We start from the raw sequence: 260,991 nt of genomic DNA, 5'->3' as shown, positions 1-260,991 counted from the left end.
CCAAGGTCAACACTGGCAGGATGGCGGCTGCCATGGAGACCTTGGTACAGGATATGGCTCCTGCACTGCTGCATGGGCTTAACTCTATCACCGTTGGCCTCCAACAGTGTGTATGTGAGAGGGGTGCTGGGTAGCTCGATCTCACTTCAGCTACACCCTCCCCTCATGGAGTCAGCAAGGGGCCCTTGGGCACCCATAGGAAGGAGAATCAGCAGGTGCACACTCCAGGGACATCCACCCAGGTGACCGGCCCATCAGAATTCCCTCTTCCTAAGACCTCCGCAGCCGGGGAGGGTGCCACTGCCACACAGCAGGACCCTGAGGCCCTCCAAGTCTCAGCCCTCCAGAGGACGCCCACCAAAGTCATCACAGACAGGGCATAGCAATCAGCAGGCTGCCTCCATCTCCGCTGTAGATGTCCGAGGAGCACCAAGACATAGCTGCAGGGTTAGGGCAGTTAGAAAAAGTAGTTGCACAGCCTTGGCATAGGTATTGATCACTTGTACATATTATTCACTATTGTCAATAAACTCCGAAGAATGTCTCTCTGCCTGTGGCTCCTCATTCTGATCAGCTGTGTTCTTGTCACTCAGTTGTGAAACCTTTCTGCACAAGATAAAAGGCAGGTGTCTCAGTCCAGGACTTCTTCCTTGTGCTCTGTGCAGCCTTCAACCACAGTGATGGTCCAGCATCATACTCCCTGGACACATTACTGATCCTTGCACCTTGGCGGTGCTGGTCATTGCTGCCAGAATGTAGTGGACAGGAGCCACAGAGTTCTCTCATTCTCTCTGTGTGCTCTCAGCACCTTTAAGGTGGGGCTGGATCCCATCGCACCAGCATCTGCAACCAGTGATGCTATCACCAGCTCCTGACAGGCTCAGATGGTGAAGGTGGACACAGCGCGGATGTGTCTAAAGTTTCATGGTCACATCCCTTATAAGATGGCCCTGATCATGGAGCACAAGCAAGCTGCTCTCGGACAGACAGGAGACAGTCATTCTCAGAGGCTATGTGAGATCTATGGAGTGTCCTCGCTGCATGTCGTCATCATCCTTCTGCAATCAAGCGACTATTAGGGCCTCCACTGCATCTCCATGACAGGAGCATTCTCACAGAGGGTATTGGCACTGCCATAAGCCAGGCTGGAGTCAAATGTTCGCAACTGCGATGTGAGGATCTATGGGGACACCTCACGTCATGTCGTCATCATCCTCCACAAATCTAGCAGCAAAGAGGGCCTCCCAAGTGCACCAGCCTCATCTAGCCAGTGTGAGTGCCTCATCCCCGTCACCATCACCACAGGGACCTCCTCACCCCCCATCCCCATCGCCATCCTGCTCATTCAAGGAGACCTCCAGCTCCTCCATCCCCTCCTCAGCCAGCTCCTCTCCCCGTTGCAGCGCCAGGTTGTAAAGCATGCAGCAGACAATGATGATGTGTGACACCCTCTGTGGACTGTATTGCAGGGATCCACCAGACTGGTCCAGGCACCGGAACCTCATTTCCATCACCCCGCTGGTCTGCGCCACCACATTGTGAGCTGCTGCATGAGCCTCATTATACAGTTGCTCTGTTGCAGTCTGAGGCCGCCACACGGGTGTCATCAGCCATAGCCTCTGTGGGTAGCCCTTGTCCCTGAGGAGCCAAGCCTGCAGCCTCTGTGGACCTGGAAGACTGCAGGGATCGCAAGTGACTGAGGATGTAGGCATCATGCACACTACCAGGAATCCGTGCGCACACCTGCAAGATGCGTTTCTGGTGGTCGCATACCAGTTGCACATTCAGTGAGGGGAAGCCCTTGCAGCTGATGAAGTCCACCGTGTATAGCGATGGAGAACTGAGCGCCACATGAGTGCAGTCAATTGCACCCTGCACCTGTGGGAATCCCGAGATCAGGGCGAATCCAATGGCCCTTGCATCCTGGCTGTCCTTGTCCCAAGCGAAATGCACAAGGTTGGGTGCCCTCGAAAAGATGGCATCCATGACCTTATGGATGCATTTGTGGGTGGTGGATTGTGAAATCCCACAAAGGGCACCTGCAGAGCCCTGCAAGGAGCCACTGGCATACAAATTGAGCGCTGCGGTCACTTTCACAGCACTGGCAGTGGAGGCCCTCCATGTCCCCTTGGCGCCAAGTCCTGCAATAAATGGCAGATATGAGCCACCAGGTCCCTAGACATGCGCAATTGTTGATAACACTGGTTCTTGGTCCACCTGCAGGAATGAAAGGTGGTACCTATAGACTCTGGATGTCGCTAGGTGCCGACCAGCCATGGCTCACTGTCGCTCCTGGGCAGTGTGTGTGGGAGTCACAGCAGCCCCTTCCTGAGGCTGCTGCTCCTGCTTTTATGCCTCAGTCACTCTCCTCTCCTTCTTCTCTGCTCTCTGCAGGCCATCACAGCTAGGTCACCAGGATCCATGATCCTGACATGGTCTTCCTGCAGCATGAAAGAGAGAGAGAGATGGGATATAATTAGCATTCTTTCCTGGCCCTGTGTGACCGCCCCTTAATGCTTCCCGGAGAGTGCTGGCTACCCTTCAGATGGCCACAGATGACTGAGCTGCATGGCTGCCCTGTCAGTCTGTGACATGAGGGACAATGCTTCTAACCGGGATGCTGAGATTGCAAGGGGCTGTGAGCACCTCCAGAAGTGACTGCTACATGGCCAGTGTTGGCGTGGAGATTTTACAACGTGTACAGTCCATCTGCTCCACAGTCCAATAAAGTGGTTGCAGACTCGCAGTCTATGCCAAGGTGGTGGGGGGTAAGGTCTGGAGGGCTTGATGGCACATTGGTGCCCCCACATTGCTTGCATGGGTGGGCAGACTAGCAGCCCGACCCCAATCATATCACTGTGGCTGCGCCTGAACTGTCTCAGTTGCAGAGGGATGGTCAGTTTATACAGGTGTCCCTACAGCATGTCCACTTCCCCCGCCTACCCTGCCCCCCACCTTGATTGCTTATGTGCAGAATCCAACGCCCGGGCAGCAGTTGCTCCTGGACAACATCCCCCCCTCCCAAAGTACAGTCACCTCCGGGGCCAGGCAGCAATTTTCCCCGGACACCAACCCCCCCACCCCAAGTGCAGTCACCTCTGGGCCTGGGGGCCACTTCATCCGGCCCCCTGGCACCCCCGAAGCCTGCAGAGCAAAAGGTGACCCTGGCGAACTGTGGAAAACGATGCTGTTCACTCACCTCGGTTCCGCCAAAATGAAGGCCGCCAAGTGCACTGTTGTGCAGCACGGTAACGAGCTTTCCCACCAACGTGGACGGACAATCCAGCAGGGGTTCAGAGCCTGGCAGGATGGCCTTTTGATGAGATGCTGATGTTTTACAATGAGCTCCCCGCCAATCATTAGCAGGAAACATGACCCACCAATGGCAGGCTGAGCGGACAATCGCGACCTGCCTTCATGCCCTCATGAACCAGATCGCACCATATTGTCCACGCCCGCCACCTATCAAGCTCACTGTTGGTAGGCACGGAAAATTCCACCCAAAATGGTACTCGAGGAGGTGAGAATGGCAGGATCATGATCAGCTGCTGCCTAAAAGCAAAACAAACAGTAGGAGACGAACAAGAGAGGAACCAAACTGGCAAAGAAAATTGAAATGAAATGGGGCAGAGGATATGGTATAAGATTGTTGAACTCCATTAAGTAAGTGTGCATGTCACAGTCACACTGATCTGCAAACCTGTTGCACAGGTTGCCTTCAGCTATTTAATGCTCTTATGAGAAGCAAAATAAAAGCAAAACAGGATGTTGGAAATCTGAAACACAAGCAGAACAATTATTTTTCTTCCCCATTCACCTCCCTTTCTCTGCTGAGGTAGAGTTGACACACCAAGAGCTGCTGGAGCCTTCGCCAAGTGAGCATGTTTTCACTGGACAGAGACTATAGTGAAATGTCATGTTCCAGCATATAATGAACTTTCAGACAATACTTTATATTTAAACAAAAACACAAAAGGCTACAAAAATATGGCTGCCCGAGATTTACTTAAGGTTCTCCTCTGTATTGAAACACCTCCCTGTTTCAAGAGGAAACAAAAGGAACTTTCCAGACTGATGTTGACTCAATGCATTTCCCTAAAACAAATTCAAAAGGGTAATTTCAAATTGAATGGGTCATTCAGGTTCAAAGACACTGGCTGTCTCAGACTCTCAAGGTGTGAAAGTCATCACACAGGATGTACAATCGACTTGGCTACCTACATTATTTGGAAAAGAACGTTGGACTTGTAACAGGTCACATGGTGAGACAGCTATGTTTCTTGCCTGCTTTTAAAACAGTAAGACAGATTCCACCAGAAACCATCAACCAGCTGCAAGACATCCAAGCAGCCAAGATAATAAACAGCAATATCTTGAATCCTGTTTCAACTTCAAGTTCACCTGAGAACCAGCCTCCTGGAAATTTAACTACAAGAGGCTTTGGAGCTTATTGAAAATCCTCTGCTTTACAAGGCCTTCACTTCAACCAAAGCGTCAACTCATCTAAGAAACTACAGGCCTGCCATAAAAAGAGACTGAGACATTGTAATTGTGTTGTTTTTTTCACTGATCTGTACCTAATCTTTGTGTGTGTGATAGCATAGTTGAATCAATTGAGTGAGACATCAGGTTTTTTTAACCTCCAGAGCAAGTATGTGATAATAAATAACCGTCCTTAGTTCCTTAGTTTTAAATTCACAAAAAGGCTTGCTGATGGAATTATTTCAATTGGGACAATTGCTCTGAGGGTGAGAAACCTCCACCAGCAGCCCCCCCCCCCCACCCCCATATACAAAACACACTGATCACGGGCAGTAAGAAAACTCAAATTCTGTCTGTGCCACAAATTATTCCACTGTGGAAGTTATCACACTCAAGCTCTTATCCTCCTTAACTAGATATGCATGTCACCCACTTAAATATCAACCAAAAGCAACACAAAATTGGATGCTGGAAACCTGAAACTGAAGCAGAAAATGTTGGAAATACTCAGCAAGTCAGGCAGCATCTACAGAAAAGAACATTTTGGGAAGGGACTGTTGAGTGCTTCCAACATTTTCTGTTTTTATTATTAAATATCTAATTGCCAAGACCCTTGGTAGGAACGCTGACTAACTTTAGGGGCGACTCCATGTTCCAAGGCTCCTAGCAAAGAGCCATACACAAGGGGAGAATGGATCAGATAATCAGAGTCGCAGTGTTTTACTCATGTCTCCAACCTTTGCTTCCTTTGACTATTGCTGTAGGTCTCTTTCTTCAGCTGTGCTCCTTCTCCCGTGTCTCTGATTTGGCCTTTTTCTTCTGCTGTGTCTTTACACTCACCCTATCACTTTGTTTTCTGCTATCTCTCTATGAATGTGTCTCATTATGCCTGTTTATGTCTTGCACTTGGCCTCATCTAGTTATTACTCTCTGACCCTCATTTTTATCCCTACATTTTCTTCTTCACTTGCTGGTGTCTCTTTCCTCATGTGTGCCTGTTACTGCTTGTATAGACTTCTTGCTTAATTTTTTTCCAGCTTCATCTTCCCACAAATTTTCTTAGCCTCTCCTCTTCCCATTGCTGCTTTACAGATGCACAACTAACCTGTTTTCTATGCCTCTGCTTCCAACTCCAGCCAGCTTCACCTCCTGTGGCTACTCTCTTGCACTCTGGCCTTGACCCCCAATCTTCCCAACCATCAGTCCCCATTCCAGACCTGACCTGGCTCTGACCTGACACCTAGCCAAGATCCCATAACCAGAACTGCTTAATTAAGCGCCTACTGAGAGGCAAATGACTCCATAAATATCCAGTACTTTAACTATATTGTGATACAATTTTGTTTTACATCAACAAAATTTCAGAAATAAAAACTGTATGATAAAGCTAAGGGAAAAATAATTGTTACAAACCTTGATTCTGTCATGGTCAGCATCACTGGTTACTTTCACAACAGGAACTCAGCTTTTTTTTAATGAACTGATGAGTACATTTACAACTCAATATCTCATTAAACAATAAAATGACTTGGATGCTGTAATAATGTGCATTTCTCCTATATTTTGGGAAATGGACTGATAAATACTCTGGTGAGATAAGGCCTATTGTAAATGAATAAACTAAATTATTGCATATTTAATGTAAGAATAAAAAGAATATAATTTCCTCTAAAATTGCCTATTCCTACTGCTCCTTTTCATATGTGAAACACTGATACCAATTTTGCACATTTGATATGGGCCTAGCTCACTTTATAAGTCAGCATCACTGAGCTGAGAAAAACACACTTTGAAAACTATAGGTCTCTGACTGTCATGAACAGAAATGTCTTGAGGATTATTTTGCCCAGAGGAAAATGAACAAATAAAGATGATCTCTACCTTTTCCCTCAGATTTGTGTTGTGAATGATTATCTTGCAGAACTGTCAATCAGAAGTGCCACTCCGACTGAGGAACTTCTCTATCCATGACGTGACAGCCACGACAACTACATTGTTTGAAATACTCAGCAGCTCAGGGAGCATCTGTGGAGAGAGAAACAGATTTAGTGTTTTAGGTCGATGACCTTTCAAAGGCCATAAAAGATCATTGACCTGAAATGTTGGCCCACATTTTCTGGCATTGTCAAAGATTGGACATAAATTGGGAAATGTGCATCAGGACCCCATGGAAGTCCTGAAGCGTACATGTGCCCAGGAGGTTTAAGCTTACAATGGGCTGATTTCCATTGCTTGGGCCCCTCCGTGAAAGGCACCAACACTAATGCCAGAGATTTGGGCCACATGCACAGGACTTACCTAGATACTTACCTTGGAAATGTTATGCTGGTTAATACCTATTCTAACTCAGTGATTAGCCAGTGTAACTGAACTGAGCAGCACAACTGACCCCTATCTCCCATCACCCCACTCAAGCGACCCGACTATTCATTCACCCTCTCATCCATTCACCTATTGACTCACTCAGCCTTCATTCACTCAGCCAATTATTCACTCACCCATTCATTCACCCACTTACCCAATGCTCCCGTATCCAACCCTTATGGCCCTTTAGAGGCCTTAAGCCAAATTAGTGCCAACCTATGCCCTCTGGCCACCACTTTTTGCCCTTACATCTACCATGCCAACTCACCTCATTTCCACTTTGGGTGGACATCAGGACCAATGCAGAGACCAGATAAAATAAAATTCTATAAGATAAAGCTCTAAATGTCAATTGCAGACCTTCGTTATGTTGAAACAGCATTCTCATTTCATGAAAACCCATTTACATTCCTTCAATGACATAACATTTTATAACAGCAAACATTTATTCAAGTGCACAATTTTTTTTACAACAAGCATTGGAATTCATAATCACACTTCTTTAAGTGTCTATAAATACTTGCAGCTGTCAATCAAACTGTGAATTGGCAGGCACCCTACTGTGATAATGAATAGTTGTGAAATCAGTCATGCAGAATTAATCTAATTATGGTAGCCCGCAGGCTTATGTCAACAGACGCAGTGAAATAGCAAACAATGTTTTTTTAAACACCCCTGACATTTTTTCAATTATTTAAAGGACAGAACTTCTAAATGCCTTGACAGATTGACAGCTCCCTTTGACAGGTGCTTTCAACAGGTCCTCTTGGCACTTTTGACAGGTCTTCTTGACATTTGCTTTTGACAGTTTTGGCAGTTGATTTTTACAGGTCTGTTGACAGTTCTAATGAGCTTGACAGTTAATGATAAAGCTAAGGAAAACATTATTGTTACAAATCTTGGCTCTGTCATGGTCAGCATCATTGGTTACTTCCATAACTGTGCACTCAATGATCTTTTATGGTCTTTGAAAGGCCATTGACCTGAAACACTAAATCTGTTTCTCTCTCCACAGATGCTCCCTGAGCTGCTAAGTATTTCAAACAATGTAGTTGTCCTGGCTGTCACACCATGGATGGAGAAGTTCCTCAGTCAGAATGGCACTTCTGATTGACAGCTCTGCAAGATAATCATTCACAACACAAAGCTGAGAGGAGGCAGAAATCAGCTTTATTTGTTTGTTTTTCTCTGGTCAAGGTAATCTTCAAGACATTTGTGTCTGGGACATTCAGAGAAGCCTAGTTTTCAAAGTTTGTTTCTCTCTGCTCAGTGATGCTGACTTGAAGGGCAGAACTTTCCCAGAGTTGCACTGAGTGTGGTAGTGGGCAGGTAAAATAGAGTCTGATCTGGCGATGAAAGTGGTGGGTTTTCACGCCATATTGTCCCAAGCCTGCCTCATAATTTATTCACTCCCACAAAATCAACTGTTTCCATGGTGGGCAGACTCTCATTAGCCCTCCCGCCATCACTTTGCTGTTGCATCATGCCGGCCGCCATCTTTAAAAGGAAGCCGCCAGCAAAGTGCTCATCGCCACCAGCTCACTGCTGTTATCCTGGGAGACATGGCCAGCAAATGAAAAAGACTGCAGGCCCGCGTTTCAATGATGGATCCTTCAAGCGAATGCTGGATGACGTGGAGACACACCGGGATGTGTGCCCCCGCTCAGGCTGCAGGATGTGCAGCAATGTCACCAACCTGGTTTGGGAGGCACTGGCAGTAGTGGTCAGCGCAAACGCCTTGCAGAGGAGGACAGCCACCCAGTGCCGCAAAAGGATGAATGATCTCCTCCGTTCCGCCAGGGTCAATCATTCTTCTCATCACTCTCAACTCACACAGTTACAAACTCATCACACATCCACAGTGCCCTCACTCACTGCCAGTGCAAGGGATGTCACCATTCACTCTTTCACACACACCGTCATTGTCCTCATCCTATCCATGGGACCACTCACCACCCACACAGGCCAGGTATACTTATCATCTGTCCCGGCAGGCATCTTGTTACACTCTCCCCATCTCTACCCATGCTGGACAAACTTGCACACAACAGGAGGGAAAGGTCGCAGACAGGTGGAGGGATGCCGGATATCAAAGTTTTAAAAGAATTCGAAAACAGAACTATCCAGCTGCCCGGTGGTGACCGGGACTGTTCCTGTGCTGACAGGTTGGTGCTGCTCCACCAAGTGAGGATCCAGCAGTGTAACATCCATCAGACAACCATGCTGTGAGTGATGTATCCTCATTCACAGGCCACTGCCATGGACTAATTATCTCCCCTTACTTTCACAGGCAAATCTGCCAAACAGCCGACAGAGTCCATGACCCAGGGCCTCCGAAGCTCCGAAGAAACCTCTGAAGAGGAATCTGAAGGCACCCTCCCTGAAGTCCCATCACAGCACTCACCCACACCCTCCACCAGCACAGAGACACACACCCGGTAGGACCTAACTTTAGAGTAGCTTCGGGATCACAATCTGGTGAGCACTTCACACTTTCTGATCCACAACAGGTGGAGACAGGGACTTCCCAGGTCCCCAGCACTCGGAGGACTGCTGGAGGCCACAACATTGCTGTGTCTGAATCCGATAATGAGCCTCTGGACTCGGTCATTTCATAGTTGCTGGAGCTGCAAAGTCGAGCTCGGGAACATCAGGAAGGGATGTCCACTGCGCTCCTCAGATTGCAAGGCATGATGGAGGAGTCCATCCGTCTTCAGGCTGAGGTGATAGCGCCAGTATTGCAGCGCACCGAGGTCGACACTAGCAGGATGGCAGCTGCCATGGAGATCTTGGTCCAGGACGTCGCTCCTGCACTGCTGCGTGGACTTAACTCCGTCGCTGATGCCATAGTTGGTCTCCAACAGTGTGTATGCGAGAGGGGTGGTGGGCAGCTCAATCTCACTCCAGCTACCCCTTTCCATCACGAGGCCAGCCAGGGGCCCTCGGGCACCCATAGGGAGCAGGATTAGCAGGTGGACATTCTGGGGCCATCCACCCAGGTGACTCTGGGAGTGACCAGCCCATCCAAATCCCCTCTTCCTGTGACATCAGTAACTCCAGCTTCACAGGCTGAGGAGGGTGCCACTGCCACACGGCAGGACCCCAAAAGCAGGCCAGGGCCCACCAAGTCTCGGCCCTCCAGAGGACGCCTGCCAAAGTCATCACAGACAGGGCTTAGCAGTCAGCAGAGTGCCTCCAGCTCTGCTGTGGATATCCGGGGAGCGGATATCCGACGAAGCGGCAGGGTTAAGAAAGTTAGATAAAAGTAGCTGTACAGACTGGGCATGGGTGTTGATCACTTGAACATACTGTTCACTATTGTCAATAAACTCCTAAGAATGTCTCCCTGCCTATGGCTCCTTGTTTTGATGAGCAGTGTTTTTGTCACTTAGAAACCTTCTGCACAAGATAAAAGGCAGGTGTCTCAGTCCATGGCCTCTTCTCTGTGCTCTGTGCAGCCTTCAGACCACAGTGATGGTCCAGCCTCACACTCCCTGGAAACATTACTGATGCCTGCATCTTGGTGGTGCTGGTCATTGCCACCAAAATGTAGTGGGCAAGAGCCACAGAGTTCTCTCATTCTCACTGTGTGCTCTCAGCACCTTTAAGGTGGGGCTGGCCCCCATCACATCAGCATCTGCGACCAGTGATGCTGTGCACCAATCCTGAAGGGCTGAGGTGCTGAAGGCAGACACAGCATCAGGTGCATCTAAGGTTTCATGGCTGCATCTCTGAGATGGCCCTGGTCATGGAGCGCAAACAAGTTGCCCTCAAACAGTCATTCTCAGAGGCTATGTGAAGACCTATGGAGTGTCCTCACTGGAAGTTGTCATCATCCTTCTGCACTCAAGTGACTATTAGGGCCTCCACTGCATCTCCATGACAGGAGCATTCTCACTGAGGGTATTGGCGCTGCCATAAGCCAGGCTGGAGTCAAATGTTTACAACTGCGATGTGAGGACCTATGGGAACACCTCACTTCATGTTGTCATCATCCTCCACAAATCTGGCAGCTACAAGGGCCTCCTGAGCATGCCTGCCTCATCTAGCCACAGCGAGAGCCTCATCCTCGTCATCGTCACTACTGAGGACCCCCTCACTCTCAGCCCCATCAGCGTCCTCCTCATCTGAGGAGACCTCCAGCTCCTCCATCTCCTCCATCTCCTCCTCAGCCAGCTCCTCTCCCTGTTGCTGAGCCAGGTTGTAAAGGGCACAGCAGTCGACGATGATGCATGACACCGTCTGTATTGCAGGACACTGCCAGGCCAGTCCAGGCACCAGAACCTCATCTTCATCATCCCGATGGTCTGCGCCACCAAGTTGCGAGTTGCAGCATGAGCCTTTATACCTTCACTCTGCTGCAGTCTGAGGCTGGTGTATGGGTGTCATCAGCCACGGCCTCTGTGGGTAGCCTTTGTCCCCAAGGAGCCAACCCTGCAGCCTCTGTGGACCCTGGAAGACTGCAAGGGATCTGCAAGCAACTCAGGATGTAGGCATCATGCACACTCCCCGGAAACCTTGCACACACCTGCAGGATGTGTTTCTGGTGGCTGCATACCAGCTGCACGTTCAGTGAGTGGAAGCCCATGTGGTTGATGAAGACCACTGAGTGTAGCGATGGAGACCTGAGTGCCACATAAGTGCAGTCAATTGCACCCTGCACCTATGAGAATCCCGAGATCAGGGCGAATCCAATGGTACTTGCATCCTGGTTGTCCTGGTAACCAGGCAAAATGCACAATGTTGTGTGCCATGGAGAAGATGGCAGCTGTGACCTCATGGATGCATTTTGTGTGTGGCAGATTGTGAAATCCCACAGAGGTCACCTGTGTCAAAGGGCAATCACCTTGTTAAAGACAATTGCTAGTTAAACAGGTGATGGGCATTGATTTTCCCATCTAAATAGAATAAAAAGATACAACTGGAACACTTTGTGTGGAAGTTACTTGGAAGTCAATGACACTGAGGAATTGTCTTGAAAATAAACCAGCTTGAACCAAAAGACTAGCCTGGATTAATTCTTCCACCACAACCTCTTATTGTGAGTAATATGGTTGCAGAAGATGAACTTTTAAGCTTTGCTGATTGATTGCTGTATATGAAGATTTCGGTCTCAGTCCTCTGAGGGAAAAGGAGTGTACTGTCGCTAACAATTTAAGTTACAGAATGGTGGAAGGATGGTGCAAAATTGCAAGCTTTGACTCTGCACCATTTCTTTCTGACTCTGAACCTTATCGGCAATGGAAGGCTGAAGTTGAAATGTGGACCCAGGTTACTGCTATAGCCCAGAAGAAGCAAGGTATGGCTTTGGTGTTATCATTACCAACCAAAAGTAAGATAAGAAGCAAGGTATTTTCAGAGTGGACAGTGGATGATTTGGATTGTGAAGAGGGATTGAGCCTTCTGATAACATTTTTGGATAAGTTTTACAAGAAGGCTGAGTTATTGGAAGCGTATGAAGCTTGGATGATCTTTGATAGGTTTAGGAAATCAGGTGATCAGTCCATGGAAGAATATTTCATGGATTTCAATTAAATAGTACAGGAGACTACAGAGATATGAACTTGAATTTCTGGAATCGGTATTGGCATTTAAATTACTGGACTGTGCTCACATATTTCCCATGTTGATAGTCTTTTAGTACTAACAGGGGTTCAGTTCCAGGGGAGAGAATCTCTCCTAGATCAAATGGCTGCTGCCCTAAAAAAAAAGTCATTCCCTGCTGCCACTTTTTTTTAGCAAATGCGAACAACTATGCTGTGAAACAAATAGAGGATTCAATGGTGACTGAATTTCGTGATCGACCAAATATTAGATGAAAATTCCAATACAACGACGAGGTCTGAAAATGGCTGTAACCCCAGCCAATTTGAGAGTTAGGACAAGAAGTGTATCTGGGATGGTGACCATAGGTGTTCAAACCCAAAAAATGCACAGGGAATGATTAATTGGTATTTTTGGTGTGATTCCCAGATTCGTTATGTGATGAACTACCCACAGCAAAGGAATCATGTTTTTTGAAGTGGCCCATGAGACGGATTGATCTGAAACAGAAAATGATTATGGTGACTGCCATGATGGAATTGTATTGATCACTAAGATGAATCCGGTGATGAGTATTTTGATGGTAGATTCCTTCAACTGTGCAGTTCTGGACAGTGGTTGCACTTCTATGGTTGCACTTCTACGGTGTGTGGCATGGACTGGCTTGACTGCTAGCTGGAGTCTCTCTGAGGCGGACCAGCAGAAGGTGAAGGACTATGAAAGATCCACCTGCTTCAGAGTTGCAGATGACAATACATTAACATCCTCCAAACAGGTGGTCCTCAAGTGTCACTATGTGCTGAGGTTCTACCTGTCCCTGGTTGCGAAGAATGGGTCTGGCCATGCTGTTGTGGAACACTCCAAGTAGTTGGACTGTGCCATACCACCTGTCCCTTGTGGAAAAATTTATACAGAGAAACACCTTTGACCACAAGTCCATCAGGCAGTGGTCGGCATGTAACGTCCTAGAGGCCCTGAGAGAAAAGGAGATGGTGGATCCTGTCGGATGGATCCCTAAGTAGACTGTCAAAGTCATTTGACAGAATGCCTCATTGCCAATATTTTTGAACAAGCGCCAAGATGTAGCTTGGCTGGTGGTGAGAAAGGCCCTCCCCATCAGATCCTTCCTACATGCCAGGAGTCTCAACCCCTCTGCACATTGCCCTTGAGGTGGCTGTTGTGGGGACAAGACCATTGTTCACCTCCTTGTGGAATGTACCTTTGCAAAGAAGGTTTGGAGAGAAATGCAGTGGTTTTTGTCGTGGTTCATCCTGAGCAATGCTGTGACACAGGACTCTGTGCTCATGGGCTGTTCCCAGGGACACACTGAGACGAACATCAACTGCAGCTGGAGAATCATCAACTCAGTGAAAGAAGGTCTTTGTCTTGTTGGTCTTCCAGTGCAAAGAGTTGTCCCTGACCAAGTGTTGCAGATTGGCACATTCCAAGGTCCAGGACTACGTGCTTGGGGCAGCCACCGCAAAGGCGCAATGGGGAAAGGTCGCTGTCTAAGACCTTTCTGCCACAGTGCACCAAGGGCCTGGAAAAGATATACACACCTTGGGCTGTACAACTCACAATGAATTTATGTAGTGAATACTAAATGTATTATAATTGTATTGAAGCACCTCAGAGTGCAATATGATGTATGTCAATTAACTCCAATCCCATTGCACTGTCTGTCTGTAATGACCATACTGAAATGACTGTACTATTCATTGATTGTATTGAATCCATGTGGAAAAGTTGAATATGATTGCACTTATTGTGATGCCATTTAGAAATGTTTTGTAATGTTCTTTCAGATATTTTATGAATGAAGTATATTTTTCAAAAGTAAAGGACACACTTTATTAACACATTCTTGAGAGCAGCCTCATGTCAGCCAGTCTGGGAGACAAAGACTAAAGAAAAGATCCTGCCCAGTAAAGGAAGAACCTGGCCTAGAATCCATTAATAGGCAGAGAAGTTGGGCTGGCCATTTACTGATAGATTTGCAGAACCAAGCCAGATATACACTACAGAGGCTTCACTACAACTTTGACTGGAGCAGAGCCAGAAACCTACTGTTGGAATAAGCCATTGTGAATTCGTCATCATAAATTTATGAATCCATTTTATTCAGTGAACCAAAAGGAAATCATCAGGCCTGTAACACTTCCATCGTGAAAGTCAAGAGTAATAGAGGCTTACTGGACTTTTCTAAAAAACTCAGTGCATGCTACCTCTTGTAATCACATTTTCTTGTGTGTGTGCATGCATGTGCTTGCTGTTGTGATTCCATTCAGGTGTTGAGAAATTTATTCTTTGTTAAAACTTACAAGAAAACCTGTCAGTGTCTGTTCTTGAGAGTCACAGCACTCAAGGAATTAAAACAACTCCTCCTCAAAGCACATCTTGTTGAAGTTAGTCAAGAGGTGGGGAAAAAAGGGGAACCATCCTATCATCTCTGCCCTGACCATAACAATGCTTTTTCAAAGTCTTAAGTGAGTTGTGGTCAATGCAACAAGTGAAGTATATATTTTGACTGACATAATTTATACAGTATTTTACTCTCTCCCTCACTATGGTATGGAAAGTTTTTTCCAAGTTAAAGGCCTATATTTGTAAGTATAATAGTTGTAGTAGTCACTATTGTCATCATAATTCCAAAAACACAACATTTCTCTGACATTCTACCTGAGTAAACACATATGAGTTTGGACATTGAGTGTTGACAAGCTTTTCAACCATGTCTAATATCACATCTGAGCCTAAATCTATTCTCATCTGAAGAATGCACATGCAAACTTTCAGTTAGTTTGACACAGACCTGAAGTCAAAACCGAGATCAGTTTAGCTCAGTTCCGCACTGCGGGCTGAATTTTATGAGATGCCCGATTCCCTGCCTCCCCCACTAAAAAGTCAGGGTGAGCTTGCCATGGGGAACACTAACTATTCTGCAGCCATTTAATTGCCAATTGGCCATTAAAAGCACTGCCAGCCAATCAGAGGTCAGCAACACTCCAGCATTTCAGGAGGCATGCAGTGTTGGATCAGGATTTGGGGAAGTGTATGGGGGTCTTGTTGGGGGCCCAGCTTGCAGGACCTGGCAGGGCGGTGGGGTTTGAGAAGCCAGTGGGCAGAATTTAGGAGGTACTCTGATCCTTGTGCGCCGCCAGCCTATGCAGGGAAAAGTGCCGGATTGGCCGCTTGGTGTGGGCCTCTCCCGCCTGGTGGTTGAGGGACAAGGCCCTTAAATGAGATATAAATGCCAACTTAATAGCTTCAGTTGGCCCATTGGTGGCCAGGCCACCGAATGCCATAAAGTCGTGGGTATAATTATAGTGGGTTTGGGGTGAGCCAGTGAGCAGACTGCCTCCTGGGTTTAATGAGCACCCCATCCCCACCTTCAGCCCTGCTGTGGGGAGCAAAAATTTCAGCCCCGTATGTATGTTCGACCACTGAGCCATTAAGAAAAGTTCAAATGTATCAAAGCTTGTATGAATTCCTAAATAATAGAATTCCTCTTGAAAGCAAATTGTTTCCTAACATGGTTCTTACCTTTACTAGAATGGCACTTATCAGCTACTCATATTTTAAGGTACTATGTAGTAAAAACCTTGCGGTAATTTTTTTATCTGATAATTCCTTTTCTAATATTTTTCTCCTCCCTGCTTTTTGGTTTCTTTGTTCCACACATCATCCAGTGCTTAAAAGGTAGACAAATTGCTATCCGTAGAGATCATGGATGGCATTCAGCAGCTACAACTCCAGGTGGCATTTTTCCCTTCACTAATCTGGGTTACTGGAGGCAGAAAGAGCAATTCTGGTTGAAATCCGCTAAATCTACATGTATCAAGGATTGAACCAGGGATATTCCTGGCCTGTGTTTCTGGACTGGCAGTATGCTTACTAGCTGACTCACTGGGTCAGTAACACCACACATTTAAAAAGGATTTGTTTTACCCATGAACTGGCGATCTTAGCAACAAAAGTTCACATTGGATCACTGACCCCAAATAACTCTAAAAATAGAAGACAGCACATGTTATCAGATATTTAGTGCCAAAAAAGAGAATGGAAAATTTTACCAAGGTTTACTCTCAACTGAAGTAGCTGCTATTCGTTGATCTTCAATGAACTGCCTGCCTACAAAAGGTCATCCTGGCTAGGGCATATAAAGGGCACTTGATTCTTCTGAAAACTGATAAGAATTTTGATATTGATGAATTGGCTTTTGGCATTACCCTTCAATATGTACCACAGTCCAGTGATTGGCATAGGTTCAAGTACCTCTCTGGTTACTTCCTTGTTGAGCTGCATTTGGCCAAGTGGACACCTATATTATCCCTCTGCAAGGAAACAGTAAGACTGAAGGGGAGAGAGAGACTCTATAAGAGGACATAACTACAGGAACATTTCTGGTAGCCTGGAAGCGAATCACATGTCCACCTGCTTGGTTGTAGGCATCAGGCCAGATAGATAAAGGAAAGGGATAAAATACAAAAACAGGGGGTAAACTTACCCAAGTATCCCACCCAAGTAAAAATCAACAAAAGGCAAACTTCAAGGTTATGGTAACCTAATTGTTACAGTATTAGATTTGCAAATCATGAATTTTGAAATCAGATCCTCCCACATCAAATTTAAAAATTGATTTAAATAACATCCAACTGGTTCACTGATCAGGGAAGGGAGCCTGCTATCCCTGTCTGATCTGGACTAGATGAGATACAGCCGTAATAAAAACCGTAAGAAATAGAAGTAGGAGTAGGCTATTCAGCCCCTTGACCTTATTTAGTAAGGTCATGGCTGATCTTTTACCTCAGCTTATAATCTATTTCCCATCTCAGCTCAATGGATATGACTATGGCAACTTCAGCCCAGTTCCCACCAATAACTGGGGACGGATGCCCAAGTTAAAAGAACTGTTCTGGAAACTAATCAAGCAGCAGACTAAGATCACAGAATCACACCTATAAGACAACATCCTAGATTGTTCCTTCAATATCCCTGGGTATATTGTGTTCCACCAGCTTAGTAACAATTGGGCAATCTTTCAATCCACTGAAGCCTCATAACTTCAGATCAAACAAGGTTCACAGGGTATAACATATGTAGAAAAGATAGAGAGGGAAAAGGAGAAGATGGCACAGCTGTACTTGCTAGAGATAACATAATGACAGTGGAAAAAAGAGACACAGCTCTCAGCAAGACAAAAGTCAAAAGCATATGGATAGAGATAAAACATAATAAAGGATCCATCACATTAATAGGTACAGTTTATAGACTACCTAATGGTGGTAGGGAGGTGGAGGAAGAAACATGCAGACAAATTAGGGAATTGAGTAAAAAGCACATAATTATCATCATGGAGGATTTCAATTATCCTGATATTAATTGGACAGAAAAGGTAGGTAAGGGGGATAAGGGAATGGAGTTCCTACAGGATTCCTTTCTAACCCAAAACAAATTCCCCACTTGACCTAGTAATGGGCAATGAACCAGAGAAGTAAAAGTAAAGGGACGTTTAGGCAATCACGAACATAATCTAATATGCTTTAAGGTGATAATAAAGAAAGGCATAAGTATGATGAAAAGCTGATTTTGAGTGACAGATAATAGAATGTGGGAAAATAAAATTGGCAACTATATTGGCAAACATTGATGTGAAACAACAATGTTTGCCAATTTAAACTCCATTTAAATAAAAGCAAAATACTGTGGATGCTGGAAATCTGAAACAAAAACAAAAATAGCTGGAAAAAGTCAGCAGGTCTGACAGCATCTGCGGAGAGGAACACAGTTAACGTTTCTAGACTGTATGACTCTTCATCAGAACTAAGGAACCTTATATTTCACCTCATTTCTATTTTTTCTTCGTTCTGATGAAGAGTCATATGGACTCAAAACATTAACTGTATTCCTCTCCGCAGATGCTGTCAGACCTGCTGAGTTTTGCCAGCTATTTTTGTTTTTGTTTAAAACTCCATTTAACCCCATTAAACCCCTTATACAATGGAATTCAGCAAAGTGCAGGAAAAATATATTCAGCTAAAGAGAAAGAACAAATTAAACGCAAGTGAAACTCCATAGATGAATAAAGATATAAGGGAACATTTGAGGATTAGGAAAGAGGGATGCATTAAGCACATGGATTGCAGGGAAGTCCGTGAAGAGATTAGGAGAGAAGTCACAAAAACAATTAGGAAGCTAAAGAGGAACTATGAAATCAAATTATCCAGGAATATAAAAGAAAAAAGTAAAATATTTTATCGGCACAGCAATAAGGAAAAGGAAGGCTGTGATGGGAATAAGTCCATTAAAGAATTGTTAGAACATTACTATAGGTAACAATAGAGAGATGGCAGAAATATTAAACAAGTATTTTGCTTTGGCATTTACCAGCGAGATAGAACAGATAGACATGACATTGAATGATGACCTGAGTAATGAAATAAGTGCATTTCAAATTAAAGAAAGGAATGTACAGTATTGGAGAAACTATTCAAACTCAAAGAGGATGAAACCCTTGGCCTGGATGGATTGCATCCACACATTTTTTTAAAATCTAGGGAAGAAATAGCAGAAACATCATTACACATATTTAACAATTCATTAGATAAAGGTGTTGTGCCAGAAGACTAATGGATAGCTAATGTAATTCCCATATTTAAGAAGGAGGACAGAACCTGTCCAGTGAATTATAGACCAGTCAGGAATCCCTAATAAAGGAGAGAATACATGAGCATAAAAAAAAGGAAAATATAATAATGCAAAGTCAGCATGGATTTCAAAAGAGTAAACCTTGTTTAACTAACCTTACTGAATTTTGGGGAAAGTAGACAAGGTAATGCAGTGGATATAATTTATCTGGATTTTCAAAAGGCCTTCAATAGCGTGCCTCATAATAGGCTAATGAATAAGGTCAGATAATACTGTTGTGGAGTATCTAAAGACACTCGACACAGAGTCAGCTGTAAGCAAACCAAGCAGTAGTTTAGCGGTTTATTCAATATAAGTATTGCATGCAGGGGAATGCTCTCTCAGGGTGCTCTAAGAGGCAATTCAAAGATACACAGTTTCATCAGTTATTTATACCATCTTTCTCATGCCTCATCATTATCTCACAATGCTCTTATCTTGTACATCTAGTTCGGGACATCCACAATTATAGCTGAGTTTACAAAATAATCACGGAATGACGACCTTTAGCACAAATGATGCCCACAGTTTATTCCAAAGCACAAACTTTGCTTATCTATCCTGACAATTTACTGCTTTACCCAGTCACCTGCATACCTTAGCCTGGCCCTGAGGTCAGGCAATCAGTATAACTTATAGATCATTCATCAATTTATTCTATCCTGGCCCAAAGGTCACATTCCTTAGCTTATCATGGAATAGCCCATAGGTCAGTCATCAACTTCCTGGCCTGACCAAAAGGTCACATTCCCTACTACATACACTGTAGTGTTTTTTTTTACTGCAAACAATTTTAAAACATAAATCAGCAACTTGGTCAAGCCTGGGTGATCCCATGATACAACAGGATACACCACTTCAATGCAAAGTCAGAGACATGTAGCAGAATGGATTGTTAGCTGGCCTCAAGACAGAAATCAGAAGGTATGAAATGGTGTTCCAGAAGGGTCAGTGCTGGGAACCAATGCTATTCACAATTTATATTAATGATTTGGACTTTGGAATCAAAAAAACATTTTTAAAATTTGTACATGGCATCACATTGGCATACAGTCAATTTTGATGAGGAGTGCAACAAATTATAGGAGGACATTAATAAACTTACAGAGTGGGCAAATAATTGACCAATGAAATTCAACACAGATAAATGTACGGCAGTCCATTTAGTTATGAAGTGTTTGGGCATCACTTATTACTTGGAAGTTGCAGGTCCAGATGGGGTAAAGGATCAAAGGGATTTCTGAATACAAATACACCAGTTAATAAAAGTTGTGGTCTGGCTAGCAAGGTCATTAAAAAAAAGATTTGTGAAGTAGGGAAGATATGCTAAACCTATATTGAACTTGGTGAGACAACAGTTAGAGTACTGTCTGGAGTTCTAGTCATTAAATTATAAAAAGGATATAAAGGCACTGGAGATGCAGAGATGATTTACAAGGATGATACCACAGAATCACAGAATTTTAACAACACAGAAGGAGTCCACTTGGCCCATTGTGTCTGCACCGGCTCTCCAAATGAGTATTATGACCTAGTGCGATTGCCCTGCCTTTTACCCATACCCCTGCATATTTTTTTTCTATTCAAACAATCATCTAATGCCATCTTGAATGCCTCAATTCAACCTGCTTCCACCACACTTCCAGCCAGTGCATTCCAGACCCAAACCACTCGTCACATTTGCTTCTTTTGCAAATCACTTTAAATCTGTGCCTTCTCGTTCTTGATCTTTTTACGAGCTGGAACAACTTCTCCCTTCTACTCTGTCCAGCCCGCTTATGATTTTGAATACCTCTATCAAACCTCCTCTTAGCCTTCTTCTCCCCAAGGAAAACAGTCCCAATCTCTCCAATTTATCCTCATAGCTGAAGTTTCTCATCCCTGGAGCCATTCTTGTAAACCTCTTCTGCACCCTCTCCAATATGTTCACATCCTTCCTATAATGTAGTGCCCAGGACTGTGCACAATACTCCAGCTGAGGGCTAATGAGTCTCTTATATAAATTCAGCATAACCTCTTTGCTCTTGTACTCTATGCCCCTATTAATAAAGCCTAGGATACTATATGTTTTATTAACTGTTCTCTCCACCTGTCCTGCCACCTTTAATGATCTATGCACATATACATCCAGGTCTTTCTGTCCTGCACCACCTTCAAAATTTCACCCCTTATTTTATATTGTCTGTCCGTGTTCTCTCTATCAAAATGCATCACCTCACACTTCTCCACATTGAACTTCATCTGCCACCTATCTTCCCACTCCACCAACTTGTCTATGTCCTCTTGAAGTTCCACACCATCCTCCTCAAGTTCACAACACTCCCAAGCTTCATATCATCTGCAAACTTTGAAATCATTCCCATATATATATATATGGAATAGTAACCCAGAGACCCAGAGTAATGCTGTGGGGACCCGGGTTCAAATCCTGCCAAGGTGGAATTTGAATCCAATAAAAATCTGGAATTAAAAGTCTGATGATGACCATGAAATCATTGTTGTAAAAATCTGTCTGGTTTGCTAATGTCCTTTAGGGAAGTAAAGCTGCTGTCCTTACCTGGTCTGGCCTACATGTGACTCCAGACCCACAGCAATGTGGTTGACTCTTAAATGCCCTTTGAACAAGGGCAATAGGATGGGCAATAAATGCTGGCCTAGCCAGTGATGCCCACATCCCATGAATGAATGAAAAAATATATATATCAGGAAAACCAAGGGTCCCAATACTAATCCCTGGGGAAGTCCACTACAAACCTTTCTCCAGCCTGAAAAATATCCTATGGCTACTACTCTCTGCTTCCTATGTTTCAGCCAATTTTGTATCCATGTCACTACTGTCCCTTTTATTCCATGAGCAATAACTTTTCTCACAAGTCTGTTGTGTGGCACTGTATCAAATGTCTTTTGATAGTCTATGTACACCACATCAACAGCATTACCCTCATTGACCTTTCCTTTTATCTCTTCAAAAATCCATGCTGGCTCTTCCTTATCAACCCATATTTTTCCATGTGACTACTAATTCTATCCTGAATAATTGTTTCTAGAATCTTGCCCGCCACTGAAGTTAAACTGATTGGTCTGTAATTGCTAGGTTTTTCCTCACCATATCTTTTTTTGAACAAGGGCGTAATGTTTGCAACTCTCCAGTCCTCTGGCACCACCCCTGAGTCTAGGGAACACTGAAAGATTATGGTCAATGCCCCTGCAATTTCTACTCTCACTTCCTTCAATATCCTCGGATGAACCCCGCCCGGTCTCAGTGCCTTATCAGCTTTAAGTTCCGACAGTCTACTCAACACATCCCCGTTATCAATTTTGAATCCTTCTGGTGACTGAGTTTCCTCGTCTGTCACCATGGCCTGGGTGGCATCTACCAGAAATGTGTGCAATACATATCAGAAAAGGATGGGTTATTCTCTGTTGAAATTAAAATGCTGAGGAGTGACCTGATGTAGGTCTTTAAAATTATGAAAGTTTTGATAGAGAATGTTTTCTCTTATGGGGCAGAGCATAACTAGAGTCCATGAATTTAAGATAGTCAGCAAGAAATCCAATTATAAAATGAAAGAAACTTCTTTGCCCAAAGATTGATCAGAATGTGGAACTTGCTATCACGGGGTGTGCTTGAAGCAAAAGTGTAGATACATTTAAGGGGAAACTAGACAAGCAAATGAGGGAGAAGAGAATAGAGAATTAGGATGATGGATTTAGGTGAAGAAAGGTGAGAAGGGGCTTGAGTGGGATGGATTAGTTTCTTGAATGGCTGATTCTGTGCCATATATCCTATGGATATATCCAAAGAAACCTCCTGCTGATCACCACCTACCCTACCACAACCCACAGGAACTGGAAAATCAATAATCCCTCATGTTGAACATCACTTAGTGGAAACTCTAAGGGAAGCAAGGGCACAGAAATCTAGGTGGGGTATTTCTATGTACACCAACAAGAGTGACTCAGTTGTACCACAACTGATCAAATTCTGATGAACATAGTTGCCAAGATTAGCCTGAATTGGATGCTGAGATAATCAATATGAGACCATCTCCTCATTAACCTACCAGCCGCAGGCACATCTGTTCACAATATCATTGGAAGAACTGACCATTGCACAGGGCATACCCAGGGAAGTGATGACAAAGTCTCATCTCCCCTGTGAGGACACCTGCCATTACGTAACAAAAACAAAAATACCTGGAAAATCTCAGTAGGTCTGACAGCATCTGCGGAGAGGCATACAGTTGGCGTTTCGAGTCCGTATGACCCTTCATCAGGATTTAATTACGTAATGTGTGACTACCACTGTTGTGCTAAGTGAAACTGATTAATGGCAGACCTAGCAGCCCAGCACTGGATATCTACAAGGCACTGTGAGCCTACAGCAGCAGTAGAATTGTATACTGCCACAATCTGCAACATACTAATTACCTACTTATTGATGCTCATTTTGAATTTGGACATAACAGGTGAAATTGTAACTAATTCAAAACACATCCACTTGCGCAGAGTTAAAATTAGGTTCAAGCACTCAACTCTAGAACTCATCATCAGCCTTGATCCAGACATCAACACAAGAGTTTAATACCAGAAGAGAAGTGGGAGTAGCTGCTGTTAGCATCAAGGCAGCATTCAACCGAACATTGCACCAAGGAACCCTAGCAAAACAGAAGACACTGGCGATCCAAAGGTAAATTCTCATCATGTGGCAGAAATTATACTTGACATAAAGAAAATGGGTTGTGGGTGTTGGAGGCCAGTTATGATAGCTCCAGTAAATCACAGATGGAATTTGTCAGGGAAGTGTCCATGGCTCGACCATCTTCAAATGCTGATCATCCCAGAGTGCTCAGCTCTATTCATAACTCATTTGTTAACAAAGTAACTTATGCCAGCTTACAGCAAGGCTTGGTAACATATAGGCTTTGCATGACTAGTCAAGCCCTTGACCATCAATATCATCACCATTATTAGCTTAGGGTGGGTGTTCACCATTAAGTAGAATGCTAGCTGTGCCAGTGATATAAACATTGTGGCTACAGAGTAGAGGTTGGGTACTTTTATGACAAGTGGCTCACCTTCTGACCCCTGAATGCATCTATGTCATCAGCAAGCCTAAAATCAGGAATGTGATGGAATGATCACCAATTAGCTGGAATAATGTAATTGGAACAATGCTCAATAAGCTTGACCCTATCCTGGACAGAGAAGTCTTTTACTAATGACCCTGCTACTGAATTTAATGTCCACCTCCTATATCACATATTATGGCTGCAGAACATGCAATCTACTGGATGTATTGCAGCAACTCACCAAGGGTACTTTGCAGTGCTATCCTCCCCTGCAACCTTTACCACCAAGAAGAACAATCTGCAAAGGCAGTCATCTCCAAATTTTCTTCCAATTCACTCTCCACTCTGACTTGGACATATGTCACAATCTTCATTATTATCAGATTACAATCCTGAAATTTTCTATTTAGCATCATCACCATACTCCAGCAGTTCAAAATGAAGATCCATCACACACTCTCAGAGCAACTGAAGATAAGTAATAAGTCCCAAGAAAAAAATATGGCCTGTGCTTTTAGGTTATCATTCCCCTATTTATTGCCATTTTGCATCACCTGGTCTTCACTTGGTGCCTTATTTGGTGGTACAACTGAGATCATGTTTAAGAAGATATTGAAAAGCACTCAACAAGGGAAAATTGGTAGACCTGAAGAAGGAAATCATATTCAGTGGACTGAAGATCCCAAGGGATAGACCTTAAAAAAGCTGTTAAAAGCAGAAAGGGAGTGAGGAAGGAAGGAGTAAGGCAAAGAATTCTGAAGAGCAGGAAGGTTTTGTTTAGTAGAAGATAAAACTGGCACTTTCACCCTCGGTGGGATATTGGATTAACCTACCCAATTATAAGCGCCACTCAAAATTGGGTGGCATGTATAACAGATGGAAGATCTGATCTCACCCATTTCATACCCCCACTGAAGTTGGAACTTCCACTCCAAACAGTAATATGGTACAGCGTGCATATAGTTTGGAGCTATATACTAAATGAAAATTTAGGACATTTCTATGTTTAGAGTCAAACTAAAAGTGGGTTTATATTAGGGTTATGTGTTAGCTGACATTTACTCTACTGGGTTACAATTACAGTGCAAAAAGTCATAGAGCAAAGGAATCACTAGCAGGTTAAAGATAGCCCTCCAAGATGTCTTGCTGCCAACATGTCTGAGGCAATTAAAACATACTTTAAAATAACTAGTAGTTAGTCTTTTATAATTCCAAATATAACAAGTGAGTTCATCTATGAAATGATAAGACTTCAAGCAAGCTTACAAAGATTTTTTTTTTGCTTAATTTAATACTAGAATTTGTTAGAAAACTTGGAACAAATTGTAAATCAGAACTCAGATTCTTGATATCCCACCAAAAACCACAACTGATATTTTAATGTGCATTCAAAATCTTTCTTGAAGCCTCAGTCAGTAAATTTATCTTGTGGTGTGGCACTGAGCCATACAAACCAGGGATTCCAGTTTTGATCCCTGGTTTGTGCTGAATCAACTGGTGTCTGCGGAGGTGATAAGTATGAAAATTGGTCTTGATGTCTCTAGACTAGGGAAGGGGCAAAAAAAAATCACCATGCAATGATGCTTGTTATTAAATACATGAAATAACATTGGGCTGCATTTTACATGCCCTGCTGGCATGTCTGCATGGGTGCCCACCCCACCATCATCCCATCCACCCTTGAGCTCACCCCCATAATATGGGAGGGTGGGGGAGGAAGGGTGAGCGGGTCCCAAAATCAGTAGCCTGCATGCCATATTTAAATAGATAATCAAAGGTCAGCATTTTTTCACCCAGAGGGTGGTTGAAGTCTGGAACAAACTTCCTGAAGGGGTGGTGGAGGCAGGTTCAATCAAGGTTATTCAAAAGGGATAAAAACAGAGATAAAAACAACAGGGCTTATATTTCAACTCTTTCTTGGACTCGAACTCAAGTTTTGTCGAAGGGTTATGAGGACTCGAAACGTCAACTCTTTTCTTCTTCGCCGATGCTGCCAGACCCGCTGAGTTTTTCCAGGTAATTCTGTTTTTGTTTTTCTTTATTCAAAAGGGAATTGGATTGCTACATTAAAAGAGGGAATGTGCAAGGTTAAGGGATAAGGCAAGGGAGTGGGACTGGGCAGAATGCTCTTTCAGAGAACCAGTGCAGACTCAATGGGCCAAATGGCCTCCTTCTGCACTGTAAAGATACTATGATACTGTTACCAAGTCAATTGGCCCTAATAATATGCTGCCTATGCGATAAAATGGATGGGTAGCGCGGTTTTTAAAAAAATTATTCAAAGGGCAGGAAGGAAGCGTTTCAATCTTTGAGCGCTGCCCTTTGCAGCTTAGGGGGACATCTCCCACCAAGATAGAACCACCCACTTTCTTCCTACCTGCCTGCTGCCAAACCCTCCCTGCCCAATACCCTGAACTTACCTGTTTCCAGGGATCCATTGGGCCTCCTTCTGCTCCTTCATTGCAGTCCCATCAGTACCCACTAATGCACTCTTGATGCTGATGGGACTGATGTAGTTGCCAGCCAATCAGATTGGCTGGCAACTCCTGAGGGCAGGACTTATTTCTCAGCGAGAGGCAGAAGTCCCACTACCCACACTAGCCCTGTTTAGCCCACCCACAGTGCTTTATGGCTGCAGAATGGGCTGGCCCGCTTCACGCTGACTTTGCTTCTGATGGGGAAGGGGTGAGCTGTCCACCTCATAGCATCCCCCGGGTAATGTTCAGCCCTTTAAGTGTGATTGTGCTCAGATGTCATGTGGATATTCCCCACCCGCATCCCCCCACCCAAAGTTAAATAGTCTGCTGACATTTAGTGACTAAACTGATACTTGAAGAAAGGCTGCTTGGGTGAGTTAGTGTGGGCGATCTTCCACAATAGAACTAGTTCCTAGCTCCATGTCCGCCTCTTTCTCCCAGCTTGATCTCAACCAGACCTCAGCTTTCCAGCTTCTCTCCTACATATACGTATTACACTATCCCTCACCTTTCAGGCTAACTTCCACCATGCTGCACACTATTGAATCAAAAAGGATAAAAGATAAAAATTTGGGCAATCAGTAGAGAGACATGTATGAGAGCCAAACGGAGATATTGGGAGATATACAGGCCAGAGTGGAGGAGGAGAAAGATTTACATCAAGAAAATGAAATAGTGATATAAGTAGTCGGGGATAAACAAATAGAAACATCACAATGAGAAAAGTGTTGGAGCCAAACAGGAATACACAGAGAGGGAGACAAAGAATTAGAGAGTAGGAAAAAGGTAGAAACAGTTACAGGAGGTAATTCCATGGCAAATCAAGTTATTTTAAAACCATTCTACTTAATCTGTTGCTGTTTTTAGCAGTATCTTATTGGGCAGGAGGTTTTCTGATGCAATGGGTAGTGTCCCTAACTCTAAACCAGAAGCTCTGGGTTTGAGTCCCACTCCAGGACTTGATAACGACAGAAGATGTGGAAGTATTAGGTTGATTATTAACCTGCAAATCCTTCAAATACTTTGATAGTTGGTAAGCTATACTTGGTTTTATCCTGATCAGTCATGTTTGGTGCGGAGTGGTGCTCCTCAAGTTATAGCCCCTGGCAACAGGCAAGTGACCTGTTTCAGAAAAACTAGCTACGGAAACAGACGGAAGTCTGTGCTTTGTCGATAGGTGCAGACGAGAATCAAGAAGAAGGTTATTGTGCATATAGCTGAAGATAGTAGCATGACACACTATATAAAGAGCTGTTGCTGGACATGCAACTAGGCAAAGGGTCATAATTTGGAACAGGGTACAAAAGTGAGAGATGACAACACATTCAAGAACTTAAAAGAGAAAATCAGTTTGGAAATGGCATTGTGGTTATACAGGACAAATGGTTTTAGGTTTGTTTCTTGAAAAGATGGATGATAACGTACTTTTCATGAGGGGAAATTATGCTGAGAACAGGAACTCTTGGCAATGCCAAAAAGCATGAGGTCCAAGTAGAAAAGTTGTACAATTAAGTTAGTGAAGAGGGAATTAAGGTGGATTTCATGCATGAGATAAGCTTGGAGAGGGCGAGATAGCTTCAAAAAGCTTTGTCCTGGCATAGAGCTGGTGGGACACCAGTGGGAGATTAGAGACAGAAGTTAAAGGGAATAAAGTAATGGAGGCAGTCTCCCAGGTGGGCTTAATTTTGGTGATGAAGAAATTCATGACAGCCTCACATTTGATGTTTGGAATGAAGTTGGAGAGGGTGATTGATCATATGAAACAGGAGCTTGGTGTGGTCCCTGCCTTGCAGAATAATCTTGGAGTAATAGGTTTTTGCCTGGGTACAGCAGAGTAATGTTTCCTGTTGTCAAATATGATCTGATGATTGACAACAAGGGTGATTGTGCACCATATGCTCATGTTTGCACTCTTACTTGAGGGAGTTAAGATGGGGGCTTTGCCAAGGGCAATAGGTGGAAGCAAGGCAGCAACAGCAAATGGGAGGGAATGATTAAACAGGCCAATAGCAATAGAGGTGTCATAATATGTAGACGATCAAGATGAAAATTTGAATGCAAATTGTGAGGGAGTTTTTTCCCCATGGGCAGATGGAGGGAATAGTGGATTGGGGAGGGTACATAAGGGACACTGTTCGAGGTTTTAGATTGGATATTTTTATGAGCATAGGAGTGTTGGTCACTTCCATAAATGGTCCAAATGTTTTACTTCCAGGAATGTACCTGTGCTGCTCAATATCTAATTATACAATACTGTTACAAGTGGTGTAACAATAGCACCCTCTTGTGACTTAAACTTATCATATTCCTCACAGGCACTTGTCCATGAAACACTGAGATGGTACAAATCAGAAAATAATTTTATCTTGCAGATAATGTAAATATCCAGAGTAACAGAAGTAATCAAATGTCACCTTGATGCACCTAACTACAGAATCTTCCTCAAAAACATAAGAAATAGTAAATTACACTACACCATCGCTTTAAGCTGAATTGCTTCTACCCTTCTTATTCTGACTGACTTTGGACAGGAGATATGCTTGTTCCCTTGCTTGGTCAATTTCCAGCAGCTAGTTGGCTGATTGCCTGTGTTCCTATCTCCCTTTTGTCCTAAGCAAGGAGGAGAGCTATCCTTCAGATTTCACCCTTGTTCATTGATTTGCCAGCAAGCCTATCAATAAAACCAGCTAGAACAAAAAAAAAACCTGGAAAAACTCAGCAGGTCTGATAGCATCTGCGGAGAGGGATACGGTTGACGTTTTGAATCCGTATAACCCTTCACGGACTCGAAACATCAACTGTATCCCTCTCCGCAGATGCTGTCAGACCTGCTGAGTTTTTCCAGGTATTTTTGTTTTTGTACTAGATTTCCCGCATCCGCAGTATTTTGCTTTTATCTTAATAAAACCAGCTACTTCATTCTCCTCTAGGGGTGTGGCATTAAAGAAACCATTTCTTGCTATTGTAAAAACAGGGGTCATCTTGGTTTAGCTTGAAATAGACGGCAAGTGGTGACATTCCACAATCTGGGTTTAATACCCACTTTCAATGTCTGCTTTATTAATAAACTCTTTGCCAGTAGTCTCGCCCGTGGCTTTTAAAATATCTATGAAATTTTATTTTTGAAACATTCATGCAGAATTCATTTCTAAATATTTTTCCATTAAGCCAAGAAATGATCAGAAAAATCTAAAGTGTGACAAGAGAATTGGAACTGGTCAGAGATTGTCCTGTCAGTGACTGAAACTTCAGATGCAGAAATGGTTCGAGACATGGCAAGGAGTTAGGTGGGTCAGAGATTTAATATTAAGGTTGGTGAACTGAGAGAATTAGAGGACATGGGCAGTTAAGGTGTAGGCTGAAATCACAAAGGTTGAAGAGTCACCTGCTGCAGAGATTGGGGAAAGGTTGAAGGTAGAACACCTTAAGAAAGTTGACATAGTACATGAGGAACGTCAGTAAGTTTTTAAGATTTTTAAAGATAGGTGTGAGGAGTGGAAGAAGTTGAAGTGTATAAACTAGGAGAAGATACCAGAGAAGTAGGGGGACAGGCCAAAATTAGACTGGTAATAAGGACCATGCCATCACCATGGTAGTTTGGGTGGTTACAGTAATGGAAATTGAAGGCAGGCAGTAAGGCTTCTGCGACAGAAAAGGACTCCGTGTCAGCAAGCTGCAAAATCTCAGGAGATTCAATTGCAATGGCACTGTGCATGGAAAAGGTTTGTTCATGAATGGCCAAACATCCTGGAAGGGTATATGGAGAGGGCCAGTAATTGTTGATCCCTTAGGGTAATGGAAGGGGTGAGTGGAATGAGAAAAATGTTGGGAAAGATTTTCCCCTTATGGTGCTCACCTTGGATAGCAAAAGTACTGAAGCCAACAATATTATTTCTGAAATATTTTATGTATATTCATATATAGGAAAACAATTAGCTAGTAGCTAAAAAGCTGCAAGTTATCTAGAACATGATCATATATGTATTTCTCTTCTGTGAATCTTTGTGTTTGTCAGGGCAAAGGATGTTAGCGTTATTACTTTATTTTTGGAGTATCCAGTCTCAGCATCAAGGGCACTAAAATTAAGTGTGTCAAGGTTAGGTGCTCTGATGTAACCTTGCAATACTGCACTAGTCTGACACTTACCCATCAACCAATCTACATGGTCAATTTTGAGGCAGTGTTTTTGTGCAGGCTGGTGTCCACTGCAAGTGGGCTGAGACTGTCCAAGTTAATTCACATGAGATCTTTCCATACCAGCAGAAGACTTACATCTATTCATTTAAGGAGCAAGATCCAGAAGGTGAGGGCACAATATGCTTGCAAACAAAATGCAACTGAAAAACTACAACTGCAATAGTATAAAATGCTGTTGATAAACATTTGAAATAATAAGTGCTTTCCTATGAAGCTTCACAATTATAAATGTATGAAGACTTGCTGAGAATAAGCAACTGAAAGAGTAATTACATAGGAAAAGCCATTAAAGGGGCACTGTCAACTTTTCAGTTTTCAAACAGAATCAATGTCTGCAACAGGCTACTTTTTATGCTATTTCTGCAGGTACTATATGGCCTGCTAGAAATATTTGCTATGTTTTGAAGCACCAACTGTTTGTAGATTTTTGTGGTACTATTTTAATTTTGTAACGTGAGAAATAGACTAAAATGAGATCTCTACCTGGAACATTAACCTATTTTCATTTCAGACTTCCATTTTTTAATTCTGATGAAGAGTCATACAGACTTGAAACATTAACTGTATTCCTCTCCGCAGATGCTGTCAGACCTGCTGAGTTTATCCAGCTAGTTTTATTTTTGTTCCATTTTTGGAATCTCTCCATTATATTGCTAAACGCTTCTGTAATGTACATAAATTAATGTATTTTGTTTTCATTGCACAGATGATCTCTCTGTGACACAAAGGCATATTGCCTGCATGCAGCTTGCTTTCACTGGTTCGGTGCAATAGTTTTAACAAAAGTTCCTATGAGGCTGCCATTTATTGCACATAGCGTACAGGTGGACAGAAGAGGCCATGTTGTGCAGCATTATAGAATATCAATTTCAGTTTTAGTATGGCGAATATCTTGCAAACATGAGACACCGCATCTGGTGGCCTGGCCAAAAGCCCGACAGAACTCACTTCAGCAGTAGCAGATGGACTGGATTGATGGATGGCCTGGAGACCATCTGGTCATGAGATATCCTCCAATGTTGCTCTCTAATGCCTATGATTTTAGGCCAGCATTAATCTCACTTTAGTGAGAATTGTGTTGTTTTAATTAGGTAACTTTCACAAACACATAATGCCACATTATATCAAACTATAGTAACTTCCTCCCAAAAAAAGCATTTCTTGTGTAGTGTGATTTCACAACTCAGCATTAACAATTTCCATTTTTATATGTAAATGCCATATTCCATAGAACCATAATTATACAAAATACTTAGCCAGCAAATAAATGAGATCAATTAAAAATACATTAAACGACATACATACAAAAGTGTCATTCTAACTTCACACTTTGGACACAGAGCCATAGCCACCCAGATGCTTGATAATGCAGCTCAATTTCTTGTGCTTAATTTCAGGTCACAACACTTTCTGTGCAGCAATAAATCCATTCCAGCTTCTCATTGACAGGCATCACATGCTGGCAGACCTACAAATAACAGGATAAGAAAACATCAAAATTAATATTTCTATTTTATACTATGGGAGGGGTGTTGTTAATCAGTGTTGTTAATTTCTGCCCCAATCCTTCCTCCCATTTAATCTTTCCATAAGCTGTGGCGAGTTGGCTGGTCTCAGTCAGAATATAATTTGGAACACTACAATTGTCAGCATGTCTGATTTAAGGAGGGGAAAGTCAACCAGGATTTTTACTACTGATTAGTATGCAGTGATCTTGGCTGGAAGCATGTGTATGTGGATTTTGAGTGAGGACAGTGTTTGTGCTGGCCATGGTAAATTTATATATAGCACCGTTCATAACCTCAGGACATTCCAAATGCCACTCGTGGATAAATAGCCCACTAAAGCTCATTCTAGGCTTACACCAGCAAAGGATGATCAATAAACTGTTAAGAAAGGGAAAAGAGAATATGAATGCAAGCTAGCAGGAAACAAAAAGGTAGACTGTAAAAACTTCTTTAGGTATATGAAAAGGAAAAGATTATCTAGGATAAATGTGGGCCTATTACAGGTGGAGACAGGAGAATTCATAGTAGGGAACAGGGAAATGGCAGAAGAACTAAACAATTACTTTGTGTCAGTCTTCATGGAAGGCAATATAGAAAACTCCCAGAAATACTAGGCAACCAAGGAACTTATGAAACTAAGGCACTGAAAGAAATTAATATTGATAAAAGAGGTAGTAGAGGTAGTACTTGAAAAGTTAACTGGATTGAAGGTTGATAAATCCCCTGGATCAGATGAGCTTCATCCCAGAGTGTTGAAGGAGGTGGCTATAAAGATAGTGGATACATTGGTGGTTATCTTTCAAAATTCTATAGGCCAGATAGGTTGGGCGGGCACGTGCTTGAACCAAATGAGCATAAAATGATGCGCAATGATGTCGGGTGAGCATCCTGACGTCATCACACACTCGCACGATATTTTGGTCAGCGGGCGCACGCAGGAGTCGGTAGCGCCCCCATCGACAATTAAAAGGCACAGAGTGCCTCAGGGAGCTTTTCCAACACACACCTGCATGCATGCGCTAAGTTGCACACTCACCCTCCTCCCAACCCCCCACACAAGCATTTCACACTGGGCGGGCTTTAATTAGCCCGCCAGTGTGAAACTGCAGTCCAGCCTCGATCATGGGTGGCAGTTGGCTTCCCGATCGCTCCCGCCAGCCCCCGCCCGATGAGGGCAAAATCCTGGCCATAGATTCTGAGAAGGTTGCTGCAGACTGGAAAGTAGCAAATGTAACCTTACTATTTAAGAAGGGAGGGAGGGGGAGAATGTAGGACTATAGGCTTGTTAGTTTGGTGTCAGTAGTAGGGAAAATGTTAGAATCTATTACAAAGGACTGGACACTTAGGAAGTAATGGTAAAATTAGGCAGAGTCAACACGGATCTATGAAAGTAAAATCCTGTTTGACAAACTTGTTAACAGTTTTTTTTGAGGATGTTACTTGTAGCATAGATAAAGGAGAACCAGTGGATGTGGTGTATTTGGATTTTCAGAAGGCTTTTGAGAAGTTCCCACACAGGAGGTTCATAAACAAAATTAGAGCACATGGATTGGGGGTAATGTACTAGAGTGGATTGCGAATTGATTAACAGACAGAAAGCAGACAGTAGGAATAAACAGGTCAGTCTCAGGATGGCAGGCTGTGACTAGTGGCATGCCACAAGGATCAGTGCTAGGGCCACATAAATGTATATAAATGATTTGATTTGGATGTGGGGTTCAATTGTAATATTTCCAAATTTGTTGATTACACAAAACTAGGTGGGAATGTAAGTCGTGAAGAGAATGCAAAGAGGCTTCAAGCAGACTTGGATAAGCTAAGTGAATGGGCAAGAAAATGGCAGATGGAATATAATGTCAATAAGTGTAAAGTTATTCACTTTGGTAGAAAAAAAAAGAAAGAATATTTCTTAAATGGTGAGAGATTAGGAAGGGTGTCCTTGTTCATGAGTCACTAAAAGCTAGCATGCAGGTGCAACAATCATTAAGGAAGGCAAATCTTATGTTGGCCTTCATCGCAAGGGGAATTGAGTACAGAAATAAAGATGTCTTGTGCAATTATATAGAATGTTGGTGAGACCACACCTGCAGCATTGTGTACAGTTTTGCTCTCCTTACCTAAGGATGTACTTTCCATAGACGGAGTGCAACGGAGGTTCACCCCAGACTAATCGCTGGGATGGTGGGATTGTCTTACCAGGAGAGATTGAGGAAACAGGGCCTTGTATTCTCTAGAGTTTTGAAGAATGAGAGGTGACCTCATTGAAACTTACAAAATTCTTACAGGGCATGAGATGGCAGATGTGGATAGGATGTTTCCCCTGGCTGGTGATTCTAGAACCAGGGGACAGAGTTTCAGAATATGGGATAAGCTATTTAAAACTGAGATGAGGAAGAATCTTTTCACCCAAACGGTGGTGAATGTTTGGAATTCTCTACCTCAGAGGAATGTAGAAACTCAATCATTGAGCATGTTCAAGACAGAAATCAATAGACTTCTGGAGACTAATGACATCAAGGGATATGAGAATAGCACGGGATTGTGCTGTTGAGGTAGATGATCAGCCATGATCTAACTGAATGGCGGAGCAGGCTCAACAAGCTGAATGGCTCACTCCTATTCCTATGGGGAGAATTTTCTCCCTGTTGGGAGGGCCAGTCAGGAGCGGCATGGGGCCAATTGTTGCCCGCGATCGGCTGCATGCCGCTATTTTATGTGGGTGGGCCAATTAAGGCCCACCCAGTGTGACGCGTGCCCGGTAGTGCTCAGCACTACCTGTGTGGGTGAGGGGACGAGGGAGAGTTGGGGCCTGCGCTCTTTCACACATGCGCACATAAGAGCACAGAAATCTCCCTGAGGCAGCTCCGTGTCTCAGGGAGAATAAGTTCAGTGTTAAAGATGGAAAAAATAAAATTATTCAGACGTGTCCATTCATGTGACAGTGTCACATGAGCTGAAACATGTTTATGAATTTTCATAAAATTTTTTAATTTAATTAATAAACCCTTCAAGAAACCTCATCCCGCCCATCTGGGCTCTTTGCCTGCCCGCCAACCTTAAGGTTGGATGGGCAGCCTTGACAATTGCTTTAATTAATTTATTAATGGCCTTCACAGGCCTCTGACAGTTCGGTGGGTGCACAGCTGACTCCATTGCAGGCCCCCCGAACGGAAGATCAGAATGATGCGCGGTGATGTCGGAATGCACGCCCGACATCATCGTGTGTCATTTTACGCATCGGCATGCGGGGCCCACTCCTGCACGCTGAACAGAAGATTTTGCCCTATGTTCCACTAAGGATAGCAATTTAAGCAAAAAATCAGAGGGCAACTGGTGCTTACGAAATAAAGCTACAATGTATCTGTCTTGAGATATTTGGTCAAAGCTTTGTGAAAGTGAAGTGAATTATCCAGGAACATAAGAATTAATCTGCATAAAGCAGAGGTCATCCATGCGTTTTCTGTTTATCAAGTGTAAAAGGTTACATTTCTTTGTACTGTAACAATGATTTTGGGTCAACCTTACTTTAGTAAGAGGCTAGTAGTTCTGGGCAACATAGTGGCCAAACAATACTAAAAATATTTTTCTTTTTAACACTAAAGTTGACCGCTATCGGTGGCACTACTGGGACTGAAGAGTTACCATATTGCTGAATGCTTGGCAGCTGTCAGAGACGAGATCTCTGCTGTTAAAAGAACAGCAGCCCCAATGGCAAGCAGTTAATTGCTGATAGAATTTCCTACATTACAGCAGTGACTACATTTCAAAAATTACTTCATTGGCTCTAAAGTGCTATTGAGAACCTGTGGTCGTGAAATGTGCTATATAAACGCAAGTTTTGTTTTGATGGACACAGAATCAGGTCAGGGCTCCTGGAAATGACCAACAAGAGCTTGCCGGGCCCTGGTCAGGGCCACCTATGCTCCAACAAAATTCAGCCTATATGTGTGTTTGGGGAGGAGTAAGTTATTCAGTTTGCTGAGGTTTATTTAATTGCTGATGCCAGATGTCATGATAGCAACAGGCAGATTCATGTCATGGTATATTACAAAGGAGTTGCAGATTCTATGTATATAACGTTACCATTAACTTTTTCTTATTCATTCATGGGCTGTGTCAAGGCCAGCATTTATTATCCATCCCAGTTACCCTTGTGAAATTGGTGGTGAGTCAGCTTCTTAAATATAACTGAGCAGCATTCGAGACATTTCAGAGGACAGAAAAAAGTCAACCACATTTCTGGTTATGGTGTCACATATAGGCTAGACCACATAAGGATGGCAGATATCCTTCTATAAAGGACTTGGTGAATCTGTTGGGTTTTTACAAAACCTGGTAGTTTCATGGTCACAATTACTGATACTAGCTTTCCCTTCCAAATTTTTCTAACAAGTTGAATTTAAATTCCCTAGATTTGAATTCATATCTCATGATCATCAGTCCAGGTCTCTGGATTATTAGTCTTGTAACATAATCACTATGCTACAGTACGTCTATAAATGCACAATTCAACTTACTGTAGTTGACCTTGGTGCTACTTCCACTGCAAAAATACTTAGCCCTCGACTGCTGACACAGTTCTTATTCTGTTCATTGTTGACATGGACAATCACTTTTGTTTCAGACTGTAAAGAATAAAGTAAGGTTACCAAAAATTGTACAGTAATAACACTACAACAGGTTGCTGTCAGCTGTTTCTTCCTAATATGTGGAGTAATTCTAATTGGCAGAAAACTTGCATCTGTAATGGTGGGACATTCAGCTCCAGATCTCATTACAACCTGAATCAAACATGGATACAAGAGCAGAATTCCAAGGGCAGGATTTTACACCCCACAGACGGGCAGGCGCACGCTCAACCCAATCGGGCATAAAATAGTGAGAGATATTTCGGTCGGCAGGTGCGTGCGAGAGTTGGCAGCAGTGCTCGTGCTGACAATTAAGAGGCCTATTAAGGCTCTTAATCAATTAATTTAAACATATTTTTCGCTGCGCATCCAGCCTTATGATTGGGGGGGGGGGGCACGCGAATCAGCCAGGCAGCCTTTTGATTTTTTAGCAAACCTCATCCACGGGCAGGATGAGGTTTCCATAATTAATTAAAAAATAAATATAAATTTTTGAGCAGAATTTTTATTCTGTTCATGTAATTGTGAGTGAGTCCCATGTCGGAGCATTTTTTTCAGATTTTAAAAATATTGATTTTTGATTTTAAAATTGTTCAGCTCCCTGAGGCAGCTTCCTGCCTTCATGGAGCTTTCAGTGCCCGCTACCCAACTCATGCACAGACTTTTGCACTTGCACTCCTCCTACCCCCACCCTCAGCAGCACTGAGCTTCTCAGCACGCCTTTTGCGTTGGCTGGCCGTTAACCAAAATCGCGGTCGGGCGCCGATCATGGGTGGTGGACCGTTTCCTGGCCGCTCCCAGCCCATCACCAGACAACCTGAAAATCCTGCCCCATATGTGGGATGAAGTGTCAGCATTCCACTGTGTTTGGAACAACGACCACAAGTCAACGGGGATCAGGGAGCAAATTTTTTCAGTGGCTGAAGTCTTAATTGGCACTAACCAATCATCTCAGCCCCAGAACATTGTTTAGTTCCCTATGGCATCATCCTGGACCCAGCTATACTCAGCAGTTTCATCAGTGGCCTTCCCTTCATTGTAAGGTCAGAAAAGATGCTGTTTGCCAATGATTGCACAGTATTCAGCTCTGTTTTCAACAACATGCAGGCTGATAAATAGCAAGAAACATTTTCAGCACACAATTGTCAGGCAATGATCATCTTCAACAACGCAGAGCATAACCACCTCCCGTTGCCATTCAATAACACTACCCTAGTTGAATCGTCCACCATTGACATCGTGAAGGTCACTGTGGACCAGCCAAATTAATGCTGTGGCTCCTAGAGCAGGTCAGAGGTTGATTAAGCCTCAGCAACTATAATTCACAAGGAGTATGACAGAATATACTCCATTCGCCTGGATGGGTGCAGCTACAACAGCTCTTGAGAAGCTAGGCATACTCCAGAACAAAGTAGCCTACTTCATCTGCATTCATTAAACATTCATTCTGCTTCACCACAGGGTTGCTTGCAGTGTGTACAAGTACAGGATGTACTGCAGCAAGTGAAGGCTTCTTTGGCAGCATCTCCTAAACTTGTAATCTCCACCAGCTGGAAAGGTAAGGACAGCAGGTGCATGGGAACACTGTCATCTCCAAGTCACATACCATCCTGAATTGGTCAAAATCCTGAAACTCCAGAACAAACAGAACTGTAGGAATAACTCCACCACATGGACTGCTGTGGTTCAAGAAGATGCCCAACCTTCACCTACTCAACATCACTAATGTGTAATAAGTGATGCCCTTGCCAGTGATGGATGTATCTTGAGAATGAAAACAATGGTGCACCTAATAATGCAGCAGTCCTTCAGTAATGCACTGCAATAACAGCATTAAGTATGTCTGCAAATCTTGGTGTGAGGCTTGAATCCATAGACTACTGACTCAGAGCTGAAAGCACAATCAAATAAGTTAATTTGCTTCCTAAGGAGATTGCTTTCAGGAAGTGGGCCTATCATGCAAGGAACAAGTGAAGAAACTGCTCCACTGTTCGCCACTAATTGAAATTAGGATAGCATCAGTCTGCTTCAGTATGTTAGAACACCCATGAGTATGATCCTTGGGAAAGACAGGGCTTGGGATTGTGTTCACTGAAAAAATGTGAACAACACAGATTTAAGGCTCATATTATTTCAATCTACGTTAAATACTAACACAATATGTGGATGCTACAAACTATAAAGAAACAAACTCTAACTTAATCAAATAAAGCAAATGGTAACAATGCATACTTTATTTTCAATGACTGAAGTGATTCGTGTTTCAGTCTTGTAGATGTGAATCACCAGGTTGTTATAATTCTTCATGGTTTTTGCTTCTCCCTTACTTATGACAGATTTGCTTATAGCTGAGTTGAGAAGGCTTCCACCCACTTTCAGACTGATTGGTGTCAGCTTAAGTTGGCTTTCCTCTGCATGGATATTAATTACAAAAGGACATGCCTATATACACAAAAATAATGCATATTTTAATGAGGAACTAGATTTCTATACGTAGAAAAACAGTTTGCATTTAATGCCTTTAATGTAAGAAAATGTTCTGAAAGCTCTTCAAACAAAAACTGAAACCAAGCTAAAGAACAAAAGCTAAGAGTGGCTATAGATCTGTCGCTACTAGTGCCAGTAAATTTAAGTGTTGAATTAAATATAGAACACAAACATATCATAATCCTAAATACATACACGTAAGTTTTCCACTTGTGCATTGATACAATGTGTTAAATAAATCCATTTACAATACTGAATTAAAATGACATTTAAAAGAGTGAGTTTACACCTGAACTTCATAGAGTAAAATTTAGAATGTTTGTACCTGGAAGCAAATGGATCTTGAAATCCTGCATATTAACACATTTCTCTTCCTGTAAGTGGTATCAATCAAAATGAACATAAAAAACAACATACCTCATGCATTTCTAGTGTTTTGCTGTAACCCATTGATTCAAGTGTCACCCAGAGGTCTCTTGGATCACCATCCCGATCATTGGCTTCCATTAGGTTCAAGTCCATGAAGCCCTGGCGTGTCAGCTCATTTTTCTTTGTGTCAAAATTTTCTGTGTAGGATATGGAAGTGTGAAATAAAGGTATATTTAATGATGCCCCATAAGGGGTTGTAAAGCGTGACCTTCTCCAGACTGCTGTTGTATACCTTCCAGTGGTTAGCTCAAAGAGGCACTGGTAAAGATGTTGGGAGCAGATGACCTACCCAATCTCTTGACCACAATCAATGTATAACCCAAGGTCACATGCGACAGTTTGAAGAGAGGCAGCAGTAAGGACAGAAGAATTCATATTCATTCAGAGATTTTGTTTTAAAATTATATTAAATATCCTCTTGGCTTACTCTGACCACATGGAAGTTGATCTATTATTTCAAAATTTCTTCATAACTAGTTTTATATCCTTGCATCATCTTGGTGAATCTATGCTCTATGTTCTTTGTGACTTTAATAGCCTTTCTATAACAGGACTTCTAAAACTGCAGAAAGTACTCTGGCTATGGCCTAACCATGTTTTGTAATAAATTTCTATTACTCTTATACACTTTTATTCTAGTCAGCTTACATTGGTAGTGGGAAAAAATAATGGAATCCCTACTAAAGGAGCAAATAAAAGGAAATCAAGAAATTAAAAATATAATAATAAATAGTCAGCATAGATTTCAAAAGGGAAAGTCTTGCTCGCCTAACCTCATTTAATTTTTTGAAGACGTAACAAAGAGAATAAACAAAAGTAAAACAGTATAATTTTTACATTGTCGATGGGCTTTCAATAAGGTATATCATAAAAGACTTACAAATAAATCAAAGAATGAAGAGTCGGGGATAAGCACCAGAACAGGTTAGCTAGCTGCCTTCAAAACAGAAAAGAGAGAGTAAGAGTAAAGGGTAGCTATTCAGAGTGGAAGGAAGTAATGGTGTTCCACAAGGGTCAGTGCTGGGATCAGTGTTGTTCATAATTTATATTAACGATTTAGACTTTGGAATCAAAAACGCAATTTCTAAATTTGGAGATGCCACCAAGTTATTATGGTGGTGGTGGTGGTGGTGGTGGTGGTGGTGTGGGGGGGGGGGGGGGGGGGGGGGGGGGGGGGTGGAGAGAGTAATCAATACTGAAGGGGGTTGCAATAAATCACAAGAAGATATTAACAAACTTACGGAATAGACATTTAATTGGCAAATGAATTTCAACATTGATAAATGTGAGGTATTACATTTTTGACAAGAAAAATAAGTAGGTTGCATATTACTTAGAAAATAAGAATCTAAAAGGTAAATGAGCAAATGGATCTGAAAAGGTAAAAAAAGACTTGTATTTATATAGCATCTTTCACAGTCAGCAGACATCTCAAAGTGTTTTACAGCTAATGCAGTACTTTTGTGATGTGTTGTAACGCAGGAAACACGACAGCAAGATCCACAAATAGCAATGTGATAATAGGTAGACAATATGTTTTTGTGATGTTGATTGAGGGATAAATATTGGTCAAGACAGTGGGATAACTCCCCTGCTCATTTTTGAAATAGTGTCATGGGATCTTTTATGTCCACCTGAGAGGGCAGATATGGCCTAAGTTTAACATTTTATCTGAGAGACAGCACCTCTGACGGTGCAGAACTCCCTCAGTATGGCATTGGACTTCAACCTTGATTCTTTTGTGCGCTCAGGTCATTGAGTGGGTCTTGAACACAGAGCCTTTTGACTCAAAGGTGAGAGTGCTACCAAAGGGATCTTGAATACAAACATACAAATTGTTAAAAGTAGTGATCTATTTAACAAGGCCATAAAAGGCAAATCCAGCACCAAGGTTTACTTCTACTGGGATAGAGTTGAAAAGTAAAGTTATGCTAAACTTCCATTCCACCTTGGTTAGACTATACCTGAATTATTGCATACAATTCTGGCCACCAAACTATAAAAAATCTAAAGAGATACTAGTGATAGTGCAAAAAACGAATTTACAAGGATAATACCAGGAATGTGGGGTGTATGCAGCTCCAACACTCAAGAAGCTTGACACCATCCAAGATTGGCACCCTTTCCACAAAAATTCACTCCCTCCACCGCCAATGAATAGTGGCAGCAGTACGTATCATCTACAAGATGTACTGCAAAAACTCACCAAGGTTCCTTAGGCAGCTTCCAAACCCACGACCACTACCATCCAGAAGGATAAGGGCAGCAGATACATGAGAACACCACCACCTGGAAGTTCCCCTCCAAGCCACTCACCATCCTGACTTGGAAATATGTTGCCATTGCTTCACTGTCGCTGGGTCAAAATCCTGGAACTCCTTCCCTAACAAAACTGTGGGTGTGCCTACACCACATGGACTGCAGCGGTACAAGAACTGCAGCTCACCGCCACCTTCTCAAGGGCAATTAGGGGTGGGCAATAAATGTTAGCCTAGCCAGTGATGCCCACATCCTGTAAAATGAATTTTTAAAAATTCTGGTTGCCATACTATGAAAAAGCTAAAGATGCACTAGAGATGATGCAAAAAAGGGATTTACAAAGATGATACCAGGAATGCAGGGTGTATGCCTATCAGGAGAGGATGAACAGACTGGGCTTGTTTCCACTGGACTTTAGAAGAGTGAGGGGTAACTTGGTTGAATTATATAAGATCCTGAACGGTATTGACAAGATGAATGTGGGAAGGATGTTTCCTCTTGTGGGTGAGTCCAGAGATAGGGGGCAATGCTTTCAAATCAGGGCTTCCCCTTTTAGGACAGAGATGAGGAGAATTTTTTTCTCTCAGAGGGTTGTGCAACTTTGGAACTCTGCCTCAGAAGGTGATGGAGTCGGTGTCATTGAATATTTTTAAGGCAGAGGCAGGGGTCATATAGACCCGAAATGTTAACTCTGTTTCTCTCTCCACTGATGTTGCCAGACCTGCTGAGTTTTTCCAGCATTTTCCATTTTTGTTTCAGATTTCTAGCATCTGCAATATTTTGCTTTTATCAGGAGGAGCAGGAGTTCTCTTCCAAGCCTCATAGGCAAACCTTACACCTCCCTCTCACCACATGCTCCAACCCCCTCCACCCCCATGATTGTGTCTGGAGACTCACTTCTCCTCACTAACTTTAGTGCCAGGGATCATTTCTGCTGTCCAGTCTCATTGTCATTCTGCCAGGTGATAGATGTTGACATCTATCCTGGAAAACAATGTTGAAGAGCTACAATAGCTTGAGCTTCATGCTGAACCATCATAGGCTGTTCCTGTGCATCTCAGCCCCCTCATATCATTGCGTCCAGAGTTAAGACTTACTAACTTCAACCTTGGCTCTGGGGCACAGCAGGGGGGGCTGGCCAAGATCTGGGCGAGGGATTGTTGGGTAGATCTCCCCATAGCCAAAAGTAGCCATTACCTGATTACTGCATTCGTCACTATGGGAATATGTTTTACTTCTACTTAGCATGTTTCCAAAGTAGCAGCGCTTAAATCTGGTGCTTGAATGGAAGATTGCCAGCTCTAATCTTAACAATGAAACTTGCTTTGTCAACATGTAATCAACTTTCATTCATTCTGACATCAGCTGAAGTTCTGAGTTGGGATGGGCATTCAGTGTGGCCTGCGGGTATGGCCTTCTGCTGCAACTGCCTGCACAGATGTTCAATGCTGTTCGTAAAGCAAAAGCTGCGCATTGAGCCCGAGGCCCTGGGCACCCACCAAGGGCCTGGGCCCCTGTGTTTTGTGCACTCCACTCTCCTGGGCCTTTCTCACTACCATGGTGAGTAGTTGAAGTAAATATTGTAGATGCATTTAAGGTGAGGCTATATAAGCATATGAGGGCTAAGAGGATACAGGTTTAAGCTGAGAGTTAGATGAGGAAAGTTGGGAGGAGGCTTGAGTGGAGCCGAATGGCCTGTTTCTGTGTTGTATAACCTATGTAATCCTTTGCCCCTATTTATAAAACCCAAAATTCTGTTGGCTTTTTTTATGGCTTTATCTACCTGGACTTGAACTTTTAGGGAATTATGTACTTGAATTGTTCACACTCTTAGGAAACAGAAATAGTTTAAGTAAGTTAGATGGATATTTGTGGGTGTTAGGAATGAGTTTTAGCTTTAATATTTAAGTTTGATTTGTATTTCTGTATGTGTGCATTAATAAAATGTCAAGTTGAGTTTTAGTTTCACTTTAAAAGGTGCTTGCATCTCTAATGAGAGTTTACAACTGTAAGAGAAGTTAAGCAAACACAAGAGTAGAAAAATTGGGTTGTTGCCTAGCAACGGGGGTCCAGAGAGGCAGGTCCCTTCCACAGACACACACAGAAGAAACTAGAAATGGCAGTTTTTGAATTCAATTAGTTTTTAAGGCAGCTGCCAAGCAGAAGCAACCTAGAACAGGCAGATAGCCAGTCTCAAGTTAAAGTTGGTTGAAAGTAGCTGCCAGGGAGAGACTGAAGCAAAAGAGACAGATAGCCAGTCCCAAGCTAAAGAAGAAAGTCCCCAAATCCAGGGGAGTGGAACAGGAAAAAGTCCTTCTAGTCGAAGGAAGGACAGGAACCTGGAAAAGGTCCTGTTAAGTGAAGTTAAGAGTGAGGGGCAGAAAAAGGTTCCAAGCTTAAAGTTCCAAGCTGCAGATAGCAGAGTCAAAACCATATAAAGGCTTGTGAGAAGTCAGAAGGTCCAAAGAGACAGCTGAAGGTCTATAACTCTTTGCTATGGCCATGTGGTGTACTGTTGACAGCTGAGTTGGTGAGAGAGTGCGCGTGGAAGAAGGCTTGAATGCATGTGGTGACCCAGGGAGAGGAACATTGGAAGGAGAGTTCAAAACCCTAGAGGTGAACCCTTGTGAGGGCTTCTGGGAGAAAGCATCGGCTTGGGAGAAGATTCCAAGGTGAGTTCTTGGAAAGTGGAGATCAGAAACCCTTGTGTGAAAGATGGAGTTCAGTGAGACTGGTTGCCTCACTTTGTGACAAGTGCCTGGGGGGGAATAGAGGAGTGATCCATAGCATTTGTCTGGGGTGGCATTGGTCACTCAGTTTCAGAGTGTGGTGTGTCTGACCACAGGTTGCCAATTGGTTTACATGAACTGTGTACTTATTGTGAACATTAGAGTGTAAGATAGCTTTGTAACTTGTGTTATCCTTACAAATCTGTATATATCTGTAAAGGTATAGTTGTGGGTGAAGGGGTATTGTAATATCGTTCAACTTTTCGTGTTTAATAAATGTTTTATGCTTTTGTTAAAAGTTCATTATCTGACCCTGGTGACTGTTCAGTTGTCCCTATCCACGTATCTAAACAAACAAATAAAAGTTAGGATCTATCAAGCTGGGTTCCACTCTGGGATCAGGCTTGTCCAGTGGTAACCTCAGCTGGGGATCATAACAACACCCTTCAGCGACTTTCCATTGAATGCATACTCTTAATTCTTGCTTTTCTTTCAAAATTGTACTACCTCAACTATCCATGTATTCCACGTATTTTCTCATTCCAATATCCTGCCTTTGTCTTCCTGAAATCTTCTGCAGTCCTTCCTGCTGCTTACCAAACCTCCTTTTTGTCATCACCAAATTTGGAGACTGTGTTCCCTATATCTAAGGCTGACACTTGGGTATAGTTCCAGTCCTTCTCCAGTCTTAACAGCAACAATTTACTGTAACTCTGTTTTCTGATCTTCAGCCAACTTTTCTTTTATGCCATGCATCTGATTCTTTTGACTCACCTTATCGAATACCTTCTTAAAATCTATATAACGAAATCTCTTGCATTGCAAAAACAGATTACCTTTGTCTATCTGTCACGAAAGGGGAAGACCCCACCACACAATCACTAGACCTTTATGGAAAACTTTCTTTAAGATCAGAAGCAAATGCTGTTGCTTCACCCCTGACTGCAAAATCCAGGCCAACATTTTTGAAATGGTGTATAAATTTCTAGCAATACAAACAATTATATTGCTCACTGCTGTAACAACCAGCATCAGAACACAAAATGCAGGAATTCACTGGGAAAGGAGCTGAAGCTAGGACAGTAAAGTGTCTCCCTTTTCACTGTAGCAATACACCCTTGCACCTGTTGTTTCGAAGGTTTGCCTCATATGATTGGATCAGCACATTATCAATGGAATACAGAAAAGATTTCTAAATAAACCCAGGATATAGGTACGTATTTCCAACAATATATTCGACCTTCCTATCCTTGTGGCCCTGGTGTAACTGAACCAGTTACATCACAGGAGTTAGGTCAGTGCTCTATGCACCTTATATGGCATTATCATTTCTGATGATCTGCCAACCTATTTGTTAATATTTCTGCTCACATTTGGGTCAGGTCACCTCTTATCATACTGAATTTAACTTTTTCCAATCCTGTACACCTTTATTTGACTCTCGTAATTTTTTATATTTATGTTGAACCTAGCTATGAATAAGACATTATTTCCTAAGTGTTCTCTTACTCTCATCAGAAATTTGTCCAATTTAATTTCTCAGAACGAAAATCAAGCAATGCTTCATTCCTTGATTTGACAGCTGTGGCTCAGTGGTAGCACTCATGCCTGAGTCAGAGGATGTAGATTCTAGTCCCTGTACAAAGGCTTGAGCACAAATTCTAATCTGACACTCCATAAAGTACTGAGGGAGTGCTGCACCATCAGAGATGTCATCTTTTAAATGAGACTTTAAACTGAAATCTTGCCTGCCTTCTCAGGTAGACTTAAAAGATCCCCAGGCAATATTTTGAAGAAGAGGAGAGGAGTTATTGCATGTCCTGGTCAATAATTATCCCTCAATCACTAATACAGATCATCTAGACATTATCACAGTGCTGCTTATGGGACTTTTCTGTGTGCATATTGGCTACTGTGTTTCAATCATTACGACGGTGGTTACTTAAAAAAAAATCTTAATTGCGTTGTTCCAAGATCATGAAAGGCACTTTATGAAAGTAATTCTTTCTTTCTTGCTGGACCAGAAACATAGGCCAGGATTAGTAGCGTGCTGGGAGATGGGGGGACAGTGAAAACTTGGGTGTTGGCGGGGATAACATGTCCATCGTCTTCCTGCTGCTGCTGGCATTTTACCAATTAAGTAACACTTTAGGGCCTCTTTCCACTGCTGTTATTTTACCAGCAGCAGCTAGGCACTTTGCTACAGGAGGTATACCCTGCAGGCATGGGGATAGGGGTCCTCCTAATCAGGCACCTTGTGGCCCATGGAGCTTCCCCCCAGTGGCAAGTCCCCCTTCGGTTTTCCCTTCCTGCCTTCATGAACACCACCCAGCCCCTTCCCAAGGACCTGGCTGAATGGCCCCGGAAAACCAGACCTTTCTTACCTGGATTCTGGGGCCACCTCCATCATTGCTGGCCTTGGCTGGTTGCAGCTGGGATTGAAGAGCTGCTGGCTTTCTGATTGGCTAACAGCTCTTGGGGCTGGACTTTATCCCTTAAATGGATAGAAGCTCGATTGCAGGCAGTTAATTGCCAGCTGCCAAGTAAAATCAGTTCAGGTTCCCATACCAACCATAGGACCATAGAAAAGTTACGGCACAGAAAGAGGCCATAGAGCCCATCGTGCCGGCGCCAACCAAAAAAGAAAAGATACAAAAATCTAGCTGTCCATTCTAATCCTATCTTCCAGCACCAGGTCTGTAGCCTTGAAGGTTACAGCACTTTAGGTGCATCCAGGTACCTTTTAAATGAGTTGAGAGTTTCTGCCTCCACCACCAAACAGGCAACAAATTCCAAACAAGCACCACCCTCTGGGTGAGGAAGTTTTTCCTCATGTCTCCTCTAATAATTCTACCAATCACCTTAAATCTGTGCCCGCTGGTAATTGACCTCTCTGCTAGGGGAAACAGGGCATCCCTGTCTACTCTATCTAGGCCCCTCAATTTTGTACACCTCAATCAGGTCACCCCTCAGCCTCCTCAGTTCCAAGGAAAACAACCCCAGCCTGTCCAATCTTTCCTCATAGCTGCAATTTTCAAGCCCTGGCAACGTTCTTATAAATTTCCTCTGTACTCTGTCCAGAGCAATTATGTACTTCCTGTAATGTGATGGCCAGAACTGTACATAAAAATCCAGCTATGGCCTAACCAGTGTTTTATATAGTTCCGTCATTACATCCCTGCTTTTGTATTCTACACCTTGTCCAAAAAGGAAAGCATTCTATATGCTTTCTTTACCATCTTATCCACCAGTCTTGCCACCTTCAGGGACCTGTGGACATGTATACCAAGGTCTCGCACTTCCTCAGCTCCTTTCAATATCCTCCCATTTATTGCCTATTCCCTAGCTTTGTTTACTGTCCCCAAATACACTACCTCACACTTTACTGAATTGAATTCCATCTACCACTTTTCTGCCCACTCAACCAAACCATTGATATCACTCTGGAGACAACAGCTACAATTTTCACTATCAACTACATGGCCAATTTTTGTGTCATCTGCAAATTTCCCACTCATGCCACCTACGTTTAAGTCCAAATCATTAACATATACAACAAATAGCAAGCCACCCAACACTGAGCCCCATGGAACACCACTGGTAACCATTTTCCATTCGCAAAAACAACCATCAACCTTTACCCTTTGTTTCCTATTGCTGAGCCAATTTTGGATCCAACTCACCACATTTCTCTGCATCCCATAGCTTTCACTTTTCTGACCAGTCTGCCATGTGAGACCTTGTCAAATGCCTTAACTTCAGTGGTGGGGAAACTTCTAGAAACAATTATTTGGGATAGAATTAATAGTCACATGGAAAAATTTGGATTGATTCGGTAGAGTCAGCAGGGATTTGTTAAAGGAAATTCATGTCTAACAAATCCGCTGGAGTTTTTTGAAGAGGTAACAGAGATGGTTGGTGAGGGCAAGGTCATTGATGTGGTGTATATGGACTTCCAAAAGGCATTTGGTACAGTGCCACATGACAGACTTGTGAGGAAAGTTACAGGTCATAGGATAAAAAGGGACAGTAGCAACATGGATACAAAATTGGCTGAGGGACAGGAAACAGAGAGTAATGGTTCATGGGTATTTTTCAGGCTGGAAGAAGGTTTGTAGTGGAGATCCTCAGGGGTCGGTATTGGGACTCTTGCTCTTCCTAATATACATAAATGATCTAGATCTTGGTGTGCATGGCGACAATTTCAAAGGTTGCGGACGCCACAAAACGTGGGAGAATTGTAAACTGTGAGGAGGACAGTGTAGAACTTCAAAGGACATTGACACATTGGTGCAGTGGGCAGATAGGTGGCAGATGAAGTTCAATGTGGAGAAGTGTGAGGTGATATACATTGGTACAAAGAACATGGAGAGACTATAAAATAAAGGGTACTATTCTAAAGGGCATTCAGGAGCAGAGAGACCTGGGTGTTTATGTGCATAAGTCATTAAAGGTGGCAGTACAGGTAGAGAGAGAGCTGTTTCTAAAGCAAACAGTATTCTAGGCTTTGTTAATGGGGGCATAGAGTACAAGAGCAGGGAAGTTTTGATGAACTTATATAAGACACTAGTTAAACCTTAGCTGGAGTATTGTGTACAGTTCTGGGCACCATGCTATAGGAAGGATGTGAACGCACTGGAAAGAGTGCAGGAGAGGCTTACAAAAATGATTCCAGAGATGAGACACATCAGTTATGAGGAAAGATTGGAGAAGTTGGGACTGTTTTCTTTGGACAGAAGGCTGAAAAGTGACTTGGTAGAAGTTTTCAAAATAACGAGGGGCCTGGACAGAATGGATAGGGAGAAACTTTTCCCACTCATAAACGGATTGAGAACTAGAGGGCACAGTTTTAAGGTGTTTTGCAAAAGAAGCAAATGCGAGATTAGAAAAAACTTTTTCATACAGCAAGTAGTTAGGGTTTGGAATGCACTGCCTGGAAGTGTGGTGGAGGCAGGTTCAGTTGAGGCATTCAAGGGGGCATTTCTAAATAGAAACAATATGCAGGGTTATGGGGAAAAGACAGGAGATTGGTACTAAGTTAAAACGTTCAGAGAGCCAGTACAGACATGATGGGCCGAATGCCCTCCTTCTACACCATAACAACTCTGTGATTCTGTGATTTACTAAAATCCATGTAGACAACATCCACTGCACTACCCTCATCAAGCCTCCTTGTTACTTCCTCAAAAAAATCAATTAAATTAGTAAGACACAATCTTCCCCTAACAAAACCATGCTGACTATCCCTGATTAATCCTTTCTAAGTGGCAGTTTACCCTGTCTCTCAGAACTGATTCTAATAATTTTCCCACCACCGAAGTTAGACTGACCAGCCTATAAGTATTTGGTCTGTCCCTTGCACCCTGTTAAAATAATGGTACAATGTTCACAGACCTCCAATCCTCTGGTACCTCACCTGTATCTACTGAGGATTGCTAAATGATCCTCAGAGCATCTGCTATTTCCTCCCTGGCTTCCTTTAACAGCCTGGTATACAATCCATCCAGCCCTGGTGATTTATCAACCTTCAAGGAGGTCAGTCCCTCCAATATTTCCTCTCCCACTATGCTCATTGTATCTAATATTTCACACTTCTCTTTAACTAGAATATCTTCATCATCCCTCTCTTCAGTGAAGACAGAGACAAAGTACTCATTGAGAACACTGCCCACATCTTCAGCATCACTGCAGAAATTACCATTTACATCTTTGATAGACCCTACCCTTTCCCTAGTTAAACTCTTGCTCTTAATGCAATGATAAAACATTTTTAGGTTTTCCTTGATTGTACTTGCCAATATTTTTTCATACACTCTCTTTGTTTTCCTAATTACTTTTTTTGCTTCACTCCTGTACTTTCTATACACATCTGGGCTTTCTACAGTATTAAGCTTTTTATGACTGTCATAAGCTTTCTTTTTCTGCTTTATCTTACCTTCTTTGCTTCTGGATAACCAGGGGGCTCTAGACTTGGCAGTAATGCCCTTTTTCTTTGTAGGGAGATGTCTACACTGTGCCCTTAAAATCTCGCTTTTGAATGCTTCCCATTGGTATGTCACTGATTTTCCTTCAAGTTAGACATACCCACTTTCACCAGATCACCTCAGTTTTGTAAAATTAGTCTTTCCCCAATTTAAAATTTTTATTCATGTTCTACTTTATCCTTTTCCATAATTATGTCAAATCTAACTGTATTATGGTCACTATCTCCAAGATGGTCATCCACTGCTACTTCAACCACTTGCCCAGCTTCATTTCCTAAGGCAAATCTAGAATTGCACTCCCTCTCATTGGGCTTGTTACGTGCCAATTAAAAAAGTTGTTTTGAATGCAGTTCAAGGATTTTTTGCCCTCTGTGCCTATTACACTGTTCGTATCCCATTGATATTAGGTTGGTTGAAGTCCCCAACTATTATTGCCCTATTGTTTTTGCACTCAGAAATTTGCCTGCATATTTGCTCTTCTATCTCTCTCCACTCCTAGTAGTGTGGCTGCCCTCTTTTTATTCCTAAGCTCAAACCACATGACCTCATTTGATGATTCATATAGTGTATCATCCCTCCTCATAACTGTAATTGATTCTTTAACCAATAATGCTACACCCCCACCTTTTTTTAGTCCCCTCTCTACCCTGCCTGAAAATCCTATATCCAGGGATGTTGAGCTGCCATTTTTGCCCCTCTTTAAGCAAAGTTTCTGTTATACCAATGATATCATGCTGCCTTGTGTCTATCTGTGCCCTCAGCTCATTGGCTCTGTTTGCCATACTCATTGCATTTAAATAAATACCTTTTAAGATTGCCAAATTTCTGTGCTGTTAATCTTTTAACCTTTACTTCTTCTGTCTTTCAGAGCCACCCACTAATTTTCTGTCTCCCGCTCTCTGCTCTGAATTTGTCCTTTCTGAATATGGCCTCAGGTTCCCATCCCCCTGCCAATCCAGTTTAAGCCTTCTCCAACAACACTAGCAAATCTCCCTGCAAGGACATTTATCCCGGTTCTATTCAGATATAGACCATCCGGCCTGTACAGATCCCACCTTCCCCAGAACCAGAACTGAGGCAGAGTTGCCCTAAGCTTTCCAGCCACCCTGTAAGATCCCATAATGATCTAGCAAGCAAGTTAAAAAGCATTTTCCATTTTGATCACATGCATTACCTTTATTCTAGAACATCATGGGATAGCTAAAATGACCAATACTAAATATTTCTCTGAGCTGTCTGCCAATCTTTTTCTATTTCGTCTCCAATATTTGGTGGCCTATAATGCAAGGCAATTTTGTACCATAAGTTTGGCTGTTATTAAATATTTTTAGTAGTTTACATCAATTAAATTTATAGCTGTGCATCCATTACCCAACATAATACCATTTCCTTAATAATCTATTTAACCAGTATCAACTGACATGTCACAACAGAACTAAATAATAAGAATCAGGCAATAAATTGTTCGACTACAATGAATTTGTTGGGAACTTGGATTCCAGCTTGGAGCCAAACAGCTCAGTATTACTTGCATGATAACATTCATTTCAAAAGTATCTCTTTCTGGATCTTTTTGTCTAAGCACATTGTGTTTCACATCATTATTGTATTGTATTTTTTTCTGCATCACTTGATATTCATTTTCATTTCCAATTGAGAAGTCTAGCTCTCTAAAATTGAATTTTGCATCTTGTAGTTATTGGTTTTGATCCATGTTATGTGTCCGTAACTAAACTACAATTATCCTTTCAAATTAACATAGGAATGCAGTTAAAGCTGGCAACATTACTTCTGGGCATCATAATACAGTTGTGTTCAAAACCTTCACAAATCTTTCCTTTATATATTTAACTCAAAATGTTCTTGATCAAATTGATCAAAATGGAGCCAACAGTTTTCACGCTTAATGCACAGCAAATGCAAATATTATTCATACTAAATTATTTATTGCACTGCTAGATACAGTAATTGAAAAAATCTACAGTAATCCTTGAAACACTTTGAAATTGCCTCTTTGAGTGATTGCTTACTCCATTGCTTCTGAAAATCCTTTCTGATGTCAATCGGGGTAAAGTGCAGCAACCTTAAAATCCACAGCTCATATAACCTCATGATGCAGTGTGTGAATTACAGAATAACTTTTTGTTCCTTTCACAATATTTATTACTTTTTTAAGTAATTTTCTGACAGATATAAGTAAACAAATACTCCAGATTGAAATTTTCAGAAATGATCAAGCAAAATGAATTTTTCTGCTTCAGATTCACCGCTAGGCTTACAGTGGCATATTTTAATTAGAAATCCAGGGAAATCTGGAGTAAGTTGCTAACAGTGAAATTGACACACAAAACTGGGAAAATTATGGCATGTATCATTATAGTTGCTGTTGCAAGAAATTCAAGGCCGTTATCATATTTCTTTAAAGCTTTAATGCTTCTAACTCTCCGGTTTTAATTTGAATAATTTCTGCATTCAAATACATACCAATTAATCGTGACTCCAATTTTTTGGAACATGACCTTTGCTTTTTTGTAATTTTATCTTTTTTTTGATATCCTTTAACCCCATCTTTCACACTCAATTTATTACTACGTCATTTTTAAAAATTCTTTTTTGGGATGTCAGTGTCGCTGGCAAGTTCAGCATTTGTTGTACATCCCTAATTGCTCTTTAGAAGGGCCTTGTAGGTTTATGTGACTTTTTTTATTCATATGCTTATGATCCATGAAAGGCCAAGAAGCAGTGCATGGTGGTTAATTTGGTCAATGTATGAATCTTGCTAAATGTAAAAGTTATGCTGAAAAATGTAAAAGCAATAGGAATATAAAGGATAAAGGAACTGCTGACCTTTGTCTGGTCAAGTTTGAAAAGATATGCTTGGCATGAAGGACCAGGCATAAACAGGAGCATGGCAAAACCAAGCAGAAGCAGAGATAAATAAGCAAAATTAGTTAAAAATGCAACCTTTGAGGTTCTTGAGGAAGGCTGTAAAAACCAGTAGATGTCTCCATCCTAAGAGCTCATGGATAAACGGTAAGACATTTACAAGAAAGGCCACATTGAATGATTAGGTGATCAAGGTATTTTAATCAATTAACCTAATATTATATTCTGTATAATTATGATCAATGTAGGACACTAGTACACTAAAAGAGCCTTGACTGACAGATAGAAATACACATGACCCTTGGCTAGTATAAAGCTATAGGGCCTTAAAGAGAAGTAGTTACTTTCTTTCAAAATGTATAATGCATTTATGTACCCTTGCTACTTTAGCTTTAACATACATTGTCCTTATGCACTGATATACTTTGTATAGATTTTAGGTACAAAGTGATTTTGTAATCTCTGAATCAGGTCAAGACTGTGTGCCACATTGTAACCTTTAATTAGCTTCATTCCAAGCACTAACAGTCACATGAGAACATATTCGAGCAACATACTGATAAACACCTGTCTTAATAGAAATTCTACAGGATACCTATACACAAATTAGGCATTTGGGATGATGGGCCCAGAAGTTAATCATTAGTACAATGACACAACATGCAATCTTATCTCAAATAAGCAAATACTAAAAATACCTTCAGGCACCTCATTATCTCAGAAGAAAACCAGCAAACTTAGTGAAATAATAGAAAAAACTATAATGAGAGGGACATCCCATAGGTAACTGACACCCTAGAGAACCAGTCAAGAGATAACAGGAAATTACATCAGGAGATGACCATCACCCTTGGAGGATCATGAGCTAGTGTTCTAACTGACTGTATATCACTGCCTCTGTTAAGTATCTGTTTTTGTGAAATACTTAAATTCTGTGAAGCTTATGACAATATACTTGTACCCAACGTAGTCTGTAGCTATTCTGAACTAAGGGTCCCCTTTAAGATCAGCTCTCCCAACTCAGTCTGACAATTTAATTGACCTGAAATCTTACAGCCTCATTGCCATTTTTTTTGTTTTCTCCTCTGAGAATACTTTTGCACTATTTCAGATAAGCTTTCTGCCTAGTCCATCAGCTTTACTAATGTCATGTTCCCTCTCTAGTCTTTAGCCTGCACTTTCCCTAATCCTGTCCTCTCCTCAACTCCCAGCATGTAAATTTAAATCAGTCCCCACTTCTCTGTTATCATTTCCTCAAGGATATTTGAGAAATTTCTGTTCAGATGGAAGTTGTTCTGCTGAGGTAGTTTACTCTTGCTATAATTGCTCTAACTCCTGAACCTTCCCTTTCTGCAAAGGCCCTGCAGCCACATATTGACCTTCTCAATTTTCCTTAAATTGTCCAGGCCATGATACAGAAAGTAGTCCAGAAACTATCTTAAGAGATCTTTTTCAATTTAATGTGTAGCTCCTTAAACTCCCTCTGCAAGACCTCGCATTCATGTTAATAATTTTAATAAGGACCACGTCCGTTGGCTGCTCTTCCTCCAGGTGTATGCAAGTTGTATGTGGGATCCTTTTATGGCGAGAGTTATAAATAAGATTGAAGCAATCCAAAGATGTGCTGCACGATTCGGCACAAATCAGTATGGGAAATGCACCTATGTCACATCCTTGATCAAAGATTTGGAATGGAAATCACTACAGCAAAAGAAGGAGAAAAATAGACTCTTCCTCCCGCTCTAGAAGATTTTTCACCCATTCTGTTATGTCCTTCACCCTACCACCATGGAAACAATATCACAGAAAATTTACAACAAAAAAGGAGGCAATTTGACTCATTTTATCTGTGCATTATACAATTCTGGAGTTCTGGTAATAACTACAAAATAAACAAGTGAAGAGGGAACTCAGTATTGCATAAACCTCAGCCACCATGTGTTAATTCAACATTATTATAATTACACAACTCTTCCTTGAGGCTTTACCCTTGCTTAATTGATGCTCTGTAACTACATAATTGAAAAATGAAGTATTTGCATGAAGAGCTTCCATCTCACTGAGGGGGCTTCAGGCCAATTCACATCCAACAACCTGCTCTGAGAACCCTGCTCACATTTTAACAGCTGTGACAAATTCCACTGCAGCAGCTTAGACAATTTACAGCATTCTTAATAAAACAATGCACAACATTCTAAAAACAAAAGTCAATTTGTCCTATTTCCCAATGTTAATAGACCCTTTAAAAAGTTCCAGCATCTGGATCTACATCTTTGCCAATAGCTAATCGATTTTTCCTTGGGCTGTACCCCATTTGTGTACCAAATTCCATAGATATCCTTTCATTAGTTTTTGAGATCTATTGTTTACAGACAAACATTACATCTGTCCACCTTCAGTGGCGGAGATAATAGAAAAGACAGTCTATATCCCGAACAGCAGAATTTCTCATTACTATCTCTCCTATTGTTTGTAATTTACCTGCTGATCCATAAACAGTCCCTTGATCTATGGTGCTGCAGGACCTCTCTGTCAGAGTTTCTGTTACTGTAACTGGACTGTAATTGGACTCTGGTTCCTGGCATACTGACAAATCGGTCTCACTCTGTTCCTCTGTGGCTGACCAACCACTTTACACTCTGTACACCATTCTCGTTTTCTGAACTGACTCATACTTCTGCTTTACTGAACATTCTGAGAAGTTGATCTAGAAGCTCCTCATCCTTTCTGATGCTGCACACTGTGGCCAATTGTTCCAGGAGCACTGTACCCTCTGCAGAGACAGCTAACCTGCAAGAGTGAAGAGAGCAAGCCTGAGAGTCAGGGAAAGTATCTATCAGAGATTAGTTTCTAAGAACGTATCATAGAGGCCGGAGTTATGGGAGGAGGAAGGCCATTAAAGCAATAGTGACAGGAAACTCAATAGTTTCTGTGGTCACAGATGTGATTCCAGGATGACAATTTGCCTCCATTGTGACAGGCTCAGGATATCGATGAGCAACTGCAGGGCATTCTGACGGGAGATGGTGAACAACCAGAGGTCGCAGTCCATATCGGTGCCAATGGCATAGGTAGGAAGAGGGATGAAGTCCTGCTGACAGATTTTGCTAGGAAATAAATTAACAAGCAGGACCTCAAAGGTAGGAATCTCGGATCACTCTCAGTACCCCGCACTAGTGAGTACAGAAATAGGAGGTGTGTCTGGCGAGAGATCGTGCTGGAGGGAGGGCTTTAGATTACTGGAACATTGGTAAACAAGTTTGGAAGGCTGAAAAAACAAAGACCAGAAATAGACAAAAAGGGAATTTGTCAGATCTTAATGGTATAAATTTCAATGCAAGGAGTCTAGTGAAAAAGGCAGATGAGCTGAGGGCACAAATGGGAACAGTATCATAGTGTTAATGTTACTAGGCTAGAAATTCAGAGGCCCAGACCAATACTCCAGAACCCAGAGTTCAAATTCCACCATGGTATCTGGCAGAATTTAAATTTGATGAATAAATCTGTAATAAAAAGCTAATATCAGTAAATGATGATCTTGAAACTATTGGATTGTTGTAAAAGCCCATCTGACTCACCAGTGTCCTTCAGGGAAGGAAATCTGCCAACCTTTCCCAGACTTACCCCACATGTGACTCTATATGCACAACAATGTGGTTGACTTGTAACTAGGCCCTTGAAATGGCCTAGCAAGCCACTCAGTTGTTGGGGGACCTGTGCCAAAATTGGGAGATCTGTCCCATAGATTAATCAAGCAACAGCCTGGCATAGTAATACTTACCAAATCATCACCTTACAGGAAATCATCTCTCTCTTCCATTCCCACCCCCTTTCTTTTCCCACCTATTTCCATTATTTTTAAATATATTTCCATCCATTGTTTTATCTCTACCTTTTAGCCTATTTCAGTTCGTTCACCCCATCCCCTCTAGGGCTACCTGTACCTTGCTTGTCCTGCTTTCTACTCTTAATTAACACATTCCTTAGATAATATCACCACCTTCAACACCTCTTTGTCCTTTTGTCTATGACATCTTTTGGCTATCTCCACCTATCACTGGCCCGCTATCCAGTACTCCAGTACTACCTGTCCCACCGCCCCCCCACAACCAGCTTATATTTCACCTCTCTTCTATTTTTACTTAGATCTGTTGAAGAGTCATACAGACTCGAAACGTTAACTGTGCTCCTCTCCACAGATGCTGCCAGACCTGCTGAGTTTTTCCAGGTATTTTTATTTTTGTTTTGCATATTCTAGGACTGGATGAACAAATGTTTGGTAAGCTGTAACCCAGAAATTTTTGGCATAATAAAGATTCCTCCTCAGAAATCCAAGCACCCTGTTTGTTTTGGATGTTATCTACTGAATGTGGAATCCCCAATGAAAATTTTTTTTAAGATGAATGAGCAAGTAAAGTTCTGTATCCCCTGTTGCAGGATTTGATTACAAAACTTAAAATTGTCTGTTGGTGGGTCCTTTTTGTTGGTGACGTAAATGTTGGGTCAGGAATTGAGAGGATTGGCAGCAACCAGGAGGGTCGGCAAGTGGGAAGGTCGATGCAAGAGGGTCAGCGAAGCTGGAGGGTGGACAGCAAAGAGGAGGGTCAGTGCAATTAATTATTTCCTTCACTTAACTGTTATATACTTGAAGAGGAGCACCTTCTGAAGATCCCAAGTTTCTTTAGACTTTTGTTATAAATCAGATCATCTTGATTTGGTCCCAAAGATCATCTTAGTCATTTTATTTTGAATTAGGCATTTTGAGAAGTTTATTTCTAATATTTATCTGTATGCAGTAAGAAGTGGGCACTATTCAGGCTTGAGCTGAGAAGTGGCAAGTAACATGCGTACCACGTAAGTGCCAGGCAATGATCACCTTCAACAAGGGAGAATCTAACTATCGTTCCTGACATTCCACAGTTTTACCATCACTGAATCCCCCGCCATCAGCACCCTGAGGAGATCTCCATTGAGCAGAAGCTTAATTGGACCAGCCACAAAAGTACTGTGGATACAAGAGCAGGTCAGAGGTTCGGAATTCACCTATGGTACATTCACGGTGTTATTAGGAAGGGAGTTGCAGGATTTTGACCCAGCAAAGCAAGGAACGGTGATAAAGTTTCAAGTCAGGATGGTTTTTTTTTTAAATCATTCAAGGGATGTGGGCTTCGCTGGCTAGGCCAGCGTTTAATGCCCATTCCTAATTATCCTTGAGAAGATGGTGGTGAGCTGCCTTCTTGAACTGCTGCTGTCTATATGGTGTAGGTACACCCACAGTGCTGTTAGGGAGGGAGTTCCAGGATTTTGATCCAGCGACAGTGAAGGAACAGCAATATATTTCCAAGTCAGGATGTCGAGTGGCTTGGAGGGGAACTTCCAGCTGGTGATGTTCCCATCTATCTGCTGCCCTTAGCCTTCTCGATGGTAGTGGTCGTGGGTTTAGAAGTTGCTCTCTAGGGAGTTTTGGTGAGTTTCTGCAGTGCATCTTGTACATGATACAAACTACTGCTACTGTGCGTCGGTGGTGGAAGGAGTGAATGTTTGCAAAAGGGGTGCCAATCAAGTAGGCTGCTTTGTCCTGGATGGTGTATAAATTTCATCAGATTCTTACTTCTCGTTAGCTCTGAAGAAGAGTCATATGGACTCGAAATGTTAACTCTGTTTCTCTCTCCACAGATGCTGTTAGACCTGCTGAGTTTTTCCAGCATTTTTTGTTTTTGTTTCAGATTTCCAGCATCTGCAGTATTTTGCTTCTACCAATAGATTTTTGATTGACAAAGGAGTCAAGGGCTATTAAGGACAGGTAGGAAAGTGGGGTTAAGGCCAAAACCAAATCAGCCACGATCTTATTTAAGAATGGAGCAGGCTCGATTGGCAAAATGGTCTACTCCTGCTACTATTTCTTATCACTGGTGCCTGTAGATGGTGGACAGGCTTTGAGGAGTCAGGAAGTGAGTTACTGTATACAGAATTCCCAGCCTCTGATCTGTTCTTAAAGCCATAGTATTTATTGCTGGTTGGGAACACTGTCAATAACACCTTCCAATACTTTGCTAATGACTGAGAGTAGACTGATGAGGTAATAACTGGTTAGTTTGGCTTTGTCCTGTTTTTTTTTATGGACAGTAAGTCCCTGTTTTAAGTTACCCTGTTTTAATTTATTTAATTTAATGTTGGTCAGTTAACAGGAAGGGTATTCACGTTTACGTCAGGAGTTTCGTTTGAGTACTCCATTTTGGAGTAGCCCCTCCTACTTCCAACCCTTCCAATTGCTGCAGACCCTCCCTGTCGCAGAGCCTCCCACTCGTTGACCTCCCATTTGCAGACCCTCCCTCTCACTGACCCTCCTGTTTGCTGCCTGCCCTCCCGCTCGCTGACCCTCTCTTGCGCCGACCTTCCCACTCACCGAACCTCCCCTTTGCAGCAATTCACCAAGCCTCTTTCAACGGCACCTTGTAAATCTGTGACCTCTATCACCTAGAAGGGCAGCTGGCACATGGGAACACCAGCACCTGCAAGTTCCCCTCCAAACCACATACCATCCTGACTTGGAAACATATCACCTTTCCTTGGTTGCTGGTTCAAAATCCTGCAACTCCCTTTCTAATAGCACTGTGAATGTACCTTTAGGCAAATTCCCAACCTCTGACCTGCTCTTATAGCCACAGTACTTATGTGGCTGGTCCAATTAAGCTCCTGGTCAATGGTGGGGGATTCAGTGATGGTAAAGCTGTGAAATGTCAGGAGGGGATAGTTAGATTCTCTCTTGTTGAAGATGGTCATTGCCTGGTACTGGCATGGTACGTATGTTACTGGCCAAGCTTGAATAGTGCCCATGATTTGCTGCATAGAGACATGGACTGCTTCACTATCAGAGTAGTTAAGAATGGAACTGAAGATTTTATTACTAGAAGGAGAAGACAACATTCGGACATTAATTTTAATGATACTGCATTTAGATGTGATTTACTTAATTGCTTCTATGGTTTTATTTAAATTGGTTTGAAGATGAGAAATGGCCTACCAAGCATTTTTTCTAAAGGCAGTTCTCCCCTTTAAGTGCAAGGGAAAGGAAATACTGCTTAGCATTCAGTATGAATGATCAGAATTGAGGAAAGGATACATTGGTCCTTCTCTTAAAGAAGCTGACTGACAATGTATAATTCAAGCATTTTCTCTTGTCATCATTGCTGTTTTAGTTGGCTGTAATGAATATGAATTGCTAATAAAGGTTTTTCTATTTTCATAGATAAATATAAGAAATACATTTCTCAGGATGCCTAATTCAAAGTGACTAAAATTATCTTTGGGACCAAATCAATATGATCTGATTTATAACAAAAATCGAAAGAAACTTGGGATCTTCAGGAGGTGCACTTCTTCAGGTATGGAAGAGTTAAGTGAAGGAAATAAATAATTACAAGGGTAAGCCAAGGGAGCACAGTTTAAACAAATACAAGGTAAATCCAGGACTGATGTCAAGAAATTGTTCTTCACATAAAGAATGAACATATGGGATAGACTCCAAGGGCAGGATACTGAGGTTGGCAAGCGTCGGGGGGGTGGGGGGGGGGGTGGGGGGGGGGGGGGGGGGGGGGAACTCCTGACGTCACCCCGTGTCAGTTAAGTTTTCAGGTCGACAGGGGCGCAGCAGAATCAGCTGTGTGCCCACCGACCTGAAAACAGCCTACTGAGGCCATTTAAAAAGTAATTGACCTTGTTAAAGGACCCACCCGTCGAACTTCAAGGTTGGTGGGTAGGCCGGGAGCCCTGGCGGGCTTCAGAAAAAGCACGAAACCTCATCCACGGGCGGGATGAGGTTTCATGTAGGTTTTTAAAAATTTAACAAAAGTTTAATTAAAAGTGATGGACATGTCCTAATGACAGTGTCACATGAGGTGACATGTCAGGGAAATTTTATTTTTCTACGTTTAACATTTTTAGCCTCAGGGAGATGAGTGAGCTCTTTCATGCGCATGCGCGAAAGAGTGCACTCTCGGCTTAGGGAATCCCCTCCCCCGCTCGCACAGGGAGCGCTCCCTGGTGGAAATCACGCTGGGTGGGCCTTAATTGGTCCGCCCACCTAAAATGGCAGCACGCCCACTCCTGAACCTCCCCCTTGACAGGGGGAAAATCCTGCCCCAAGAAAAAGTAGTAGAAGCAAAAAACCCGGAACCTTTTAAGCAATAATTGGATGCTGAAATGGGAATGATTGAAGATGGGTTGAACAACCTTCCTCATCTTTAATTACCTTGTGAATAGCGAGGCTTATTTTAGATTCCCAATGCCCATGCTTTACCTGTTTACTTCTTTAAGTGATTTACAATTATTACTGGTGCTCTGGACCACTTGAAAATACGTGGGGTGAGAAATTAATTCGCATTGTGCACGAAGGTGAATAATTTCTCCCCTATGCTGTTCTCTCCTCCAGCTTTACATTGGACAATGTATATGCAGCAATACATTATGGGTAAGACAAGTGATTTGTTACATCTCAGATACTTGCATTTTCACTGCCTTCAAGATTTTTAATGCAAAGTACTCAGCCATCAAATCACATTACTCAAAGTAGGTGTAGAAATCTGCCATGATTTGTCTAGGGATGTCATACCACATTAAATCACTTACCCTAAACATGGACTATAGCAATTGCTACTGCCCAAAATCCCTTCTACCTGATAGCAGATTTGTCACTCTCCTTGGAGATGTCTTGGGAGTCACTAAGAAAGGACATTTACCTTAATGCAGTGTGTTGGAATTAATGAAATAATATTTATCAAACTGCCCAGGAAACTCATCATTCAAGGGGACACTCTCACACCATTATAGTTTCACACCCACTATATTATAATTTTAGCGATGCAGAGTGAAGTTAAAAAAAAGTTCTCAGGCAAGCCAATGGACATCATTTAAAAGTTTTCCAATGATAAAGAATCAACTGTCTCACGGATTCGCAGATCTCTAACTTACCTGGCTAGATAACAATGTGAATCCAGCAGGAGCTTACAGCCTCATGTCACTTTAAGCAGATGTTAGTCTCTAACTTATATCTTTAATATGACTGTGTCCATTTTTATGCAATCATAAGTTGATCTAAATTTAAGTTATATTTGTTAATTACAGTCATATTTGAAGAAAGTTTTAAAAATTCATAGGAATTGGAAATACCAAAAAAAAAATCCAACAGTTGCTAGAATATGTCCAACACTGCCATAGAGATCTTTCCTCACATACCAAGCTGCAGAATTTACCACTTTATGTACTAAGGATAACCTTGGAGAAAGCACTTCTAAAAATAGCTGTTGTCTCATGCAGTTTTGCTTCAGCTGCTTGCAGCTCTCAAGAACATCCCTCATCCTTTCGATGAACTAAGTTCCCTGTCTCTGTTTAAATACTGTAATGTTTAAATACCATAAGTAATTATAAAATAGTTACAATAAATATATAATTAAACACATTCTTCAAAATTTTCAGATATTATTTTGTAGGTAAAATAGATAAAAAATAATCCAGCTACAAAAGTAAATGTCAGCATTTAATCTAGTAAAGGTGCAACATACTGTACTGAATTTAAAGGCTAAATAAGGGAGATGTCTACATGTTTACTGATGTCCCTAAGCTGCTCAAAATATGCAGCTCACTTCAGTGCACATGCACAACCACTCATTTGGCCTATTTCTCTCCTCCGGTCTGCCCAGGCCATCTTTAAAGTTGAACAGTGCCCTGAACTTCTCTCAATGTTGTGCTGAAACCAGCCATTTCCAGGTAAACAAGACTTCCTGATCCTTCCTCTTCCTAACCACTGGACTGCAAATCGGTGCTTTGATGGTTTTGACTGACTAATACCCATACTTTCCAACGAAGAACAGTTTTAATGCACGTCAAAAATGTCTTCACATTTAGATTATCTGGAGTTGTCAGGAACACAAAAGAACCTTTAGGAGAAAGGAAAGAGAATTTTGACCCCACCACCACATCTCTTTGAGAGTTATCCTGTCCACTCTCTCATCATATCTCTATCCCTTCTTTTTTCAAAAACAAATGTATTTATCTCTTAAACCTGCTGCTTCAACAACCTTTTCTTGAAAACTTATTTCAAAATTCTACTGCCCTCAAAGTGAAAATGGTTTTCATAACTTTTCCTGTCACTCCTAACATCTGACTTTTTTGAACTTCGGTACGTCTGTGCTCAGGTATTCACACCCATCAACACTGAATGACTTGCTCAGGTTAATCATCAACATAATCTCAGACATTTATTTTAAGAAAACATAGGAATTACTAACGCCTAAATAAAATTATTCACCTCACCTTGGCACACAACCCAGGCCTCACTGTCGCATTTCTCTCCACTGGTCCTCAACTCAAAGAAATTATACTCTTCAAAGCTCAGTAGGCCATTGCCATCTAAATCGATGACTTCAAAGATGTCTGAGAGAGCAGCCCTATTAAAATGAAAAGACAGTCAGAATGGACAGGTTGTATCATCGGAATACAGAAAAGATATAAGCTACCTGCTTATATCTTTTAATTAAAAAATGGAAAATGCTGGACAAAAATATACTATCAGATGACATAGTTAAAAAATGCTCTTTTTCTCCTTGCCCATGGTTAGTTAGTCAGAACAGCATTATCCACTGATTTGAATGCATATACACAAATACACACAAAACTACACTTCTTTCTCACCTTCTAAAAACTATCAGGCTATTAGTTACCTCTTTGTGAAAACAGTTGGTACATTTAAACTCTTGCCCTCATCCTGCTATTCTTCCCTCAACTCTGCATTCTTGGGCACCTCTTGACACGTCCTTCTGAGTACTATAAATGGATTTTCTCCAGCATGAGTGAGGTATTCTGATGAGATGTTACACCAAAACTATTAACCTACTTTCACTTCATATGCTGAGTGGCCAGCTGCACATTTGCATTATTTTCCGATTTCTAGCATTGGCAAGTTTTCCACCACAATATCAGCTCCAATTTAAAATAGCTGTTTTAAGTTTCTGCTTTAAAAAAAAAAATCACCTGAACTCCTTGGTGAGTGCTAGGTTACCATCTTCTCTGTGGACCAGCCTGGCCTCTCTTGTCACTGATTTCCTCCTCTTCCTTAGTCTGCAGCCACTGGTGAAAGGGAGGAGGTGATAAACTCCAGAACGAAGCTCTCCCTTCCACCCAAACTTCTGTTGTATGAAAATTAACAGACATTAGAACATTTTATTTACTCTTCTGGACATTACTGCGATCCAATGTTGAATAATTTGCTTTACTTTGCTGAATTTTTTTAAACACAACAATTTTGTACCAGGTAGCACAAAGTGTTCTTACATCAATGGGATCTGAATTGAAATCCAGCCTTGTTTGATGGGATCAATGCATTTTCTCTAAGCCTAAAGTAAAGCTCCAAACTAATCTGAATTTTATCTTAATTAAGTTCTGAATCCAAATCAGCAGAAGTACAAATTCAGCACATATGGGCAATTTCATTGGGAAATCTGGCTGCTATGTGACATTTAGAAATGGCCTCCAAGATTGGGCTAAGGCAAATCTTTGGTGCTGTATAAAAAAAACTACCAAGTGTTTAATCTGGGTTTTCAAGGAAATGCAAGCCTCACCTACCTTCATGCTGTTCACTGAAAGTTTGTATATGTCCGAGCCCTTCTTCTCTGAAATCATTTTCCCTCCTGCCACAAATCCCCCTTACAGCATCATTTTGGAGCTTGCACAAAGATTGAAGCCATTATCTTACATCCCTACAAGTTCTCAACTTGGAGGTACAGGTTGGACATTCAAAATCTGGCTGTCCAAAAACCAGAATTGTCTGAAAATCAGGCATTTTAAAAAATATTCATTTGATACTCAGTTAAATGAAATTCAGACTTATTGCCCAAATACTGGAACAATTCAGCCAGGTGCTAGTTCTTGATGGCATGCCTGTACTCTGAGTCAGCCTGAATGACTCTCGACCCCACCTGACCCAGCCTGAACTACCTGACCCAGCCTGAACTACCTGATCCAGCCTGAACCACCTGACCTCTGCCTACTCACTGCCAGTGCAGTTGTTGTACCCAGATCATTCGGTGTTTATTGTGTTTTTTGCCATTGCAATCATGTTAAAAAGGCCAATAGGTAAAAAGATCATGGGTAGCACTGCAAAAAGGAAGCAAATTTTCGTGTATATAGCTTAGAAAATGTAATTACTGCAGAAATTAGATAGAGGTGCATTCAGTGCGAAAGCTAAATAAGGTGTATGGGGGGTAATATTCCTTCACCATTTACAAGAAACAGAAAAGTGTATTACATTATTATTTATTCTTTTTCATACTTTACTTTATGTGTCTCTTATTCAATTTAGCCTAGGATAGATTACCTGATTTTATTGTTGAAAATCCAGTAAAACCTGAAATCCGGCATGGTCTAGGTTTCAAGGGTGCTGGATTTTTGGATGTATGGGATGAGTAAGAGTAAAAAGGTGAGAAGCAAGTGCTGGTAGCAGAGTAGGAGCAGGATCCTACTGATTGAATGGCTACATAGCTGCCAATGATACATCTGCTTTGGGAAATACACCTGATGGAGGACAATGGTCAGTTGTGCAATGTTGTTCTTACTGCTCAAAAGCAAAGGAAATGCTGGCCAGGTTTTTCAATGTATTAGTCACTTGTTTGATATCCGTGTGGAAAGTACAATGTCTGATGCTGCGATTGATCCTTATGCTACCCTGCTAGAAGTCAGAGGCAGAAAAATTGAGGTGATTGGTGATCTTCACCATTCCAATGGTATAGTTGACTACAGGCGTCCTTGCAGCAGATGGCACAACTCTGAAACTGGCTTCCTGTTGACATGGAGTTAATGCCTTCATTCTTTGAAACATTGAAGTGATAAGTGACAAATATGGTCGGTGGCCGAACAGTAGCAGGAAATCAGGTGTTGGAAGTAGCTGATGTCTCTGGCATGCTTTTTGATATCCTGTACTATTTCACTTAAATGTAAAATATTTAACACGATTTCAGAACCAAGCCATGCCCCTCCACCTTACTTGCTTAATGCCACGACATTCAGTAGCTTGCAGTTAAGGTGACCCGCTATTCCCAAGTTCAACTAAAATTTGTTTTGGAAGAGCTTCTTTTATATGTGACCTCTTTATCTTCATCTGTTTCGTTCCAATAAAGTCTTTAAAATGCATAAAGTACAGTCAGAGAACATGTCACAATTTTAGGTTGGCTTTAGTATTACTTAATGTTACAATAAAATAAAAATTGTATTAGAAAACAAATGCCCAAGAAAGATTATCTAATGTACTGTTCCCTCATATAGGAAAAAGGTTAAAAACCCCTGCTTCCTTTAAGCCTAGTAGAGGTGAACTCAAAAAAAAAGTAGTCACAACAATACAATAGCAAAATGGAGATATCATGCCTGCAGTTTATTTAAAGAAGCACAGGAAAAATAAATAACTGGATCAGGCTTACAAAACCATGAGTATAATGTAAGTGGAAAATTCCATTTACTTTGGTGAGTGTGTGATCTTAAATATAGTTATAATATATTTTGTGGGCATTGTATCTTTGATCAATAATGATCATATAAATTTGATATTATGGCAAATTAAAAGGTTCTTGAAATATCAGGTGAACATATTATGCCAGAAACTAATTGTATTACTTTTTTAGTGCAACATTACAAATACCATCCCATACAATAATAGACAATTAAAAAATAGTTTTGGAAATCCACAGCTGATTGATCAGCAATGGAATGAGAATAGTAGATTACATTATTTGGAAGGATATTTAATCAGTGCACTCACCCGAATGATGACTGATGTGCTGTGCAATCCCAGTACTTTCTGTTTTTATTTCATGTACCAGTACAAAGCTATTTTGTCTTTATATATTTTGTAAATTTACAGATCTTTGAATCAGGATGTTTGAAATTTTCTAATCATTGATAGATACTAGATGCTCATTGTTATATTGTTCCTCCAAAATCTCTTTTGTCCCTTCTAAAGCCAAATTTAATTAACAACTTTTCTAGTTTTGTCACTTGTGTTGGTTTTGGACAAGCGAGCACAGAAATATTTCTAAAGCATAAACCAGTTTTTGACTTAACAAAAGCAGCACACCTAAGCCCACTCTTCTCACTAGTACATCAAGTCACTTGGGTCCAGTGTTGACCATTACCCAAAACAGAAGTTTAACAGTTAAAAACAACTTGCATATATTATAGTAAATAGCTAATGGTCACAGGTTCAATTAAAGTGTCAAGTCCTTCTCATGTCTCAGCTGGTTAATCCAATAAGTGCACATCAGGAAGGTTCCTGGTTCAACTTGTGGTTTGTGCCAAAATGACAGAAGTTGTGCTAAAATTGTTCTCAATTCCCTGGGTTACAAGGGTAAATCATCCAGGATGTTACTTCTGATTGATATTCAGCAAGCCCCCACTGAAGATGTGTCTAAAATCTCAAAGGAGGACCAGACAGGCTTGGCTTTTGCAACATCCATCTTACCCATTATCAGATAACTCACCAATATCCACAGCCAGTACCAGAGGATGTGTGGAAAACTACGACTCAACATGGAAAGAAAATTAGTGGAAAGAGGAGGAAAAATGTCCAGTTGAAGAGCAGTTTCCTTGATAATTTTGGTCTCAATTCCTTGATGATTTTGTGTTGAAAAACAAGTTTAGAGTCAATGCACACTAGCTATTGACCCTTGATTTCACTACACACCAATTCATTAGTCCAGGTATAGACAGGTTAACAAAACCACACTTGGAGTCTTTGGGTTGAATTTTCCCCCAGTCTGGGGGGTTGTGCGGGGGTGGGTGGGAGCAAGCGTGAATCCAATCGGTGCCCCCAATCTGGTGCATGCCGCCATTTTATGTGGGCAGGCCAATTAAGGCCCGCCCAGCGTGAAGCTCATCTGGAAGCAGGTGGGGGGGGGATTCCCTGAGTCAGGACCTATGCTCTTTCGCGTGCCTAACAGTGTCACATGAGCTGGGACATATCAAGGAACATTAATGGAAAACTTTATGTAATTTATAAAAACTTCATGAAGCCTCATCCCGCCCGTGGATGAGATTTCATGAAAAATACGAAGGGCGCCTGGGCTCACTTAACTACTTTAATTAGTTTTTAAACAGGCCTTAATAGGCCTTTGACAGTTCAGCTGCGCGCCCGCCGAACTAAAAATCTAAATGACGTGCGGTGACGTCCGGATGCCTGCTCAACACCACCGCTCGCCGATCGGAAAATTCTTCCTTTCATTTCTGTTAGCAATTCTGACCTCTTTTTCCCATAATTCTGTGGCACACACGACTTCCAGAGCTTCAGAACCATCAGCGTTCTTCAAAACATATAATGCAGTATCCACATCCATCCAGGGCGATAATTTTTCTGACCATATGGAACAAAATGTAAAGTTACTGTGACTAAAAAACTGTTACATGTCAACAAAGGTATATTGTAGAAAAAGTCTTTATTTCCCTTCTAGCGAAATTCTGTGTTGCAAGTATGTTACATTACAACTGTTAAACTGATAAAGATGTATATAGCATTGAGGAGAGTTGTTTAGAATTCAAATAATCCAGGATTACAGCATGTTGAATAAAACATTTAGAAATGAATAAGGTGTTGGAAATGGTTGGGGAATCATTTAAACATACTTTACAGGGGAGTTATGAGACAAAATTAGTCTGCTTCCATTTCACATCATAAATAGTCTGTCTGAAATTTCACAGCCATATCAGGCTAAATTCATAAAAAAGTGATGAAACTACAGAATGCACATTTCTCATATTGTGAATGATTGAACTGAGTGATTGATGTGCTGCCATTATAAAGATTTGTGAGGCTGCACCTGTCAAACAGAAGGGAACTTCCTTAGGATTAGTAAAATATGTATTAAAAACTCTACATTTTTAAAGGTAACAAAATGTATTGCTCTGCACTGCTTTATGCTTTTAAATAATACATATACATTAATTTCATGCATTTTCCATCGAGAACAGTAAAATGCAAAAAAAGATAAAATATATAGTCAGTGTAACATTGTGAAGACACTGAAGCTGTGGTTACAAAATTTTTTTAAATAGTTACAAGTTCATATTTTTGTTTCCTTTTTTCAGGGACTGACATTCTGCAAGAGATTGGCAGTCTGGCCCTACCTCACTTAAATGACCATTCTTCAAGTCTGAGCCTAGGGCATGAGTGTCGGCAACTGTTTGGCTATAAGGGACTTTGTAACCTAGTTTGATTAGTAGGGAGAGGGAAGATCTGCTCTGTATACCAGGTAGAGAAAAATCACAAACATGTTTACAAATATATTTATAATTTTGCTACACCTAGTTCATAAGTAAAAAATATTTCTATCCTTATACCTAGATACACTTTCTTTTAAAAGTCATTGGATAGTAATCAGAAGCATAAATCAACCTGATATTTTTCATTCCTGAGATAAGGAAGATAAAAGAGATAAAAGGACACAGTTATTATTTAGAAGAAAATGGCCTGTCTGAAGTCTGAACACTGAAGTAACATTTGAGGTGAGCTACATGGACTGAATTGACTCTTCCCATTCCTACATTATGTCCTTTAAAAGGAAAAGACAAGAGGCACAAACAAAAGGCAGGAAGATAAGTAGGTGAAAAAGGTAAAAAGCTGTGTTTATCAGCTCTCCTCTAAGTTTACATTCTCTTACCAAATAGGGTAGCAACTGACATTACAGGGCTAACACAAAGTCAGCCTTTTGTTCGCCTGCATGATATGTAATCACAAGATAGTTATATGTTGGGAATGTCATTCAGTCCATTCATTCATCCATCCAGAGAAATCCCAACCTCACCTCATTGTAGCATTCAATTATTTCTTAAGTGATTTCTGAGATTTTGCCTCCACTACTGTACCTGCAACTCTTCATGTCAAGATAAATTTTCTGAATCAGTTCTAAAATTACCTTTTACTAGTTTGAACCAGTTCCCCCGAGTTCTATTCCCATAGTTTCATTCTCGGATAAACACCATGGGCTGGATTTTGGCCTCAGCAGACACCTAGCAGCTGACCGAGAACTGGTACGGGCCAGGAGAATACGATTGTTTAATTAAAACAAAGCATCGCGAAGGACACAGACAGGTGTGGATGCAATGAGATTTCCTAGGAAATTTCTCAACTTGGCAGGCCTGCCTCCATAAAAAAGGCCCCTGTACACACTAATTTCCCTCCAGGGAGGTGGAGAAGGATCGAATTGGGCCTGTTGACCACAGAGGTCAGCTGTGGCTACGAAGGCAGGTGAGTGCCAAGGCGGGTTGGTTAGAAGGCCCACCTTGGTTCTCCGGGATTTTGTCCCAATTGTATTCAATGCTGTTAGGTCCTCTAGTCCTCACCATCCCCTACCAACTCCCATACCATCTCCATGCCACTTCCATACTCCTTCCATGTCCCCCCTGCCCAATCACCCAGTATGCATCATGTACAAAACCAATGGACCATATAATTACAGTGCCAATTTTTGAAATGCTTACAAAAACACACCCAATCAAAAATCCCCTTTGAAAAAATTTGCTCTTATAACCTTAGAAATGTGTCAATCAGACAAGGCCATTATATATCAATAACAGAAGCTTTGCCTCACTTCACACATCTTAATCTTTTCCAAATAAATATAAAGACATTGAAAAAACAGATCAAAAAAATATTATTATAGCCCCATAAAGATATCAATTAGAGTCATAGGGGTCTACAGCACAGAAAAAGGCCTTTTGGCCCATCAGGTCTGCACTGGTCAAACAAGTACCTAACTATTCTAATCCTATTTTCCAGCACTAGGCCCATAACCTTGTATGCCATGGCATCGCAAGTACACATCCAAATACTTCTTAAATGTTATGAGGGTTTCTGCCTCTACCACTCTTTCAGGCAGAGAGTTTCAGATTCCCACCACCCTCTGGGTGAAAAAATTCTTCCTCACATCCTCTCTAAACCTCCTGCCCCTTACCTTAAATCTATGCCCCCTGGTTATTGATCCCTCCGCCAAGGGGAAAAGTTCCTTCCTGTCTACCCTAACTATGGCCCTCATAATTTTATACACCTCAATCATGTCCCCCCTCAATCTCCACTGTTCCAGGGAAAATAACCCCAGTCTATCCAATTTCTCCTCATAACTAAAACTCTCCAGCCCAAGCAACATCCTGGTAAATCTCCTCTGCACTCTCTCTAGTGCAATCACATCCTTCCTGTAATGCGGATTCCAGAACTGCATGCAAAACTCTAGTTGTTGCCTAACCAGCGTTTTATACAGTTCCTGCACAACCTCCCTGCCCTTATATTCTATGCCCTGGCTAATAAAGGCAAGTACCCCATATATCTTCTTAACCACCTTATCTACCTGTCCCGCTACCTTAAGGGACCGGTGGACATGCAGACCAAGGTCCCTCTGATCCTGGGTGCTTCCCAGGGTCCTACCATTCATCATGTATTCCCGTGCCTTGTTTGTCCTGCCCAAGTGCATCACCTCAAACTTATCCAGATTAAGTTCCATTTGCCACTGATCAACCCATCTGACCAACCCATCTATATCTTCCTGTAATCTAAGGCTATCCTCCTCACTAATTACCACCCCACTAATTTTCATGTCATCCGCAAACTTACTTATCAACCCTCCTACATTTAAGTCTAAATCGTTTATATATACGACAAACAGCAAGGGACCCAACAACGTTCCATGTGGAACCCCACTGGACACAGGCATCCAGTCACAAAAACACCCCTCGACTGTCACCCTCTACTTCCTGCCACTCAGCCAATTCTGGACCCAATTTGCCAAATTGTCTTTGATCCCATGGGCTCTTACCTTCGTTATCAGTCTCCCATGCGGGACTTTATCAAAAGCCTTGCTGAAATCCAAGTAGACTATGTCAAATGCATTGCCCTCATCTACACACCTGGTCACCTCTTCAAAAAATTCAATCAAATTGGTCAAACATGACCTCCGCTTAACAAAACCATGCTGACTGTCCTTGATTAATCCCTGCCTCTCCATATAGATTAATTCTGTCCCTCAAAATTGCTTTCAATAGTTTCTCCACCACTGAGGTTAGACTGACTGGCCTGTAGTTCCCTCGTTTATCCCTTCCTCCCTTCTTGAATAACGGTACCACATTGGCTGTCCCCCAGTCCTCTGGCACCTCTCCTGCCAGTGCCCCTGCTATCTCCTCCCTTGCCTCACTCAACAGCCTGGGATACATTTCATCCGGGCCTGGAGAATTATCTACTTTTAAACCTGCCAGAACACTTAGAATCTCTTCCCTTTCTATGCTTTCTTTAATTATATCACGGTCCTTCTGCTTGATACATGTACTTGTAAAATAACTTTGGATTTTCCTTTATTTTACCTGCCAATGTTTTTTCATGCTCCCTTTTTGCTCTCCTAATCTCCTTTTTAAGGGCCGCCCTACACATTCTATACTCTTCTAGGGCATCCGCTGTTTTGAGCCCTCGGTATCTTCCACTTTTCTCCTTATCCAATCCTGTATATCCCTTGACATCCAGGGTTCCTGGATTTTTTGGTCCCACCCTTTATCTTTACTGTAATATGTTGGCCCTGGACTCTCCCTATTTCCTTCTTCAATGAGTCCCACTGCTCTGATGCAGATTTATCTAAAAATAGCTGCTCCCAGTGTACACTGGCCAAATCATATCTGATCTTATTAAAATTGGCCTTCCCCCAATTTAGAACTCTGATTTCTGACCCATCCTTGTCATTTTCCAGACCACCTTGAACCTAACGGAGTTATGATCACTATCTGCAAAATTATCCGCCACTGATACCTCTACCATTTGCCTGGCTTCATTCCCTAAAATTAAGTCTTGGAACGACCCCTCTCTTGTAGGACCTTCTATGTACTGGCTTAAAAAGCTCTCCTGGATGCATTTTAAGAATTCTGCTCCCTCTGAACCTATCACACTATGACGAACCCAGTTAATGTTGGGGAAGTTGAAATCCCCCACTATTACTACCCTATTATGTTTACACTTCTCTGAAATTTGCCTACATATCTGCTCTTCTATTTCTCTCTGGCTGTTTGGGGGCCCATAGTACACTCCCAGCAATGTGATTGCTGCTTTTTTGTTTTTCAGTTCTACCCATATGGCTTCATTTGAGGAGCCTTCTAAGATGTCATCCCTCCTTACTGCTGTAATTTATTCCTTGATCAATATTGCAATACCCCCTCCTCCTTTACCTCCTTCCCTGTCTCGCCTGAAGACCCTATATCCTGGAATATTGAACTGCTAATCCTGTCCCTCTCTCAACCATGTCTCTGTGACAGCAATTACATAATACTTCCACGTGTTAATTTGTGCCCTCAACTCATCCACCTTATTCCTCAGACTCCTTGCATTAAAATAAATACCATCCAACCTTGCCAAACTTCCTTGTGCCTTAATTGGCCTATAATTTCTCTGCCTTCCAGGCTCACTTGTTTTCTCTTCTAATTTTGGCTGTGCACCTCCCCCCGCTGAACCTCCTCTCAGGATCCCATTCCTCCTGCCAAGTTAGTTTAAACCTTCCCCAAAGTAATGGGGAGGATTTTAATCAAAGCAAACACTCTCCCTTGTACCCATCTAAACAGACCCCTGCTGAACTACTCCATTAGTGAGTTCAAGAGATCAGGCAAAAATTCACAATCAGGCAATCTAGGAACTGTGTCAACAGAAGCAGATGGCCATGAAAGAGGCATGAAGGTGGCACAGGGGACATGGAGCAGGCATGAGACACATTGAGGGGGCATGGGTAAGACTTTTTAAACAAAACTTTTAAAAGGATCTCAAATTCAGACTATGGTTCATGACTCCTCTGAGGAGCTGGTCATACTCCACGAATATTGCAAAGAGCAGGTGCAGGGGAGGCGTATGAGATGCTTACCCCTGAAATGGAACCCCCAGATCAGGAGTGCAAAGTACGGGCACCCTTATCCTCTTCTAGCGAAAATTGCTGGTATCAGGAATGGGGGCAGGAATCCCAGAGTCAGGTCCCGCCCACCATTTTTAAAAGGCCTCTGGAGTCAACTCTGCAAAAATCATCCATGATGATTTACTTGTTCTGAATTATTTTAGGTCTTCCATTATATTTATGGTAAAGTCTTGATTGTACTTGGGATATCTTTGAAATGTCAAGCTAGTCAGGCAGCATCTCTGGAGAGAGAAATAAAGTTAATGTTTCATGTCAACGATGAATTGTTATTGACCTGAAACACTAATTTTGCTTCTCTCCACAAATGCTGCCTTAGAATTTCCAGCATTTTCTGTTTTTACTTCAGATTTGCAGCATGTGCAGTATGTTGCTTAGGATATCCTTGATCACAGAGGGAATATTGTTCTATGATTCTATCTCTTCATAGAGCAGACTGCCCTCTTTCTCATGCTGACAAGGTGGCATATAACAAACCCATAGTTAGTTGAAACAAAAACAAAAAATGCTGGAAAAACTCAGCAGGTCTGACAGCATCTGTGGAGAGAAAGAGCGAGTTGACTTTTTGAGTCCATCTGACCTCCCTGAAGAAGTCATATGGACTCGAAACGTTAACTCAGTCTTTCTCTCCACAGATGCTGTCAGACTTGCTGAGTTTTTCCAGCATTTTTTGTTTTTGTTTTAGATTTCCAGCATCCGCAATATTTTGCCTTTACTGTAGTTAGCTTAGATTGTTTTCAATATTAATGGTGTTTAATCAAGTCATTAAGATGTTGCAGAGCAGTTGGCAGACTATACCTTCAGTTTGGCTGAGATTTAATGGTCTGATGGTGAGAAAAACATTTGTTGTTTGATGCAATTCCAGTCTATACCGATGACTGACAATTCCACCATCTTCCTCCAGGAAAAAACATCCCTTTGACCAAGCATGTTGCCAATTCTAGAAGGGAAGAGCAAATATAGGGAAGAAAACTGCAGAATTTGTTTATTATTTTCATTCAGTAGCACATACAGGCAACAAACTTATAGTTTACATTTGGATGTATTGAGATGCGAAAGGGAAACTTGGAAATGTTATTCATTAGTAGAATTAGTAATTTGGGTCATTGAAAAATTTTCCAAATTTCTACACTTGGCATGTATAATGAGATCTTCTGTCCAGGTTGTGCAATTTTACATAAAATACCTCTGAGGCAGTGAAAATGCCAACATCCCGGCAGATATGGGTGATCTTTCAAAATTCACTAATACAACAAATCAAGTGCCCAAGCGTTCAAAACTTACTGTTAACTTGTAGATGTAAACTTACAGATACTTGACACTGAGTATGGAATAGGGACAATTAATGACTAAATAAATTGATTTAAGGCATTTTTTTGTGAAGGTTGAGATTGTTTCCTTCTTTTTAAAAATATCTAATTCCATCCTATTTCAGTTTTTGTGCCATGCACCATTGAAGGCAATGGGTCATCTCCCTGCCCCTGCCAATAGCACTTTGAAGTGACCTATTCAAGGGTACGTTGGCATCTACTCAACACCTTCTTGAGACAGCATGATAGAGATGGGGAATTCAATATATGGGGATAAAAACAGATGAACCCAAATGCCCACACTCTGGCACAGTGTACTGGAGATTTAAGAAACTGGTATTAAACCTAAAAGAACACACGCTGCCCTTGAGGCAACTGAGGTGGAGAAGAAAGCATTGTCCATCTCCTTCTGAAATTTGCCTTTGCAAAGAAGGTATGGAAGGAAATGCAGTGGTTTTCATCCTGAGCATCTCCTTAAATTAGGGCTCCATACTATGTGGGCAGTTCCCAGGGATGCACACTGAGGTAAACATCAACAGCTGCTGCAGGACCATCAACTCAGTGAAAGTTGCTCTTTGGTGTGCCTGAAAATCATTAATCTTCCACTGCAAAGAGCTGTCCACAACAGAGTGTTTCAGGCTGGCACATTCTGAGGTTAGGGATACATGCTGAGATGCACTAAAGCTTGGGACAGCTATCAAAAAGGCTCAATGAGGAAAGGCCACTGTCTAAGGCCCTGCTGCCATAGTACACCAAAGGGCTGGAATCTGTGTAAAATCTCTCGGACTTCTTGTTTGACATGAAATGTAGTATTGTAAATGTTAGTTACAATTGCAAGTAGTGAGGCACTTGAGAATGCCTCAGACTGCATTGAAAGAAATTGAATTGTATTACACTTTATTTAATGTCAAATTTGAACTTTTAGATAATGTACTTTTACAAATGTTATGAATAAAGTATATTTATGGGAAAAACCTGGTGTTAAATCTGCTAGAGGTAGTTTTTAAGATTAAAGCATTTTTAAAACATTTCCTATAAAGATCATCTTTTACAACTCAAAATATCTGCTCCTGTAAACAAAGTGCTCTGGTACAACAAGATTTTTTATTGCTTATGCAGTTAGTATGTACAGGCAGTGCAAGACTAACTTCCCAAATTTCCTGTTCACTTGGCCCTGCAGAGGTATTTTCAATAACTCATTAATATCCAATCATAATGCCACCCATGCAGAGAAAGTATGGCAGTCTCATTGTTAATCAAAAAGCAGTTTATCTTCATGGTTATGATGCATCTTATGAATCTATGACAAAGAATTACATTAAGAGAAAAAACGAAATACAATGGGATACTCCAGCCAGTTGGAACAAAATGACTGAATGAAGTGTATTAATACTACAGATATTTAATTGCTGTGAAGAAATATTTTTAGAAACATCAGGAATATTAATAACCAGAAACAATACTTCCTTTTGGGAATGTATTTTTCTTGTGAGCGTATAATTTATTGGTTTATACTAGTTTAGCATTTTATTATATTGTACTATTTTGAAACATTCCCATGGTATCCTGGCCACAGATCCAACTGCACTGGAGAGGGCATGCTCTCAGGTTGAAACCACATCCGACAGAAGAAACACAAGATAGTTGGACAATGTGTATTTTGTTGAACTGCATTCCTTCAGCCTGTCCTCTCCCTCCAACCACTTGAGGTGTACTTAGACTTTGTTTGGTCCCTCAATGCAGCAATCTCACTGAAGAAGCTTTTTGCTAACCTTATACTTTTTTCTTGACAGACACATAATTACTTAACAGTTACCTTATGGCATAAACTCATGCAAGCCTTGTCTGTTTCCTTTAGGAGTGTGTTTGTGTAAGTGTTACATAAACTTGAGGCGCTCCCACCCAACTTTCCACTTAGCCCTGCAGCGGTATTTTCAACAATCTGTTAATAACTGCTCATAATAACCATGCAGATACTGCCTTGCTAACATATTCAATGCACCAATGTAAGGTAGCAATGAATGAAGCACAAAGTGGACACTAAATACCCTAGCTGAACTTGGCACTTAAATGCAAGTTAGAAGTTTTGCTTTATGAATTCTCTTGTCTGCCTGTGGAATTAAAAGGAACAAAATGATTAAAAAGGCAACTTGCTTTGTTTGGCAGCCACTTTTTAAAATAATGTGTTGTGTTTGATAGTAACACCATGTTATTTTCAGTTTTGAAGCCCAATGTAGCAGGGTATGTATGGAGAGAGGGGTGTCAGAGTCTCCAAAATCCCCAGTTCTGATAGACAAAGGACACTTGGAATAAAAGGGACAGTAGCAACATGGATACAAAATTGGCTGAGATACAGGAAACAGGAAGCAGTGGTTTATGGATTTTTTTCAGACTGGAGGAAAGTTTCTAGTGGAGTTCCCCAAGGGACCCTTGTTCTTCCTGATATATATATATATCTTAATGAAATAGGCCTTGGTGTACATGACGTTAATTTCAAAATTTGTGGATGACACAAAGCTTGTGAACTGTGAGGATAGTATAGAACTTCAAAAGACAAGTTGATGGAATTGGCAGACAAATAGCAGATGAAATTTAATGCAGGCAGGTGGAAGTGATTCATTTTGGTAGGAAGAACATGAAGAGACAATATAAAATAAAGCGCACAATTCTAAAGGGGGTGCAGGAGCAGAGGGACATGTTGTGTAGGTCCATAAGTCATTGAAGGTGGCAGAGCAGGTCGAGTGTAGTTAATAAAGCCTACAGTATCCTAGGCTTTATTAAAAGGGGCACAGAGTACAAGTTATGTTAAATTTTCACAAAACACTGACTCGGCCTCAACTGGAATACTGCGTCCAGTTCTGAGTACCATGCTTTAGGAAAGATGTGAACGCATTAGAAAGAGTGCAGAATGATTCATGAGAATTGTTCCAGGGATGAGGAACTTCAGTCATGAAGATAGACTGGAGAAGTTGGAACTGTTTTCCTTGGAGAGTGATGAAGGGTCTGAACAGAGTAGAAAGGAAAAAACTGTTCTCACTGGTGGAAGGATCAAGAACGAAAAAGCACAAGTTTAAGGTAAGTGGCCAAAGAAACAACTGAGGGGAGAAATTTTTCCATGCAGTGTGGTTAAGATCTGGGATGCGCTGCCTGAGAGTGTGTTGGAGACAAGCTCAATCAAGGCATTCAAGGGGGAATTGGATCATTATCCAAAAAGGGAGAATGTGAAGGGTTACGGGGAGAAGGTGGAGCAGTTCATTTAGTGACCTGGCACAGACACAACCTTCCAAGCTGTGACAATTCTGTGATTCTTCAGTTGGACAGTATCTTCCTGTAATGTTATAAACAATTCCACCAGCAGTATGTTTTTGACAAAACACCAGATGGCGCTCTAGTCACTCAGATTTCCATCAAAGCTAATATGTTCCGCCTACCGAAAGAAAATGCTTTTAATACAATTCATTACAAATGGTGTATTGTGTACTGTGGAACTCAATAATTATTTTACAAGTAAATTCAACAATATTGAGGGTACGAAGGTACAAGGGACGAATTGTGGTAGGTTGGGAACTACATTAAAAGGTAGGATGGTTGACAGCAATGGTTAACATTTAAAGAATTAAAACATGGTTTACAACAAATACACATCCCTTTGAGGCACAAAAATCCAAAAAGTCATCTAACCATGGCTAACAAGCGAAGTTAAAGATTGTATTAGATTTAAGGAATAGGCTTATAAAGTGTCAAAAAAGTGGTAAGCCTGAGGATTGAAGCATTTTAGAATTCACCAAAGGAGGACCAAGAAACTGATAAATGGGAAATAGAATATGAAAGTTATCTACAGAGAAACATAAAAAAAACCTGTAAAAGCTTCAATAGATGTGTAAAAAGGAAAAAATTAGTAAAGGCGAATGTAGGCCCATTACAAGCAGACACAGAAGATCTTATAATGTGAAATAAGGAAATGGCAGAGAAACTATACAAATACTTGTGTCTGTCTTCACAGAGGAAGATACAAAAAACCTTCCAGAAATACTAGAGAACCAAGTAATTAATGAGAATGAGGGACTGAAAGGTAGTACTAGAAAAACAATGGAACTGAAAGTTGATAAATCCCATGGACCTCATGATCTACATCCCAGTGTTGAAAGAGGTGGCTGTAGAGATAGTGGATGCACTGGTGGTCACCTTCCAAAATTGGAGAGATTCTGGAACGGTTCCTGCAGATTGTAAGGTGGCAAAGTTAACCCCACTATTTAAGAAGGGAGGAGCGAGAAAACAAGAAACTACAGACCTGTTAGCCTGACATCAGTAAAAGGGAAAATACTAGAATCTATTAATAAAGGATATGATAACTGGATACTTAGAAAATAATGGTAGGATTCAGCAGAGTCAACATGGATTTATGAAAGGGAAATCATGTTTGACAAACCTGTGAGTTTTTTGAGGATGTAACTAACAGAATAGATAAGGAGGAAACAGTGGATGTGGTGAATTTGCATTTTCAGAAGGCTTTTGAAAAGGTTCCACACAAGAAGTTAGTACACAAAATTACAGCAAATGCATAGATTGAGAACCAGTTGACGGACAAAAACAAAGAGTAGAAATAAACAGGATATTCTCAGGTTGGCAAGCTGTGACTAGCGGGGTAGCACAAGGATCAGTGCTTGGCCCTCAACTATTCACAATCTATATCAATAATTTGGATGTGGGAACCAAATGTAATATTTCCAACTTTCCTGCTGACACAAAACTAAGTGGGAATGAGAGATGTGGGGCGGATGCAAAGAGGATTCAAGGGGATTTAGACAGACTAAGTGAGTGGAGTAAGAACATGCAGATAGAATATAACGTGGAAAATATGAGATTATCCAATTTGGTATGAAAAACAGAAACAAAGAGTATTTCTTAAATGGTGAGAAATTGGGATGTCCTAAATGACCTGGATTTCATTGTTCATGAGTCACTGAAAGCTAACATGCAGGTGCAGCAAGCAATTGTGGAGGCAAATGCTATGTTGACTTTTAATGCAAAAGGATTTGAGTACAGGAGTAAAGGTGTCTTGCTGTAATTGTATACAGCCTTAGTGAGATTGTAGATGGGGTATTGTGCACAGTTTTGTTCTGCCTGTCAAGGGAAGGATATACTTGCCACAGAGGGAGTGCAACTTAGGTTCACCAGACTGATTCCTGAGATGACGGTTTTGTCCTATGAGGACAAATTGAGGAGATTGGGCCTATATTCTCTCGAGTTTAGAAGAACAAGAGATGATCTCATTGAAACACACAAAATTCTTACAGGGTAGATGCAGGAAAGATGTTTCTCCTGGCGGGGTTCTGGAACCTGGGCACACAGTCTCAAAATAAGGGGCAGGCCATTTAGGACTGAAGTGAGGAGGAATCTCTTCACTCAAAGTAGTAAATCTTTGGAATTCTCTATTCCAGAGGGCTGAGGAGGCCCATTCATCAAGTTGTTCAAGGCAGAGATCAACAGATTTCTAGATATTAAATACATCAAGGGACATTGGGATGGTGTGGGGAAATGGAATTGAGGTAGATCAGCCATGATCTAGTTGGATGGCAGAGCCAGCTCGAGGAGCTGCATGGCCTACTCCTGCTCCTATTTCCTACGTTCCTATGTAATACTATTTCATGAGCAGAAAATCATAGAAATAACACAAAGATTTTTTGTTTACTTATAACACAGAATGAAATTTCCTTTTTTAAGAGTATGCTCCTCCTTTTCTCTTCCTTCCAAATCATGCACCAGCAGGACTCGTATGTTTTTAGGGATTCACCATTAGACTACACATAACAAACTATTAAAAGGTACAACTGAGTGGCTTGAAATTATTCTCCTTCCTTTTTTGAGAAAAGCATTTGGTTCCTCCACTCCCATCTTTATCCTCCAAATAGCAGCAAAACTAATGCAGGAGTTCAGCTTAACAAAAGCTGATCCGACATGTCAAGGCACAAAATAGATTTATTTTAAAACACATCTCTTTACATATAAATTCTTCATAATTATGGATATTCAATGCAACAAGCCCATTTCTTTAAAATAAAAGCAAAAACTGTAGATGCTGGAAATAGTAAATTAAAAACAGAATGTGCTGGAAAAACTCAGTAGGCCTAGCAGCATCTGTGGAGGGAGAACAGTGTTAACGTTTTGAGTCAAATATGACACTTCTTTGGAGAGTTCTGAGAGCACCAGTGATCCTCAGGCACCTTGTTCACATTGCCATTCTTCATGTGTAAATTTAGACAGAGAATGTTGGCAGCTTATTCAAAGATGGCGCACTTCACAGCCAAACTCAGTTGTGTCCTTGTGCAATATCTGATAATGCACTTTCCAGTAGGGGTCACTGGATAACCATCAGAAGCATGAACTCTGGCAGATTTGATCACGCGAGCTCAAAGGCACTGAGGCCAAATGTAGAGCAATAACTGCTGTCCCAGCTGAGATCAGTTAACTCAACATTGACTGGAATTGAAACTTGGGCCTCTGTTCTAATTGGCCTAATACTGCATCAAGCCTTCACCCTAGCTAGAGCCCAAATTGTTTTAAAGGTAAGCCATGAACTTAGGGACTAAAGGAAAGATCTCTTCAGCGACAGGTTATTCTGGCCAACATTCTCTTTTGTGATCATACATACTGCCAACAATCTCACCTGTGAAAGAATTGCTGTAACAGTGCATCGCCAGTGTGATATCCTCCACACAGTTAACAGCAATGAAATGTGATTGATGAAGTCACCACACTACTTTCATCATAATTTACAAGTAAAATGTAATCTGTTTTAACTCTGCTGAAACAGATAGTATCATGTAAGATCAATACATTATGAACGTCTTTTTTATTTTAAAAATTCCAACATCTGAGGCAAAATTCAAGATTAAAAACAAGACAGACCCACAGATCACAAAGAGCAGACAGAGGCCGGGCTGTTATATATTATGACATCACTATGCCCCAGGCACAACATTATTCACAAAGTTCAGTTTGCAAATGAGCAAAGGAGTGCACAGATTTTAAATGTGGTTGCAGCTGTTTTTTTTTTAAAACTGCTGCTAGGTTAATGTGCCATTGGATTTACTTTTAAGAGTTAACCACCACCAGCTAAATGCAATGTTATTCTAACCAAGTTCTGCTGGACTGGAGTGAATGGGAACTAATTTGCAAAAATTGTGATGTGATGATCATTTGATAAAATAACTAGGTCAGTCAAGAAAGGAATATTTCAGCCCATTAGCCACTGTTGACTTCTTCCCCCTCCCAAAATGTTCAATTAGATAATGCAAATAAAACTAGTGTGCAGTTTTTAACAAGCTTAACCATATACTGCAATAATTTACAACACTTTGCCATATTGTTTAAACAAAACAAGATTTCAAAATAAAACAACATCAGAGTGTTTCTTGCATCAGATGTCTTTTTTGGTGGAAGCTATTACTGGGATAGAATTAGCTACAAAAGAGCCTAAGGGGTATAATTACTTGGAAGGAGAATGTGATATACGGTCCCACTGAAACACTGCATTCAGACATTTAATATAGGAAGCCATGACACCTTTTCCGTTTCATCATATATTTATACTGCCTTTGTGTTTTTGGGTTGCACTGTAGGGAGGGGAAAGAGGTGTCAAGCGAGATGTGGCTCTGTTAGTTCTCTGTGCCGTAGCACTAGAATCATCAATGCACAATTTTTACAGAAGGTCTCCAGGCTCCCATTCACAACTAGAACGGTAACATTTTCCAATTTTCTCTTGGAGCATTTACAGCTGTTATTGTACTGAATGCTGAAAGGAAAATCTAACAGAAGTTGAGAGATGAAGGAAGGAAAGAAAAGAGGGAAAAAAAATCAACATTAACACTACACAAATATTGACTTTGTAAAGTCAATATCATGTTATCTTTACCCCTTAGGAACTAAAATTGAAAGAGGCTGATTCTAGTTTTGAAACAAGCAGTACGTGCAGTCAATACTTCTTTTCTGTAATATTTCTTTTTGATCCCAGAGATCAAAATAAGGAAAAAAAAAGAGAAAAAATACTTCTAACTTCAAAATTTGTCCTCTGCTAAAATTGATCGATGAATCTTGTAGGGAGTTTGAGCAAGTTACTGGTAAATTCTCTCAAATGCAACAGAGATCCATTCATTCCCAATGCATTCCCAAACCAATTGTAGAATTCCCATTAACCTATAAAATCACTACCCTATCATTTCATCATATAATGCCTGATCCATAACGATGCCTAAACCAGATTCATTTTTTTCCTTGAATTTTTTTTCTCAATTTCTGTCCTTCTCAAAGGTGGTAACTTGCATTAATGTGCAGTTCCATGGGCACCATCTGTCTTCCAACACTATGCCCAGCTGGCCATTCTTTGCATGTTCCTCATCAACAACTGCAGCATGCCTACTGTCACCTAGGATAAAATCAGCTAACTCAGCACAGATCAGGGATTGAACCTAGGACCTACAAGTCAGTATGGCTCAGGTTCACATCACACTAAAGACATGGAAGTGTTCCCACATTTTTTCTAGTGTTGCTTCAATTATTCAGGAGCACAACACTCAATGGCTGGGCATCACCTAATTTCACTTGGAGCCATTTTCAATTAATTGCTTTTGGAAATGAATAGCTTACGGTGAAATCTTTTCAACCAGAATGCATTTATTTTGGAACATGATGTATGAAATTTACTCTAAAACTGAAGCACATGAAGAGGTTAAGATGATCACCAGAGCAAATCTTGAATGCTTTATCATATGATCTGCAAGATGCATTACTGCTCTGGAGAATACTCAGATGCATTAATCTCTACATAGAATTATAGTAACTTTCCATATTTGTAATTTTGCCAATGGGGAGGGTGTTTATATGTGCATGTGTGTTTTTGGGTTTATGGCGGGGGGGTGGGGGGAGAAGAAATAGTCATAGCAGATCATAACAATTGGACAATTCTTGCCTGCATTTCACAGTTAGTCATGAAACTTCCTGTGCCATGCATTATTAGGACAGGAGTAATATTGGCACTTAATGTACTGACTAACACAAGTAAGTAACAGCTCAAAAAAAGAGAAAAATGTTTCCCAACATTGAAAATTGAGTTGCAGAATCAATAATTAGATATTGAGTAAGAAAATGATTGGGTTCAGCAGCAACACCTGTTACACTCAACTATACTGCTACCATCCACTATCTGAATTTATTCATGAAGAATGGCCACTTAGCCCGGGTACCCATAGTCAGCCAATGCTGCTGAACTGTGTAGCATGAAAACTCAGTGCCTTTAGGGAAAAGCTAGCAAATAAATGCTACTGGCTGACTGTCCTGCTCTGCATTTCCCGATTTTGTGTTTTTATTTCAAATTTCCAGCATTTACAGTTTATTTTTCTTTTTGCAAATAAATACCTGATATTGAAATTTAAACCTTTTTTAAAAAAAGGTATTTCTATAATTCACTAAACCTGCACTAGAGTAAAAAGGGAAATATTAAATATTTATTATTTGTCTGCTCCACTTTACTGCAACAAGAAATACACAAGTCTGCAAATTGCAATGATGGCGTGACTAGTAAACAGTAATGTCACTACAATAGTTTGAGATGTACTGTCGACTATGTCCTTAGGGCTACTCCACTGTTTCTGTACTCTTGCTAATTGGGCCAGCGGTGCAAATTACATTATGTTCATTATCTGGAGTTATTACTTTTAGTATGGGTACTCGAGTCTCTGTGGATAAACAACATTTTTATATTCAGCAACATTTTTTACTGGGATAAAAAAATGTAGAGCAATAATGCAACATAACCAGCAGAATTATCCTAAAGATTCACACTCTATCCTGACTTGGACATATATCATTATTGCTTCACTGTTGCTGAATCAAAATCCTGGAAGTCACCCACTAACAGTCTACCTACGCAAGGACTGAAGTGGTTCCACCTTCTCAAAGGCAATAAATGTTGGCCTTGTCAGCAATACCCACACACCATAAACAAATAAATTAATTAAAAAGCATTTGAATTAAATTTATTCTCTTCCTTTCTTTGCCAATATTTATCTTTGTAAGTTTAATTTACCCACACATATAGTTAAAGATATCAATAAGACATAAAATGCTGCTATTCTGAATATGGATTTCACACAGAGCATCAATCAGCTTTCTTATTTCAGAAGCAGACTAAACCTCTGTATTTCTGGCACATTATTTTTATTTATTCATTTCAGATTTCTATTAAGGGTAGGTTTCTTTTTTTCTCTAAATGAATGAGAAACGGTGTGCTTCACAGATCTGACATCAGAAACTTGAAGAATTACCTTTATTGCTTTGGGCTCTGTTAATTTCAGACATTTTGTACTGGTAGCTCCCATACTGATGGTAGAAGAAATTGAGGCCTTGCGACTTCGAGCAGATGAGGGTCTTGATGAAAGTCTGCTATCAACTGAAATACAGTCATGCGTATAGTTAGAATTCTTACCTTACATCAGTTTTTGTTTGAAGATCAGAGAGCTTGTGAAAAGATAAAAGGCACAGTTATAATACCATTACCAGTTGATGACTAGAACCTGCTTCTAGCAATGTTAACCTAGCAGACCCAAGATAAACCACCAGTTTCTTATCAGGGACAGGGATGCTCATTACAGATGTACTTGCATCCATTCACACAAAAAAAACAATCTTGCCGTTTAGAAAAACCTCAGTGGGAAAACTGCCATTTGTCCTACTGTATCTCTACTTAACTACTATTTACTATTCACCAGCCAAACACTATTAAAGCCCAGGATTTTATGTGAATAGGTGGGGCTGGTGGCAGGTGGCACTAACCCTCCCAATCTCACCGAAATCTCATGCTGGTTGGCCAATTGACAGCGAGTGGGTGGGGGGAGGCTGTTGACGTTGGGTAATGAGGTGGAGGCCAATGTATCAGCTGATGCCAATGGATGTGCTGGAGGATTGTTTAACGTCCTGCTAGCAGTAGAACACAGCTAAAGGCCTCCTGTAGTCAAGCCAGCCATTCTTCAAACAGTTCAGATAAGGTTCACTAGGTTCATTCCTAGGATGAAGGGGATGTCTTATGAGGAAAGGTAGAACAAGTTGGACTTATATCATTTGAGTTCAGAAGAATGAGAGATGATCTCATTGAAACATAAGATTCTGAGGGGGCTTGACAGGTTAGATACTGGGATGAAGTTTCCCCATGTGACTTGACGGTACCATTTTAGAATAAGGGGTCACCTGTTTAGATTGGAGATGAGGAGGAATTTATTCTCTCAGCAGGTCATTAATCTTTGGAATTCTCTACCCATAGATTAATGGAGGCTGGGTCACTGGATACATTCAAGGCTGAATTGGACAGATTTTTGATCGACAAAGAAGTCAAGGGTTATGTTGGAGGGTGGGGCAGGAAAACGCATCTGAGGCTATGATCAGATCAGTCTTATCGTATTGAATGGAGGAGCAGATTCAAAGGGCTGAATGGCCTACTCCTGTTCCTTTTTCTTATGCTCTTACGTACCTCCTACAATCCAGCCAGTCATTACCTCAAGACCTCCTGAAATCCATACGAACATACAAATTGGAAGCAGGGGTAGGCCACTCAGTCCCTCCAGCCTGCTCTGCCATTCAATAAGATCATGGCTGATCTGATTGGAACCTCAACTCCACATTCCCGCCTACCTTTGATGACCTTTCATCCCCATGCTTATCAAGAATCTATCTACTTCTGCCTTAAAAATTTCAAAGACTTGCTTCCATCACCTTTTGAGGAACAGAGTTCCAAAGACTCATGACCCTCAGAGAAGAAATTTCTCCTGATCTGTCTTAAATGGGCAACCCCTTATTTTTAAGCAGTGACCTCTAATTCTGATTTCCCCCACAAGAAGAAACATCCTTTCCACATGCACCTGTCGAGACCTTCAGGATTTTATATCTTTCAATCAAGTCTCCTCTTACTCCACTAATCTTCAGTGGATACTTAGCCTGTCCAACCTTTACTCATTATACAACCCACCCATTTCAGGTGTTAGCAGTAAATATTCTCTGGATTGCTTCCAACAAAATTACATTCTTCCTTAAATAAGGAGACCAATATTTTACACTGTACTTTAAAGGTGGTCTCACCAATGTCCTATATAACTAAAGTATACCTCCCTGCATTTATATTCAATTCCCCTCACAATAAATGATAACATTCTATTAGCTTTCCTAATTACTTCCTGTGCCTGCTTACTAACCTTTTGCAATTCATGCACTATGACACCCAGATCTCTCTGCATCTCAGAGCTCTGCAATCTCTCACTAGTTAAGATAATATGCTTCTTTTTCATTCTTCCTGCCAAAATGGACAATTTCACATTTTCCCACATTATACTCCACTTGCCAGTTCTTTGCCCACTCACTTAACACATCTATATCCCTTTGTAGCCTCCTTATGTCCTTTTCACAACTTACTTTCCTACCTTTCTTTGTGTCATCAGCAAATTTAGCAATCGTACCTTCAATTCCTTCATTCAAGTCATTTATATAAATTGTAAAAAGTTGAGGGCCCAGCACTGACCCCTGTGGCACACCACTCTTAAGAACATAACAACATAAGAACTAGGAGCAGGAGTAGGCAATTCAGCCTCTCGAGCCTGCCCCGCCATTCATTATGATCATGGCTGATCTCATTTCGGCCTCAACTCCAATTTCCTGCCCTCTCCCCATAACCTTTCAACCCATTACTAATTAAAAATCTGTCTATCTCCTCCTTAAATTTATTCAGCGTCCCGGCATCCACTACATTCTGAGGTTGTGAATTCCACAAATTCACGACCCTTTGAGAAAAGTAATTCCTCCTCATCTCTGATTGATATCTACCACCCCTTAGCCTAAAACTATGCCTCTTGTTCTAGAATGCCCCAGAAGGGGAAACATCCACTCCACGTCTACTTTGTCTATTCCCTTTAGCATCTTATATACCTCAATTAGATCTCCTCTCATCCTTCTAAATTCTAGTGAATATAGGCCTAAACTGCTCAATCTCTCCTTATAAGACAAGCCCTGCATCTCTGGAATCAATCTAGCAAACCTCCTCTGAACAGCCTTCAGTGCAACTACATCCTTCCTCAAGAAAGAGGACCTAAACTGTGCACAGTACTCCATGTGTGGTCTCACCAATGCCTTGTACAGTTGCAATAACACTTCCCTATTTTTATACTCCATTCCTTTAGCAATAAGTAACAAAATTCCATTTGCCTTCCTTATTACCTGCATACTAGCTTTCAGCGATTCATGCACGAGGACACCCAGATCCCTCTGCACTGAAGTATTCTGAAGTTTCTCTCCATTTAAATAATAAGTCTTCTTCTGACCAAAATGGATAACCTCACATTTATCCACGTTAAACTCCATCTGCCAAATTTTGGCCCATTCACCTAACTTTTCCATATCATTTGTAAATTTCTTATTTCTTCATTGCAACTTACTTTCCCAACTATTTTGGTGTCATTTGCAAATTTAGCTATAGTACCTTCAATCCCTGAATACTCCTACATCTTGCATTACATCTTGCCAACCAGAAAATCCACTCCAAAGCTTCCTGCATTCCAGCCAGTAATCCCATCGAAACCTCCTTAATTGCAGCCAGCCAACCTCTCAAAACTTCCTGTATTTCATCCAGCCATCTCCTAAAGTTCCAGCCAGCAGTGCAGCCCTGCCAGATGGAGAAGGCCAAGGGGTCAGCGAAGCTAGCATAGTGAAGGCCGCAGGAAGAGGCACTTGTCAGCATAGTAGAAATATGATCCGGGTGGCCCCATGGTTCAGGCTTGACTTACTGCATGTTCTTCTCCAGGTTACTTGGGAAAGGCAGGAGGTCCTCTTCCCCAGGGACAGGAAGAGGAGGCCTCCCCATCTAACCAAGCAAGCCTGGATGGAAATCGTGGTGGAAGTCGGCAGCTGTAGATTCATCCAGAGAACCTGACTGCAGTGCCACAAGTGTGTCAATGACCTTCTCCATTCCACCAAAGCGAGTACCACACTTGGTTGCCTTTGCAGGGTCAGCATAAGGATAAGTGTGAGGGTGCGGCTGCTGGGGAGGGAAGTCGACATGTGGTGGCAATGGGATGAGGCTGCAGCTTCTCCTATGAAAGGAATTAATTTTGGCAGTTTGGTCAAGGGGTGCAGGTCTATCAGTGGCAACTGTTGCAAAGTTGCTCTAGAGTGGCCCAATGTCACATGCATTTGAGTGGCCCCAAAGTCAGCAGTTACAGTGCTAGATGCTTAGGTGTTGCGCTAGTTTTTGTGGGGCAACTGACATTCCTCTTCCTTATTCCCACAGGAGAAGATGTTCCACAAAGCCAAAGGAAGGGCCCAGAAGGGCAGCGGCATCCTATTTCTTGCAATCCTAATGCCAAATGAAAAGGTGGTCTTGAACTCGCAGGGCAACATGGCAGCTGCTCTATCATGGACAGTGAATCAGGAGTGTAATCCCAAGAGGCTGAGTAGCCTCATGACCAAGCATAAGGGAGCCTCTGGTGAGCACGAAGGATGGTGTTCCTGTATCCTCTACTGTACATACATCGATCTGAACACCATTGATTCTGGAGGCTCATATTTGGAAGAGCTTTGATCTTTCTGTTCATTTGCACAAGTCAACACGAAGAACAAAGGATTCCCATTTCTTAGGGGCTGAGGAGGAGATGGTGACCTCAGAAGTTGCCACAACACATCATCCCCTGCAACCTCTATCAGTCAAATACTTTCAGAACAGTGAGTATATGTTCACGCTGAGATTCAGGGTCACAACCTGATAGGAGTACCACACACGCAGCTGTCCAGCTGTCAAAGGCTCTGACAGCCGAGGCTACTGACAGTTGGAGGAGGCTATGCAAATGCTGAGTCCCAGGCTGATGACAAACCTCTGGAGTCATCAGTTAGGTGGCAGATGCTAGAAGTTCAGCATGAGATGAGCAACGAATGGGCAAAGATTTCAAATAGAATATAGCTTTTAGCTTTAGTAATTAAAGGGTAGTAAGATAAGTGGACATTTGATTGAGAAGCTGGTAATAACTTTGATACAAATGCAATTCAAACAAGCTTAGGTTTATTACACTTAAAAGGTAACCTGAGTTTATCTTACAAGGTCAGAGTTGATGGTGATAAAAATGAATAATGAAGTTTGTAAGGGAGCCAGCAGGTCTGGAGAAGGAGTCATAAACTCCAACAATAATATAAATTATTCATATGGGTCATAAGCATTTGCGTTAAAAAGTAAAATAGTTTGTTTACATTTCTATTTGAAGTATCCCAAAGCATGTCATGTTGCCATGGAGATAGTGATTCAGGGTGGAGCCTTAGTTAGAAAGTACTTTATTTCATTTATCTTTGTGTGTGTTGCTGACAGAAGCAACCAGTTCAATTTGAGGACAGACCGGGACAGTTATAGCTTTGCTTTGGTATATACTGCAGCTCACTGTGTTGGGAGAGCCAAAAGGAATAAAGTTAATCAGGCCTGCATCCTAAGCAGAGAAAATACCAACTTTATTGTTCACTATAAAGAATGTGGGTGAGGCACGAGCTGAGTTTGGAACTCGTGTTTGGAACTGAGTTTGGAAAAGCTAGAAGATTTTACTATCTCGAAGCTAGAGGAAGAAATCTACAGTGGTCCTCACAGAGCCTTGTGACAGAAGGCTGTGTGCAGTTAGCTTGGTAGCAGTCAGCTTGGTCAGTCAGCAGGAGCTGTGAGCCATCCATGGGACTAGAAACATAGAAGCCATTAGGACCAAGAGGTGTTCTTACATTCTAAATCCCTAAACAAGAAGGCAATAAAGCCCAAGTTTGAACTGAAGAGTCCACAGTTAGGAGGTTTGGAAGATAATTTGGAGGATCAGTTAGTCTAAAAGCTAATAAAGTATCCCCAAGAAATTTTAAACTTTAAAGAATAGCTGGAACACTGAGGAGACTTCTGGAGTGCTGTGGCATGTCTTTGGGTAGGCCTCAAGAAAAGTAAATGAACCTTCAAGTTTCTTGTAATAGGTAATGGAACCCTTGGGGGAAAGTAACAAGTAGAACGGAGGTTATAGCACAAGTCTTTATAAATTATAGTGTTAGGTTAGTGATGGTTGCTTCGTTTAATCTTTAAGTATAGAGTAACATTTGTTTTTGTTTAAAAACGTGAAATCTTGTGGTATAATTACTGGGTGTTCGGATTTCTCATAAAACGTTAACGGTCTCTAACAGGATTTTAACATCTGTCATTGGATGCCGGAGATGCATGAACTCTGTATGCCATTGGCTCATCCATGAGCTCAATGTAGCAATGGTAAGGCAAGAGGTGAATGAGGTGCTTAGAGTTTCCACCTGCACAGGTTAGCAGGCAGGCACAAGTATGCCTTGCAAGGGTGGAGGAGCAGTTGGCTTCTGTATCTGGAGGCTCTTGTCAGGCTGCTCCAATTGTGGCCAGTGGGTCCTCAGCCTCTCTGCCAGTGAGACGACTGGCTCAGGTAGTCATAATGACAGAGGAGACTCCTGCACCAGGTCAGGATCCCTCATGCCGGGGCCCCAACAGGCCTCAGGCAGCCAGTGGACAGCAGCCAAGGTCACCCCAGGCCAGGGGCCATTAAGGTCAGCAACCTGCCTTCTCTACTGCTGGTAGCACAGTGGGAGCAGCGCAAAGAAGCACTCATAAAAGAATTAATAAAACACAATATATACACTTGATCTTTACCAGTAAATAAATAGTTATGGTGTTACTGCTTGTGTGTGCCAATGTTTGTAATAAAGATGTCATTTGTTTACATAGCATTTCTATCTATTGTTGGAGGCCCTCTGGAAGTTCAGGAGTACCATGGCTTGTCTCAAAGGCTGTATGGGAGGGACTAAAGCATTTGTGGTCATCCTTTTGACCATACAGAAGCAGGGAAGAAGGGAAAGGCGCCTGGGCTTGCAACCGAGGTAAACGCCTCCCTTCCGCCTAAGTCATTGTGCCCTCCTTGTGGCCTCTCATGTCTTTCAGGATGTTGCGACTGGACATCAGCTTCCCCATCATCCTCCTCATCCGAAGATGCCTTGCACTCCACTAAATCCCCATTGGTCAGGGCTTCTTTCCTCTGTAGAGCCAGGTTATGCAGAATGCAGCAGACCACTATGATCCACGGCACCTCACTGGACATATTTAAGTGCCCCACAGGAACGATCCAGGAAGCTGAATTTCATCTTCAGGAGACCAATCTGCTCATTGGTTGTTTGGGTCATCATGTGGCTGTGCACTTTTCCTCTGCTTCCGTCCTCAGGTTCCTCACTTAAGTTAGTGGGTTTAGTGGGTTGTCCACGTTGCCAAGAATCCAACCTTGAAGGTGCACGGGGGAAGTGAAAAGCTTAGGCACCTTGATGGAGTAGAATCCCATCCAGTTAATGAAGGCCCCTGGCTGGATTGTGGGAGCCTTGATGGCAACATGCATGCAGCCTTCCACACCTTGCACCCAAGGGAATCCAGCAAGAGCCTCACATCCTTTGGCTCTCTCAATTGACAGTCCAGATCCGTGCAATAATGAATATAATAACTGGCTCTCGTGAAGAGGGCATCAATCACCATCTTGATGCAATGATGTGCAGCTGACTGGAGGATGCCACATGTCTCTAGTAGGCATCTGAAATGAACTGGAGGCCTAGAAATTAAGGGTCATGTTGACCTTCACTGGCAATGGAATCGGATGACGACCAATGCCAATGGGGCTCAGCTAGTCAACCATCACGGCACAAGGATCTGTAACAGCCTCTCAGGAGAGGCACAGTCTTCAGAGACAATGGAGGTAGCTCATCCTCTGTGTGTAGACCCTTGCTACAGGATACCTTCTTTTCCTTATTAGAGCCTGCTCCTGGTCCCCTCTGTAGCCTTCTGGCACTTTCCCACCCTGAGGTTTCCTCTCTAGGTGGTCAAGTGTTGCTCCTGTCTGGATCCCAGTGGCTGCAACTTCCTCTTAGGTTCTCCCCTTTGCTGGAGGACCAGCCTTCTGAGTGAATGATGCTCACCACAGGTGGGCACTGCTGATCTGAAGGGTCACACTCTCAGATTCCTCCTCCAAAACCCCAACCCACTCAAGACCCTTTCAATACTGCCAAGTGCTAGCACCAGATGGCACTATGGAGTAACTTTCAATTTTCCTTTTTCGAAACCATGCACTATTCCCACTTGACTTGCTATTAGTCATTTGGTAGTACAGAACTTGAGTATTGCTGAAAAAAGAGACATTTCTAAGCTTTTCATCTTGCACTCATCAGGACACTCGCAAGAATACCAATATAACGGGTAAAACAACAATTTATGCTCCATGTGAAGAGAGTGCTGATTGGTGGCATTGCCATGGAGAATGCACCACTGATGGTGACTGACAGTTAACTGCTAAGCATTGTTTGACATCTAAACCAGGCAGTTTGACACTGATTGGTCAAGGCATTGCCCTGAGGAATGCCCTCAGTGAATGGCTGTCAATAATTTTGTCTTGCTGAAACAGACGCAATGTCTGTATATGTTCTTTCTATCTACAAAAAACAGGGCCCTATGTGCTAATATATGTAGCTTCCAGTACATGCAAATGCACCACACTGCGAGCCCGACTGATAATCTTAAATTGGTTGTTAGCATAATTCTTAGCACATTGACGATAATGCAGCAAATGTTGTCTAATCTCGGAATCCCATCTAATGTTGGACACTGTGTTTTGAGTTTTGCAAGCATGGGCTGGTTGGGTTGGGACTGTACCCTGCCCATTGCGAACAGAATCACAGAATTTTAATGGCACAGAAGGAGGCTATTCAGCCCATTGTGTCTGCACCTGCTCTCCAAATGAGCATTATGATCCAGTGCCATTGCCTTGTCTTTTCCCTTGTACCCCTGCACGTTGTTTATATTCAAATAATCATCTAACGTCCTCTTGAATGTCTATATTGAACCTGCCTCCGCCACACTTCCAGGATGTGCATTTCAGACCCGGACCACTCGTTGTGGGAAAAGGTTTTTTCTCAGCGGCTGGGACATGCTGTTTGATACGATCCAATAATCTTTGGTATGTATGGCCTACATACCTAGCTGGCGTTAAAATTTACATACCATATTATTCATTTGTGTGATAGGCAGACTGTCTTTTTGGCTTGATGGCAGCATCCTGTTAGTGGTGAATACCACTCATGTTGCTACTGCATAGTAGCAGCGTGAAACAGCCTATTACTCAAATTTTTGAAATAGATTACCCTGGAAGGGCAAGGTGAGGTAGACTGGGCACTTTTCAGGGCCGAAGTGAAAGCCTTAGGCCCGTTCATGAGCTTGCGTAATGATCTGATCAGGGTAGCATTATCCTGCAGGATGCCTTTTTCAGCGCCCTATTTCAGCATCAAACTTGCATGGTGAGCAAATGGCTCAGGCCCTAGTTACAATGTTGCTGGTAAGACCAATCTTATAGTGTGTGGAACTGTAAGAATCCTAACGTGTATATTGACCAGTGAAGGTAGACCATGGTAGAGAATCCCCTGGCAGATTTCTCAACTAGTATGTCAAGGAAGGGGAGTTAATTTGACTGCTCCATTTTGTAGGTGAATTTGAGAACAGGATGAAGCCCATTAAGACATGTAAGGGAATTGTTACATGCAGCTGTGGATTTCAACATAGCAAACGTGTCATCCACATACTGGAAATATGCAAGGTGTAGGAGATTAGGTTTCATTCCATCGAAGACACGTTTCTCATGGAACTCAACAAAGATGTTTGCAAGAACTGGGCCTGGAGGGCAACACCATCTATTTGGGCATACACGGTGTCATTGAAACTGAGCTCAACTACACAAGTTGCTGAGTTCATAAGTTCAATGAATATTGATTCACGCAGTAGTGGTGGGTCTAGATTGCCATAATATAGTGCTGCAACACAAACGTTTATGGCTTCCTTAAGTGGAACATTGGTGAATAGGCTAGCAATGTCAAATGAACATATGGACACAGCATTGCTATCGATATGCAAATCCTATATGGCCTTCGCAAATGTGAAGGAGTCCTTCACTGTGTTGATGGAAAACTTGGTCAAAGCTGGTTGCAACAATTTGCCGAACCATTTACACCAATTCATATTATGCAGAAATGGTCATAGATAAGATGGGGCATGGAGGGACTTCACTTTTGTTTATGTTGGGCAGCCCTTACCTACGCGGCTGTAGCGACCATGAGGACGAGTCCTATCATTCATATCACCTGGTAGCTCATCACTCTTACATAAATCCAGCAAGCATTTTTTTTAGCTTACTTTTGAGCAAGGCTGCCTGGTCATGTTGGGCAGCAGGTCCAACGGATACAAAGTTGAACCTGTCATTATGAATGGCGTGCATTTTGTTGATATAGTCACACTTATTAAGGATGAATATTCCTGTCCCTTTGTCAGGTTTACTGATATGTATGTTCAGGATGGTCTTAAGGGCCTCGCAACACTGTAAGACATTCATGTTGCATGTGAAAGTTGGACAAGTTGTTCGGAATCCCACAATATGTGTGTGCTAGATCAGCTAGGTGCACTTTCAAGGATTCAGCATCTTCAGTGGATGCTGGTTTGTGGTAGGATAGTTGAGAGTTCAAACTCAGCTAACAACTCTTCCCGTTTTATTCAGGACGAAGGCACACCAAAATTGAAACCATGCGCAAGAACAAACTTCTCGCTTTCTGAGAGTACATGGTCAGAGAGATTTATTATGTGTTTAGTGGCATCACTAATTGCATTGCCAAACTGCTTCAGTCTTGGCCAATCCAGGTCAAGCTGCCTGATTTAAATTTCAACCAATGCTTGGCAATTAACTGTCAGTCACCAGTGGTGCATTCTCCATGGCAATGCCACCATCAGCACTCTCTTCACATACAGTATAAATTGTTGTTTTCCCCCTTATATTGATATTCTTATGAGTGTCCTGATGAATGCAAGACGAGAAGCTTAGACATGTCTCTTTTTCAGCAACGACTTGCTATCCACTGAAGGTAAAATCTGGACCTGGTGTGATGTCATTGGAACAACCAAACCATGCAATTTTTTGCAACCCCCACCCCCCTTCCTCCAAGGTTGTCCACAAAGGGGCTGTAAAATCCAGGCCAAAGTGTCCAAAACTGTTTTAAACTTAAGTATCAATGCAACTGTCTTGTGTGCATTTCGGAAGTACTACTTTAAGTAATCATGCCTTAGTAAGACTAAGAGCTTTTCCAAACATGGCTGACTACAAAGCTACTCAATCAGATTTACTCAACAAAAATAACTCTGTATCACAGTAATCAATAATTTCATAAGACACAACAGTGAAGTGCAATTTCTTTTAGACTTAGTAAGAAGACATAGTGACATTACTATATCTATATGGGATATGTTGAGCATCATAACATTATCGCAAAAACACAGTTTATAACAAAGTAATAAAATTCTAATATTAAAGCAATGGCCAAATTTTCAAAATAGCACTTCTCTTCGAAAAGTGACTGATCATCATGGGAATGCTGTGCTCATGTTTACCTTTTCTGGGGATTATTTCTGTCTCTGGATTTCGAGAAGTTCCCAGCAATGATTTTGATGAAGGCAAGAAAGAACACTGCAGTGAAGCAGCTGTCAAACTTCCAAACTGTTGCTGCTTCATCTTGGCATTAGCTTCTAATCTTGCTACTGCAGTCTTTTGACTTCTTTCAACAGTTGCCAGGAATAGTTTACAAAACTGTGAAATTAAGTAGTACAATACTAATTAGTAGTTTTCCCTGTGTATACACTGATCAGTATATCAAATTCAAGAAAACTAGTTACTTTTAAAAGAAGATAGGTCAGAAAATACTCTTCCATCCGATACATGAAAAAAAATATACTGCAATATCTCTTATCTTTTAGGAGGTATTGTTTTTGTACTGTATGTGGACAAATCATTGAAGATGGCAGGGCAGCTTGAGAAAGTGGTTGATAAAACATATGGGATCCTGGGCTTTAAAAACAGAGTCAAGAGTATAAAAGCAAGGAAGTTATGGTCAACTTTTAAAGAACAATGGTATGGCCTCAACTGAAGTACTGTGCCCAATTCTGGGAAGCACACATTAGGAAGGACATGAAGGTATTGGAGAGGCTGCAGAAAAGATTTATGAAACTGGTTCCAGGGATGAGGAACTTCAGTTACATGGGTAGATTGGAGAAGCTTGCTTGTTCTTCTTGGATAAGAAAATGTTGAGAGGAAATTTAGAGGATGTTCAAAATCATGATGGATCTAAACACAGCAGACAGGGAAAAACTGTTCCCAATGGTAGAAGTGTCGAGAACTATAGGACATTGATTTAAGGTGAACGGCAAAAGGACCAAAGATGATATGAGGAAAAACTTTTTACGCAATTGTTACAATCTGGGAAGCACTGCTTGAGTATGTGGTGGGCACAGATTCAATCGTGGCTTTCAAAAGGGAATCAGATAATTATCTGTAGAAAGGTTTTGCAGGATGACAAGGAAAGGGCTGGGGAATGGGATTGAGTTGCTTTTGCAGAGAATCAACAGGGACACGAAGGATGGGAAGGCCTCTTTCTGTGATGTAACCATTCTATCATTCTATGTATTTTCAATTATATGGAAAGCTACCATTCTGTATCATTGCTATTGTTTCAAACTCCTACAGCTAACATAGATTGTTGGTTCTGAAGAAGTTAGGTGTTGGGCCAAGGCCCATTGTGATGGACATCACCGAGTTTGAAAACAGTAGGCTAGAAAACAAGAAAAATCAAGAAGCAGTGGATTAGATGACACAATATAACATTTTAAAGTGTGTAGATTGTAGGAGGAAAAGAAACTGAGGGAGGTAAGGAGTTTGCAGTTTTTTGGAATTGGGGAAAGAATAAAATTAAGTTATTTCAAATTATTTCAATAAGGATTTTAAAGTTGGTATGTGTGTGAGATAATCATTCTTTAAATAATGCACAAAGATGATGTCTTTTATTTTATATTTCAAGTTTCATCCAACCATTAGACTTTAATTGCTCAGCCTTTGAGACATTTTCAACTGTTGTATACCAGCTGAAAAGCAACTTGTTGAAAAATAAACAAAATCTGTTTTGTAGTGTTGGGTATGTTTAGATACAAATTACTGATTAGCAGAGCACCTAAGTGCTCCACTGTTGCAAGGTATTAATATTAAGTTAGATAGATGGTTGAAGGAAAAGGAATAAAAGGATGTCGGAACAGGGCAGGAACTTGGGATTGGGACTACTGCCTGCATGGAGGATAAATGCTAACATGGACTGAATAGGCTGAGCAATCCTTCTCTCTGCTGTACTTTCAATGTAATCCAGGGAAGTGGGACACTAATCTGCCTTTGTGTGATTTTGACAGAGCCTGGGGAGCAGATCATCTGCTCTTTCTGGCTCTGAACAGAAGGAGGAAATATGGGAGAAACTATATAAAATAGAAATTGTAAAATATAAATCACTCGATTCAACTTAAATAGATCAGTTTAGAATCATAGAATATTACAGCAAAGAAGGAGGCCAGTCAGCCCACTGAGTCTGCACTGTCTCTTTTGCAGAGCAATCCAGTTAGTTCCATTCCCCCACATTTTCCCCATATCTCCGCAATCTTTTCTCTTTGAAATATTCACCCAATTTCCTTTTTGATAGCTGCTACTGAATCTTCTTCCACCACCCTGTCTGACAGTGCATTCCAAATCCTAACCACCTGTTACATTATCTCCAGTTCTTTTGCCAATCATCTTAAATCGATGCCTTCTGGTTATAAACCCTTCAACCATTGGAAATGGTTTCTCCTTAGTTACTCTATGTAAATACTTCATAATTTTAATCACCTCTACCAAATCTCTACTCCAAAGAGAACAATCCCATTTTCTCCAATCTATCCACTTAAACCTGCCTGATTAAGAATAACTGGCAAAACACATCAGAAGAGTTCATTCCCAAAGCATGGGGATTCTGAATCATGAGGTACGGTTAGTCACATTTGATCCACATGGATCACATCCCTTTTCAATTCTGACTGCAGGTGGATTTTGTAATAGCCTCAGTATTTTGCTTTTTTACCTTTCATGAGACAACATTCTGTGTAAAGTAACAATGCTACAATATAGGAAATAATCTAAGGAGAAGAGGGATTAGAAATTAAAAATTATAAATTTTCCTGAGGAAATTGGTCAGTACTCCTGACTTCCCAAAGCCTGTCTACCATCCACTAGGCACAAGTCAGCAGTGTGATGGAATATTCTCCATAGCCTAGATGTGTTAGCTCCAATGATACTCAAAAAGCTCAATGCCATCCAGGGCAAAGCAGACTGCTTGAGTGACACCCCATCCAACACCTTCAACACCATCATCAACACTGCAATAAAATTGTACGTTAAGGCATTTTATAAATAACAGCCTAAATTTTGCAGGTAGTGGCAAACAACTGGCAGAAGCCATTGATTACATTTACACTTCCCGGCAGATGTCTTATAGGTTTTTGCACTGAAACTTGCAGTGATTAGAAATGCAAATCAGCACAGCACCCTCTACAGAGGATCTGGGACTTGTGTGAACAGAGAAAACAATAGTGCATTGGGAGTTAAAATTATATTGGCTCAAAAGCATCCAGTGAATGCTGAAAGGCTACATTGTTGTGGAGATGGGTGGAGCTTAAGATGGTTCTCTGGTTTTGGTTTATTTGACTGTTCTATAGGGGGGAAAAGGGCTTTACTGAAAAGGTGCTACTGTTAGCAGGCTCCAGGCAGTTAGGGCTTGAAGAAACTCTGGGCGCCATTGGTGCAGCTGTTGGTTGCAGTTTGGATCTTGTGGGGTTTGCAACTCACAGAGAAGGCCTGTGAGCCATTCAGTGTAGTTAGGGCTCAGAGATAGCTCCAGGAGACATTTATAGCTTGGTGCAGCCTGGAGACTGAAGTTTTGAGAATCCCAGGGGCAGTGCCAGCTCAGTGAAGCTAGCTATCTGCAAAAGAGTTGGAATTTTGCTGGAACTAGAGATGGGAGTGCAACTTTTTGAATCCCACAGAATGCAGTCTCAGGAGAAACGACTGAACCATCAGGTGGTGAGCAGTCATTGAGGCAATCTGAGTCAGAGCGGCTTTTGAGGGAATTCAGAAGCTGGATCTACAAAAGTGAAGAGCTAAAATCTCTCCTTAGAGAGACAGAGTTTTAATGAGATTTTGTGACTCACAGTGGTCACTGATGTCTGGATGGGTTGCTGAGAAATCCATGTTCTGTCTTGGTTGCATCTGCCATTTAATGTGCAGTGTGGTGTGTTCAGCCACAGTTTGCTAGTTAATTCATATTTGTTTCATGTTAATTCTGTTTGTTACAGTATAAGACAGATATTTTAGATTGTTTTACTTTGCTGACTTTGTATAATAAAGTTTATTTTGTTTATTAAAACCGTGGAATCATGTGACTTCATGTTCTGAGTAAGTACCTGGGATTTCAAACTTTATCTACTTTAACCAGATTGTAACACTTCCTTCATTGGGACAGATAGTGGGATCAAATTAGGATAGTGTCACAGAAAAAGAAGAGTGAAGTGAATTAGGATTAATAGTTCTGTGTATCAAACCAAAACATGTCCAAAGAAAGATACTTGCAGTCAAAGTCATAACTGTTTTTGCTGTTACTCGGTGTCCATATTATAAGACTCTGCTGTATCACATATTGGCAATGTATGTAAAATGTAAATATATACATTTAAATATTAAATGTAAAACAATATCTGAAGCTCATCCAATGGACTAGCTTGTAAAGGCAGCATGCTACAAAATAAGGCTCAGGATCTCTTTCCTAATCTCCGGCCTGTCTTTTGATTTCAATCACATATCTTTAAGGGTGCTTTAGTTAGTCTCAGATGGGGGTTAGGGAGGGTGGAGAAAAAAAAAGCTAGGGTGCATACGCCTGATTAGTATCACGATTCAAACCCCAATAGAAGGTATAGGTTTGTTGATGTCAGGTGAGGACAGAATTGGGCTCAATTACAACAATCATGATCAAAAAGAATGTCAACCCTCATTGTTAAGGAACAGCTTGCATTTATATAGTGTCATTTCACAACTTTCTTGTGAAAACATTTCACAGTCAATGAATTCCTTGTTATTATAGACAAATGTGGCATAAAGCAAGATCACACAGACATCAAAGAAGATGAATAATCTGTCAAACTGTTGTAGTAGTGTTGGTTGTAGGAGAAATATTGGCCAGATCACTGCAAGAACTCTCTGCTCTTCCAGTAATGCCTTGCAATCTTATATATCCACTCAGCTGATAGAGTGGACCTCAATATAACATCTCCTCTGGAGGGCACCTTCAACAATGCTAAATTCCCACAGGATTGTGTTATAATCTAGAGAGCCAGACAATTAAAGATACAACAGGAGCCAATCCTTACATACTTTTATAAACATTTATTTGCAGAGATAAACATTATAACCATGGCACTTCCTAACCCAGGCACCACAATTTTAGGTCAAATATAGAAAATTCAGAGGGAAGTGGAAAAGGAAATAAAAAAGGCAAAGTGGGAGCATGAGAGACTGGCAGCCAACATAAAAGAGAATCCAGAAGTTTTCTATAGGCATATAAAAGGTAAAATGGGAGTAAGAAGAGGGAAGGGGCTGATTAAGGAGCAAAAAGATGAACTACACATGGAGGCACAGGCACGGCTGAGGAACTAGATGAATACTTTGTATCTTCTTTACTGAGGCAGAAGACATTGCAGAAAGGAGGTAGTTGAGTCACTGGATAAACTAAAAATTGATAACATGAGAGCGGTACTAGAGGGCACTCAGCATCCATGAAACCATATGCCAGCAGGTGTCAGCATAGTTAGAGGGGAATGGAAATATATTACCAAAAGTTTCATAAATGCAAAGAACTGTTTAAGAGACAACATGCTTTACATGACATGGCTTCAATAGGTAGCATTAGAATGTAATTGTATTTGTCATCCAAGTAGCATACTCTCTTCTTAAAGTTTTCTCCCTCAATCTCTATGTACTGCATATCATTACACAGTTTATCATGAAAATATAATAATTTTCATAATATTGTGACTTATTGTAAAGGTAGGTTAATAATGGGGTTTGGATTAGTTTCTGTGTGTAGGTGTGCGTGTGAGGGTTTTAATTGATTTTCAGACAGCTAGTTTGGAGCTTTTGAGTTGTCAAAAGAGAAGCTAGGTTTGAAATGCTAAATACGTAAACATGGCTAAAGTTATAGGATATAAGGTGTGAGGAGCATTTGCATTTTTAGATAAAACAGAGCAGTTCGAATTTCAGAGATGATGGGATGTTACATCTAGCCATAAGAATTTAAGCCAAACTTTGCGATTATTTTTCCCATAGATTACTGATAACATGAATACCATCAAAGATTTATATTATGGAAGAAGTAAAGTTGCAAAGGCATATTAAAACAATGCGATTTACATTAGAAAGGGAGAAACATGTATAAAGGAGATGAGCTTATGAAAGGAAAGAAGGCATTCTAAGATTTAACTAGTGTGAAAAGCTTCCAGCCTCTGTGCATCAAGCTGCTGTCTACAGGAACTGAAGCTAAGAGCATTCACTTTGAATATCACTGTCCAGGGTATCGTGTGCTTTGCCTGGGTCTGTTGAAACCTATGTTGTTTACTGTTGCCTTAACGGAGGTGTAACTAGGAGCTAGATTAATTAGGAGATTTAGGAGTTAATATAGCAGTAATTTGCAGACCTACGTATGTGCTTAAAATCTTTTCTTCTATTAATAAATGTTTAATTTAGTTTGTAAAAAACCTCAAAGTCTTGGTGGGCTCATTAATACTGAATTTATGGCACGCTACTCAAAATAAAGTACAAATTGCAAACAGTTATGGCAGCTGTTTCAAGTTTCCCTCTGAGATTTGAGCAGCTCAGCATTTACCATCGGCTGTGCCATAACAGAATTGGAGGGGTCTTTGTGGAATAAATTTGAAATTCCTTGATTAGTTTGGAGTTGGTGAATCTTGCGGTTACGAATCTGAGAAGCACTTTGAATTCAGGAATTGGTGTGAGGTATTTTTAGAGTGATGAGACTGCAAAAAAATGGCTGGATCCCTGGCTAAAACTTTTTTGGAAATAGAAGATATAACAATGAGTTACAAAAAGTATCTAAGGGTAAGTTAACAAAGATGGCGGATAACTTGCAGTTGAGGTTACCTGTAGGGGCAAAGAAAGCAGACATAGTTGAAGTGATAGCACAGCATTTAAAGTTGGAAGTGATACCTGACACTAGTGAGTTACAGCTGGAGGTAGTGAGACTTCAGTTAGAAATGAAGAAGCTTGAATTTGAATGAGCAAAGGAACTGAGAAACTTGAATTGGAGGGAAACGAAAAGGAAAAAGAATTGCAAGTGTAAAAACTGGAACCAGAAGCAGCAGAAAAAGAAAGGAAAAGATAGATTATGTCAAAAAGAAATGGAAATGCGAAAACTTGATCTCCAGAGGGAAAAGTTAACAATGGAAGAGAGAATGAAGGAAAGAGACAAAGTGTACTAGCTTCAAAAGCTAGATTTTAAAAAGGAGCCATCAGATGTTGAGGAAAGCTCTGGAGATGAGAAAACCTTTAATCTAAAACTTAGTGAGGGGATATTTAAATTTGTGCAAACTCTTCTGAAGTTTGAGTAAAGAGATGTTGAAGCATTCTTTACTTCATTTGAGAAGATAGCTAACCAATGAAATGGTCACAGTTAAACTGGGCACTGTTGTTACAATCTAGGTTGGTAGGTACAGCACATGAAGTTTATGCTTCAATGTCAGAAGAAATGTCGGTAAACTATGACGTGGTAAAAAAAAAGGCTATTTTGAGTGCATATGAGTTGGTTCCTGAGGCATACAGGCAGAAATTTGGGAATGTGAGAAAAACAGCTTGGGCAAACTTATATTGAGTTTGAGAGAGTAAAACAAAGTAATTTTGACCATTGGATACGGGCATTAAATATATAGCAACATATGCAGCTCTTAGAGCAGTAATTCTTTTGGAAGAATTTAAAGATTCAATTCCTTCGATAGTTAGAACTCATGTGGAGGAACAGAGGGTTAAAACAGTAAGACAAGCAGCAGAGATAGTCGATGATTATGAGTTAGTTCATAGATCTAAATCTTTTTCTCGTCACCCTTTTAAGTCAGAGAAGGATAGAAAGTGGGAAGGTGAAAGGAAGTTGGGTAGTCAGGGAAGAGAAGGGGTACGTGGAAATTCCCAGAAAGTTTTTTTCACAAAGTGAAAAGGAAGGTGCTGAGGGTAGAAGTGACACTCCAAAATTGAGGTTTTTCATTGTAATAAAGTTGGACACATGAAGTCATTGCATTGGAAATTACAGGGAAGTCTGTTGGGATTATTGGGTGCAGAGGAAGTAAAAGTGGTGGGTTCTGAGGTTCGGGCACATGAAAAACCAGTGTTTTTTGTACAGGTAAAGAATAAAGAGTCAGTGATAGATAAAGAAGTGAAAATGTGTTCACAATTTACCCAAGGGAGTTCTGAGGGGCGGGTTCCAGAAATGTTTAAAGATTTTGCAATTGAAGGAAAAGTCTTTCCATATGTAGGGTGGACTTGGTAAAGATATTAACATGTTAAGAGACACAGGGGCTAGTCAATCCTTAATGTTGTGGGATAGTGACATTTGTTGTTCAGAGGGAGTATTACAGGAAAGGCAATAATAAGTGGGGTTCCTAAAGCTGCTAACCTATTCTATTGTGGAAGGTAAATTTAAAGTAGAAAACAGGTGAGGCGATTGTTGGAGTAGTGAAAAACTTGTCCATTGCAGAGGTTCAGTTTACTTTAGGTAATGCGATAGCTGGGTCACAGATGCAAGTGATGCTTATGGTAGCTGAGCAGCCTATAGAAGTGTTTTCAACAGAAGTGCTGCAGAGAGAGCAACCTGGATTGTTTCCAGATTGTGTGATAACAAGATCACATGTTGAAACAGAAGAACAGGAAGTTAAAAGTCAGGAAGAAAGTGTGCAAGTTCAATTGGCGGACACGGTTTTTGATAAGATTGTTCAGGAAGAAATAATGGAGGATAATACAACTGAGGAATTTAGCTCAAGGCATTTGGTAGAGTTACAAAAAAAGGATACGCATATAAGACAGTTATATCAGACAGCTTACTCAGAAACAGAGGCAGAACGTATTCCAGGATGTCATTACCTTAAGGGTAATGTTTTATTGAGAAAATGGTAGCCTTATGTTTCAGCAAATGAAAGCTGGAGGGATGTGCGTCAGATTGTTATACCACTTGGATATATGAGATTCTGAGGATAGCTCATGCTATTCCAATGGGGGAACATTTAGGAATCAGACACAGGCAAAAATACAAAAACTTTTTATTGATCTGGATTGCATAGTGATGTAGTCAAATTCTGTAGAATATGTCACATATGTCAGGTGGTAGGGAAACAACAAGTAGTGATTAAGCTGGCACCATTAATTCCAATTCCAGCATCTGAAGAATCTTTTACTCAGGTCATGATTAATTGTGTAGGACCCCTCCCGAAGACTAAAGGTGGAAATCAGTACTTAGTGACAATAATGGAAGTGTCTATAAGATTTCCTAAGTGATATCTTTGAGAAATATTACAACAAAGAGAATTGTGGAAGAGTTGACTAAGCTTTTTTTGACAAGATATGGTTCACCAAAAGAAATACAACTGGATCAGGGTTCAAAGTTGATATCACAGCTGTTTAAGGAAGTGATGAACAGTTTGGGGACTAAACAGTTTGACTCAACAGCTTACCATCCTGAGTCACAAGGGGCTCTGGAAAGATAACAAACTTTAAAAACTATGATAAGGGCACATAGTCAGGACTATACACAGGATTAGGATAGGGGAATTCCATTCCTGTTATTTGTTATTTGTTATTAGGGATGCTCCTTTTGAACTAGTTTATGGTAACGAAATAAGGGGGCCACTGAAATCGATTCATGAGAAATTGGTGGGTCAAAATTCAGAAACTGCTCTCCTGGATTATGTTTCAAACTTCAGATAAAGATTGGGCAGAGCATGTCAGTTAGCTAGGGAACATTTAAAGATATCACAGCAAGTGATGAAAGTGATAGGAAAGCTACAGCTCGTAGTTTTGTTACTGCAGAAAAAGTGCGAGTTCTGTTATCAGCACTGGATGACTCGTTAAAGGCAAGGTTTAGTGGGCCTTACAGGATTGAAAAGAAACTGAGTGAAGTAAATTATTTATTAAAGACTCTAGATAGAAGAAAGAAGCAGATAGTGTGTTATGTAAGTATGTTTAAAAAAGTACTTTTACAGGGAAGAGGACCAAAAAAAGGTATTAGTGGTGGTAGATAACGAGAAAGAGGTAAAAATGCAGGATTCTGAAATTGATTTTCCTCTAATCAAATTGGATAATGAGGGGGTACTTGAAAATTTGAAAGTAATATTGAGTTACCTTCCAGATAAGTGTCAAAGTGATTTGGAGAAGCTATTTGTGGGAATAAGCTGGGGAGGACACATTTAGCTATCCATGGTGTGTGTGTAGAAGTTTCATCTTCGATAAAGCAACATTCTTACCGATTTAATCTGGCAAAGTTATCACAGTACAGGAAGAAATTGAATTCATGCTTCGAAATTATGTCATTGGCCTGAGTTTTCAGCTTGGCAGGCAGCGCGATCAGCAGGCCTAGGAGCAGTTGGAAAAAGGACAGCCAACCGCAATCAGCCCCCAACTGCAATTTCACATTGGCTGCCAATTAATGGCTAGCCAGCATGAAGCGCGCGCTGATGCGATCAGCGCTGCCTGGGTTGGGGGTGGGGGGAGGGTGACCTCTGAAGTCAGCATGGGCACGGGGGAAAGTGCAGAACGAAAGCTCCCTGAAGGCAGAGAGCTGACTCAGGGAGCTGAAGAATAAATACAGAAAATAAAGATTTTTAAAACTGGGAAAAAGTGCCCATGCATCAGAAACAGTCACCTGAATGTATACAACATGAAAATTCTGTCCAAACATTTTTTTTTAAATTTAATGACGGAATCTTCATCTCACCCTTGGAAGAGGTTTCCTGTAAAATGCAAATACCACCTGGCTGATTCACCCACCCAACTGTAAGGTTGGACGGGCAGTGAAAAATCCCAGTTAATTGCGTCGTTAATGGGCTTAACAAGCCCTCTTAATTGTTGGCAGGCATGCTTCCAAGTGCGCAAATGCGCGATGACATCGGGACGCTCACCTGATGTCATCGCACGCTATTTTATGCTCGAGCGTGTCGGGCACATGCCTGCTTGCCATGCGAAAAATTCTGCCCAATAACTCTAGTTGCAGTAACTGAAGTTCACCTACTGTGCTGGTACTGAAACCGGATGGAACACAAAGACTATGTGGACGCAGTGACCAAAACAGATTCATATCCTATACCATGGTTGGAAGATTACATTAAGAAAGTGGGACAATCAAAATTTATCACAAAGATTGATTTGTTACGAGGATATTGGCAAGTACCATTATCGGAAAGAGCAAAGGAGATATCGGAAATTAACAGATCGTTTCAATCCCTGTGAAGAAAAAAATGAACCCCTCATACTTGTTGCTGGAGGGAAAAGGGAATAGAGGTTTAAGGAGATAGTTGGTAGTAGAATAAAGCTAGACATAAACTTTGCTCTCCAAATGGCCCTGGAGCAGTGACTTGTTTTGGCAGAGGAAAGCAAGGCCAATTGGCATTTGACATGGTCCAGCTAGATTTGACGATGGATAGCTGAACCAGTTACGTGCCAGATAAACTCAAATCTGAACCCAACCAACAAAACATGTTGGAAATACTCAGCAGATCTGGCAGCAACCATGGAGAGAGAAACAGAGTTAACATTTCAGGTTGATGACCCTTCATAAGAACTGCAACTGCCGGGAAGCAAGACAAGGAATGAGGGGAGGAAAAAACAAATAGAAGCAGAAAGCAGGAGAGATTAGATGACAAAAGGGATGATGGTGCAGGCAAAATGGAGATGGTAATGGGACACGTAAAGAAACAAAAGATGGGTATGGAGAATGTATAAACGTGAAAAGCAGAATGATCATCAATATCAATTAGAAATGGGACAGAGGTAATGATCTGCTCCACCTGTTGAGTATTTCCAACATTTTCTGTTTTTATTTCAGATTTCCAGCAACTACAATACTTTGCTTCCAAATCTGAACCCCTTGAACGCGGGGGAGCAAAAATGGGGGCCAGATCAGGGGGCACAACCATACTGGGAAAGAAAGGTTATTGTGGGTAAGTGGAATAAGCGTAAAGGTGACAGAGTGGCTGAACACAGACAGCTGCAAAAGTATCATGACAAGTGGCAAGCCAAAGGATCAACAGTTGGGGATTTGAAAATGCAGTTGAGAGTGTTTGCAAGGGGAATTTATTCAAAAGCAGACAAGACAGAAGTGGAATTGGAAATGAGTAGGTATACCCGGGAAACATGGATGGTGAGGAACATACGGAAGTTGTCAGAGACGGCCTTGTCTGTGTTTGAGATAATGGGAATAGAGAGGTCATGTAAGATGGCATGGATAAAAGGGAAGCAGTAAATGTGAGTTGGAGAGTTTATACGGAGGCAGAAATTAAAGATGAGTGGACAAGTTGAGTTCAGGTGGAGATTGAAATCATTAAGGAGGAGGAGTTACTCAATGCTGAAAGTGACAAAGGAAAGGAAGAAGGATATAATCAGAGAGGGGTTTGAGGGGCAGGGAAGAAGAATTGAGGGTGAGGATTTTAAAGAAGAGGTGAGGTGCAATTTACACCCTAGAGCTGTATTCAGATATAAATGTAGCATTTTGATCAACAGCATTTCATTGACATGCACAATCATCACTGAATTATAAAACAAATGGTTCCAAATGTGTCTTGGTATCAAATTCTCTGAAAAAAATCTGGAAAGATTTAATACATGTTGGCCTCTTTACACCATAGCAATTCTTATATTCACCTTGTTTGCAAAGTTTCAAAATTATAATACAGTTTGTCATACCTCATTATAGTCCAATTTTCCATCATTGTTAACATCAGCTTCATCCATGATCATCTTCACCTCTTCATGTGTCATCCTCTCGCCTTTCTGTAGTGAAATAATATTGGTACAATTTATTAAGTAGTATATAGTACCAGGATACTCAGTAAAAATACTACTCCCATTGCAAGAAAGGGATACAAACTGAAATGAAATATTGAGGTGACATAATTGAGTTTTTCAGAATATGAAGAAACCTAGCAAAGTTACCCCAAACAAACTGTTCCTCATCAGGAAGGATTCAAATATCAGGAAACACAAATTTAAAATTGAGAAAGTCAGGGTTTTAAAGGGAAGCCAGGGGGACCTTTTCACACAATAAGTGCATGGATTTGGGGAATAAATCACCAGGAAAAACAAATGAAATGAGTCCCAAAAGTTAAGATGATGTGTTTTTGGACAGCAAAGAGAGTAAAGAGTATTGAGAATGGAGTGTGATATTAGGATCTATGTAAAAGGGGCTGATTTGTATGCTTAATGGTCCTTTCATGTTCCGAAATATTATTTTGTTCTCTAATGACAATAGAATTACAGGGAGCAGTAACCAAACTGGGCATTTTTAAATAGGCTTACAGGCAGATGAATTGCTTCCATACAATGCTCAAACTAAAAGGAAATAAAGAATTTGAAATTGTGTGTGTTATGGACATGAGGGGTTTCAATTTAAACAACCCTGATTTCTCCTCTCACCACCTGTCTATAAACAGAAAGGTGTTTTGATTTTTATTTCCCCCTTTATAAGCAGTAGTGTATTTCCCAACTCCTCAGTTTTGGTGTGATCCAATCTCTTTTAATAAACTCACAGCAAACTCAAGCTTATGCAATGTAGATGGCCTTTGTATAATTTCCTATGAATTTGGTCTCTGCAGCCCTCAGGGGTCGTTAGTGTTTCTTTAGAGATAATGAGGCACAAGGTGTTTAGTCAAGTTACACATAGCACCTTTCATGAACTCAGAATGTCCCAAAGTAGTCACTGTTCTAATCTAGGAAATGTGGCAGCCAATGGCAAGGTCCAGAAGCAGCAATGCAATAATGACCCATGTTAGTGATGTTGGTTAAGAGATAAATATTGTGTAGGAAATGGGGGAGAATTCATTTGCTATTCGAGTCGCGCCATACGATATTTCACATCCACCCAAGACAAATTGGGCCTTGGTTTAACGTCTTATCTAAAAGATCGTGCTTCTGACTATGCAGCATTTCCTGAAATATGAGCTCAAGTCTCAGCAAGATGGTACATGGAAGCAGACCAAAAATGATTCTTCATCTGACTTCCTTCTTCGCTCAGTGGTAAACTGTTTGGCTTTCATGAAACTTGTGACTATTCTTCAGTATAACACCCACAATCAGTACTTTGTAGAGCAGCATGAAGCAATACGCTCAAGCTTCATCAATATTTAAGCAACTAGACTTTCTAGCTATTTAATGGAAAACTCTGATCTTGTAACTTTTCAGGATTTTTATCTTCCCTTCCCCTACCATACCATACCACATGATGAACAATGAGAGAAGTTCAAAAATACTTAGGCCAATATGTGTGATATTAAAATCATATCAAATAGGCAGATTCTGGTTTCGGTCACCACTCCACAGTGAGTTGGGAGCAGCAGTTCAGATGTTCTGATGAAAGATCATCAACCTAAAACGTTAACTGTTTCTCGTTCCACAGATGCTGCCTGACTTGCCGAGTGCTTCCAGCATTTTCTGTTTTTGTTTCAGATTTCCAGCAATGGAATATTCTGCTTTCGGATTAGTGCAGAGTCTCTAATCGGTTTGACACCATGGACTAGTAGTGGCAAAAAAAGTTGGGGATCCTCTTGTTGATTGCTATCCAGTGCCCTCCTGCTACAAAACATATATGTGTGGATATTATGCAACAACAGGATCGGGCTCCAATGTGATGTCCTCATGGTAGATTCACTTGAGTGAGGTATTAGAAGACTGCTGGTGCCTCTGAAATCATACCGTCCTCCAAGGAGTCGGCATTTTCAAGCAAAGGAGGGCAGAAATGAAAAAGGAAGAAACGTTGTCATGTTTGAGAGGGGTGAATGGGGTGAATTGATATGTATATCATTTTAGGATCAAATACCCATTCTGGGGTCAGAGAATGTAGGGTAGCTATACTGGTTGATTGGGGGGGGGGGGGGGGGGGGGGGGGGGGGGGGGGGGGGGGGGATGTTCCACCAACCTGAAGTCCCCTTCTTAGAGCAACAAAGTTGAGCAAAGGATGGTTCCCCTCCCATGTTTAGGTTACATGAAAAAGGGAGGCATGTATTGAATTCAAATTATGTTGGAATTTGTGATCTTGCAGTTGTATGTATTGGATTGGTCCAGTAGCCTTTGATTATACTATTGAAGGGTCCAATTGTTGTTTGGAAATAAATAACCATTTTTTTTTTAAACAAAGCAAGAGAAAAACACCTACAGTAGTGAGAACTTTATAAAGCTCCTCGTGCATAATGTAGCCATCATTACTTAGGTCGAGCTTCTTGAAAGCTTTCGTCAATTCATTCTTGCCTGTGAGTTTTTCGTTCTTCAAGATCTCACAAAAGTCGTCAAAGTTTAATTTCGTGGTATACTGAGTCCAGTACTTCCCAAGTGTCTTTCTGGAAGGATTTCTTCCAGCTTGCTGGAGCACTATAGTATAAAAATATAGGCAATAATTTCAGGAATCTGACTTGCAACATAAAAACAAATGCCAAATTCAATTTTGAATGGCATTTTAACTAGCCTATCATAGGTAACTAAATAAATCAGAAGATAATTCCAGCATAAAACATAGGGAAATCTATTTATCGGATGAGCATTCTGATCAATCTCCAAAATAAAATGGCATTAATAGAATGCGGAATTTATCAGTGTGTGTCACAACATTCCAGCCAGGCCCACTTCTATGTCTGATTGCTGCTATCACTCAGCCAAATTCAAATACAATCCAGTGCAAATGCCAAACCTCAGGTCTGCTGTATCTAGCTGGAGAACTTTAGATACAGAGTCAATTATACTGGAGAATTGGGACATTTAGTCCTTCAGACCCATGGAATTTTGAACATTTCTAAACATTTAACTTTGCTTTTACCATGATCAACTTTAGAATATATCTGCATTCAAACTATGATGACAATTACACTGAAATAAAAAGAGAAAATACTGGAAATACTTTCGTCAAAACTGGTGAAGGTTATTGATCTGAAATGTTAATTCTGTTTCTCTCCACAGATACTGCCAGACTTGCTGAGTGTTTCCAGCATTTTCTGTTTTTATTTCAGATTTCCTGCATCTTCAGTATTTTGCTCTTATCCATTGTGGTTGGTTGTTTACAAATAACATTACATTACATAGAGGCTTGGGGTAAATTAAACTGAAAAATGCATAATTAGGTTTTTGCATCTTTTCTAAATTCTTTCATCCTAGATTACTTCAGTTTATGTATCAGATAACTATCAAGGGTGCCAGCCCTCCACATTTTCATGTGTCTATTCTTGCATTGAGATCTAGGAAAATATTCAGCAGCGTGCCCATGTAAATGAATAGTAAATCATGTTTCATATTTGCTTTTAGGTATGAGACTGCCTTATGCCACCATAGGATCTTAGTTCTCAAAAAAGGTAGAGCACACAACAGACTTGGTTAAAGTTTAAAATATGAAGCAAATTTATTAGACAAATAACGAACAATTGATCTACCACTACTCTTCATTCAGACAAAGTTACAAAGAGAGTACAACTGGAGAGGTTTGAGTTAATTAAGGAAAGCCAGGGCAGATTTGTAAAAGGCAGAACAATTTAAAGTAGAACTTCTAAATTGGAAGATAGTTAACTTCAATGGGATAAGAAGGGATCTGGTCAGGATAAAATGGAATCAAAGGTTGACATGAAAAACTGTAACGGAACAATGGGTGTGTTCATCAAGGGGGAGATTTTTCAGCTACAGCCTAGGTACATTACAACAAATACTAAAACAAGTGAACCAAAACCAGGGCTCCATGGATGACAGGAGAGATAGAGAATATGATGAAGTGAAACAAAACAGGGAGTGTGATACATATCAGATGAATTCTTGAAGAGAGAACCAGGAAGTTGAACGTGAACAAGAATAGGTAAATACAACTGGCAAAAGAGAAAATATGAGAAGAGAATGGCAGTTAATATAAAAGGAAACCCTAAAACCTTCTAGTGGCACATAAATGATATGCAGGTAGTATATGTTGGGGAGGGGCCTAGTAGGGGAAAAGAGCTAAAAGCTTAGAGGCGCAGAGCAAGGCTAGAATATTAATAAGCAATTTGTATCATTGTTTACTACAGAAGAGGATGATGACAAACTATTGGTAGAAGCAGATGTGATAGAGGTAATGGATGGGGTGAAAATTGATAGGAAGCATGTAATGAAAATGCTGGTTATGCTTAGAGTGGACAAGTCACCTGGTCCCGATGGCTGACATCCCAGGTTGCTAAAAGAAGTGGGGGCGGAGATAATGGAAGGGCTTTCCATAATCTTCCAATTTTTCCTAAATAAAAGGGAGCGCAGAGAATTGGAGAGTGGCAAGTGTGACGCTTCTATTCAAGAAAGGATATTCCTAGTACAGGCTGGTCAGCTTAATATAATCAGAACAATAATCAGGGAAAAAAATCAACAGCCGCTGGAACAGGTTTGAGATAATTAAGGATATCCAGCACTAATTTGTAAAAGGCAGATCATGCTTGATTAATTTAATTGAATTTTTTGATGAAGTAACAGAGAGGTTGATGAAGGGAATGCAATGGATGTTGTCTACAAGAATTTTAAGAAAGCCTTTGTTATAAAAGGATGGTTAAGAAAATTGAGGCTCATGGAATTGGAGACTCAGTATCAGCTTGGATGCAATACAGAGTAAAATTTCAAAATTTGTCTATGATACTAAACTTGGAGGTGTGGCTGACAGCGAGGATGATACCAATCGACTGGTGGGAGGTAAAGCTGGGTGTCATTGGAGTACATGTGGATACTGATGTTATGTTTCAGATGATGTTGCTAAGTGGCAGGATGTAGTTGAGAAATAGGAGCGGGTCAAGGATAGCTCCTTGGGGGACAATAGAAATAATGGTGCGGGAGTGAGAAGAAAAACAACCAGTAGTGATTTTCTGGCTATGATTCGGTAGGTAAGCATGGAACTAGGTGCATACAGCCCCACTCAGATAGACAACTGTGGAGAGGCTTTGGAGAACAATATGATAAACCATGTCAGAGGTTGAGAATGATGAGAAGTTAACTTTGTCATAGTCACATAGGTGGTCATTTGTGACTTTGATAACAACTGTTTTGGTATTGTGGAGGGGCGGAAGCCTGCTGGGAGGGATTCAAACATGGAGTTCCAGGAAAGACAAGAATGAACTTGTGAGGCAACAACACATTCATGAATTTTAGGGAGGAAAGGGAAGTTGGATGTGGGGTGGTATTTTGCCAGGACAGATGGGTCAAGGGTTGGTTTTTTGAGGAGAGGGCTAATGATGGCTGATTTGATGGAGAAGGGGCAGAATGTGAGGACAGAGAAGTGTTGACAATACTGGCTAACATGGGGGACAGGAAGGGAAGTTGAGTGCCCAGCAGTTTAGACAGAATAAGGTCAAGAGAGAAGGAATGGATCCCATGGACAAGATAAACTCAGTGAGGGCATGAGGGAAGATAGAGAAACTAGAGAAAAATGTTCATTCAGGGCAAGGACAAGGGGGATCCTTAAAGAAAGTTTTGACCCAGTGGCTAGAGGAAGGGAGAGAAGTGGCAAAGGCAGCTGATCAGATGTTCTCAATCCTGGTGACGGAATATCCACAGGCTCCTGGCACTTGCTGCTGGAGATGAGGGTGAAGGAGACAGGAAAGGGGAGTGAGGCAGTGGGGGTTAAGGTTTAAGAACATGGCTTGCAGTACAGAAAAGATACTGGGGGTTAACTTTGCATTCCAGGATAATTCTGGAATTGTAAGTAGTTTTTGCAGACAAAAGCAGGACCCAATTGTGCTTTATACGGTCCAGCTAGACAGGCAGTGAACAGCTCAACCAGTTGTCCACCATATCTGTTTAAGTCTGCATCCCTTAATGACCCTTCGCGCCCTATAACATTATTGAGGGACATGGAAGTAATGCAAGTAAATGGAGCTGAGACACAGATTACTTATGATCGAACTGAATGACAGAACAGGTCAAGGGTGCTGAAAGGCCTACCCTCATTCCTACCAGTATATCCTGTATTTTGAATACCTGACTGCTTAGGAAGACTATCAAATACATGAACGATGACTATATATATTTTAAGATCCTATGTTAGACAATTTCTCAAGCCTTTTACCAGTGACATTTCAGTGCAAAATATTGCGTGTATTCAGGTGGACGTAAGTTACCATGCCACTGCTCAGTGAAGAACTAAGAATTCGCCTGCTATCCTGGTCATCATTCATCCTTCAAGAAACACAACTGGAATGGAATAATTACTCATTAATCTAAATGCTTGTTTGTGCAAATTGGTTACTGCTTTTTGCCTAAAATAAAATGGCTACATTTTAAAATTAATTTATTAGCATTCATTCTGAGAATTTGAAATGCACTATATAAATATGAATTATTTCTCAATAGATGTTTAATGTTCTGATGTAACATGTACAATGACTGCATAAGACAAAATAACATATGAAAAATTAAGTCACATCATAGTTCTGATGAGAGGTCATGGACCCGAAACATCATCTCTCTTTCTCTTTCCCAGATGCTGTCAGGCCTGCTGAGTATTTCCAGCATCTTCTGCTTTTATTTCAGATTTCTAACATTTGCAGTATTTTGCTATTGTATTGTGTCAGATGCTCATACCGAAAATGTTAGACACCAAGTTTTATTGATCTTAACTTACCTATAATATGTGGAACTTTACTTCTGTTCAAAAAAATAAAACTACCAGATCTAACATTAAGCAATCCACCCTTTCTTCAGCTCTGCCACACAACAACATTACAACACAAATACAGTACCACTTCAAAAACTGCCTGATAATATAATGGTGAGTGTTTAGTTGCTTTTCCATTTGATTGCAAAGCACAAATTAAAAAATACAAAAAAGTAAACTTGTTTAAATGAAATTCACAATTTTTATTTCAACCTCACCTAGACAGAGTTGATCTTTGGAAATGATATTCTCTAAACTGGTTCCGAATACTGTCAGGTAAGCTGCTCTGCAGTTTCTATAAAAATTCTCTTCGGTGCACTGAGATTCGCCAGATTCAGATTGCACAGGCTTAGCTGAAGTAGATGTGATGCTTCCTTGCTGATTGGACATTCTGAAAATTCACAAAAATGTGTTTGTTATATTAAATACAAGATAAACATGCTGTCTGGTGTGGTGTTGAGCAACACAGATTGAACACTCGGCCAGTTGACAAAGGCACATAGCATGGCAAAATGTCCTGGGTATGGCTCAGGCTTGGGGTTTTCACAAACCAATCATTTGTTTTGTTTATTATAATATACCAGAAACTAAATAATAAATGTATATGAAGTATATGTTTATGAAAAAATGTTGATTGTTCAGAAGTGAGGACTAGATCGAAATTTTAAAGGCTATTCCTAGTTTCAATCACAGAGTCACTGATTTAGCTGATCTCAACCAGGGTAGTTGTAAGGGCACAATAGCTTCAGCAACAATGGACTTGGTTACCCACTCCTGATTATTATCCATTGACCTTTTTGGGAAAATTAGCATATGCTTGTCTGACAAAGACAGGTTCAGGTTTGGCTGGAATGTACTCCATGACTAAACATAATGCTCAATATTTAAGAAAGGCATGATCCTGGAGGTTCATGAAACTAATTTGGAAGAAATAAGTATACATAAAAATGGTTCCTTCCATCTAGGCTTCCATTTGTTATATTTGTTCTTGGAACATGTGTATCGCTGGCAAGACCAGTATTTATTGCCCATCCCTAACTGCCCTTGAGAAAATGGTGAGCAGTCTTCAACTGCTGCAGACCATGGGCTGAATTTATGTGCTCCCTATGCCCTCCCCCCACCAGCTAAAAAGTCGATGGGGAATCCGCCAAAGGGAAGAACGGCTTCTCCGCTATCATTTAATGAACAATTGGTTATTAATGGACTGGAGGTGGGTTTTCTGTCCACCTCAGAGGTGCCGGCAATCAGATAGCCAGCAGCTCTGTGGTCCCAGCAGTGTCTGGTGGGAGCTATGGCCACTGCTGGGATTATAGGTAGTCCACAATGAAGATCATCACCGAAGTTGGACACCAAGGTAAGTGGTGGGTATTTTACCAGGGTTGGGGTCGGGATCGGGGTCTGCCAGGCAGGTCTCGGAAAGGAGGAGGAGGAGGTGGCTTGGTGCAGGGGACAGGTTTGAGTAGCCAGGACAAGAGGGTAAAGTAGGAAGTGAGATCTTGGGGGTGGGGGATTACTTTTGATGGTCACCGGGGGCCTGCAAAGGAGGTCCTCCCACACCACTTGCCCGACATACAAGGCCGCCACATTAAAGGGCCTCAATAAGCCCAAGGGTGGGTACGTTGCCTGACACTTCCATCATTTCCCCCACAAAATTTCATACAGGTTGGGGACAGGAGGATAGGCAGAGGGAAGGTCACATGCTTGATTTCACAAGCCCTATGTGGTGTAGATGTAGGGGGAGATGGTGGCATTGTGGAAATGTTACTGGACTAGTAATCCAGATGCTCAAGCTAATGCTGTTGCAGGGCAGTGTATGGGTTCAAATCCCACCACGGCAGCTGGTCCAAAGGTAGTCTCAGTAATGGGGACCATGACAGCCATTATCGATTGTTGTAAAAATCTACTGGTTCACTGATGTCCTTCAGAGAAGGCATTCTGCCATCCTTACATGTGACTCCAGAACCACTACAATGTGGTCGACTCTCAACTGCCCTCTGAAATGGCCTAGCAAGCCACTCAGTTCAAAGAAAATTAGGGATGGGCAATGGATGGTGATCTTGCCATGAAAGAATGAAGAAAAAAAATGATAAACCCACAGTGCTGTTAGGGAAGGAATTCCAGGATTTTGACTCAGCGGCAGTGAAGGAACAGCGATATAGTTACAACTCAGGACAATGTGTGACTTGAAGAGAAGCTTGAAGGCAGTGCTGTTCCCATATATCTCCTGCCCTGGTTACTCTAGGTACCAGATTTGCAAGGTGCTGTTGAAGGAGGTTTCAAGAATTGCTGCAGAGCATGTTGTTAATGGCACATACTGTTGCCACTATGCGCCAATGGTGAAGGAATTGAATGTTTATGGAGGTGGATGGGGTGCCGATCAAACAAGTTGCTTTGTCCTGGAATGTTATTGAGCTTCTTGTGTGTTCTTGCAACTACATTCATCCAGGCAGGTGGACAGTATTCTATTACATTCCTTCCTGACTTGTGCCTTGTAGATGGTGGGCAGGTTTTGTGTAGTCAAGAAGTGAATTATTTGTGCAAAATATCCAGCCCCTGGTCTGCTTTTGAGGCTTATTCAGTTAACTTTCTGGTCAATGGTACCCCCAGCATGTCAATACTTGGGGATTCAGTGACACTAATGCCTTCAACGTCAAGGGGAGATGGTTAGATTCTCTTTTGTTGGAGATACATACGACCATACGAATTAGGAACAGGAGTAGGCTACTCAGCCCTTCGAGCTTGCTCATGCCATTCAATGAGATTATGGCTGATCTGATTGTAACCTCAACTCCACATTCTTACCTACCCCCAATAACCTTTCATCCATTTGCTTATCAAAAATCTATCTACCTCTGCATTAAAAATATTCAAAGACTCTGCTTCCACCACCTTCTGAGGAAGAGAATTCCATAGACTCACAACCCTCAGAAAAAAATTCACCTCATCTCTGCCCTAAACGCACAACCCCTTATTTTTAAACAGTGGCCCATAGTAGTAGATTCTCCTAGAAGAGGAAACATCCTCTCCACATTCACCCTGTCAAGGCCCCTCAGGGTATTATATGTTTCAATCAAGTTGCCTCTTACTCTTCTAAACTCCAGCAGATTCAAGCCTAGCCTGTCCAACCTTTTCTCATAAGACAACCCAGCCTGGTATTAGTTCAGCAAACCTTCTTTGAAATGCTTCCAATGCATTTACATCCTTCCTTAAATAAGGGGACCAATAATGTACACAGTACTCCAGATGTGTTTTCACCAAAGCCCTGTATAACTGAAGCATGACCTCCCTACTTTGTATTCAATTCCCCTTGCAATAAACAATAACATTCTATTAGCTTTCCTAATTACTTGCTACACCTGCATACTAGCCTTATGCAATTCATGAACTAGGATCCCTAGATCCCTCTGCATCTCAGAGCTCTGCAATCTCTCAATGTTTAGATAATATGCTTCCTTTTTAATTTTTCCTGCCAAAATGGACAATTTCACATTTTCTCACAGTATGCTCCATTTGCCAGATCTTTGCCCATTCACTCAACCTATCTATATCCCTTTGCAGTCTCCTTGTGCCCTCCACACATCTTATTATCTTACCTATCTTTGTGTCATCAGCAAATTTAGCTACCATACCTTCGGTCCCTTCATATGAATTGTAAAAAATTGAGGCCCCAGCACTGATCCCTGTGGCACACCACTCATTACATCTCGTCAACCAGAAAAAGACCCATCTCTATCCATGAAAATATATGTTACCCCCTACACCATGAGCTTTTATTTTTCGCAACAACTTTTGATGTGACACCTTATCAAATGCCTTCTGGAAATCTAAATATAGTACATCCACAGCATATATTACTCCTTCAAAGAACTCCAATAAATTAGTTAAACATGATTTCCCTTTCACAATGTTATGCTGACTCTGCCTGAATTTTTCCAAGTACCCTGCTATGATAATAACTAATAATAACTTCTAACATTTTCCCTATGATGGATGTTAAGTTAAATGGCCTGTACTTCCCTGCTTTCTGTCTCCCTCCCTTTTTGAATAAAAGAGTTACATTTGTTACCTTCCAATCCAATGGAACCTTCCTGAATCTAGGGAATTATTGAAAATTAAAACCAACGCATTAACTATCTCACTAGCCACTTCTTTTAAGACCCTAGAATGAAGTCCATCAGGAGCCAGGGACTTGTCAGCATGCAGCTCCAGCAATGTTCTTAGTACCACTCCTCTGGTGATTATATTTTTCCCAAGTTTCCCCCTCCTTTCCATTAGCTATTTCTGGGATGTTACTTGTATATCTTCTTTTTAAATATCTATAAGAACACTTACTATCTGTCTTTATATTTCTAGCTAGCTTTCTCTTGTACTTTAATTTTTCCTTTCTTATCAATTTTTTGGTCATTCTTTGCCTTTTCTTAAATGTTCTGTCCAAACGTCTGGCCTGTTACCCATCTTTGCAGAATTAAATGCTCTTCTTTAAGTTTGATACTATCTTTAATTTTTTTAGTTAACCACAGATGGTGGATCCTCCCCTTGGAATTTTTATTTCTCATTGGAATGTACCAATTCTGTGTATCCTGAAATATCCCCTTAAACGTCTGCTACTGCATCTCTATTGACCTGTTCCCGTAACCTAATTTGACAGTTCATTTTAGCTAGCTGTGTATTACTGCCCTCATAATTGTCCTTATTTAAATTTAAAATACTCATCTTGGACCCATTCTTCTTTTCCTCAAACTGAATGTAAAATTCAATCATATTATGATCTCTACCACCTAGGGGCACCTTCATTAAGAGGACATTCATTAATCCTATCTCATTGCACAATACCAAGTATAGTATATCCTGCTCTCTAGTTGGTGCCAGAATATGTTGTTCTAAGAAACTATCCCAAAAATATTCTATGAATTCCACATCTAGGCTATCTTGTCTGAATATTGTTCAGGTCTGGCTGCATGCATACATTGTTTAATTATCTGAGAAATTGTGAATAGAACTGAACACTGTAATCACCAGCAAACACCCCCACTCCTGATCTTACAATGGAAGGAAAGTCATCAATGAAGCAGTTGAAAATAGTTAAGTCTAGGAGGAACTCCTGCATTGGTGCCCTGGGGCTAAAGTGATTGGTTTGTAAATCCTATTTGTGAAGATAGAACTGTGCATAATTGCATTAAGATGCATCTCACTTCAGCCACATCAAATACTTATCCAATTTTCCTCTAAATATAAAATGGTCTCTACTTCAATCATAAACAAAAACAGAATTACCTGGAAAAACTCAGCAGGTCTGGCAGCATCGGCGGAGAAGAAAAGAGTTGACGTTTCGAGTCCTCATGACCCTTCGACAGAACTTGAGTTCGAGTCCAGGAAAGAGCTGAAATATAAGCTGGTTTAAGGTGTGTGTGTGGGGGGCGGAGAGATAGAGAGACAGAGAGGTGGAGGGGGTTGGTGTGGTTGTAGCGACAAACAAGCAGTGATAGAAGCAGAATATCAAAAGATGTCAACAACAATAGTACAATAGAACACATAGGTGTTAAAGATAAAGTTGGTGATATTATCTAAACGAATGTGCTAATTAAGAATGGATGGTAGGGCACTCAAGGTATAGCTCTAGTGGGTTGTTTTTTTTTTATTTTATATAATGGAAATAGGTGGGAAAAGGAAAATCTTTATAATTTATTGGGAAAAAAAAAAAGAGAAGGGGGAAACAGAAAGGGGGTGAGGATGGGGGAGGGGACTCACGACCTAAAGTTGTTGAATTCAATATTCAGTCCGGAAGGCTGTAAAGTCCCTAGTCGGAAGATGAGGTGTTGTTCCTCCAGTTTGCGTTGGGCTTCACTGGAACAATGCAGCAAGCCAAGGACAGACATGTGGGCAAGAGAGCAGGGTGGAGTGTTAAAACGGCAAGCGACAGGGAGGTTTGGGTCATTCTTGCGGACAGACCGCAGGTGTTCTGCAAAGCGGTCGCCCAGTTTACGTTTGGTCTCTCCAATGTAGAGGAGACCACATTGGGAGCAACGAATGCAGTAGACTAAGTTGGGGGAAATGCAAGTGAAATGCTGCTTCACTTGAAAGGAGTGTTTGGGTCCTTGGACGGTGAGGAGAGAGGAAGTGAAGGGGCAGGTGTTGCATCTTTTGCGTGGGCAAGGGGTTGTGCCATAGGAGGGGGTTGAGGAGTAGGGGGTGATGGAGGAGTGGACCAGGGTGTCCCGGAGGGAGCGATCCCTACGGAATGCCGATAAGGGGGGTGAAGGGAAGATCTACTTCAATCATGTCTTGTGACAAGCATTCCAAGCCCTAACAATGTATTGCCTAAATGAATTTCTACCCGCCTTTCAGTGACTTAAACTGATGCCCTTGTTACTGGTTCCTCAACCATTCATATTCACAATATCGAAACCTTTCATAATGAAAATAAAATTACTAATAAGGCTCCTCTTACTCCACTGCTCTGTTCCATTGGAAATAATTTCAGTACCTCAAAACTTTTTTCTCAGAACTAGTTTTTCACAGCTAGTCACGTTTTTAAAGGTTTGTTTTTGAAAACCAAAACAAGTAAAATTTGACAGATCCATCAACATAATGAAAAAAAACACATTTGCTTCTTAAATTTCTAAACAAAACCAGGTCAGCGCAACTATTAAACTGCGATCCCTTTGCTTTCATAAAACTATAACATAACTTTCGAGAAAGTTCCTTCTTCCAAAAAGTTAACGTTTCTGGAGATATAAAGTTTAATAGAGTTGTTAAAGATGTCAATTCCCTTCCAAGCCGTGATTGTATTTAGAGTTTGTTCTCACCTGACTGCTCTCAGTCCAGGCCCAGGCCGTGACCATGGCAACCGGCTCCAACCAATGAGAAGGAGCGGTCCTCACTATTTACCGACACGGATGGGAGGAAAACACGGACCCGCACAATAGTTCCGGCGTCTAGTCCAAGTGGCTTCAATTTCTATTAAATATTGCTTTTAATGAAGCTTTACAATTTTAAATGTATAACATAACACAAAGGAGCTGGATACTGAATGCTACACAGCATTATGGTCCTTACATTGGTTTATCCGCCTCTCTAGTTTATTGACTGGCAGAAATGTTTTAGATTTTACCTGGAGCTTTTTCTTAACCTTTTGTCTTTGAGTGTTTATTAGATTTTCTCAGTCTGGAATATAAAGAAGTTGATTCATTCCAAATATTTTGTATTACATCTGAGAATGAAACTTTAAGCCACCAATAATATGCAACTTATCTCCGGGTCCAACAGTGATGTGTTTAATGATAACAGGTCAACACAACCTCTACCGAACTGGGAAACAATGTTTTAATGAAAATAAACTTTATAAAGCGTGAAATAAATAAAAATAATGTGAACTGATGCTGAGTTTTGATCCGCCGAGTTACCAGCCCGGGGCCGACCACCCAATCAGCCACGTTTCACACCCGGACCGAAAATAGACAACACCGGGCGGTAAAATCAAACCGCAGCGGAGGAACTGGGAATGGAGCAGAAACTCCCGTAAGTGAGGAGAGACGGAGAGGGAGACGGATGAAAGGAGTGGGGAGGGATATGGGCAGTGAGGAGGTGGGGAAGTGAGGGGGCAAGGTAAGAGGTGAGGTGGTGGGGGAAGGCGCGGAGCGCGGGTCGGGGAGGGGAAGGAAGGAAGGGGGGGAAGGAAGGAAGGGGGGAAAGGAAGGAAGGGGGGAAGGAAGGAAAGGGGGGAGGGAACGAAGGAAGGGGGGAAGGAAGGAAAGGGGGAGGGAAGGAAGGAAGGGGGGGGATAGAAGGAAGGGGGGGAGGGAGGGAAGGAAGGGGGGGATAGAAGGAAGGAAGGAAGGGGGGGAGGGAAGGAAGGAAGGAAGTAGGGGAGGGAAGGAAGGGGGAGGGGGGAGGGAAGGAAGGGGGAGGGGGGAGGGAAGGAAGGGGGAGGGGGGAGGGAAGGGAGGGGGGAGGGGAGGGGGGGAGGGAAGGAAGGGAGGGAAGGGGAGGGGGGAGGGAGGGAGGGGAGGGAAGGGAGGGGGGAGGGAGGAGGGAAGGGGGGAGGGGAGGGAAGGGGGGAGGGGGGAGGGAAGGGGGGAGGGGAGGGAAGGGGGGAGGGGGGAGGGGGGAGGGGAGGGAAGGGGGGAGGGGGGAGGGGAGGGAAGGGGGAGGGGGGAGGGGAGGAAGGGGGGAGGGGGGAGGGGAGGGGGGAGGGAAGGGAGGGAGGGGAGGGAGGGAGGGGGGTAGGGAAGGAAGGGGGAGGGAAGGAAGGAAGGGAGGGAGGGGGGTAGGGAGGGAGGGGGGTAGGGAAGGAAGGGGGGAGGGAAGGAAGGAAGGGAGGGAGGGAGGGGGGTAGGGAAGGAAGGGGGGAGGGAAGGAAGGAAGGGAGGGAGGGAGGGGGGTAGGGAAGGAAGGGGGGGAGGGAAGGAAGGAAGGGAGGGAGGGAGGGGGGTAGGGAAGGAAGGGGGGGGAGGGAAGGAAGGAAGGGAGGGAGGGGGGTAGGGAAGGAAGGGGGGGAGGGAAGGAAGGAAGGGAGGGAGGGGGGTAGGGAAGGAAGGGGGGGAGGGAAGGAAGGAAGGGAGGGAGGGAGGGGGGTAGGGAAGGGAGGGGGAGGGAAGGGAAGGAAGGGGGGAGGGACGGACGGAAGGAAGGGAAAGGAAGGAAGGGGGGGGAAGGAAGGGAGGGAAGGAAGGAGGGAAGGGAGGGAAGGAAGGAAGGGAGGGAGGGGGAGGGAGGGGAGGGAGGGGGAGGGAGGGAAGGGAGGGAGGGGGAGCGAGGGAAGGGAGGGAAGGGGGAGGGAGGGAGGGGGAGGGGGGAGGGAGGGAGGGGAGGGGGGGAGGGAGGGAGGGTAGGGGGGGAGGGAGGGAGGGGAGGGAGGGAGGGAAGGGGGAGGAAGGGAGGGGGAGGGAGGGAGGGAAGGGGGAGGGAGGGAGGGAGGGAAGGGGGAGGGAGGGAGGGAAGGGGGAGGGAGGGAGGGAGGGAAGGGGGAGGAAGGGAGGGGGAGGGGGGGGGAGGGAGGGAGGGAAGGGAGGGGGAGGGAGGGAAGGGAGGGGGAGGGAGGGAAGGGGGGAGGGGAGGGGAAGGAAGGGGGGAGGGAGGGGAGGGAAGGAGGGAAGGGGGGAGGGAAGGAGGGAAGGGGGAGGGAGGGGAGGGAAGGAGGGAGGGGAGGGGAGGGAGGGAGGGGGATAGGGAAGGAAGGAAGGGGGGGGATAGGGAAGGAAGGAAGGGGGGAGGGAAGGAAGGGGGGGATAGAAGGAAGGGGGGGGAGGGAAGGGAGGGAGGGAAGGAAGGGAGGGGGGAGGGAAGGGAGGGAGGGAAGGAAGGAAGGGGGGGGAAGGAAGGAAGGGAGGGGAGGGAGGGAGGGAGGGAGGGGAGGGAGGTAGGGAAGGAAGGAAGGGGGGAGGGAGGGAAGGAGGGGAGGGGAGGGAGGGAGGGAGGGGAGGGAGGGAGGGGGGTAGGGAAGGAAGGAAGGGGAGGGAAGGAAGGAAGGGGAGGGAAGGAAGGAAGGGGAGGGAAGGAAGGGGGGAGGGAGGGAAGGAAGGAAGGGAAAGGAAGGAAGGGGGGGGATAGAAGGAAGGGGGGAAGGAAGGAAGGAAGGAAGTAGGGGAGGGAAGGAAGGAAGTGGGGAGGGAGGGAAGGAAGGAAGGGAGGGAGGGAAGGAAGGAAGGGGGGGGGAAGGAAGGAAGGGGGGAGGGAAGAAAGGGGGGGAGGGAAGGAAGGAAGGGGGGAGGGGAGGAAGGAAGGGGGGAGGGAAGGAAGGAAGGGGAGGGAGGAAGGGAGGGAGGGGTGTAGGGAAGGAAGGAGGGAGGGAGGGAAGGGGGGAGGGAGGGAAGGACGGGAGGGAGGGAAGGAGGAGGGAAGGAAGGGGAGGAGGGAGGAAGGGGAGGAAGGAAGGAAGGGGGGAGGGAGGGAGGGAGTGGGGTAGGGAAGGAAGGAAGGGGGGAGGGAGGGAAGGAAGGAAGGGGAGGGAAGGAAGGAAGGGGAGGGAAGGAAGGGGAGGGAAGGAAGGAAGGGGAGGGAAGGAAGGAAGGGGAGGGAAGGAAGGGGGAGGGAGGGAAGGAAGGGGGAGGGAGGGAAGGAAGGGGGAGGGAGGGAAGGTAAGGGGGAGGGAGGGAAGGAAGTGAAAGGAAGGAAGGAAGGGAAAGGAAGGAAGGGGGGAAGGAAGGAAGGGGGGGATAGAAGGAGGGGGGGAGGGAAGGAAGGAAGGGGGGGGAGGGAGGGAAGGAAGGGGGGGATAGAAGGATGGGGGGAGGGAAGGAAGGAAGTGGGGGAAGGAAGGAAGGAAGGGAAAGGAAGGAGGGGAGGGAGGGAAGGAAGGAGGGAGGGAAGGAAGGGGGGGAGGGAAGGGAGGGAAGGAAGGGAGGGGGGAGGGAGGGAAGGAAGGAAGGGGGGGAAGGAAGGAAGGGAGGGGAGGGAGGGAGGGGGGTAGGGAAGGAAGGAAGGGGGGAGGGAGGGAAGGAGGGGAGGGAGGGAAGGGAGGGAGGGGAGGGAGGGAGGGGGGTAGGGAAGGAAGGAAGGGGAGGGAAGGAAGGAAGGGGAGGGAAGGAAGGGGGAGGGAGGAAGGAAGGAAGGGAAGGAAGGAAGGGGGGGGATAGAAGGAAGGGGGGAAGGAAGGAAGGGGGGAGGGAAGGAAGGAAGGAAGTAGGGGAGGGAAGGAAGTGGGGAGGGAGGGAAGGAAGGAAGTGGGGAGGGAGGGAAGGAAGGAAGTGGGGAGGGAGGGAAGGAAGGAAGTGGGGAGGGAGGGAAGGAAGGAAGGGGGGGAGGGAAGGAAGGGGGGGAGGGAAGGAAGGAAGGGGGGAGGGGAGGAAGGAAGGGGGGGAGGGAAGGAAGGAAGGGGGGGAGGAAGGGAGGGAGGGGTGTAGGGAAGGAAGGAGGGAGGGAGGGAAGGGGGGAGGGAGGGAAGGACGGGAGGGAGGGAGGGAGTGGGGTAGGGAAGGAAGGAAGGGGGGAGGGAGGGAAGGACGGGAGGGAGGGAGGGAGTGGGGTAGGGAAGGAAGGAAGGGGGGAGGGAGGGAAGGAAGGAAGGGGAGGGAAGGAAGGGGAGGGAAGGAAGGAAGGGGAGGGAAGGAAGGGGGAGGGAGGGAAGGAAGGGGGAGGGAGGGAAGGAAGGGGGAGGGAGGGAAGGAAGGGGGAGGGAGGGAAGGGAAGGGGGAGGGAGGGAAGGAAGTGAAAGGAAGGAAGGAAGGGGGGAAGGAAGGAAGGGGGGGATAGAAGGAGGGGGGGAGGGAAGGAAGGAAGGGGGGGAGGGAGGGAAGGAAGGGGGGGATAGAAGGATGGGGGGAGGGAAGGAAGGAAGTGGGGGAAGAAAGGAAGGAGGGGAGGGAGGGAAGGAAGGGGGGAGGGAAGGAAGGGGGGAGGGAAGGAAGGAAGGAAGGGAAAGGAAGGAAGGGGGGAAGGAAGGAAGGTGGGGATAGAAGGAGGGGGGGAGGGAAGGAAGGGGGGGAGGGAGGGAAGGAAGGGGGGATAGAAGGATGGGGGGAGGGAAGGAAGGAAGTGGGGGAAGGAAGGAAGGAAGGGAAAGGAAGGAGGGGAGGGAGGGAAGGAAGGAAGTGGGGGAGGGAAGGAAGGGGGGAGGGAAGGAAGGAAGTGGGGGGGAGGGAAGGAAGGAAGGGGGGAGGGAAGGAAGGAAGGGGGGGAGGGAAGGGGGGGAGGGAAGGAAGGAAGGGGGGGAGGGAGGGAAGGAAGGAAGGGGGGGAGGGAGGGAAGGAAGGAAGGGGGGAGAGAAGGGGGGGAGGGAGGGAAGGAAGGGGGGAGGGAAGGGGGGGAGGGAGGGAAGGAAGGAAGGAAGGGGGGAGGGAAGGAAGGAAGTGGGGGGAGGGAAGGAAGGAAGGGGGGAGGGAAGGAAGGAAGGGAAAGGAAGGAGGGGAGGGAGGGAAGGAAGGGGGGGAGGGAGGGAGGGAAGGAAGGGGGGGAGGGAGGGAAGGAAGGGAAAGGAAGGAAGGGGGGAGGGAAGGAAGGGGGGAGGGAGGGAAGGAAGGAAGGGGGGAGGGAAGGAAGGGGGGGAGTGAAGGAGGGGGGGAGGGGGGAGTGAAGGAGGGGGGGAGGGGGGAAGGAAGGGGGGGAGGGAAGGAAGGAAGGGAGGGGGGAGTGAAGGAGGGGGGGAGGGGGGAGGGAAGGAAGGGGGGGAGGGAAGGAAGGAAGGGAGGGAAGGAAGGGAGGGAGGGCGGAGGGAGGGAAGGAAGGGAGGGGGGAGGGAGGGGGGGAGGGAAGGGAGGGAGGGGGAGGGAAGGGAGGGAAGGGAGGGGGGGAGGGAAGGAAGGAAGGGAGGGGGGAGGGAAGGAAGGGAGGGGAGGGAGGGAGGGGGGTAGGGAAGGAAGGGAGGGGAGGGAGGGAGGGGGGTAGGGAAGGAAGGGAGGGGGAGGGAGGGAGGGGGGTAGGGAAGGGAAGGAGGGGGGAGGGAGGGAAGGAAGGAAGGGAAAGGAAGGAAGGGGGGAGGGAAGGGAGGGAGGGGGAGGGAGGGAAGGGAGGGGGAGGGAGGGAGGGAAGGGAAGGGAGGGAGGGAAGGGGAGGGGGGAGGGGAGGGAAGGGGGGGAGGGAGGGAGGGGGGGGAGGGAGGGAAGGGAGGGGGAGGGAAGGGAGGGAAGGAAGGGGGGGAGGGGGGGAGGGAAGGAAGGAAGGGGAGGGAAGGAAGGGAGGGGAGGGAGGGAGGGGGGTAGGGAAGGAAGGGAGGGGAGGGAGGGAGGGGGGTAGGGAAGGAAGGGAGGGGAGGGAGGGAGGGGGGTAGGGAAGGGAGGGAGGGGGGAGGGAGGGAAGGAAGGAAGGGAAAGGAAGGAAGGGGGGAGGGAAGGAGGGAGGGAGGGAAGGGAGGGGGGAGGGAGGAGGGAAGGGAAGGGAGGGAGGGAAGGGGAGGGGGGAGGGGAGGGAAGGGGGGGAGGGAGGGAGGGGGGGGAGGGAGGGAAGGGAGGGGAGGGAAGGGGGGAGGGAGGGGAGGGAAGGAGGGAGGGAGGGGATAGGGAAGGAAGGAAGGGGGAGGAAGGGAAGGAAGGAAGGGAAAGGAAGGAAGGGGGGGAAGGAAGGAAGGGGGGGATAGAAGGAAGGGGGGAAGGAAGGAAGGAAGGGGGGGGAGGGAAGGAAGGAAGTGGGGGAAGGAAGGAAGGAGGGGAGGGAGGGAAGGAAGGGGGGAGGGAAGGAAGGGGGGAGGGAAGGAAGGGGGGAGGAAGGAAGGAAGTGGGGGGGAGGGAAGGAAGGAAGGGGGGAGGGAAGGAAGGAAGTGGGGGGGAGGAAGGAAGGAAGGGGGGAGGGAAGGGGGGGAGGGAAGGAAGGAAGGGGGGGAGGGAGGGAAGGAAGGGGGGAGGGATGGGGGGGAGGGAGGGAAGGAAGGGGGGAGGGAAGGGGGGGAGGGAGGGAAGGAAGGAAGGAAGGGGGGGGAGGGAAGGAAGGAAGGGGGGGAGGGAGGGAGGGAAGGAAGGAAGGAAGGGAGGGAGGGAGGGAAGGAAGGGGGGAGGGAGGGAGGGAAGGGAGGGGGGGAGGGGGGAGGGAGGAGAGGGAGGGAAAGAAGGGGGAAGGGGGGAGGGAGGGGGAGGGAAAGAAGAGGGGAGGGAGGGAAAGAAGGGGGGAGGGAGAGGGAGGGAAAGAAGGGGGGAGGGAGAGGGAGGGAAGGAAGGAAGGGGGGGAGGGAGGGAAGGAAGTGGGGGAAGGAAGGAAGGAAGGGGAGGGAGGGAAGGAAGGAAGGAAGGGGGGGGAGGGAAGGAAGGAAGTGGGGGAGGGAAGGAAGGAAGGGAAAGGAAGGAAGGGGGGGAAGGAAGGAAGGGGGGAGGGAAGGAAGGGGGGGATAGAAGGGGGGAGGGAAGGAAGGGGGGGATAGAAGGAAGGGGGGGAAGGAAGGAAGGGGGGAGGGAAGGAAGGGGGGGATAGAAGGGGGGAGGGAAGGAAGGGGGGGATAGAAGGAAGGGGGGAAGGAAGGACCGGAGGGAGGGAGGGAAGGAAGGAAGGGGGGTAGGGAAGGAAGGAAGGGAGGGAGGGAAGGAAGGGGGGGAGGGAGGGAAGGGGGGGAGGGAGGGAGGGAAGGAAGGGGGGTAGGGAAGGGAGGGAGGGAGGGAAGGGGGCGAGGGAAGGAAGGAAGGGGGTTAGGGAAGGAAGGAAGGGAAGGAAGGAAGGGGGCGAGGGAAGGAAGGAAGGGGGGGAGGGTGGGAGGAAGGAAGGGGGGGAGGGAAGGAAGGAAGGGGGGGAGGGAAGGAAGGAAGGGGGGGAGGGAGGGAAGGAAGTGGGGGAAGGAAGGAAGGGAGGGAAGGAAGGAAGGAAGGGGGGGGAGGGAAGGAAGGGGGACGGAAGGAAGGAAGGGGGGGAGGGAAGGAAGGAAGGGAAAGGAAGGAGGGGAGGGAGGGAAGGAAGGGGGGGAGGGGGGGAGGGAGGGAAGGAAGGGAAAGGAAGGAAGGGGGGAGGGAAGGAAGGAAGGGGGGAGGGAGGGAAGGAAGGGGGGGAGGGAGGGAAGGAAGGAAGGGGGGAGGGAAGGAAGGGGGGGAGTGAAGGAGGGGGGGAGGGAGAGAGTGAAGGAGGGGGGGAGGGGGGAGTGAAGGAGGGGGGAGGGAAGAAGGGGGGAAGGGGGGGAGGGAAGGAAGGAAGGGAGGGGGGAGGGAAGGAAGGAAGGGAGGGAGGGAAGGAAGGAAGGGAGGGAGGGAGGGAAGGAAGGAAGGGGGGGAGGGGAGGGAGGGAAGGAAGGGGGGAGGGAGGGAGGGGAGGGAGGGAAGGGAAGGGAGGGAGGGAAGGAAGGGGAGGGAGGGGGAAAGGGGGGAGGGAGGGGGAGGGAGGAGAGGGAGGGAAAGAAGGGGGAAGGGGGGAGGGAGGGGGAGGGAAAGAAGAGGGGAGGGAGGGGAGGGAGGGAAAGAAGAGGGGAGGGAGGGGAGGGAGGGAAAGAAGAGGGGAGGGAGGGAAAGAAGGGGGGAGGGAGAGGGAGGGAAGGAAGGGGGGTAGCGAAGGAAGGAAGGGGGGGGAGGGAAGGGAGGGAGGGAAGGAGGGGGGGAAGGAGGGGGGGAGGGAAGGAAGGGGGGAGGGAAGGGGGAGGAAGGGGGGAGGGAGGGAAGGAAGGGGGGGATAGAAGGAAGGAAGGGGGGGAGGGAAGGAAGGGGGGAGGGAAGGAAGGAAGGAAGTAGGGGAGGGAAGGAAGGGGGGAGGGAAGGAAGGGGGAGGGGGGGAGGGGGGGGAGGGAAGGAAGGAAGCGGGGGAGGGAAGGAAGGGGGGGAGGGAAGGAAGGAAGGGAGGGAGGAGGGAAGGAAGGAAGGGAGGGGAGGGAGGGAGGGGGTAGGGGAGGGAGGGAGGAGGGAGGGAGGGAAGGAAGGAAGGGGAGGGAAGGAAGGGGGGAGGGACGGACGGAAGGAAGGGAAAGGAAGGAAGGGGGGGGAAGGAAGGGGGGGGAAGGAAGGGAGGAAAGGAAGGGAGGGGGAGGGAGGGAAGGGGGAGGGAGGGAAGGGGGGAGGGGGGGAGGGAAGGGAGGGAGGGAAGGGGGGAGGGAGGGAGGGAAGGGGGGGAGGGAAGGGGGGAGGGAGGGAGGGAAGGGGGGGGAGGGAAGGGGGGGAGGGAGGGAGGGAAGGGGGGGAGGGGAGGGAAGGGGGGGAGGGAGGGAGGGAAGGGGGGGGAGGGAGGGAGGGAAGGGGGGGGAGGGAGGGAGGGAAGGGGGGGAGGGGGGGGGAGGGGAGGGAAGGGGGGAGGGAGGGAGGGAAGGGGGGAGGGAGGGAGGGGGATAGGGAAGGAAGGAAGGAAGGGAAAGGAAGGAAGGGGGGAGGGAGGGAAGGAAGGGGGGGATAGAAGGAAGGGGGGAAGGAAGGACCGGAGGGGGGTAGGGAAGGAAGGGGGGGAGGGAGGGAAGGGGGGGAGGGAGGGAGGGAAGGAAGGACCGGAGGGAGGGAGGGAAGGAAGGAAGGGGGGTAGGGAAGGAAGGAAGGGGGGTAGGGAAGGGAGGGAGGGAAGGAAGGAAGGGGGGTAGGGAAGGGAGGGAGGGAGGGAAGGGGGCGAGGGAAGGAAGGAAGGGGGGTAGGGAAGGAAGGGGGCGAGGGAAGGAAGGAAGGGGGCGAGGGAAGGAAGGAAGGGGGGGAGGGAAGGAAGGAAGGGGGGGAGGGTGGGAGGACGGAAGGGGGGGAGGGAAGGAAGGAAGGGGGGGAGGGAAGGAAGGAAGGGGGGGAGGGAGGGAAGGAAGGAAGGAAGGGGGGGAGGGAGGGAAGGAAGGAAGGAAGGGGGGGAGGGAGGGAAGGAAGGGGGGAGGGAAGGAAGGAAGGGGGGGAGGGAAGGAAGGAAGGAGGGGAGGGAGGGAAGGAAGGAAGGAAGGGAAAGGAAGGAAGGGGGGAGGGAAGGAAGGAAGGGGGGAGGGAGGGAAGGAAGGAAGGGGGGAGGGAAGGAAGGGGGGGAGTGAAGGAGGGGGGGAGGGGGGAGTGAAGGAGGGGGGAGGGAAGGAAGGGGGGGAGGGAAGGAAGGAAGGGAGGGGAAGGGAAGGAAGGGAGGGAGGGAGGGGGGAAGGAAGGGAGGGAGGGGGGAAGGAAGGGAGGGAGGGGGGAAGGAAGGGAGGGAGGGGGGAAGGAAGGGAGGGAGGGGGGAGGGAGGGAAGGAAGGAAGGGGGGAGGGAGGGGGGGAGGGAAGGGAGGGAGGGGGGAGGGAAGGGAGGGAAGGAAGGGGGGGAGGGAGGGAAGGAAGGGAAAGGAAGGAAGGGGAGAGGGAGGGAAGGAAGGGGGGAGGGAAGGAAGGGGGGAGTGAAGGAGGGGGGGAGGGGGGAGGGAAGGAAGGGAGGGGGGAGGGAAGGAAGGGAGGGGGGAGGGAAGGAAGGAAGGGAGGGGGGAGGGAAGGAAGGGAGGGAGGGGGGAGGGAGGGAAGGAAGGGAGGGGGGAGGGAGGGAAGGAAGGGGGGGAGTGAAGGAGGGGGGAAGGAAGGAAGGAAGGGGGGAGGGAGGGGGGGAGGGAAGGGAGGGAGGGGGGAGGGAAGGGAGGGAAGGAAGGGGGGGAGGGAGGGAAGGAAGGGAAAGGAAGGAAGGGGAGAGGGAGGGAAGGAAGGGGGGAGGGAAGGAAGGGGGGGAGTGAAGGAGTGGGGGAGGGGGGAGGGAAGGAAGGGGGGAAGGGGGGGAGTGAAGGAGGGGGGAGGGAAGGAAGGAAGGGAGGGGGGAGGGAAGGGAGGGAGGGGGAGGGAGGGAAGGAAGGGTGGGAAGGAAGGGGGGAGGGAGGGAGGGAAAGGGAGGGAGGGAGGGAAGGAAGGGAGGGAGGGAAGGAAGGAAGGAAGGGGGGAAGGGAGGGGGGGAAGAAAGGGGGGAGGGAGGGAGGGAAGGAAGGGGGGAGGGAGGGGGGGAGGGAGGGAAGGAAGGGGGGAGGGAGGGGGTAGGGAGAGAAGGGAGGGAGGGGGGGAGGGAGGGAGGGAAGGGGGGGAGGGAGGGAGGGAAGGAAGGAAGGGGGGAGGGAAGGGAGGGAAGGAAGGAAGGAAGGGAGGGAAGGAAGGAAGGGGGGGAGGGAAGGAAGGGGGGAGGGAAGGAAGGGGGGAGGGAAGGGAGGGAGGGAAGGAGGGGGAGGGAGGAGAGGGAGGGAAAGAAGAGGGAAGGGAGGGGGGAAGGGGCGTGGGAGGGGGGGAAGGGGCGTGGGAGGGGGGGAAGGGGGGAGGGAGGGGAGGGGGGAGGGAACGAAGGAAGGGGGGGAGGGGGTGAGGGGGGGAAGGGAGGGGGAGGGTAGGAAGGGGGGAAGGGTGGGAGGGAGGGAAGGAAGGAAGGGGGGAGGGAGGGAAGGAAGGAAGGGGGGAGGGAGGGGAAGAGAGGGAGGGAAAGAAGAGGGGAGGGAGGGAAGGGAGGGGGGAGGGGGGGAGGGAGGTAAAGAAGGTGGGGGAGGGAAAGAAGGGGGGAGGGAGGGGAGAGAAAGAAGGGGGGGGAGGGAAAGAAGGGGGGAGGGAGAGGGAGGGAAAGAAGGGGGGGAGGGAAAGAAGAGGGGAGGGAAAGAAGGGGGGAGGGAGAGGGAGGGAAAGAAGGGGGGGGAGGGAAAGAAGGGGGGAGGGAGAGGGAGGGAAAGAAGGGGGGGAGGGAAAGAAGGGGGGAGGGAGGGGAGGGAAAGAAGGGGGGAGGGAGAGGGAGGGAAAGAAGGGGGGGAGGGAAAGAAGGGGGGAGGGAGAGGGTGGGAAAGAAGGGGGGAGGGAGAGGGAGGGAAGGAAGGGGGGAGGGAGAGGGAGGTGGGAGGGAATGAAGGAAGGGGGGAGGGGAGGGAAGGAAGGGGGAGGGAGGGGAGGAAGGGAAGGGAGGAAAGGAAGGGGAGGGAGGGAGGGAAGGAAGGGGAGGGAGGGAGGGTGGAAAGGGGGGAGGAAGGGGGGAGGGAGGAGAGGAAGGGAAAGAAGAGGGGAGGGAGGGAAAGAAGGGGGGAGGGAGAGGGAGGGAAGGAAGGTGGGAGGGAGGGAGGGAAGGGGGAGGGAGGGGAGGGAAGGAAGGGGGGAGGGAGGGAAGGGGGAGGGAGGGGAGGGAGGGAAGGGGAGTGAAGGAAGGGGGAGGGAGGGAGGGGAGGGAGGGAGGGAAGGGGGAGGGAGGGAGGGAAGGAAGGGGGAGGGAGGGGGGGAAGGAATGGGAGGGAGGGAGGGAAGGAAGGTGGGGGAAGGGGGGAGGGAGGGAAGGAAGGGGGTGAGGGAGGGAAGGAAGGGGGAAGGAAGGAAGGGGGGGAAGGAAGGGGGGGAGGTGGGGAAGGGAGGGAGGTGGGAAGTGGGGGATGGGAGGGGGGTGGGAAGGGAAGGAGGGGAGGGATGGGGAGGGAGGGGCAGGGAGAGGAGGTGAAAGGGAGGGAGGGGGGAAAGGAAGGGAGGGGGGGAAAGGAAGGGAGGGATGGGGAGGGGGAAGGGGGAGGTGAAAGGGAGGGAGGGGGGAAAGGAAGGGAGGGAGGGGGGAAGGGAGGGAGGGAGGGGGGTAAAGGAGCAAAGGGAGGAAAGGAAGGGAGGGGGAGGAGGGAGGGAGGGGGGAAGGGAGGAAAGGGAGGGAGGGGGGAGGAAGGGAGGGAGGGGAGGGAGGGGGGAGGAAGGGAGGGAGGGGGGGGAAGGGAGGAAAGGGAGGGAGGGGGGAGGAAGGGAGGGAGCGGGGGAAGGGAGGGAGGGGGGAAAAAGGAGGGGGGGTGAGGAAGGGAGTGGGGGAGGGAGGGGGAGGGGGAGGGGAAGGCGGGAAGGAAGGAAAGGAGGGGGTGGGGAAGGGAGGGGGGAGGGGGAAGGAAGGGTGGGTGGAGGGGAAGGAAGGGTGGGGGGAGGGGAAGGAAGGGTGGGGGGAGGGGGGAGGCGAGGGGGCAGGGGAGTGGGGGGAGGAAGGAGGGAGGGTGGCGAGGGGGAGGGGAGGAGCGGCTGGGAGGGGAGAGGAAGAGGCTAAGGGGAGAGGAGGGAGTGTGGGGGGGGGAGAGGAGGGAGTGTGGGGGGGGGAGGGGAGGAGAGGGAGAGGAGGAGGGGCAGAGGGAGAGGAGGGGGGTGGGGTGCGGGGAGGGAGAGGAGGGGGGTGGGGGGAGGGAGAGGAGGGTGGTGGGGTGGGGGGAGGGAGAGGAGTGGGGTGGGGGGAGGGAGAGGAGTGGGGTGGGGGGAGGGAGAGGAGGGTGGTGGGGTGGGGGGAGGGAGAGGAGTGGGGTGGGGGGAGGGAGAGGAGGGTGGTGGGGTGGGGGGAGGGAGAGGAGTGGGGTGGGGGGAGGGAGAGGAGGGTGGTGGGGTGGGGGGAGGGAGAGGAGTGGGGTGGGGGGAGGGAGAGGAGGGTGGTGGGGTGGGGGGAGGGAGAGGAGGGGGGTGGGGGGAGGGAGAGGAGTGAGGCGAGGGGTAGGAGGGAGCGAGAGGAGGAGGGGAGTGGGGGAGGGTGGAGGAGGGGGAGTGGTGGAGGAGTGGAGTGTTGGAGGAGGGGAGTGGAGGAGGAGGGGAGGGGGAGTGGAGGAGGAGGAGGGGGAGTGGAGGAGGAGGAGGAGGGGAGTGGAGGAGGAGGGGGAGGGGAGTGGAGGAGGTGGAGGAGGGGAGAGGAGGAGGTGGAGGAGGGGAGAGGAGGAGGAGAGTGGTGGAGGAGGGGGGAGGAGGGGAGGGGAGTGGAGGAGGGGAGGGGAATGGAGGGGGGAGGGGAGTGGAGGGGGGGAGGGGATGAGGAGGGGAGGGGAGTGGAGGAGGAAGGAAGTGGTGGAGGAGGAGGAGGAGGAGGGGGGAGTGGAGGAGGAGGAGGAGGGGGGAGTGGAGGAGGAGGAGTAGGGGGAGTGGAGGAGGAGGAGGGGGGAGTGGAGGAGGAGGAGGGGAGCGGAGGAGGTGGAGGGAGGAGGAGGGGAGTGGAGGAGGAGGGGAGTGGAGGAGGAGGGGGGAGTGGAGGAGGAGGGGGGGAGTGGAGGAGGGGAGCAGAGGGGGAGGGGAGTGGAGGAGGGGAGTGGAGGAGGGGAGAGGAGCAGGAGGGAGGAGGGTGAGTGGAGGGGGGAGGAGGGGAGTGGGGGGGATAGTGGGAGTGTGGGGGGGAGGGAGTGTGTGTGTGGGGGGGAGGGAGTGTGTGTGTGGGGGGGAGGGAGTGTGTGTGTGTGGGGGGGAGGGAGTGTGTGTGTGTGGGGGCGGGGAGGGAGTGTGTGTGTGTGGGGGCGGGGAGGGAGTGTGTGTGGGGGGCGGGGAGGGAGTGTGTGTGTGGGGGGGGAGGAGGGAGTGTCTGTGGGGGGGAAGAAGGGAGTGTGTGGGGGGGGCAGGAAGGGAGTGTGTGTGATGGGGAGGAGGAAGGGAGTGTGATGGGGGTAGGAAGGGAGTGTGTGTGTGTGTGGTGGGAGGAAGGGAGTGTGTGGAGGGGGGAGGAAGGGAGTTAGATAGGGGGGAGGAAGGGAGTGTGTGTGTCGGGGGGGAGGAAGGGAGTGTGTGTGTGTAGGGGGGTGAGGAAGGGAGTGTGTGTGGGGGGGAGGAAGGAATTTGTGTGTGTTGGGGGGTGAGGAAGGGAGTGTGTGTGTGGGGGGGGAGGAAGGGAGTGTGTGTGTGTGGGGGGGAGGAAGGGAGTGTGTGTGTGTGTGGGGGGGGGAGGAAGGGAGTGTGTGTGTGTGTGGGGGGGGAGGCAGGGAGTGTGTGTGTGTTGGGGGGGGAGGAAGGGAGTGTGTGTGTGGGGGGAGGAAGGGAGTGTGTGTGGGGGCGAGGAAGGGAGTGTGTGTAGGGGGGAGGAAGGGAGTGTGTGTGGGGGGGAGGAAGGGAGTGTGTGTGTGTGGGGGAGGAAGAGAGTGTGTGTGTGTGTGTGTGTGTGGGGGTGGGGAGGAAGGGAGTGTGTGTGTGTCTGGGGGGAGGAAGGGAGTGAGTGTGTTTGGGTGGGAGGAAGGGAGTGTGTGTGTGTCGGGGGGAGGAAGGGAGAGTGTGTGTGGGGGGGGAGGAAGGGAGTGTGTGTGTGTGGGGGGGGAGGAAGGGAGTGTGTGTGTGTGGGGGGGGAGGAAGGGAGTGTGTGTGTGTCGGGGGTGAGGAAGGGAGTGTGTGTGTGTGGGGGGTGAGGAAAGGAGTGTGTGTGTGTTGGGGGGGAGGAAGGGAGTGTGTGTCGGGGGCCGGAGGAGGGACTGTGTGTGGGAGGGAGTAGGGAGTGTGTGGGGGAGGAGGGGGCAGGGAGGGGGAGAGGAGGGAGTGTGGGAGGTGAAGCGGAGGAGGGAGTCTATGTCGGGGGGGAGGGAGTGTGTGGGGGGGTGGAGGTGGAGGAAGGGGAGCACCAGGGAGATGGTGGAAGGAGGGGGAGAGGAGGGAGTGTAGGGAAGGGGAGGAGGGTGCGTGTGGGGGTGAGGAGGGAGTGTGGGGGGGGGAAGGGGTGAGGAAGGAATGGGGAGGGAGGGGAGAGGGTGGGGAGGGGGAGGAGGGAGAGGGGGAGGTGAGGGAGGGGGAGGGAGGCGAGGGGGGAGGGAGACGAGGGGGGAGGGAGACGGGGGAGGGGAGAGGGCGAGGGGGGAGGGAGAGGGAAATGGGGGAGGGAGGGGAGGAAGAGGGAGGTGGGGGAGGGAGGGGATGAAGGAGGGGGGAGGGGAGGAAGGAGGTGGGGGAGGGAGGGGAGGAAGGAGAGGGGAGGAAGGAGAGGGGAGGAAGGAGGTGGAGGGAGGAGGGGAGGAAGGAGGTGGAGGGAGGAATGGGAGAGGGGGGAGGGTGGCGAGGGGAGGAGGAGGGAGTGGGAGAGGAAGGAGGGGGAGGCTGGGGGGGAGAGGAGGAGGCTTAGAGGAGAGGGGGAGAGGAGGGAGTGTGGGGGGAAGGGGAGGAGGGACTGTGGGATGGGAAGGGGAGGAGAGGGAGGGGCAGGGATGGAGGGAGAGGGGAGATGGGGTAGGAGGGGAGGAGCGAGGGAGAGGGGCAGGGGAGGAGGGGGAGGGAGAGGAGGGTGGTGGGGTAGGGAGAGGAGGGTGGTGGGGGAGGGAGGAGAGGAAGGAGGGGAGAGGTGGGGAGGTGAGAGGGGGAGGGAGGCGAGGGGAGGAAGGAGGGGAGGAGAGGGGGAGAGGAGGGAGGGGAGGGGGGTTGGAGGGGTAGGAGAGGGGGAGGGAGGGGAGGCGGGACGGAGGGAGGGGAGAGGGGGAGGGAGAGGATGGGAGGGAAAGGGGGGAGGAGGAGCGAGAGGGGGAGAGGAGGGAGGTGGGAGAGGAGGGGAAGGAGAGGAGGAGTGGAGGGGGCGAAGGGAGGAGGGGCGAGGGGCGGGGAGGAGGGAGGAAAGAGTGGGGGCGGAGAGGGAAGAGGGAGTTGGGAGAGGGAGGAGGGAGTTGGGGAGGAGGGAGTTGGGGGGAGGGGAGGAGGGAGTTGGGGGCGAGGGGGAGAAGGGAGGAGGGAGTGGGGGGAGAGAGGGAGTGGGGGGGAGAGGGAGGAGGGAGTTGGGAGAGGGAGAGGGAGGAGGGGGAGGAAGAGGGAGAAGACGAGGGGGGAGGGAGTGTGAGGAGGAAGTGTGTCGGGGGAAGGGAGAGGAGGGAGTGGGGGGAGGGAGAAGGGAGTGGGGGGAGGGAAAGAGAGGAGGGAGTGGGGGGAGTGGGAGGATGGAGGGAGTGGGGGGAGGGAAAGAGGAGGGAGTGGGGGAGGGGGTAGGGAGAGGGAGAAGGGAATGGGGGGAGGGTGAGGGAGGGAATGTGAGGCGGGATTGGGGGGGAGGAGAGGGAGAGTAGGGGGGAGGGAGAGGAGGGTGGAGGAGGGGAGGGGAGGACTGGGGGGAGGGAGAGGAGGGAGGGAGGGGAGGAGAGGGAGAGGAGTGGGGAGGGAGGGGAGGAGAGGGAGAGGAGTGGGGAGGGAGGGGAGGAGGGAGTGTGGGGGTGGATTGGGAGGAGGGAGTGTGGGGGGGGATTGGGAGGAGGGAGTGTGGGGGGGGAAGGGGAGGAGGGAGGGGATGAGAGGGAGTGTGGGGTGGGAAGGGGGGAGGAGGGGGGGAGGGGGCAGAGTGGAGGCGTGGGGGGGAAGGGAGTGGAAGGGAGGGGGGAAGGGGAGGAGTGGTGGGGAGGGAGGGAAGGTAGCAGGGAGTTGGAATTCTCAATCTGTGTCATCCTGCAGCTATGCCTATGTAATATCTATTAGATTGCACTTTTTTACTCGTATTTGCACCATGTGTTCATCCGTTTGCTTTCGAATGCTACGTGATTTAGATACAGAGCCTTTGGTGTTGTCCTTTTATTATTGGTTTTATCTGCTGGTTTACTCTTAGAATTCTACTCTCTATCCCTTCCTCTCACGGTCTGTTTATCAGTTCCATATTCATACCTTTCTCTCTTGCCTTGTCTCTACTCTTTGGGCGGAATTTTCTCAAATTAGCATGAAGTGTGGTAGGGGGCAGGCAAAATGGTGCTCCACCCGCTGGCAGTGATGGCAGATTTTCACGGCCGCCACATTTCTTATGCATCCCTGGGAAACACGCTGTTTCCTTGGCGGGCAGGCTCTCTCTCATTCACCTGCCCATCATCACCATGCCATTGCATCACACCAGCCACCATGTTTAAATGAGCACGCCACTCATTATTTCCAGCTCACCGCCGCTACTCGGAAGACATTGCCAGCAAATGAAAAATAACCGTAGCCCTCCACTTCAATGGTGGGTCTCTCAATCGACTGCTGGATGCCATGGAACCTGGCCCGAATGTCCTGTATCCCCGCTCTGGCTGCAAGATGGGCAGCAATGTGACCAATCCAGCTTGGGAACTGGTGGTCAGCACCAATACCCTTCAGAAGAGACAGCCACCCCATGCACAAGAGGATGAATGATCTCCTCCATTCTGTCAGGGTAAGTCACTCTTCTCATCACTCTCAACTTACACACTCATAAACCCATCACACATTCACAGGGCCCTTGCTCATTACCAGTTCAAGGGACATCACCATTCACTCTCTCACAGTCACCGTCATTGGCCTCATCCCGCCCATGGGACCAATCATCACCACCACAGGCCCGGCATACTTATCATCTGACCCGGCAGTGAAAATCCTGCTTTCACTTTCTCCATCTCAATGCAGGACAAGCTGGCACACACAAGAGAGAGAGATTGCAGACTGGTGGCGGAATGCCCGAAATCAAGGTCCTCACAGACTTTGAAAACAGAGCCATCCAGCCGGCCAGCAAGGATCTGAACTGGTCCTGTGTTGACAGTGAGGTCGGCACTACTCTACCAAGTGAGGATCCAGCAGTGCAGCATCCATCCAACAACCATGCTGTGAGTGTTGTGTCCTCTTTCACAGGCCACTGCCATGCACTAGTTATCTCCCTTTACTTTTGCAGGCACATCTGGGAAACAGCCGACAGAGTCCAGGACCCAGGGCCCCCAATCATGCCCTGAAGAAACTTCTGAAGGAATCTAGAGGCACTCGTCACAGCGCTCACCCACACCCTCCACCAGTGCAGAGAGACATGCCTTTGTGGGACCTAGCTTTACAGTAGACCTGGGATCACAATCTGGTAAGCACATCACACTGTCTGATCCACAGCAGGTGGCGGGCAGCAGGCACTTTCCAGGTGTCTGGCATTTGGAGGCCTGCTGGAAGCCAGAACGTTGCTGAGTCCGAGTCAGATGACAAGCCTCTGGACTTGGTCATGTCACAGTTGTTGGAGCTGCAAAGGCAAGCTCAGGAAAATCAGGAAGGGATGTCTGCTGCTCTCCTCAGATTGCAAGGCGCAATGGAGGAGTTTGTCCGCCTTCAGGCTGAGGTGATAGCGCCGGCATTGCAACACACAAGGTCAACACTGGTAAAGTGGTGGCTGCCATGGAGACCTTGGTCCAGGACCTTGCTCCTGCACTGCTGCGCGGGCTCAACTCCATCGCTGATGCCATTTTTGGCCTCCAACAATGTTTACATGAAAGGGGTGCCGGGCAGCTCAATCTCACTCCAGCTATCCCTGCTCCTCAAGGAGTCAGTCTGGAGCCCCCCCAGGCACCCATAGGAAGGAGGTTCAGCAAACACAAGAGAGAGAGGTCGCAGAGGACTCCGGGTCCACCCATCCTTCCATCCAGATGACTCTGAGAGTGTCACTCAGATGTGAAACCTTTCTACACAAGATAAAGTAACATGTCTCAGTCCAGGGCCTCTTCCCTGTGCTTTGTGCAGCCTTTGGACCAAAGTGATGGTCCGGCCTCACACTCCCTGGAAACATTACTGATGCCTGCACTTCGGCAGTGCTGGTCATTGCTGCCGGAATGTAGTGGGCAAGTGCCACAGAGTTCTCTCATTCTCTTGATGTGCTCTCAGCACCTTTAAGGAGGGGCTGCCCTCCATGTTTTCAGCATCTGTGATCACTGATGCTGTGCTCTGGCTCCTGAAGGGCTCAGGTGCTGAAGGAGGACAAAGCATCAGATGCTTCTAAAGTTTCATGGCTCTATCTCTATGATATAACCCTGATCACGGAACACAAGCGAACTGCCCTTGGCCAGTCGGGAGTCAGAAATTCTCAGAGGCTATGTGAAGATCTATGAAGTGTCCTCACTGCAAGTTGTCAACATCCTCCTGCGATCGAGCGACTATTAGGGCCTCCACTGCATCTCCGTGACAGGAGCATTCTCATAGAGGGTATTCACGCTGCCATAAGCCACATTGGAGTCAAACGTTCACAAATGCAATGTGAGGATCTATGGGATCACCTCGCTGCTTGTCGTCATCATCCTGCACAAATCTAGCAGCTATGAGGGCCTCCCGAGCATGCCTGCCTCGTCTAGCCAGTGCACGGACCTCATCTCCGTCATTGTCAACTCGGTGGACCGCCTCACGCTCATCCCCCTTGGTGTCTTCATCAGAGGAAACGTGCAGCTCCTCCATCTCCTCCTCAGCCAACTTGTCACCCGTTGGAGAACCAGGTTGAAAAGGGCACAGCATTCAGCAACGATGCGTGATACCCTCTGCAGACTATATTGCAGGGCTCCACCAGACCGGTCCAGGCACTGGAACCTCATCATCAGCATCCTGATGGTTTGCTCCGTCATGTTGCAGCTCGCAGCATGAACCGCGTTATACTGTCACTCTGCTGCAGTCTGAGGCTGTCGCATGGTTGTCATCAGCCACACCCTCTATGGGTAGCCCTTGTCCCCGAGGAGCCAGCCCTGCATCTTCTGTGACCCTGGAAGACATTTTCTACTTCCCTAGTTATATGGTTTGCTGGAGACTGGTCCCAGCACAGTTCAGGTGTTGACCGTCCCAATGGTACAGCCCCTACTTTCACCCGTCCTGGTGTCAGAACCAGAACATACTTCTCCCACATCAGTCTTTGAGCTACACATTCACTTCTCTAATCTTATTTGCCCTATGCCAATTTACTTGTGGCTAAAGTAATAATCCAGAGATTACTACCTTTGAGGTTCTGCTTCTTAATTTGGTACCTAGCTCTTGGTGCTGACTATACAGAACTTCTTTCCCTGTCCTGCCTTTGTCATTGGTATCTACAAGCACCATGATGACTGGATCCTCCCCCTTCCACTGCAAGTTCCTTTCCAGGCCTGAGCAGATATCCCAAATCCTTGCACCAGGCAAGCAACACAGTATTCTGGGCTCTTGCATTTTGCTGCAGAGAACAGTGTCAATTCCCCCTCACTGTACTGTTCCCTACTACTACTAATTCCTTTTTGCTTCCCCCACTTGAATGGCCTTCTATACCACATTGCCATGGTCTGTCAGTTCATCGACCCTGCAGCCCCCACTCTCATCCAAACAAGCTGAGAGAACCTCAAACCTGTTGGACAATTGCAAAGGTTGAAGCTCCTGCAATCCCACCCTCTGGGTTCCCTTACCTACCTTACTTGCAGTCACACTCTCCTGTCCCTGGCCACTGACCAAATCAGTGCCTCCTAGAACAAAGCAGCTAGGTAACCTTCCCCCTCCCTGATGTGCCACAATGTCTGGAACTCGGCCTCCAGCTCAATGAAGTTCCACCTTAGTCTTTTCTCCATCCCTCTCCTACCATTAGTGGTTGTAGCTTCTCCTTTGTCTTGGCAACCAGTTTTTTCATTACACCTATGTGAAATTTATTTTTTATTGTCATTTACTTTGTCATTTTTTATTGTAAAATTGCTATATAAATATTGCAATATAAATGTAATTATTCCTGAATTTAAGGAAATCCCAACCTTTTTCCTAGTGAGTACAGATGTGCCTAATATACCACCAGAATAGAACATATAAGTTATAAGAAGCCACAACCAATTGAAACTATTTTGCTGGCACAATAGAAATATTCTTTTGAGTTTATGACGGGGAAATATTTGTTGTTCAGTACGTTGTGAGCTCTAATGGAAACCAGTGTTGTTATCTAATCATCCACTGCGGTTTGATGCTGAGACTGAGTGCTGGAAAATAAAACACTTTCCCATTTCAGACTCAAACTGCCTTCACTATGATTGGCACAAACATTTCATCGTATAGAAAAAGAAAGCCTCGCCTTGCCCAGTGTTGGGAATGCACCAGAGTTGCTCAGGTTCATTTTATGAGTATCCCCTGACTAATAAATTGAACGCCAGAAAGAAATTCCAGTTTGTTTTGTTATTGCAACAATGTCTCTGATGTGGAGTGAAACAGGATCATTAAACGACAAGGCCAGATTACATGACAGTGGATCGATGAGAGGTCAATTAATTGATTTTGAATATAAGAAAAGTGTCTTAATGAATCAATTATAATTGATTGCTCAGGAAGCCCTATTAGGTCACCTAACCAATAATTCAACTCAATTATTCATATGTCAAGTTAACCTCATCTTTACACACATGAAAATGAAATATTCCTACAAACCTGTGCTAATCAGTAATTATAGTTGAGGAGCACAGTTGTAACTCTTATTTTACTCAAGAGTTCCCTGAACTACCAAGAAGGGTAAATCAGCCAGGATGCACTATTAGAAAGTATGTACTTTTGAACATCAGAAGAGAACAGAATCCGAGTTATTCATCCGTGATATCTCGTGCAATCAAATCGCCTACTGATGCTCAATACTTGGGTTCACACACGGATAATGTTTATTTGGACAAAGTAACTAGGGCAGTGCCACATTTCAGGATTTTGTTTTACCATTTTTTGACAACGGATTATTGAGAAATTGTTATGGGTATCTAAAGCAATATGTATCCGCACATACTTTTTGAAAAGGGGACCAAACTGAAATGTGGTTCAAGTACAACTAAACTAAAATTGGTAGCCTATCTTGGCAATCAGTAAGCACCTCACACGTCTTTGTGTTGGGAACTCTCTGGTCCCAAAAAGCCTTGTCAGGCCTTCTCTTCTGACTGTGAATGTCAGTGTTGGATAAACAGAATTGAGCTCAGAACAGGCTGCAAAGTGAGTCAGGTTCAGAATCAAAAAAGCTCCGAGGATGATCTTTGGCCAGGTCCAGAAGAAAAGTGCAGGAGGGTGGTCAGAATCTTTTTTTATTTGAGTCAAGAATGACCAACCACTGATGTGGGGAACCACAGTGTATTCTTTATTTTGTATTATCACTCAAAAGGCCAATGGTCCAACCTGGACTGAGCTTGCTTTAGTGTGTCCTGCCAGTTGGTTGTTAAACAGTAGACTGGCTGCATAGCTCAGAAGGGTAATATTAAACTGCTTAAAAGGCCAGAGTCTTGGGTCATCTGCCCTTCCTTTTCCACAGTGACTTCAACAAAGGATGTTTACCCAGCATTTGGAGTTTGGCTTTGTTTTCAGGGCTGATAATGTCTCAGATATTATGGATTGAAAGGGGTGCCATTTGTGTTGAGGGTCTGGGGTTTGGGAAGCTATTGTCTCAACAGACCCACGGACTCCGCTAACGAGGTTGGCATAGCAAACGACATCCCTATAGGTCCCTTTGAAGTTGGTCTGTTAGAAATTTGGGCATAACGAGGTGTGACATTTCCAAAACTGAGAAGGGAATTATTTTGTTCTGGAGACCGCTAGGAGATAACTTCCAGATAGAGGTTCAACCATCTTAATTGTCTTTGTTCAGCAGAAAAGTCCAGTTTAAAAATAAGAAATAGTAATAAGGTTAAAGTAGTTAAATATATACAGGGTTGGGTTTTCTGCTCCGTGACAGAGGAACCCAACAGTATTATTGTTACACTTTTTGGTTACGCTATTGTACAGGTCGAGATTTGACATTGTGAATCTACTTCAATACATATGAAGTATGGGATCCACTTAAGGAAGCAAACAATGGCATTAACCTGAAAAAGTACCAATGGCAGATCAGAATTTGCAGCACCAGTGGAAGCATACACCAGAGAGAACATGGGGCAGAGAGTGAAATTGGTATTATGCTCACCCCATTAATATCAGCTGCTTAGAATTTGTACTTTCTAATGTCTTCCTAAACAAAACTTGTTTCTTTTAATGTTTCAGAGTTAAACGGTCCCTTCAGTTAGAAAAAAGGGTAAGTATTACAGATAGGCAAATATGAAGATGCTTTCATTGAGACAAAAACTGAAAAATGTGACTTAAGGGCATTTTCTTCTATAACTGCAGGAAGTTGAAGCAACACCTCGCAAGATGGAACACAAAATTTCCATTGAAAGATTTTCCCCAGTCACTGGAACTCAGTGTCTTAGCCCTTTCACCCCTAAGGACTCCCAATTTAGGGCAAAAACTGGTATAGTCATAACTGAAAATTAATTAATTTTGTTTCGTATGTTGTTGCATGGTTGAGTGGCACGCTAACAATATATTCATATTTACTTCTTAACTAGTTAATGGATACATCATGTGTTCCAATTTTGGAGTATCATCGCTCTACAGACCAAGATGATCATTTGAATTTCTTTTAAAAAAGTATCTGCAAAACACTTTGCATAATAATTTCAGTAATATTCAATGGGGGTGAAATAAGAGGAAAATTTTACTATAATCTTTGTAGTACTCTATCAATAAAATGGAAACAAGAAAAGTTACAAGAGGGACAGTGAGGTATATTAAGCATATAAATACAAATTTCTTCCTATGTAGTAAATGTAAAGGAGATAATGCCATAATGACGAAGAGAATAAAAGTATCGTTTGATTCTGCACCCATCCCCACCCCCATGCAACATTTATAGACACTTGCATTTCTTCCTGATATCAGCAATGGAGTCTGGCTGATTTGAGGTCAGGTGCTTCCCTATGTGGGGAGAGAGAAAATCAGGGACTTAGGCCAGCCTTGCTGTTTCAAAACAGCATTTGCCAGAACAGCAAGCAGATTATTTGCCCACCTTTCCTCAGCAGCAGAAAAGGCATTGATCAGGCAAGCAGAAAATTGGAAAAATTAGAGCTAACATATCATTCAACCCTCAAATCTTTATAAGATCAAATTAGAATATAACTGTTCTCTGTTGGTTTGTAGATGTTTCAGAATTGAACATAGAGACAACTACAGTTTCCACAAGAGGGCATCTGCATGCAGACCAGAAAGAGTGAGTCACTGAATCACCAAGAAGTCTTGCACTATGTGGAAGAGGAGCCATCCTGTGTAGTGCACTATGTTGAACATAACTGATGTGTCACATTATATAAATATGTATTTTTAAATGATGTATACAGGAAGTATTAGATCTCCTGAGGTTTGGCTCATAGTGAGTCAGAAAATACACTAAATGTGACAAAGTAAATGTGATACTTACAGGAAATGTGCACTATCTGTAAGACTTTGAATATAATGTATTTAAAACCATAGATAAAACAGCACATAGGAAGCCCCTAGGCATGTCAGACTTCAATTATTGCTGTCAACTCTAATCCCACATCCCTATCCTCCCCTCTATCTTTACATTTTTGCTTTTCAAATACTGATCTCATTTCCTTTTCATTGATGTAGAATTATAAATATGTATAAACTGCCAAGTTGTGAAGTTTGTGATATAACTTGAGTCCTTTGTTTTGATACAGATTAAATATTTTGAGGTCAAATGTGGAAAAGTCTGTCTTGGTTATCAAAGCAACCAGAGAGAAGCTGAGTGCTCTGCAGGTCAGTGTGGATAACCCGATAAAGATTATGGTACTTCAAAATAGGTACAAAAAGTGACCCGTTTTTCACTCTCTGCTGAAGATCGTGATTGATCTTGGAGTATTAGCATTTGATATCCTAGTCAACTGGCATTCTTCATTTATGAGTTTAGACTCCAACCATCCTATCCCCAAAGTCGAGTACCCACATCATAAAAAGCACAGCTTTGCTTCACGACCATTGTATCACAGCCAAATTTCATTTTGTACCAAACAGCTCTCTAGACTAAGATGCTTCCAGTGTGCTTTCTATTTTCTTTATGCATTTTTGTTAACCAAATAATAAGTGTCGTCATCTATTTGTTCACTACATTGCAGCTATTAGCCAGTGACTCATGCAAAAGTCAACTTGGCTGCCCGTATTTTTGGTTAAGCACTCACTTGTAGAGTTCCCTGTTCATCCGTCAAAGATTACATTTACATATTTCCTATGCAGCATCTGAGTTCTGAAAAATTAAACTTGGTAAAGTAGACCCTGTCAATGAGACTTGATTTCTCACCAGAAGATTCTGCTAGTGTGTAGCAATGACTTGGGGATGATCCTCCATTCAGTTTGATTGGAGTTATTTAGTAGCACATCTGAAATTAAGATTGTGTGGGATTACTGAGCTGTGCCTGCTGCTGGGTTTGGCACTGCCTATTGCTACTGTGAGTTTGCTATTGTTGTCCTCGTGTCTGAATCATGCCTTTTGATAGCTGATCTTGGTTTTGGGGTTGGGGGAAGGCACCTTCCTGGCTGTAAATAATATAAATAGTTCTACTTATTTCCCATACTTGCTTGAAATTGCTGGCTCACTCTTTGCCTTGTCAGAGATGGCAGGCACCCTCCTGCTTCTCACAGAATTGACCATTTTTTGTGTAAGACTGAACAGTGATAACATCATGGCTAAGCCTAATTCTGTATTCCAGCAAATTAAGTCTAAATCAAAATTTGCAAGATTGAGTAAATTTTAGACATTGCATTTTTTGTGGCCTGATTATTGAGGTCATTATGTATGTAGACTGTGTTCAGTCTATTGGAGATAAAGTGATAAATTTCTTTGTCAACAGTAATAGATTTATAAACTGAGCAAGAACAATAATAGATATTGTTAGGACAGTTTGTTGATCCAAAGTTAGTGACGGTAAAAAAAAAGCCCAGAGTTATTTATAGGGTCTGTTGGTCATGCAACAAGCTTATGACTTTGCTAATATTTCAGGCTTTGGAGGGCAGTAAAGAGTTGGAGTATTTCATTGGTGCTTGGAACAGGTCAGGGGATCTGAATGCTGAGCTCCGAAGAAACAGAAAACTCAGTAAGTACCAGGGCCTAAGTTTACAAATTTTCCAACGTTTACAATCCTATGCTAATTGTAGCGAGAACTGCACATTCTTCTGTCCTGTGCAAATCTCCCTACAAACACACAACTGCAGAGAGTCGAGCTAATTTATGTTGTGACTGAACTGAGGATGAACAAAATAAGAAAATCAGCGGTTAACCTTTTGAGTGCTTCCTCATCACCATTACATTGCACACTCTGATTCATACATATATTTATAGGATCACAAAAAACCTGTTTTCTTGATTATTTTTTTAAATCAATTATTAATTATACACTTCCTAGGGTATTATGATGCTCAGGGATTGGAGCACAAATGCACAATACCTTCGGGTGGGGTCATGGGTTTCACCCTTCCTGTACCTAACTTTGCTTTTATTTCTGTAACATTAGTGGTAAGGCTGCTGAGCAGACTGCAGAGTTCTTATAGCAAGATAAAGGGAGGGTAAATGATCTTTCTGCCACTCTCATAAAATGACCTAGTGACTGGTTTGGAGTAACTTTTGCCAGGTCTGGGAACATGATACTAACATATTTAATAAATTAGAAGAAAAATGCAGGTACTGATAGAGTGGATTAAAAGTAAAGTTTCCCTAAAAGTCTTAGTAAGTACACTGCCCAGTATGTTACAGAGCCCTGAGACTGAGAGAGCTGTTTCTTGGTAGAGGAATGGTGATTATGATGTTACAGTTGATTTCAGAACATCTGAGGCAGGCAGGGGAAAAAAAATCAGGCAGATTTCCTACTTCTGACCATTCTCTGATACACGGTTTTAGAAAGACTTTAACCGTAAATGGTGGAAACAACGTGCTTGGGTCAGTAATGATGGACATTCATGACTTGACCTGACTGCTTCCCCCATGTTTGAATTACCTGACTACACATTGTCCACTTGCGTGATTTAACTGGTGCCTGTCAAATTGTATCCCCTTATGATTTGGTACCTTCAAGAAATTAGAGGAAAAATATTGTTATTTATTTCCAATGCAAATTATAATTTTATGTCGCTGTTTTTGTTGTAGTGGAACAAAGTGAAAGAGGAGGCAAACAGACTGCTAAGGTTCAGGAGAACTAAATATGTAACTCTTCTAACACGTGCTTTTTCATTGTGTCAATCAAGGCTGCTTAGGTGCTCTTTGAAATGCTATTTTGATAGTCATCTTTTTGTTAAACTTGTAGAATAATATACATTTCAATTGTACTGTCTGCAACCAGATGTTCCTGAAAGAAAATCTTTCATTTTTTAATTTCATTTAAAGCTGAAGTGTTAACTTAAGATTTATTCAGTGGTTTGATATGAACTTGATATTTGTAATAAAAAAAACTATTTTGGCAACTTTGAGATTGCACTTAGTACACCCTGAGCACTTATCATTCAAATTGATATACTAAAGATAGCCACCCCCATATTGGATACAGTTCCAATACACTGGGAACACTGATAATTTGGCTAAGGCTAATGTGCAGTCTCTACAACGAGGCTGTTTTACATGGCGAGGGAGGGAAGGGTGCATCACAACTGATGTTCTGTCAGGACCACTTGGCTCCTGACCTCATTACGGCCTTGATCCATGCATGGGACAAAAGAGCTGAATTCCAGAGGTGAGGTGAGAGTGATTGCCCTTGATATCAAGGCAGCATTGGAACAAGTATAAAATCAAGGAACTCTTAAAAAAAAAAATTGAAGTCAATGGGAATCAGGGGAAAAACTGTCCAATAGTTGGAGTCTTACCTAGCACAAAGGAAGATGGTTGTGGTTGTTGGATGCTAGTCATCTCAGCTACAGGACAAAGGCGCAGGTTCCTCAGGATAGTGTCCTAGACTCAAACGTCTTCAGCTGCTTCATTATAACATCAGAAGTGGAGTTGTTCGCTGACAATTACCCAGTGTTCAGCACCATTCTCAACTTCTTAGAAACTGATGCAGTCTATGACCATTTTTGCATGATCTAGATAACATTCAGATTTCAACTAATAAGCGGCAGGCAATATTTCCCGGCACTTCTGTGATGGAAATGGCCATCTTCAACAAGAAAGAATCTAACCATCTCCCCTTGATGTTCAACAACAGTACCATTGCTGAATTCTCCCACCATCAACATCCTGGGGGTTATCATTGACCAGAAAATTAACTGGACCAGCCGTATAAATACTGTGGCTAAAAGAGCAGGACAGAAGCTGGGAATTCTGCAGCAAGTAACTCACCTCCTGACTCCCCAAAGCCTGTCCACCATCTACAAGGCACAGTTCAGGATTGTGTTGGAACTATCCACTTGCCTTGATGAGTGCAGTTCCAACAACACTCAAGTAGTCAACAATATTCATGAGAAATCAGACTGCTTGAACAGCACCCCAACCAAATTAAACATTCACTCCGTCTGCCAATGACACACAGTGGCAGCAGTGCGTACCACCTACAAGATGTACTGCAGCAACTTGTCAAAGCTCCTTCAACAGCACCTTCGAAACCCATGACCTCTATCACCTAGAAGGACACATGCATGGGAACACCACAACCTGCAAGTTCCCCTCCAAGTCACACAACATCCTGATTTGGAACTATATCGCCATCCTTCACTATTGCTGGGTCAAAGTCCTGGAACTCCCTCCCTAACAGCTATACCTCATGGACTGCAGCAGTTCAAGTATGTAGCTCACCACCACCTTAAGGGAAATTACAGATGCGTAATAAATGATGACCTTGCCAGCAATGACCACATTCCATAAACAAATAAAAAGTAATTCTTGCCCTAGTTAACACACGTGCATCTTTCAGCAGGAGTCATTAGATAGTCATCTGGAATGGGACTCCTTTATCTCATTCTCTGTAAGCGCAGTGTGAATGCACCAATTAGAGTAGACCATTGCTATCCTGACTGTGATCAACTGGAACTCAAAATATTTAATTATATCTACTGCTAAAATCTTTTAATATGAATGATATTTATTTCTGATCCACAACCAGTTATTTATTGGTTTGGACAACACTGCCAAAATAGAGGTTTCTGTTTTTTGATTTAGTAAAGTTCAATATCCCAGATATTGAAGCAGTCCGTACCCTTTTGCAGTAGAATCTTGACAATATTCTGACTTGGGCTGATAAGTGGCAAGTAACATTCGCATCATAAAAGCGCTGGGTAATGACCATCTCCAACAAGAGAGAATCTAACCATCTCCCCTTGACATTCAATGCCATTACCATCGCTGAATCCTCCACTATCAACATCCTAGGGGGTTGACCAGAAACTGAACTGGACCAGCCATAGAAATACTGTGGCTAAAAGAGCAGGTCAGAGGCTGGAAATACTGCAGCGAGTAACTCGCCTTCTAACATCCCAAAGCCTGTCCACCATCTACAAGGCACAAGTCAGAAGTGTGATGAAAAGTTCTCCATAACAACATCAGTCAAGAAGCTTGACACCATCCAGGACAAAGCAGCCTGCTTGATTAGCATCCCATCCACCACCTTCAACATTCACTCCCTCCACCACCACCACCAACACGCTGGTAGCAGTGTGTACCATCTACAAGATGCACTGCAGCAACTCAGCAAGGCTCCTTCGACAGCACCTTCCAAACCTGTGACCTCTACCACCTAGAAGGACAAGTGCAGTAAATGCATGGGAATACCACCACTTGCAAGTTCTTTTCCAAACCACACACAATCCTGACTTGGAATTATATTGCTATTCCTTCACCACTGGGTCAAAATCCAGGAACTCCCTTTCTAACCCAATATGGACTGCAGCAGTTCAAGAAGGCAGCTCACCACCTTCTCAAGAGCAATTAAGGGTGGGTAACAAATGTTGGCCTAGCCAGTGGCGCCCACATCCCATCATGAGTTTTTTGGTAAAGGGTTTCTTTTGATTGGCAGAGGCAGCATAACTAAATTTTAATTGAAGTAACATTTGTCAGATAAAAATGTAATTCCAGATATTGTCAGTTGTTAAGATAGGCTGGCTGTCATAACTGAAATGCTGGCAGAAGTCATTTTTCCATTGCTTACTAAGGTATTAACATGGTTAATATTTTGGTTTGACTGCTTCAAAGAAATTGCAAGGACTTTAAAGGAAAAACAAATTTCTCAATTCAGGAACTTCCTAGTTCTCTTAAGTCTTTTCTTGAACTTTGCCATTATACCATAGATGAGATATAACACACCATTAGCAGCCCTTACATTCTACCAGTGACTGTCAGTCTTTTCAAAAATTTGCTTAAAGCAATTGAAAAAATATAGATTATTTTTAAACAACAGTATCTTTCTTCTCTGAATTATTTTAAATTATAAACAAATCTGTACAGCAGTGTAGCCTGTACAAAGAGGTATATCAGTCTGCTATTTTCTGTTGTCTGAATTGACAGGAGACATAGTGGCATGCTCTGTGTTCTCCAGCAAGCAATTTACCATGATTAATGTTAGAATTGGACTGTGCTAACTCAGATTTCAGTTTATAGGCTTATAAAAACTGTTGTCAAGCTGTTGTACACTAGAAATAGGTGTTGTGCGGTGGTGGAGACACTGAATTTTAGATATTTTATCTGGTACCTTTCAGACCCCAGCCTCCTATCTGTTCCTGAGTTTTACATTCTACAGTTTTAACCATATCAGCGCTGACCTGTTGGCAACAGATTTTGATTGGAAAAGTTTCATTTAAGTTTAAGTCCAAATTTTACCCATGCTCATAATAGTATATTTTTGTTTTAACCCACCAAAAATAAAGGACATGCCCTATCAATAAAAGATTGATATTTAGTGTTTTATCAAGTTGCTGAAATGCCAGAGTGCAATGAATAACATTGTATGCGTAAGTCACTGCATTTTCAAACACAACGTTTTTATATGTTGCAAGATTCCACAAACAGCAATTTTATAAATGATGAGTCAATTTGTTTTTGATATTAGATGAGCATTTACATTTTCAAATTATATCTTGTGTATTTTCAGCTATTTCTATTTTTGTTTTAAATAAACATCTATATTTCAAATTTTCAGCATTTGTGCAATGTTTGCCTCATGGCTATTCATCTAGTTCCTTTTCTAAAGAGTTCATTGCCATGGTATAATTAATTTTCACATTGAACCAGTTACCATGGGCAGAATTTTACATTCGGCATGGGGGCGCCTGACACACTGGAACGTAATATGACGCGAGATGACATTGGGCATGCATCTTGATGTCATCGCTCTGTCTCACGATATTTCATTCGGCGGGTGCGTGCCAGAGTCAGCTGTGCACCCACCGATATTTGAAAGGCCTATTAAGACCATTAACAAACTAATTAACTTAAAATTTACGCTGTCCATCCAACCTAACGCTTTGCAGGCAGGCGAAAAGGCCAAGCGGCCTTTACTTTTTTTAGGAAACCTCATCCATGAGCGGGATGAGGTTTCCTGAAGCTATTACAAATTAAATAAAACCTTTCTTTGAAAGATAAAAGCATGTCCCATCTCATGTGACAGTCACATGAGGGGACATGTTTCATTAAGTTTTTAATGTATTTATTTATTTTTTTACAAAACGCTTCAATCTCCCCGGGGCAGCTGTGTCTCAGGGAGATTGAAGCGCTCTTTTTTGCGCATGCGCAGAAGAGCGCTGGACCCGATTCTCCCTCCTCCTCCCTCCACCCACACAGGTAGCGCTCAGTGCTACCGCTCGCCTTCCATGCTAGGCCCGCCCACATGAAATTACGGTGCAGAGCCAATCACGGGCGGCGGTCGGCTCCGTCCCCACCAACCAATGTAAAATCCTGGCCCATAAGTATAAGGGCATTAATTGACCCCGACCAAATTGTCTGCAATAAGCAATCAGGATTTAAAGTTTTATCTGCATGGGCAAAGTATTGGCAGTGAATTTGATGCAATATTTCATGCACCTCATTTTGCCAACTAGTTTTTTTTGTTTTATTTTTACAGTACTATCCACACCTTTTGGTATTTAGCATCTATAAACTAACCTTAATTCATTTTCCATCATAAACATTTTTATCAATTCAATTTCTAAAATGTTTAGATAGGCATAAAGTCTGCAGAATGAATGAAAGGGAGTATTAATCATTTAAGGTAATAGTGAGACACTTTACTATTATTTTAACTGAAATGCACATGGCATACTTAAATACCCGTTGAGTACAGAAAAGAAAGATACATGTAACTCTATCCACAAATCAGGATAGAACTGTTGGCCACAGCAGTTGCCTAATGGATTAAGGTTAGTTTATAGATGCTGAATACCAAAAAGTGCAGGCAATACTGCAAAAATAAAACAATAAAATCCATATTTGGCAAAATGAACTACGTGAAATATTGCATCAAATTCAATGCTGACACTTTGTCCATACAGTTAAAGCTCTAAATCCTGATGTGTGCGACTAGATATTGGTGCAGAACAAAGCAGGCCACTTGATTGGGACCCCATCCACCACTGTAAACATTCACTTCCTCCACCACTAGCACAACTGGCCACAGGATTTACTGCACCCACCCACCTACATTCTTCAACATCACAACAACTTGTATTTATGTAGCACCTTTAATGTTGTAAGCACTTATAGGAATGTTATCAAACAAATCTTGACACTGAGTCACATAAGGAGTCATTAGAGCAGATGACCAAAAGCTTGGTCAAAGGGATACGTTTTAAGGAGAGTATTAAAGGGGAAGAGAGAGAAAGATGGAGAGGCAGAAAAGGTTAGGGTGAGAATTCCAGGCAACTGAAGGTACGGCTGTCAATAGTGGAGTGATTAAAATCAGGGATTCCTAATAGTCCAGAATTGGAGGAGTGCGGAGATATTGCAGGTTATGGGGCTGGAGGAGAAAAGAATGAGGTCATAGAGAAATTTGAAAACGGATGAGAATTTTAAAATATTAGGTCAGCAAACACAGGGCTGATGGATGAACTGTATTCACAGTCTAACTAACAGTGGCTTTTCACCTCATCAAAGATCAAGTGCCCTCTGGTATGGTTTTAAATACCATCTAAATGGAAAGCTCTTTAACCGCAGTCACCTCTCAGAACAAAGGGGACCACCACTGATATGCATGATCTCCAGTTTGCAAATGACTGCAGTGTCCTTGCCCACTCTGCACAAGATTTGCAAACCACTCTCGATCCCTTCAGTTTTGCATGCAAGAAACCCAGCCTGTCCTTGAATGTTGCCAGACAAAACTCGTATATCAACCCACACCTGGTCAGCCAAATCTTCCACCTCAACTATATGTTGAAGAAATGATTCTGAAATATGTTGGACACTCCCCACACCTTGGAGGCTACCTCACTCAAAAAACCATTGACGATGAGATCCAACACTGGATCTGTTGCACCAGTTCAGCGTTCTACAAACTGCAGCAGCAAGTGTTTGACAACAAAGACCGCCACAAGGTAACAAAAGTCCTAGTGGACAGAGCAGTTGTCATCACCATCTCCTGTACTGCAGTGAGTAAGAATGCTGGAGAAATTCCACCAGCGTTCCCTCCGCCACATCCTCCGGATTCAATGGGAGGACCGTTGAACAAACACTAGTGCCCTTCAGAAGCTCCACAAGCATTCAGGCAAAACTCCTGTTGCAAAATAAAATTCAATAGATTGGAAGGCTGTGTCGGGATAGCTAAAAACCATCTCTCCCACCAGATCCTGGTTTCTCAACTTTCACATGGCCAACATTCCAGGTGAGAGAAAGCAAACATTTCAAATACACTCTGAAGCTTTCTTGAAAGGCGGCAGCATCTCTCCCTTAATGACTGGGAGGAGCTTACTATCAAATTTTCAGAATGGCAACAACTTGTCCATCTAGCTGCTTCGCACTTTGAGTCACTATGTCTTAATGATGAGGCAGAACAGCGGTAGAGAAGGAAAGAAAAAGGAAGCAAATCCTGCATTCTTGATCCTACCTCATGGGACATCCTACCCCATGTGCCCAAAGACCTGTGGGTCAAGAATCAGTCTCATGAAGATCCATGGCAGAAACTTGCAACCCTGAGTAGACGTTATCCTCAAATTGAGAGACACCAACTGCCAATACATGAATGGGCTTTACATGAGTTAGGACACAGAAAGCAGAGTTTTGGATGACCTCAACTTTATGAAGGGTGGAAAGTGGAGTCTGACCAAGTTTGTGTTGAATAAAGAGGTAATAAAGACATGAAAGAGGGTTTCATCAGCAAATGAGCTGAGATAGGGGCAGAGTCAGGCAATGTTAAGGAGGTGGAAATAGGCAATTTTAATGATGCCACAGATAGGTAGACAGGAGCTCATCTCAGGGTCAGGTACGACACCAAAGTTGAGAACTTTCTGTTTCAGGCTCAGGCATGTGGCAGGGAAAGGAATGGAGTCAATGGCTAGGGAACAAGTATTGTGGTGGAAACCAAAGTTCCTATTCTGGAAAAGATGGACACAGATTTTGGAGATGGCAGCATTTTCAAGGACTTTGGAAAGGGAAGGGAAGTTGGAGATGAAGCAGTAGTTTTCAACAACAGAGAGTTTAAGGGTTGGTACTTTGAGGATGGAGTGATGATGGCTAATTTAAAGGGACAGAAACAGTACCTCAGGGGAGAGAATCAGTAATTATATCAGCTAACATGGGAACCAGGAAGGGAATAAAAATAGAATGCTGGACACACTCAGCAGGTCAGGCAGCATCAGTGGAGAGAGAAACAGAGTTAATGTTTCAGGTTGTTGATCTTTCATCCTTCTACTAAAAGATCATCAACCTGGAATGTTAATTTTGTTTCCCTCTCTATAGAAGGTGCCTGACCTGATGAGTATTTCTAACACTTTATGTTTTTATTTCAGATTTACAGCATTTGCAGTATTTTGCTTTTGTAGTTGTATGGTCAGTAGTTTAGTTGGAAAAGCATCTCCCAAACCCATGACTTCAACCGCCTAGAAGATAAGGGTAACAGATGCATGGGAATTAAGTTCCCCTCTAAGGCACACACCATCCTGACTTAGAAATATATCACTATGCCTTCATTATTGCTGGATCAAAATCCTGGAACTCCCTACCGAACAGCAATATGGGAGTACTTTCAGCACATGGACTGCAGGGGCTCAAAGGCGGTTCACTGTCACATTCTCAAAAGAAATTGCAGATGGCAAATAAATGCTGGCCTTGCCACCAATATCCAAATCTTGTGGATGAATAAACTTTAAAATAAATAATTAGTCAACCTTTACGTTGGGCTTCAAGAAGTCCAAACATGATTATAAATGTGTGAATGTTTCTTCTAGTTAAGGTAGCAAATTGGTACTGAGTAACCAAAGGGGCAAGGAATAAGTGTATCATGTGTGTGTAACAGTCAAAGGGTGCAGAAAATTAATTTATCCTCCAATTGTGTGTTGTTAATCTTAGCTAGACAGGGACTTCAATTGGTTTTGAGCTAGAAATGGAAAAATCAGACAGGTTAACATTTGGCATGATAATCATTACCATGAAATTCAACAGATGCAAGGGAGGCTATTTGTCCATCCGGGGGGGTAATCAAACGGCAGCCTGTGGACCATGTATGGTTCTTGACCCGGCAACCAACCTCTGAAACATAGGCAAGTCATAGACAATTTGACTTCTACTTATTACTCCTGTTTTGATTTTTATGTGCCTGGAAATTTGAAAAAGCCTGTTCTTAGAGTTATTCCACTTGAGATGTATGAGGAACAGTGGGCAGATAGAAACATAGAATGATACAGCACAGGACAAGTCCATTTGGTCCATCATGCCAATGCTGGCTCTTTGGTAGAGTTAGCCAAACAGTGCCACTTCCTTGCTCTTTCCCCATGGCCCTGAAAATCAAGAGTGAGGTAACCCAGATTGGGTTCATGTATATTTGTGAAGGAAATAGTGAGTGGTGCGAGGAATGAGAACATGCTTTTTTTGCAAACTTCCTATTATTTTTTTCTCAAACCATACCTCAGAGTATTGGCTTCTTGAATTCATATGGCATCAGGTCAGAAAAGAATTGCACTGATGAACTTTAAAGATTTGACACAATGTAACAAACAGAATTATGTAAGATCCTAACATTTCATTTACCATTTCAGAGTGACTTTCGGCTGTTTAACTTTTTGACTCAAAGTGCTTGTTTGGGCAAGTTCCATGTGAAGAAAACAGAATTTAGTCAAGCATTTTGTACTAAGCGCCTCCTTCTATCCAGGAGAGATAATGCCTATTGATGCCTGTGTATCAATAGAATGGGCTCAGAGATGATCATTAGGAATCCATATCAACAACTATCGCAGAGAACTCAATTTCTTCTGCACTTTGCAGCATTTTGCAGAATGTACACAGACCTGTTTCAACATATTTAGTCTTCAAAATTGATGTGCATTATACACTGTATAGTGACTGAACAGTAAAATGCATGGGCTTTGAAAGACTTAATTGCTTAAAAAATATTTATTTTACTGTAGATACAAATGAAAGGAGCTCTCATTAGTATGTAAATTCCTTCCTATATAGCAATGCCAAAACTGCAGTTCATCATTACTTGGGATTTCTTAAGAATCTTGGAAAATAATAACACTTGTAACTACAGGAGAAAATTGATACTTTTTCAGTCCTGTATGGAGCAATAACAGGAAAGCTACCTCAACACAATTACCAAATTTAATCTGAGGAACAAGTTGACAATATTAGAAGAGGGCATTGTGCTGCTCTGGCTTTTAATGGATGAATGTAAAAGGTTTATACTTCATGCCTGTGCAGCTCCACTTGGAGAACTCTGATCTAGCTCATCCTCCCATAGAAACCTATGATCCCCTAATATTCAGTGAAAATATGTGGCTGTGCATATTCAGGTAAGAACAGGATCAGGTATATATCCAGGCTTGTACATGAAGAATAGCTGTTTGGATAATGTGTGATTGTGGCTCGTTATGTTATCAATGCCTGGTTTTTCTCCACAAACAAATAAAATATTAGAAATTGAGAAATGGGCAGTTGGCCCAGTCATCACCTTTGGCTTCTTGTAGGCCTCAGTTTAGTTTCAGTGACATACTAAGAAAGCTAAACTACGCAATTCATTTAATGCACAGGAGGCTCCCTTATATGTGTTCCTCAATGTCCCTATGTACTCTTTCCCCTAACATATGCATCAGCTCACTTACTTGATTAGATGCTGGAGGCATTGAGTCAATAGTAAACCCATCCACCCCCAAACAAGAAAGTAAAATTTTGGGAATTGGCAATCAATCAAAATGTCAGACTATTAAGCTAAGCTTCTGCCTGATTGCATCTCACTGTTTTAGCACATTACATCTTTGTAGTCTGGCATATCAGGTTCTACCTACCTTTGTTAGTTTCATTCTATTTAGTGCAAATGTTATAGTAAAAGTTAACTAACATTAGGGAATAGACATAAGGGTTGGGGGAAGGGGGTGCTCCTGTACCTTAATTTGCATGGCTCTGCAATTTATCTTTCTTAGTAACTATCACTGAAACTATGAACATGTATCTGGCACTGCCAAGCTGCTGGTTACACTCAGCAAACATCAGTAATAGCAATGTGTCTTGTAGAGCCTCTGGTCCTAGGGTACTTCACTAGTCAGTGGAGCAACATAGAGATTAGAATTAGCCTTCAGGTCAGGGAAAGAACAAGAAACAATGGGCTGCATTTTACTGCGTGCTCCGGGCCACAAAAAAAATGGCATGCCCACCCCTGCCTGCCTGCCTGCCCACGCCAACTGTCTAATGGATGGGCAGCATATTATCCCCGTCAATAGGCTTGTTAACAAGCCTAATTGAACTTTGATTACTAATTTAAATATTTCAGTAGCCACCTGCCTTGGTATAATATGGCGATCAGCTCGGGGGTGGGCAGGAAGATGGTGGGCTAGCCACCCAACGTATTTTACATGTTTCTTACCACTTCCCCCATATGCTGAAAACATGCCTCAGGGAGGCCGGGTTGAGGGGGGTGGTGACATAGGCAACGTTTCCACTCCTGATTGCTATCCACTGACCTCTGCTGGTAAGTACACATGTGAAAGTTAGATGAAGAAAACGTTTGGCATATAATTCCCTCACACTTGTAAAGTCTGTCAATGTTTAGGCATGGAAACTGGTCATTTGATAAAGTGCCAGCAGGCATCAGACACCAGGGCAATATGCCAGAAAAAGTCAGAAACAAGGGGAGAATAATTGGAGGGAAATCAAATACCATCACAGTGCCCACTAAAAGTTCATGCCAGACACAGTAATGCCTGACCCACTGAGATAAAAGGCATCATTGGAACATAAATGTACACAGAACTAATTAGGGAATGCATATATCCTGCACGTTAAGTGAATTGTATAGATATTTCCAAAACCACAGGCCAAGTTTTAGCTGGGATGAATTCTGGGTGACGCCAAAATTCTCAATATTTCATGCTTTGTAAATACTCTTTTGTTAATTAGATACCATCAAAAAACATTTTTGTTTGCACAGAATGTTCATGTGTAATGGACAATGATCTTATTTTTCACCCCATATAACAAGAGAAATGATGTACTGATGCTGGAATAATAGTCCATTGACCAAGGGAGGCTGTTTATGCCGCTGTTTAAGTAAAGGTTATTTTTCTAAAGTACATGGATTTCAACATGAACCATGTGATGACAATGTGACTTCTCATCTGTAAGACAGCACAAACCAGTCATAGTTCCATTCCTATCAACCAATACAATTTATACTTAAAAGGACGACCATATCTGAAGAGCTGATAAATGAAATGCAGTCTTTCTCAGTCAGTGATTATCTTGTTTGCACAGTGAAGGGATTATGCAGTTGAATCACAAGAGCATATCTGGGCAAAAAAAATAGTAGCGTTTGTTCAGCATTTTCATAATTTCAAAACAACTGTAATGTGAACAGGCATTAAAAACATATGTTTTACAAATCCATTACTTGTCAAGAGTGTCAGCATTACTGCAACAAAAAAAGACACCAGTTTCCCATCAAAAAGGTTATACCAAGACAAATATGAATTCAAAGACGTTCTTCAATTTTATATATTTTGAGTGTTTTATCCTCTACTTTTTTTTTGCCTCACCTTCCCAACTTTCCTCCCTCTCTGTCCCAAAGATGCCGAATCTTATTGGAATACACTTTCATGGGCACTGGCTGTTGATCAGTACTTTGTCAAGTGAACTTTCACATAGCTGAATCTAGAAAGTGAATGTTGGCAAGTTGTAGAATCATGGAGGGCACCACAACAAAGTTTGATCCTATCTCCAAGCGTACACACTTCCCAACAGGGATCTTTGACTGGAATTAAGAATGTCTGGTTGTTCTTTCTGTCCCCAGACAAAGATTACTGGGACCAATTGTATTTTCCCTATCACAATACTACCTGAGAATAACTAACTCAATGTAGGTCCTCGTCTATATAGTTTAGTGCAGGGATCAGCAACTTTAATAATTAGAGCCATTTTTTAAAAAAAGTTAGTTCAAATTGCAATGTTAAGAACAGCAATGCTGTTACTCAAATGCCAATAGTAATGGAGACCAAGAAAGAGAAACATTTATGGATTTCTTTGAAACACCTTTTTACTGACCTTAGTATTCCGCAGTACTAGAGATAAATGTCACAAACTTCTGTTTCCTAGAACAAATTAAAACAATTTTGTAGCAATATAGCCTCAAAACAAGGGCCACAGTTAGTTTCTTTATTGATGTATTCATCTACGTCTGCAAGCAACATGTGTGAATGACTAGCAGACAGGACATAAGCCGTTAACTTGATTGGACATGATGGCATTTGCTGGGCAAAACACTTCAACTGTAATATGTTATGGCTTTTGATCCAAGCAAGTTTTCAATAGAATTTCATATTTCTGTGTTTAAACATTTCACAAGTTCTGTTACCTGTTAAAATATCCATTGCCATGGAGATTTAGAACCATAGGGAAGTTACAGAAAGAAACCATTCAGCTCATTGAATGCACCGGCCAAAAAAGAGAACAAGAAAGAAACTAGCTGCTCATTGCACTACCCTCATTAATCATCCTTGTTACTTTCTCAAAAAATTAAATCAAGTTAGTATGACAGGATCTTCCTGTAACAAAACCATGCTGACTGTCCCTGATCAATCCGTGCCTTTCTAAGTGACAGTTTCTCCTGTCTCTCAGAATTTGCCAACCCAGAAGTCGGCCTATAATTTTCTGACCTATCATTCGCACCCTTTTTAAGTAATGGTACAATGTTTGCCAACCTCAATCATCTGGTACCTTGCCTGTATTTACTGAGGATCAGAAAATGATCCTCAGTGTATATACTTTTTCCTCTTTGGTTTCCTTTAACAGCCTGGAATACAATCCATCCAGCCCTGGTGATTTATCCTCCTTCAAGGATGTCAGTCCCTCCAGTACTTCCTCTCTCATTATACTTACTGTATCTAAAATTTCATACTCCTCCTCATTAATTGGAATGTCTGCATCATCCCTCTCCTTTGTGAAGTGAGAGACAAATAACTCATTGAGAACTCTGCCCACATCTTCTGCATCAATGCATAAGTTACCATGTACATCTCTGGTAGGCCCTAGCCTTTGCTTAGCTATCCTCTTGCTCTTAATGTACTGGCAAATGGGTTTTCTTTGATTTTACCTGTCAATATTTTTTTGTATCTTCTCTTTTCTTTCTAATTTCCTTTTTAACTTCAATCCTGTACTTTTTATATTCCTCTAGGCTTTCTACAGTATTAAGCTGTTTGTGACTGTCATAAGTTTCCTTTTTCTGCTTTATCTTAACCTGTATGCCTCTGGGGCTCAGATTTGGCTGTACCGCCCTCTTTCTTTGTGGGGACATGTTTATATTGTGCCCATAGAATCTCGTTTTGGAATGACTCCCACTGATTTGACACAGTTTTCCCTTTTAGTAGTTGTATCCAGTCCACTTTCACAGATCACCTCTCAGCTTTGTAAAATGTGTCTTCCCCAAATTTAGAACTCTTACTGCTGTTCTATCTTTGCCCTTTTCCATAATGATGTTAAATCTAACTATACTATGATTACTATTTCCAAAATGGTCTCCCAAAGCTACTTCGTCAACTTGTCCAGCTCCATTTCCTAAGATCATTTTATTCTTTCATGGGATGTGGGCATCGCTGGCTAGGCCAGAATTCATTGTCCATCCCTAATTGCCCTTGAGAAGATGGTGGTCAGCTGCCTTTTTGAACTGATGAAGTCCATGTGATGTTAGGGAGGGTGTTCCAGGGTTTTGACCCAGTGAGAGTGAAGGAACAGCAAATTATTTCTTAATCAGGATGGCGAGTGACTTGGAGGGGAACTTCTAGGTGGTGGTGTTCCCATCTACCTGCTGCCCTTGTCCTTCTAGATGGTAGTGGTCATGGGTTTGGAAGGTGCTGTCGAAGGAGCCTTGATAAATTCCTGCAGTACATCTTGTAGATTGTACACAATGCTGCCACTGTGTGGTTGGTGGTGGAGAGAGTGAATGTTTATGAATTCGGTGCCAATCAAGCAGGCTGCTTTGTCCTGGATGGTGTCAAGCTTCCTGAGTGTTGCTGGAGCTGCGCTCATCCAGGCAAGCGGGGAGCATTCCATCACACTCCTGACTTGTACCTTGTGGATGGTGGACAGGTTTCAGGAGTCAGGAAGTGAGTTATTTGGCACAGGATTCCCAGCTTCTGACCCGCTCTTCAGCTCCTGGTCAATGCTAACCCCCAGGATGTTGATAGTGGGGGATTCAGCAGGGGTAATGGCATTGAATGTCAAGGCGCAATGGCTAGATTCTCTCTTGTTGGAGATGGTCATTGCCTGGCGCAAATGTTACTTGCCACTTGTCAGCCCAAGCCTGGGTAATATCCAGGTCTTGCTGCATTTGGACATGGGCTGCTTTCGTATCTGAGGAGTCGTGAATGGTGCTGAACATTGTGCAATCAGCAAATATCTCCACTTCTGACCTTACGATGGAGGGAAGGTCATTGACAAAGCAGCTGAAGATGGTTGGGCCTAGGACACTAAAATCTAGATTTGTGCCCTCTCTCGTTGGGGTTGTGCTGGCTAAAAAAGTTCTCTTGAATGCAGTTCAAGAATTTTTTGCCCTCTGTGCCTTTCACATTGTTCGTATCCCAAATGATAGTAGGATAATTGAAATCTCCAACTATTACTGCCCTACTGTTTATGCACTCAGAGATTTTCATACATATTTGCTCTTCTAACTCCCTCCACCATTTGGAGGTCTAAAGTACACTCCTAGCAGCATGGCTGCCCCTTTTTTATTTCTGAGCTCAACCCATTTGATGCTTCATTTAGTATATCATCCCTCCTCACAGCTGTAATTGATTCTTTAACCAATTTTGCTACACCCCCTCTCTATCCTGCCTGAAAACTCTATATTCAGGGATGTTGAACTGTCATTTTGCCCCTCTTTAAGCCAAGTTTCTGTTATATCAATTATATCACGCTACCACTTGTCTATCTGTGCCCTCAGCTCATTGACTTTGTTTGCTAAACTCTTTGAATTTACATATGTACCATTTAACACTGCCAAATTTCTGTGCTGTACACATTTTAACCTGTGCTTCTTCTGTCTTTCAGAGTCACTCACTAATTTTCCATCTCCTGTTCCCTGCTCTGAATTTGCCCTCAGGTTCTCATCCCCCTCCCAAAGTTTAGATTTCTAGATATCTAGATATTAATTTCTAGATATCTGATATTCTTTTTAAATTAGAAACACACTTAGATAAGTTTTTTCTAAAATTTATCGTGAGGAAAAATTAGTTTTATCTGTAGTTAATAGCATTAACAGCTATTATATTGGATCATATGTCTCTGGAACTCAGAGAGAGTGAGATGCCTCTGGAAGGAGTCTCATGCTTATATATACACAGTTGTAAATAGTAAATAAATGTTTGGAAGTTCCTCGATGCCTTGTTTCCAATAGTCCTGTCAAACACACTCTGGGTTGCTTCTGATATTATTTCATAGTGGCAGCATAGTGGTAAGCTAACTAATGCACATGGCAGGAAAGAAAAAGCCATTGAGAATAGAATGGAAGGTAACAAGTGCAGCAAGGATTGAAAAGAAAAGTGCAATGGAGTCCTAAGACAGTCAATTAAAGTAATAGATGACCATGGAAAAAGCCCTTCCTCTACCTAACTCCTTTGACCATCTGGAAAGCCCAGACCAAGCAGCACACTGGAAAAACCTGGCAATTGCAGGTATTGAACAACTTCAGAGGTAGCTCAGAAGCCTGATAAAGAACAGGATAGCATGCTCCTCTATTTCACTGTCATCTGCACTGTTGCCATGCTTGTAAGACAGGGTGTTAATGACGACACAACAATCTATGAGAAGGTTGTTGAGGCCTTTAACCTGTATTTCAGTCTTTGGAGGAACATTGTTATAGGCTGAGCAAGGTTTTAACAGGCACTCTCAGGAATCCATAGCAAGTATTAACGTTTTTCATTAATGACCTATATCATTTAGCTGATAGTTGCAAGTATGGGGCTCTAAAAGAGGAATTCACCCAAGACTGTTTAGTGGTGGGATCCTTGATGCAGACTTATCTGATTTTCTGCAGTCTAGAGAACAGAGAACATTATCCAAGTCAATTCAATTATTGAGCTTCTGGAACAGAGTCGAGTTTTAATTCTGGGTGATGGAGAACATTTGTGGAGTCAGATGACTGACTCAATTCAGTTTGTGAGCAACAGAGGTACCAATGCATCAACTAAAAAGCAGACCCAGATTGGAGAGGGCATTCGCCGCCATTCTACAGTGCTCCCGTTGTGCTGCCGAAAAATCCCATTGGTGTGAAGAGTGTCCCACCATACATGCAAGTCTCATGCCTGCCAGACTCAGGGCCATTTTCATGCGGTATGCTGCAATCACAAGTCTCCTACTCAAAAATTTAAAGGGAGACCAATCAGATCAATCAGTATTCAGGAAATAGAACTGCAAAGGAACTCAAAGTGCCTTTCTTGGGTGAAGTTGCAAAATCCAAGGTGACCTTTTGGAGTGTGGATATCATAGTTAATGGCCACAGAACTAATTTTAAATTGGGCACGGGGACAGGAGTGTCCATTCTTTCTGATATGGTACAGTAGCTGAAGCCTGAGTTTCTCCAACCATCTACGACTCGACTGCATTGTCCAGGGGCACTCTACTCAAGGTGCAAGGGCAGAAGACTGTCACACTTCAATGTTTTGGAAGAGAACTTGCCAACACTCTCTATGTTATTCATAATCAAGATTGTTCTTTATTGAGCATAGAAGCGAGCATAGTTTTGCAGCATCTTTATTCACCAGTAGCAGTACCCAAGTCAGCCCAGAATGACTCAAACTAGTTTCCATACAGAAAGCTCTCCACCTGCAACCATAGGAAGACATTCTAGACCTTGAGTTATTCTTTGAGGAGAGGATGGATTAGGACAGAGAACAGACAACCACTGACCATGGTGACCAATCGGGGGAAGAAATTCTGGGTCTCAATTACCTTTTGAAGAGAGAGTGGATGAGAATGGTAACCAAATTACCACTAATGAGTGTGATCAGAACATTACTGATAAATGTGACCAGGATGCCAATCCACCTGACTATTCTGATAAAAACACCGATGACATAGAGCAACCTGATGCGGGCACTGACTTTTGCAAGGAGAAACCGGGGCCAGGACTTTCCCCTTGTCTGGCGGGCCCTATGGGTGGACCCGGGAGCGGAAGCTCAATGGTCTGCCACTCGTGATTTCACGCTGGCTAGCCATTTGACAGCCAGCCAGCATGAAATGCGCACAGATGACCTGAGCACTGCCTGGGAGGGGGCAGGAGGAACGCGAGTGCTGAAGTGTGCACATGCTTGGGGGTGCGCTCACTGAAAGCTCCGTGAAGGCACAGAGCTGCCTCAGGGAGCTGAAGATTTTTAACATGAGAAATAAAGATTTTAAAAATAAGGAAAATATATCCACACATGTGACTCTGCCATGTGAACAGGGACGTGTGAAATATGAGTTTTTAAAATTTTTATTTTTTTTTAGTCACTGTTGGAAATCCGCCCATGGATGAGGTTTCGTAAAAAACGCAAAGGCCACCTGGCCTATTCACCCACCCACTAACTGTGAGGTTAGACAGGCAGCAAAAAATTCAATTTAATTAATCGATTAAGCGCTTAATAGCCGTCTTAATTGTCAGCAGGTGCACTGCAGACTCTCGCGTGTGCCCACCGATCAAAATATCGCACAAGTGCATGATGGTGTCAGGACGCACACCCGATGTCATTGCGCATTATTTCACGCTCATGCATACTGGGCACACGCCCATATGCCGAGCTGAAAATCCTGCCCGAGGAATAGAAGCTCCAACAATGGCCAGTGAGAGACATGCAGAACACAAAGCTGACTCCCAAAATCCTGAAGTCAAGGCTAAGAGGAAGTAACTGAAACTGCTGGTATACTAGCTACTGATAACACATATATTTCAGATGTACAAGGAAGTGTAACTTCTCTGAATCTAATGGAGGCAGCAGAACAACAACCTGCCCCAATACAATAGTCTCAGAACCTGAGGTGACATTCAGCCCTATTCCAGCTGTTGCCTTGACTGCTGAAAGTCTCAAAATGCCAATACCTAGTGAACAGGAAGCTCACACTGATATAAAGCGGTGTGTGCACAGGCTGACCAACCACTAGCAGAAAGACAAAACGCTGCAGTATCAATGAAATTACTATCAACTCCACTTGAGAACAATCTGCATTCTTCTGTTTGTCCATTAGACTCATTCTTGAATGAAACATTGGGATCGTACAGCACTTCATTCAGCATATATGAGTCATTGAATGTACCTAAGCAGTGGATAATTTTGCCAGCCAACGAAATTACTGGATCAGAAGGTTGCAGACCCACTACAGCTGTACAAATCTTAACAGAAACTGACCAAGGTGTTATCCCTTCAAGAAAGGGCAGCCAGCAGCATGACCTCTAAATGGGGTACAAAGAAGAAGAAGAAACAGAGAATGCCTATTCATGACCTTCACACTGTACACCAGAAACAGGAACCTCTGTCTACTGACTCAAGTGTGTTCCAGCGAGAATATGGAGAATATACATCCTACACCTCCTGTAAGAGAGACAAGAACACAGTTGTAGATTGATGCCACTGGCACAAGGATGGTGGTGGTGGTGGTGGTGGGGGTGGTGGTGGTGGAGTAGGATGCGTATATAGTAACTGTATAAAATGCTGGTTAGGCCACAACCACAGTAATGCATGCAGTTCTGAAATCTGCATGATACGAAGGATGTGATTGCACTAGAGAGAGTGCAGAGGAGATTTATCAGGATGTTGTCCGGGTTGGAGAGTTTTAGTTATGAGGAGGGATTGGATAGGCTGGAGTTATTTTCCCTGGAGCAGCGGAGATTGAGGGGGGACATGATTGAGGTGTATAAAATTATGAGGGGCTTGGATAGGAGAGACAGAAAGGAACATTTCCCCTTGGTGGAGGAATCAATAACCAGGGGGCATAGATTTAAGGTAAGGGGCAGGAGGTTTAGAGGGGATATGAGGAAGAAATTTTTCACCCAGAGGGTGGTGGGAATCTGGAATTCACTGCCTGAAGGGATGGTAGAGGCAGAAACCCTCATAACATTTTAATAAGTATTTGGGTGTGCACTTGCGATGCCATGGCATACAATGCTATGGGCCTAGTGCTGGAAAATGGGATTAGAATAGTTAGGTACTTGTTTGACCGGTGCAGACTCGATGGGCCGAAGAGCCTTTTTCTGCGCTGTAGACCTCTACGACTCTATAAAGGATTAATAGCTATTAGGCTAATAGGTAATATACATCATCAATGATGTCAGATCATGTGTCTCTAGAACTTAGAGAGAGATGCCTCCGGAAGGACCCACATACTTATCAGTCCCTGTACTTAGTTGTAAATAGTTAATAGATATCTGGATACGTTATTTCCAATAATCTCTGTCAAACCTGCAGGCCTGTTTCTGATATTATTCGATCAAGGATGGGAGCTGCATATGAGTATTATCACTCAGCCAATGGTAAATGCTGAGTTGTTCAAATTCCAGAGGGAAATCTGAAACAATGACCAATTTTTGCAATTTGTATGGTTCAAGATGCGGACTTTGAACTCAGTAGTAAAAGATCACTGAGTCCCAAGAGGGTTTTATAAAACTAAATTAAACATTCATTAATTAAAAGATTGTAAGCACATACATATGTCTACAAATTACTACAATAATAACTTCTAAAAAAATCCCCTCATCAGTCTGACTCTTAGTTATGCCTCTGTTAAAACACATCGATTTAAACAGACCCCTAGTAAAACACACCACAGAAAGTTGAATTCAGAATGAGTTTCTTTCAGTTCTGGGTCCTTGCAGACAGCGGTTTACAGGCTGGAGGCTTTAGATCTTGGAATCCCTCTTCTTTTGCCAACAGCCCTTTCTTCTTTTATATATATTTTCCTCTGAGTGCAAATTCTCATCGTATCACTAGATTTTTTTTTTACCTCTTCTAACAGTAAAACCCCTTTCAAAGCACCAATTTTATTAGTAAGCTTTGGAAAGCAATAAACCCATTGTTTGGCTTCTTCTGGCTAGTTATGATATTTCACTCATTCTTTTGTATGGTTTATTTAAAAATACAAATTGCCCCCTTTCACTTCACCTTGTAACTTCCCTATATTTACTTAATTACCGTTTCAAACCTACTTCTCTTCTATACATCAAAGCCTCTAGAGCAGCTGGCTTTAATCCAATTCAGACACACATACATAGATGCAGGCACCACTAAACTTTATTTTAAAATAATTTCCAACAACATTATCATTTCTTGACAACCCCCTCCTTATCGAAAAATTAACCGTCATAATTCTAAAAGATGGCTTAATTTTTATTAACCCATCTTACACTAACTCCTATACTTAACTATATACTTACTCTATTACATTACCAATATACACACAAATCCTTGGTATCAACAGAAATCATTCAAGTTCAGTGTCCAGGGTTTAAATATCCAAATTTCCCTTTAAGCTTCAAACTCTTGATAATACATCCGCAATCAGATTCTCACATCCAGCGACATGTATTATCTGTAAATTCACAATGGTTGTAGTAATAAACTCCACCTGAACAGCCTTCCACTTCTGACTTGAAATTTGTCCAGGAACTTTAAAGGGTTGTGGTCTGCATAAACAATTGTTTCTGCTGAATTGTTTGCCACATAGATTTCAAAACGCTGCATTGCTAACACCAAACTCAATGTCTCCTTTTCAATCGTTGAATATCTTCTCTGTTCTGCATTCAACTTCTGTGAAAAATACCCTATTAGTTTTTCAATTCCAGTTTTATTTTCTTGTAACAGTATGGCCCCAAAGCCTATAATCGCTTGCACCAACGGCTAACTGAAATTGCTTAACGCAGTTGGGTACTGCCAAAACTAGTGTTGTAGTTAATACCGTTTTCAAACTATCAAATTGCCTTCTGACACTCCAGTGTCCATTGAAACTTCTTGTTATTTTTTAATAGTTCAGTCAATGGAGCAACCACACTGCTAAAATTTGGTACAAATTTCCAGTAAAACCCACTCATGCCCAGAATTATCAAAACTTATCATTTTGTTGTCAGAATGGGGAAATCCACAATAGCCTTCACTTTCACATCTCTTGGAACCACTTTACCTTGTCCAATGGTATGGCCTAGATACGTAGCTTGCACTTTTGCAAATTCACTTTTAGCCAAGTTCATTACCAAATTAGCTTCTTGTAATCAATAACTCTTCCAGATGTTGTAAATGCTCACCCCACGTCTGACTGAAAACTATTAAGTGATCAATATAAACAACACAATTGCTCAGACCTGCAATTACTTTGTTCATCAGTCTTTGAAATGTCACAGGTGCATCCTTCATACCAAATGGCATGACTTTAAACTGATAGAGTCCATTTGGTGTCACAAAAGCCGATATCCCCTTTGCTCTCTCCGATAACGATACTTGCCAATATCCTTTAAGCAAGTCAATCTTTGTGATAAATTTTGATTGTCCCATTTTCTCAATACAATCCTCCAACCATGGTATAGGATATGAATCCACATTTGTCATCACATTCACCTTTCGATAGTCCACACACAGTCTTTGTGTTCCAACTGGTTTCGGCACCAGTAAAATAGGCAAACTCCAGTTACTGCAACTAGACTCAATTATACTATTTTGAAGAATTAAGTCAATTTCCTTCTTACTTGTGATAACTTTGCTGGATTTAATCTATAAGGGTGTGCCTTATCGAAGATGAAACTTCTACGCACACATCATGTATAGCTAAACCTGTCCTCCACAGCTTACTTCCACAAATAGCTTTTTATGTGACTGCAATAGTTTTTCCAAATTATTTTGACACGTCTGGAAAGTAACTCAATATTACATTTAAGTTTTCAAGTACCCCCTCATTATACAATTTGATTAGAGGAAAATCAATTTCATAATCCTGCATTTCTACCTCTTTCTCGTTATCAACCACTTCTAACACCACCTTTTGGTCCTCTTCCCTGTCAAAGTACTTTTTAAACATATATACATGATGCACCCTCTGCTGCTTTCTTCTATCTGGAGTGTTTATTAAATAATTTATTTCACTTAATTTCTTCTCAATCCTGTAAGGCCGATTAAACCTGACCTTTAAGGAGTCACACAGGACTAGTACCTTCTTTCCAGCAGTAAAATTCCGAGCTGTAGCTTTTCTGTCTGCTTTCACTTTCATCACTTGCTGTGATACTTTAAATGTTCCCTAGCCAACTCACATGCTCTGTCCAATGTTTCTCTGAAGTTTGATGCATAGTCCAAGAGAGTAGTTTATGAATTTTGACCCACCAATTTCTCATAAATCAATTTCATGACCATAAATTAGTTCAAAAGGGCTAAAACCAGCTGATGCATTAGGAGTGTCTCGTAATAGCAAATAACAAGAATGGAATTCACCCATCCCAATTCTGTGGATAATCCTGACATTATGCTCTCATCATCGTTTTTAAATTTTGATGCCATCTTTCCAAAGTTCCTTGTGACTCTGGATGATAAGCTGTTGACTTAAACTGCTTTATCTCCAAACTGTTCATTACTTCCTTAAACAGCTGTGACATAAAATTTGAATCCTGATCTGATTGTATTTCCTTAGGTAAACCATATATTGTAAAAATTTTAATTAACTTCTCCACAATCTTCTTGGTTGTAATGTTTCTTAAAGGTATTGCTTCAGGAAGCCTGGTAGACACGTCGATTATTGTCAGTAAGTACTGATTTCCACTTTTAGTTTTAAGGCGAGGTCCTACACAATCAATTATGACCCTAGTAAGAGGTTCTTCAAATGCTGGAATTGGGATTAAAGGTGCCAGTTTAATCACAGCTTGTGGTTTCCCTATCACCTGACATGTGTGACATGTTCTACAGGATTTGACTACATCCCTAATGCAATCCAGGCCTATAAGAATGTTTCTATACTTTTGCCTGTGTCTCCCTAATTCCTAAATGTTCCCCTCCCCCACCCCCGCCATTGGAATTTCATGATCTATCCTCAGATTCTCATTTCTATAACCTAATGGGATCACAGTCTGATGTACTTATCTTCAGTTCTCATTTTCTGAGAAATGATCTGGCCTCAATTTTCTCATTAAAATATCACCCTTAAGGTAATAACATTCTGGAATACATTTTGCTTCTGTTTTGGAGTAAGCTGTCTGGTATGACTGTTTTAATTGCAATTTTTTCCTGTAACTCCACTAACCTCCTTGACTTAAACACTTCAACTGCCTTTTCCTCTGCTGTGTTTTTCTGAACAATGTTATCAAACACAATGCCAGCTAATTGGATTTCAATCCCTTCTTCCTGCCTTTAAACTGCCTGTCCTTCTTGTTTCAACCTATGAGCCTGTGACCTCATTATCACATAATCGGGAAACAATCCAGGATGTTCCTTTTGCAACCCTTATGTTGAAAAAGGATCTACAGGCTGCTCAACTACCATAGGCATCACCCACATTTGTGATCCAGCTATATCATTACCCAGAATAAATTCAACCCCTGCAATGGGCAAGTTTTCCAGCACCCCAAGTCATTTCACCAGTTTTCTACTTACTCTTTAAATTTATCTTCCACAATGGAATATATTTAGCATCTCCATGAACCCCACTTATTATTACCTGTTCCTATAATACCCCCTCTGAACAACAAATATCACTATCCCACAACATTAAGGATTGACTATCCCCTGTGTCTCTCAAAATTTTAACATCATTACCTACTCCACCCTGTACACATGGAAAGACTTTCCCTTCACACACAAAATCTTTAAACATTTCTACAACCTGCTCCTCAAAACTCCCTTGGGTGAATTGTGAACACATTTCCACTTCATTATCTATCACAGATTCTCCCTGTTTTACTTGTACACAAACCACTGTTTTTTCCCTGTGCCTGTACCTCAGAACCCAAAGTACTTTTACCTCCAGAACCTTTATGCACCCCAATAATTCCAACAGATGTTCCCTGCAATTTCCAGCACACTGACTTTGTGTGTCCTACTTCATTACAATGAAAACACCTCAACTTTTGAGTGTCACTTCTACCCTCAGCACCTTCCTTTTTATTCTGAGAAAAACCTTCCTGGGAATTTCCAGCTATTCTTTCCCTTCCCTGACTACCCACCTTCCTTTCACCTTCCCACTTTCTATCCTTTTCTGATTTGAAAGGGTGGCGAAAAAAAGGTTTAGCTTTATGAACTAACTCATAATTGTCAGCTATCTCTGTTGCTTGTCTTAACATTTGAACCCTTTGTTCCTCCATATGAGTTCTCACTACTGAAGGAACTGAATCTTTAAGTTCTTCCAGAAGAAGTACTTCTCTAAGTTGGGCTGGATTTTACCATCGGCGAGCGGGGGCGGGGCCCGCTCGCCAACATGTAAAATGACGCGCGGTGACGTCAGGCAGAACTCCCGATGTCACTGCACCCCATTTAAATTTTCAGGGGCGTAGCAAAATCAGCTGTGGGCCTGCCGTCCTGTCAATGGCCAATTGAGGCCATTGACAGAGCAATTAAAGTAATTAGTGGACCTGACTGTCCAACCTTAAGGTTGCCGGGCAGGCCAGGAGCCCCGGCGGGCAATAGAAAAAACATGAAACCTCATCCATAGGCAGGATGAGGTTTCATGTAGGGTTTTAAAAATGTTGATAAAGTTTTTTAGGAAATTATGAACATGTCCCAATTCATCTGACATTGTCACATGAGGGGACATGTAAGGAAATTTTTTTCTTTTTTTAATATTTTTGGAAGTACAGGTGATCTGCCTGAGGCAGCACTTAGCCTCAGGGAGATGACTGCACTCTTTCATGCGCATGCGCGAAAAAGCACACTCTCACTTTTAGGGAAACCGCCCCCCCCCCCCCCCCGCCTGCACAGGAAGCGCATAGCGCTTCCCTGAGGACGTCACGCTGGGCGGGCCTTAATTGGCCAGCCCTCGTAAAATGGTGCTGTGCATCGATCGGGTGCACCGATTGGAAGCGCAACCGCATACGCTCGCCCATCAACTTCCTCCGGAAGACGGGGGGAAAATTCAGCCCGTTGTCTATTTTTAATACCCGTATCCACCAGTCAAAATTACATTGTTTTACTTTTTCAAACTCAATATAAGTATGCCCGGGCTGTTTTCTCTATTTCTAAATTTCTGCCTGCATGCCTTAGGAACCAACTATTATGCATTCAAAATGGCTTTTTTTTAACCACATCATAATTCGCTGACATTTTTTCTGACAACAAAGCATATACCTCACGTGCTCTACCCACCAACTTGAGTTGTAACAACAATGTCCAGTTTGCCTGTGGCCATTCCATTTGTTTAGTTAACTTCTCAAATGAAAAAAAAATGCTTCACATCTTTTTCCTCAAACTTTGGAAGATCTTGTACAAATTTAAACATCTCCCCACAGGGTTTTAATTTAGAGGTTTTTTCATCATCAGAACTTTTCTCAGAATCTGAGGTCTCTTTTTTAACTTTCAGCTTTTTAAGCTGGTATGCCCTTTCTCTTTCATTCTCTCTTTCCCTTGCCCCTTTCTTTATCCTTCTCTCTTGCCTGGAATTCCAGTTCCAGCTTCCTTTCTTTCTCTTGCTTTTCCGCTTGCTCCCTTTGAAATGCCCTTTCTTTTTCTTCTGCCGCTAGCTCAAGTTTTTTTATTTCCTTTTCTTATTCAAGTTCAAGCTTTTCATTTCTAACTGAAGTCTCACTACCTCTAGCTAAGACTCACTAGTGTCAGGTATCACTTCCAACTTCAAATGCTGTGCTTTATCTTCAATTATATCTGCTTTCCTAGCCTCCACAGGTAACCCCAATTGTAATTTCTCCTCCAACTCTGTTAACTTATTCTTGGATACTTTCTGTAACCCAATCAAAGTTATATCTTCTACTTCCAAAACAGATTTAGCCATCGATACAGCCATTTTTGCAGTCTTGCCACTTCAAAATTACTTCACACCAACTGTTGATTTCAAAGTGCTTCTCGTACTCGTAAACTTACGATTCATCAATTCCAAAAAATCAAGGAATTTCAAATATATCCCACAAAGAGTCCCCCAATTATTATGACACGGCCGATGGTAAGTGCTGAGTTGTTCAAATCCCAGATGGAAATATAAAACAACTTTCATAACCAATTTTGCAATTTGTATGTTGCAAGATGCAGGCTTTGAACTCAGTAGTAATAAGACCACTGAGTCCCAAGAGATTTTTATAAAACTAAATTAAACAGTTATTAATTAAAAGATTGTAAGTACATATATATGTCTACAAATTACTATGATAATAACTTCTAAAAATAAAATCTCCTAATTAATCTGACTCTCAAATATGCCTCTGTTGAGGCAACAGTAAAACATATAGATTTAAACAGACTGCTGGCTAAACACACCATGGACAGTCGAATTCAAAATGAGTTTCTTTCAGCTCTGGCTCCTTGCAGACAGCGGTTTACAGGCTGGGGGCTTAGATCTCAGAATCCCTCTTTTACCAACAGCCTTTTCTTTCTTCATACATTTTTTCCCTCTTTGAAAACAAATTTTCATTGTACCACAAGGTTTTTTTTACCTCTTCTAACAATAAAACCCCTTTCATTGCACCAATTTTATTAGTAAGCTTTGGGGAAAAAAAACCCATTGTGTGGCTTCTTCTGGCTTGGTGTGATATTTCACCCATTCTTTTGAATGGTTTATTTAAACATGCAAATTGCCCCCTTTTCAATTCGCCTTGTAAATTCCCTATGTTTACCTAATTACCATTTCAAACTACTTCTCTTCTGTACATAAAAGCCTCTAGACCAGCTGGCTTTAATCCAATTAAGACACACATACACACATACATAGACACAGACACCACTACACTCTATTTTAAAATAATTTTCAATAACATTATTATATCTTCTTGGCAATGAGTCCTTAATGAGATGCATGTGGCTCTGAAGCTTAGTGTATCTAATCATGAAGCTTTTGTGAAGGTGCTTGATTCTCTCTTGTCTCTCTAAACCATTTAGGAAAATCCCAGATTCCATCCTTGGTCACCTGATTTTAACTGGGACAATAATGTGTTATTACCGGCTCTGGTATCTCTAAGCTAAGAAGCAGTCAGGTATACCACTTCTATTTGCTACTACCAATGGAAGATGAATGAATTTGATTCACATATTATGCCCTTCACTATTAAATAGCCCATTAACATTCATTTTCTAGACTTATTCATGAAGAATGGTCACTTGGGTATGGTACTGGAATATTCCTGTGCAGCATTAGTTTCAAGTTAAACCTGGTACAAGATCCTGGCTGCAGCAGGCTGTTAAACTCCTTGACTTAAATGTTCATCTTCATTGGGTTTAAAATAGTTCCAAGACTGAACTTTTCCATTTACATCTACTCCAGACCCATCTTTTTTCTTTACTAGTCTGATTACCATCTTGTTCTGCTTTGCACCATCATCCCTTTTGTAATTTAATCTCTCCCACGTTCAACCTTATCACAGGCTTTTCCTTTTGTTCTTTCCTCTCCTCTCCCCTTTCCCTACCTCTGCATCTTAAAACCTGTTACAACTCTAACATCCAGCAAGGTGCAATGGCATCAATAAGCTATTGTCAAGTTTTGTAGGCGGTAACTTCTCATGCAGAGAGGGAAACTGAGAGTTGTTCATTGCACTGTCACTCCACAAGGATTTTACTAGCGATGGTTGGGTTTTCAGTGAGCGTTGGTTTTTGATGAGTACTAAAAGGGAACTAAGAGCAGGAATGGAGGCAAACACCAAAACCACCCTAGTTACCTGGTTAGAAGCAGAATTGTAAGTTATAAGGTTATGATCTAATGCTTCACAGAACATAATGATGACTTTGCTGTTGAGGTCAGGAAATGGCTCTGGAGTCTGCAATTTAAGAGTAAATGGGGAGAGGTGTAAAGGTGGGTGAATATTTTTCAGGGTTGGTTGCTTGATCATCCTTAGGAATCAGTGAATTTTTAAGTTTTACTCAAAACATTTAGTGAATGGGGTAGATCCTATGATAGGGTAGACTGAATGTAGTCTGTCAAAAAAGTCTGTCTTGATCTATCCTTCCTTACATTCTTAGCAGAACAGGCCAACTTTTAGAACAGAAACATAGAAAACAAGAGCAGGAGTAGGCAATTTGGTCTTCGAGCCTGCTCCGCCATTCAATATAATCACGGCTGATCCTCAACGCCATACTCCCGCTCTCTCCCCATACCCCTTGATGACTTTATAGTCCAGAAATCTATTTTCTTAAATATATTCAATGACTTGGCCTCCACAGCCTTCTGTGGTAGAGAATTCCACAGGTTCACCACCTTCTGAGTGAAGAAGTTTCTCCTCATCTCAGACCTAAATAGCCTATCCCGTATCCTGAGACTGTGACCCCTTAGTCTAGACTCCCTAGCCATAATAGACACATATGAGCACAGGCTGTCATGTCCAGATGTATTTCCCAAGATAAGATATTATATGTAATTTTAAATTGATGATAACAAATATTTTATGCTAATGCAGATTGAACAAACTTTTTTATTCTTTCACGGGATGTTGACATCGCTACCAAGACCAGTATTTTGTTGCCCATCCCTAATTGCTCTTGGGAAGATGATATTGAGCTGTGTCTTTGAACCGCTGCAGTCTGTTTGATGTAGGTACACTCACAATATGAAGGAAGTTCCAGAATTTGACCCAGCGATGGTGAAAGAACATTGATATAGTTCCAAGTCAGGATGGTGTGTGGCTTGGAGGGAACTTGAAGGTGGCAGTGTTCCCATCCATTTGCTGCCCTTGTCTTTCTAGATGGTAGAGGTTACAGGTTTGGAGGGTACTGATGAAGGAGCTGTAGTGAGTTGTTGCAGAGCATCTTGTATATAGTACCCACTGCTGGCACTGTGAGCCAGTAGTGGAGGGAGTGAATGTTTAAGGTGGTGGATGGGGTGCTGAAAAAGTGGGCTGCTTTGCCCTGGATGGTGTCAAGCTTCTGGAGTGTTGTTGGAGCCACAATCATTCAAGCAAGTGGAAAGTATTCCATCAACCGCCTGACTTGTGCCTTGTAGTTGCTGGACAGATTTTGGGGAGTCAGAAGGTGAGTTATCCACCTCAGAATTCCCAGCCTCTCACTTGCTCTTGTAGCCACAGTATTTATATGGTTGGTCCAGTTCAGTTTGGATGAGGATTATTTGTGATATGTTTCTCTTTCACTTGTGGCCTTCAACAGATTGCATTTATCACTGTGTCTCCATTCATGACTTGCCTGGCTGTGGGATGTTGACTAGATTGTGCTATTCTCTCTTCTTTTCCGGCCTTCCAATAGAAAAATAAAAGGTTTATTTTAAGAGGGTTGATGATCCCAGTTTCCATATAACAAGTGGAAGGACTATTAAAAAGAACTGTCTTAATTATCCTAGTGACATGACTGAAATGAGGAACAAAGGTCTGGTGCAGGCATCATGCTTCATGATGCAGCATGTTGGACCAATCCTGATCGTAGCCTCCAAGCGGAGTGTCAGTTGGATTTGTAGCACTTGACAACAAGTTACAGAGTAACTGTGGGGAAACCTATTCTGGGGAGTGGCAACTCCTTTCTCAGTATCACCTTTTTAGAAAGACAGGAATTTGTCCTTTTTTACAACTAGCAAAGAAAATGGTTAATCTTATTATACCCTAAACTTTTTCAAATGCAGCACTTTTCACACTCCTTGAAAATATACTGAAAATAAAAATACATCAGTTGATGCTTCCCCTGCCTACAGCCTCTTGGATGAAACATTTCTTCCTTTTCTTTATTTTACCAAAACTACAATCATTATTACATTTTCCTCATATCCATTCTAGGCTCCAAGTGTATCATCTTATGCATTCTTCCGTCTCCTTTCATTTCAAGATTCATCTCCTGCTTTCAAGGTATTTTTTACCAGGATTTCAACACGATGGGACACTTTATCTTTCTCAGTTTTCTCTTCCTACAATCTACAGGTTTTCAAAACCCGATCTTGCCATCAAGTAAACACCATCCTTGATTTTATTTTCTCCTTTTTCCTGCCTTGGTGCTATTTTGTACAACGGGCCTGGGTCTTTTACCAAATAAAACCAAGGAAAAAATTCAGATATCTAGGATCTGACACATCTGTTGATTTGAAAAGTTAATTTTTCTTGTTTTTTATTTGAGTATCTCAAAGGAACAATATTTTATGAGGTAAATATAAATTATTTGTCAAGACATTATAGATATCCAAGTGCTCTTGTATGTGCTGATGATAACAAAATTGGAAAGATAGCCAGTAATGTTTCTGATGCTGGAAGATATTGATTATTTGTGTGTGGTGAGAGATTTGGAAAATTCAATTAAAGGATTTGAGCAACGGTTTCATAAATTTTTTTTCTTCTTACAGCATTGTTGTGTTTTAATCAATATTTTACTTTGCAATAGATTTTTTCTGAACATAAAAATAAATAACATTTAAACAGTTCTGCTTACTGCAGAAAATAATTTAACAATCTCTGAAGAGCTTGATCAGATGTTGTTACTGACTCATATACACTTTTGCTGGCTGTAACTCATTTAATTACTAATTTAATAGGTATTTTGTCCAAGGAGCTCTTATTTACTGTGACTTTGTGAGGAGAAAAAAGAAAACCTCAGCATTAAAAAGAAATTGATTGGCAAGGTGCAATAATAAATAAACGGTGTGGACTGGAGTTGGCAAAAACTCATAGTTGTTGGCCTTTACCCTGGCTTTAAACATAGTTCAGAGAAAACAGTTTAGTTCTCTTCTGACTCCTGACTATTAAGGGTCACTCTGTGAATTGAATTCTGGCAGCTCTGAATCGTTTGCAACAGGGACAGCAGTTCAGCCTATCATTGGAGCTTGATTTGACAGTTGCAGATCCAAAAGGATTAAGTCCAAGAATGCAGCAAGGATGGTGGGGGAGGGGCTCAGTATTGCCAAATCATGTTTAGCAATAGAATAATTCCAATAAATGTTAAAAAAGCACTGTCATCTTGTTCTCAGTAAGAAAACATATATATCAAAACATTAACCGTGAACAAAAGCACAATTCATAAATTTACCATTATTCATGAACTAAGTAATTTATCATTTAAAATTTAAACCCAATTTTACCCTTCGTCTCTGGACTTTTGCTGGACAACATTCTGCAGATGCCAGATACCTTCTGCTGCCTCATCGAAGTGGCCATTCTTGTTGTGTTAGCCTAAGTGGTGATTGTTGCCAGTAGTTCTCTGCTAGAAATGTTGCTAATGAATGTTAGAATTTATAGGACCAAAAAAGACCTGTCCTGTTCAGATTAATCTCCTGCTCATCTTCAAACTTGCCTGTCTCCAAAAACACGCTTTGTTTTCTCTTAATACAACTCACACTTTCCACCTTAATATTTAACATAATAAATTTATTCTACAAGTTTTAAACCTTTCTCCTTACTCCTGATTTTGCAATTTTTAACTTGCGTCCCTTCCAAACCCTTCGCTAAACTGAACAATTTTTTTTGGATAATCTTAGTTAATTTTCCGAAAATCTGTAAAAGATCACCTCTTTTCCAAAGAACACAAGACCAGCTTGCTTAGATTTTCCTCATTATGTAAATTCCTGATAGTCATGCAATTTTAAATTGGCTGTTTGAGCTTTGGCTCTTGGCTTCATTGCATGCAGCCTTCATTTTGTCCTTCTATTTAAACCTTGGTTTAATTCTATTTAGTTTTGCTAGTGGAACTATTAGGTTACTATTAAAACTATTAGATTGCTATTGACAGGTAGCAACTGGTTGCTAGTAGCTCCAAGAGAAACGAGAATTGAGCCTCTGAATCTGTCAAAGTATTGCCCAGCCCTGTTCTGAATTCTATAACCTCAACAGCTGTTTTTTTTCCACAGCCTTTGCCAGTATAATGTCACTTATCAAATCACCTTCATACATGTTTTAAAATGGAGAAGAAATAAATCTGTAAGGCCTGTAATAAAATAAAGCTGCCTAGATCTACATCATCTCAATGCCTCAGCATCCTCAAGGTGTTGCTCACAGTTTAGGCTCACGTATCAAGTATTGCCACTCAAACAAGGTTGTAGACATTGATCAATACTGTACCTGTGGAACTGTACTCCAGCCTGAGCCAGTGCCTTCAGGGCAGAAGAGGGAGAAATCAAAGTGAGAGCTAAATGTTATCATTTTAATCTTACATCTTATGTTAATTAGACATAATATTGCAAGCAGAACTGATTGGACATGTACTGGTAAAACTGTCCATAATAACGTGCATTCTGATTATCAACATTTAATTTTATAAATTCCATACCTAGGGAAAGGGCCCATAGAAGTTCGATGTGAATATAAAAGGGCAGATCATTGCAGCTGCCCGCTCATATAAATATATGACAGAAATGTCACCAAGCAAATCAATCTGTCCACTAAAATGCCTGCAGGGAACTGCTCCCACAGGTGCATGCTAAGATACAGTTTCTAGCACCTAATTTAAATGCCATTTACCCAGACACAGAGTTCTTTCCCACTAACCCCCTCTCCTGCCAAAGAAAATCTTGAATATTTGCGAACTTGGATAAATCTCGGTTATTTTCAACTGAGTTTCTGAATCCCTTAAGTATTAATGTCCATATGAATAAAAATTGTGTCTAATATTGTATGTTGGCATAATATTGTACAATTAGAATACTGCAACAAGCTTGTAATGTTGCTGAGAAGGCTATGCTAACCACATGATACTGTAGACCAATCAGATCATTGGAAAATAAAATTCCATTGGACTCACTCTGCCCTGCTACATAAATTACTTCAAACACTAGGTCCATTCCCTCCAATCCACCATTAGCTGTCAGACCAAAATCCACTCAAGTGTCCCGGCCCTGTTCCATGCCCTTACGACCTAACACATTAGATTCAGCAACACTCCCAGTGCCTGCAACTTCTGGGACCAGCTGGTTTTTGCTCTTATTATTTTTCTTGGCTTCATGCAGCCTCATCCCTTGCCTTTTCAGCTCCACATTTGTTATAGCCACCTTTTTCTTGGCTACACAAGTTGAAGGCATCGAGGATGCAGCAGCAGATAGTCAATGCCAATTTCAAATGGGCACAGAGCTTCAGAACTAGCTGATTATCATCAGCTCATTTGCTGTGCAATGCTGCTAAAAAAAAAAGCAAAAATCCAGTCTTATTGCCCGCTCTTTCAACTCCTAGCTTCACCTGACCCGCATGCATGGCAGCACTTCCTAGACAGACTAGTATCAGTTATGGCCATGACTCTAGACCCATTGTACCATCATGACTGAGTCAACAAGGATATAAGGCCATGACCTGAGCATTCATCAGTCCCTAAGGATGTAGATATTTGGTCAATTGATATTTTCAAGATTGGATAGATTTTTAGGCTAAGGGTGTCAATGGATATGGAGAAAATGGAGGTATCATATATTACTGCCATGATTAAATAATGGATGAACAGTTCAGGTGCAAATGGGTGATTAGACTAGTGCCTGGAGGAAACAGATGAATGGGCTACCTCAGGGGTCTGTCTTAGCCCGAACACTGTTCAACTTGTACACCAATGACCTACTCCCAACTTGGGCCCAGAAAAATTTCTATACAGATGACATCTGCTATAGCATACAGGCTGACTTTCCCTGAGCTGGTAGACACATTAAATGATGAAATTGCAAAACTGGCAGACTACTGAAACATATGGTGGCTAAAACTGAGCACTGGTAAAACAGTCCCTAGCACATTCCACGTTTACAATGTCAGCGCTAGGAGGGAACTGAACATCACCCTGGATGGCCAGAGACTGAAGCATGATTCCCACCTTGTTTATCTGGGTGTCAACCTTGACAGAACCTTCACGTACAAACAGGACCTCATCAACACAGCCGAAAAAATTAAAACTCTCAAGTTCCTCAGAAAACTGGCTGGCTCTCATGGGGATCACAAACCAACACTCTAAGGACCTCTGCTCATGACATCATGTACTCAACTGCAAAATACTGAGCCCCATTATGGTACCAGTCTGCCCGCACTAAAAACTTATTGATGTGCAACTCAACTATGTGCATCATCACAGGTACACTTTGACCAACTCACCTCCCCTGGCTCCTATTCCTGAGCAAAATTGCTTGCCCAACCCCCCCCCCCCCACCACCACCATCACCGCCCCTCCACTACATCAAGAGGGAAATTGCAACAGGCAAGCTACTGGAGAAGGTCTACTCAAACTCAAGCCTGCCTTTATTCAAAGACATCCTCGATCCACCAGCAGTTTGCCTTCCCTCACTCCGACCCTTATGGTTAAATCCACCACACTGAGGGGCAACAGCTGAGGATCAATGACAGGAGGATTGATAAAAGAAAACATCCACCAGAAACCACTCTCATCATAGACTCCACTGTTAATCCAGCCAGCTTTGCTCTCCCACGGCGACACTCGGCCCTTTTAAACCATTTCCAAACTTGTCAAGGCCTCCGTGCAGTCAATATCAGTGGGGTCACCAAGATCATCTCGGCTGCAGCCGTGGTACAGCCCAAACAATCACTCACTTTGTCGAGGAGTGCCAGCTGATTAAATTTGAAGGTGGAGGAAAGAACTCCACCTTGCCATTGACAAGGCAATTGCTTGGCTCTGTGACTATGCACATAGTAACTAAAATAAATTAATTAAGTGAAGTGGAAGAACAGACTTGTGGGGTGAGTGACCCACTCCTGCTCCTGGGTCGCATCCCACTTTCTCCCCAATGTCCAGTTATTCCTATGACAGTGGCCATGAAATTCAACTTTTTACCACCTGATTTTTTTGGCACAATGAATACCATTTTACTTCCAAAATGTCCGTGGCAATGCCACACTTCTGTGGCAAGACACATAGGAAACTTTTGCTGGAAGTATTCAGAGTAGGCAGATCGTGATATTAATCAGTATGTAAAATTGATTTGATGCCAGTGCTGCTATTTTGGAGCTTAATGCTCCAGCTAATACCCTCTGTTAACTTGCATAGCTTAGCACTCATTCAACAGCATTATGATCCCCATGGGGAAACCATAAACCAAAGTAACCGAATGACCCCCATATGAAGTTACCAACAAGATTCCACTCTTTGTAGCTTTTACCTTAACACAAATCAGAACAAAAGCAAATTAGACATGAATTAACAAGCAAATGATACTTTAAATAAAAATGTAAATTTCACTTTAAATAGTTTATACAATGAAGATATGTATTACGTAACCACAAACGTTCACATCACTCCCAGCACAAATATGGCACCACACAGTTCCACAATATGCTGTTCGTTATTCACTCAGCTAAGTGAAGAGTCCTTTATGACAAGAGCTCTCTCCCAGGGGTCATGATTGTCCTGATGGTGCAGTTATTTTGGAGTTCCTTTTCAATGACCAACCAATAACACCCCAGGACATGGTTTGGCCACTACTGGGAAACCACTCCGTTTTTTAGCATCTCTGAGCTATTCAGATAGCTTTCCAGATTTTAGACCACTTTAGCCAGCTCACCCAGTGCCTTCAAGAGCTCCTGTCTCCTTTTCTGCCAAATAGAAAAACCATATCGCTCCAATCCTGGGAGTGATTTGCTTCTTCTCCTCACAATAACTCTGTGTTCTTCATTCTATCTCTGTCTGCTTTCTCTTTATGTCTGAAACGGCACACTGATTGTCTTCACTCTCCAGTTCCTGTGCTTGTATCTCTACTTTGTGTCTGCAGTTCTCCTTTGTCTGCCAAGCACATGGCTTCTGGTCTTAACTTCCTTCCTGTTGGTACTGCTTCCAGGTCAAGGGTTGCAATGTCACATAAACCAGCATTTCTTATTATCCAAGAAAATGACAATTGATCCCTTTACAATTGGTGTAAACCCTTAAAAGTACTTTCAAACATTGTTAAAAATAATTTGATTGCACAGGCCTTTTAAAGAAATACAAATTTTCCTTACTGCATTTCTTCCAAGTCAAATGTCATCACAACAGAGGATGGACACCACCACCAACACCCAGCCCCTCCCCTCCCCTCCCCCATGAAAGCTATTTCAAGGGATCATCATGCACTTTCAGGTTGACAGCTGATGGGTTTCTACTGGCTATTGCTTCATGGTAGAAGTGTTTGGTGTGTTAAGAGTTCTTTAAATTTGCTACAGTCTGCAGGAAGTGGTGTGCCTTGTGCTGAAGGACTTTTTCCTGACTTCAAAAATTCTACACAAAGTACTTGCTCCCAAACTTGGGTGCATTAGGTATTTCCCTTAGACTACAGCATGACAAGAAGAATGAGCAGAGGTCTCACAGAGTGGCACAAACTTCTAGAAGAGGAAGGCAGGGGGAGAAGGGATCTCAGCATATCCACCCAGGGTGTTCAGGAAACAATTCTCCTACATGGACTCAAAGAGGAACAATGCGCCAAACAATTCCATTTCATAAAGATGTCCTCTCTGAAATCTATCACCTGCTGTAGTCACAACTGCAAACTTAGAGTAGAGAGGGGACAACATTGTCAGTGGCTGTGAAGTTGACCACAGCCATGAACTTTTATGCTTCTAGCTCCTTCCAGGCTGCGGTTGGCAATATTTGTAACATTTCCCAGTTTGCCATTCACTGTTGTAAAAGGGACTAAGGCTTTGTATTCCTTGAAAGCTGAGTACATTCCATTCTGTCTTGCCAGAGGGAAGCAGACAGAGTGAGCATGTGGCTTGATGAGGATTGCAGGCTTCTCCATGGTGCTGGCTGCCACTGACAACATGTTGGTTTGTGGGGACTGCACGTCAACTCTGTGTTATTCCGAACCAAGAGGGATTCCACTCCCTTGAGATCAAGCTGGTGCATGACCATACTCTGTATATCATGCAGGTCATTGTCTGCTATTCTGACAGCAGTTATGGTGCCTGCAATCTGCATTTGAGATATCACAACAAGCCACAGGGTGATTACTGGCGACAAGGGCTATCCCTTTGATGACATGGCCCAAGGCTCTGGTATGCAACCCATATAGACATGAGCAGGATGCATACAACAAAAGCCATGTTGTCACGTGGTATAGCATTGGGTGTTCAAACATGCTTCCATTATCTAGGCTCCTCTGGAGGAACCTGAAGAGCATGAGTCAAGGTCTGTATGTTGCATGTTGCACAACCTCATCATCTCTTGCCACCAGCTATATGACAATCAGCTGAGGAGGTGGAGCTGGGGGAAGAGGATGAGAAAGAGAAAGGGAGAAGGCAACCAACATAGTTCCTTTCTGGCCAGGGTCCCTGTGATCATTTAATCCAACTGCGAATACCAGTAAACACAACCACAATTTCCCCTTCATCATCAATCCACACCTTACCTTCTCTCTGTTACTGACCATCACAATATCTACTTGATCACAGTAAAAAAATGTTACCATAAAATAAACATTCCAAACCAAATTAATGAATCAAACCATGCCATGTTGCATACAAATGACAAGTAATCACCCTTGTGCATTCCCTTAGTGCCTGTATTCCATGTGCCTTTGCCTGTCCTAGTGCTCCTGTGCAGTGGCTGGAGCGTGGCTGCTGAAAGGCTGTTGACTTTCAATGGAGAAGACTGCAGATGGCTTTTCGAGTAGCACTGATCCAAGAATGTCTAGCTTCGGACTGAACTATTGCTGCAGCAGTCTGCACTGGCTGACTGACAGGCAACAGCAAGGCATTGGTGGAGGGGCAGCAGTGGGAGAATGAATGCCGTCACCTTGAGAGAGGACAGCAGGTTCATGAACCACAGAGCCACTGCTACTCCTCCTGGGGGGCACCTCAGCAATCCTATTAATTTGTTGGAGGACAGATTGATGGACTACTGTGACATCCTGTAAAGCACTTAGGGCACTGGTATTTGCAGCCATGATGATAGCAGTAAGGTGACCTTGCATGGCTTCAGTCTGAGCTTCAACTGCAGTACCAGGGCATTGTGTAGCTTCTGCTTGTTCTGCAATGGAAACTGAGATACTGGCTGTCCGACACTACATCATGGTTGGGTTTATAGGTGTGCTGATAGTGTTGGTCACCATTTCCACATTGGAAATAATGCGCTCCAACCTCCACACAAAGACCTGTACAAAGTTGATGCTAAACCCACCCCTTGACTTTGATTTTGGGCTTTCTGGCTGGCTGGCAATGTATCAAGCACTTCAGTTTGCTAATCACCTTCTTCTGGGGTCACTTTATCACGAAAGTATAATAATTCTCATTGTGATTTATTGTAAAAGTAGGTTAATAGTGGGGTTTGGATAGTTTCTCTCTATGTGTCTGGGATTTAATTGAATTGGAGACAGCTGGTCTGGAGGCTTTGACTCATCAGAAGAAGCTAGGTTTGGAATGCTACATAATAAACATGGCTGAGGCTATTGAGGATTTCCCTGTGCCTACAACAAAACGAGAAGTTTTGAGAATTCTGGGCATGGGTGGGTTTTACCAGAAATTTGTACCAATTTTTAGCAGTGTGGTTGCTCCATTGACTGAACTATTAAAAAAGAACAAGATGTTTCAATGGATACAGGAGTGTCAGAAGGCATTTGACAGTTTAGAAACTATATTGTTTATGACACCAGTTTTGACAGTACCCAATTATGCCAAGCAATTTAAGCTGGTCATTGATGCAAGCAATATAAGCATTGCAGCCATACTGTTGCAAGAAGATGAAACTGGAATTGAGAAACCAATAGGATTTTTTCACGGAAGTTGAATGTACAGCAGAGAAGATACTCAACAGTCGAAAAGGAGACTCAGGATCTGGTGTTAGCATTGCAGCATTTTGAGATTTATGTCAGAAACAATTGTTTATACAGACCATAATCCTTTAAAGTTTCTGGGCAAACTTTGAGACCGAAGTGCAAGGCTGTTCAGATGGAGTTTATTACTGCAACCATTTAATCTACAGGTTATACATGTGGCTATACAAGAAAATCTAATTGCAGATTCATTGTCAGGAGTTTAAAGCTCCAAGGAAAATTGAACATTTAAAGCCTGGATGCTGGACTGGATGAATTCTGTTGATACCAAGGATTTGTATATATATATTATGTTAATGCATGTATCTGGTAATGTAATAGTGTGAGTATATCGGTAAGTATAGGAAGTAGTGCAAGATGGGTTAAGAAAACGAAGCCGCCTTTTTAAATTAAACAGTTCATTTTCCCGTAAGGAGGGGGGTGTCACAAAAGTATAATTCTCATAATATTATCGTGATTTATTGTAAAAGTAGGTTAATAGTGGGGCTTGGATACTTTGTGTGTGTGGGATTTAATTAAATTGGAGACAGCTGGTCTGGAGGCTTTGACTAATCAAAAGAAGCTAGGTTTGAAATGCTAAAGACGTAAACATGGCTGAAGTCTTAGAATGTGAGGTGAGGAGAATTTGCAATTTTAGATAAATCAGGGTAGTTTGAATTTCAAAGAGATGGTAGATTGTCACATCACTTGCAGACCTCACCTCTGAACTATCCACTAAGATGTGCGCAGTGTTGGAATCTAAAGTCGTAGATGAGTATGTGAGTGAGTAAGAATATTTCTTCTTCATCTCCTACCTCTTGCTTATCCACCACTATATGGCCAGGTTACAGTTCTGGTAGGGTTATGGTGAGTGCAGGGGGTGGGGGGGTGGTGGCAGGAAAGCAAGAAGTGCATACCGACACCATCTGCAGCTTGTAAATCGGAATGTGTTATGAAACAAGAGGGGAGTGAACACTGAGTGGTAGGATAGAGTAGGAACATACTGATCATGGCCTCAGCCATTGTTTATCCAATGATGGTGACCACCGTCTCCTCCATGGGTTTAAGGACATGCAACTGTGCCTGTCCCCCACCAGTTAGATCCTTCCAACTCTGGTCATGGATGACCTTGTCCTGCAAGGGAGAGGGCAGTGGGTCAAGAATGTGGTGCAATGCATTTGACTGATGTGGCTGTCAAGATTGAATAGCTGGCAGTGTGTGCAAGCTGTGATTATGTGGGTGTGAGGCTGGCAACAGTATTTTGTGAGGTGAAGCTATGAATATTAGGTATGAGTCATGATTCATAGAGATTGTTAGTAGGTGAGTGATTGGCATGTGGCATATTGAGCAGTGCATAAGGTCAGTAGTGTAATTGTTGGGATATGGCATTTCAAAATACAGTCACTGTCCTTGACCATGCGCATGAAGTCATTGAACTTCTTGCAGCACTGCACCAGGTGGTTGGGACTAGTCACCTGGCTTTGACCACCAAAGCTATCTGTTCCCTTTAATTTCACAAAGTTTGCCTGAAGGGTCTCCAGTGGATAGATGACATCTCTCCTCCTCTGCTTCCCCTGTGCCAAGGCCTTCAGTTATGCCAGAAAATCTTGGAGTCCACATTATGGCATTATTGAGTGTTGTTCACATCAAATCAATACTAAAATGATTTACAGCACCTGCTCCAGCCACATTGTTTCGCCCCTTTAAGAGGTGCAGTCTGGCTTTAAGAAGCGCAGACTACCTTGAACTCGTGCTACCCTCTCTCAATTTTTCACATGCTGCTTGAGTGTGCAGCAATTTAACAGCATGCTTAGTGTTGGCTGTACTCTGCAACCATTTAAGACAGCATGAAGTTTGTCTGCTACCTGTATAATAGAAACAGGTATGGGGTAATCCTGCAGCACTACAAATGGAAGGACAGACATAAGAAGGAGAATCAGGCGGGCAGGCAGAGTGGCATAGTGGTATTGTCACTGGACTAGTGTTCCAGAGACCCAGGATAATGCTCTGGGGACCTGGGTTCAAATCTCACCATTTGAATTCAATAAATATCTGGAATTAAAAGTCTAGTGATGACCATGAATTGAGTGTCATAAAAATCCACAAGGTCCACAAATGCCCTTTAGGGAAGGGAATCTGCCATCCTCACCGCACCTAGTCTGGCTTACATGTGACTCCAGGCCCACAGCAATGTGGCTGACTTTTTTTTAAAAATGTCCTCTGAACAAGGGCAATTAGGGATGGGCAATAAATGCTGGCCAAGCCAGAGATGCCCACATCCCATGAACGAATATAAAAAAAAAGCAGGAAAGGAGGAATAAAAGGAAACGAGTGGGAAAAAATGCAGGATCAGAGAATTTTAACTTTGAACAGTGCAGAGGGGATCAACTAATTTGTATACAAAACTAATGATGGAATAAATTACCTCTGTTGCCTTTTCTTGAGAGTTTGAGGTAGAATTTAGATTAAAAGTGGAAGGAAAATCCTGGGAATAAGTGAAAGGTACTCCAGATTATGTATACGTAAAAAAAAAAATCTAAAATCATTTGTTGCTGCTTTTAAGTTTCCAGTAAAATGGAAGCCAGCCATAGCAACACCGATAGGAAGATATTGTTTGCCCCTTAGGGTGGCTGCTTTGCTGAATGTAATTTTTTTCAGGATTTGAGTATTGCTGGAAAAAAAGGGACCTTTTGGTCCAAGCTTTTTGCCTTGCACTGATTGGGACAATTCGCAAGAAAATGCTAATGTCAGGGGAAATGACAAGTTTGTACTGTATGAGAAGGGAGTGCTGATAGGTTGGAAAGTGGGCTCGTATTAGTAGAGGCATTGCCATGGAGAAAGCACCAGTTGATGGTGACTAACAGTTAACTGCCAAGCACTGTTTCGAATTTAAACCAGGTAGCTTGACTCTGATTGGTCAAGACTTTGCCCTAGGGAATGAACCAGTGAATGGCTGTCACTTATTTTGTTTAGGAAAGGGAGTTAATTTGACTGCTCTATTTTGACAATGAATTTGAGTGCAGGATGGAGCCCATTAAGATATGCAAGGAAATTATTAAATGCAGCTGCGGATTTAAGTATAGCAAATGTATCATCTACATTTCGGAAATATGCAAGGGGTAGGAGGTTAGGTATCATTCCATCAAAGGCCCGTTTCTCATGGAACTTAAAGATGTTTGCGGGAGCTGGGCCTAGAGGGGATCCCATGGCAACTCCATCTTTTTGGGCATACATGGTGTCACTAAAGCTGCACTCAACAGCACAAATTGCCAAGTTCATAAGTGCAATGAATACCGGTTCACACAATGGTGGGGAGTTGGCAACCTCGTAAATGCGGCCTGGGCCATTTGCTCATTATACAAGCTTGATGCTTAAACAGGGCACATCAAAGCCATCCGGTGAGATAAAGGCTGCACTGATCAGATCATTTTGTGCTATATATCGTACAAACTCATGATGGGCCCCAAGGCTGTCACTTTCGGCCCTGAAAAGTGCCCAGTCCACCTCAGATTACCCTGGAAGGGCAGGTATCTCAAAAATGTGAGCTAGCTGTTTCACGCTGCTACTATGTGAGTAGTAACACAAGTGGTATTCGCCACTAACAGGACACCACCGTTAAGCCAAAAAGACGTTCTGCCTATTACACAAATGATTAACGTGGCATAGAATATGATGCTAGGTATGTAGGCCGTGTGTCCCAAAGTCTGGCAGATCGTATCAAACAGCATGACCTTCGACTGTTTGCAATGGGCTGTACCCAACCATCCCGTGCTTGCAAAAATCAAAAGTGTCCAACATTAGATGTGATTCTGTGATTGGACAATATTTGCTATATAATCCTCACTGCACTAAGAATTATACTGAACAACCAATTTAAGATTGTCATTCGGGCTTGCAGTCTAGTGCATTTTGCAGACAGAAAGAACACACATTGCACCTACTTCAGCTAAACAAAATAAGTGATAGCCTTTGTCTGGGCAATCCTCATTCCTTCATTCCTCAGGGCAAGGCCTTGACCAGAGTCCTGGTTTAAATTTCAAACAATGCTTCAGTCACCATCAACTGGCGTTTTCTCCTTGGCAATGCTGCTACAAGAGTCCACTCGCCAACCAATCAGCACTCTCTTCTCATACAGTATAAATTTGTTGTTTCCCCTCACATTGGTATTTTCTTGCAAATTGTCCTGATGAGTGAAAGACTAAAAGCTTTGACCAAAAAAAGGCTCTTTTTTTGGCAATACTCAAGTTCTGTACTACCAAATGACTTTTCCAGATTTATTTATCAGAGGAAAAGAATTCTAAATTGCAGGTCTCTATTGGGCCAGGATTTTTTCTAACTAGATAGGTATCAGACAGCAACACACTATTTCCCCTCCCCATCCTATTTCCTTCCCTCTTGCATTATAAATGAGAGAGCAGTGATATTCCTGATTGTCAATGACTAGTTTTTGCAGGAAGATTGCAGCCTGTTTGACAGCTGGCATTTCTGAGATCCAGTTTCCAGTTGTGCACCAGGTGGATCATATAACTCTTACTTCATCACCCTTAAGAGGCCAACTGAAAGATAAAGTGAAAAGAAAACACACCAAGCACAAAACTAATGTTTTCCTACTGCAGTAACAACTTAGTATAAACAGCTTGAGTGAATGTGAAGAGAACAGGCCACTGGTGCTCAAGATCACAGCCATTTCTTTTGAGCATTCTTGAGCTGCTTGGCAACTGTGACCCTTGCCAAACACGTGATTAAGAAGAGATTTTCATTACATTGCCCTCGAGGTGTCTCATTCAGTGTATTGAGTATGTCATTTGTTCAGAATGTCATGAATGCCATTTTCCAGTGCAGCTGAAGGAGGCAAAGAATCTTGCCCACCTCATGGTTGCGCTGTTTTCTAAATTCCAAAACCCATTAAAACGCAAATAAACTACTGAAGAGAAATGAGAAAGCAGGTGGGAATGTGTGGCCTTCAGAAACTTACATCTTCATTTTATTTAAACATTTGTTAATGGATTTGTTGCTTTCACTATTAATATTAGATTTTGTATTTATTCCTCTGTGCATAGAATGTTACAAGAAGCTCCACATTCAAGGTGGCTGTAGTTCGTCGTTGTCAGCAGTTTATGTTACATACATATATTTGGTATATGTTATATATTTTTTATAAAAAATAAAATGCTGACACTGATTATGTATTTCAAGTTCTACATGGAGAAATTTTCTACACTGATTTTAAACTAACATTGGATATCAACTTAATAGATTTGCACAACTTCTCAAATTTTTTCTCTTGCAGTTTGTTTTCCTTTTGTCCTACAAGACTAGGGATGTTAATGCGGAGGAATAAACATACAATGTAGTCTGTGCTCCCTGTATCACCATTAATCGGGTACAGCATTGAAGTTCCCTTTGCTCTGGCTCAACACATCTCAATTCCAAAAGAACATCCCAGTGCAGCATATTTTCACTCAAGCCATCCTCTCAGAGATTGCCAACTTGGTAGACAGTTATGTGCAATGTGCCAGTGCCCATTAAGAACTGAGTTGAGAATGTACAAACTCAAGTAACAGTTAACTATGTGAATTCTCCAATGGCTCATCTGGCAAGGGTTGCACATAACTAAGTCAAGCTACATGAGCCAAAAGGTGCCGTGTTCAATTCCACATATGTTGAGTTAATGGATTTCAGCCCAATTAACAATAGGGACACCTGCTTTGGTTGACTGAAAAATGAAAATTGGGGATTTCCACTCCTAATTGCTACCCATTGATGCCTGCTGGAAAAAGGGCATTTTTAAACCTCAATTAGCAAGATAGGACTTGGTTATGGTAGTCTAATAATATAACTGGCTAGATACATACATGTAAAATTATCTCAAGTGAAAATAGTGGAGGGCTCAATATTCAAGCAGGAGTCAACATTTTCAAGAGAAAGTGAAAAAATTGGCAAAAATGCAGATTATGTGGACAGAAACCAAACTGAATCCAAGCAAGACTTATGTTTCTATTCAGTGACTAACTTTCCTCTCAAAATTCTGAAAATTGGAGGACAGTTACTTTTCATTAGATTTTGTTTTTCTATCTTTTTCTCTTTACGTGGAGGGCAGCCTGTTCTTAAATCATCACCGGTGTTTCTCTTTTTCCTGCAGCCAGAAGCACACACCACCTGATTTTCTCCATTCTCCCTATTTAGCATTCTATTTGCAAACTGTAGCTGAGATCAAAAGGTAAGCAAGTTGGAGTATGAACTGGGCATTTTCTTTTTAGTTTCTTCACCTATCTTGAAGTGAAGTGGCTGATGCTAGAGTCTAAACTATCACTGGCTGTCATTTGGCCTTGGTTATTCAAGCTTATATACTTGTACAAGACTATGAGTGGCAACAGAATAGTAATCACAGGGGGCATCACATGTAAAACCAAATCCACTTACCAGGTGGTCAAACACAACCAGCAGAGGTCACTGGAGAAGGAATCCTGGAGGATTTCTTGTAACCTTAAACCAAAGATACTGCTCCCATATGTAGTTGTTCTGGCTACAATTAACTAGCTCAGCGTAGATCTAGGATTCTAGCTCGTGGCACATATAGTTTTTTTTTAATTCTTTCATGGGATATGCGCATTACTGGCGTGGCCAGCATTTGTTACTCATCCCTAAGAAACTGGCTTTTTGACAGCAGTTTTTCTGTGGTGTAGGTACATCCACAGTGCTGTTAGGGAGTTCCAGAATTGTGACCCAGCGGCAGTGAAGGAATGGTGATATCCAATCAAGTAAGGATGGTTTGTGGCTTGGAGGGGAACTTGCAGGTTCCCATGCATTTGCTGTCCTTGTCCTTCTAAGTGGTAGTTTAGAAGGTGTCTGGTGAGTCGCTGCAATGTGTATGGCACATGTTGCTGCCACTGCACGTCGGTGATGAAGGGAGTGAATGTTTAAGGTGGTGGATGGGGTACTAATCAAGAGGGCTGCTTGTCCTGCATGGCGTTGACTTTGAGTGTTGTTGGAGCTACACTTATCCAGGGAAATGCAGAATATTCCATCACACTCCTTTCTTGTACCTTGCAGATGATGGGACAGGTTTTGTTGAGTCAGGAGGTGAGTTACTTGTCGCAGAATTCCCAGCTTCTGATCTGCTCTCATAGCCACAGTATTCATATGGCTAAGTCCAGTTAATTTTCAATGGTAAGCCCTAGGATGTTGCTGGTGGTGAATTCAGCAATGCTATTGCCACTGAAATTCATGAGGAGATGGATAGATTCTCTCTTGTTGGAGATGGTCATTGAAGTGGAACAGGTGTGAATATTACTTGCCACTCAAACCTGAATGTTGTCCAGGTCTTGCTGCATGTGGACACAGACTACTTCATACCACATGGCACATTTGCCAAGTGACCCATTAAGGCAGCTACTGTGTAGAACTTAAAAAATAGTCTTTGGCATTAGAATTTAAAACAGCAGCTTTTATTTACTGTGCTTTACAGACAATATAATTAATTTCTAGGTTTGCAGTGACATGTACTTTACTTGACTTTCCGTTGATGCTTCTTGTAGACGGGCTCTGATAAATGCAGAATGTTGAAGTACATCAGAAAGATCAAGAAGTGGATGCAGGAAAATAGAGACACCAGGACAGGGAATAAGTCTGGCAGTTGTGGGGGAGGAGCTAGCGTTGCAGATATCAAACTAAGGGTGGCCATGGCAATTACAGATAGAAGGAACTGTAGGAATAAAAGAAAAAGCAGTTTCTCTTTTTCATATATTTTAAGTTACATTTTTCAATATATCTTTGGCTTTTAAGCCTGCAAAGTCCAAATATTAAAACACATTTTTTCTCATTTGCAAATATAACATCCTGTACAGTCTTCATTCATCCATCTCCTACTTTGGCTCAATGTTTCCCAGGATGCCATAACTTGTGGAACTATTTGCCTCAGCTTTTCCTTCTACAGTCTACAATCTCTTAAAACCTACGTTTATTGTTACCCAAGAGCTTTTGAAGAACTTTGCCTTTTGCTCCCTTTTATACCTTGGTGGTGTTCTGCATCGGTGGTATTGACCCTTCAACTAGGTTTCTTGGTGAAGGGAAAAAATAAAGGTATCAAAAGCCGTTCTCTAAATTTGACTCATTTATTGATGATAGCTCATTGGGTAGCAATCTCACCTGAGGTCAAGTTCCACTTCAGAGATTTGAACACAAAAATCTAGGCTAACACTCCAGTACTTTACTGAGAGAGTGCAGCATTTTCAGGAGCGCCATATTTCAGATGAAACATTAAACAGAAGCTCTGCCTTTCCTATCAAGTGGATGTGAAAGATTCTAAGGTATTAGTCTGAAAAAGATTATGAGAATTCTCCCTGGTATCCTGACCAATACTTAGTCTTAAACCAAAATTAAAAACACAGATGATCTGGTCATTGCTTTATTGCTGTTTGTGGGATCTTGCACTGTGCAAATTGGGTGCCATATTCCCTACCTTAAAAAAAGGTGATCACATTTCAGGAGTATTTCAACAACTGTGAACTGCTTTGAGACATCCTGAGATCTTGAAAGGTGCTATATAAATGCAAGTCTTTCCTTCTTTCATTTTCTACTAATGTTCCATCCTCCACTACAGCCATCTCTACAGTCTTTGATTCAGACAGCCAGTTTAGTACCGGGCTAAAACAAAAACAGAATTACCTGGAAAAACTCAGCAGGTCTGGCAGCATCGGCGGAGAAGAAAAGAGTTGACGTTTCGAGTCCTCATGACCCTTCGACAGAAGTTCTGTCGAAGGGTCATGAGGACTCGAAACGTCAACTCTTTTCTTCTCCGCCGATGCTGCCAGACCTGCTGAGTTTTTCCAGGTAATTCTGTTTTTGTTTTTGTTTTGGATTTCCAGCATCCGCAGTTTTTTTGTTTTTATCTTAGTACCGGGCTATGTCAACTGAGGAGTTGTTTTGGGATGTGGGTCCATAACTAGCAGAACTGGGCTAAACATCATCAAATTCATCTCATGTAAAGACCCATTTGCAATTAATCAAGGTTATAGAAAGTCAAACTAGGAAATAAAGTGTTCGGCCCCAGTTTTGTCATCTGGTGCTAACGTTAAGTGTTTCCCCATTAAGTACTATGAAATATGTGCAAAGTTCTTGCTTCTCTGCCTCAGCAACAATACTTCAAATTTAGAAAAGCACCCTGTTGTGATTATTTTCTATTTCCTGCACCAGTTATCCTAATATCTAATTTAGTGCTAACCAACCTCCAGCCATCCAATTGGTCTCAGCTGGATTTGAACCCAGGTCCCAGACGTGACAGGATAAGGTCTGATTCCATAGTTTTAACATTTCACAACTGAAAACAAATTTTAAAACAATGATTTTCAAAAAGCTGTTATTTACTTACTGTAAGTTTTGCAAAACGTGGTGGAATTGTAGAGTATGGAATGTACCTCCTCACACCCTGGGAAAATGGCTGGAGTCGCAGATCCTCCAATGACACTTTATCAAATGCTGACAACAACTTTGTTGTGACAAGGAGGAAGGCGAAAGAGGTAACAGTGTAAGGAAGGAGCAGTCCATCCTTCAACAACAGGGGAAACATGCTGCATGGATTCAACAAAATAAGAGAGTGAATTAACAAGCTTCATTCTTACTCCGTAACACCACAAGAAATAAACTAACTTATTAAACTAAAACCACATCCTTGGACTTAGTATTGGCATCTGAAGATTAAGAACATTGATATCAGCACCAATTATTCTCTTTAGTGATGTATGGTAAGAAGGTCGATAGGTTGGGCTGATCTATGAACAAGCTTGTTGGCCGTTTCCCAAAAGATTTTGGGGGTTTTCCAAGGCTGAATGAATAAATGATTTTCAGCACTGTTATGAAAGCAAGACTTTGTAAGTTTATATGTTCTTTTATCTGTTTAAATTGTCTCTTTTAATTTAAGGTACAACAGAATGTCCAGGAATGGGGGATGGTAATCATGCTGAACTCCATCCGGAAACAGGCCCATGTGATTTAGTCGCCACTCTCTCCATGGAGGAAGCATGAGGCTCATTGCATCAGTGATGTTCCACGTAGACTTCTCCACTACGGACACCAAGAGAAGCATAGCCTCATGTATCCCGGGACACAAGCTGGTGTTCCAATGCCCACCGAAGTGCTAGTATCTACGCTGGTGCCTGCCTCGCAGAAATGGTGTGACGCAGGTGACATGTGAGGGCCCTCAGGTGTGAGAGGGGTCATCTGCAGCTCCTCCTGGGGTTAAAATCCAGGTAGAAACTCATAGAAGCTCAAGTGTTGGGTTTCACACCTTGACACAAAAGAAGGGCAGCTGGTCTTCTTGGATACAGACTCTCAATCTCAGTCAGATAGACTGGAGGGGAACACCGAAAATAGTGGCTGCTGTGCCAAGCAGAGGGAGAGACTGTTTTTTTGTTAACCACCAAGCAGAATGCTGGTGAGTACAGATTTCCTGTTTGAAGAGATGGAACTTGTGGACTTAAGATCAAGAAGTCACCAGAAGGTGCCTCGATGCTGGGAATTAGTTTGATTATAACTAGGAGATTGAGTGAATGGACTTTTGAAAGAACCCTGGAAATTTGCCCTAGTGTAGCAGGGAGAAGAGAACTTGTTGGATAGCTGGGAGGAATTTGGCACTGCGAGGCTATATATCTTATGAAAGTGGCATGAGGTTTACAGTTGTGTTAACTAGTTAATGGGGAAAGTGTATTTTCTGTAGTATAGTGTATTAGTTGCCTAAGTTATTTTTAGTCAATGTTGATTTTAGTTTGTTTATTACAATAAAAGTCTTAAAATATAAAATATTTCCATTGGATATTGGAAAATTAATTTCTTATTTTAAAAGTTATTGGACTTCATGGGGATTGTAACAGCACAAACTTTGGAAACACAACAGCCCAAATATGTTATGAATGTTTAAAAGCAAAAGGTGACTAATGTTTACAAAAATTATATGCAAGGGGCACAACTTACAAAGAGCTTTTTTTAAATCACAAGTTCCTTGTCACTTTAAACAGGGGAGGAAATGGAAAATCACCTATTGTAAGGCCAAGGCACTTCCACAGAATCTATTAATTAGCATCCATTCAGAGATCTGACACAAAAAAAAGCTGACCTTACCTAAAAGTTGATACAAGCAAAAACCAAGTTGCCATGAAAGGAATTTCATGTAGAAGCAATAATATAGGTCTGAAAACAAAACAAATAAAAGATACATGATTGAAAACTTGCGCAGAGCTGAACTGAAATATGGCAATGGATACATAGGTAGACATGCTGTCTTGTGTGGTACTGAGCCATAAAAATCAGGAAGGTCGGAGGTTTGTCCTCAGTCTATACTCCTTCAGCTGATCTCAGCCAGGGCAATGCTAGGGCTTTGAGGAATGGTCTCAATATTTTGGTAGGGTGAGCAGCATGAGCCCAGCTGAAAGTGCATACATTTTAACTGGGTAGGGTTTGATAGTGTTGCCCTGTCAATATTGGCATTCACTATCTGACAAATAACCATATGTTCTCCATCTGCTCACATGATTTGCAAACTTCTCACACTTGAATCATAGAATAACACAGGAGGCAATGCAGCCCTTGCATGAATCTATGCCAGCTCTATGCAAGTGCAACTCAACTAGCCCCCACTTCCCTGCCCTTCCCCCATAGCCCTGCAAGTATTTTCACTTCAAATAATTATCCAGTTCCTTTGGAAGGCCACAATTGAATCTGCCTCCACCATGGTCTCAGGCAATGCACTCCAGATCCTAGCCATTCTTTGTGTAAATGGGTTTTTCCTCATGTCGTTGTTGGTCATTTTGCCGTTCACCCTATATCAGTGTCCTCTAGTTCTCATTCTTTCTGCCAATGGGAACAGTTTCTCTCTACTCTGTCTAGGCCCCTCATGATTTTGAACACTTCTATCAAATCTCCTCTCAACCTTCTCTGCCCTAAGCAGAACAACCCCAGTTTCTCCAATCTATTCACGTAGCTGAAGTCTTTTATCCCGGGAACCATTCTCATAAATCTTTTCTACACCATCTCTAAAGCCTTCACATTCTTCCTAAAGTGTGGTGCTCAGAATTGGACACAATTTGCCAGTAGAAGCTGATCCAGTGTTTTGTAAAGAGCATAACTTCCTAGCTTTTGTACTCCATGCCTCAATTTATAAAGCCCAGAATCTGGTATGCCTTTCTAACCACTTTCTCAACCTGCCCTGCCACTTTGTGCACATACGCCCCCAGATCTCTCTTTCTACATCCCCTTTAGAATTGCACCCTTTATGTTAGATTGTCTTTCCTTGTTCTTCCTGCCAAAATATATCACTTCCACACTTCTCTGCATTAAATTTAATCTATCACATCTGCCCATTCCACCAGCCTATGCCCTCAAGGAGTCTATCACGATTTTCTCACAGTTCACAAAAAACTTCCAAATTTGTCTCATCTGCAAATTTTGAAATTGCACCTTGTACACCCAAGTCTGGGTCATGGGGCAGAATTTTCAGTTTGACATGCAGGGGCGGGTCTGCCGTCCTCGTGTAAAATGACGTGCGGTGAAGTTGGGCCAACGTCCTGATGTCATCGCGTGCCATCGCGATATTTCGCTAGGCAGACGTGTAATGAAGTTCAACGTGCGCCCACCATTTATTAACGGGCTAGTTAAGGCCCTTAATTCATCAATCGACAGCGATTTTTAGGCGCCCATGCGATTTTTGGGTCGATGCACAGGCGCAACTGGCAGGCAGGTAAGAGACTTTTCTATGAATCTCATCCACGGGCGGGATAAGAGGGCTCAGTGGGCTCGTCAATCTGCTTTGTGGAGCATTTATTGGAGAAAGTATTTTAAACTTGCCTATGTTATCTGCAGCAGTTCAGAACGCACCCCAGCAATTTTCTGTGTCCTTTGAACCTTCAGCTCAGCACTCTGCAGTCAGTAATCTTTCGCGAGCCTGCAGCTTGCCAGGAGCCTCCCCTTGGCCTGGGAATGAGTTCTGACATGTCCACTGGAGGCAGCTCCTCTGAGGAGGAAGGGACGGCTAGAAGGAGCAGAAGGCCAGGAGTGCACATTCAGCCTTCAGGCGAGCCACCTTTGGGAGGACAGGTGCAGGCATAAGGGGCGCAGGGCCAAGAGGTTATCCAAGGTGGAAGGGGCCGCAGAAGACACCACTCTCCTGCTGCCAGGGTGTACAGGTGGCAAAGCAGCTACCTCAATGTGTCTGAGTTGTGGTGCCGAAGGAGGCTCCGACTCTCAAGGGAGACAGTCAATTACATCTGTCAGATGATTGGCCCTGAGATCTCCCCTAACTGTGTGGGTGGATACCCCATGCCAGTGGCTTTGAAGGTCATAGTTGCCCTCAACTTCTATCCCTCTGGCTCCTTCCAGGGCTCGGTGGGTGATCTTTGTGGTGTCTTCCAATCAGCTGTCCACACTTGTGTCAAGCAGGTTACAGGCGCTCTGTTCAGTCGTGCATTCACCTTCATCCCCTTCCACTGGGACCAGGCAAGCCAGGCACAGCGAGCCAGAGGCTTCGCGGCCATTGCTGGCTTCACTCGTGTCCAGGGTGCAGTAGGCTTTACACATGGAGCCATCAAGGCGCCAGCAGGTGAGCCCGGTGTCTTCGTCAACAGGAAGAGCTTCCACTCCATGAACGTGCAGATAGTGTGTGATCACAGGATGCTGATTCTACAAGTCTGTGCAAGGTATCCAGGCAGCTCCCACAGCGCCTACATCCTCAGACACTCCCAGGTGCCAGGGCTCTTCAGTGCTCCAGCTCGGTTTGATAGCTGGCTGCTGGGTGACAAGGGCTATCCCCTCAGAAGGTGGCTCATGATGCCTCTCCGTTAAATAATGTCAGAAGCTGAGCAGCAGTACAATAGGAGACACGCCTCCACAAGGGCTGTGCTGGAGAGAGCCATCGGTCTTCTCAAGATGCGCTTCCGATGCCTGGACCGCTCACGGGGCGCACTCCAGTACCCCCCAGATCGTGTGTCGGTGACAGTGGTTGCATGCTGTGCTCTCCACAATCTTGCACTAGAAAGGGAGGACACAGTGGACGATGAAGGTGTGGACACATTGTCTGCAGCTGCACACGATGAGTCCAGCATTGATTCTGAGGATGAGCAAGCACAGGGGAATGCTGAGGGGCTAGACGCTGACCCAGGACTACACCAAGGAGGCAGAGACACCTGGGAGGCTTTAATCCAAAGAACCTTCAGCTAGCCCAACATAAATGGATCAGCAGGACAAGCCTTGCCTGGCGCATCCATATTCGACACCCAAGTACAAAATCTGCCAGGTCATCAGCAGGAACTAAGGGCTTTGGACATAAATTTGAATGTCCAAACAAACACTCATGACATTTCTCTTAAACATACACATGCAGAACAAACAAGCCACCATCAGCCATGGTCACACATCTGATTTTTATTTTAAACATCAGATGTTCTCTCAATTCCAAAACAATACTTTAAGCAAGCAAAAAACAATTATAAGGAACAAATCTCAGGCCATCACAAAAGCACCTGTGAGAAACCCGTAGTGGCCTAAGGTGCCTTATGCTTTCGTTTCTGGGTGCTACGTCTTGGTGATGCCCCATTGCTCAGAGTGGCATCTGAGACAGCCTGTTGACTCTGCTGTCCTTTTGGCCTCGATGACCTTGGCGGTCGTCCTCTGGCCTGTGGGAGCCTGTGCTGGCCCCGCCTGGGAGGGAGCAGCCAGTTCCACAGCTGGCATCTCCCCAGTTAGAAACAGAATTACCTGGAAAAACTCAGGTCTGGCAGCATTGGCGGAGAAGAAAAGAGTTGACGTTTCACGTCCTCATGACCCTTCAACAGAACTGAGTGAATATTAGGAGAGGGGTGAAATATAAGCTGGTTTAAGGTGGGGTCTTCGCAGCCTCACTAGATGATATGGTCACTGGGAGAGGGGCGAAGCAGCTGGTGCCCTCATCCGGAGGGCATGAGAGGAGCCCGCAGATACAACAGGCAGCTGGTGCGCTGCCGTGAGATTGCCTCGGATTTTCCTGCTCACCATGGATGGATGGGCAACGAGCTGGGAATCTTGAAGCCCACAACATCTCCCACATTGGCACTGACCAGCTGTGGCCACTGGCACTGTGAGGGCTTGCAAGTCTGAGCGTATCCCCAGGAGGAGCTGATAGATCTCCTGGAGGCGCCTCTCCACGAGAGTTGCCACTCTCTCCATGGAGGAAGCATGAGGCTCATTGCATCAGTGATGCTCCGCGTAGACTCCTCCACTACGGACATCAAGCGAAGCATAGCCTCATGTATCCCGGGACACTAGCCGTTGTTCCAATGCCCAACGAGGTGCTAGTATCTATGCTGGTGCCTGCCTCACAGAAATGGTGTGACGCAGGTGACACGTGAGGGGCCTCAGCTGTGAGAGGGGGCATCTGCAGCTCCTCCTGTTGGCCATGCTCTGATGATGCTGAAACGAACAGCAAGGACAGTGGATCAGTTAGCGTGCATGCAGTGACACACTTCATCCCTTTCCCCCCCTGGCTCATTATGCGTTCAACCTTCCAGAACCAATGGGCATGAACATTGGTGGGGTGGCAAATAGTGAGGAGAACAGCCTTACATTACAGGCGGATATAGACGGGCTAGTCAGATGGGCTGATGAATGCCAAATGGAATGTAATGTGGATAAGTGTGAGGTGATGCACTTGGGCAGGACAAACAAGGCACTGGAATACATGTTGAATGGTAGGACCGTGGGAGGTAACAAGGATCAGAAGGACATTGGTGTGCATGTCAACTGGTCCCTTAAGGTACAGGCACATAAGATGTTTAAGAAGGCAAAAGCCATACTTGCCTTTATTAGTTGAGGCATAGAATATAGGAGCAGGGAGGTAGTGTTCCAAGAAAATGCTGCCAGGGCCACAGCTATAGTTCTGCGTGCAGTTTTGAAATGTGCTTGACGGGAGGGATGTGACTGGAGTGGAAAGAGTGTAGAGGATGTATACCAAGATGTTGGCTGGCCTGGAGAGTTTGATTTATGAGGAGAGAGTGGATAGATTGGGGTTATTTTCCTTGGAGCAGAGGAGATTTGAGGGGTGACATGATTGAGGTGTATAAAATTATATGGGGCATAGATAGGGTCAACAGAAAGGAACTTTTCCCCTTGGCAGAGGGATCAGTAACCAGGTGGCATAGATTTAAGGTAAGGGGCATGAGGTTTACAGGAGATGTGATGAGCAACTTGTGTGCACAGAGTGTGTTGGGAATGTGAAACGCACTGACTAGAAGGCTGGTAGACGCAGAAACCCTCATAACATGTAATGTGTATTTGGATGTGCACTTGCGATGCCATGGCATACAAGGCTATGGGCACAGTGCTGGGAAATGGGATTAGAAGACTTAGGAAAGTGTTTGACCCACGCATCCTCGAAGGGCTGAAGGACATTTTTCTATGATCCACACCTCTGACTCTATCACTCTGTGACTGAGCAATGTTGCAACAACAACAAATTAAACAATCATCAGTGCTATGGATGTTGGGAGGACATTATTCATCTCACTGTTGGCCTCAAATACCTGGCCATTCCATCCCAGCCTCACTGACACCAGTTGACCTGGGTGCATGGCGCCTCTCAAGCTCAAGGGCCTCCTGTTCGAAGCGGCTTAACATGAGGTGGTGAGCCTGGCTGCCTCCAGCCCTCAAACGCTCCAACGCATTATGAGCATTCTTCTCCTGAGAAAGGGAGAACACCATTCATTGCGGCAATTTGCACATGGACTCTGCACACACACACCGCACCCCAATCACTGTGACCCACATCAGGCCTCCAGTGCCTCCTCTCCCCACTATTGCTGATATTTCACACAAAGATAGTACACCTGCTTCCAAGCCCCGCAACGGCCACCTGGGACACATGCTGTGTACATCACTTTAGGAACCAAACAGTCTTTGCTCCCATAGCAAGGAAGCGCAACTAAGTGCACCGTCGAGGGCAGCAGATGGTTCTTGGCCACAACACCTTGAGGCTCCCCTTCTAACATCTCATCACCCTGAATAGGACATGTGTTGGAGTTCTGAGTATGTGCTTAGCTGCATCTCCTGCAGGTTGCCCCCAGGCTAGTCATGTGCAACTAAGAGCAACACATGGTGCAGGGGAGAACTCATCTCCTCATGAATCACACAGGCTGATCTAAGCATGGGCACTATCTGCTTGCCCACCCAGGGAAGGAAAAATGCCGAACATGATTCAATGCAGTCACGACAGTAAGATTGAGGTGGGGTCTCAATGACTAAGGCTACCTGCTGGGTTGAATGCCCAATGCCAACATGGTACTCACCCTGCCACCCCGGCACCATATCATGGGAGTTCATCACCTCTGCCACCTCCTCCCAGGCATATTTAGTCACATGGGGAGGGGGCCTCCTCCAACATCTCCCGCCGCGCTGCCACCTCCTTGAGGAGGGCAGCAAGGCCATTCATCTGAAAAGCAATGGGCGCTGGCCTACCCTGCAACCTGCCTTGCTCCTGTGGCAGACCCTGCAGCCTGGCCTGCTCCTCTGCTCTTCCCTCCAGCCTGGCCTGCTCAGCCAACCCCCTGTGGTGCACCCTCGAATTAGCCATTGTCACCAGCCTACAGGAGGCTGCCAGGCCTTCTTTCAAACAGACTGCCTGTTCGCCGTTGAACCCGGCGGTCTATGCACGCCCGCCGCCACCCGCATACTCCCGTTATCCACAGGAGTCGGTAAATACACGTGGGGGGGCCTTAATTGGCCCGCCTGTGTAAAATGGCAGCGCAGACCCGATCGCCGGGTGCCTATCAGGTCCACGCCCGCGCCTGCCGAAAACCAAAAATTCTGCCCATGGAAATAGATTAAGAGAAGCAGTGGTTCTAAATACTGACCCTGAAGGAACTCTATTGCATACCTTCCTCCAGTCCAAAAAAAATTGTTTCACCACTCCTCTCTGTTTCCTGTCATTCAATCAAGAGCATACTGCCACTGTCCCTTTTATTTCATAGGCTTTGACTTTACTGGTGAGCCTATTTTGTGGAACTATGTCAAATGTCTTATAAAAGTCCATGTACATCACATCAACCACATTAACTTCATCAACCCATTCTGTTACCTCATCTAAAAACTCAAATCAAGTTAGTGAAAACGATTAACCTTTAACAAATCCATGGTGGCTTTCCTTAATTAAGCCACACTTGTCCAAGTGACTTAATTTTGCCACTGATTATTATTTCTAAAAGCTTTCCCATCGCCAAGTAAAACTGACTGATCTGTCATTGCTAGGCTTATCCTTACATTTTTTTAAACAAGTGTGTAGCATTTGCAATTCTCCACTCCTCTGACACCACCCTTCTGTCTAAGGAAGGCTGGAAGATAATGGCCAGTGCCTCCACAGTTCCTCCCTTACCTTTCTCAGCATCCCCGAATACGATCCATCTGATCATGGTGACTTACCAACTCTAAGTACAGCCAGTCTTTATAATACTTCCTCTTTATCAATTTTTAACCCATATAGTATGTCAACCACATTCTCCTTCACTACGACTTTGGCAGCATCTTCTTCCTTAGTAAAGATAGATGCAAAATACTCATTTACTACCTCAGCCATATCCTCTGCCTCCATGAAAGATCTTTTTAGATCCATTATCAGCCCCACTCCTCTTCTTATTATCCTTTTACTATGTAAATGCTTATAGAAGACTTATGGATTCCCTTTTTGTTAGCTGCCATCTCTTCTCATACTTGCTATCTGGACAAGAAGGATGGCTACCTGTAAAAGGCGGGGTACCATTAACACCACTTAATTGTATCCAAGCACCCGTCAGTGCTCTCAAGAGAGAAAATATGCAACTTTCTACTAATTTTGTCTCTCCTCTGCCCCCTCTACCTCCTGTGCATCAGCACCGATGAGAATGCTCCATTCAAAGGTGCTATCCTTCAGATTTCAGATTGAAATATGGCACTGCTCTTCCAGGGGTTCATGTAATGTTAAAGATCCAACGGCACAACTTAAGGAAGCATAAAAACTTCATTAGGTGCCCTGGTCAACATCCCGCCCTCAAGATTAATTGGTTATTCAATTCGTTATTCAATTCGTTATTCATCTTATATACAAAATGGTGTTACATTTGGCTACATAACAGACATTGTGCGTGAAGTGCTTGAGGTATTTCCAAGATGGAATAAGATGGCATCTAAGTACATGTTTTTGCCCCTCCCCCAGTTCAATAGCCTGCTTACAATCTGACTAAGCTCACGTAATGAATGGCCACTTAAGTAAAACAGCAGTGAGTGGCTGATTTCTATCACATTGTAGTCCGGCAAAAGTCAGTGCCTTCAGGAAGGGAGGGAAAAACTGGAACAAAAACATACAATTTTAAAATAAGAAATTGAGCCAGGGAGGCAAAACTGTAGCTAAGTTTGATAAATTATTCCCAGCAAATGTGCTTTGGGCAGAAGGCTGCTCCGTTAATTTTATGGCAGCCAAATTGCCTACTGACTGCCTCAAGGTTGGAATGAGATAGAGCAGAAGGCTGTGTTTGAACAAACTGATGGGTTGATATGTTATCTAGCAGAAATATCAGTGATCAGATTAGTCAGTAACCATGGAATAATGACTTAATCTCTAGTTATTTTCAGTTAAATAATAATAGATACTTTATAAATAAATGCTCTATTCATTTTAGCTACTCCATGCAATGTTGCACAACATATTCTGTCCAATTTTCTTTTATAAGTGAACATACATTAATTTTAGTAAAAAAATTTAATCTTTTTCTGACGGGGGTGATTCATACTCAAATGCTGGCACCTGCCTGCATCTTATTCCAGTGTCTATTTCTCATGCTTGAGGCTAGACTGTCATTTAAAAAAGCTATTTATTTGTACATGTGCACGCGTGTCTATTTGGAGGCGGGACACATCACAGGCAAGGCTGATCTTATTTCTGAAAACATGCATTTTCTAAGCAAAGGTTCCATGGGTAGCCACCAGGAGCAGGTACCTGGCCTAATTTTACCCTCCCAGGTAACTAACTTGTAGCACCACACCACTGCCCTGGTGGATAACTTAGCAAAGACCAGGGACGAAACTGGGATGCTTCCTAACTTTTTTAGTCTAATACCTCAATACATGGTGCTTTTACTTACTTAGCCTTCACAGCAGATTAGTCAAAATTCATTATGTAGACAATTATCTAATGCCTGCACAAATCATCTATCCATGAGCTTAAAGCATCAATTTGGCTCAGTTGGTAACATTTCTGGGTCAGCAAGTTGAGTTCAAGCTCTAGGACTCGAGCATGCAAATTGCATTGAATATATAATTTAAACCGTATTGGAAATTTTATCAATGCAGCAGTTGTGACAAGGCAACTTTGTCTGATCACTGAAATTTTAAAAATTAGCAATTTCTTAAATAAGTCAATGTACTGTATTATAATATATTCAACTTGTACTAGCAAGCCAATAGATACTACAGCGTAATTACTGAAAAAGTTATATCTTGGTCTCAATTTTGGCCTTGGTGAGACCACACCTGGGGTAGCGTGTGCAGTTGTGGTCTCCTTACCTAAGGAATTTATACTTGCCATAGAGGGAGTGCTGCAAAGGTTCACCAGACAGATTCCTGGGATGGAAGATTGTCGTATGAGGAGAGACTGGGCTGACTAAGCCTTTATTCACTGGAGTTTAGAAGGAGAGGGGGTCTCATTGAAACATATAAAATACCGACAGGGATGGACAGACTGGATGCAGGGATGATGTTTCTTCTGGCTGGGGGTGTCTGGAACAAGGGGTTACAGTCTCAGGATACAGGGTAGGCCATTTAGGGCTGAGGTGAGGAGAAACTTCTTCACTCAAAGGGTGGTGAACCTATGGCATTCTCTACCACAGAAGGTTGTGGAGGCCAAGTCGCCAAACATATTTAAGAAGGAAATAGATAAATTTCTGGGCTCTAAAGGCATCAAGGAGTATGGAGAGAAAGCAGGAGTATGGCATTGAGATAGAGGATCGGCCATGATCATATTGAATGGCGGAGCAGGCTAGAAGGGCCGAATGACCTACTCCTTCCTGCTCCTATTTTCTATGTTTCTATGCATTATACCTTCAACAGTCATGTGTTCATAGTTCACACCTCTGTACTCTTTACAACTACAACTATCACAAATAGAGATTAGGTTCATAAAGCATAGTTGGGTCAATCTGTCATGTTCCAGTTAGCAAAAAAAAAAGAAAGTTAGGCTTGTTTTCCGTAGTAAAATGAAACCTCATTGACGTTTCTAAGATTATGAATGGAACTGCCAAAATTATCTTGGCAAATTGTTCATCGAAAGATTCAAATGCCAAGGGATAAACAGAAAATTAATCAGTTAAGGCTATGAAGTTAATTTAGATTAGTGAAATATTTTGCTGGGGAAGGCTGTTGACCCCAATTGTATAAAGAAGTCTATTTCTGAAGAGAGCGGGGACTGAAGGATATAGAGAGGATATGGATGGATAGGCTTGGTATTTCAAAAAGGGATGGGATTGTTGATCCTGATAGAAAAATTCACGTCATCTTTTATAGTGAACTAATGCCTATTAGTTGGATATTTTCAGTAAAGCTATGAGAAATGAGAAAATTGGACTCTTAGCTATAAAGAAACAGGCAAATTCCCCTTCAAAATGGAAGAATGGCAACATTTAGTATATGAAGGAATATTACTCATGATGTGACATTCGACAAACATGCCTGTCATGGGTGACTTTTAACTTCAGTACCCCACCACCCCCACCGCCGCCCCCCCCCAGCCCACTGGCAACCAATGATTCCTCAAATTTTGTCTTGACCGCAGCAACTCTAGCAGAGCCATAGTTCCTTAGCCAACTGATCATTCTTCATGTGCAAGCCCTTACAATGATTGTTAATGGAATTTTCAGCCAAAGGATTGCAGTATCCTAAACCCAATGCCGTCCTCACCAGTCATCAATAAATGTGCCCTTTCCAGCAGGGGCACTCCTTTGTGATGTGCTTAATTTCTTTTTCACTCTCTCTCTCTAGCCTGGAAAATTGCTGCCCTAGCCAAGATCAACAAACAGCAAAAATCATAGAGTGAACATGGGAGCTTCCAGGTCCTTTATATCTCAATACCACACCGGGCTGAACATTTAATCACTTAACCATTGGGAAAGCTTGATCAATAGTTTTAAAACAAAACATAGCAACAAGAATAGAGGAACATCAAGCAGCCAGATGTCTGCCTGTCGAATGTTATAGGACTCAGTAAAATAAAGTTTGTTTTTAATTAAATATTTCTAAACAATTTACTAAATTGTGCAAGTCCCTTTCATTATACCACATCTTGTTACTTTTCATAGGTTGCAACATCTAAAAGCTGAAAAATTAAGTGCCACATATCTCAACTAAAATGCATGTTCCTTTCAAGTCAGCTGAGTGCCTCCACTGTCTGATTCCATTAAATTTAAAGATCACAACTAACCAATTTTAAACACTAAACCAAAGCACATGATAATCTGAAGATTTGAACTCCCTGTGCATCTTAGACTGTACAGGGGCCTCAGTGAACTTAAAGGGGGAGCTTACTCACTGAGTTAGTGTTACAATGGGAGTTATTAACACACTCAGCATTCAATACTATGTTGAGATGATGGTTTAGACACAGTCTGGAAGCAGATGTTTTGTGTAAATCTCCTCTTATGGCAGACATGACTTTATGAATGAGCAAGTTCCCACATTTTGTATTCATGTCACTGGAATGGAACACAATGATGTTACAGAAAGGACAGTAAAACTAGGAATGTCCGTATGGAACAGGGAGACAAAGGAAAATTGGTAGGGAATAAAAATACCTTTTTAAAATAAATATCATCATACTGCACTGAAAAAAAAGATACAGTCACCTGCTGAGGTAGTGGGCCATGCAGAGCAGGAAGGTCCCAGATTAAATCTCTCAACTGTGCTTCAGCCAAGAAAACATTTAGAGCCGTGATTTGCTGCGGTTGATATAAAGAAGGTTCCCACTCCTAGATGCTATCCTGTGAACCCCTGCTAGAAAGTGTGTGCCTAACCCAGGGGGTTGCAGGCTAGGTTGCGATGCCCCACCCAACCCCACCAATGCACCTACAATTGAATAATCCATCAGTATTCATTGTTTAGATTTGCACTTTCATTAAGAACAGTCACTTGAGTGAGGCTTTGAAAAATTGCTAGCACTTATAGAATCACATCCCAAATAAGTGAACACTTTGAAGAAAAAAGGGAAAATTGAGGGTAGGAAAAGACTTCAGGATTTTTCTTTTTAAACATCTCACAGTATTACCCAATTTGCTGTTAATATTAGCAATTCCTTAACAAGTCCCAACAGAGTGAGAGCAGCAAAAGAAGATAATTCTCCTTATTCACTCATCACATGGTTTATAAGTTTCTATCTCACAGGAGGTTAAAATAATAGATTTTCAAAACTTACAGAGCAGCCTGAAGTATAGACTTTTCGTGAACTTGGAAAGAAAACAGGAAGAATGACAAAGAACAATTCACCTAGAAAATACGAATGTGAAAAAGGAATTTAATTTCAGTTTTTGTCAATTGAAAATTGCAAGAAATCTTCAATGTAGTTTCTCCCCAACATTCACCTTTTCTGAAGGCTAGGGTGCAGTTTTACCAGTTGTGAAGAAGTCATATTCGACTTGAAACATTAACTCTTTCTTTCTCCACAGATGCTGCCAGTCCTGCTGAGTATTTCCAGCACCTTGTTTTTATTACAGTTGCACAGATACCAGCAGCCCTCTGATATTTGTGTGTGGGCTTAGGCCAGTGTTAATTATTGGTTATTACCCAATTAACACAACTCTTGGGAATGTGTCAATCCAGAGAGGTGGGATCCTGGTTTGTCCCTGTGATTTCCTATTAACACAGCTCCTAATTTTAGTTATACAACTGGAGGTAGTTGCCAAGTGGAATCCAGGAACAGCCTACACCATTTTAATAGTGCCCTCTCAGTTGGTGCTGGGAAGCTGGAATAACACTGCCCTCTCATTGAGGTAACTTGCACTCCTTTACAGCAGTAGAGAGGAGTCCGTGCTGAATCCCAGCTCAGTCAATATGCAACAGGCAGGCTGACCATGAAAGATGTGACACGAGGAACACCATGTCTAATGAGAAACACAGCTGAGCGAAGGTGGGCTGCAAATGAGACCAGACTGTATTATGAGAATCGCTGGCCTACACAGTGCCAGTAGACTATTCCATAAGACAGAGCACCCTGCATCAGCTCTTATACATATTACATTGATCAGGAGGGGAAAGTCTGATTGATAGTGCCTCTAGGTTAGGAAGGAAATATGGTCAACTGCATCACCCCACATGCTACACTGGCTGTGCTTAGCTAACTCTTACACTAAAGGCTGAATCAGGATTTGTTGGTGTGTGTGTCTTGATACTACATCATGGTACATTTTCCTCAAAGCCACGAAGGATCGTTCAAGATACCTCTTATACTAAAGCAGTAGTAGTCAAAATATAGTCTCGCTACCATTTACCTGAAAGACTCAGCAGACATGCTTCTCCCCATGGCTCCAATTCTCTGTTCATGGACTTATCTGGCTGTGGGATATTGACCAAACTAGTTGCCTTGCCCTTTCTTGCTTTCCAGCATAAGGATGCAACAAGATTCTATTAGGAGGCCAGTCTAACTCAACTCCAATCCCAGAGTGAAGGGGTTCAAATAAAACAGAACAATTACTGCCCTATCTTCCTGTGGCAATCTGCTTGGCAACAACTGCCCCCAGTGGCATGATTGAAATCAAGAAAAAGAAAAGAAATACGTGCATTATATAGCTCACTGTAAGTAATGACAGGCCCCCTAATCAATCACACCATAGTGCGCCATTCATAACTGTAGCTTTTAAGCAGGACTTTGGTTGGGAATATGGTCCTTAGTAATATAGTCTAAAATAAAACTACTTGAATTGCCTTAGAAAAAAAAAACCAAAAAAACTGCGGATGCTGGAAATCCAAAACAAAAACAGAATTACCTGGAAAAACTCAGCAGGTCTGGCAGCATCGGCGGAGAAGAAAAGAGTTGACGTTTCGAGTCCTCATGACCCTTCGACAGAACTTGAGTTCGAGTCCAGGAAAGAGCTGAAATATAAGCTGGTTTAAGGTGTGTGTGTGGGGGGGCGGAGAGATAGAGAGACAGAGAGGTGGAGGGGGTTGGTGTGGTTGTAGCGACAAACAAGCAGTGATAGAAGCAGATCATCAAAAGATGTCAACAACAATAGTACAATAGAACACATAGGTGTTAAAGTTAAAGTTGGTGATATTATCTAAACGAATGTGCTAATTAAGAATGGATGGTAGGGCACTCAAGGTATAGCTCTAGTGGGTTTTTTTTTATTTTATATAATGGAAATAGGTGGGAAAAGGAAAATCTTTATAATTTATTGGGAAAAAAAAAGGGGGGAAACAGAAAGGGGGTGGGGATGGGGCAGGGGACTCACGACCTAAAGTTGTTGAATTCAATATTCAGTCCGGAAGGCTGTAAAGTCCCTAGTCGGAAGATGAGGTGTTGTTCCTCCAGTTTGCGTTGGGCTTCACTGGAACAATGCAGCAAGCCAAGGACAGACATGTGGGCAAGAGAGCAGGGTGGAGTGTTAAAATGGCAAGCGACAGGGAGGTTTGGGTCATTCTTGCGGACAGACCGCAGGTGTTCTGCAAAGCGGTCGCCCAGTTTACGTTTGGTCTCTCCAATGTAGAGGAGACCACATTGGGAGCAACGAATGCAGTAGACTAAGTTGGGGGAAATGCAAGTGAAATGCTGCTTCGTGTTGCAGTCCTACTCCGGCCCCCTTCCACAACTCTTTCTCCGGTACATCGATGATTACTTTGGTGCTGCTTCATGCTCTCGTCAGGACTTGGAAAAATTTATTAATTTTGCTTCCAATCTCCACCCCTCCATCATTTTCACGTGGTCCATCTCTGACACTTCCCTTCCCTTCCTTGACCTCTCTGTCTCAATCTCTGGTGATAGACTGTCCACCAATATCCATTACAAACCCACCGACACCCACAGCTATCTCGACTACAGCTCCTCACACCCCACTTCCTGTAAGGACTCCATCCCATTCTCTCAGTTCCTTCGCCTCCGTCGCATCTGTTCCGATGATGCTACATTCAAAAACAGTTCCTCTGACATGTCCTCCTTCTTCCTTAACCGAGGTTTTCCACCCACGGTCGTTGACAGGGCCCTCAACCGTGTCCGGCCCATCTCCCGCGCATCCGCCCTCACTCCTTCTCCTCCCTCCCAGAAACATGATAGGGTCCCCCTTGTCCTCACTTATCACCCCACCAGCCTCCGCATTCAAAGGATCATCCTCCGCCATTTCCGCCAACTCCAGCATGATGCCACTACCAAACACATCTTCCCTTCACCCCCCTTATCGGCATTCCGTAGGGATCGCTCCCTCCGGGACACCCTGGTCCACTCCTCCATCACCCCCTACTCCTCAACCCCCTCCTATGGCACAACCCCTTGCCCACGCAAAAGATGCAACACCTGCCCCTTCACTTCCTCTCTCCTCACCGTCCAAGGACCCAAACACTCCTTTCAAGTGAAGCAGCATTTCACTTGCATTTCCCCCAACTTAGTCTACTGCATTCGTTGCTCCCAATGTGGTCTCCTCTACATTGGAGAGACCAAACGTAAACTGGGCGACCGCTTTGCAGAACACCTGCGGTCTGTCCGCAAGAATGACCCAAACCTCCCTGTCGCTTGCCATTTTAACACTCCACCCTGCTCTCTTGCCCACATGTCTGTCCTTGGCTTGCTGCATTGTTCCAGTGAAGCCCAACGCAAACTGGAGGAACAACACCTCATCTTCCGACTAGGGACTTTACAGCCTTCCGGACTGAATATTGAATTCAACAACTTTAGGTCGTGAGTCCCCTCCCCCATCCCCACCCCCTTTCTGTTTCCCCCCTTTTTTTTTCCCAATAAATTATAAAGATTTTCCTTTTCCCACCTATTTCCATTATATAAAATAAAAAAAAACCCACTAGAGCTATACCTTGAGTGCCCTACCATCCATTCTTAATTAGCACATTCGTTTAGATAATATCACCAACTTTAACTTTAACACCTATGTGTTCTATTGTACTATTGTTGTTGACATCTTTTGATGATCTGCTTCTATCACTGCTTGTTTGTCGCTACAACCACACCAACCCCCTCCACCTCTCTGTCTCTCTATCTCTCCGCCCCCCACACACACACCTTAAACCAGCTTATATTTCAGCTCTTTCCTGGACTCGAACTCAAGTTCTGTCGAAGGGTCATGAGGACTCGAAACGTCAACTCTTGAATTGCCTTAGGTTGTTCTTAAATAGCTAAAGCTTCAATATATGATCACAGCAAAAATTATTCTGCATTCCAAGCATAAATCTGCATTTCCAATCCTCCCAAAACTGTCAGCACTTTTAGAATTGTAATGACTCACAAGATTTATAGAGCGTTTTTGACTCAATTATTGCTGCATTTTAAAACCTTATTAGTGAACAATCAATTCATAAATTCATTGTTGCACAAACACTTAAAAAAAAGCAAATATTTTAAATCTTAAGCTACAAGCACATTAAAACAAATTAGTTGAATTCGTAATTGTGCTGTCAAGCGTATCCTTTAAGGTTTTATTTGCCTTCACCTTCCCATCCCCCACCCACCCCAAAAAATTCTTCCCTCGTTTCCTGCATTGAATTCATGTTTACTCCACAGCTGCTGGCTGCCCTCTGGAATCTCACCCAAGCAGTCATTTTTGGCTGAAAAATGAACGTTGGTGGACTAAACAACTATGGATTGCATCATAGCTGTGCCCGATGATGTTCTCACCCAACAGGCAAATATCCAGGAAGAGTCAGTAGACAGCAATCAGGAGTGGGAACACAAGCTGGTTTTTTTCCCCCTCCTAAAGCAACGAATCCAATTATACAACCCCATCAACTGTCTCAGCAAAGATTAACTAAGCAGTTGAGCAACAGAACCTGGAATCATCCCATCTATATGATTTAGCATTACACTGAGCAGCGCCTTCACTGAGCCAGGCCATCAAGGAGCACAGGACACTGTTGATATTTTGTCCGAAACTGGTGTGCCTGCAGAGTGCAGCTCACATTCCACAACACATGTCCCCTACCAGCCGTGGAGGGATCTTGTGACATGATGGAATCTTGTCATTATCTGTCTTCACTTTCACTCCTAATACACTGGGTTACATTCCCTGAATAAGTGCCAAACAACCAGAAGGTCAAAATCTAAAGGTGAAGATTAAAATTCTCTTATTTGTAGTCTATTAAAATTCTCTTAAAGCCCAATATTAAAGGACAAACAATTTGGGTTTACATTTTTTTTATTTAAACTGGAACTCTTAATAACTGGGTGAGTAAATGCACTGCATGATGCAGTAACACAGAGCAGGAAGTTCCTAACTGTAAATTAACCAATCCAGGGCCACAATGGATGTGCCAACGCCCTTTGGGCTAGGAAGGAGAAAACCCAGCCACCATTTCCATTCCTGATCACTGTCCCATATCTTTGCTGGAAAGTAAGTGGGTGTGAATAATAGACACTTGAAAAGTGCAGCAATGCTGTCTAGACTTGGGGAAGAGATACAGTTCCTCAGATGACATCAGCCCTTTGGTGCCTCAACCAACAATCTATTTTTCATGCAAGAGTTGAAAAAGTGAGTGTTATCAGGCTATTTAACTGTGGAGGGAACCACAGCTCTGCCCAATCCTGTCATTACCAAATGGCAACACACATGCAGTTCACTGAAATCACTGGATGGTGTTAAGGAAGCAAACTCAGGTTATTTTTCCTTCACTAATACTCTGGCTGAAACAATGAACTCAATACTGACCAGGGCCACTGAATCAAGGGACCTTCCTGGTCAGCACAGCTTGGTTCCACTTACCAATGGAACCACAGGAAAGTCATTTGAAAAAAACAAATTAATTGCATGCATTAAACATTAATATATCCTAAATGAAGTAAATTTAAGACTTACCAGTGCAAGTTTGAACCCATTTAGTGTGGGATTAATTGTCAGCTTTATACACGTAGGTAATATTGTCAAAAGTGTGGCAGCAAAACTGACAAAAGAAACAATGTTATTAAATAACTAACTTAGAAAATAGCAACACATCAAATGCAAAATAAAGCAATAATATTTCAAAATTAATTAGCACTGCAGTGAAAGACTGGATGGGGTTGACTTACCTCATAACATCCTCTTTCTTTTGAGAAAGACCCCACATCAGATCAGTCTCTTCATCCATTGCCAAAGACCAGGAAATTGTCACTTGTATTTAATGTCAAATGCTAACCCACCCAAGATACCCAAGAATTTTATCCAAAGTAAGGGAGCATGAGCGCTCTACCACTTTAGAACTCATTTTGAAGAAAACCCTTTGGAAATATAAATAACTTCCACACACTTCAATTGAGCATCTGATTAGAGGTAAAAAAATAGGATGCTTTATCTTTTTCTCTCAAAACGTTTGTACTTCTAAAGGTGTGGGATGTCAGCCTGGGAAATAGGAGTTTTGTAAGGTATCAGTCCAGAAAACAATCCTCCATTCCATCAATTATTTGTCCAACTCTCTCTTCTTTTCCCTACACTATCAACTTCCATCGTATCTTTGAATGGTATATTCCAAATATTCACCATGCTCTTCGCAAAGTAGTTAGAGCTAAACTGCTTCTGCACCTTCCCTCTTCTAAGCTTAAGCCTATGTTCCTTGATTCCAGATTTAGTGCAATTTGCCCATATCCTTAAGTATCTTGAATAATAATTCTCCAGAACAAGCCTCAGCACTCCAATATCTCCTCATAGCCAAGAAGCCTTAACCTAGGTTAAAAGCAAAATACTGCAGATGTTGGAAATCTGAAATAAAAAATGAAAATGCTGGAAAAAACTCAGCAGGTCTGGCAGCATCTGTGGAGAGAGAAACAGAACTAACATTTTAAGTCTGTATGACTTTTCAGAGCTAAAGCAAAGTAGAAATGTGATGGAATTTATACTATTTAAGGGAAGTGGAGCAGGTGAAGCAAGACAGGTCAGTGATAGGTGGGAGCTAAATGTGATTGACAAAGATGTCATGGACACAAGACAAAGGCAGTGTTAATTGTCATGGTGAAGACTAAAGCAGGTGCTGATAGTGGCATGTAGATGAAAACAGAATGTGTTAATGGCAGAACAAGGGTCAGCACTCTGTGAAAGAATAACATAAAACGTAACAGATGACCCTGTGTGGGGTGGGGTGGGGGTAGTTGGGGAAAAGTGATTTAAAAAAATGAATAAAAATAAAATTAAAATAAAATTGAAAAAAGGATTTTAAAATGTGCTGTTTTTGTGCCTTAACCTAGGTGTCAGTTTGGCTGCCTTTTTCTTAACTGCCATCAATGCATGGATATCTTTGCTGTGACCAGAACTGTACACATTACTCCAGGCGCAGTTGCAGTTCTGCCTTATACAGACTCTACCGCCTCCTGGAATTTTGCTCTATCTTTCTGGCTATACTAAGTTCCAGTTGGCTTTCCATCTCAGACTTGGACATTGTGCTGTTGGCTTTAGTGATCTACACACCATTGCCCCCAAATCCATCTCATGTGCTGTGTTCCGTAAAACAGAATTTTATTCTACATTCCCACTGTTTATTTCCTTTTCTTGGTTGTAGAACTTTGTACTTGCTCACATTAAAGGCTATTGGCCCTCATTAACCCACCTACCCAGCTTTTTATTTGTGTTTCCTCTTCTCTCTTCTTTAAACCTTTCAGCAATTCATGTCATCTACTAACCTAATGGCATTTTTTTTTAAATAAGCTTTGGTCTCACTGGCCAGGATTTAATTGGATGGCCAGTGCCTCACCCAGCAGTTGAAGAACTGGTGGGATCTCTGCTTCGCTTTTCTCTGGGAGGCCCAATGTTATCCCAAGGTAATCAACATTTACCTGGACAGCATCAGGCCTCTGGTCAGATTAAGCCCCTAACAGGGGGAGAGCTGCTACACAATCAAAGGCCAGCAATGCCACTGGGAGCTTTGGCCACCACCTGACAGTGGGGCCTACTAATGGAACGCCAGCGTAGCTGTAGGCAGGATGGGGATTGAGGGACGGGTGTCACCCGGCAAGGGATTTTGGAGGGGAGAGAGGGGAGGGGTTCGGAAGCAAGGGCAACGAGGGTGACTTCCTGCAGGCTCATCCCTTCCCGTTGCTGGATCCCTCGTTTGGGCACAAAGTGCCTGTGAATGACAGGCCCCTCTGGTAGGCTGCTGGCAAAATCTATAGGGTTTGCTGAGAAGTCTCCCCAGATGATGAGCCTCTGCCCACTGCTGGTTGAATACCAATGGCAGTGGGCTGAATCCCTTAAGGACCTCAATTGGCCTCCAGGCGGGAATGCTGCCCACAAGCGTTCCCACCCCGATCTATTCGGAGGGCAATGGGATCTCCACCCCACATACCCCCCACCTGATCACACACATGCCCCCGCCCCCCACCTCAGAGGTCATTAAATCCTGCCCATTGTGTCAGTATCAAATATTTTACTGTCAAGTATAAGCAGCGCTAATGCAGAGTAAGTGCTCCAAAACAGTCTGCCTCACAAGCACCAGTGTGAACATTTTCCAACCTAGTGGTTGAGGGAGATTGCTAGGTTAGTTGCAATTTAGCTTGATTTGTGGGCTGTTTTGTGCTGTAAACCTATTCCCAATAGAAACAGTCCCGTTGCTAGTAGAAAGCGTTTTATCCCTTTGAGTTGGGTTTAATTTCAGATTCACAGGAGAAAATATGCACAAAGACACAAGCCTGCACAAACAAAAATAAATTTCAGCTTGATGCAGCAATTCTTTTTTCTTTCCTATCTCTTCTGAAGCCTCGAGGTCTCAAGTACTGACAGCCTATTGTATACCTCCAAACTGCCACTCCTCATATAGAGAGCATATCAGGTGCAATCTGTCCTCACCTAGCATTGGCAAATCTGCATTTCTCCTCAGAAGCCAATATATAGATCATCTCCTCAATAGAAAAGAGCAATGAGGTCAATTGCAGTGTCCCTAAAGTCTTACCAGTGTAGTCAGTGAACTTAAAACATAACAGGGGTCACAGCTTCCTACTCTAAATGGCTCAGCACTACAGGAGGCAGCATATTCGCCTGCTGAGTTATTGCAAGAACTTTAAAATGCTAAATTTAGGATCACTTGCATTGAACCGTACCTTTAGATAGACCATTCACACACTGCACAGACAGGCCATCCAAATCAGTCACTAATAGTCTACTCACTCTAGCCAATGTATAAGTCAAATATTGTCCAAACTAAAATATTGTAAAATAGAAACAACAATTTCCTGCATATAAAGTAGTTTATGTTTTATAGATGTTGTGAATATTAAATGGACACTGTTGTGAATATCTAGTTCATGGCTCATGTTAACATTTTAGAGGCAATTTTTAGTTCTGGGAAGATTAAGGTTTAACTGTATTTCTAGCTGAAGATGGTGTAAACGCTTCAGCCTTGTCTGAATGATGACTTGCGAGTGATAATGGAGAATAGGTGGCATTTACTGAACCGTATCTCAACACAAGTCCCCACCTTCAGCAAAGATGAGAAGAAAATTTGAATGGGATTTATAAACTCACACTGAACATTTAAATTAATGTATGTTAATTATAATTACCTTAAATACCAAGTAATCAATGGTAGGATGGGGCATAGTGATGAAAGGTAAACCATGAAATATCTTCATGACATAAAATAGATCAACAGGGGCAAAACATTACCTGAGCCAAACCTGGGTTAGAGGTGATAAAACCTTCTTCAGCTTCAATATCACCGATAAACTGCACCACACATTTCCAACTTTATCCTATTTAGAAAACACATGTAAAGAATCATCAGACACAACATGCAAATTGTTTCATTGATTACCTATGTCCTTGGAAAACACTAACAAGGATCAGAAACAGTATAAGTTGCATTCCAATTTTTAAACCAAGTGTTAACCAGTTTCAACTCACTGGTGCACACATGACCATGGTAGCCATTTGTTTACTTACCTGCTCTGTCCACAGACATGGTGACTCATACAAAGTGTGGGATCCTGTGGACCATGCAAATTGTGGACAGTACATGCACAGTGATTATCATTCACCAGCAAGTACACATTTGAAATAAGGAAGATGGATATTGAGTCTAGGCCTTCTAAAAGATGCAGGGAAGTTTTAGAGAAGCACAGCGATGATTCTGGGATTTAAAATGCCAGGCAATGGAAAAAAAAATTCAAAAAACTAAAATTATTTTAATTGTCAGAAAAATGAGGCTAGAAAGAATGGAATGAGAAAAGACCATCAAATTCATCAAGTCCACTCCTACCACACAATGTATACGATCTATCCAATCATGGACTCTATTTCCTCCAGTTAACATCCTGAGGCATAAATATACTGGATTATTTATCTATTCTGTTACTACCCACAGACAATAGCCTTTTTCCACTCAGCAAGACATGAACCATTGTGGTCCGTTACTACATTCCCAACCAGTCATTTATTGTGAAGGAGTTAACTCATTCAGCTTCATCAACGATTGAACTATTCCACATGATCGAAATCTATTGATGAACACGTTATTTATCTTAAACTATGAATGTATTATTGGAAAATGTACAGCAAAAAATAAAAATAAGATTTCTTCCAGAACAAAGATCCAGCAAAAACAGAATAACTTCTTTAGTAAGGGAGCTGGGTAAATTCTAGTGAAGAATTTACGTATGGAATCCAATTAGGGTTGACTAACATGGTTGTGGTTTTACATTGATAGCCGGGTGACTTTTCTCAACTTCCTCCATTATAGGTTTCAAATTGTTCTACTCATGGAGGGGTTGTCTGTGGTTACAGATTGTTAAGTTGTGTGGTATTTTCTTGTTCCAATTAATATTTTGGCTATTTCTTATTTTTTCAAATATGTAATAAAGTTTGGTGACCCTGCTGCAGAACCTAACAAAGACCCCAGCTTACTGATCGTACAAGGACTATGGGACAAAGATTTAAGGTTTTGGGCAAGAGATACAGGGGGAACATGAGGAAGAACTTTTTCTTTTTTACACAGCAAGTGCTAATGACCTGGAACTTGCTGCCTATGAGGCTGGTGGAAACTGAGGCAATCAATAGTTTCAAAAGGAAATTGGATGAACACTTGAGAAAAATAAACTTGCAGGATGACGGGAATAGAGTGGTGGAATGGGGCTAACTGGATTGCTTGACAGAGGGCTGGCATGGACTTAAATGGCCTCCTCTTATGCCATAATGATTCTGACTAATGACACCTAGCAGGCCAAAGCCAGGTATCAATGGAATGTTTTATTCTGAACAGCAACACAACCATATAACACCACAATTTATTACCTCATGGGCCCACCAGATTCTGGTATCATGTCCCTTCTCACTCTTAATAAAAACAATTGTCTTTCTGCGAGCCTCTCCACACATCGTTCACTTTTGTTTTCTTTGGTAGTTACTGAGTAAGATAACTGGGCCAGGAAAGTGGAAGTTCAAACTCTGGTTATTACATCTGTATCTGTGCTTTCCTGCCTCCACTACTCAACCAATCAGCTGAAACAATGCAATGAGATGAGCGTTTTTGGGTCGGCCACTGAGATGCACTGTAGTCCCCTCTTGAAATAGTGTTCTGAAACATTCCGTCGCGCAGCAATACAAATCATGGAAGTCGATGGAGGCTGAATACTTGGAGTATTGAAGCTGGAATTCATGCTCAAGTTCTCCAAATACAATTCTAATCCTCAGCTGCTGAAACCAAGGGAATAATAAAGTACTTCACTTGCTGCTATAGGGCAACAACATTAGTTGTAAACTATTGCAAGTACCAGAAAAACATAGTTAACATCTTAATTTACTAACATCTGTGAAGATTATAACTAAACTATACAATAGCACAGACTAGTGGTCATTCATAGAAAATATGTCCGCTTAGCTGTCATAAATCTATAACCTGGAACCTCAAAATAGATCATAACCAGGAAAGTCTAATTGGCTGTTGTGTTTTGGCAGCACAAAGACTGAAGAGTAAGAGAGGAAGTGGCATTGATTAGGTGAAATCAAGCTTGCATTTCAAAAACTTTTTGATTGTAGGGGGAAGGAAAGAATTTAAAGGATGAATGAGCTAGAGTTTACTGTGTACTGATTTTTCATTTTAATATGGTTGGAATGTAGAGACAAAGAGCTTGTAAGCAACATTTCTGGAACTTAGGAATAATGCAGAAGTTCAGATAAACACTAATATTAATAAAATAAGGAGACAATAAGGCTGCAGTGAAAAGGAGGATTGGAAACTGGAGGTGAGAGAAGGGTAATCCTCTAGAGACTTGGGTTCAAATCCCATCATGGCAGATGGTGAAATCTGAATTCAATAAAATCTGTCTAAAAACAGTTCACTAATGACCTTTGGAGAAGGAAATCAGCCTTTCTCACTGGGTCTGACCTACATGCATGTGGTTACCACCAAGCCAGGAGATCAACCCTGGTTCAATAAAGAGTGCAGGAGGGCACCAGGTGCAGCATCAGGCACACCTAAAAATGAAGTGCCAACCTAGTGAAGATTCAAAACAGGACTACTTGCATGCCAAACAGATAAGCAGCAAGCTTAGACAGAACTAAGAGATTCCACAACCAACAGATCAGATCTAAGTTCTACAGTCCTGCCACATCCAGTAGTGGATGATGGTGGACAATTAAACAGTTCACTGGAGGAGGCGGCTCCACAAATCTTCCCATCCTCAATGATGGAGGAGCCCAGAACATCACTGCAAAAGATAAGCATGAAGCATTCGCAACAATCTAGATGATCCATCTTGAAGTTATTGGAATTCTTGAATTCATTGTAAAATAGGATAATAGTGGGATATGTCTATATGTGTGTGTATGCGTGCTTGCGTGTGTAAAAGAGACTTGATTGGATTAAAGGCAGCTGTCTGAAGTAAACATGGGGGACATTTAGAATGTAAAGTAAAAAAACTTGCATTTTTAAATAAACCAGACTAGATTGTTTTCAAAGGAGGGGTAAAATGTATCACCTAGCCAGGTGAAGTTTAGAAACAGTGTGTTTATTTTTTCCAAAGATAACTGGTAAAATTAGTGCTATGAGAGATTTTTATTATCAGAAAGATAAAGTGCAAAGACATAGTCAAACAATGGGAATTTACTTCAAAAGGAGAAAATATTTATAGAGGAGCGAAGGCTGTATGTAAGGGTAGGCATTTTGAGATCTAACAACTGTGAAAAGCCTTCAGCATCTATGCCTCAAACTGCTGTTTTCAAAGGACTGAAGTTAAGAAAACTCACTTTGAATTCGACTTATTCAGGTATCATGTTTCTTTGCCTGGGCCTTTTAAAATCTGTGTGTCTTGCTGTTGCCTTAACGAAAGTGTAACTGGGAGTTAGATTTAGGGGATTTATAAGTTATAATAGTAATTTGTAGATCTATGTATGTATTTAAAATCATTCCTCCTATTAATAAATGTCTATTATAGTTTTGTAAAAACCTATAAAACTTAGTGGTCTTATTACTTCTGAATTCAAGGCACACATCTTGAAATTTATACAAACTGCAAAACAAGTTGTGAAACTTGTTTCAAGTTTCTCTTTGGGATTTGAGCAACTCAGCATTTACCATCGGCAGTGCCATAATATTGGCCTCTTCCAAAGATCCCCAGCATCAAAGATGCCAATCTTCAGCTAATTCGATTCATTCCACATGATATCAAGAAATGACTGAAGGCAGGATACTGGATGCTACAACGCACATGGGCCCTGACAGTATTCTGGCAATAATACTGAAGACTTGTTCTCCTGAACTTGCTGCGCCTCTAGCCAAGCTGTTCCAGTACAGCTACAACACTGTCAACTACCCAGCAATGGGGAAAATTGTCCATATATATCCTGTACTCAAAAAGCAGAACAAGTAAAGTGAAGGAAGGGGTCATCAATCAGTGCTATCAAGCGGCACTTGCTTAGCAATAACCTGCTCACTGATGCCCAGTTTGGATTCCACCAGAGCCACTCGGTTCCCGACCTCATTACATCCTTGATTCATAAAATGGGCAAAACAGCTGAACTCCAGAGATGAGGTGAGACTGACTGCCATTGACATCAAGGCAGCATTTGACCTAGTGTGGCATCAAGGAGCCCTAGCAAAACTGGAGTCAATGGGGATCGGGGGTAAAACTCTCCACTGGTTGGAGTCATACCTAGCACAAAGGTAGAGGGTTATGGTTGTTGGAGGTCAATCATCTCAGTTCCAAGACATCGCTGTAGGAGTTCCTCAGCATAGTGTCCTTGGCCCAATCATCTTCAGCTGCTTCATTAATGACCTTTCTTCCATCATAAGGTCAGAAGTGGGGATGTTCGTTGATGATTGGGCAATGTTCATTTGCGACTCCTCAGATGCTGAAGCAGTCCATGTACAAATGCAGCAAGACCTGGACAATATCCAGGCATGGGCTGACAAATGGCAAGTAACATTCATGCCACACACATGCCAGGCAATAACCATCTCCAACAAGAGGGAATCTAGTCATTGCCCCTTAACATTCAATGCCATTACCATCGCTGAATCCACCATTATCAACATCCTGGGGTTACCACTGACCAGAAACTGAACTGGACTAGCCATATAAATACTGTGGCTACAAGAGCAGGTCAGAGGCTAGGAATCCTGAGGCGAGTAACTCACCACCTGACTCCCCAAAGCGTGTCCACCATCTACAATGCACAAGTCAGAAGTGTGTTGGAATACACCCCACTTGCCTGGATGAGTGCAGCTCCAACAACACTCAAGAAGCTTGACACCATCCAGGACAAAGCAGCCCGCTTGATTGGCATCCCATCCTCAAACATTCATTCCCTCCACCACCGATACACAGTGGCAGCAGTAAGTAACCATCTACAAGATGCACTGCAGAAACTCACCAAGGCTCCTTACACAGCACCTTCCAAACCCACAATCACCATCACGTAGAAGGGAAAGAACAGCAGACATCCGGGAACACCACCACCTGGAAGTTCCCCTCGAAGCCACTCACCATCCTGACTTGGAAATATTTCACCGTTCCCTCACTGTTGCTAGGTCAAAATTCTGGAACTCCCTCCCTAACAGCACTGTGGGTGTACCTATACCACAGGGACAGCAGTGGTTCAAGAAGGCAGCTCACCACCATCTTCTCAGGGGCAATTAGGGATGGGCAATAAATGCTGGCCCAGCCAGCGATGCCCACATCCCATAAATGAATTTAAAAAAAGACAAAGCTGTCTCAATGATTCATTAAATAAATGCTTTTCCCAATGTGGTACTGGGTCAAGTAGACCAAGAAAATCACGGCCTGAATTTTTCAGGTGGCAGGTGGACTTGGCAGGAGCAGGTGGGGACGGTTGCAGAGCCAATCACTGGACACGATTGGCTCCGCGCTGCCATTTTATGCGGGCGGGCCAATTAAGGCCCACCCAGCGCAATACGTGATCCATAGCACTCAGCACTACCTGTGTGGGCAGGGGGAGGAGGGAGAGTTGGAGCCAGCGCTGTTTCACGCATGCGCGCGAAAGCGCGCTTCAATCTCCAAGGCACGGAGCTGCCTCAGGGAGATTGAGGGGCTATTGTAATTATTAAATAAATCGGTGTAAAATTCAATTAAACATGTCCCCTCATGTGAATGTGTCACATGGGATGGGACATGTTTTGATTTTGCGGAAAAATGTATTTATTTAATAAAAGCTTTAGGAAACCTCATCCCATTCGTGGATGAGGTTTCCTAAAAAATGCGACAGCCGCTTGACCTTTTCGACGCCCGCCAAGCTTAAGGTTGGACGGGCAGCGTTAACAATTACATCAATCACTCCCTTCCGTTTACATATTGGCGGCCATGCAGCTGACTCTGGCGTGCGCCCACTGAACAAAATATCACGGGACTGCGTGATGACATCAGGGCGCAGGCCCAACATCATTTTACAAGTCAGCGTGTCGGGCCCGCCCCCGCACACCAACTGAAAAATTCTGCTACACAGGTTCAATTCCTGATCATGGCTGAGGTGCTACAGTTGGTTTAGAGAGGACAATCTGTCTTTTAATTGATATGAAGGGGCAGTTGGGAGGGAGGAGAGGAATTTGGGCTACCAATTTCTGCCAGTGAACCTAGTGTAAAGTTAATGTTATGTTAATGTAGAACAAATACAGGAATGGGCTTGAATAAGATACTACAACCTGTTAAATAGCCTGTTAACATTTAATGTTTAGACTCATACTTGAAAAATACTGGGAGGTAGGTAGCATCTGTGGAACTATATGCTAGCATAAATTGGCAACTTCAGAGAAGTGAAAGATAATTGGGTGAAAAGAAAAAAAACTTGTAATAATAACTGCTTTAAGAAACTGTTTTGTACACATGAACTTTGACCTTACTCATACAGTTAAAAGCATCCCATTTACTGTACAGATGCTTTTAAACAGAAAGGGAAGTAGAAACAATGACACCAACATATGGTGCCCACCAACAGCTGAAGCACTTCTACTCTGCCATGTACAGGTAGTGCTTTGTTTGAGCAAATAAAACACACCATCTAAATAAGATTTTAAAACAAACTTGCATGTGGAAAATGACTCCCATTTATTCAGCTGTTTCAGAAAACATTTAAAAACCTTTTTTCTTGCTCCAGTAATTGCTCCTGCTGCTGGAGAATCGAATAGGTGAATGCTGCCGTAACCTGTTTGGACTTGAACAAGTGAGCCACTCAGGCAAACAGTCACAATATTTTTTTTAACTGACTGTATCTTTGATTTAGGCAAAGCTGTTGTGCATAGTGCTCCAAACCCCAAAGAGAGAAATCTGCTGCGAATCTTCCATACACACTGCTGTATCAGGGGCAACAAGACTGCGGCATTTATAATGCAAGTGCACCACCAATTTTAAGGGTTAAGTTTGAGGCAGATTGGTTCTATAAATGGGCTATCTGTAGATGGTTGTGATATCAATATCAAGAACGCAATGTTCGATACCTCTGTTCAGGACAGGAAATAGAAACAGCAGAGACAGTTGTCAATGTCACAACTGGAGGGGACATAACTTCACAGGCAAACCCACCACACCCCAGACCGATAGAACCATTTTTCTTCTACATGGCACATATAGAATGTCTGTCCTGAATTTGATGAGGACACAGAGAAAGGTTAGAAGGTTAACACTTGATGCATTCTACAAACAAACCGAACAAGATATCAATTTTAAAGCTCATCATGTAATTTACACTTATCAGCATATTTTTTTAAACAGCAATTGGAGATGGCCAACACGTCACATTCAACTTGTAGGGTGCTTACACTAACGATTTCTCAAGTTCACCCTCGCCTACTTCTAAATAAGTCATCCGCTGCAGACTTCTAAACTGATGCTGAGCTAATATTATCAGTGAAATGTCAGGAAGATTTCCTGATGAACTTGGTGCCGGGTGAGGACACTGGGCTCTGTGCCTTAGGTTTAGTTGGATAATTGGATTTACAACCATTGCTCAATTCTTAAAATGCCTTTTACCCAGGGTTCCCAGTGTTTCAGCGAATTTGGTGTTAAGGTATCTGCCTGCCACATAAGCACAGACAAGATGGAGGAAGTTTATGCATATTTCAAATTGTTTAGTGGCTGCTACAACCTAAAGTTTAATAGAATTTATAAATATGTATGATTAAACAAACACGGCCAGTATCATCACCTGAAGCTCATTTTTCAAACCTACCTCAAATAAGCCTCTATCAACTGGAAAAAGCCTTTGAAGCACCTGCAGGGACTGCTGGAGACTGGTGAGGAAGGGCAGCCAGCAACAGGCAAATGTAATCAGCACACTAAGTGCAATTTTGATCAATCGTATCATCCTGTAACAGAAGAGAAAAGATTTATTCTCCTGAAAAGCAAGACTCACTTCCCTCTCTCTAGCACTAATATCCACAGTGAAAAGAAAAGAGAACGAAGAGAACGTTAAATAACACCACATTTTCTCTCCACCTCTCCTGAGGGTACCAGGATAGTTTCCCAATGCCAGTGCGCTTCCAAAATTTTCACCTGGGCAACTGTTCTGCAAGATTGAACACCAGCAAGTTATTCAGCTATTGAGGCTATCACACCCTCATCTTGTCCTCAATTGATATGTACAAGAGGACTTTCCAGCATTGGACACTGGGTAGTGATCATGCAAAAGAACTCTGGCTAATTTTTCCCCTCAAGACTAAAATACATCAAAAGCATCTCCATCATCTCCCTGGTTGAGATCAACTAATTTAGCAGATTAGTGGCTAACCACTCCTAGTCTGCATGGCTTTATAGCAGAACTATCTTCCATTGTGATATTTGGATCATGAGGGGTGGAGGGGAGCCAAAACATTTTCATTACGTCAGATTCCAACGCTTCAATCTTTCAGGGCAACATGGCTACATCTACAAATGCACTGCAGCAACTTGCCAAGGATCCTTTGATAACACCTTTCAAACCCAAGACTTCTACCATCTGAAAGAACAAGTACAGCAGGCACATAGGAACACCACAGCCCGCCAGTTCCCCTCCAAGTCACACACCATTCTGACTCAGAACTATATCGTCGTTCCTTTGCTGTTGCCAGGTCAGAGCCCTGGAATGTCCTGCCTAACAGCACATGGGCTGCAGCAATTCAAGAAGGTGGCTCACCACCACCTTCTCAAGGGCAGTTAGGGATGGGCTTTAAATGCTGGCCTTGCCAGCGAAGCCCACATTCCAAGAATGAAGGAAAAAAAATCTGACACTTTCCACAATGCATGTGTTAACAAAAACAGTGATGCAATGAGTGACAGAAATACAATTTCTGTTAAAAGTAGCCCTGGGTTCTACGAGTACATCATAGTGTTGCACAATGTAATACCTAGAAAGGAGTGTCTGAAGTATCTGCATTTTCTCCTCCATTCCTCCATCCCACCTCCCCACGTTATATTCCAACACTCTTTATACAATTTTGAACAGTAACTGACACTCCACGGCAGTGCTAAGTCAGAATATATGTTGCCTGCAGTCTTCACCTGTCAGTAATCTCATCTTTTGATACTCATATAATACTTGGCCTTGGTAAATACGCACAGATTTAATAAATACGAAGAATGCACTAATCTACATCAACTCAAAAGATGGCTAAAAACTAAAATATCAGCCAGCAAGTAGCTGATATGGAACACAGAATGTTAGGTTTACTGTACCAATAATCTTCCAGCTGGTGCAGGCAACTTTCCCGCAAACGTTCCTCACTCAATGGAAACATTCTCACCTAAATTGAAAGGTTTTGGATCAAAGCCACTCCAGGACTTGTGCACATAATCTCGACTGACACTCTAGTGAAGTACAGAGTGGGTGCTGCATTGAAGGAGGTGCTGTCTTTTGGATGAAAATGTAACACTGAAGACACAGCCCTACTTAGATGCAGGACAGCTCCCCTAGCGTCCCAGCCAATATTTATTCCTTAAATCAACAAAACAGTGCAAGTTACTTACATTGTGGGACACTCTTGTGCATAAATTGATTGTCATGTTTGCCCATGTTAAAACACTTCAATTTAGTTATTTTCTTGCAACAACAGTATATTCCACCTCTAATTTTCTCCACATCTTTTCTGAGTGCACTGACTCATAGCAGGATATGGTTCTACAAGAATGACGGCTCTCCAGCATCTTCTACATGTGGCCATTTTCTCTCTTTCGCTCTTCAGGTACCATGCTCCTGAAGGGCATTGACAGCCATACACATCCATGTGTTGGTCCATGCTTATGCTTGGCAAAATATTGCAGTGGTTTGCCATTGCCTTCTGCAGTTTCTGGCTGGCCAGGAGATTCCCACTCTTACTGCCTACCATTGCTGTATTAGAAGGATTTGCAGGTTGATAATTAAGCTGACTGGCCGCGTTATGAACTCACCTTCTTTGGGACTCAAAACCCCAGCTTCTGGCTCAGAGGCAGGGATGCTACCACTGTGCGACAAGACCCCTGGTGGCCAGTCTATATGTTAGAATTTTCAGACTAGAGTTTTGGCAGGCTATTCAACTTTGGGGGTCATGTCAGCCAGTCCAATTCTGTCCTCGTAACAGTCCACACATGCTGCTTCTAGTACAGGTAGGAGTTAATGGATAACAATGTAGAACGATTTATTCATCCTTCCCTATCCCAGGTAGAGAAACAAACTACCACATTCCTATCACTGCTCCAGCTAAGATAATGGAACACAGGACCTGAGATCTCTCCTGATCTGTAGACTCTGTTCCACACAGGGTACTGTATTCACCATTAAAAATGCTTGGCTTTGTACAACTCCAATGCAACAGCACAAAATCACCCAACAGTTATCTACAAAAAGGTATACTTAGCAAGAAGAAACAATGGAGGAAAAAAGTGGAATTTTAAGTCAAATGTTAAGAAAAAGTTCCCTTCTTAATTAAACTGATAGGCTTAAAACATAACTTGAATGTTTATTTTAAGCTGTTTATATGGGAGGGCAAATCAGAACAATTCTCAAGTCTTAAGGATAGACTCATTTGATCCATATGACATGACAAGGACCATGAGTCTATTTAATTCATTGTTTGAGTTACTCACCCTTCACCTTTCAGCCCTCGCTTTAAACAGTTTCCAAGGAGATAGCAGAAGAAAGGCAGTGCATGGTAAAGCTCCATTTGCTTATAATTAAGAGCCAGACAGAATGCCACAGAGCCAAACAGGACTCGGTCAAACAGCAGGCCCAGCAACCCCCAAACGGCAAGGCCCAAACTGATAGAGTTATATGTGTTTTTGTGTTAAGGATAGTTCACAAGTATTCAGCCAGACAGTATACATGGACAAACTAATACTCTCACCACCTGTTTTACTCCATTGTGCCAATACTGAGAAATGTCACATATGAAAATGTTCTCAAAAGAAAAATGGCATTCAAAATTTATTACATGAATAGAATTTAGATAATTGGTTTAATCCTTTTCAAATTCAATTTGAATAACAACCAACAAAATTTCCATTTGCTTATGATCAAGGCACAGATATTTTATTTGAGGATGTATTACTTTTTACCCCGGTCACTTCTTGAAGATGCTAGCTCATCTTGAGGTTTTGTTCTATGGGTGCCGGACATTTTGCTGTCTCAAAGTGAAAATACCAATTATCTAAACATGAGCAGTATTGCACCCATGCACAGTCCTGCTCTCATTCATTAGGTACACATATTTTCCAGTAAAGGTTCATGAAGAGACTGCTGACTGATATTTCTTCCCCTTAGTCTTGGATTACTGAAGTTATCCTAGCTGAAATCAGTTAACTAATGACCTGGCAGTGAACCTGGCGGGATCATCCTATCCTTTTGGCTCAGTGCCACATAACAGTGCAGTCACTCACTGAACCATTGGGAGAGCTAAATGCGTTGCTTTAACAGTTTCTTTAAAATTCAAAACTGCTACCAGTAAGGATATTGAAAATGGCCATGGTCGATAAGAATGAGTCCAGGATACAGCAATGCACAAAGCAGAGACGACACCTGCAAAGAGTAAAAGTAATTTATACATTTGTAATGCAATTACACAGAATCATGCCTTCTGATAAGCAACAAGTTACTTCCCCAAGTCAATTTTCTCCCTCCTATCTGAAAATGCTAAAATACATGCTGGGATCACAAATGAGTTGGGCAGCCTACAGCAGCTCAACCAAGTGAGGCACTTCCAGTTTATTCAACTTAAGGGCATCATAGCTGAGCCCAATCTATCCTCATCAGAAAACTACTTTCCAGAAGGGGCCACAGGAATACTAATCAGGAGTGAGAACCCTCCGGCTGATTTCTGTTACACGCCAAAACTTAGGCGCAGAGGTCAATGAAATATAAATCTAAAGATAAAAACAAAAAAACTGCGGATGCTGGAAATCCAAAACAGTTCTGTCGAAGGGTCATGAGGACTCGAAACGTCAACTTTTTTCTTCTCCGCCGATGCTGCCAGACCTGCTGAGTTTTTCCAGGTAATTCTGTTTTTGTTATAAATCTAAAGCACCTTCCCAAAATGCTTTTTCCATCCCTATGTACTTTTATTTGTCCATTTCCTCCTGAAGGTGCTGATTCACATGAGTCTCACTGAGGTCTCTAGTAACACCACAAAGTGCCCATTCTTCCCATGTCAGTCTGGATGGTGAGCGTAAGCAGGCTGTTTGACTACTGTGGAAACCAGAGATAAGCTTAATCCTGGCCTGGTTTTTTGGCCACAGGGAGTATCACAACTGTGCACAATCATATCCTCACCAGACATCAGGCGCGCACACATTCCAGCAAGGCCCCTTTGATAGCAATTAGCAGTGGAATAAGAATAGACCATTCACCCCCTCAAGCTTGTTCTACCATTCAATTCTTTCATGACATAATTGTACCTCAAATCCATTTACCTGCTTTTTTTTAGCCCCCAAATCTCTCAATAGCCTCACCTAAAAAAAATCTATTAATCTCAGTCTTGAGAGCTTAACTTGACTCAGTATCTACATCATTTTGGATTTTTCATTTTCCAGGTATCCAATAGGACATGTCAAAAAATGATTTCCAATGTCACTTTTAACTGGCCCAGTGCTAATCTTAATATTGGAACACTGGCTTTTTTTTTTAATCCTCCTTTTTCCCTTATACAGGACCATTGAGGTAAACTGGAGCTCTCACTGCTACTAGATTCTCAATTCAGAAAAAAGATTGAACCTCGGATCATTTTGGTCTGTATGGTTCTCTACCAAATTGTATGGTGCACTTATCTACTGAACCAATTGGACTGCAAAGTAATGACATTTAACTGGGCCAATCGTTCTCTTTCTTATACTGAACATTTGCAACTGGTCAAGTAAATGTTACCTTCAAACAAAGGCTGCCGGATGATAGCACACAGAATACATCTCATCATACAGAATGCAACTGATAATAAATAAAGCAGTCCATAAAAATACAATAGCATTGCATGGCGATTAATTGATCACCAATATAATACTTAAGCATATACACTGGTTCCATTCCTGGACTGTGCAAGTTATGAGATCTCAACATGGTTTGTTTGGCAAATCAGTGCAGACGCATAAAAATATTTAGTGATTGTTGGAAAGTGAACAAGTTTAGACATGAGACCATGGCAACATCAGACTTGACCTTGATGCCCTCCACAGTCAAATATATTTGCAAAGGAAGAACTGTCACTTGCTTGAGGCACCACAGCTCAGTGCTAATTAGTGTCGTCAGGAGAAAGAGGGGAAATGAAAAGATGCAGAGATGGAAAAAAAATATTTGTGGGTTTTTTTGAACGATGGTTACTAAGGATTTGTATCCTATGACATAAATGCGTTGCACTCCTGTGTGATTTTAGTCACGTAGCGGAGGTGCTAATTTAGGAACACTTACTCACGGTGCAAAACTAAGAACATGGGGCAGTTAATGCGCAATTGCAGCTGTTACCTTTATATGAAGTACACTGATAATTACATGGGACAAACACTGAATAAATGTCATTACTGTTCCCTCAGCTGTTGATTGCCCTATAGTCTCCACCCACCTCCCCAACCAGCTTTCCTGCATGCTTCTTGGGAAACGATTTCAAAAATTGCTTACCAGCCAAACATATTTGGTTTCATGGCATACGTATGTTGCACGTTATCTTGAAACACACATCATAGGTCAAGGAAGCCTTCACCTTGACTTTTATTAGTATTCAAAGCATGTTAATGATTTGGTTTTGTTGTTTCAGTATACAAAAATACCAGTAAATCTAACGATGATTCTGTAATGTGACAGAATTTAAAACCTCAGAGCGGGTTCAAGTAACATTATCCTCAAGTCATGCAAGCCATTGCTGCATGATTGCATGGATTTCACTTATTCAACGGCTATGTTCCAGAGGATTTAACTGAAACTGAAATTTAACCCATGTCCTAAGCTTCTGGTCACCTTCGCTAAAATGTCAAACCATATTAAAGTAATCATTCACTCGGTCAAAAAAACAGAGTTCTGTTAACCACTCCGTAAAAATTATTCCTCTTAAATTTCTCCTGGCCCACCAAAACAATTCTTCGCCTGAAGAGATGAAGACTTGCTGCAGTATGCTTCCATAAGCATCCTTGGATATGGCACACAAGTAGACATTCTTCACAAGAGCCTATACGCCTATGTCATGTGGCTATTTTTCCTCATGGGGAGGTTACTCACCACAGTTTACCTTGCCTTCACCCAAAACATGTCTGCAAATGCAGAAACATCTATATACACACACACGGGCAGACAATGATCAGGAGTAAAAACGCCCACGCACAGTGCGCTGAGACCAAACACTTGATACTGAGATTTGTCACGTCAGTTCAGGCCAGGACTTTGAATCTGAGACCTGCTTTGTTTCTATGCCAGACAGTGAACTTCATTACATTATCAATTTTTCTCAAGTTAACCAATGATGAATTTCAGGTGCTAAGGATCAAGGAATGTACCAGTGAAGTTACCAAGGATTTAATTAAAGGCAGATGTGTGAAGTTTTGTACTATGCCCACTTCAGCTACAAAAACCGCCCAATTTACATTTATATAGAACCTTTCACAGAACAAAATGTGTCCAAGGTACATTAAAAGAAGTAAATTCTCTCTTGTTTGATGAGAATATTAAAGACAGGGATAAGATTTTTAAAGGCAAGAAGTAGAAAGTAGAAGTAGTTAAGGACAGAATTCCAAAACGTAGTCCTGAGGAAACAGTTAGATGTCATTGGTATGCAAATGAAGCAGGCCCCATGTTTGTTGATCAAGGTGCCATGGGTTATGAAAAATCAGTGGGCCCTAGGAGTGGAGATATGGGTACACTGGAAATGACCACATGGGAATGGGAACAAGAATTATCAAAGAAGATTTTATGGTCCAGAATTTGTAGGAGTAGGGCATTCCACAGTGGGCCTGATAAGTTATACCTGCTCCTGCACTGATCAGCTCTAAGGTTTTTTTCCCCGTGAAGTTACTAGAAGCACAAGCTAACAGCAACACAGGTGAGGACAGCAGGGCATCTGGGAACTTGCTGAACAATGGGAAAAACAGTGCATCACATTTACCGAATGAGATTTAGGGATTGAGAAATAAACAGAGGAAAAACTGAGGAGGAGGGCAGTTAGAGTGGATGAATTTATTATCAAATCAGGCATGGAAAAAGAGAGAGGGAAAGAAAGATTGAATTAAGAGGAAGAGAATAAAGACAGAAAGGAAAAGTAAAATGTATCAAATATATCAAAAATATATCAAATCAGACAACTTTTAGATCCTCAACAATTCAAAACCTAAAGGGACTCCACAATTCAATTCAATAACAAAATAACTGGAAAGACTCGGCAGGTCTGATAGCATCTGCGGAGAGGAACACAGTTAATGTTTCGAGTCCGTATGACTCTTCATTTTGCTTTTATCCACAATTTAATTGTTTATTTTCTGGGCAAGAAAGGTTGATTGGCAGTTATTAACAATTTATCACATTGTTATAAGGGTACTTATGTTGTTAATTAGTTGAGTTTCAAATGTGAAAATGCAACAACTTGAAAATCACCAGGAAGTTAAGGGAGAGATACTGTTTTTGCAAGGCTAATGTTGGTGGAGTGTGCAAATTGGCTAGTAGCTTGTGGTGATGCGCAACTCACAGGCTCCCTTCCTCGCCACAAATTACTGGACCACTTGCACATTAATAACAACACTGTTATTTTCCCTCATATTTTGGACCATTGCTTTCAGAAAGTTAGGAATAAAACCAAAAGAGAGTAGTGCCATGAAGACGGATCATAGAAAAGGGGTAGTTAAGGAAGATGAAGTGTTTGACTGTATCAAAGGTCACAATAGAGTTGAAGGGGAATAATGTGTTGCAGCACAAGATGTTAATCGACGACCAGTAGAGTCTTGGTGCTATGATTAGGATGGAAATTAGATTGGAGGAAATAGTAAGCATAGAATAAAACAAAAAACTATGCATTTGAGGACTACAAATTATTGGGAGTTTGGAATTGGCCTAGCTCTTTGACAGGGGAAAGAAATTAAACCATGCTTTCTAAGGGGGAGTGATGGAGAAAACGATATATGATAAAAGGAAGAGGTTGGAGAGAAGTGGGCTTAGAAGTGTCAGGTGAATGGTGAAGACCTGGATGAAGGGCGAGGGGATCAAAAGAGCTGGCAGTGGTCAGATTGGGGTGTTGGAACGAAGGAACTGAATGACAGAAGCTGAGGTAAAAGGCTGTGGCAGTAAAGTTTAGGGGTGTGCCGAGGCTAGAGGCAGAGTAACTAAATAGAAGAAAGAAGTCCACAGCTCTCTGAATCAGATGTCAGAAGTAAGGGATGGAAAAAGGAAATGAGACTGGCAATTAATGGCAGAAAAGAGATAGGGATTGTCCTTACCTTTACTATTGAATCTGCTTCCATCTCCCTTTCAGCCAATGCATTCCAGGTCACAACTTGCTGCATCAAAGAATTTCTCATCTTCCCCACCACCTCCCCCAAGTTTTTGCACCAATTATCTTAATTGCCATCTAGTTACTGACCCTCCTCTCACTGGAAATAGCTTCTCCCTTTTCCACTCTATCAAAATCCCTCAAGTTTAAACACCTCTATTAAATCTCCCAACATGTTGATGTCATGTATTCTATCTTTTTTGTTATTTTTAAAAAAATGGCCTCAACCTTATTTTTCCTGTTGCAATAAACATTTGCTATAATGTAACTCAAACATGTCTGAAGCCTTTAAAAAATATTAGCTTATGGATAAATATATTGTCAGTATGATGCTGAGTCATACGGAGCAGAAAAACCCAAGGATCAATTCCCAGTCTTGTATGCATTGGCTGCCCTCCAGTATCACACTATTCTTTGAATACAATTCCAGGCAATTGTTGTTAGGCTACTTGACTGGTGGCAGGTGGTGGAGAAAATCAGTATGATCCTATATTTATCCTGCGGTCACACACATGGCTTTCCAAAACTATAGTTACAGGATAGTAATCGGGACATGGAACTCCTGGCTGATTTTTGCACCCATCCCACCATCTTTCTAGTCTTGGGAAACTAGCATTTCGAATGCATTTCAGCCTTGGCTCACAGTGTTAGTACTCTCACCTCCAAGATAGAAACTGGTGAGTACAAACTCCATTCCAGGACTTCAGCATGTAATCTAGGCATTGTAGTGCTGCATTTTCCAAGGTGCTTTCTCTAATGAGATATTAAAACTGAAAACCCAACATCCTTCTCAGATGGACATAAATGATTCTCTGGCACATTCCAAGATGAACAAAGGGAGTTTTCTCAAATCCCTGGCTAACATCTATTCCTCGTCAAAAACATGAAAAGCAGATTAACTGGTCATTTAGCTCATTGTTGTTTGTGGGATCTTCCTCTGTGCAAATTGTTTGCCACCTTTGCCTAAAAAAAATTAATCTTTGGCTGTCAATTCTTCGGGATATCTGAGTTTCTAAATGCAAAGTCATTCTGTTGACATAGCTGGACTTTTCAAAAATTAAATAAACGTGTTTTTCTTATCAAAATGCAGCACTAGAAATAGCAGAGAAAAGATGATAAATTGATGCCACTTGGACCAACCGGTGATACCTGGAACAATTTTCAGGATCAACTTTCCACTTCTAAGCTTCGTTATAGGTTTTGTGCAAGTTGATGCCTCAGGTACTTGGGTCATAACTGAAAATCTCTCATCTAACATTTGTCTGACGTTGTCAGTTTTGCTATTACCGTTGTTACATTGACTGTAATGCTTACCTTCTTCCTCTCTGTTTCTTCACAGTGATGAATGTAACAGAGGATTGCAGGGATATATACAGCAAGGTCTGCAACAAACACTAAAAATTGGCAAAATGTAAACATAAAAATTGTTAGGAACAGGAAAAAGCCTCAAGGTCTAAAAGAGCAAATCCTTCTAAGATATCAATCCTACCTGCCCAACTTTTCAATATATTCGTCAATTCCTTGATTAGACTCTGGAACCCATTTATACCAAGCTGCTTCAGTAGAGTCCCTTAGATACTTGTTGCACATATCTCTGGTACCATTCCACAGATGCCAGTTGCCTGAAGGTACCTCATTCAATGGCCACTGATCATGCGATTCTAGAAAACTGGTTAAGTGTCAACAAACTTCTAAACTTCTCACTATGGAGGGGTGGAAGTTTACAGAAATAACAAAATCCAAAATCAATGAATAGGAAACAACAACAACCTTAACTGATTTTTCCTCCCTCTCCCAAGGTCTCCAACACCAATCATAGAACCTCTAATACCACTTTGACTGAGATCAGCTAATTCTGCATGAACCATGGATACAACCTAGGGCATTTTGGTTTGGATGGAACATAGGGACACAGCTCCTTCAGCCTGTTCTATTTTCAATTAGACCATGGTTGATTCATATTTTGGCAATATTTTTCTGCCTTCACTCCATATCTCTTGCTTAATAAAAATCTACCAGTGTTGAAAATTGTCCCAGCAGCCACAGCCTTTTGGGGAGAGAGCTCCAGATTTCCATGGCCATTGTATGGAAAAGCTGCATCAAGGTTTCTCTTCTAAATGAATCAAATACAGGCCACCTTTACCAACTGAGCCACTTGAAGAGCTCAATCTATTTCCCTCATACCATACAAGTTTCATCTGATTTCTCTTCCTAGTCATCTTCTGAGCAATGAGTCAAAGCTGAACCTCTGTAGTTGGCACGTCAAAAAGATAAAGTGATGCAGCAGGCTGGAGTGCTAATGTTCAACTTGACACTGAGGAAAGCTGGAATGTCAATCTTGGCCAGGGTACTGTACACTCACTTCTCAGTGGTGGGCATGCACTTTTACTGCGATGACTTTAATCCAGCCTAAACCAACAGAATGCAAGTCCTTACTGGCAGTGAAAGTCCCTCCTGAATGACTTGAAAAGTCTAAATCGTGCTAAAAAAAATAAATGTCCACAGTTCAGAAGTAATTAGAATCCAACCAGCAGTCTCGCAGAGGTCACAGGAGATGGCTGGTGGGAAAAATGCAAAAAAAGTTCCTATTGGTGTATTCTTAATACAGTGTTTCCAGCATGTTCTGGTAATATTTCAAATTTCTGACATCTGGGGAACCCCGCTGCCCACTCCAAACACCCACGGGGCCCCTGCCACCCACTCCTTCCTGTGAGGCCCCCGGCTACAGGTCCACTCCACCTCATCTTGTCATGGGCCCACCTCCACACCACAGACTCACTGTCCCATTAAGTTCTGGTTCACCACAGGTGTAGCCTATCCCATAATACCAGGGTCAAGGGGTTGCCCTTTGATTCAGTCTGTTGTTTCAAAGCAAGGTTCAAAGTGTTGCACCATGTGCCAGCTGGTCCTATCACACTGTGATTTAACATGCTGTCCAAGGGTTCACTGTCTCTCATCACAGTGGATTGTGGAAATCTGGAGACACTCTTTCAAGTCACTGGTTGGTAACTGAAAAGAGTAATAACTTCACTCACAGGTGTGGTTAGGCATTTAAGATTTACTTTATATGGATCTGAGACTTTTGAATGGGAGTCAGAAGAGCAGATTAATACTCATATTCAGTTTAATAACCTCAAATGACCTTCAGAATCCCCAAGGTCACCAACTGAACAGATTTTAATTGATGCTCACATAGATCGCTGGATAGACTGTGCTGCAGCAGGGAAATGTTTGCCATTTCAGTCTATGTCTATGATTAAGTTAAAATTAAATCTTTTTTCACCAGTCTTCAAAAAAAACAGATGAGGCTGCTTGATATTTACCATCAGTTCAATGGTTGTATCATGTATAAACATGAAATTAATTTACACTCCATCATAAGTGGGATGTACTGCTTCCATAAATTGTTTATCATTATTAATAAAGCATAAGTATTTTTGTGCTCTTCCACTTTGCCTTAATCTATGTCCAAGTGCATTGCAATAATTGCCCCTCCGACTCCATTCCCCTTCTGAGACGATGAAACCATTTAAGCTGTCCAAGTGACTGCATCCACTCCCAGGGTTAGGCGATGGCATAGTGGTATTATCGCTGGATTAGTAATCCAACAACCCAGGGTAATGCTCCGGGGACCCGAGTTCAAATCCTGCCATGGAATTTGAAGTCAATAAAAATCTGAAATTGAAAACCATTGTTGTTTGCTGTAAAAACCCAACTGGTTCACTAAAGTCCTTTAAGGAAGGAAATCTGCTGTCCTCACCTGGTCTGGCCTACATGTGACTCCAGACCAGGTTGACTCTTAAATGCCCTCTGAACTAGGGCAACTGGCCAGCGATGCCCAAATCCTATGAACCAATGAAAAAAAAATTTTGCACCAGTCCTCCTAGATATTGTGCTGCTGCAAACATCTTGCATGTCACTTCTGGCACTGATGATCTGCCTACTTCTATTACAAGTCATGCTTTTTAATCACTGACAATGAAGAGAATATTTTGACTTGCCAGCTTAGTAGCCTAAAATGGGGAAGGACGAAGGATTTAAACAGCACAAATAACAGAAAATTCAGCACCTTGTACAAGATGGATAGGCTTTCAGGGGTCAAAAGTTGAACTATTTGCCAAAACATCAACCCTCTTCACTGCTCTTTCAGCCATGGAATTGATATGGCTGGTCCAGTTAAGCATCTGCTGAATGACCACCAAAGTTGATAGCGGAAGACTTGGCAATGGTGGTGCCATTGAAAGTCAAGGGGAATTTGCTTATCTATTTTTGTTCGAGATGGTCATTACCAGGCAAATATCCAGCCCAAGCTTGGATTTTATTACTTTATGATAAAGGTACTTAGGAATGGAGATGAACACTATGGAGTCACCTATAAAACACACCTGATGTTATGATGGAGTAAGGTCATTGATGAAGTAGCTGGAGATGGTTCGGCTAAGGATACTTTGTTGAGGAATCCTGGATCTGGATTGACTAGCTGCTGACAACCATAACCATCAGCCTGCTGCTCATTTTCCCTTTAGATTTTTTTTTAAACTTTGCCGTTGTTTCTAAAAATCTTAATTACCTGTTGCTCGCATGAATAGCTTGTGCCCAAGGCTTTCAAATCCACGAGATGTACGAAGAGCAATCCACTCAGGATTTATCGATTTAGCTCTGAGTAAAAAAAGGTTTATCTCTAGAATAAAAATGCATTTCACTTTATGTAAAACATACACATAATCAATAAACGATACCCAATGGCACAGAGTACAATTTATTTTTCTCCATCTAATTCCCTGTCCTCTTCAAAAGAAATTGCTGCCTTCGACACCTCACCCAAGTATGTATTCCACATAGGGAAGCCTGACTGTGAATGTCGACAGCCTGTTTGACAATGTAGAGTGCAATTTGAACCTCATTCTGTCCTCATCAATCAGAGCAGCTCACAGAAACTGCTTTCTTTCCAAGTCTCAAACTGCAACATGGTGGCTGCTGGCCAAAGTGGGCTGAACAACGTCTCAAACCCATGGACAAATGCATCATTGCAACATCTAAAGCTTACATCTGTAATTTATGCTGGGGTGTAATTCCAATACCATCAGTGGCTATTCTTCAAACCAAGACAGTAAATATGAACACAAACAGCAAAGCCAAGAATGTTCCTGATCTCAGCAAACATCCACACCACTGCACTTTCCTGCTGTAAGAGAAGGAAAAAGGTCGACATTGATCAGGAGTTGCAACCTTAACTGATTTTACATTTCATATTAAAGATTTCTTTACGCTAATTCTAACTACTGAGATGTCTTATCAAAGATAGCAGATTAAACTTACACATATGCACAAATCAGACTATGGTAAGCAGTGAGTGGTGGATAATCAAGACCCCAGTACTTCAGATTATTGTTGCTTGTATTGAAGTACCTGAATTAGAAAAACAAATCAACTATATGTCAACCATAAAGAGATTCAAAAATAGTTAAATTATTAAACTTCCATATTATATACTTTGGCAACTTACTCTCAATTGTTCTATATTTAGGTAATTGTACCACCCAAATCTGAACCAAGATAGACCCTGATTCAATCCAAGGTCTCTGCCAGATTAGCCAGTCTCAACATGGCAAGAATAAGGATGCTACAATTAACATCAGTACCATAGTTTAGCAGACAAGGAAGTAAGTCAGGGATCGCACTCATGATTGATATCCAATGACTTCTGATAGAAAGTGTAGATGTCAGGTGGGAGCCATACAGTATCCAACTATGATGCCCAGCCCTTTCAAGGATTGAAACACTCCCCAACATTCCCTGTCCAGGCTTACATACAAAGAATGAACTACCTGACTGAAAGACTAGAAGTTTGCCAGGGTCAACATTATTGCAGTTGGCAATGAGAAGGGGCAGGGGTGGAGGTGTTGGAGGGAGGAAGAAACTCTTCACTTGAATTGCAAATAATCTATAGAAATTCCACAGCGACACACCTCAAAATACACCCATAAATGTTGAATTAATTGAATACTGAGATTACAAACCATTGGTGGATGGGTAGATTGAAGGTAATCTCCTGCCAGTGTCGCTGAGCTTCATAATCTCCAAACATAGGAGGTTTCCCAGCACCTGCGAACATAGTAAAAATAGTTGAATAGATAACATGAAAGGGCACTATTTCCATAAAGAATTTTTTTGGCAAATTCACTCTTCTAAGCATAATGCCTCATATGGAAAGTGAATAACACAGAAGGAGGTGGTCCCAGATTGCATCCCTCCTCTGAGATAACAGGAATATAGGAACATAGGAGCAGGAGTAGGCCATTCAGCCCGTCGAGCCTGCTCTGCCATTCAATAGGATCATGGCTGATCATCTACTTCAATGCCTTTTTCCCCACATTATTCTCATATCCCTTTACCATTGGTATTTAAAAATCTGTCAATCTCTGTTTAAACGTACTCAATGACTGAGCTTCCAAGTTAGCCAATTTCAGCTACTGAAGCAATGTAACAATTAGCCGCAGTATCATTGTATTACGGGAGCACTGGAAAGCATTCTCCTGGCTTTGAGGCTCTTGACTAGTATATACCCACCCGGCTGAAAGTTCTATAAAGGCTGCTGAGTGAGAACAGGATTAGGTTTACCTGTAAAACACATTCTCACCCCTTGACAAGTTTATTCTATCAAGTCCACAATGACATGCTTTTGAATTGCAAGAGTTTTACAATGAGGGACCAAACCCCAACTAAAATTTTTGAAGGGTGATTTTGGAGGTGACGAAGGATAAGGTCTAGGCTCGCATACTGAGAACAGCCAAGAAAGGAAGTGATGAACTGTTGGCATTCATGGAACTACATTCAAAAAACTTTGGGGGAAAAAAAGGTTGGAAAGCCTGGAATGTGGAATAAGTGTTTGACAAAAATAAAATACCAGATGCTGGCAATCTGAAAACAAAAATCGAATACTCAGCAGGTTAGGCAGCACCTGTGGCAAAACAGTAGTAACTATTTGAACTCTTCCTCAGAACGACTATTACAGATGAACAGCATTTTAAAAAACATAAGTGAAAGGGAAAAAGAAAAAATTTAAATATACATTAAACAAAATAAAAATAACTTGGGTAGAGAACAGATGATGATAACGTTGCAGTTATGGTAGTAGCAAGAGACAAACGGAGGCATAATGAGAGAAATCAAAGGCAATGTGAATAACTAAAAGGCTGCATTAAAAACAATCAAGGTGGAGCAGGTTCCAGTGGTTCAGGCACCTGGAAGAAAAAGAAAGCAGGATACCTGCCTCACAATTTGAAAAATATGTTTAGCAAAGCAGGATACAAAAAAAATGCACTATTTTTTACAAGATGATAACCCACAGAAAAGCAATTTCAGCAGAATTTCTCAATTTGCAGCTTCCATAATAAATCATAATTTGCCAAACACATTATTAAAAGAAGCCTGCCCCTTTTCCAAGCCTACTAACTAAACCCACTCGGTATTGCCATTTCCAAAGTGCTTAATAAACGTAAAGGCTGTTGTCAACCTTTGCAGTTTATACACAACTGTAAACACGTTCTGCTCGGGCTAGGGGTGTCTTTCCAATGTGTGGGGCTGAATGAATGAAAGAGGCGAGTTAAACTGCAGCTCACTGACTGACCTGAATAAGAGTTCAGAGACACTGCCCAGCGCACCGTGAGGCTGACTGCGAGTACTACGGTGATAAGACTCCATCTCTCCATTCCGCACTCCAGCTCCTCTCTGGCTCCCTGCCTTGCCCAGCACTTCCTGGACCCTGCGCATGCGCTCTGTCCCATCCCACTCACCCGGCGCTGCCTGATGACGTAGAAGCTCCTTGGCCAACTCAGAGTTGGTGTGAATTGCCAGTGAAGAATTTACTTTCATTTATTTGAAGTTTATTGGATTTAAGTTTTGGGGAGACACTAAATAGATGCATCACTTTCAAAAATAGATTTTAAAATTATTTTAATTCTCATTGGATAACTACAATATATATACTTCCTATAAAACTATATTTAAATTGAATTGCAGTAGATACCTACATCCATTTCAGAAGTTGATTCAGTTCTCATTACAATAACCTACAGCAATTTACAAATATGTTGTCTGGGTTTGTTTTCAAATTGGTTGCTTAAATTCAGGGACAGAATTCTTGGCTGCATTCATTTGGATAAATAAAAAGTTACTTAAATTGACATTTCGTTTCCAATTTGAGTAGTATCCAGATTATATGTTGTCCTTTACACGTACAAACATGTTAGAGGGTACAGTGCTGAAAAGGAACAGAAAGACAGGGAAATGTTGGAAATTAAGCTTACTTAATGGAAAGGAGGGAAGTAACCCCTCTCAAAGTATGGGTTTATATTTTTGTCCCGCCGCCAATAAAATAAACCACAATATAGATCAGGAAAGAATTAGACCAGACAGGTCAGGAAAGTATCAGGATTCATTAGATAATGCTCATACGAGTTCATATACCGACGGTGTGAAGCGAATGACGAAAAACTTGTGTTTTGCTAAACCTGGGCGAACAGCATCAATTTTCAAACTTTCTGCTATACTCCCTTGTATTGCTGCCAAAATTAATATTATTTTAGCCTCATTTGTCATCATACGTTATAATGGAACCAGTTGAGGCAATTAGTTTTATTTAATTAGATATCTCATACATAACCTCGAATATATTTAATTTGAACTGAATATTGACAAGATTTGAGAATGGCATTTAATTGGATTCCTTTGCTGTAATACAAAAGTAAAACGATTTAATTGGATTCGTTTTTGCTCGTTCTGATGAGGCCTTGGTGGCTTATTACTTTTCGCTTTTTGCGTTTATGATCATTCCTCGTGTAAAAAGAATTGGTCAGACACACAAAAGCAGTAACATAGTTGATTTTTGTGAATTATTAAATCAATTGAAATAATCATTTAAATCAAATATTCAACTCTGCTGTTTTTGTATATGAACAAAAATTCCTTGCTGGTTTAATGTGTTTGACCAAAAATCTTCAATCAGCAATGCCTACATTTTGATTGTTTCGATTTTAATTGCAAAGTAAATATTTTGTTTTTATTATTATATACATTTTCATGAATGATGTTAACGTGAGTTTCGGACAGTTCAAAACATTCAGTATGTTGCAATGTTGTTTTCAGTGATATATATATTATTAAAAATAGATGCTTATATCTAATATCCATGCTAAGCATGTATAATATAGTCTTCCTGATATAAGTCTATGGTAAAGATACGTTATATAATAAAATGTAAAGTCTATAGATTTACGTACACCGTTGAAAAAGAATCCACTCGACGATGCAAGTTAATAGTACATTGCTGTAAGAGATTTACAGAATGTCAGAGTTTAGCCATCCCACAAGAATCCTTCAGGTAAATCAACCCCAGGTCTTTTTCTGACTGTTGAAGCGAAAATTACACCTTTAAAATCATTGTTGCCAAATACTTGTAGACGGTAGCTGAAGGATCCATTTTAAGATTTTAAAAAACCTGCCCCCGTACTTAGTGACTGTATATCTGAGCACGGAAGGGCAGTGAACGACAGACTGCGACCCATGAGTTGACCAAGGTGAATCCATGTTCCTACTGATTCACATCTGGGCTCCCTGGACTTTATTTATTTTTAAATAAAATATTCAAACTACAGAGAACGCGAACAAAACGAAAAACTGACAACTTTATAATTCTCACTAAAATCCTGCGGTTTAATTTAAATAGAATTGTCAGTGTAATTTGGGAAGAGCTGATAGGCAAATGATGGATGAAATTAGCAACACAAGAGTCGTAAATAAAAAAAATCGATGTTTTTATCTGAAGGAAGGTTTTGGTTGAAGTCGCGCTGATTTTACTTCACAAAGGTGGCGCATCCACTTTTTAAACTGCATTAATTTAAGCAATATAGTAACTGAATAAAAGTTGAAATTGCGAATGAATTTTGCTTCCATAACTTAATGCGTTTATTTACTACGAAGCGTGTTTGGTGTGTTTGTATACATTTTGTACCTAACTTTGTGTTCAGTCATTGACAGTATTGCCGTTTCCTCTTTCAACTCCCACAAACCCAGGTAGGGTCCAGAATTGTTTTTTTTAATGCTTTCTTACACTGAAAGCGAGTGGTACATGTGCCCGGTGAATGGTGGTTTCATTGACGTATTAATTGCAAAAATAGCCGGGATCCCGAGGAATAAGAACACAGGCATCACTTTTCTCACGACTCAATCTGAAAATAACTTGCGCAAAACCCAGTGAAGTACATATTTTACAAAGAGGAAAGACTCCACAATAAACTGGGTACATAATTCTAACACTGATACACACGTAGAGAGAGGGAGTTTCCCTTCAAATTTAGAAGGCAAACTTGACTGATTTTTTTAATATTTGCTGTTGTGTTGAAAGTAACTCTCGGGCAGTCGCTAACATTTCAGACATTTAAGCGCATTCCGTAAGTGCCATCTAGTGCTGCATTTCGGTATCACAGACTCCCGTCGAAATCCAACTCCGAGCTTCCAAATGGAACGAGATTTGGTTAAGTGGCAATAATTATTATGGTGCTGTTTACATCATTATCAACACTTTACTGAGATCCAAACTGGCAGTGAAATAAGAACGAAAATTATGGCTGCAAATGTTAGCCTCATCGCTGATGTCGATTAATCAGTTGCATTCCCCTCAAATTGCCGTTTACCTTTTGGGTTTCAGCAAAAAGAAAGTTTGCTCCAGACTTGAGTTCCTATAATTTCATTTTTAAAATTCAATGGAAGTAGTTTTGAACAGTCGAGTTTGTAAAATGGCATGTTTATTTGTGCCGATCATTTATGTAGAGGTCTCTGTGAAACTCTTATTCATGCAAGTTTCGTTTCGCAATTAAAAAAAAAACATAAATCACTCGAAGCTCACGGTTGACCGCAGGATGACTCAAAAGCTACAACTGCAGATACATACGAATCAGTAAAAGTTCCGAGCAACAAAGGATCAGTGTTGGAATGAGCCCCTGTTATGGCTCGTCATTTCGGAATGGTTATATCAGCAGGTTCCTGAGGCGGACAGTGACTTTAGGAGTCGCCTTCTACTTTCCCAGGGCTATCAGTTAAATATAGAACTAACGCTCGTATTTCACTAACCATCCGCCATTTGCTAGTTTTGTGTAAACGTAACTCATAACCAGGGTCACAACTGCCTAACATCTTGTTGCGTTTATAGAAACAAGAGACAAAACATTTATAGATCAGTTTCAATTTCCTTGTAAAAGGATTACTGAGGGAGATTCAATTTAGGGACAGGGTCTGGTGTTATTAAGTTGCCCTTCAATTGAAGTTGGGGGTGGATATTTCTTTCATCGTGTCAAACGATTATCAAATAGATATACTTGGTGCTGAGACCACACCCCGACAAACAAGACGGCTCGCTTCATTTGGCGTATTTATACTGAGGTATAAATGTTTACACACAGTAAAATAATATTTACAATTACAGAAAGAAATCGCGTCCAAGCCGGGGCGCAAATGTTGTTCAAGTTGGACGGGGTCTGACATTTCGCAACACTCTTTAAGCACAGAGTGTGAAATAAATAAGGAAATTCAATACCGGCAACGACACTTGAAGCCGCGACACATAGATAAACAGTCAAGGGAGAAAGGCTGGTGATCTAAAACCAAGCTCGACGCCCGCGACCATTTCCAAAGTATTAAGACGGAAAACGACCTGCATACATTTCCCCCCCTCCACTAGGTTTTAGACCAAGCTTTTCAAGCTCAGAGCTCCCCCAGAGACTCGGATCGCTTTCCAAGAACTCAAAGTTAGATGAATGTGGTGTATATTATTTATTGGAATTGACATTACACACGATGGGAAAATTACACCCGATGTATTCTCAATAGTTCCATATTGAAGTGTTCAGCCCACAGCAGTCCGTGCTAGTTTTGGAAGTGAGATAATTGATTATTTAGAATTTCACTTATTTCAAGTTTGTTTGTTGAATATTAATTTGAACATTCGTTCAAATGGCTGCCAAACACTTCTCCAACTGGGACACACCAAAAATGACAAGGTTGTGAATGGAGTTTAATATTTGCAGAATACCTGGATTCTTCTCCTCATTAGGGCAACAGTAACCATTGCCTTTTAATTTTCATTCCCTTTTTATAACCTGCATGCATTATCACCCCTTTTGTCATCACTATTGCTGGCATTAAGTGTTTCAGGTAACCTACGGCCAATCGATACTGGGTTGCTGATGCACCCTTGCGCCCTGCTTTAAATAGTGTTATTATTTCAGTGATTATGTAGATGATAAAATTTCATTTAAAAAGCCTGAATTTACAACTCCAGATAGTGGGTTCTTTTTTTTCTTCAAAATCTACTCGAACAAACCTTTTGGACCAGTTTAAAGTGTTTGGCTTTAATAATTTGCTGAATTTTGTATAAATAATGTGGGTTTCCAAATAAAAAAGCGACTGCGTCCACAGAGAAACAAATTAATTTAGATATAAAATATATAATTTACGACAATGCACCATAATTAGTTGATATGACTGTGCTATACAACCTTTTATATGTTAACATTTTCTAAATAATATACTTTGCTTCATCACTAAAATGGAATTGAAACAGATTTCAGTCGAGCCCTTTTCAATTTGCTCTTGCGAACCCCTCTTCCATGAAGTTAAACAGTAGTTGCTGTCAGCTCAAATTTCACAACTAATACCTTCAGCAAAATGTTTACTTATTAAATGGCTTTTAATTTTTAAAAGCAGCAATGACCTCTATGGCGTCACTTCAGAGATTTTATTTATAATAATCTGCCTTATCTTTTTCAGGTCGCTATCTAATGACAGTGTGTTTTAATATCCCAATCTGTAACCCTCAACATTTAATGCAATTATAACAGAAAAAAAATTCTAAATTTGCAAGACCGACAGCAGCCTTTTTTTAGAAATGAACAAGGACAGAAACGTTTGCAATTTGTAAAATTTATTTACAAAGTTGTTTGATTCCCATTGTACAACACGACGGTAGCGCTACATAGAATACATATATTTAATTCATATAAAGGGCTTTAAGCTTTTGCAGTCGTATACAATATTGACATTTTTTCTCCTGTTGAATTAATTCTTTAGAATAATTCGGTCTTCCTTAATATCTATACATGTTCGTCAATAAGCTACTGGCAATGAACCTTTCAAAAAGACATTAAGTGTGAAAGCCCAGAGCTCTATACTACAACTGTGAAACAGTCTAATTAAAAAATAAAACTCAATGACTATGAACCGATAGGTCCTTTATACAAATATTTACAAACGTATTTACCTGTACAGAAAGCATTCCTTTTTTATATATAACATAGGATTATAGTCTATAATTCGCAGTCAAGTTCAGTGCGACCCACTACCACAGTAGCAAAAAAAAGGGATATGGTGAGTGAGCATTTGGAAGTGGAGGAGGTATTAAGATGGCCATTTGGTCACTGCGGCGGCCGAAGCTGCTGACTGTAAGAATTGTCCGGAGATTATGTTCGTGGGGACACTGAGGATAGGGGTAATTGCAGCTGTGCTTCTCGCTAAAGACAAGGGCTGAGGACTGATGAGGGCTGACTGGACGGTCACTGGCGGCCGCAGGAAAGTTTGTGAGCTGCCTGATGTGCTAGTCACCCCGATGATATTCTCGATGCTGAAAGAAGGTCTGCTGGTAGGCTCCGTTTTCACGATGGACGTGGAGCTCAGGCTGCTGAGTTGGAGCTGGAGGCTGGGGCTGAGCTGCGAATTGAAGGCTTTCCTGTTGAGTTCACTGGACGGGATGAGTGGGACTACTGGGGGTAGCATGGGACCCACAGGAGGGATGTAGGGATACTGGAGAGTTGAGGGATGAGGATAAGAGGCGGGATGCAGCGCATAGGGACGCCCGTAAGGACCGCTTAGGCTATAAGCTCCAAAACTCTGCATCATGAGAGCAGTCTGCTCCCTCAGATGGTCTGCAGGTTGCCTCTTGAACCTTTTTCTCCGGCGAAGAAAGCTCCCATTGTCAAACATATCTTCAGATTGTGGATCTAGGGTCCAATAGTTCCCTTTTCCCGGATTACCAGGCTCCCTGGGAATCTTCACAAAACAGTCATTTAGGGACAGGTTGTGCCTGATGGAGTTCTGCCAGGCGGGGAATTTCTCCCTGTAGTAGGGGAAGCGGTTACTGATGAACTCACAGATCCCACTAAGGGTTAACTTTTTCTGGGGACTTTGCAGGATAGACATGGTGATGAGAGCAATGTACGAATAAGGTGGTTTCACCAGACTGTTCTTGGGCTTTGAGACGGTGCTGCCGCTCGAAGAACCACTTTCCTGAGTTTCAGATTTCGTTACTTCTCCCTCCGAAGAAGGCTGGCATTTAGCGGAAGGGCTCTCCGCGATTTCCCTCGCCCCGATCTCCTCCACCTCTTCTCCCTGATCGTGGGTGGCGTGGCTCTCAGAGTCGCTGTCCTTTCCCATGCCCTCGTCTCCTTCTCCCACCACATCAATATCGACATCCTCGGCTGTGAGGACTGTGTGCCCTGACATGTCGCTCGCACTGCCGTTGCCTGACAGGGTCATCACGCTTTCCCTTTTACAAATCAGCAAAAAAAAAAGGTGAGAACTCGGCTTCTTTACTGATGAAACTTCTCTCCCTCTCTCTCCCTCTCCTGTCTCTCGTCTCTCTCTCTCACACACACACACACACTCTCAGCTGGCAGTCCCTTGCAGATCAGATGACAACGCTTTTTTTAATGCAGGTCAAGGGGCTGTCAATAATAGTTACCTTTAACTTTTTGACAGCCTACTTCAACTTGCACATTGCAACTTATTAACTTTTTCCTGTATTTTCTCTCAATGTTTTTTAAAAAACCGCTTTCGGGTACGCAGCTCTTCAGCTTTTTATGCCTCCTTTTTATATTATAAAAAGACAGTCTGAAGATTGTTTCAGTTAAAGATATACTCTCAGGATTGTCACGTGAGGGACTAACGTCAGACTTCCCTCTGTTAAGCCATGCAAAACTCGAGTTATTTCATGTAATCGTCAACATAGATCCGGCCAAGACAACAGTAGCACCACTCATTCCTACAAGCAGCATTTCATCAAGATGGTCAAAGCATTCTTTGTCAATAAACTTGGGAGCAGAACAGAGCAAGACGAGACCTCAAATTATTTAATTGGGCGCATTTTTTACAGTTGCACTTTTTGGCCAAATGCACAACTATGTTACGATGTTTGTTTATTAATTTTCCTTTATTTCAGGGCATTTACCCCTCCCAATCAAAACCGTGAAAATAAATATTTTGATTAGTTATTAAAACAACCATATTGATGAATGTGCAAATGTGTAGATTGGCGTGACGTTAGCTTTCTTCACAAAGACAATGATCGGTTTAATTTTCTTAGCATTGTCTTTTTTTTGCTTTACTTTGACTTACAGTCAGGTATCAGCATCTAAACAACATTTTTTGTTAGAAAGGCGAATTATAACTGCATTAAATTGGTTGCCGCACATACAGCAGAATGGCTATTGATTAATCTGTTAGATTTAGTAAAGAAGGAACGAAAAGGGTGGGGGGGGGGGGGTGCGGTGGGGGAGAGATGTGCGATAACAAAAGGATAGCTACAAATAAAGAACTTTGAACCAGGATGTGCAGAGGTGTTAACGAGCTAATCATCCCTATGTGTTAGCATATGAAAAACTAGGAAATGGGAGAGAGTGGGTGAATGTGAACGAGCCATTCACAACACTGAAGGTAAGCGGTTTTTCTCAATACTGTTCTCAGGAAAGAAGATTTTTGAATCTGTAGCGTGAAAACTACTTTTCCAAAGAAGTTTAACAGGAACTGACAACCGTCCTTTAGACAAAAGCCTAATTGCAACGCAATAATTCCTTCCCCAAAGCAACGTCTTGATGAAAATCTGGTTTCTTACTTTCTTTTGGTAACACTGAAGTTTTTGTGTGTGAATATTAGGTTTCATTTATGTTTTTGTTTTGTTTTGATCCGAGGTTAAAATCGAATTGATTTGTTTCCTAATTCCTCCTCCTCAAATCAGAATATCTTTAAGTGACAAAAGAATCAATTATTCTTTCCACCCTCCTATTAAGACTAACAAAACCATGTGAATGGGTTTACGACATGTTTTCGATGGGAGGAATGAATAACCATTTAAACCTGACAGGACTTCCCTGTGACACAAAATGATATTATAAACTGTAAGCGATATCCCCACAGAGCCAAGGACAGTCTGTCTCCATTTTAAAGGCGTATTCTCCGGCAATAGAATTTCACTTCAATTTTTGGCACGGTTGCTATTTTATGTTACGATATTATTTTATTCGAAGTGGATTTCTAACCAGTTATTATTACGGCGTTTAAATATAAACGAAACGATACTATTTTCTAAAGGCATCTGTCCTTATTTTTGTAGAAATTAGATACTATTTGATTCAGTTAAAAAATTAACAATTAAGATGTATAGCTTAGTGTATTTTTAGTGCTGAATCCAAGTGAATTAAGATATGTTAATCAATGGTTAAGGACAAGAAAAATTGAACCAAGCCAAGAGGGAAAGGAGACGGGGGAAACTTGGTTGTGTGCTTGTAAATTGGCTGTGTGTTTGTTGGTTGCTGTTTCCATTTGTGCAAGTACGGCTGAACATCTCTGTTTACAAATCACTTTCTTTTCTCGTTTGTTCACTTCATCGAGGTCCGACTGCCACAGTCAAAATTTATTTTAAAAACAAATAAATGATTCCATCAAATTCTTCACAAAATCTGATTTGCGCTGGCATGGACCAGAAAGTCGCCTCGATACTTATATGGTTTAAACACTTTTCGTTTTTATTCGTTATAATTATGCGATTGACTTTCCGTGTGTCACATTTGTCGAAAATGGTGTACATTCTGCTGCTGAAAACGATGGGCTTTTAACTGTTAAGGCAGAATACTGATGTTAGTGTAATCAGGGATCAGGAGAGGTTACTGTAACAGGGGGCTCTATAATCACTCTTCATTTAAAACAGGCTACCATCATTGGCAACCACAACTCGCCACACAAAGTCTCCTTTTTTCATGTTCTTTTTACATATTCCGTCTTCCTGTTTGAATCTGGGTTTCAAAAAAGTTCCACGGTAAAAATGACAGTTCCTTTGTATGAATTCCAGATGAATTAAATGTTCCCAGAGCCTGGAATGCAGCTGCAAAATAAGATAGTGATTTCATTTTTCAGCACTATTTGATTTTTTTTAAAAAAGACTCTTATATGCGACCATCTGCGCTGTAGCTTTCAATTGCGATCAGCTTCGTGGTCGGAAGAACATCGTTAAGAGGAGTATCAAATGCCGTCTTTGTTCCAAAAGCATCATCCTATTTATCCCTGATGATCTTCTTAACTCTCAGTGGAGTTGGGCAGGGACTTTAAGAAAAACAACCCACAGATCGCAGGTCCCTTTGATGCGTATTTCTTAAACACAATAAAAGTCAAATTAATTAAATCATACCATTAATTATGACCCTTAGCGTGAAAAGGATTGTTTCCCCTCGATTAGGGATGTATTGTGCTAATCCCCGTGTTGACACAGAGAACTGTCTGTTCTACAATCATTTCTATAGAAAGCCTTTCCAGACCAATTTAGCAAATCTTAATTAGACATGTTTAGGGTGAAATAATGATTTGGATGTCAGCGCGGTTGTTTCATTTCTATATTGTAATCTCAAGAAATAAACTGTAATTTCATTATGACCTAGGTTAGCATAAAAGGCACACGTGGATTGAAACCACGGCGCGAATTCTCATTTGCGAAGCTAAACGGCAAAACCAATGAACTTCAAACGTCAACTATTTCCCCTCATAAAGTTGAACAGGGCAAATAATAAATAAGATGCAAGCTTCTCCTGTCTCACAACGACCTGATTTAGATTTCAGAGCGTCTATAATCTTACTTAATTTCAGGTCGCTAATGAGAAGCAGCAAATCTCTGAGAGGAGCTGGGCATCACAGATCCCTTTTAAAATAATAACAGGATCCTGAGCGTATCTTCCTAATAGGAACGGGCATCTAATCCAGTCAAGATGGTGTAGAGGGATGGTGGAAGAAACAGGAAAGGAATGAAGAGTAGTGAAAGCTATATCTGTAAAAGGAAAGAAAAGACGTAGGGCAATATTTAAAAAGGGGGAAATATAGAAATTAACGGGAAATAATAGAAGAGTCATATGGATGGAACGATTTTTAAAATTTCAGTCATGGCTTGGTTCCCCTCCCCCCACCCCACTCCGTGCATACGTTGCGTTTTAAATTCGACTGTAATACACTTGTCCATCTTTTACTAATTTCCCAGTTAAATAGAGCTAGAATTTGGACCCATCTGATGGGATTGCGATCAGATGTCAGTCGAGCTCGGCATCCCTAAGGCTGTGGCTCCGTAAAGTGCAATTGTCAGGATCTAATCGCTTTACACACAACACGGGAATGGTATCAAAGACGTCCTATTTCCACCCCTTAAACCCTATTAGCCTCCTGGATGAATTATGTAAAATCTCGACTTTACACTTGGATTATTAGGAGAGAAATCCCATTATGCTGTACACGGCAATAGGGAAAGTGAGTTGAAGGGGAATTTTCTTTCAGCCCCCAGTGTGTGGCCTGCCTCCAAACTTCGGCTACACAACACGGAGCAACACTGACGAATAAAATATATTTTACGTTCATGCGATAGGATTGCAGCCCCTCAAACAACAATTGGAAATATGAACGGTGATAACATGAACCATACAAACAGCTGGGAAACAGCAGAGCCTTACCTGTGACATTCTCTGCTCACTCCTTGCACATCGAGTAAAATCAATACATTTACTAGCCGTCTAACTGAGACCAGTAACAGCATCAAACCTTTTAACCAACTATATACAGGGTCTGTATCAGAGTAACCCCCACCCTATTAACATCACTTTCACCATTATATCTCGACACTGTTCTGCGAGCGAGCACCTCCACGATGGCATATTTAGTTGGCTTCTTTAATATTTCCTTTCATATATAAAGAAACAAATTCCAGCTAACACTAGGCGTTTGCACTATAATTTTCACGATATGTTTGAACACATTGATTCAAATATCCTGGCAATAAAATTTCAAACGCCTTCTTTATTAACGGGTCGCTCTTTTTCTCAATTCTATAAAATTGCTTACATTTATTTAAATCTCTAATTAGCAATAATAATAAGGGGAATTGGCAAAAGAGAATATTTCATCTATATGTGCGTTGTAACAACCAATTAAGAGGATAAAGGGGAGGGGGGTAAAAACTGCGGTGATAATGGATAGGAAAAAGTAAGTAGGATAACTCCAATTTATACAAATCAAACAGTGCTTAATAAAAAGGCAACTCGTTTAATTAAAGGTTCAAAGAATTCGGATCCAGCATTTGGACAGCGTTTAGAATGCGAGTGAAATTCGTGATGAATTAATGGCATTGTTGGCACGCTCTTAATTATAGTTATTATGTTAATTATTTTACATTAGCATGAAGTTATCAGCATGTCAGGTTTAATCAAAATGCATCGTTCTGCAGAAAACTGTTCTTTTATTCCGCGATGTGAAAATCTATATCATGCGGGTTTATTGTTTAAAGATATAAAAAATGACTTTTTATTGAAAGAAATGTTTAATTTGGTTTTGTACGGTCTGGTCACATGTAGCCTGCAGGCTCAAGCTCCTAAAAGGGCTGGATTCCCTTTAGGAACCTACTCCATCAACGTGTAACTCTCTGTCAAACAACATGAAGTTGCTCATTTTTATCTGTTGATATTTTTTTGCAAATACGACGCGGGCAGCCCCGCTTTCACAACCAGAGAGAAGTGGTCCGAACAAAAGAGATATTCAATGGTACTGTCAGTGTGTTCTCAAGGCTTGTTCACAAAGCGTCAGGGCGAATTTTAATATCCAGACACGACTGCTGTATTCAGCAGCATTCCACCTATAATTAAGAGGAGAAAATATCGACAAAGATAAAACAATCTATAATTTAAAAAGTCTAAATTCCATTCCTCCAGTTACTCACACATTTATCCACTTAGATCAGTTTTGTGTACTAGTACAGCTTAGTCTATCGTGTTAGTGACATCGAACCCCAAGTTCCCTCTCAACGTTACCTGTAGTCGTATATGATTTTAACCAGCGAAGTATATAATAATCAATCTAAAATATAAAATGGCTTCTCTTTTAAATTGTGCAACATCTTCGCGCGGATTCCTAATGTGTCATCTGTATTTTTTTATTTGTTGCTAACCTTCCACCGACTGAACTCCGGAGATGTCAGTGAGGTGGTGACGAGAGATCAGTGAAGGCGGCGAGACCTCCAGAAAAGGGTCACCCATTGAGACCTGACTCAAGCAGAATTAACCGATAAGGCTGAGATTTGAAGCAGAGGAAAACCAGCCGGAAAATAGGGATGGCATGGGGACATTTTGCCCTACAGAGACTTTTATTTAAGAATTTACCAGTTAATCTCCAACTGGAATTGTACTTTATATTTTGGATTTTATTTTGCACCCTGGCGGTGAAATCCCAAGTTCAAATTGTTTATTACATTAAGGGCCGCTCCTAAAATTCAACCCGTGAAATGCTCTTCAATTTTATTTTCAGAAATGCATTACTGTCTTCTTCCTTAGCTTTGCGAAACAGCTTGCCCCAATTTGGAATAACATTTCTGAGATCATTTAAAGGCGAGAGGAAGGCCATCGTTTTATTAGATAATTATTTCTTCCAATAAGGGAAATTAACAGATTTTTGGAGGGGACGGGCACTTCTTTTCATCTTTTATCCATTAACTGTTTTATTGCAACATAAGGTGGCCCAGTGTAAATTGACTTCAGCTCAAAATACATCAAACTTTTTAATTGAATGGACAACTCTCACCTACAAATACACGGACTTTGTATAAAGCTTATGTGTGAAGTTTCAAGAAAGATAGGAGAAAGTACCATTAACTGTGTTTGTTTCTGGCAATGCCAACTTCTTTAAGATACGCATGATGTGAGCTGAAGATTGCCCTTCAGTCACCAATACTAATGAAATAGTAGAGACAACACACAGTGGGCTCCTCGCATCTCGGCGATGTATTGCCAGTTCCATGTGTCGCTGTCCATGTGTTTTCCGCATATATTATATTATTTTTATGTCTGTTTTTACTAGATGTTTTGTTGTAGCTGCAGATAAGACACATTCACAAAAATATTGACGGGAACTCGTTTTTTTTCGACTCTTCAATTGCTGCTTTCCTGAACCGCCGAAAGAGTAGAAATCAAAGGCAAGATCATCATTGGGCCAGAGGCCCCAGGAACAGCAGAATGATCGAACCAGCTTTGAACCAATGATCTGGTTTTATTGACTAGCTCTGGCATGATTTCGAGGTGGCGAGAAGTCTAATCTTCCCGCTATTTCCCGAGGTAAACAGAGGACCCGTGGGCATCGGCTAAATAGCTCCACTCTTCCACCTCTTATTGCCGGTGAAGTTTTAACATTTCTAATGGCACAAGAAAAGATGACTTTCCTGTCAGCTCTTTTATAAGTTCTACCGATCCACCGAGAAGATAGTTTCAAAAATTCAGCTACACTTGGGCTCAGTGCTGGCACTTCTCAATGCCATGAGCGACCTGTCTCATAC

The 260,991-nt window shown here is 42.8% G+C and overlaps 4 protein-coding genes across 9 annotated transcripts; 1 reads left to right on the top strand and 3 right to left on the bottom strand.

Moving 5' to 3' along the window:
- Window positions 1-30,514: 30,514 nt before the first annotated feature.
- Window positions 30,515-163,095, bottom strand: efcab7 (EF-hand calcium binding domain 7). Of its 4 annotated transcripts, none has more exons than XM_041208888.1 (14): window positions 163,062-163,095; window positions 117,145-117,317; window positions 112,445-112,656; window positions 109,981-110,067; window positions 97,521-97,716; window positions 86,326-86,450; window positions 75,492-75,633; window positions 69,015-69,124; window positions 64,762-64,916; window positions 64,045-64,178; window positions 39,864-40,012; window positions 39,192-39,401; window positions 36,849-36,956; window positions 30,515-32,291 (listed from the first exon to the last, which is right to left on the bottom strand). In XM_041208888.1, the coding sequence occupies exons 2-14, from the start codon at window positions 117,314-117,316 to the stop codon at window positions 32,217-32,219; spliced, it is 1,875 nt and encodes a 624-aa protein (XP_041064822.1). In that variant the 5' UTR covers window position 117,317; window positions 163,062-163,095; the 3' UTR covers window positions 30,515-32,216. The 4 variants fall into 4 exon arrangements, with proteins under 4 accessions (XP_041064822.1, XP_041064821.1, XP_041064820.1 ...); XM_041208887.1 differs by lacking the exon at window positions 163,062-163,095 and adding an exon at window positions 123,733-123,792; XM_041208886.1 differs by lacking the exon at window positions 163,062-163,095 and adding an exon at window positions 122,201-122,281.
- On the top strand, window positions 124,337-220,282 carry LOC121289426 (centromere protein R-like). Of its 3 annotated transcripts, XR_005945556.1 has the most exons (8): window positions 124,337-124,444; window positions 146,582-146,612; window positions 146,705-146,828; window positions 147,557-147,626; window positions 148,099-148,177; window positions 149,415-149,508; window positions 199,696-200,208; window positions 220,171-220,282. XR_005945556.1 is itself a non-coding variant. In XM_041208892.1 (7 exons), exons 1-7 carry the CDS (start codon window positions 124,428-124,430, stop codon window positions 199,797-199,799), a joined length of 519 nt encoding a protein of 172 aa, XP_041064826.1. In that variant the 5' UTR covers window positions 124,337-124,427; the 3' UTR covers window positions 199,800-200,577. The 3 variants fall into 3 exon arrangements, 2 of the variants coding, with proteins under 2 accessions (XP_041064826.1, XP_041064827.1); XM_041208892.1 differs by lacking the exon at window positions 220,171-220,282 and having other exon boundaries at window positions 199,696-200,577; XM_041208893.1 differs by lacking the exons at window positions 199,696-200,208; window positions 220,171-220,282 and adding an exon at window positions 150,555-150,868.
- Window positions 197,209-247,081, bottom strand: alg6 (ALG6 alpha-1,3-glucosyltransferase). Its single transcript, XM_041208891.1, has 14 exons — window positions 246,949-247,081; window positions 245,339-245,423; window positions 244,638-244,727; window positions 243,889-243,977; window positions 240,633-240,712; window positions 234,321-234,385; window positions 233,458-233,643; window positions 230,591-230,726; window positions 222,581-222,666; window positions 218,810-218,894; window positions 213,220-213,290; window positions 200,892-200,960; window positions 199,147-199,345; window positions 197,209-197,481 (listed from the first exon to the last, which is right to left on the bottom strand). Exons 1-14 carry the CDS (start codon window positions 247,028-247,030, stop codon window positions 197,284-197,286), a joined length of 1,521 nt encoding a protein of 506 aa, XP_041064825.1. The 5' UTR covers window positions 247,031-247,081; the 3' UTR covers window positions 197,209-197,283.
- Window positions 247,082-252,280: 5,199 nt separating this feature from the next.
- Window positions 252,281-254,274, bottom strand: foxd3 (forkhead box D3). Its single transcript, XM_041207627.1, has 2 exons — window positions 254,110-254,274; window positions 252,281-253,914 (listed from the first exon to the last, which is right to left on the bottom strand). The coding sequence occupies exon 2, from the start codon at window positions 253,902-253,904 to the stop codon at window positions 252,771-252,773; it is 1,134 nt and encodes a 377-aa protein (XP_041063561.1). The 5' UTR covers window positions 253,905-253,914; window positions 254,110-254,274; the 3' UTR covers window positions 252,281-252,770.
- Between the last annotated feature and the right edge of the window lie 6,717 nt (window positions 254,275-260,991).

Source organism: Carcharodon carcharias, chromosome 16 (genome assembly GCF_017639515.1).
Source record: "Carcharodon carcharias isolate sCarCar2 chromosome 16, sCarCar2.pri, whole genome shotgun sequence".
Taxonomy (NCBI): Eukaryota; Metazoa; Chordata; class Chondrichthyes; order Lamniformes; family Lamnidae; genus Carcharodon; species Carcharodon carcharias.
This window is presented reverse-complemented; position numbering and strand designations above follow the sequence as displayed.

Excerpts from the sequence above, each read along its gene's own strand:
- efcab7 (XM_041208886.1), bottom strand. The coding sequence starts at position 122,229 with ATGCTGCCAGACCTGCTGAGTTTTTCCAG. Across the intron at positions 117,318-122,200 it reads GACCTGCTGAGTTTTTCCAG|AATGTCCAATCAGCAAGGAA; the intron begins GTAATTCTGTTT and ends GTGAATTTTCAG. Across the intron at positions 40,013-64,044 it reads GGCCTGGGTTGTGTGCCAAG|AAAATTTTGACACAAAGAAA; the intron begins GTGAGGTGAATA and ends TATCCTACACAG.
- LOC121289426 (XM_041208892.1), top strand. Across the intron at positions 146,613-146,704 it reads CCCTTCAGTTAGAAAAAAGG|GAAGTTGAAGCAACACCTCG; the intron begins GTAAGTATTACA and ends CTATAACTGCAG. Across the intron at positions 148,178-149,414 it reads AGAAGCTGAGTGCTCTGCAG|GCTTTGGAGGGCAGTAAAGA; the intron begins GTCAGTGTGGAT and ends CTAATATTTCAG.
- alg6 (XM_041208891.1), bottom strand. The coding sequence starts at position 247,030 with ATGGAGAGATGGAGTCTTATCACCGTAGTACTCGCAGTCAGCCTCACG. Across the intron at positions 234,386-240,632 it reads AAGAAACAGAGAGGAAGAAG|GTGTCGTCTCTGCTTTGTGC; the intron begins GTAAGCATTACA and ends TACTCTTTGCAG. Across the intron at positions 230,727-233,457 it reads CGAGGGCTGAAAGGTGAAGG|GATGATACGATTGATCAAAA; the intron begins GTGAGTAACTCA and ends CTTCTGTTACAG.
- foxd3 (XM_041207627.1), bottom strand. The coding sequence starts at position 253,904 with ATGACCCTGTCAGGCAACGGCAGTGCGAGCGACATGTCAGGGCACACA.